General features: G+C 44.1%; 2 protein-coding genes, 1 long non-coding RNA gene and 1 pseudogene across 9 annotated transcripts; 2 read left to right on the forward strand and 2 right to left on the reverse strand.

Moving 5' to 3' along the window:
• The first annotated feature begins 9,818 nt into the window (after positions 1 to 9,818).
• DAPK1 (death associated protein kinase 1) lies at positions 9,819 to 221,597 on the forward strand. 5 transcript variants are annotated; one of them, XM_086416933.1, is made up of 26 exons: positions 9,819 to 10,136; positions 10,980 to 11,149; positions 121,878 to 122,099; positions 160,332 to 160,470; positions 162,631 to 162,760; positions 162,937 to 162,985; positions 163,072 to 163,098; positions 163,577 to 163,729; positions 164,092 to 164,137; positions 165,606 to 165,695; positions 167,033 to 167,125; positions 169,397 to 169,516; positions 169,980 to 170,078; positions 170,913 to 171,011; positions 172,429 to 172,527; positions 173,419 to 173,616; positions 175,204 to 175,401; positions 179,857 to 179,955; positions 186,601 to 186,678; positions 201,085 to 201,307; positions 207,602 to 207,790; positions 210,400 to 210,597; positions 211,687 to 211,825; positions 213,020 to 213,140; positions 216,074 to 216,262; positions 219,083 to 221,597. In XM_086416933.1, exons 2-26 carry the CDS (start codon positions 11,088 to 11,090, stop codon positions 220,313 to 220,315), a joined length of 4,293 nt encoding a protein of 1,430 aa, XP_086273059.1. In that variant the 5' UTR covers positions 9,819 to 10,136; positions 10,980 to 11,087; the 3' UTR covers positions 220,316 to 221,597. The 5 variants fall into 5 exon arrangements, with proteins under 5 accessions (XP_086273059.1, XP_086273062.1, XP_086273061.1 ...); XM_086416936.1 differs by having other exon boundaries at positions 9,843 to 9,862; XM_086416935.1 differs by lacking the exon at positions 9,819 to 10,136 and adding an exon at positions 10,400 to 10,515.
• LOC147367541 (uncharacterized) lies at positions 89,374 to 113,722 on the reverse strand. Of its 3 annotated transcripts, none has more exons than XR_015170173.1 (4): positions 112,724 to 113,343; positions 98,885 to 99,012; positions 98,620 to 98,685; positions 89,374 to 89,884 (listed from the first exon to the last, which is right to left on the reverse strand). It is a non-coding gene; the product is annotated as an uncharacterized LOC147367541 (long non-coding RNA). The 3 variants fall into 3 exon arrangements; XR_015170174.1 differs by lacking the exon at positions 89,374 to 89,884 and adding an exon at positions 98,124 to 98,294 and having other exon boundaries at positions 112,724 to 113,135; XR_015170175.1 differs by lacking the exon at positions 98,620 to 98,685 and having other exon boundaries at positions 112,724 to 113,722.
• A 52,720-nt stretch (positions 221,598 to 274,317) lies between the features above and the next one.
• CTSL (cathepsin L) lies at positions 274,318 to 280,177 on the forward strand. The gene is made up of 8 exons (XM_086416939.1): positions 274,318 to 274,458; positions 274,926 to 275,061; positions 275,566 to 275,688; positions 275,783 to 275,929; positions 276,403 to 276,627; positions 278,171 to 278,333; positions 279,218 to 279,335; positions 279,803 to 280,177. The coding sequence occupies exons 1-8, from the start codon at positions 274,367 to 274,369 to the stop codon at positions 279,900 to 279,902; spliced, it is 1,104 nt and encodes a 367-aa protein (XP_086273065.1). The 5' UTR covers positions 274,318 to 274,366; the 3' UTR covers positions 279,903 to 280,177.
• A 661-nt stretch (positions 280,178 to 280,838) lies between these two features.
• LOC147367543 (CTD nuclear envelope phosphatase 1 pseudogene) lies at positions 280,839 to 283,667 on the reverse strand (annotated as a pseudogene).
• Positions 283,668 to 288,358: the final 4,691 nt, after the last annotated feature.

Below are 288,358 nucleotides of genomic sequence, written 5' to 3' on the forward strand. Positions count from 1 at the left end.
ATCCTTTGAAGCAGCACTGATGAATTCCGAAGCTTCTCACTGCTTTAAGGAACTTTTCTAAGAGAGAAAGGGGAATCACCTTAAACCTTCTTGAACAGATATTAGAAACCTGGTCCATGCCAATTATCTCCCCAAAGTCCTTCCAAACTTAGAAAATAAGCATGATTATTATTGATGAACTGTTTAATTAATGCATATTTTATTCAGCATACTATTTTAACTAGCATTTATGATACTATGAAATGCATTTTATGCGACATACATATGTATATACACATGTATCTGTAACAGTGGAGTGCTGTGGTGATGTCTGCAGTGCAATTATGCCCATTTTATTAGGCTTGGAACATAATTTTGCTGTTTTGTATCTTCATAGAGTCATTGCTGCTGAGCCTCGATTTTTATGACATATTTTTGTTTACTGCCATGTTTTGTATCATGCCAAATCCTTGGGCAGTAGTACAACCTCCAGTTATTGCATTCTTCCCATGGAAAAGCACTATATGTTTACACCGTGGGTTGCACGATGTTCTAGTTTCCTCAAATGCATTTTGGTTAAAAGCAAAGACTGTCTGTATATCAGAACATCATTGTAGCTAACTGATTACCCCAAAGGCAATTAATCCAGGAAACAGTTTCACTGCCATTATGTGCATGAAGTGAAAGTCTTTCAGTCATGCCTGACTCTTTGTGACCCCATGGACTGTACAGTCCATGGAATTTTCCAGGCCAGAGTACTGGAGTGGGCAGCCTTTCCCTTCTCCAGGGAAGCTTCCCAACCTAGGGATTGAACCCAGGTCACCCACATTGCAGGCAGATTCTTTACCAGCTGAGCCACAAGGGAAGCCCATCATGTGTGTAGTACCACTCTTTTTTAGTACTAACTTTTTGAGATCTTTTTAGAGATACAAAACATGGACTTTTAACACTTAAGGAGTCTGTAAGTATTTGTAAAACTTAAATAAATCAAATATCTAATCAAATATTTGAAAAATATTTGACTTTGCAAATCAACTGGGCAAAACTCATTTTAAAAAGACATATTTAGTCATTGAAGACATATTTAAGTCAAGCGAAATGTAATTTTCTTTTTGGTCACACCTCACAGCAAACCAGATCTTTGTTACCTGGTCAGAGATTGAACCCATATTCCCCTTGGAGTCCTAACAACTGTATTGCCAGGGAATTCTCCCTAGATGTAATTATTATTTTTAATATATGAAAGAATCTATTTAGTTAATATTTGAAAATTTAACCACCTTTGCAAAAAGTTAGGATAGGATGGGAAGTAGGAATCTTGTTTTTTAAATATTATGAGAGTGCAGTAAACTGGAGATATGGCAGTGGTGTGAAAGTCTACAAAAGAGGTGGGAGGTACATTTTCAGCTATTATGTCTTTTTTATTGTATAAACTTAATTAGGAACTACTCTTATCGATTGTGTTTGGAGAGCTCCATTGGGGAGATTTCTTCTAGGAATCTTAATCAGGAAATTTCAGAAAAACCAAGTAGATCCTTTCTTTAAGAGTATTCTATTAAAACAGAAATATAAAATGTAGCTCCTTCTAAGTCATTACTCCCTGGGTCTGTCTTATTCACCATTATCCTTATGACTCAATAAATAATTAAATGAGTGAGTATGAAACTATTAGAAGTAATTCTCGATTCCTAAGAAGTTATAAATCCAGTATAGTGTTCTTAAGTAGTATTTCCAAAGAAATTTTCATCATCTCAATATTTCTTAAAATTAAGAGAAGATGGAGGAAATACTTAAGCAACAAGTTAAATTATGCCCATTGTAAGAATATAATTTTTTTAAAAGAATATATTTGGACTTATTAAGTTTATGTAAGCAAAAGCTATCAATTTTATAGGTGTGTAGATTTATGAGAATACAGCATTGAAAAGGCCAAAGATAATTGCTTTATTTTTAAATCTTCAGACTGACAAAACCTTCTTGAAAAATTTATGACGTTTGTCCTTTTTAAAAAGCAATGTTTCTATAAATCCTACCAAACTGCTATGAATAAGGCTGTAAATCACTTCATTGGCTTGAGTAATGGGACCTGTATTTCATGAAACCATGCCAGGAAATGTGGAGGCTTTCATTGATATTGAATCTCCTCCTGTAACATTTAATATCTCTGTGTCCAAAAAAAAAAAAGAATTTGGTAAAATATTTTTACCATAATTTTTTCTTAAAGGAAATAAATATAAAACAATGATATTAAATCTGATGATTTTAAAGAGGTTCATTAGTTACTGATAGAGAAAAAAAAAGATTAGAAACAGTAGAAAATAAATAGAATTACCTTCACTAAATCAGTGCGGCTGTAAGCTTAGATTTTACCTGTAATTATGATTTGTACATCCGGTTCTGATGGAAGAGTAATGTCAAGTGCTTCCTTAGGGGTAACTTTTCTTTCAGTCTTGCTTTAAGTTTGTTTGACAAAACAGAAACTCTTGAATGTTCCACTCTTCCCCTTCCCTCTATATCCAACTGGATATGGTCCTAACTTTATCCATTGTATCCAAATGAGGAAATGCTGTATAATCTGGTGGCTAACTGCACAAAAAATCCAACAGCAGGAACTCTGTGGAGAGATAAGGAGTTATATGAATGCTATATTTGCATTTAACAGTAAAATGAGTGACATGTACAGGGCTTAGAGACAGTGCTATGCACCTCTAGTTAAGAACATGACTGATATTCTGGGCCATGAGCTTTATGAGTGCTGTTCAGTGATTTAGTGTTACCAATCTTTTGCTCCAGCGAGTGTCTGAACCTAAAAGAAATCGGGCCACGCATAAAAGAAATCAGGCTAAGGACCAAAGTAAGCCTGCATCTGGAGACATTTATAATCTCCTGTGGCCTTTCATACACTGGTCAGTGATTTGTATGAGTTTGTTTACATCTCACTTGTTTTTGTTTTTTAACAAAGGATTTAATGAAGGTTAGCAAAGCATTCTGGAGAAGGCAATGGCAACCTGCTCCAGTGCTCTTGCTTGGAAAATCCCATGGACGGAGGAGCCTGGTAGGCTGCAGTCCATGGGGTCGCTAGTTGGACACGACTGAGCGACTTCACTTTCACTTTTCACTTTCATGCACTGGAGAAGGAAATGGCAACCCACTCCAGTGTTCTTGCCTGGAGAATCCCAGGGACGGGGGAGCCTGGTGGGCTGCCATCTGTGGGGTCACACAGAGTTGGACATGGCTGAAATGACTTAGCAGCAGCAGCAGCAGCAAAGCATTCAATACCATAAAATAAGTAAATGAAAACTGGAAAGAAACTGAGTCAAAGGAAAGTAGGCATAGCCAAGTAGGCAGAATGCATGCCATAGGGTCTCAAACTCGGGGTCTTAAACTCCAGTGCAGAGGGCCAGGCAGGTGATGGCAAGTCCTAATCTTTACAATTATGCACTAGAAAAAAGTAGAGAGGGGAAGGGTCTTTTGCACTGTGTCCAGCACTTGGATAAGAGCAGAAAGGTAAACCAAGGGAGAGCTTGACAGTCTTGTCCATTGTGCTCAGCACTTGAGTCTTCATTCTGAAGACTCTTTGATACCCGGGGTGATTTATGCTAAGTTGGCACATCCTAGGAGATGGTGGGGAGAGAGAAACAATGAGAAACTTTAAGGAGGTAGAACTCATAGGGCTTGGTACCAGAGGAAAAGGACAGAGTCGGGGCAATACCCAAATTTGGGGTTAAGTGATTAGGTAGATTTTGTTGCCATGTGAGCTGAAATACAGACGGATGAGCTATTTGGGGTCACTCTTTGATACATAAAGCTTGAGGAGCATGTGAAGCTGAGTCAGGAGCAATGGTGGGAGAAGGGGTCAGAGAAGTGTTTCATTTATCTCACAGCTCAGAAGGAGTTGTGCAATGTGCATTCGACATTTTGGCTGTGAATATTCAATTCTGTTATAGAAAACAAGAAAACAAATGGGATAGATTAAACTTGCAAGTTGTGTTAAGCACGGATAAGGAAGTTAGTAACCTATTAGACCAAGAAGACAGCAAATATTTATAATGCATTGTACATACAGGAGGCATTTGAGGCACTCAGTATTCATGAGGTCTCAATTCACCACTCTAACCCTTTCTGCTAGACGGCATATTAAAAAGCAGAGACATTACTTTGTGAACAAAAGTCCATCTAGTCAAGGTTATGGTTTTTCCAGTAGTCATGTATGGATGTGAGAATTGGACTATAAAGAAAGCTGTGCGCTGAAGAATTGATGCTTTTGAACTGTGGTGTTGGAAAAGACTCTTGAGAGTCCCTTGGACTGCAAGGAGATCCAACCAGTCCATCCTAAAGGAGATCAGTTCTGGGTGTTCACTGGAAGGACTGATGTTGAAGCTGAAACTCCAATACTTGGGCCACCTGATGCGAAGAGCTGACTCATTTGAAAAAACCCTGATGCTGGGAAAGATTGAGGGCAGGAGGTGAAGCGGACGACAGAAGATGAGATGGTTGGATGGCATCACCGACTCAATGGATATGAATTTGGGTGAACTCCGGGAGTTGGTGATGGACAGGGATGCCTGGTGTGCTGTGGTTCATGGGGTTGCAAAGAGTCAGACACGACTGAGCGACTGAACTGAACTGAACTGAACCCTTTCTGACCTCAAGAAATATAAGTAAAACCCATAGCTGCTCAGCTGACTCACTCATGCTCAAACCTCCCATGGCGTACACAAGAATTACCTCTGTTCTCGCATAGGAACCCTTCTCCACAGGGATATTATCTAAATGCCCCATGGGCACCTTAAACTTATGTCCTTTTCCTCTGGTACCAAGCCCTATGAGTTCTACCTCCTTAAAGTTTCTCATTGTTTCTCTCTCCCCACTGTCTCCTAGAATGTGCCAAGTTAGCACAAATCACCCCGGGTATCAAAGAGTCTTCAGAGTGAAGACCCAAGTGCTCAGCACAACGGACAAGACTGCCAAGCTCTCCCTTGGTTTACCTTTCTGCTCTTATCCAAGTGCTGGACACAGTGCAAAACACCCTTCCCCATGCTACTCTTACATTGGAATATTTCACTGCCCAAACTCTGGTTACTTACAGATTCCTGAACAAGCCATTATCTTCCTCACATCCGTGATTTCACCCTCACTGTTCTCCTCTCCCTAGATGTCCTTCTCTCCCAGCCATCCCACCCTACAACCCACCACTCATCACCCACCACTTTATTCTGCTAGCTCTTAATCTGCTTTCACAGGTTTTTAGAAGGATCATCAGCTCCTCCAGGAAACTTTCCTGAAACCTCAGTTTCGCCCATTGTCACCCTCCATCCCCATTTTTTATCTGAATTAAGTGACCTCCCTTTGTGTTTCCACAGCAGTCTGCGGGGGTTGCAAAGGAAAGAGATGGCACACTCAGTTTAGGATGATCAACAAGGTGTGCAAGAGGTGCAGAGGAGCCATGAAGGATGAGGCAGGAACTCCGGGTCTGTAATGTGGAGCTGCCATCAGTTCTAGGTCTGAAGAAACTAGGGGAGAGAGTGGTTACCAGCAACACCTGTATAGAGACAATCACAAAGAAAATTTACCTGGTGAGGAGCAGTGACTTTTGTTTGATAGTGACCAAGGCAAACTTGCAGTGAGAAAAGCAGGACAATAATTACCCTGGCCTCCTTCGCCTCCCTTCTCCTTGACCCCATGCCTGGTACCTCATTGGCCAAACCCACCAGAGGACAAGGTAATGAATTAAAATGATCTTACAACCAGCCTGGAGACCTGTAAAGGTAGAGAAGCGTAGAAAGTACATATAGAGAAATAAATGGATTATATCTAACACAACAACACTTTAATAGAACTGTCCCTTTGTTCTTTAGTCTCCCTCACTGGATTGAGTTACTTAAGGACAGAGAATGTTTTATTTATCTTTGCATCCTTAGTATTTAATATATATTGGACAATAAATGCGTATTGATTGATTCAGAGAATATAGCAAATTGGACATAACTTGGATCCTGCTATGTGCTTTCTGGAAGCCAGGGGAAAATGGAAAACAAAGTGAGCTCTGTAATTTTCATTGTCACAAAAAAAGAAACATCATTTGGTCAGAAGTGATGAGTTCTCTCAGTGCTCAATGCTGAGAAGAATTGGAGTCAGTCATGTGACTGTCTACATAAGAGGCACTCAACTACACAATGGGCAATATCTTCAGGGAAACCACAGGTGCAGAAACATTCTTCCTGCGGCCATTTAAAAATATTAGCCCTTGATAAAAGCCAAAGGCACGTCACAAAAAGTAACCCAAAGTTGAACTGAGCTAGTGTATTCCACTCTCTTTGATATTAGAACATCTTTTCCAAGAAACTGTTAAGCCTCAGACTTCAAACCTGACCCCCTAAAAAAACTTCAGTGCAGTCCTTTCTGAATTGTCTCTTCTCTAATCAGCCAAAAGATGAAAAGGATCAACTGAGAAACTCAGTGTGCCAAGGAACCGTGGATCTATTAGAGGACAGAAGCCTGGATCCTCGAATGACCATGTGGAGGGGAACCCTTTCTCTAATTCCTGCAAGTATCTGTTCTGAGTGCAAGAAATAAACCTTTAAATGCATCACACCTCTAAGATCTGTGGACTTTTTAGCAGCGGTTATTTTACCCTAATGCAGATGTAAAATAATGTCCTAAATTCTATCCTTGAGTCTGTTTTAAATGTTATCCTCATGATTATCATAAGTCACAGTCCATATCACAATCAAGTTCTCTTCATGGAAGTCCTTTCCAGATTGAATCTCATAATTTCAGGATTGTAGTATTGTCATCTTCCATGAAAGAGATGTCCCTAAGAGCTCTTCTTGCTTGGAATATGTTAGAAAATATAATACCAACATTCTGATGTATTTTATAATGTACAAAGCCTTGTTTAATGCATCATCTCTTTAGAATCTTCCAGCAACTCTGAGGAAAACACAAGGGTCTATTTATTTTTCCCATTTTGCAGGTGATGAAACTGAGACTAAGAAGGTTAAATATAAAGTGGAAAAAACAATTAATTTAGAGTTGTTTGAAGATTAAGTAAGAGAATAATTCAGTCTGATTATCATTTGGCACAAGTTAAGAGCTAAGTTTTCTTATATAAGTTATCTATTGCCTTATAATAAACCACCCCAAAATAATGACTTAGAATGGTGAGTGAAGTGAAGCTGCTCAGTCGTGTCTGACTCTTTGTGACCCCATGGACTGTAGCCTATCAGGTCCCTCCATCCATGGGATTTTCCAGGCAAGAGTACTGGAGTGGATTGCCATTTCCTTCTCCAGGGGATCTTCCCGACCCAGGAATCGAACCGGGGTCTCTCGCATTGCAAACAGATGCTTTACCATCTGAGCCACCAGGGAAGCTTAGAAAGATAATGGTCCTTTATTCTGCTCCCAAAATTGGGGCTGTGAAGGCACAAATAGCTGAGAGTGGGGGTGGGGCTGGAACAGCTGGCTTCTTTGGGCTTCTCTCTTTCTGTGGTCTCTCCACATGGTCTCTCCACATGGCAGCCCCAGTGTAACCATGGCAGCTGAAGGCTTCCGGAGTGTGTGGAAAGAACAAGAGTAAGAGAGACAAAGAGCCAGAGAGAGAATAAGAGAGTATTAGGCAGAAGCTCTAAAACCTTATGACCCAGCCTTAGAAGTATGTTACACCCTGTCAACTTCTACTACATTTTCTTAAACTCAAGCCACCACAGCTAACTCATATTCTTGGAGGAGAATTGGACTCAGCTTCTTCACTGAATTTTGGGCACATTTCCCTGTCTAAAATGCTTGCCTAAATTAGTGCAGACATGAAGCTAAGAGGTAAAGGACACAGCCAGGGTCATTCACAACTAGGATTAAATGGTTCCACTAATATTAGATCCAACTGTGTGACTCCCAAGTTTGCACTTTTTTTTTTAATACTCTAGAAAATCCACTGTGATCATCATGTCCAATAGGGTAGGGAAGACATGCTGGTCACCAAACAGAACCAGTTCTCTTCACTGCTTTGGAAAACTTATTTATTTATTTTGTGGGAAAATATTACCCCTAAAGCAGTCATCCTCAAGCACTCAAGTCTGTTTTTAATCCCTCCCGCCAACAGATGTATTCAATTGCATTTTCCCAAAATGAATCACTTTTTTTTGTTATTTTTGTCTGTATTTTTCACCTCTCAAGATCCTTTTATGTTAATTCTGAAACCCATCATTTAGATTGATAATGCCTCCCAATGTGGAATCTTCCCTTGATTCTTTCATAATGAATGTGTGCCCTTTCTGTGGGTCACTGTATGAAATATTCTTTAAGAGGAGGGTCTCACATAAGATCTGAGGAGTATTCTTTTTTACCCCAAGAATTTCTGTTGAACTAAAGAGAGTTTTGGACAAGGAAATGGCAACCCACTCTAGTATTTTTGCTTGGAGAATCCCCATGGACAGCTGGCAGGCTACAGTCCACAGTGTCGCACAGAGTCAGACCCGACTGAAGAGACTTAGCACAAAGAGAGTTTAAACCATCTCATTTTGGAAAATCTGGAAATTTGAACAATGACATGGAGCTGAATTCTCAGTGTGTTCACATACCAGTTTTAGTAACTCTCAGCAGTAAAGTAGATTTTTCCAATAGGAGCTTTTCTCTGTTTAAGGATTCCCAGCAGTCTCTATGGACTTCCCAGGTGGCTCAATGGTTAAGTAATCCGCCTGCCAATGCAGGAAACTCAGAAGACTCAATCCCTGCATCTGGAAGATCCCCTGGAGAAGGAAACTGCAACCCACTCCAGTATTCTTGCCTGGAAAATCCCATGGACAGAGGAGCCTGGCGGGCTACAGTCCTTGGGGTCACACGGAGTCAGACATGACTGAGCTTGCAGGTACAGCAGTCCTTATAGGGAAACATCCTTCCTGTTTCTCACACCTCAGGGCTTGGTGGGGGCCTGGGGTAAGAAGCAGAGAGAATGGATAAGGATCTCCAGTAGGTATGGGATCTCTAAGAAGACCAGCACAGTCCATAGAAATATCTGCAAGCCACATAGGTACTCATATTTTATAATATCTGCATTTTGAAAAGTAAAAAGTAACATTAATTTTAATAATATATTTTATTTAACCCAATATGTACAAAATACAATTATTTGAACATGCATTTAACATAAAAAATATTCAAGAAATGTTTTTCATCCTTATTTCTATACCAAGTCTTGGAATCCCATGTATATTTCACACTTCTTGCACACCTAATTCTGGACTAACCACATTGCAACTCATCAATAACCAATTCGTATTGGACTGCACACATAAACCTTTCGTTTCTGCTGTTACATTGGGCCTCTGATACCCCAAACCTTTATTCTTTGGTTTCATATCTTTTCACAGTCCAGATCTCAGCTCAAAACACCAGTCCCGTAGAGAAACTCCTAATGAGATCTACTCCTGTCTTGCCATTCTTTATCGTGTTATCCTTCAGTATTGTCTCCACAGAACCCATCCTTTCTAAAATGATCTCATTTATTCGTTTACATACTTATTGTCTAGTTTCTCTGCCAAAATGTAAGTTTCAGAAGACCAGAGATTTTTAAAAACTTATTATGGTCTGTTGTGATTTTCAGGTGCCATGCACCGTGCCTGGCCCACGCTGGGGGCTCAAAACACCTTTGCAGGAGGAAGGAATTGCATTCCTCTGGATCCTAGCGGAAGAGGGCAGCGTAGCCGCGTGTCACAGGTGGGGCACCCACGTTGCGCGCGACCGCTCTCTGCGCGAGTGTAGAGTGAGTGGGTTGGTGTGGGGGTGTGCGCGGTAGAGCGCGCCAGCGAGCCCCAAGAGCCGAACGGGGAGGAGCAGCCAGCGCAGCGCAGCAGCTGCAGCGCCGGCCCGGCCGGGCAGCTCGGAGGTGGGTGGGCCGTGTCGCCAGCCCGCCCGCGGGGTCCCTATTGGCCGCCTGTCGGCCGCCCTCAGCCCGGAAGGCGGCTACGAGCCGCGGGGCTGCTCCGGAGCCGGAGCGGGAGAGGCAGGCCGAGCCGACGCCGGGCGGACGCGCGGGATCCGCGCCCCCACTCTCAGCCTCCTTGCACTCCCGCCGCCGCCCAGCTCGTCTCGGGCGCTGGCGCCTACCGTCGGCCTCCGACAGCGCCCGGGAAGGACCCGGGCAGCTCCCGGGCGCCCGGGTGAGTGGCCGCGCGCGACTCTGATCCTTCCGAGCCCCGCCGCCTGCTTTGGCTTTCGCGGCCGAGGCACGACGAGGTTTGCCCGGGCAGCGCCCAAGACAACAGGGAAGGCCAAGGCAGGGTAAACTTGACTGAGGGGAGAAGTAGGATCGCCACCAGGAGGTTCCCCCAGCCCCGCGGGCCGGATGGGAACAGGTGGCGCGGGCCGGGCGCTTTGTGTTCCGGGCGCGAAGAAGGAGCCGGCGGCCGCGCCTCCCTCGGCCGCTCCCTTCCCTCCCTTGCTCCCCCGGGCGGCCGCACGCCGGGTCGGCTGGGTAACGGAGCGGGAGTCGCCAGGAATGTGCCTCTGGGGACAGCTTGGCTCGAGGGAGGAGAGAAGGTGGCCGTGGCGGCCGGGGAACTGCGGGCACCGAGAGGTGGCGCGGGGGCTGCACGGCTGCTCCTGGCAGGAGAGGGATGCTTCCAGCCAGGCGCTTTCCGCCCGGGCGAGGGCTTCATTCTTCCGCGGCGCCCCTGGAGCTGGGGAGCTGGGTGGGCGTGTGTGCATAGAAAGAGGAGGCCGGGAGGCCAGCGACTTCCGGAGCGGGTGCTGATCGGTGCTCCGCGCCTTGCTTTCGGAGACCCAGACCTTGGGGTGCGGCGGTGCCGGGCCACACGAGTGCGCCAGTGATGCTGGGCTGGGGGCATCCCTATGTTGGGGTTTAACAAAGAGTGCTCCTCTCCACCCGGCGGGGTGGGGCAGCTCCGGAGAGGTGGTCTTCAGCGAGCTAGACTTAGCCCAGGGGAAGGGTACTTCCTTTTGGGGTTGTCATTTTATTATTATATTGCCTTTTTCGTTTTAAGGACTGCTGACTGATGCATGAGGGGCCCACGGAGGCGCAGGAGCGGTGGTGATGGTTTGGGAAGCGGAGCTGAAGTGCGCTGGGCTTTGGTGACGCGTGACAGTTTATCATGACCGTGTTCAGGCAGGAAAACGTGGATGATTACTACGACACCGGCGAGGAACTTGGCAGGTACGGGGCAGGTGGGGTGGGGTGCCGAAAGCTCAAAGCTTTCGGGTGGTGGGAATGCATAATATTGCGGGTAGCGGGGCGGTAAACAAATGGAGTTTGAATTCAGATGTCTCCCTCTCCCTTCTAGGAGATGTGCAAATTATAGAGAAAAGAGTTACTAACCCAGCAAGGACTAGGGACCAGAAATAAACTACCTCATCCAAGGGGTTGGGGGTGGAGAGGCAATTTCAGTGTTAGATTATGATGAAGTGTATTGATCGAGACCCCTGGACAAGAACAGATTTAATTGTCTTCAATAACTCTTGTCAGCTTTTGCCCTTCTGAAACAATGAGGCAAAAGCTTATGTAGTTGGAACTGGAGTTAGCTGCTTATGTGTGATTCAGATAGAGAGGACACACCAATTAATAGACTTTTAAAAGCATAATACTTTCCCTCTTTATGAATTTTTGGAGTAACATGCATGAACAAGTATTGGTAGGTCACACATGAAGACTTGCTAGATGTTGATGTTGGGTTTAGATTTTGAAACTTCCTTGAACCAGCAGTTTAATTACCCAGTTGGTGTCAGCGGTTGCTTGCTTTGCTTTCTTTCACGATGTTAAATTTTTAACAAATCCCTGACGGCGAGTCTAATATGGCTATCTGGATTCAAAGCATACTTCCATTGCTGCAGGAGCTATGATTCTGAAAGTGGAGCTTTTCAGTTCCAGGTGAACAAAGAACCATTTCTTTGGGGACCTGGAAGGGCTGGATGGGTCTCCTCTTGACTGGGGATTTGACAAGGTGGGTTGTGCTCTGGTTTGGCTTCAGCAGAAAACCCAGGTTTCACGCCTCAATTTAAATTCAGCATAAGGAATTTGACTGTGGTTTATTTGTATTGTGAGTCAAGTAGAAGAATCTTTAAACAAACAAAAAGTATGTCTTTATTTAATATGTGTATCAAAATATGTATTTTTCCATATACATCTGTTGTCTGATTCAGTGCTTCCTTTTTCCCCATGAAAAGGAAATTAAAAAACACCCACACCCTAGATTACCTTATGAGAACTGAAATTGAGTTTAAAATATTTTTCAAGTTCAAGTAATAGTTCAGGCTAAAAGCAATGTTTTTAAAGTTATTATATAAAATATTTCTGTATACATTTAGTATGAACTAAGAACATCACTAGGAGCTTGTGCTTAGGGGAAGCTTATTATATACTGGAGATTTACTGAATGAATAAGAAGGAAACCTCTCAAAAATCACATTTCGTGGATATGTTTAAGGTTAAGGTTTAAAAGTATGTGGTTGAAATACTTGGTTTAACTAGAATTAAGTCACTTTATTCCTGTGGCTTTTAGCAAGATGAGTGGTACATGGAGTTTTCCTTTGGGAGCAGGAGAGAAAGGCGAAAAACTATATTTAAATTCTGTTTGTGTAGTGTGGCCTGATTATATAAATTCTCTCATAAAGAGAGATGATTAAAAGTAGGTGAGATGACTGCTTTATAGATTAAATATGCTGACCTTATTTTCATTAAGATCTTTTGATAGAATTATGTGTAATGAGAAGGAAAAACAAAAAATGCGGACTCCCTGTGGCTGATGGAGGAGTTTGTGATCCTTTATTTCGTGGGTGTGATGACAGGACCTCTGCCTCTGCTATGGGAAGTGGTTTGCTCATTTGTCACTAGCAGTTGGCTTTGATTCTGGCTCGTTCTACATTTCTGTGTATAATTTTCTCCCCACTGTGCAAGACTAACTGACAAATTGTTTATTGAAAATTTTAATTTGTGTGACCTATGAATTTCAAAGAAGTGCTCTGAAAAACTGGGAGTTGGGGATTTTGAAAAAAAAAAGTATACGTGCCCATCTGTCTAATAGGTCTTTTGTTTTTGTCTAAAAATGTGGTAAATAGTTGGGGTTTTTTTTTTTTTGAAGTTTTTTTCAAGCCCTGTGAATTTTATGTCTGCTGGGAAATTGCCACTTCCTGAAAATAAATGCAGGCATAAGATGGACATTTGGGAAAGATGCTGCTGTGAGTCACTGCGAGGAGATTAGGAGTGGAGGCAAGAGCTTAGTGTTGCAAAACGGAAATGGGCAGATATTTAACACATAAGCAAGGTTGTTCTAAGTGTGAGTTACAAATAGGCCAACATCTAGGATTTAAGACTTCACCCATGTATCTTTAGCAGTAATCTAAATAATAGCTACTCACCTTGTAAAGGGCTTCCCTGGTGGCTTAGAGGATAAAGTGTCTGCCCACAATGCCGGAGACCCAGGTTCAATCCCTGGGTAGGGAAGATCCCCTGGAGAAGGAAATGGCAACCCACTCCAGTACTCTTACCTGGAAAATCCCATGGACGGAGGAGCCTGATACGCTATAGTCCATGGGTTCGCAGAGTCGGACACGACTGAGTGGCTTTGCTTCTTCTTCACCTGATAAATGAGCTGAGAAAAGTCCATAGCTAGAGGAGGAAAGACGGGCTTTTTAACAAGTAGAATGTAGTATTGTGATTATTACTATTGTCACTTTACTTTTATGAAAACAGAGTTTGTATGTACAAGGGCGAGAGTGTGTGTGTCTCTGTGTATATTAGGGTGTGTACTGCCAGGACTACCATAAAAACCCTTTGTCAGCGCTAAAACCTTTATAAAGTATTATGATCATTTGCAGTAGTGACAGAGCAGACAGACCACTGCACAGATAGTCTGACCCAAAATTGGCTCTACAGTTCAGTAGCTTTATAACTTTGACTAGGCCACTTATCCTCCCTGACCCTCAGGATCTTCATCTATGAAATTAGAGGCCTAGTGCTTATTTCATGACTGTTGTGAGTATCAAGTAATCTAAGACATGTAAAAGTATTTTATCAGCAGTCGTGCGTTAAACAAACAAAGATATCATCGGCAGAACTTGGTTGAGACGTGAGTATTCCAGGCACGCCAATAACTCGGTTTGCAATCCGATATTCTTTTAAGTGTCTGTTTACCAATTTGGGGAAGGGCCTGTGGATAAAGGGCCGTGAGGAAGACCCACTGCTGACGGCCCTCAGCCTCTCTACGCTGATTCTGAATAATGCAGCTCTGGCCTTGAAGTCAAGTGGAGACAAGCGCCTGCAGTGAAAGAGACTTCATCATTAGAGTATTGTTTGATGACCTCTGTTGACTCCAGGAGGTCCTTTGGGTCTCAGCCTCTATCCCAGGAGGTGGAATGAAGAACTGCTTCCGTCATGTGTAGTGGTTTCTGGGAGGAGTTCTTACAAATGTGGATTTCTGCATGTGCTGTTACACTGGGTCATTTTAATGCCCCAGGTGCCTTAGCATCTCTTATCAGTGGGCGCATGGGGCAGCTGAAGTCTGGCTTGTCCCACCATCAGGCTCCAGTTTCACCCCTGGCTTTGGTTCAGCCTAATCCGTGAGCCTTCCGAGCACCTCTCTGAACACTGCCTTCCTAAGGACTGGCCTTGTTTCTCTTCCAGTCTGACCTTATGTGATCTTAAGACCTTGGTCCTATCTCCTGAATAAATCTCTCCACGATGATCTCTCCCTTTCAGAAGCCAAATGGCTTGTCTGAAGCACTCCATTGATTGTGACCACAGACTGCCCGGTCCATGCTCCATCTTTGCTTTGTGTTATTAATGTTCTTGTATTACTCCATGTAGCCAACTTGAAAGTTCCTTTAGAGTGTGTTCTGGTCTCTTTTCTCCCCAGGGTGTACAATGTGCTTTATAATTCCGGGCAAAAATTTGATCAGTGCCTGAATAAGTTAATGCAGGCCTGCAGGTACAATATTGAGACCAGAATGGGGATTTGAGATGCAAACGATGATGCGGATGCTGACACCGATGGAGAGGCAGTGTGTAGCATGGGATGGCCTGGTACACCAGAAAGTGGGAAGATCCCTACCTTTGCAGGATGTTGTGAGAATTGGGGGCAGTGGCTGTAAACATCGGATACGTAGTCACTGCCTCAGATATTATTTTTAATAACCTCTTTTCCTCATTAGAACATTTACCACAGTGCATACTCATTACTTGTTTGATTGTCTGCTTTCCCCACAACTTGTCACAAGGTTGTGGCCCTGGACTTTCTCATCACTTTTTATCTCTTCTGCCTAATTAGATGTGTGATACTAGGTGCTCAATAAATGCTTGCTGATTGAATGAATGAATGGATTAATATTCATAAAGTATCATGAACACCCCATATATATTTACATGTATATGACCCTCAATAAGTGATGACTGGTAGGGATAAACTTAGGATATTAAAGACTGTAGCTCATCAAAATAAGAGCTGCTTTTGCTTTTGCATTCTCTGGCTGAACAGTAATGTTCACAGCAGCCAAAATTTCTAAGCACAAGATGAGTTTTAAACAAAACACAGTGGAGCCTTACATATTCTACATTTGTTTGGATGGTCACTGGAAGATAATAATTCAAAGTTAAAACATTCTCATTTTGGCATAAAATCCATGAGCATTTTAATCAACATAAGGAGCTGTATTGATAATAAACCTGACAGTCTGAGTACATCTTTCAGTTGATTTACTGTGAACTGCAGAAATCAGTCTTAAGAATACTGGCAGTCTCATGGGGATAGGGGTGAGGGTGGAAGGAGAGACCTCCGAGCATGTTTTCTCCTTGGAAGTGGGGCTCAAGGCTCGTGCGGTTGACTAGTGAGATCATCCCGTAGGACCTCGCTGATTGTGAGTGTTCTCTATTCATTTCTGCTTTCTTGTCCCCTCAGATGTTTGCTCTGATGGGAAAGGCAGCCAAGCTTTAAGAGAGATAAAGTTCAAATATTCCTATTAGAGATAACAGTCAGGGATTTAAAAATTCTGTGCATTTCAGGGAGATCTAATAATAGTCTTCTAGAATGTGAAGGGAGGGCGTGGTGACAGTGCTGAGTGGCATTTGGGCTGAATGCTTGCTTGCCAGCCCTGGGAATGCAGAATGTGCCTCTGGACCTCCTGGGGACACAGAAATTCAGCTCACTGGACCCCAGCATACCCCAGGAATGTAGGGTATGGAGGCGCTTATTGATGGAGAAGCCAGGGAACATTGAAGCAGCCTTCTTGGCCTGTCTGTGCTCTTTACTCTTGGCTTGCGTCTCACCCAGCTGCTTACGAACCTAAAAGCCCCATAGCGTTGGCTCACCCCTGTAAAGCCGTGAAAAACACAATAAGCTTACAGAGATGGATGTGCAGATTAATTTCAGTAATTGCAAATACAGTGTTATGTCAGAAGAGGTGCCATCGTCAGACATATCCTCTGGTCTCCCAGCAAATCTGTAACCTCTGAAGTGCAGAGTGCATTTCCTTGAGGCACTAGTGTGTGAGTGTTTGTGTGTGTGTGTGTATGTGAGGCACTGGTGTGTGAGTGTGTGTGTGTGTGTGTGTGAGGCATTGGTGTGTGAATGTGTGTGTGTGTGTGTGTATGTGAGCATTGATGTGTGAGTGTGTGTGTGCGCATTGAGGAGGGGGTGGAGGGGGGAGGCTTGAGAGATGCTGTGGTAGGGGGATGAGAGGTGAACCTCAAGGTCAAGATTGTGTTGTCTGATCTCTGGGACACCCTGCCAGGGAATGTGTTATGAACTTTCACCTTTAATTCTAGTCAGTAGCTTTGTGTACCTAACCTAACCTAATCTTGCATTTCATATGCATGAAATAAAGCATGATTTTAGTGTAAAAGCTTCTTTCTGATCAGGAGACAAAGAAAGCTACCTACCAGTAGAGGGGAGGGGAGGAGCTTTTGTTGGTGAGTTCAGTTCAGTTCAGTTGCTCAGTCGTGTCCGACTCTGCGACCCCATGAACCGCAGCAGGCCAGGCCTCCCTGTCCATCACCAACTCCCGGAGTTCACCCAAACTCATGTCCATCAAGTCAGTGATGCCATCCAGCCATCTCATCCTCTGTTGTCCCCTTCTCCTCCTGCCCCCAATCCCTCCCAGCATCAGAGTCTTTTCCAATGAGTCAACTCTTCACATGAGGTAGCCAAAGTATTGGAGTTTCAGCCTTAGCATCAGTCCTTCCAAAGAACACCCAGGACTGATCTCCTTTAGAATGGACTGGTTGGACCTCCTTGCAGTCCAAGGGACTCTCAAGAGTCTTCTCCAACACCACAGTTCAAAAGCATCAGTTCTTCGGTGCTCAGTTTTCTTCACAGTCCAACTTTACATCCATACATGACCACAGGAAAAACCATAGCCTTGACTAGACGCACTTTTGTTGGCAAAGTAATGTCTCAGCTTTTGAATATGCTATCTAGGTTGGTCATAACTTTCCTTCCAAGGAGTAAGCGTCTTTTAATTTCATAGCTGCAATCACCATCTGCAGTGATTTTGGACCACAAAAAAACAAAGTCTGACACTGTTTCCAATGTTTCCCCATCTATTTCCCATGAAGTGATGGGACCAGATGCCATGATCTTTGTTTTCTGAATGTTGAGCTTTAAGCCAACTTTTTCACTCTCCTCTTTCACTTTCATCAAGAGGTTTTTTAGTTCCTCTTCACTTTCTGCCATAAGGGTGGTGTCATCTGCATATCTGAGGTTATTGAGATTTCTCCTCACGATCTTGATTCCAGCTTGTGCTTCTTCCAGCCCAGCGTTTCTCATGATGTACTCTGCATATAAGTTAAATAAGCAGGGTGACAATATACAGCCTTGACCTACTTCTTTTCCTATTTGGAACCAGTCTGTTGTTCCATGTCCAGTTCTAACTGTTGCTTCCTGACCTGCATATAGGTTTCTCAAGAGGCAGGTCAGGTGGTCTGGTATTCCCATCTCTTCCAGAATTTTCCACAGTTTATTGTGATCCACACAGTCAAAGGCTTTGGCATAGTCAATAAAGCAGAAATAGATGTTTTTCTGGAACTCTCTTGCTTTTTCCATGATCCAGAGGATGTTGGCAATTTGATCTCTGGTTCCTCTGCCTTTTCTAAAACCAGCTTGAACATCAGGAAGTTCATGGTTCACGTATTGCTGAAGCCTGGCTTGGAGAATTTTGAGCATTACTTTGCTAGCGTGTGAGATGAGTGCAATTGTGCGGTAGTTTGAGCATTTTTTGGCATTGCCTTTCTTTGGGATTGGAATGAAAACTGACCTTTTCCAGTCCTGGGGCCACTGCTGAGTTTTCCAAATTTACTGACATTTTGAGTGCAGCACTTTCACAGCATCGTCTTCCAGGATTTCAAATAGCTCAACTGGAATTCCATCACCTCCACTAGCTTTGTTCGTAGTGACGCTTTTTGTTGGTGAAGGGAAGCCCAAGACCCTTGGACAATTAGACCTTAGAAGAAGCTGAGCAGTCAGTGAGTCCTTTCTTCTTGTTTCTTCCCGTCAGACCTTAGGTCCAGTAGCTTTCTTGAGGTAGATGGTTGGTAGGTAGCAAGAGATGGACCTAGATTCCTGAGCAGGACTGTTTTCATTATATTCTTCATACTACTTAGGATTTGGCGATTATCTTTTTTTTGGAAGCCAGGAAACATTGATATTTAAGAGAAGTGGTTTAGGTAGCCATCTAATGCCCATCTATCTTAATACCTGCTTGGACAGGATGGTCAGGAGTAACCAGTAACCATTTCATGGTGGGTTTTCATTTCACCCCATGCAGAGGGTGTGAACCCCTTGGCGTTCAGAACACTCATGGGTACTTGACAACATATGTGACATCCTTGCCTTTTCCAAAGGGCTTGTGCCCCATGGTTATGAATGGCGCTTGAACCTGCTGTAGTTTTACCCAAGTCTCAAAGTTAATAATTTAGCTTTTTGGAAAGTTCACAGAACACTTTCATTATTATTTAACCTTTGAGTCTTGGAATATGTGAGAGTTGTGGCTCTACCTAATAGGCCACCCTGTAAGTGACAGCTTCTCAGTTCATTAAGCATCACTAGTCTGTCTGGTTTAAGGTTGGGGTATGATTGTTTAAATCTTTATGTGGAAAGTGACAGCTGATTGTTTTGCGTTGGTTTGTTGTGGTAAGTTATCACAACAGAATGCATCATCTCTCAGCCTTGAAGGAGATTATATGGTAGTATAATTTTTTATAATAAATGCAATTATTACTTTGTTAATATTTTAAATGAATTCCTTTAAATATCCAGTTAGGAGAGAGTAGAGGAAAAAGTGATTGATCTTTGGTTTTTCTACATCATCTAACAAAAATAGGTTTAAAAATAACTGTCTAACTAGTACATCTTTCTTAGGTAAAACAGAAAGTGCCATATCCCCGTTCCAGGTTCAATGTTCTGTTCAGTTCAGTTCAGTTGCTCGTCCTGTCTGACCCTTTGCAACCCCATGGACTGCAGCATGCCAGGCTTCCCTGTCTATCACCAACTCCCGGAGCTTGCCCAAACCCATAACCTAAAATCATTAGTCTCATTTTCAATCCTAGTTCAAAACAAAACAAAACCAGTCATGTGCTGGTAACTAATCTCTTGTGATAGCTGACAGGTGTGACCCTTAGTGACTCTTGTTTATCGTTCCTGTCTTTCGGAGGTGACGTTAAGCGCTCGTGTGGCTTACAGACCACAGTGTGATCATTTAAGTATAATGTTGCTTACCTCTGAGAAATGACCCTGAGTCTTTCCCTTGTGTCCTACCTGTCGACATTTCGATTGTGAGCTTGAGAAATTTTATTCAGTAATATAATGTTATGTTCAGAGACATCAAGAGGGGAAGGAGGAGGGGAGAAAGTTGTTTTTCCCCCCTTTAAAAACACTTTCAACTTTGGACGAAGAACATAATGTTTGAACAAATGAATGCTGTGAACTGCTGATCACTGGCGTTTGAAAAGTTTATGTTGATGGTGCTGATATTCATAAGCTTGATGGTTTTCAGCTGGAAAATTTGGCTCTGTGTGTGAACTTTTGCAGGGCACATTTTCAGTCAAAACTGTTTTGATTATTCCTACTCAGATATCATGTGATGAGTGGGACTGGTTTTTAAATATCTCAGGACAGTTGATATAGTAAATTTTCACTTATAAGTAATGAGCTAATTTCCATTTTTCCGTTACTCATTGTTTTCTACCTTCAGAACCACGCACCCCTTCCCTTTTTAACTCGTAAAAATTGTCAGGATTTTTGAGACCTTACTTCAGTCCACCATATTCTTGTCTACCTCCCAGTGTAGAATTTTCCATAGAAGAGGTAATCAGTACCTTTTTTGGCCCCACCATGAAGAGGGTCAGATTTCCCTCGGAACTGCCTGGCTCCGTGTCCGCCTAGCAACCCATACTGCTGTCTTAGACTAGGCTATATGTGTGGGAGGGTAGATAAGACTCAGCTCAGGTGATGGGACAGAATTGTGTCAGGATACGTAGGCACATGGAAGGAGTGGCTTGGGGGAGAAGAGATCAGTAGTTGTGCTGATTCTGCTCTGATGTTTCCACCCCACTTTGAGAAGTTTTTCTAAATTGTTTTGCCTCCTTTAAAGCTTTCTTTCTTTCTTTTTTTTTTTTTTTTGCCATCTGTGGTTTATGGGTGAGCAGCAGAAATATGTGTCTCTGAAAGAGTGTTGAAAAGCTGCAACCTTTTGAGTCTAATATTATATAATAGACTGCTTCCCTTTAAAAAAACAAAGCCATTGGCCCTGCAGGTGTATGGATACTGTAGAGAATAGACTTTTCACAGCTAACTGCTGAAGTTGTAAATGCTGAATTGCACCTGATACCCAGAGGAACTGTTCTTAGAAATTTGCTAAGTCAAAAAAACATTAGTAGGTTATTTGTTATCTTAAAAATACTATTTTACTGCCACATAAATCAGTTAACTGAAACCAGAGCCTGCCAGGGTTTCTGCTATATACCTTAGATGTGGATATAGAAAGTTGTCTTTCTCAGTGTTGTTTTTGCCACTCGATGTTGAGAATCAGCACGTGAACTGCTGTTCGTAGTGCCAGAAATTTCCACCAAAATGTCCTCAGGAGCTCCCCTTTCTTTGGATAACAGTAGGTTTATTTCCTTCCCCTTCCCTGGCCAGCTTACACCTCTTTTCAGACCATAATTGCAGTGGCACCATGTGCTCAGGACAAGGCCTGCCTGACCTAAGGCAACTCTGCTCTTGTTCTCCTCCTAATGTCTCTTTTTCCACATTGTACAATCAGAGTGGACTCCTCACGTGTCATCCCATTTGGTGAAAAATCTATAAAAAGAGTGCTTGAGACCCTGTTCTAGGCACTTCTTTGCCATGTAATTCACACTGCCTTTGGAATAGAGAGGAGATAGTCACAGTGACCCTTTTAGTACTGCGAAGTTTGGACACCTGTCAGATGTGCCTCCTCACCAGCTTCAGGCAGCTGATTCAATTGTTTGGCAGAGAAAGTGAATTTGAACAAGTGGAATATTTTCCAGGATGAAGCTTTATCATTTTGCTTTCCTCCCCACCCCTCTCCTGACACAGAGATAGGAGAACTTGGCAAATGCAGTTGGGGACAGGCAAGGTAAGCTTAGCTGTGGAATAGAAACATCAGATCCCTTGGTTTTGCTAAACATGGTTGGGGCACTGAATGAATATATCCAGTTTTATGAACAGTACCAGTTAAGATGGACCATCCTTTGCAGGCCTTATCTTCAGAAGCAACATTCTTTGAGGCATATAATTTTAAAAAAAAAAAAAGTTTTTTGTTTTTTTTTAAATTTTGTATCCACTGGACAAAGTCAGATGGAGAAACAGTGGAGCAGGATCCAGAGTCCTGCTGGGTCCATACTCCCAACATTCTTGAGTCTCCGGTGCTCCTTCCCCAAGGCCCAGTGTGCCCTTTAATTTCATTTAGAACCCAGGCGCCCATGGGGAGGGGCTCACAGTCATTGCGCAGCCTGCCTTTTGCCCGCAGCCCTGCGGGGGCTGGGTCCTGACTGGCTGGTGAGTGCACCTAGCCTGCCCAGAGGAGGATGCAGGCCCGTGAAGGCCAGTGCCCTTGCCTGCCGACCCTGAGCCACCTCCACTCTGGCCCATGCTGGGTGGGCAATAAAAACATGTTTTTTTTTAATTAAAAAAAAAATTACCTGCATCAGAGAGAAGTTTTAACCTGGAGAACTAAAAAGCAAATGCAAAGTGAGCTGGCCGATGGTGGCCTGCAGCCTTCTGTGGAGCCTGTCCAGGCTTGTCCTGCTGGTTCTCTTTCTTATCTTCTATATCCTTAATTTGTGGTAAATAACTGGGCACTTTGTCTTTTTTTGTACTTGGCTTGTCCCTGTGATTCTTGGCTCTCCCTATAAATTGGGCGTTTCACAAATTGACTTTTTGTGTGTTTTACATTGGGTGGGATTCAGCTATCTGCACAGGAGGCCTTGTTTATCTGCCTCGAAAGTGTTAGTCTCTCAGTCTGTCCAACCCTTTGCGACCCCATGGACTGTAGCCCACCAGGTTCCTCTGTCCGTGGAATTCTCCAGGCAAGAATACTGCAGTTGGGATCTTCCCAACCCAGGAATTGAACCTGGGTCTCCCGCACTGCAGCAGATTCTTTACTGTCTGAGCCACCAGGGAAGCTATGAAGGTGCATATTCGGAAATGATAATATAGATCAGAGCTTTTGACCCACATCCCTGACTCAACAAAGCACTAGCTTTGGGGAAGGCAATTGACTACTGTGAGACTCCATTTTCTTATCTGTGAAACTGGTATAATAATCATATCTGCCTCAGAAGGTAGTTGTGAAGATATATGTGATATGTGTAAGGTACTTGACTGAGTAGCAGGAACATAGAAAGTGCTGAAGAAAGGGTGGCTGTTTACTAAGAATAGGAGGGACTGAACGGGCTTCTGGGTCTCAGGGGCCTGCCTTTTTCTGTTAGTTCCTCATCATCACCCAGGTTCTGGCCTGGCCACCTGGGGCGGGGTGGGGGTTACTTCCCTCTTCTCCTCAATTCCATCCTCCTGCCTTCTCTGCTCCTCTGTCTTTGGCTCAGCCCACAGAGTGGGCTCATTCTACCAAGTTTGATGTCGTTTGTGCGCTCCGTCTTGGCTGTCTGTTTCAGCTGGCTCAGACCCAGGACTCAGTTTATGTGCTGGGCTCCCTCGCTGGTCTGCCCTGTGGTGTGGTCAGTGATTCTCAGAACTCCTGAGAAACAAGTTATCCAGGAATTTAGCCATGCATTTGAGGGTGGGCTGCTAGAGATGGGGCTTATGGGATGCCATTGCCAAAGTGCACCCAGAGTCTCTGGGAAGAGGGAGGGAGGAGCTCATATCAAGATGGGAAGACATGCTTTCGGGGAAGCCAGAACAGCTAAAAGCTGCACAACAACGGAGGGAGGGCTGCTCAGAAATGCTCAGGGGGACAGTCATCTTGGCATTATTAAGAACCTGAGGTATGCCTGCACACAGATTCATGTTTTAATGGGGTGTACTGTAGCTTCCTGAAAAGTCAATTTCATTTTTCTAGCTGCTTTTTAAATGAAAAAAACTGTCTTAAGCAGCTGAATAAGAGACTAGGAATTTGATCCGATGAACAAATCATTGATTTTTATTACAGATCTTTATGGGGGAAGGAGTCTGAATGAGTATGTGAGTTCCATTCCAAGATGAGCTTGCTGCAGAAGGCAAGACGTACAGCAGGTCTGAGCCTCTGCTCAGTTCTGACACGTACTGATTTAAGATGTGAAAATGAGTGTTTGGCCAAGCCAGAGTTTCCTGTGCCAAGAAAAGCCTATTAGATTGGTGGCTGAAAGGCTGAATTGTTAGGATTTACTTAATGGTGAGGCTCTGCCAGCTGCTGGGAGTGAATGCCCACTTAGGCGTTTGAGTGCATCCTTGTTCCCTGGACTCGGGGCCCATTTGTTCAAGGAATATGGCGGCCTCACAAGAGGCCACTCTAAAAGGATGCTTCCTTATTCTTTGGGCCCCTTGTGTTGAGCTATCTGTAGTTTGTAACAGTAACATTAGTTGCTCACAAATTTATAAAGACGAATGCCTGGAAATTGGGCTTATAAGGTGAGTTCAGGTGAAATATCAGGGAGTGACAATGTTAACTATAAACAGGCAACATAAATGGCCTGTTAAACAAAAGTCACGTGAGCTGTGATATCCGCCCATCACGTATTCATTCATCCAGGGTTGATTGATGTCTCAATGGTAGGGTACTGGCTGGGGGAGTGGGCAGAACATTTTATCTCAACGAGTTCCAAGTGGGGCAGACAGACTTTACATAACCAATGATAATAGAAAACCTAAATAAGAAGTGAGAGAAACCAAGTATGAAAAACTGTTTCTGGAGTTCCAGCAAAGAGAGGCCATTCTGACTTTGAGGGTTCATTTGTTTATTCACTCATTCATTCAGATTTTCTGGGGACTAAAAACATAAGCAGGTAGGTGCCCAAGTGGAAATGTGTGTGTGTGTCTACCTGTTTATTCCCTGAAACAATTTGGAACTCAGACATGAAGGAAGAGACTAGGAGACTAAGATTTACTGGGAACCCATTCTAGACCAGTGACTGGAGGTAAGTTTAGTAACCTACATTTTACAGATGAGAAAACTGAAGTACAGAAAGACATTGGCCTTGGATAATGTGTTTAAAATAGTGGAGGCAACCATTGGACACCCCAGATTGCTAAGTGATGACTGGAAATTGGGTGATGGGCTTACTTTGTGGCCTATTCCTCTGCAACTGTCATGGAAGGGAGAAGTTCAAAGAACTTTAAAACATTCAGAGCAATGCCTGGCGTATGACATGTTCAATACATGTTTCCTGCCTTTAAACTGGAAGTTTTCAACCTCAGTACTAGTGACATTTTGGTTGAGATGATTCTTTGTGGTTGTGGGAAGCCAGCATCCCTGTCTTCTGCTCTCTGGATGCTAGTAACATTTCACCCTACCCCCACCCCAGCCCACTGAGAACTGCTGGGCTACAGGATCAAGACAGGGAAGTGTTAACAAATGGACCTAGGGGTTGGAACAGGTGGTAGGCGAGGAGGATCCTGAACCCAGTGAGCAAAGAAACTGCCTCTGAAAGAAGGTATTGGCCTTAGGTGTCCAGAGCTGGGGAAGGAAGAGAGCAGGCTACCGATGGTGTGAGCCAGGATTCTGCAGCAGGTGTTGTTGTGATCTGGTCTTTATGTTGCCCTTGTGGTGGGCAGATCTGTTGTGTCCCAGTAGTATGGGGTGGCACACAGACAGTGAGTAAGACCTGGAGAGACTCCATGGTGTTGCTCACCCAGGGTGACAGCCACCCATGGCCCACATGGAAGTTTCTGCCTTGCGCTTCCCTGCTGAGCAGGCTGCTCTGAGTCATGGCTCAGCCGGGTCCCCATCATGGCCTGCTCTTTCTTGGTCCACTCTGCTCTCTCCCAAGGGTGGTTTCCATGACTGTTTTTAACCTGAATAGCTATGTGGTTTTCTTTTTAATGCTGATTTCTGATTTTTAGTCAGAGCTAGAGAAAAGTGTGTTAGTTGCTCAGTCATGTCCGACTCTTTGTGACCCATGGACTGTAGCCCACCATGGTCCTCTGTCCATGGAATTCTCCAGCCAAGAATACTGGATTGGGTATTCTCTAGGGGATCTTCTCAACTCCTTGCTTTTTAATTGCTTTACATTCTCTTAAGCCTGCAGGGCGGTTCCAGCCTCTCCAGCAGGCTGGGTGGCATAGCATGCTGTGGGATTGTGGGGAACCCACAGAGCTTAGTTATTGCCTCCCATATCCCCTCCTTCTGGCAGGGGGCTTTTGAAGGTGAAAGGTTGGGTCTTGGGATGTGGCAGAAGGCGTGAAGAATGTTTTCTGCCCTCTCCCAGCTCCCTGGGGGAGAGGGCACTTATGTGGAGTTTACTCGAGGAAGCTTGTCAGTGGTGGAGGGTGTGAAAGGACCCGGGCTGATTGGGAGGGCATAGTGGGGAAGGGAAATGGATCAGTCAAGGGGCAGGCAGGATGTGAATCCGCTCTTGATGGTCACAGTGAAGAATGGCCAAGTATGTACTGTCTGGGAAGATGATACTTCACCTAGGGCTGAGCTGGAGCCACCGAAGAGGGCCTTTAGCACATGCCATGCTGGGAAAGAACACCTGTTCTTCCTGTTAACCCCCTGCAGGGAGCCAGGGTGGCGCAGGATGTGGAGCAGCCTCTGGCTGGGCAGAGAAGAGTGAAGAACAGAGTTTGCGGGGGGTTGGATATATGGACGGATGGAGGAGAGGGATGTCCACTGATGACAGCTGTGAAATAGCACTGGGTTTGTCATGGAAACTGTTCCCCTCTGTTGGTGCAGGTGCTCAGAATCTGTACTGTCAGCATGCAGGACCCGCCTCTTGACTCAGAATATTGGGTCTCCATCCATTTGTCCCAGGAAGTCACTCTTGACCATGCCCTTGCAAAGTGTTCCTTCCTCTTGCAAACGCTTGGATATTTCCTCTTTGGCACAGTCGTCCAGCACTTAGACCCTCCATGTTGCATCGCTGGCTGTCCCTCTGTGTGTGTTCAGTTCAGTTCAGTCGCTCAGTCATGTCCGACTCTTTGTGACCCCATGGACTGTAGCATGCCAGGCCTCCCTGTCCATCACCAACTCCCGGAGCCTACTCAAACTCATGTTCATTGAGTCAGTGATGTCATCCAACCATCTCATTCTCTGTTGTCCCCTTCTCCTCCCGCCTTCAATCTTTCCCAGCATTAGGGTCTTTTCAAATGAGTCGGTTCTTCCCATCAGATGGCCAAGGTGTTAAAGTTTCAGCTTCAACATCAGTCCTTCCAATGAATATTCAGGACTGATTTCCTTTAGGATGGACAGGTTGGATCTCCTTGCAGTCCAAGGGACTCTCAAGAGTCTTCTCCAACACCACAGTTTAAAAGCATCAATTCTTCGGTGCTCAGCTTTCTTTATAGTCCAACTCTCACATCCATACATGACTACTGGAAAAACCATAGCTTTGACCAGACAGACCTTTGTTAACAAAGTAACGTCTCTGCTTTTTTAATATGCTGTCTACGTTGGTCATAACTTTTCTTCCAAGAAGCAAGCGTCTTTTAATTTCATGGCTGCAGTCACCATCTGCAGTGATTTCAGAGCCCCAAAAAATTACTTCTGTCACTGTTTCCACTGTTTCCTCATCTATTTGCCATGAAGTGATTGGGACTGGATGCCATGATCTTGGTTTTCTGAATGTTGAGCTTTAAGCCAACTTTTTCACTCTCCTCTTTCACTTTCATCAAGAGGCTTTCTGTGTGTTTATCTTCTCTGTATTGTAAGCCACTTAAGTTGTCATAGTTCTTTTGTTCCCAGCATCTTGTGCAGAGAAAGTACTCCAGAAGTACCTGTTGTTTGGTGATCAGTTCCCTTCACTGGCCATAATCAACAGAATTCTGAAATGCCCGAATGTACTGTACCTCCTATGAATTTTAAAGGCGGCTAAGTCATCACTAAAAACTTCCTTAAGAAGCATAGTATGTTTTCGTCCTTGGAATAGCCCTGCCCAAGGATAGCATCAGCCCCTTGGAATAACCCTTGGAATAGCATCAGCCCCTTAAATGTACAGAGTGGGTCCCAATGTCAGTAGCTCGCTGGAGAGTAGGGTATAGACAGAATGGCTATGTCCTTTCCATGATGGCATCCTGATAATTTCCTCCAAATCTGGTGGTACTTTTTTTTTTTTTTTTAACCATGTAACCTATTTTTATTGTCTTTTTTTTTTTTAATTTAAAGCATGGTAGAGCCTAGTGGGAGTAAGCTATGCTTGACCCCATATCAGTTACTGAAGGGAAAGCAGGTATCAGAGCTGATAGGCAACAGGCACTGATGTGCCTGTGTCACAGCTTGTGTGGCTCTTAGAGAAAGCAGCCCACGTGTGTGCTGAGTCTATGAATGGAGCCTCTACAGCACAACTGTTTGCCCTAGAATATTTGCAATTTAAAAGTGAAAACCCATGGGACTTGATGTTAAACCTCTCTGCAATTGGCGGTCTCCCTGCTGTCAGTCACTCCCGTCAAGTTTGCTATTTTTTTACAATGCTGGAAAACTGGGACTTCACAAAGGAAAAAGGAGGTCTGAATATAGAATTGACTTCTTCCCCACCAAATTTTAATTGATTCTAGTGCAAGTAGAAAGGTGTATCATGTGTTCTGAAAAGATAGGGTTTAATTATGGTTTATAATTAGTTCTCTAGGAAGCGCTTGGAGTTGTACCCAGGGAGGAAAAACAGAGGGCTCCGGTGGAATCGTGTAAAAGGATTGATGAGAAAATGGGTTTCTGTTGCGGAGGATTTGGGCATGTTGCCAGCCTTACGACAAGGTGTCAATTAGCCTCCTTGCTCAGGGAGCAAGAGAGGGGACTGCCAGCATGGGGGAGCCCTGCTCTGGAGGACAAGGACACCTGGAACCAGAGCAGTTTCCAGGGCAGAGAAGCTTTTGTTTCTCAGGTAGCATTTCTTCCTGTGATAAAAAAGAGGTTACAGGCAAGAAGACAGCTGCTCGAAAGCCAAAGACAAGGGGACAGTTGTGGGGAGTGTATATTTAAAAATCAGCCACCGTGAGATGGAAAAATTAGGATGTTGGAAACAATTAGGGTTCAATTTTATAACTTAGAGTTTCTTTCTTGACCCTTGAAGGTAGGTGGAAAGTGTTTTTTTTGTTTGTTTCTTTTTCAGATTGGGAAACTGGAGTTTAGAGAAGTTAGGTTCAAGGTAGCATAGGTCAGTTCACAGTGAATTGAAATATGTGTATGTGTGTATATAACTTACATACGTGTATATATACATATAAAATATACACATGGAGATATGTATATATATACACACCATACAAATATTTATTGTAAATCTTACTGATGTAAAGGATATGTAATAATTGACAAATAATACAAAATATCCATATTCATTATTATAAATCCATATAGCCGGTATATAGCCAGAATGCATTTGTTAATTTTTGACAAACCTATGTTTGATGATGTTTTGACAAATGCTAGCTCTTGTCCATCTGCTAATTCTTTTCCTGATAAATTGATTGCCCCTGAATCTGACATGTGATCTACTCTTGTACAAATTATATTTAGTAAATTGAACCCCTTTCACCTTCAGCACTGCTGATTATGGTAGTGCTGTGTTTCAGCTCTTGGTGTCATTGCTGGGATTGGTATACATTGTTGGATTCTGCATTCTTTAACAGTGGCCGTGTTTAACCAGCAGTTCACAAAATTCCTACAAAATGAGCAGTGCTCTTGTGAGTCGCACTGGTCAGCTAGAGCACTTCCCAGTTCCATTGTTAAGGTCTGAAAAGGCAAGTGCTTGCCTGTCTTACTCACTGTTGAGCCCAGAATCAAGGATGGTGCCAAATGTGTGCTTGGAGGACATGTTGTTCACAGGGATGAATGAGATTTCAAAGCTGGGACCTGGAGCCAGCTCATGGGACTCCATGAGGACAAGGTCCTTGGTGGGCAGTGAGGAAGCTCCGGAAAGAAGAGACAGCAGAGACTGTCTCCACCGTCAGAGCTGCCTGAGAGAGCCCCGCCTTCTGGTGGGACGTTAGCACTCGAGCAGTAACACAAGGAAGAGTAGAGGGGACAGCATTTCCTTCTGTGTCCCTTTCTTCCAGCTGTATCAGGCCTGACAATTCTGTGCCCCATCTTCGACGTGGCCTTCTTGTGTATCAATGTGGAGGCTGCCTTAGTCTTTGGTCCTCAATGTGGTTAAGCAGTGATGGGAACAAGAGAGAGATTACATGGTCTGAAATGGAACAGGTCATACCTGTCACATGACACAGATGTCAAAGAGGACGTGCAGGGAAAGTCGTGTCCCTCCTTCCACCTTCCAGCCACCAGCTCCTCAGCTACTTGTGGATCCTTCCAGGTGGAGCCTGTGCATATTTCAGTCAAAAAACTTTTTACATATTTTCATGTGTTTACTAAGATGGGATCATGTTATATGCATTGTTCTACACTTGGTTTTTTTCACCTGACAACATATTTTGATAATCAGCCCGTTACTGCACAAGGAGAAATGACTCTATTCTATGGGTTTACCGTAATTTATTTAATTCTCTCCCTATCTGTGAACATTTAGAGTTTGTTTCCAATTTTTTTATTACAAATAATTCTGTAATGAAAACTTTTGCATTAAAGGTTGAAATTATCTGTAGGATAAATTCCCAGAAGTGAAATAGCTGGGTCAGAGGGGAGCATTTGTTATTCTAATAGATATCCTCCAGGTTGCTCTTTATAGAAAATAAGCCAGTTTACCACCCAGTATGGGTCACACAGAGTCGGACACGACTGAAGTGACTTAGCATAGCATAGCATAGCATGGGCTTCCCTTGTGACTCAGCTGGTAAAGAATCAGCCTGCAATGCAGGAGACTTGGGTTCGATCCCTGGGTTGGGAAGAGCCCCTGTAGAAGAGAAGGGCTACCCACTCCAATATTCTTCCCTGGAGAATCCCATGGACAGAGGAGCCTGGTGGGCTACAGTCCATGGGGTCCCTGAGTCGGACATGACTGAGTGACTCAGCACAGCTTAGTGCAACCCAGTACAATTAGAGAGCCAATTTCTTCCCCCTTTTCTGGAACTTTTGGGTACTTGCTACTTTGATAGGTGTGGTCTCATTAACTTTTTTTTGCTCCACCACGTGGCTTGCAGTATCTTAGTTCCCCAACCAGGGACTGAACCCGGGCCACTGCAGTGAAAGTACCAAGTCCTAACCACTGGACCACCAGGGGATTCTGTCATTAATTTTTGAATATGAATGAGTATAAGCATCTCTTCATGTGGTTAAGAACTGTTTGTCTTTGTTGTCAACTTTCAGTTCATACTATTTGCTCATTTTTCAATAGCATTGTAGACCTCTATTAATTTGTAGGAACTCTTTATATATTGAAAATTGCTTTATGTCTGTTGCATGATTTACACATCTTTTCTCTAGGTTGTCCTTTGTCTTTTGACTTTGTTTCTGGTCTCTTCCTCATATATGTATGTTTTTCTGTATTATGTAAAATATACATAAAATAAAACATAGCATTTTTAAGTGTACAGTTTAGTGGTATTAAGTACAGCCACACTGGTTATACACCACAATCTAGCTCCAGAACATTTTCATCATTCTATTTTTCTAAAGTAGTTGAATTTATCAATAATTTTTCATCTTTTTTAGATATTATATCACCTTTAGAAAGTCTCTGCTTGCTTTGAGTTTATTAAAAATATTTTCTATCATTTCTTCTCGTACTTTGTATGGTTTATTACTTACTTTATTTATTTCTTATTTATGGCTGCGCTGACTGTTCGCTGCTTTACATGGGCTTTCTCTAGTTGTGGTGAGCAGGGGATACTGTCTAGTTGCAGTGCACGGACTTCTGATGGCAGTGTCTTCTCATTGTGGAGCACAGGCTCTAGGCGCATGGGGTTTAGTATCTGCAGCACGAGGACTCAGTAGTAGTGGCCTTTGGGCTCTAGGATGTGTGGGCTTCAGTAGTGCAGTACTTGGGCTCAGTAGTCATAGCTCCTGGGCTCTAGAGCTTGGACCCAGTAGTGTGGTGCAAAAGGTTAGTTGTGCTGTGACAAGTGGGATCTTCTCAGACCAGGGATCAAACCCATGTCCTCTGCATTGGCAGGTGGATTCTTAGCCACTGTGCCACCAGGGAAGTCTTATTACTTCTTTAAATTCTATGATCCATTTGGAATTCCTTTGGGTGTAAAGTGTGAACTGTGGCTCCAAGGGTACCTATTCCTGATAGTGAGCTCCTTGATTGCCATTCGGTCATCAAACATGGTTTGAGGACTAGTTGGATGCCTCTAGCTATAGGGGAGCAGCAGAAGAAGCCATTTTGAGCAGTCCATGTGAGTTGGGGTTGGAAGGGGGTGCTTCAGAAATGAAGCCTGACCCAGACTGATGAAGTCTCATTCTAGGAAATATGAGCTCCTAGGTATTTATGTTTGCTATCCTCAAAAAAAATCTCAGACATGCTGGTCAGTACTTTGAATTTGCTGAAAGAGTCTCCCTGATGACAGGTAGGTAGGTTACGTACAGCACACAGGACAGAACTGCCTCTGAGGTAAGGCTGTCCTGCAAGGCGAGCAGTGTGTGTCCTGCCAGAGGCTCTGCAGCAGGCTAGGGAGCAGTGAGGTCAGGGCTGAAGTCCAGCTGATGCTCAGCAGCATCTTCCTGGAAGAGGGGGCACCTATGTCTAATTCTCCTGTAGGCACCTAGTAGGCAAGAGGTGCCGTAATGGAAGAATTCAGTTTCCAGGTCTCCAGACCCACGGGCGAGTACCCTTCTGGATCTGTCCTCCCAGGCTCCTTGAGCGGAGGGTCAAGGAGCACCCTTCATGTTCCAGGTGGGCTGGGCCATGGGCCATTGGTCCCCTCACCCTCAGGGTAGCTGGGCATGGCCTGAGGGCACTGGAGTCCCGAGGCTGGTTATCTCAGGCGGCAGGCAGCACATATATCCTTTCTGCATGGTCCATGAGGTGGGGGAGAAAAGCTGGAAAGCACAGACATGGCCTCTTGAACTTGTATCTTTCTCAGAAGCCTGCAGGTGGAGCTGGGGTGGGTTCCCTGCCAGAACCACCTCCCCACAGTATTCCAGAGGACACCAGCCATGAACATTCACATCTGACCATTTGAATGGTATGCCCTGCAGTCTCCCCAGGGTCCCATCTTATCCCATGGGAGTCTGTGGGTGGCCCAGTGGAAGCAACTGGGCTGGAAGGATATGTCTTTTCAGTTCTAGGACTTTCTCCATCTCTGTTTTTCACTGCGTGCAGCTCAAAAATGAGTTGAATAAATGAGTGACACAATACGAACTTCTGAAAAAACCCCTGTGGTATTTCTTCTGTCAGAGCAGCCACATCCAGACTGGGGGCTTCTGGTCCATGTCCAGAAAACATGTGTTTTCCTTTCATCCCTTCCTCTGTGAGCTCCCCAAGGCCTGGTCTGGGACATCTCTCCTTTGCCCAGCTCCTCTCCCTATGCTTGGCATGTACTGAATGCTTGAATGTTTGAGGAGCTTAATTACCTGCCCCTGTTGCTCCTACCACGGGTGAGAAGTCAGTTGTTCTGAAGGGCACGGCCAGTCAATTGAGCCACCAATGTACAGAGAGAGGTAAGTTTGTTTTTAAATATTAAAATGGAATTTACCTAGAAACAGCAAATATTTAAGTTCTTTATTGGGTTGTGCACTTTTTCCTGGTTACTACTAGATTTTTTTGTTGGCCTTTTTTTTTTTTTCAGATATAGTTAGTGTGTAGTAATATTGTACTTTATATTGTACAGTGTTATGAGTTTTAACAAATCATATTGTCATGTAGCCACTGCTGCAATTGAGAGATACAGCAGTTTTGTAATCCCTCCCAAATTTCCTTGCTGCCCTTATAGTTAACACTCCCCTGTCCCCAGCATCTGACCACTATCAGTTTTCTGTTCCTCTAGTCTCTCCTTTTCGAGAATGGTATAGACATAGAATCATAGCATATATACCTTTTAAGTCTGGCTAGCATAATGCATTTGACGTGTATTCACGTTGTTGATATCTTACTTCATTCCTTTTTATTGCTGAGCAGTGTCTTGTCATATGAATACACCACAGTGTATCCATTTACCAACTGAGGGACACCTGAGTTTTTCTAATATTAGCACTTTGACTCCATTTGCTGTGGGTGGGAAGCTTTTAGAGAGTTGTTATGGTACTAACCTAGTATGTTTGGTATCTTTTTCAAAGGCAAAGCGTTTTGAGCAGCATCCTCCAAGGCACCCTTGTGAAACTGTGCAGTGGATGGTCCTTTAAGGTGATAGTGGTGTGGTCTCGTCACCGTGCCCAAATCTGGTTGACTTCTCACCCTTCAGCTATCCTTAATGGTTCTCTGCTGCTCGCTCTTGTGGGTGACATGCCTTCTTTGATGTTGAGGCCAATTTGAAATGTTATAAAAAGCATTTCTCTGAAAACTCAGAACCCAGACTAAACCATCTCCATATGCTGATTTCTGCTTCAAAGACAGTTGGAGGCTAGTTCGACAGGATTTCTTCCCATTAGAACAGGGAAGACTCTTGGCAGTGGGGCCAAGGAGGAGGAGATGGGAAGAACCCCCTGAACAGAACACACTGGTCTCAGGCAGTCTGTGAAAGTGGACGCCTGAAGGGTGGAGGGTCAAAGTTGACATTAGTCCTCTGCACTTACTTAGCTGATGGAAATAGAATTCCATAAACTTTCCATGAAAGCAAAGGCTGGTAGCTGGCTACATGCGCTACACACTCCAGTGAGGAGAGCTGGGGTCTGCATACTTCACGGATGGGGTGTTTCATTTGGGGGCAACTCTCTGCCTCTCTGGGCTTTCCAGGTGGTTCAGTGGTAAAGAATCCACCTTCTAATGCAGGAGATGGGGGTTGCATCCCTGGGTCGGGAAGATTCCCTGGAGGAAGAAATGGCAATCGACTGCAGTGTTCTTGCCTGTGAAATCCCATGGACAGAGGAGCCGGACGGGCTATAGTCCATGGGGTAGCAAAGAGCCAGACACAACTTAGCGACTGAGCATGAACTTGTGCCTCTCTAGATGTTGACCAAAAAAAATCCAAGAGACAAATTGAGGAAACTCATCTTTTGACTTTGACTTGTGTGTCCTTGGGTGGATCACTTACTCTCTATTTCCTCTTTGCCAGAATGAAGGGCTTGGAGGGGATGGGCCTCCTGGGTCTCTGACACTGATGTCACCTTCTCAGAGCAAAGCACATCCTTGGGCTTTACATCTGCAAGTCCAGAAGTATCTCGGTACCGTGGGGGGGGGGGGTCCCTGCTGCCATCACTGCTCACCAGGCGTGGTGGGTAGGGGGCATACTCTGTTGTGGGACAAGCCTGGGCTGGCCCTGCCCGCCTCACAGAGTGCAGGTACAGCTTGCTCCCCTTGGGAACTTCCCAGGAAACTTCTCTGATGCTTTCTGAATCCAAGCCTATGAGGAAGGCTGTCTGGCCAAAGATCTCCAGAACCTTTGAAAATCCCCTATTTAGATGTGCATGCAATACTGTCTTTCAAAACACAAACCTCGTGGGGTTTTTTGGACCATTTCCAAATACTGAGCTTTTTTTTTTTTTTTTTTTTTGAGCTGTCAGTGGCTGAATTACTGGGACTTACCTCAGATGGTTATTTCACATCCTCCTTTTCTTGTGAGTGACATTTAAAATAGCAACACTTCTCCTTTGATAGCACGCCATGGTAAGCCAGGAGAAAATCCTAGGACGGGTAGAGGTCTTTTGGCTGAGGTCTTATCTCCAAATGATCATTTGCCAACTGGAATACAGAAGCCACGAATCCTCCTTTGCTGCTGTGTTCTAGTGCCTTTGAGGTGGAAAGTGAAATTTCAGAAGCATTCCCAGTGCTCTGCTCAGCCCGCATTATTTCACATGCCCGTATGCATTGGTAGTTTGAATTCCATACATAGATATATTAAGCCACCTTTGTACAGAGAATGCTGGTGACATATAGGAATGCACCATGTAAGGCTAACATCCTGAGAGTGAATGCTCCTCTGCATTCATCATTCTTATGAGTACTTCAGCAACACGTGGACACTGTCCACTTAAGCTTATCGTACAGATGTGATGTCTATTCCCTCTTCCGGGGATGCTCTTCTCCCCAAGAGTCACATGTTAATCCTCACCTTCTTCAGTGTTTGGTCAAGTGTAACTGTCTCAGTGAAGTGGAACTTTACTACCCTATTAAATTCACTTCTTACCCCACAGCCCCTCATTTTTCTGCCCTATATCTCCCCCAGCACTTAGCACTTTCTAACATGCTACTAATACAACCTTAGCGTTTTAAAGTTGTTGTTCAGTCGTTCAGTTGTGTCCGACTCTTTGCGACCCCATGGTCTGCAGCACGCCAGGCTTCCCTGTCCCTCACTATCTCCTGGAGTTTGTTCAAACTCATGTCCATTGAGTCGGGGTTTTAAAGATAAGAATGTGTTTTCTTTTTTTTCCGGGCAGAGATCATTGTCTCTTTTATCCTAGGTATCTAGAACATTATCTGCCTGACACATAATAGGTGCTCAATAAAAAGTGGTGGCATGAACATATGCGTGAATGGCGTAGTTGTTTGCTTTCATTCTTGCCTGCAAAGCTGGTGGGAAGGCCCTGATTGCACTGAAGGAGACCAAGATTTAACACTAAGTGGGCTGCAGTCCACATCCCTTTTCCTGTTGGGATAACTGACTGCTTTGAGCTGCCTGGAGTGAGGAAGCTGTGACCCTCGGGAGGCTCAGGCTGGACCAAGAGAGCCTAGGAGGAGGAGGAGCCCTGGTCATCTCCCACTTAGTACAGGGCAGATCTCCTCCTTGCACTGGAATCTGGTCTCTTGCTGTAAATTTATTCCTTCTTGCCTCTGGCCCTTTAAATTTGAGGTTTTATGAGAATACGTGGGGTGGTAGAGTATCTGATGCCTCCTTTGCTTCTCAGAACCCCTTCTTCCTCATCTGCAAAATAAAATCCTAAGAACCGCCTTAGAGATCTGTGTGCATTAAATGAAAGAATGTCCATAACTTCTTATTACAGTGCTGTCATTAATTTTTAAGCTCCCTGCATCCTCCCTGCTACCATCCCTATTTAGCATTAAGAAAAACCTTGCTCTCTTGTTTTCCCCAACAAGAACCTATATGGTTTCTCTTGTGTTTTGTTGTTATTCTTCCATTCACCGTAACTTAGGCCATAGAAAAGTAGCATTTTCCGGAATGTTAGGAATAACTGAACATTGAGACTGTCATTTTTGTGCAGTTGTCAGAGGTCTGGAAGAAGCAGTTGAGAGCTCTTTTGACCTTTAGCATCAACCTCAGAGACCCTTGTGTTACCAACATAGGTCATATTTTCAGTTCATGCCTTTAGTTTTTTGGAAGGTAGCTTGATTTTAAGTTTGCAGGTTGATTTCAAGTTTGTTTCATAGGTACAGTTTATATTCAGCACATTGACTACCATCCATTGACTACCTTGGTCTTTCTGAGGGTCAGATGATAATTCTTTTCTGGACCCATTTTGAAGTTGGCAGAGACAGTTAATAGGCAGCTGTGTGCCCTCCCTTTTAGTTTTAATAATGGATGAAAAGTTCTTTCATCCACTGTTATTTCTTAGAAAACTCCAAAACAGTTTTCCTCTGAGGAATATTAATACGGCTCTTAAAAAGATAAGCATGTTATTAATTTTAATTTCTAGACACAACTTTCCAGTGGCATTCTGGCGTCTGGGGACACCCTGAATTCAGGGGTTGGGTGTTGCTACATGGAAAGGACACAAAGTGGGGAGCCTTCTCAGGCCAGTGGGAAAGGACATCAGGCAATCCCTAAGGGGCCCTTTTGAAGGTCAGGCTCCCTAGAACAAAGATAGTCATTGGGGCCAGACCCTTGGCCTCCTCATATTCATGCAGTTCTCCCCTTCAAAGGAGGTTTTTAAGTAATTTCCTTCCCCGGAGGATGGAGCAGCTGTGAGCCAAGAATTAGCATCAAGCCTTTTAAAAATAGAGACTGATGAATTTAAGAAATGCTTACCCTTTGGAAAGTCGAGTAGAGACATGGATATATTTTAAAGTAGCTATCTATCTAACCCTTTCTCTCAAAGAGATGGAGAGGGAGGGAAGAGAGTGGAAGAGTGAGAAAGAAAGCTAGAAAGAGGTGGATTTATGCAAAAGATGGGGCACGGAGGAAGGAGAGAAGAGTCAGACATTTTTAGGGGAAAAAAATGGTCTGATGTTCTGTGTTGGGCACAGTGGCCTTGCTGTGTGGGCACCCCATTGTGGATGGTGGCTTGTTCGCAAGCCCTCTTGTACACTGTTCCCTCCGAGTGGGGGGCTGCCCTGTGCGCATTGCCATCAGCCACTGAACTGCATTACTGGGCCACCAGCCTCTGGCCTGGTTGTTCAAAGAAGAAGCAATATTTGAAAACTAGCCTGATTTTTTTTTTCCCTTTGAAATTTCCTGCATTTTCTTTACTGAGCATGTTTTCCTTTGTACAGTAATTGGGGCAAACAGAATAAATAGCAAAATGAAGGGTCGTGAGATGAGATTATCTGAAGGCTTTGTGAACTGTGAGAGGGAAAGGCCGGGGTGAGAGCCTGGTCACCAGACAGCAGAGACTGGTGTGTTTCAGGCCAGTGCAAACCTCTGTGAGATTAGTGACCCAGGACGGGTAGACAGGTAGAAAAAAAGCCATCACTTTCAATGCTAAGGAAAAGCCACTCCCTCCCTGGCAGAAGGCATGGGATCCTTAAGGATTTCATTCAGGGATTAGATATTACATATAGTTTAAAAAGCTAGTTGTTGAAAGTTAAGCTATTATTGTTTGCTCTGGCTTGCTGGAGAGTTCTCAGTATATTGGAGACTATGGAAGAGAGAACAAGGAGGGTGCTTGAGAGATGGTATCAGTTCAGAGAAATCCCTGGGATCTCTTCTTTCTGCCGTTTTCCTTGTGTGTCCCCTGGGCATTTGCTCCATAATCTGTTACAGGTAGTGGCGAGAGCATTCCTGGCTCTCCATTTTACTTTTTTTTGAGGCATCATCATCTTAACAACATATTACTAAACTGGTGTTTGTGCTGTGATGAGCCTGCTCTCTTTCTGGCCATGTGGGAATTAATGACACCCTTTGATCGTCTCCTATTTATGAGCCCTTATGTGCCATTGATAACTGGGGCCAGACTTGACCAAGGTCCTATGGTTTACATCGGATCACAAAGGATGACTCTAAAGCCAAGTCTGGCCGAATGCCTTTTTGTCTAGCTCACAGGCTAAGAATGGCTTACATGTTTTTAAATTATTGGAAAAAATCAAGAGGCGATAATACTTTGTGACATGTAGGAATTATTTGAGATTCAGATTTCAGTATCCACACATAAAGTTTCATTGGGACACATCCTCACCCACTGTTTTACATTTGGTCTACACCTGCTCTTATGCTATAGAGTTGTGTTGTGGCAGAGATCGGAACCCTTGAATACTTACTGTCTAGCACCCCACTCCAGTGCTCTTGCCTGGAAAATCCCATGGACGGAGGAGCCTGGTGGGCTGCAGTCCATGGGGTCGCTAAGAGTCAGACACGACTGAGCGACTTCACTTTCCCTTTTCACTTTCATGCATTGGAGAAGGAAATGGCAACCCACTCCAGTGTTCTTGCCTGGAGAATCCCAGGGACAGAGGAGCCAGGTAAGAGGCCAACTATGGGGTCGCAAAGAGTCGCAGCAGCAGCACTTTATAGAAAAAAGTCTTTAATCTCTGGTTTATATCATTGGGCTTGGCATATTGTACTGTTATCCTATGCTGTTTAAACTTTGAGAATTGAAATGTATTAAGTTTATCCTGTTTATATTATTATAGTGGAGCAATTTTTGTTTTGACAGCACTTTTCATGCCCCCTATAAAAATCTGAAAATGCTAGACAATGAATAAATGTTGAAACTGTTGAATAGACAGAGCCAGGTGTCCATAACCAAGCGCTCTGATGCTTTAAGAGAAGAGAAATCTCATCCCTCCACTTTTTTTTTTTAATTTTATTTTATTTAACTTTACAATATTGTATTGGTTTTGCCATATATCAAAATGAATCTGCCCCTTTTTTCCCAACATGTTATTATGATAAATTTAAAATATGCAAAACAGTTGATGGAATATGCAGAGAAATTTGCTATGCAGTAAACACTAATATGCCTACCACTGAGATTCTGCATTTGCTAGCAACATTTTGCGTTATTGCCTCTATCCCATATCTATCCATCAGTCTACCTCATTTTCAATGCATTTTAAAATAAGTGGCATATGCTACTACATTTCAACTATGGGTTACTTTTATTTCCACTACTGATGAGGCATAGCCAGAAGGGTGTGGAATATTTTTATTCTCTGAATGGAGTAAAAGGGAGGTGCTAAAAGTAGATAGGAGCAAACAGGAAGAGATAATTAATTGAAGCCTGGGTTTAAAAAACTAAGCGTGTGTGTGTGTGTATGCACACACATTGTAAAATTGTGTGTACATATACCTGTGTGTGTGTATGTCTACACATAAAGTAAGAAACTTGTCCATAAAATAATGGAATTTGGGGAAGCTAGTTCACAGGCAGCTGCTGGGAGAGAACTATGCATTGCTGGGCCTGGACACCAGGATAGTGTTGTGAAGTTAAAGCTGCTAGAGACAAGGCCAGGTTGAGTGTCTAGACTGTGAGCAGATGTGTTTTAAGGAAGGGAACATGTGGCCACCTGGGCAGCCCCATTTCTAGCCAGATTGTGTGGCACCACCAGGGCAGCCAGGACTTGCCTGCCCATTTTTGTCGAATCCCCCAGAAGCCTGAGCGCTCCTGAAGTTGTGTTGCAATTTTGCCTGCACCTGTTGGGCTTTGCTCCAGAAGAGCCTTCAAGGAGTGGGAGGAGTCAGGAAAAGAGGCGGCTGTGTGTTCCAGGTGGCTTCAGACAGGTGGAGAGGTGCCCTTAGGATCAAAGTCCGGCCAACCCAGAGTGCACTGTGCCCAGGTGGGCAGGGAGAGTAGAGCAGGGTTCAGGGGAGCAGAGTCAGGCTCCTAAGGGAAAGTCTGAAGTGCATCAGGCAACCTGCTACCTGAAGGACTAGAGAGGAAACTTTGATTATCAGAGAGCCTTTTATGACAGGAACAATTAATCTTTAACCAGTTGTGTTCACAACCTTCTCAACTCCCTGTCCCCAAACCGTATTTAAATGTATGTTTGCATAGTGCTTTACAGTTTTTAAAGCACTTTTCATGGGTGGTATTGACCGCCACTATGATCAGGTGGGGGTTATTATCCCGATTTCTTAGGAGGAATTTTCTTTTCAAATTGCTCTGTGTTCTTAGGGAAAACTATAGCCTATTTAGCAGTAAATGTACACAAAACTATGTACCACACATGTGGCAAAATACAGATGACTTATTTTGACAACTGTTTTTGATTTTTGTTTTATTCCTGCGATGCTATTCCAATTAGTTTGGTTTAGAAGTTCTTTAATTGACAGTTTTTTGCCACTCCCAGTCTTTGTTCCTGAGGGCTGGAGTACTCTGTTGTACATTTACTCAAAGCTTCTAAGCCCCTTAACATAATGTTGATCCTCTTGCAGATACTCTGTAATGCTTACTTTAAACAGACTTTGAATTGTTGATAGGATGACTTAGTTTTGATACATCTCTGACCCAAGGAACAGCAAAAACAACTTTAGGCATACTCAGTGTTCTTGTAAGTGGATATGTCGTGAACACATGAAATAACCTTCTTTTTGGAGACCATTATTTTAAAATTGTGTTCTTGCTTGTGTTGTATTCATCCTTGATTTGTTTTCTATGGTTGATTTGATTCATGCAAATGTATTTATTAATATGAAGGACACTTTTTGACAAGACATATTATTCAGAAGATTAAGGGATAAACAGTTCCTGATTTTAAATAATATTGTAAAGCTATAGTAATCAAAACAGTGTGGTATCGACATAAAACAGATACATAAATCAATGGATTGGAATAGAGAGTCAAGAAATAAACCCACATATTTATAGTCAGTTTTCAAAAAAGGAGACAAGACATTACAAGGGAGAAAGGACAATCTCTTTAATAAATAGTGTTTGGAAAATAGGATATCCACATGCACAAGGATGAAATCAGACCCCTGTCTTATACCATACATAGAATCAATCCTACCAATAACTCAAAATAATCCTATCAATAACATCCTATCAATAACTCAAAATGGATTAAAGACTTGAATATAACTTCTAGAAGAAAGCATATATATAACTTCTAGAAAAAACTTATAGAAGAAAGCACCTCGATATCAGTCTTGGCAATGATTTTTTGAATTTGGCATTAAAGCAAAAATAAATAAGTGGAACTGCATCAAACTAAAAAGCTTCTGTATAGCAAAGGAAATCACCAACAAAATGAAAAGGCAACCTATGGAATGTAAGAAAATACTTGCATATCTGATGAAAGATTAATATCCAGAATATATAAAGGACTCATATAGCTCAATAGCAAAACCCCCAAACCATCTGATTAGAAAATGGGCAGAAGAACTGACTTGACATTTTTCCAGAGAAGACGTACAGATGGCCAACAGGTGCATGAAAAGATACTCAACATCACTAATCAAAAGCACAGTGAGCTATCACTTCACACCTGTTGGAATGGCTGTCATCAAAAAGATAAATGTTGGTAAGGATGTGGAGAAAAGGGAACCCTTGTACACTGTTGGTAGGAATGTTAAATTGGTATAGCCACTATGGAAAACAGTATTGGATGTTCCTCAAAAATTTAAAAATAGGACCACCATATGATCCAGAAATCCCACTTCTGGGTAATATCCAAAGCAGAGGAAAACAGGATATCAAAGAGATATGTGCACCCCCATGTCCACTGCAGCATTATTCACAGTAACCCAGATATGGCAACAACCAAATGTTTCGATCAATAGAGAAGTGGTACAGAATATTATTCAATGTGAGAAAAAAACATCTTGCTTTTGGTACAACATGGATGAACCTTGAGGGTATTATGGTATATGAGATAAATCAGACACAGAAGGACAGCACTGCATGGTATCACTTATGTGGGATCTGAACAACAGACAAAAACTCAAAACCCAGTCAAACTCATAGAAATAGAGATCGAAAAGTGGTTGCCAGGCACTGGAGGAAGCAGGAAAAGGTTGTTAAAAGGGTACAGATGTTCATCTATGAGATGAGTGAGGTCTGAGGATCTAGGGTATAACATGGTGATAATAGCTGATAACACTGTTTTGTGTGATTGAAATTTCCTAAGAGAGTTCACACACACACACAAACACACATATGCAAGAATAAATAAAACTTCATCAGCTCTTAGCTTCTAGAAATTATGTGATGTAAATGAACAGATGACACAGCCATTTTGTTTTTTCCGCATCCTCTGTGCTTCTGGCCCCAGGCTAATCCCTTTGAAATGGGCCCTGTTGTGCTGTCACCGTGGCTTACAAACGAGTCTTCCATTAGCCCCCCTTTTCTGGGTTTACCTGACCCTGGATTATTGTTCCCTTAGCAGCTTCAAGCAGAAAGCAGCAGAGAGTTGCTTGTGAACATGCTGAATCGCCAGTGTTCTTAGGTTTATCTTGGTGTTCACTTCTAGTATTGACATGAAGTTAATTTGTTTTTTATATTGACTTAAAATTATAAGTCCTAGCTTTTGAGTGTGGTTAAAAAAAGTCCTATAAATTTGAAACTGGTTCTTATGTGGCATCAGCATTTTATATTGTAAATTATAGATACTCAGAATAACTTACAGGGTTCAGTTGATCCTAACGTGAAGTTCTTATGTGTGAAGGTCTCCTTTGATGTCAAATATATAATCTTTTTTAATGTAGTACTATCTATAAATATGATTCTCTTTTCTAAGGAAGGTTATAGTCTTGCCTTAGTTAATTTAAATACATAGTCCTTTAGAGTTTTATTTCCCTTTGTATGATAGGGACATAATTGACATTATTCAGGATATCTTAGTGTATTTCCAGAGCCATAAATTTGCTTCACCAATTCCTTACAAAATTATTAGATAAAGTGTGTATTATTTTTTATGAAATAGATGATGGTATAGTAAATGTCTTTTGCCTGCTGCTGCTGCTGCTAAGTCACTTCGGTCATGTCTGACTCTGTGTGACCCCATAGACGGCAGCCCACCAGGCTCCCCCATCCCTGGGATTCTCCAGGCAAGAACACTGGAGTGGGTTGCCATTTCCTTCTCCAATGCATGAAAGTGAAAAGTGAAAGTGAAGTCACTCAGTCGTGTCCGACTCTTAGCGACCCCATGGACTGCAGCCTACCAGGCTCCTCCGTCCATGGGATTTTCCAGACAAGAGTACTGGAGTGGGGTGCCGTTGCCTTCTCCAGTCTGACATACTATTAAAACAGCTATATATATTTGTATGTATAGGGAAGAAATATATATATTTGTATGTATAGGGAAGAAAAGGGTTAGATATATAAATCAAAAGCCAGTGGTGGTTATCTTTCCCTAAAAAATTGAATCTTAGTCATTTTTGTTTTCCTTTTGCTCATCAGTTTTCTAAAATTTCTACAGTAGATGCTTTACCCTAATAAAAAACTAAAATGATAGATTTTGTTTAATAAAATCAGTTGCAGTACCTCTCACCTTTTCTTCCTTCCCAAATGAGGCAGAACTGATGTAAATGGATTTTTAAAGCTTTATTGAGATGTAATTGGCAAAATTTTAAAATATTTAAAGTGGATATCATGGTGATTTGATAAGCATTGTGAAAAGATTCCTCCCATTAGTGTGTGTGTGTGTGTGTGTGTGTGTGCATATATGTATACATGTGCCAGTGTGTGCACATACACTCAGTCACGTCCAACTCTTTGTTACTCCATGGACTGTAGCCCGCCAGGCTTCTCTGTCCGTGAATTTTCCCAGGCAAGAATACTGGAGTGGGTTACCATTTCCTGCTCCAGGAGATCTTCCCTACCCAGGGATCCAACCCATGTCTCTTGTGTCTCGTGCATTGGCAGGCAGCTTCTTTACCAGCTGAGCCACCGAGGACACAAACATAGATAATATTGTTGTTGTTCAGTCACTCAGTTGTGTCTGACTGTGACCCCATGGACTGCAGCATGTCAGGTTCCCTTGTCCTTCACCCTCTCCTGGAGTTTGCTCAAATTCATGTCCATTAAGTCGATGATGCTCTCTAACCATCTCATCCTCTGCTGCCTACCTCTTTTGCCTTCAATCTTTCCCAGCATCGGTGTCTTTTCCAGTGAGTCAGCTCTTCACATGCAGTGGCCAAATTGTTGGAGCTTCAGCATTAGTCCTTCCAATGAGTATTCAGTGTTGATTTCCTTTAGGATTGATTGGTTTAATATCCTTGCAGTCCAAGGGACTCTCAAGTGTCTTCTCCAACACCACAATTCAAAAGCATCAATTCTTTGGTGCTCAGCCCTCTTTGTGGTCCAACTCTCACATCCATACATGACTACTGGAAAAGCCATAGCTTTGACTAGACGGAACTTTGTTGGCAAAGTCAAGTCTCTGCTTTTTAATATGCTGTCTAGATTTGTCTTAGCTTTTTTTCCAAGGAGCAAGCGTCTTTTAATTTCTTGGCTGCAGTCACCATCCACTGTGATTTTGGAGCCCAAGAAAAGAAAATCTGTCACTGCTTCCACTTTTTCCTCTTTTATTTGCCATGAAGTGATGGGATCAGATGCCACAATCTTTGTTTTTTGAATGTTGAGTTTTAAGCCAGCTTTTTCATTCTCCTCTTTCACCTTCATCAAGAGGCTCTTTAGTTCCTCTTTGCTTTCTGCCATTAGGGTAGTGTCGTCTGCACGTCTGAAAAAGTGAAAGTGTTAGGTGTCCAACTCTCTGCGATCCCATAGACTGTAGCCTGCCAGGCTCCTCTGTCCATGAGGTTTCCCAAGCAAGAATACTGGAGTGGGTTGCCATTTCCTACTCCAGGGGATCTTCCCGACCCAGGGATCGAACCCATGTCTCTTCCATCTACTACACTAGCAGAAGGGTTCTTTACCACTATTGACACCTGGTAAGCAAATATGAAGTTACTGATATTTCTCCTGGGAATCTTGATTCTGGCTTGGGATTCATCCAGTCCAGTATTTCACATGATGTACTCTGCTGCTAAGTCACTTCAGTCATGTCCGACTCTGTGCGACCCCAGAGACGGCAGCCCACCAGGCTCCCCCATCCCTGGGACTCTCCAGGCAAGAACACTGGAGTGGGTTGCCATTTCCTTCTCCAGTGCATGAAAGTGGAAAGTGAAAAGTGAAAGTGAAGTCTCTCAGTCGTGTCCAACTCCTAGCAACCCCATGGACTGCAGCCCACCAGTCTCCTCCATCCATGGAATTTTCCAGGCCAGAGTACTGGAGTGGGGTGCCAACTCTGCACATAAGTTAAATAAGCATGATGACAGTATACAGTCTTGTACTCCTTTCCCAATTTTGAACCAGTCATTTGTTCCATATCCAGTTCTAATGGTTGCTTCTTGACCTGAATATGGGTTTCTCAGGAGACAAGTAAGGTGTTCTGGTATTTCCATGTCTTTAAGAGTTTTCCAAACTTTGTTGTGATCCACATAGTCAAAGGCTTTAGTGTAGTCAATGAAGCAAAAGTAGATGTTTTTCTGGAATTTCCTTTCTCTATGGTCCAAGAAAAGTTGTTTTTCTTAGTGACAACATTTTAAATGCTACTCTTATAGCATATGGTCCTTATATAGTACAATCAGTTCAGTTCAGTCGCTCAGTCGTGTCCGACTCTTTGCAACCCTGTGATTGCAGCACATCAGGCCTCCCTGTCCATCACCAACTCCCGGAGTTCACTCAAACTCTCGTACATCGAGTTCGTGATGCCATCCAGCCATCTCATCCTCTGTCGTCCCCTTCTCCTCCTGCCCCCAATCCCTCCCAGCATCAGAGCCTTTTCCAGTGAGTCAACTCTTCGCATGAGGTGGCCAAAATACTGGAGTTTCAGCTTTAGCATCACTCCTTCCAAAGAACACCCAGGGCTGATCTCCTTCGGAATGGACTGGTTGGATCTCCTTGCGGTCCAAGGGACTCTCAAGAGTCTTCTCCAACACCACAGTTCAAGAGCATCAATTCTTCAGTGCTCAGATTTCTTCACAGTCCAACTCTCACATCCATACATGACTACTGGAAAAACCATAGCCTTGACTAGACGGACCTTTGTTGGCAAAGTAATGTCTCTGCTTTTGAATATGCTATCTAGGTTGGTCATAACTTTCCTTCCAAGGAGTAAGTGTCTTTTAATTTCATGGCTGCAATCACCATCTGCAGTGATTTTGGAGCCCCCCAAAATAAAGTCTGCCACTGTTTCCACTGTTTCCACATCTATTTCCCATGAAGTGATGGGACCAGATGCCATTATCTTAGTTTTCTGAATGTTAAGCTTGAAGCCAACATTTTCACTCCCCTCTTTACTTTCATCAAGAGGCTTTTTAATTCCTCTTCACTTTCTGCCATAAGGGCGGTGTCATCTGCATATCTGAGGTTATTGATATTTCTCCCGGGAATCTTGATTCCAGCTTGTGCTTCTTCCAGGCCAGTGTTTCTCATGATATCAGATCAGATCAGATCAGTCGCTCAGTCGTGTCCGACTCTTTGCGACCCCATGAATCGCAGCACGCCAGGCCTCCCTGTCCATCACCAACTCCTGGAGTTCACTCAGACTCATGTCCATCGAGTCAGTGATGCCATCCAGCCATCTCATCCTCTGTCGTCCCTGTCTCCTCTTGATAGTACATAGTATATAGTACAATAGTACAGTGTTATCAGTGGCAGTCACCTTAGGGTTGTATCTGGCCTTCTTGATTGCCCTCTAGGTGAGATCACTGCTCAGGTCAGCACCAGGAGCTCTTGGAGGTCAGGAGTAAGGGTAGCTTGCTGTCACCAGAGTGGCCTAACTGGCTGAGACAGTTAGAAGTGTCTAACTGTGAAGTGAAGAAGGCTTCAGGTCTCAGTGGATTTTAAATCAATAAACTCGTTTGGTTTCTTTTGGGGAATCACATAGTGCGGAGAGCTTGGGCTTTGGCTTCCCTGGTAAAGATGATGTCAGGCCAAGTGAGGGGAAAGGATATAAGTCATAGTGTGTTTCTGCAAGCAAAGATGATTTTAAGACACCATGTGAATGAGAATGTGACCCAAAGGCTGAGTAATGATGGTTTCTTTTCTCCAGGGAACTGCTCAACAATTAAAGCCTTTATCTGTCTACCCTGGTTTTGAAAACCAACTGCCTAAGACTCTGACAGCTGAGTTTGTTTAAAAGAAAAATCTTGAGGTCATATGAGAGTTTTAAAAAATCAAAAATGCTTGATTTCCCAATCACTCGTCTTTTCAGTCACCCCCCCATTCATGCCAGCTTTAAATGAAACTAGTATTATGCTATATTTAATTCATTTCACAAATTACTGCCTTTATTGCTACTCTTTCCATGTCATTTGGTTTTAAGTCAGATGATATCCTCTCTGAGAATGTTTTATCCTTATTTAAATTCTGTGTTGTTTTGAATAGGCACAATAACAATAAATGTATTCAAAATTCAAGAATGGGAAAAATTTTTAATTATCTTGATCATTTTATATTGTTTATAATGGAATAGCAGTGTTGGTTTTATCATCTGGGCGATAATAGTTGTTTTAAATTAAATTGTACTTAGAAAAAATTGATACTGAAGAGAGATGAGGTTTTTATGTGTTTTGGAAGTCCTGTTGAGAACATCAGCATCTACTGTGATAAGGACTGTCTTAGCTGCCCCCTCACCAACCCCTGACAGGCTGGGGGTCCAGGGAGATGTTCCCAGGTGTGGTAGGGTCTGTGTTTGTGCTGCATATGGGATGCCTGTGTGTGTGTGTGTGTAGTATGTATTGTATAAGGTGTGTGTCTGTGTGTCCTTGGAAGGAATAGTGGATGCCATAAAGGATGCATTCTCACGCTCTGCTCTAAGTGGAGGGAAAAGGATTTCTGGAAGCAGCAGATGGAATGAAATGTGCTGCTGTAAAGTCAGAAGAAAATGTTGTTGAGGACCAGATTGGTTCTCAGGCCCAAGGAGCATCCTAATAAAATCTACCACTTAAAACTATAAACATCAGATAGCAGAGCCGGAGGCCACCCAGGGGGTTGAGAGGAGCTGAAATGTGTTCCCATTCACAAATGCAGGGTCTGCCAGCTTTGATCCACAACTCCCATGGGAATTACAAGTATTTTACTGGTCCAGAACATTTTGTAATTCAGCAGATGGCTTGAAGAATTCAGTTTCTTCCCATTTTTACTGTAAAGTCAAAGGATTCTAATGAACGTTCAAGCGACAATCTCAATGTTGTTGTTTAAATGAATTCGCTAAGACTGTAGTTCTAGAATCTTTTAAAAGACATTTGAAGATGTTAATTTCCTACAGAAGTGTAGTATACTAATAATTGAACCAAGTAATTACACTAAAGAATGATTTAGAGATCTGCCTTTTTGGAGTACATTTTTTTTTAAAGAAAGATTTTTTTTTTTCTTTCCTAATTTAAAAAAGTACCAATAAAAAAAAAAACAAAAACTGAAAAAAAAGAAAATCACTTATTCCCCCACTCAAAGGGAATCATTGTAAATATCCCTTCATTTCCCAATCATAAATGTAGATGTCTGAGGCTGTGTGAAAGTGTATGTGTTAATTTATTTTGCACATCTACAGTTCATGTTGTGTCTATAAAGGTTAGTATCTTTCTCTTTAACCTAAGGTTCTATTATTGTCTCCCTTTCAAATGCCTTTATCTTAAATCCCCAATATGTCACAGTTCACATGTCTTGGAGACCTCTTGTTAGAACAAATATTTGAACAAAATTCTTTTAAAATCCTGAAATATGCAAGATACAATATTTAAGCAAGACTGACTTTCTGCCCAGATGTTCTGTTGCTGACTCGTTCTATGGAAATCACCCATATGACTAAAAAGACATTGTGAGAGATTAGAAACAAAATGAAACAAAGATAAAAATACTTTAAAACCACAAAACCAACTGTCCATTTGATTAATTAAAATATTTAAGTATACCTAAGTTAAAAATAATAAATTTCAAAACAACAATGAATTGTCATAGCTTTATAAACTGTTGACTTTGTTTTTTAAATTAATTTTAACAATTTTTAAAATTAGGTGGCTTGGGGTCTTTAGCTGTGATGTCTTTTTAGTTGCTAGATAGTAAAGGCCTTTAGACTCTAAAAAGTGGGCTAAATACCCTAATTGGATTATATATATTACTTAGAGGCTTTTTATGTTAGCTTAAGTCTCCTAAAGGGACGTCCCAGGTGGATAAGTGGTAAAGAATCTGCCTGCCAATGCAGGAGATGGATGCAGGTTTGATCCCTGGGTCAGAAAGATCCCTTGGAGAAGGAAATAGCAACCCACTCTAGTATTCTTGCCTGGAAAATTCCATGAGCAGGGGAGACTGGTGGGCTACAGTCCCCGGGGTCACAAAAGTGTCCAACAGGACTTAATGATTGAACAACAAGTCTCCTAGAGGTGATGAGACTTGAAAGTGAAAGTGAAGTCACCCAGTCATGTCTGATTCTTTGCGATCCCATGGACTGTAGCCTAACAGGCTCCTCCATCCATGGGATTTTCCAGGCAAGAATACTGGAGTGGGTTGCCATTTCCTTCTCCAGAGATCTTCCCAACCCAGGAATTGAACCCGGGTCTCCCTCATGGTAGGCAGACACTTTACCATCTGAGCCACCAGGGAAGTCCTGATGAGACTTACATCAAGGCAGTTACTGAGGTTTAAGTTTTGTAGATTTTGTTTAGATTTAAGATGAATAGATGTATAGTTTAAGATGTATAGGTTATATGTGCTGGTAAAAGCTAGGTAAAACCTTTTCCTGGCTGCTGTTAAGTTAGTTTAATAGGACAAGTAATTATAGTTGATAATAGGAATATCAGTGTGACAGCCATAACTAATTCTGTTATTATACATATTATTCAACAATGTAGTCGCTCATCTGTCTATGTCCTAAACTGTAAGCTTCTTAGTGAAGCGTTTGTCTTAATCATTTTTTAATTCCTGGGACTGACATGTACTTGAGATAGAAATAATTGCTGAATTAATGAAAGACCCTGTCACAGAACTGGTTTCTCTTTACCTAAGTTCATTTGGACTGTGATGTGCATACCACAGAAATCTGTTTTAGTTTTCCATGTCAGTCTCATCCTCACACAGAAATGAAAATAATTTGACTTTCTAGGAGCATTCTCATACTTTACCATATTTTGATTAAAGTACCCCAGATTTTCAAAAAGACATAGTAATATTTATTACGTGTAAATTACCAGAAGTAGTTAAGTAAGAGCAAAGTCAAGACATTCAATTAGAACACCCTTTTACTAAACATTGAATATTGGTTACTGCTTTTATTCCTCCATCAGCCATTTTTGGTAAATGCTTATATATTCCTGTGTGGTTCCTGTCCAGTTAAAGTATAAGTGATTCTTCTTCCAGCACTTAAAGAATGATGATAAGAGACAGTGAAAGGCGCTAGAGCAAACTGCATCCCACTAGAGGAAACTTGTGACTTTCTGAAAAGTCTCTCAAAACACTGTGGTTAACCAATGAAGAACTGCAAAAGGGGAAATGTGAAGTTTATTTTCAGGCTGAAGATGTAGTAAGAAGAGTTAGGATCTCTCAAGGATATATTTTCATTAACTACAATCACATCTTACATTGCCACGGGTACTATTGTTATCTGTAGGGCCATTCCAGTTACTAATGTTATTGACTTATTTTTCTGTTATTTATCTACCACGTAGTCTATCTATATTTATGCTTTTCTTGTTTGTTACAATTAGATTTTGTTGTTTTCAGTAGTTCCTTGTGTCTCAGGTCAGAGAACGTCTTTGCTTATCTTTAAAGTGGTATTGATAGCTACACAGAATGAATTGAATTTTTGAAGAAATAGAATTTAGATTCTTTTAGACCCTGAACTTAAGGACTACAGTAGTATTTATAAGTCCTCTGCTCTAATAAAAAAGAGTTGGGGACTTCAAAAAAAAATGAAGTACAGAGTTTGTCAGCAAAGTTTTATACTAATCTGTCCCTTCATAATAATTTAGCTCACTTTAGTTTCACATTAGCAATGAAAATTAATAAGGTACAAAAATTAATTATTAATAATAATAGGCAACATTTCCTAAAAACTTAAATCATATAGTGATAATGTCTAATAATATTGCTTTCTATGGATTTCCCCATAATCATCACTATAATCATAAGAGGTTGCTGCTGTTATGCCTGTTTTGCAGATGAGAAAACTGAGGCTTGATGAGGTGAAGGAATTTGTCCATGTCACACAGAGAGTAAGGGATAAAGCCACAATGCACCCAGGTGTGTCTGACCTCCTGGTCCCTGACGTTGTGCTCCACCCATCATTGCTAACTTTGTCAGCAGCACAGTATGAATCTGTAAGCAGTGTGCATGCCATTGCCTCACCAGACCTAGCCTGTGCTGCAGAGCTTTCAGCTAGGTTTTCCTGTGCATGTTAATGAGGACTTACGAGGTACCTGCGGTGCTAAATCTGACTTACATTCAGTGACTTTTTTGAAGCCTCACCAAACCCCATGAGCTTAGAAGGATCATTTGCATTTTAAGGATGAAGAAACTGGCTTTGTGGCTAAGTTGCCAAAAGGCAGATGGCCAGTGAGAAGTGAAACTCAAGTCTGTCTGAAGCCAAGACTAACACCCTTGTCATTGCCTGGGGCTGACTTCAGAGTCATTGCAGCCTTGAAATGATTGGATGCCCTGCACAAGTTTCCTTGCCCTTTATCACCAAAGAGTTCATTGACAAATACATGAAATGTCAGCGTGGTCCTAAATAGATGTTCAAATAACCTGGCATATTGTTAGCATGTCATTTTATAATTAAATCCTAATGCAATTGTGGCAGAAAGCAAAGGAACTAAAGAGACGCTGATGAAGGTCAATGAGGGGAGTGAAAAAGCTGGCTTAAAGCTCAACATTCAAAAAACTAAGATCATGGCATTCAGTCCCATCAATTTTCATGACACATAGATGGGGAAACAATGGGAATAGTGACAGACTTTATTTTCTTGGGCTCCAAAATCAATGCAGATGGTGACTGCAGCCATGGAATTAAAAGACGCTTGCTCCTTGGAAGAAAAGCTATGACAAACCTAGACAGTGTATTAAAAAGCAGAGACCTTACTTTGCCAACAAAGGTCCATATAGTCAGAGCCATGGTTTTTCCAGTAGTCATGTATGGATGTGAGAGTTGTATCATAAAGAAGGCTGAGCGCTGAGGAATTGATGCTTTTAAACTGTGGTATTGGGTAAGACTCTTGAGAGTCCCTTGGACTGCAGGGAGATCCAACCAGTCCATCATAAAGTAAATCAATCCTGAATATTCACTGGAAGGACTGATGCTGAAGCTAAAGCTCCAGTACTTTGGCCACCTGATGAAAAGCGCCGACTCATTAGAAAAGATCCTGATGCTGGGAAAGATTGAAGGCAGGAGAAGAAGGGGATGACAGAGGACGAGATGGTTGGATGGCATCACTGACTCAATGGACATGAGTTTAAGTAAGCTCAACTTGCTTGCTAGTGAAGGAGAGGGGAGGCTGGCGTGGTGCAGTCCATGGGGTCTCAAAGAGTCGGACACAACTGAGTGACTGAACAACAACAAAAATGATTGTACAGGTGACAAATCAGAATAAATTTTTATTGCTTCTACCATAAAACATGTGGACATTTTGTAAGAATCATTTTAGTAAGTATTAAAGATATGGCATATATTATATATAATTCTTGGCTATGAGTTCTGCTTGTCTGAAGCAAATGATCTGAACATCCCTTAACCCTGAAGGTTGGGGCAGGGTGGGGGCAGGAAGTCTTTATAAAGAAAAACAAAATTATGGTGACCTTCTTAACAGGCATATGGATGAATCTTTCTCAGTGCTCATCTCTTAAAAATTGCTTTTTATGCAAAAAATTTTCTTGGCTCACCAGTTAAGGATATCTATTAATCATTTTGAACCCAATTTCTTTAAAATACATTGTTGTTAATAAATGTTTTCTGGAGGTAGATAAGTGGATTCTGATGTGGTTAATAAAAGCAGCACAATCAGCATAAATGCTTCTGAGGATTATCTTTTCATTTCATGGAGCTTTCTGCACATTTATCACTTGTCCTTATCTGAGTTTTTTCTGCAGTTGCTTTATTAAGCATTGCATTATTTAATAATGCAAACTGTTTGAGTTTGTATGAGCTGAATGGAGTGGTACAGACTTGGGGAAAATGTACAAGCCTCACTTTTTAAATATCCAAGTTAATTTCAGTATATTCTTGTGAGTTTGGATTTTGTTTATTGTAACATTGGGCTGTAGGTTTAAAGACTGAAGATTTAGAAGACTGTGGCCTTAATTAGTGATCTGTCATATTTTAAACAAACTTGTGTTGAGATAATAAATATAGAACCTGTAAATATTAATGTTTACAGCCTCAGAAGGCAGGGGTTGTATCCAAAAATTATTTTGGATAATATTTCAGAAGAGACTATACATAATTAAATGTATAAATCTATTATCTGTAGAAAATTATACATAGACCAAAATTCATTAACCAAATTTTGAAAAAAAAAACAGAAGAAAATTCACCCATAGCTCTACTATTTCTTTAAAACTTTGTCATGATTTTGAATTAATAAACACTTGTTGGCAATGAGGATAAACCAGTAGTTCACCAGGTTTTCATTTTCAAACATCATGCATGAGCAGGGAAAAATTTTGTAAATACCATACTTAAGAATGTATGATACTTGAGAATCTATGAGTATGTCAGGTAATGTGTGTATACATGTATACATATATGTACACACATTTCAGGAAGTTGTCTAACATTTCTTCCAAAACACAGTTTGCACCTTTATGAAAATAAGTATTTTTCCATTGTATTTAGTGACTGTATCATTTACACCAAGTCCCCTACATACAGATGAGTTCTATTCTAAGAGCATGTTCGTAAGTCAAATTTGTTTAACAGAGTTAGCTTAGGTACCCAGCTAGTCTAACAGAGTTTGTCTAGGTACTCAGCTAGCACAATCAGCTATACAGTTCAGTTCAGTTCAGTCGTTCAGTGGTGTCCGACTCTTTGCAACCCCATGAATCACAGCACACCAGGCCTCCTTGTCCATCACCAACTCCCGGCGTTCACTCAGACTCACGTCTATCGAGTCAGTGATGCCATCCAGCCATCTCATCCTCTGTCGTCCCCTTCTCCTCCTGTCCCCAATCCCTCCCAGCATCAGAGTCTTTTCCAATGAGTCAACTCTTCGCATGAGGTGGCCAAAGTACTGGAGTTTCAGCTTTAGCGTCATTCCTTCCAAAGAAATCCCAGGGCTGATCTCCTTCAGAATGGACTGGTTGGATCTCCTTGCAGTCCAAGGGACTCTCAAGAGTCTTCTCCAACACCACAGTTCAAAAGCATCAATTCTTTGGTGCTCAGCTTTCTTCACAGTCCAACTCTCACATCCATACATGACCACAGGAAAAACCATAGCCTTGACTAGATGGACCTTTGTTGGCAAAGTAATGTCTCAGCTTTTGAATATGCTATCTAGGTTGGTCATAACTTTTCTTCCAAGGAGTAAGTGTCTTTTAATTTCATAGCTATACAGTACTGTACTGTAATGAGTTTATAATACTTTTTGGATAAATAATCATAAAAACAAACATAAAAAATAAAACATTTTAAATCTTAGGGTACAATAACATGAAAAGTACGGTAGTACAGTCCAACAGCTGGCATACAAGTGAACAGGCAAGAAGAGTTACTGACTGAAGAAGGGAGAGGAGGTGCGAGACGGAAGAGCTGAAGAATCATCAACAGTAGGAGACAGGAGGGCAAGCTGTAATTTCACTCATGCCTGATGCTGATGGAACACACATTCACATCTTTGAAAGTTTGCAACTGAAAGGTTCATGTGTAAGGGACTTACTATATTTTTCATAGCAAGATTTGGGTGGTCCCTATAGATGGGGCTCTTCTATTCAAGGTGAATTCTGTATGTCCCACTTCAAACAGGGGAGGCAGGACAGCTGAATAATGGTAAATTTTAAATGAGAGCTTAAGATCCACACAAAGTTAACTTCCCTGCTGGTATCCAAAATACAGAAAGAAAGGCATTTTTTTTCTAGGAAGAAATTAAAAAGTGAAGATTTTAATTTGGTTCTCCCCATTCCTCAAGGTGGAACTGCAAAACAGCTCTGCTTTCTGGCAGGTAAATGATTTTATGCACATTTGAGGCCCCCACACTGTGGGCAGCATTCTCACACTCCCCTAGGTTGCTTTCAGCATCTCATTGCTTGCTTTCAAATCTGCTTCCCATCTGGAAGATATTGTCAGCTACCCTTGTAACTTCACAGATAAGGACAGAATTCCTGAAGAGCAGAGGTTGTCAGAACAGTTGTTGAAGTGCTTACCACAACTGTTTTATTATTCAGGGCCCCCCAGCAGTCTGGTCTCCCTGCTTCTCCCAGAGCAGGCTCCCTAGTGAGATGTTAGGAAGGACTTAGCTTGAGAATGGTTCCTGAACCCAAAGCTTGTTGCTGTTGTATAGTCACTAAGTCATGCCCACCTCTTCTGTGACCCTATGGACTGTAGCCCGCCAGGCTCCACAGGATTTCCCAGGCAAGAATACTAGAATGGGTTGCCATTTCCTTCTCCAGGGGATCTTCCTGACCCAGGGATTGAACCAGTGTCTCCTGAGTCTCCTGTATTGACAGGTGGATTCTTTACCATTAAGCCACCAGAAAAACCAAAACCAAAGGTAAATTGTTATTAATCATCTCAATTCCAGCAGTACTTCAGATGAATAGATCTTAACAGCTTTTTAAATGAAAAAATGCATATATTGAGAGAGGATTGGGCAAGCTTATTGAAGCTGAATCTCCAATACTTTGGCCACTTGATGCGAAGAACCAACTCTCTGGAAAAGACCCTAATGCTTGGAAAGATAGAAGGCAGGAGGAGAAGGGGATGACAGAGGATGAGATGGTTGGATGGCATCAGTGACTCAATGGACATGAGTTTGAGCAAACTCAGGGAGATAGTGAAGGACAGGGAAGCCTGCTTTGCTGCAGTCCATGGTGTCACAAAGAGTTGGACACGACTTAGTGACTGAACAAGAAGAAGAAGACAACCACAAGCAAGAGTCTTTGTCATTTATTAGTTTTAGGTGAATGTGCACCAGATTGAGAAAAACAGGCTGGACACAGACATCAGTAAGAATGTTTAGGATCAACATTAAATCAGTTTAACTCTTCAACAACCAAATGCCTTTTATTAATAAGGTTATCCATCTGTTTTGCAGGAGAGACACAGGAATAGGAAAAACGTAGTCAACAAGACGGTGAAAGAGACAAACACAAACCTAGTTTTACTCATGGTGGTGGCTTTTGGAGAGATGTTTCAGCTGTAAAGTAAGGGGTTTTGTATGATCATCTGATAATTAAGTTTGAGAGCAGTTCCACATGGTCCTGTAGGAAGAACCATTTTGCTGCATCCCCAAAAACTATAAAAGAAGAGGTGTCTTTTTGGCTGCATGTGGCTCTTGAGCATTTGAAATGTAGCCAATGAGACTGAGGCACCGAATTTTTAATTTTAGCTCATCTAGAGTTAAATTTAAATAGCCACCCCGGATGAACAGCACACAGTAAGGACAGTCCGCCTGTTAGCGTGCCAGGCACTTCATGTGGGGCTCCATTAAATAAATGCTGTTATACATTCTGTAGAAAACATTGCAGAAGCAGTGGTTAAATCATTTGCCCAAGGTCACTAGGTCGGGACATTAGGATTCACACTAGGCAGTTTGGCTACAGAGGGCCTGGGAGCCTCCCTTAGCTGTGAGGGGCAGAGTTGCTTTGTAAACACCAGTCTTTTTTTTTCATGGAGGCTAAAGTCAGAAAGCTTAGGTTAGAACCCTCGTTCTGCCCCTTAAATGGCTGTATGATGTGTAAGTCACTGAATGTGAGCAATATCGTCAATCTCTAATATAGGTAAGATTATTCCCTCCACTTGCATTTCTTTTTTTTTTTAATGAGGGGAAAGAGGATGAGAGGGTCCTAACATTTTGCTTGCGTTTGTCTCTTTCACCGTCTTCTGGACTACGTTTTTCCTATTCCTGTGTCTCTCCTACAAAACAAATGGATAACGTCATCAATAAAAGGCATTTGGTTGTTGAAGAGTTAAACTGATTTGCATTGTTTCTTTAATGCTAGAGTGCTGGAATGGCTTCTTTAATTCTACAGAAACGACTTACATATTCGAATTACCTTGCTTCCTCAAAGAGGAAAGCGTGGCATTTTTCTGATTTGTGTAAAGCTTTTCTTTTGAGTAACTGTCTCTGAGCCACTTCCTCATATGTGACCGCTGTCTTGAGGAGCATCGTGCTGATTTTGCTCCTGGTATGCCCATCAGGTTTCAATACCTGCTTCTGCTTTGGGGAACTTCTGTCTATGCCACACCTCCACACAAGGCTCTCAAGGACACACCTTTTGAGAACTCAGCACTGAATGTGAATTTTTTATGTAGTTTGTTGGTTTGAGTTATCCTCGGGGGTTATTAAGAATAGACTTCCCTCATTTAAAAAAGGAAAATTTTGCCGTTTGCGACAAGGATGGACTCAGAAGGTATTATTCCAAGAGAAATAAGTCAAACAGAGAAACACAAATACTGTATGATACCACTTGTATAAGGAATCTAAAAAATACAGCAGACTAGTGAAGAAAACAGAAAGGAAGCAGACTCACAGAGAACAAACTAGTGATTACCAATGAGGAGAGAGAAGGGCAGGGGCAATATAGAGGCAGGGGATTAAGAGGTGCAAACTATTAAGTATAAAATAAGCTAGAAGGAAATATTATATAACATGGGGAACATAGTCAACATTCTATAACAACTATTAATGGAGTACAACCTTTAAAAATTGTGAATCACTATATTGTACACCTGTAAGAGTCCCTTGGACTGCAAGGAGATCCAACCAGTCCATTCTAAAGGAGATCAGTCCTGGGTGTTCTTTGGAAGGAATGATGCTAAAGCTGAAACTCCAGTTCTTTGGCCACCTCATGCGAAGAGTTGACTCATTGGAAAAGACTCTGATTCTGGGAGGGATTGGGGACAGGAGGAGAAGGGGACGACAGAGGATGAGATGGCTGGATGGCGTCACCGACTTGATAGACGTGAGTTTGGGTGAACTCCGGGAGTTGGTGATGGACGGGGAGGCCTGGCGTGCTGCGATTCATGGAGTTGCAAAGAGTCGGACACAACTGAGCGACTGAACTGAACTTATATAATATTGTGTATCAGCGATGCTTCAATTAAAAAAAAATAGACATCCCTGAAATCAAGAAAAAGTTTTTGGTACTATCCACACTCTATTCTGTTTTTTTAAAGTAAGAATTCAGACAAATTAGTTTTACAAATAGATTGGAGTAGGAAAACCTTCCTCATTTTGAAGAATGTAAAGTAATGTTCCCTCTCATTAACCTGGTTTTCAGATCCTTAGCAGAACTGTCATGAGGTTGTACTGCCTGCAAGTGGTGCCCTGAATGAGATCAGACGGTGGGCCTGGTAACAGTTTTCCATATTTTATTTTGAAAATTTGCAACTTTGTAGTCTGAGTACCCCGATGCATTCCCTAAATTCAGCAGTGAACATTTTACTCTATTTGCTTTATCAAATCTCTGTTCATGGGTCTAGCCCTCTAACAAACCATTTTCATTTTTTGTGGATTTCAGAGTAAATTGTGAATACCAGTACATGCCAGTCCTTAACATTTCAGCCTGCCTATCACCCCCTAGAATTCAGCATTTTTTTGTAGTTCTTTTTATGTGAAGTAAATTTTACATGTAGAGAAACACTCATCATAAGTGCACCTTTTAGTGAGCTTTGGTAAATGCATACCCCCATGTAACCCAAACCCCCATCAAGATAATATAGAACTTTAATATCACCCCAGAAAGTTCCCTCTGCCCGCTTCTTAGTCAGTCCCTGTTTTCACTATGGTTTGGTTTAAGCTGTTCTAGAACTCAAGGTAGATAAAATCATACATTTTATACGCTTTCTTGTTAAGACCTCTGTTGCCATCAACATTTTGCTAGGGCTGGTGGAACAAAGTGTCCCAGACTGGGAGGCTTAAGCATCAGAAATGTGTTTTCTCCCAGCCCTAGAGGCTGTGGGAGGCAATGTGTGGGAGACAAAAGTCAACCCAGAACCCCAACGAATGACTGAAAGTTTCTGCTAGGTTGTTGCACGTGTCAGTACTTTGTTTTGAGGTGTTTCCCATCATGTAAGTAAACTATAGTTTGTTTAGTCGCTATCCTGTTAGTGGGTGCTAGTTCTGACTGTGGTGAATAAAGCCACTGGGAACCTTCTTGAGCAAGTCTTTCTGTGGACTTGTGCTTTTGTTTCTCTTGGATACAGAACTAGTGTGGAATGACTGGCTCATCTTCTTCCAGCTCTAATCTACTGAGATTCAGAAGCAAATCTCTGGGCCTCTATTTCCATATCTGTGGAATGATGATTAGACTAAATGATCTCAAAGAAAATAGTTTCCTTCTATGTTCCTCTATTTTTTGACACCCAGGGATCAAACCCGGGTGTCTTGCGTTGCAAGCAGATTCTTTACTGTCTGCACCACCAAGAAGCTTCTATCGGTGGTAGTGAAAGTTAATTTTCTGGGCAAGCACTGGGAATCATCAGGCAGGTGTGCTAAGGTGATTCCCTTTGTCCTTTCCATAAAAGGACTTGAATACATTCAAGTTTCTTTTGGATTGAAGCATTGCTTATTCTGGGCTTTCTGAGTGGCTCAGTGGTAGAGAATCCATCTGCAATGCAGGAGCCACAGGAGATGCAGGTTTGATCCCTGTGTCAGGAAGATCCCCTAGAGGAACGCATGGCAACCCACTCCAGTATTCTTGCTCGGAGAATCCCCGTGGACAGAGGAGCCTGGCAGGCTACAGTCCATGGGGTCAAAGAGAATTGGACACAACTGAAGCAACTTAGCACACACACAATGCTTACTTTCCAAGGGGTTGTATGTAGGGTGAGGGGATGACACATGGGTTAGATGAGATCCTAAGGAGGGGCTGGTGTCAAAAACGGGAGGCAGTGAGCTGTGAACTGAAGCTTTCTCTGCATCTGAAGTGGAATTCAGGGGAGGGAAGCATTCTTGGGGCCAAAGAAAGGCTAGAGAGGCAAAATGGGGCCCTGTGCGGTGATGGCCAGGAACCCTTTAGGCCAGGGATAAAGTCAGCATGGAGCCAAAAGCGGGACAAAGTGTCAGCAGAGCTTGGAGATGAACAGAGTGATGGGTTGGGGGGCGGGGAGGGGGCGCCCAGCAACCATATGGGATGCCAGGAGGGGTCAGATGAGGAGGCTGGGCTGCCAGCAGTCTGGACAAGCAGGGGAAAGTCTAACCCCTGTGTCATCTCAGGGACTTGGGACCAGGAGCAGGGATGAGATGTCCCAGTGTCCAGAAGCAGCAATATTTAGGAAGGCAGAGACAGAAAATAAGTATGTGTTATATATTTTTATATATAATAAAAATAAATAGCAACCTTTTCAGGGTTGTGCAGAACAGCCTGGTGCCCAGGAGAGCCTGGGATAAATTCCTCCACCCATGGGAAAGCCAGAGGGGCTGATCTCTTTTAGGGTGAATGTTAAAGGGCATTCCTCTCCAGGTCAGAGGACCCCAGCTGGTGGATCCCCCCCCTCTTATGGGCAGCAACCTGGAAGTGTTGCTAGGATAGAGTCCAGTTGGGAGACAGCAATATAAACCACAGCCTTCCTTCTTAAAAGCAGGTGACATCTTCATGTCCCTTCATTTAGACCCTAGGCCAAATCTATTGGTCTCTGTCTAAGGTTAATGATGAAATCCCTAAAGACCCAGTGACTGAGTGTGTTGAGTGAGACCACAAAGCAAAGGGAAGATTGTCCTAGTCCCCAGGCCTGTGCTGGCAGCGATGAAGAACAGGGAAGAAGGTGACATCCTCCAGAGCTGCAGAATAAAGGGGGCAGGCTTCCCTGTGCATCTGGAGGGCCAGCCCAGCATGATGGCCCTTGGATCTGTCATGGGGAAGGAAGCGATCAGCACCTTGAATGCTTCCGAGGCAGCGCAGGTCCTGATACATCAGCGCAGAGAAGCCATAAGAAAACCAGAGGGTGACGAACCCTGAAGGTGGATCATGAAGATAAGCATCACCTCTGTACAGTAGTGATAGACATGGGAGCTGGAAGCTGATGCAGAGTTTCAGATCCCTCTGTGGTGTGGCAAATCTAGAAGCATAGGACTCTAGATAATCTCAGCTGCCAGTGAGCCTAGGGCCTTTGTGATAACCAAGATCAAGTTCTGAGATGACCAGGAAGCCCATGTAACTCTCTCCACAAGCGGCTCATTTTTCAGGCTGCCTGAGACAGAAACGTGATGCTGTCCGGAACCCAGGGAGCAGGCAGGAGAGGCTGTAGCTGGTGGCCATTCCAAGTGTCAGAGGAGGTTGCCAGGCACCACAGTTCCGCTCAGGGATGCTCAGGACTCCTTTCAACCCTGAGGATGTCCTAGAGGAAAGAAAGGAAGGGAGTGTCAGCCTGAGCAGGGACACCACTTAGGGAAGAACCGGGTGTGCATCACAGTTTGTGAAACTCTGGGTCCAGCAAACTCATTTTCTTTAGCAACCCAGCTTAAGGGGGTGCCAGTAACATCTTTTTTGTCAACTATGTACAGAAAGGGCTTCCCAGCTGGCACTAGTGGTAAAGAACTCACCTGCCATAAGAGACATAAGAGACATGGGTTCAGTCCCTGGGTCAGGAAGATCCTCTGCAGGAGGAAAAGGCAACCCACTCCAGTAATCTTGCCAGGAGAATCCCATGGACAGAGGAATCTGACAATACAGTCCATGGGGTTGTAAAGAGTCGCACACAACTGAAGCGACTTAGCATAGCAAACAGCACACACTGGAAAATCAAGACTGCTTCTTATTAATTGTGGTAAGATATACATTCCCTATAGACAGTACCTGATGAGACATGGTGTTTAACTGTGAGAATCAGTGAGAACTGGTACATCTCTGCTTTGTGGGGTTTGGAGAAATTTTTTGACAGAATGAAAGGATTCCTGCAAGTAGCCAGTCCTTTACAAACTTCGCGTGTCTTTTTTAAAGTGAAATAATTAAGGATGTACTCAGGCAATGGCACCCCACTCCAGTCCTCTTGCCTGGAAAATTCCATGGACGAAGGAGCCTGGTGGGCTGCAGTCCATGGGATTGAGAAGAGTCGGACACGACTGAGAGACTTCACTTTCACTTTTCACTTTCATGCATTGGAGAAGGAAATGGCAACCCACTCCAGTGTTCTTGCCTGGAGAATCCCAGGGACGGGGGAGCCTGGTGGGCTGCCGTTTATGGGGTCACACAGAGTTGGACACGACTGAAGTGACTTAGCAGCATACATTCCCTAAAATTTACCATTTTAATGTGTTTGGTCCATTGCCATTCAATGCATTCGCATTGTTGGGCAGCCATCCCTGCTATTTGCCATCAGAACTTTTTCATCTTGCCACCAAAACTCTGTGCCTGTGAAACACCAGCTCCCCATTCCCACCCTTCCTCCTGGTCATCTGCTTTTTATCTCTGAATTTAAGACTGCTCTTGAGGACACACAGCTCATCCTTGACATTGTTATTGATACTGCTAATGAAAATATATGTCAGTAGTAAGAAATGGAAGATTTTGATCTAAGAAATGGAAAATTTTATTTGAGCCACCCTAAGGTGATAACCCAGAGGACAATATTTCAACAAGCTCTGAGAACTGTTCCTGACCATTAGAGGTCAAAGCACAGATAAATAAATTTTTGAGATAAAGGGTTATATATCAAATGATGTACTGTTGACAGTTAACACAATCCAGATCTACACTTCTAAAGCAAGTCATGGGTCATGGGTCACCTTGGCCCCTTACAGGATTAAGAAAGGTTATTTCCAAAGGAGCTGGAACTCTTGATGAGATTAAGAAAGAATGTTATCTCTTAAGAAAAGTGCAGCTTTCCTGATGGCTCAGTTGGTAAAGAATCCACCTGAACTACAGGAGACCCTGTATTCAATTCCTGGTTCGGGAAGATCCCCAGGAGAAAGGATGGGCTACCCATTCCAGTATTCTTGGGCTTGAGATCAAATTGCCAACATCTCTTGGATCATTGAAAAAGCAACAGAGTTCCAAAAAAAAAATCTACTTCTGCTTTACTGACTATGCCAAAGCCTTTGACTGTGTGGATCACAATAAACTGGAAAATTCTTAAAGAGATGGGAATACCAGATCTCCTGACCTGCCTCTTGAGAAATCTGTATGCAGGTCAGGAAGCATCAGTTAGAACTAGACATGGAACAACAGACTGGTTCCAAATCGGGAAAGGAGTATGTCAAGGCTGTATATTGTTACCCTGCTTATTTAACTTATATGCAGAGTACATCATGAGAAACACTGGGCTGGATGAAGCACAAGGTGGAAACAAGATTGCCAGGAGAAATATCAATAACCTCAGATATGCAGATGACACCACCCTTATGGCAGAAAGTGAAGAACTAAAGAGCCTCTTGAGGAAAGTGAAAGAGGAGAGTGAAAAAGTTGGCGTAAGACTCAACGTTCAGAAAGTTAAGATCATGGCATCTGGTCCGATCAGTTCAGTTCAGTTCAGTTCAGTCACTCAGTCGTGTCCGACTCTTTGCGACCCCATGAATTGCAGCATGCCAGGTCTCCCTGTCCATCACCAACTCCTGGAGTTCACTGAGACTCACGTCCATCGAGTCAGTGATGCCATCCAGCCATCTCATCCTGTTTTCCCCTTCTCCTCCTGCTCCCAATCCCTCCCAGCATGAGTCTTTTCCAATGAGTCAACTCTTCGCATGAGGTGGCCAAAGTACTGGAGTTTCAGCTTTAGCATCACTCCTTCCAAAGAACACCCAGGACTGATCTCCTTTAGGATGGACTGGTTGGATCTCCTTGCAGTCCAAAGGACTCTCAAGAATCTTCTCCAACACCACAGTTCAAAAGCATCAATTCTTTGGCGCTCAGCTTTCTTCACAGTCCAACTCTCATATCCATACATGACCACTGGAAAAACCATAGCCTTGACTAGACGGACCTTTGTTGGCAAAGTAATGTCTCTGCTTTTGAATATGCTATCTAGGTTGGTCATAACTTTCCTTCCAAGGAGTAAGCGTCTTTTAATTTCATGGCTGCAGTCACCATCTGCAGTGATTTTGGCTGCTACTGGTAAGTCACTTCAGTCGTGTCCGACTCTGTGTGACCCCACAGACAGCAGCCCACCAGGCTCCCCCATCTCTGGGATTCTCCAGGCAGGAACACTGGAGTGGGTTGCCATTTCCTTCTCCAATGCATGAAAGTGAAAGGTGAAAGTGAAGTCACTCAGTCATGTCCGACTTTTATCGACCCCATGGACTGCAGCCTATGAAGCTCCTCCCATGGGATTTTCCAGGCAAGAGTACTGGAGTGGGTTGCCATTGCATTCTCTGCAGTGATGTTGGAGCCCAAAAAAATAAAATCTGATACTGTTTCCCCATCTATTTCCCATGAAGTGATGGCACCAGATGCCATGATCTTCGTTTTCTGAATGTTGAGTTTTAAGCCAACTTTTTCACTCTCCTCTTTCACCTTCCCATCAAGAAGCTTTTTAGTTCCTCTTCACTTTCTGCCATAAGGGTGGTGTCATCTGCATATCTGAGGTTATTGAGATTTCTCCCGGCAATCTTGATTCCAGCTTGTGCTTCTTGCAGCCCAGCGTTTCTCATGATGTACTCTGCACATAAGTTAAATAAGCAGGGTGACAATATACAGCCTTGACGTACTCCTTTTCCTATTTGGAACCAGCCTGTTGTTCCATGTCCAGTTCTAACTGTTGCTTCCTGACCTGCATACACTTCATGGCAAATACATGGGGAAAAAATGGAAACAGTGAGAGACTATTTTTGTGGGCTCCAAAATCACTGCAGATGGTGACTGCAGCCATGAAATTAAAAGACCCTTGCTCCTTGGAAGAAAAGTTATGACCAACCTAGACAGCATGTTAAAAAGCAGAGACATTACTTTGCCAACAAAGGTCCATCTAGTCAAAGCTATGGTTTTTCCAGTAGTCATGTATGGATGTGAGAGTTGGACTGTGAAGAAAGCTGAGTGCCGAAGAATTGATGCTTTTGAACTGTGGTGTTGTAGAAGATTCTTGAGAGTCCCTTGGACAGCAAGGAGATCCAACCAGTTCATCCTAAAGGAAATCAATCCTGAATATTCACTGGAAGGACTGATGCTAAAGCTGAAACTCTGATAATTTGGCCACCTGATGTGAAGAACTGACTCATTTGAAAAGACTCTGAGCTGGCAAAGATTGAAGTGGGGGGTGAAAGGGACGACAGAGGATGAGATGATTGGATGGCATCACCGACTCAATGAACATGAGTTTGAGTAAACTCCAGGAGTTGGCAGTAGACAGGGAGGCCTGGTGTGCTGCAGTCCATGGGGTTGCAAAGAGTTGGACATGACTGAGTGCCTAAACTTAGCTGAACTGAAGAAAAGTGGAAGTCGCTTGGTCCTGTCCAGACTCTTTGTGACCCCACAGACTACACAGTCCATGGGATTCTTCAGGCAAGTGTACTGAAGTGGGTAGCCATTCCCTTCTCCAGAGTATCTTCCCAACCGAGGGATTGAACCCATGTCTCCCTCGTTGCAGGTGGATTCTTTACCAGCTGAGCCACCAAGGAAGCCGTCCTGAGAAAGCTGGTTAACACACATGCACAACACACACTAACAGGGAGGGAGGAGGCCCAAACAGGCAGAGAAGAATTTTATGTTCAAATTTTTCTCATCTTGCCATAAAATATGAATTTTATTTCATTAAATCTTTTTTTTCTTCTTTGGTTTTTGCTTATTATTTCATTAATTCTTAAGTTCCAGCCAGCCAACTCAGCTAGAAACCACTCGAGACCCCAGTCATCAGGTTCTTAGAGTATCTTTTCCCTTGATTTTTGTCTCTGATGTAGGCTAGGATTGGGGATTGGAAACTGACATCTCTCACAGCAACTTGCGAGGCTGTTCCAGCATTCTGCCTTAGGCACATCAGACTATTTGTGTCTTCTTTTCTTTCATCTGACACCAAGCTCCTTGGGAACATGGGCCCTGTCAGAATGACCTTGTATCCGCAACTCTGAACACCTTGTCCAGCACATGGTACTCAATATTGATTCATTTAGTTTTAAATATTCACCAGATGAGGGTGACAAGGAGAGGAGGAAGAAGAGAGAAGATGAGATGAGTAACTTGTGGGCAGAACAGGGACATAGGAAAACTCCCCGCAATGTGTCTTCCACCAAGTTTTAACATGTTCAAGGGAATAAAAGGAACTGGTTGGGTTAACTTTCCTGTAAATTAAGTAGACTCTAAACTTAATATTTTGGGAATCTTCTTTGGGAATGCTGCTGCTGCTGCTGCTGCTAAGTCGCTTCAGTCGTATCCTACTCTGTGCGACCCCATAGACGGTGGCCCACCAGGCTCCCCCGTCCCTGGGATTCTCCAGGCAAGAACACTGGAGTGGGTTGCCATTTCCTTCTCCAATGCATGAAAGGCAAAAGTGAAAGTGAAGTCGCTCAGTCGTGTCCGACTCTTCGCGACCCCATGGTCTGCAGCCTACCAGGCTCCTCTGTCCATGGGATTTTCCAGGCAAGAGTACTGGAGTAGGGTGCCATTGCCTTCTTCATCTTTGGGAATAGTTGAGAGTATATACTCCTTTCTCAGAAAAATGCCCTGAAATACTCAAACACATTAACCTACAGGTCAGAAATCTTGTCCCAAGGCTAAAAAATAGAATTTTAATTGTCTTCTAAATGAAGTTCATAAGGAGCTACAGATTTATTAAAATTTTACAGTTGGTTTTGCCCTCAGTAATCTCTTCAATGAATGCAAGGGAGTCAAAGGAGGGTATTCAGTGCAGTCATACTGTTGCTGTTAAGGGTTCTTGTTGCTGACTACCATTTTAAAAATTATTATTATTCCCATCTTGTGCAATGCCTCAAGGCATTTTTAAGCTCAATAGCCATCAATAATTTAACTAATGATTAAATAATTGTGAAACACAGGAAGCAAAGCAGTAAAATATAATACTGAAAAACATGTTAAAAAGTCATCTTTACTTCATCTAGGAAATTCAGCTGAAAGAAAAGAAATCCTTTCCTTCCAGACATAACAGTGACTAAGCCAGAACATTCCCTCTGACCCAGCAGGGCCATGGGGGTCCAACCTACCTACTCTGTACACAAAGCCCCCTTCCTCACCACCTTGACTTAGAGGTGCTCACGTAGCTCCCTCCACTGGTCCTGTAGTGGGGGCATCTAGAGAGACTGCTAATCTCTAAGGCAACCTGGACCAAGGGAGCAAAGCGCATTGACTATTCAGGGCCCGCTGACTACTTGGAGGGACAGTGGTGGCTGGTCCAGCCCTGGCTTCCTGCGCCACCTGACATGAACACCTGGGGCAGGGGTTTTCCGATCTCAGCTTTAGCTGGTTCTCCAGGTGGTCTTTAAACAGAAGCCTCAGTTCAGTTCAGTTCAGTCACTCAGTAAAGTCCGACTCTTTGCGACCCCATGGACTGCAGCACACCAGGCCTCCCTGTCTATCACCAACTCCCGGAGTTTATTCAAACTCATGTCCATTGAGTCAGTGATGCCATCCAACCATCTCATCCTCTGTCATCCCCTTCTCCTCCCACCTTCAATCTTTCCCAGCATCAGGATTTTTTCAAATGAGTCAGTTCTTCACATCAGGTGGCCAAAGTATTGGAGTTTCAGCTTCAGCATCAGTTCTTCCAATGAATATTCAGGATTGATTTCCTTTAGGATGGACTGGTTGGATCGCCTTGCAGTCCATTGGACTCTCAAGAGTCTTCTCCAACACCACAGTTCAAAAGCATCAATTCTTTGGTGCTCAGCCTTCTTTATGGTCCAAGTCTCACATCCATACATGACTACTGGAAAAACCATAGCTTTGACTAGATGGACCTTTGTTGGCAAAGTAATGTCTCTGCTTTTTAACATGCTGTCTAGGTTGGTCATAACTTTTCTTCCAAGGAGCAAGGGTCTTTTAATTTCATGGCTGCAGTCATCATCTGCAGAGGAGCCTAGCTGGTGACAAATTCCCTGACACAGCCCAGAGCGAGGTTGTAATGATGGCTCTTTAGGTGCTCAGGGAGCCAAGTGACTTGCTGGAACAGAGGAGGAACTATGGACCGGCCTCTCAGAGCCGGTAGCAAAGCAGACGCGGGAGAGCTGTGTGATCAGGGAAGCCTCACTGGTATGACTTTTAAGGACATGGGGGTTTACATAATATCCCTTTTTCTCAGCAAAGTAAGTTCCTTATTTCTGAATCTCATTGCTCTGAGAAGATCCAGTTCCTGAACTGGCTGTCCCATTAGAGCACTTCCCTAATATAGCACAGTCTTCAGCAGGTGTTAAACCAGGAAGCACTTATGTCAGAGCTAAGCCTGGTCTCAACCTTCTAAAGCAGTGTATCTGCACTTCCTTTTGGCCTCTCTCTCCTGTTGATGGGTCAAGGAGAAGCTGGGACTGATCCTTACAGAATAGAAAACACGCAACAAAATCAAAAGCAAAAATTTAAATCCCCAATTTTAAACACTAACCACTGAGAGCACCTTAAAATTTACTGTTAAGCACAAATATGCAATCACACAAGAGCACACTGTTAAAAAATTACCAACTTACTACAAGGCAGGTGAGTTCCATATCAATATGATTAAATAGTGCACAGGAAAATGATTCTTTAAAGGAGTGAAGTAGTCACACGCTGCCATTGTGGGGGATAACTGTTTTATTCTTTAAAAGACAATTGAGAAAATTAGGTATTATGAATGAAGAAGCAAATGCAAATGTAACCATCATAATTACTGCTGAGGAGCAGGGGAGAAACTGTCTATTTGTGTTCTAGTTTTGGTCACTGGGACTCATAGATGAAGCCGGACCCAGAAACAGGAGAAGGCAATTTGGGGTGGACCTTTCATTAACAGTAACTTGTATGGCTAAACGGCTGTGTGGGTCAGGCACTGTGCTAAATGCTTCTTCATGTATTATCTCAATTAATCCTCACAATAGTCCCTGAGGTAAATCCCTACCAGGGCTTCCCTGGTAGCTCAGATGGTAAAGAATCTGCCTGCAATGCAGGAGACCGGGATTCGATCCCTTGGTTGAGAAGATCCCCTGGAGAAGGGCATGGCAACCCACTCCAGTAGAGAATTCCATGGACAGAGGGGCCGGGTGGGCTACAGTCCATGGGGTCACAAAGAGTTGGACACGACTGAGTGACTCTCTCTCACACAAATTGAGCGACTAGCTCATACACATACACACACACACACACACACACACACACACACGTATTTCAAACATGCTGTGAGGATTCCAGCTCAGACCTATGTGTGTCCAGCATCTTAGAAGGAGGACTTCCTCCCCATGTTTTTATGTGAAGAGGGAGAAAAATTGCTTTTCCCTCTCTTTGCTCTCAGGAAAGCCTAAGAATGGAAATGACTCGCCCCTGCCAGGCTGAAATGGGGTGCGGTCACAAGGGTAGGGCCTGGGGGCTGGGGCTGGGCTTTCTCAGCTGCTGTTTGCAAGGGGGCAGCCTAGAGGTGGAGGCAGGGCGGGCAGAGCGCCTCGGACCTGGTGGTGGAGGTGGATGGAGGGCCTCTTCCCGTCTGGTCCACAGCTGCTCACATCCTTTAAGGAGTCAAGGAAAGAGGAAGGTGGAGGCCTGGCCTCTACCTTGTCCTCCCCGAGGCCACTTTGCAGGAAGGAAGGGCTGACATCTCCTTCGGCAGTGTGGCTTCTCCGAGGTCGGTGTTTAGCTTTGTGAGGCCATGGTTTTCTAATCCTCTTTGGTTTCTAGTCATTTGTTCAGGGCATGTTCCCTGGCAGCCCCATATGTACCAAGCAGCCCTTTGAGGAATGTGTGGGACTCCTGAGAAGAGTCTGGAAGCCTGGAATCTGCCTTTTCCTTCATGGCTAGGCCTCAGGGGAATCACTTTTGCTTTCGTCCTGACCTCTGTTCACTACATCGGGCCCCTTCCTTGTGCTTCTGAATGCATGGCATTCAAGAAGAAAATTACAGTTTTCTTTCTTTGATTCAAAAAGTCCTCCTTTGTGAGCTCTAAAGCCATACAGATTAAGAAATTATAAAGTTAAAATAACATCGAATGTTCATTGCTTTTTTTTTTTTTTTGGCCATGCTATGCAGCTTTCAGAATGTTAGTTCCCCACCCAAGGATCAATCCCAGGCCCTCAGTGGTGAAAGCACTGAGTCCTAACCACTGGACCACCAGGGAATTCCCCTGTTCATTGCTCTTATTGCCCAACAGTTTTAGTTGATAGAATTTTTTTTCCTGTCTCCTACAGGATCCTCCTCTTATTACTTAAACCATTACTCATTGAGAGGCTTTTAAAAATACCTAGTCCTTTAGCCAAGTGTGTCTCTTTGAAAAGTCAGTGCTTTCCTTCTTTCACTTACCAAACTGTGATCAGTCTTTAATTTTAACTTCAGTGATCAGGATCTTGAGTGAGAGCCCAGTGTGGTAGCTGGTAGTGAGTTCGTCACACGTCCAATCGTCTGACCAGCCCCTTGGAAGTCAAGTGCAAGGGGCAGGCAGTCTGTCTGGTTTCATATCATGGTCACAAAATCTCCCCAGCTGATGTCTTATCTACACACAGGTGTGTTGCCTGTCCATACTCTCCTTGAGGCGTCCCGGGAGGATGCTAAACAAAGTGGATTGAAGCCTTTCATGATAACAACCCAGTGGTGTGTATTACAAAACCTGAGGATAAACCCACACAGACAAATGGGAAAAAATAAATAAGGCAAGTTTAAAATTGAGATATATTTTATTTATGAAAAAAAATCTTAAATGAGTAAAGGATCCTGGAATCCCTTGATTATGTGCTCCATATACACAAATATCAGAGACGGCAATGGCACTCCACTCCAGTACTGTTGCCTGGAAAATCCCATGGACGAAGGAGCCTGGTAGGCTGCAGTCCATGGGGTCGCTAAGAGTCAGGCATGACTAAGCGACTTCACTTTCCCTTTTCATTTTCATGCATTGGAGAAGGAAATGGCAACCCACTCCAGTGTTCTTGCCTGGAGAATCCCAGGGATGGGGGAGCCTGGTGGGCTGCCATCTATGAGGTCGCAGAGAGTCGGACATGACTGAAGCAACTTAGCAGCAGCAGCAGCAGCATACACAAATATAGCATATGTATATGTCCATACATGTAAACATATACACAGTAGCAGTACATTAGATATGCAAGGTGCAAAGCAGTCAGTGAATATCAGTGCCCCTCTTGAGGGACATGAACAATTCCCAGTACTGGCTGGTCCCTGGGTGTCTGACATCTGTCACTGCAGAGTCATTGAAGAGAAGGGCTGTGATCAAAGGGGTTCCTATTGACATAAGCAGCAAGTTTTCATCTGTGGATCCCTCACTTGACTCGTTGACAACCTGCTCTAGGCTGCACCCACCCATGTGGGCTCCGCATGTGGTCCTTCTCCCTACAGTCTCTATGGGTGGACTCCTGATAAGTAGGTGGGAGAAGGGAGACCAGACCTCCTTGAGCCTGGCCCCCATGCCTGGTGCCTCGTGGGCCATCTGGGAAGGGCTGTCCATTTCAGTTGTTTAATCAGAATCTTATGCACTCTTTCGGGGTAAGAAGGGTGTACAGAGGATGGATTCATGCTCCCTCTCTGCAAGGAGTCCCCAACGTATATGTGTTTGTGGGCATTCATATTCCAGATGCACCCTCCCCACAAAATAATAGCTGGTCTTACCTGAGCCCTTACTGTGTGCCTGACAAGTATGATCCCATTTTCCCCACTGAACAACCCTATAAGTTATGTGCTAATAGTATAATTTATGTATCACATAAATTTATGTATCACATTTTTCCAGTTGTCATGTATGGATGTGAGAGTTGGACTGTAAAGAAAGCTGAGTGCCAAAGAATTGATGCTTTTGAACTGTGGTGTTGGAGAAGACTCTTGAGAGTCCGTTGGACTGCAAGGAGATCAAACCAGTCAATCCTAAAGGAAATCAGTCCTGGCTGTTCATTGGAAGGACTGATGTTGAAGCTGAAACTCTTAATACTTTGGCCACCGGATGTGAAGAACTGACTCATTAGAAAAGACCCTGATGCTGGGAAAGATTGAGGGCAGGAGGAGAAGGGGACAACAGAGAATGAGATGGTTGGATGGCATCACCGACTCAATGGACATGAGTTTGGGTAAACTCTGGGAGTTGGTGATAGACAGGAAGGCCTGGCGTGCTGCACAGTCACAAAGAGTTGGACATGACTGAGTAACTGAACTGAATGTATCACATGTAGATCCCAGTGCCCCAGGAAGCCTTCTTTCCATCGCTGTGTCATGTAGTATATAGTGTAGCATCTATACCAGTGCTGTGTGATAGGCCTTTCTGTGATTGTGGAAATGTTCTGTGCTGTCCATTGTGCTGGCCTAAAGGTTCTGTTTTTAAAGGTTAAATAGTATTCCATTGTAGGTATGTTTGCCTTTATCCATTCATCCACTGACGGATGTTTGGATGCCCTTCTATCTTATCTTTTCTTCCTTTTCCCCAGGTATATCAGTAATATATAATTAATATATCCAGACAGTTATTGTATTAGATGAGGAGTTCAGTTCAGTTGCTCAGTTGTGTCCGACTATTTGCAACCCCATGGGCTACAGCACGCCAGGCTTCCCTGTCCATCACCAGCTCCCGGAGCTTGCTCAAATTCATGTCCACCGTGTTGGTGACACTATCCAACCATCTCGTCCTCTGTCATCCCCTTCTCCTCCTGCCCTCAATCTTTCCCAGCATCAGGGTCTTTTCTAATGAGTCAGTTCTTCACATCCGGTGGCCAAAGTACTGGAGTTTCAGCTTCAACATCAGTCCTTCCAATGAATATTCAGGACTGATTTCCTTTAGGATTGACTGGTTTGATCTCCTTGCAGTCCAAGGGACTCTCAAGAGTCTTCTCCAACACCACAGTTCAACAGCATCAATTCTTCGGCACTCAGCTTTCTTTATAGTCCAACTCATACGTGACTACTAGAAAAACCGTAGCTTTGACTAGACGTACCTTTGTTGGCAAAGTAATGTCTCTGCTTTTTAATATGCTGGCTAGTTTGGTCATAGCTTTTCTTCCAAGGAACAAGTGTCTTTTAATTTCATGGCAGTGGTCACAGATGAGGAGTAGTTTGTGCTTATTTCATATTTTAAGAGCAACACATGTTAAGTCTTTATTCTGTTCCTCTCATCACTCCAAAATGTACCAAATGTGTCTGCCCAAAGTGGATTTTAGTCTAATGAAGCCTCCCAGTGATTTTAATTCCTCTAGGTTGTTGACTTTCCATGGAAAAAGAAGTTTTCCAGGCCTAGAGAATGACCCCGTTCAGATGGTAGGTTGGATAGGCGTTGCTTTGGGGGTAATGTTTGTGTACATCGAGCACAGTAATCCTGACATGTTAAAGGGTTAATTTTTCTCTCCCATGAAAGTGGGGAGGTAAGTGGCTGAGTGTGGCATGGTGGCCCCTCAGTGCCATCAAAGACACACACTCCACATGGGTTTCTCCCCTGCCATCCTTAGGGGTCACTGTCATTGTGAGGCTCCATGTTGGCCACCAAAGCTCCATCCACCATGCCTGTGGTTCAGGCAAGAGGAAGGGAAGCATAAGGTGTCCTGGAAGTGCCACCTGAGACTGTCCACTTATCAACTAGACTGTATCAAAAGGCACCCTGGCCCCTCCCCTAGAGCATGGGAGACAAGGCACATTTGCTGCCATGAATAAAATTTGATTCTGGTCGGAAGATGGAAGAGGGTGGACATAAGGTAGACAGCCAGCAGCTCAGCTGGGGGTCTTTGGCATTTACCCTCTTGGGGTTCGGGATATGGCATCAAGAACTGGGGCACAGACTCCTTTCAAATGGCCTGTGCTTCATACTAGAGGCATTCAACTGCCTTTTTTTTTTTTTTTTTTTTGCTGCTAAAGCATGCCAGCTTCCCTTTGTGGTTGAGGGCACTGAATTCTTCCAAAAATAGAGGAAAAGAGTGTGTTGTGTCACTGTCTGGTGTCCTCTTCTTTGTGTGTCTTGTCATGGAGAAGTGTGGGATAAAGCAGCTGCCTGTGAGGTCTCCTCTGCATGGGTCTTTTTAAAAATTCTTCTATTTAAATGGGTTTTAAAATGTGAAAGGGAAAAAGGATTGTCCCCTTAAAGAAGTCTTTTTCAGATGATAGTTCATCAAACTGAAGCTTAATAAAGACACTCATTCATAGTGATTAGGTCTTTGTTAGAAAGGATGGGGGAGAGTTACTGAGGCTGGTTTGCAGACTGCAATTTCCCAGATACCCTCATGGTTTGAGCAGACAGATAATTTAATCTTCCTCTGTGCTTCACGGGGGTCTGTGAAGGAAGAGGGCAGAGAGTGTGGGCACTGTCTTAAGTCCTGGCTCCTCAAAGTGGTGACGTAGGAGCAGGACTGTTAGGTGCTGGGCTGGAAAGTCCTGGTGGGCTTTCCTTGCTGAGGAGCTGTGATCAGCTAGAAGTGATCAGCTTTGGGCATCCAGGGGTGGCCTTTAAGGAGATGTAGCTGTCGGACCAGAGGAAAGAAACCTCTTGGGGAAGCAGAGGAATCTCAGACCTGGAAACCCTTAGACCAGAGGCAGAAAAGTCAAGTCAGATTCTAGGGGAAGGAGATGGCAGGCAGAAATTGGGTTAAAAAAAAAAAAAAAGAAATTGGTTTCCTTGTGGTGTGTGTACTAGTGTCAGGGAATAGTCTATAAGCCAGCCATGAGCCTTGGAAAACAGCTGGGCTTTAGACCTGAGTTTGCTACTTACCCTAGGCAAGTGACTCACTCTTTGCCCTCAGGGTCAGGATTGTGAATGCCCTGATAGTCAGGATTGTGAGCGCCCTGATAGGCAACACAAAGACCCTCTGACCCCATGATCCAGACTTGGGGGTGCTATCCAAGGGATCAAGGCCAAGATCCTGTGCCAGAGAGGAGCTTGATATGCCCCAATCTCTCTTCCTTAACCCAGTCACTTCTGTGCATTCCCTGCAAAGGATATAAAGAAATTTCCTAAGTTCAAGGCAAGCAAGAAGAGAGAAGTAGGAACATTCAGGCAGAGGGAAATGAGGGGCAGAGTAATTAGTGCACTTATACTGCCCTAAAATCGGGAGCCATCTTGCTTAGATGGGCTATTTACTTTCTTCCGTGTAGCAATTTAAGGTAATCATGTGTTCATCTAGTTATGTTAAGATGGGCAAAGGCATGCCACTGTACCAAACAATGCCAACGGCCAGTATGAGTGAGTTGAGGGCTCTGTCTCACATGTCCTGTTTCTGGTACTAAGCTCTACCATCTGAAAAATGGCAGTCACTTTGGGTGAGGGAAGAGGATGTGGCAAATCGAGGACTGGCTCTTGAAACTTTCATCCAAGGCAAGTACTTTGGCTCACGTTTCATCAGCCAGAGGAAGTCACATGGCCAAGCCTAACTTGAAGAGTATGGGGGTGCCTTCCTACCTTGTGCTGACCAGAAAGGTAGCTGAAATATGTGACGAATAGCACTGCCACAGTAGTTATTTTAATAGTTATATTTTTACAGAAAAGGGGTCAAGAACTGGGTCATTTGCTAATCCAAGTCCCTGCATTATTTATACCTAAAGGAATTTGAGACTCCCATATAACCTTACCATTCCATTTACTTAATCTCAGGCACAATGTCTAGAAGGAAATAAATCTTGCCAAGTCTAACTCATAAAATGATAGCTTGTCAGTTGCCCAAATTAGGAAGACAGATTGAAACAGCAGTCTGCTGCTACTGCCGAGCAAAGACAATTTGCTGTATATTAAGCTTAAAGAGTGATTTAAAGAGGATTCTGCCCAGACATGATGACTTGCTCTGCTTTTTTGTGGAACCTAAAGCAGGTCCTGACCTCTCCAACTTTTTTACCTCCATCATGACAAACGATGGGATTTGGAGTGAAGGCTGGAAAATGGAAGGAGAGCAGTAATCTGTCTGGAGATTTGTAACTGGTGAATTCCAGGGCACATACTCTTTGTGTAATAGTCATGTTCTTATTCTGTTGTCTTGACGTGTTTTGTAAGCAAAAAAGACTTTTTATTCTTTATTAACTGGACCCTTGGGCATTCTCTGCCCATAAACTCCAATTCCTAATTGTGTGCATTTGTGACAATTTAATTAATCCACATGAATTTATTAAGTACTCACCAGAAAGAACTATGCGAGTTACAGTTGGGGTTACAAAAGTAAGCAGGATTTTAAGCTTCTTGAATGCTTTTGAATTTAAGGGGCCCACAGAGAAGGTATACATGCATGGTCTAATGATATCTCTTTCCTCTCTGGGGTAGGTGGTAATATTCATGTTCCCTCAGGAACCTCCGCAAGGGGAGCCGCCCACCTTAGCAGTTTGGCATTTCTGTTCTTCCCCTCTCTTTGAATCAGGGCTGGCCTTGTGACTTGACCTGGCCCAGCAGAGTCCTATAGAAGGGATGTGGTGACCTCTGAGGCTAGGCCGTGCTCTCTCAGCCGCTTTGTCCTCATGTAACGATGCTCTGGGTAGGCTCCTGGAAGGTGAGAGGCACGTGGAGCGAGATGCCCAGGTGACAATCAGCATGTGCCACCAGATAATGTGAGTTAGGCCATCAACGCCAGCCAGTCCCAGTGGATCGCAAACATGTGACTGAGCCAGGACAAAACCGTGAGGAGCGGACAGCCTGCCCATATTGCAAACATCAGACTGTGAGCAAGTCAATGACTGTTATTTGAACTTCGAAGTTGGCGGTGGTTTCTGTGCCTCTTGGTTGGCCGTGGCCCACTCCCTTCACTTACCCTCTGTGACAGCTAGACCTGCCGTCTTGCTGTTCTCCAACATGATGTGATTTTTGTCTTCTTCTTGGGTATATTTTCCCCGTAGTCTGGAATGGCTGTCTGCCCCTTTCCTTCTCAGAACTTCATGTCCTATCTTCAAGACGCAGGTGCCTCTCTGCATTCTCCTGGAGCCCTTGATACTCATGTCTGTAAGTGGTGCTTTCTCTGTTGCCCTGTGGTTCTTTGCTTACAGATTGAAAGTGGAAGTAGTCGTCGTTCAGTCGTGTCCGACTCTTTGTGACCCTGAGGACTGGAGTCTGCCAGGCTCCTCTGTCCATGGAATTCTCCAGGCAAGGATACTGGAGTGGGTTGCCATTTCCTTCTCTAGGGGATCTTCCTGACCCAGGGATGGAACCCAGGTCTCCAGCATTGCAGGCAGATTATTTACCATTTGAGCTACCTGGGATTTACATGTTGCAGCTGCTACTGCTAAGTCGCTTCAGTCGTGTCTGACTCTGTGCGACCCCATAGACGACAGCCCACCAGGCTCCCCCGTCCCTGGGATTCTCCAGGCAAGAACACTGGAGTGGGTTGCCATTTCCTTCTCCAATGCATGAAAGTGAAAAGTGAAATTGAAGTCGCTTAGTTGTGTCCAACTTGTAGCGATCCCATGGACTGCAACCCACCAGGCTCCTCCACCCATGGGATTTTTCAGGCAAGAGTACTAGAGTGGGGTGCCATTGCCTTCTCCAATTTACATGTTAGCGTCTCCTATTAAATGCTGAGTTCCTAGGGAAAGAGGCTGTCCTCTCCTTCGCTGACTCTGGGGCCTCTCCTCAGATCCTGGCACACAATGGACGTGGCGGTCCCCCGGGAGACCAAGCGTGGAGAATAACTCTTTTGTGAGGGTGAACACCGCACTGACCATGAGACATGGCTGCCGAGTCCTGGATATAACTGCATGTCATACTGCAGTGCCTCACACGGGAATCAACTGCCATCCTGTTAAAATGCAGCTTCTGATTCATTGGGTCTGAAGAGGGGCCCAAGAGTCCGCATTTCTGACAAGCTCCCACAATCTACATTTTGAGTAGCAAGGCCATAAGATAAGCCAGATGCCCAAGAATGACAATTAGTAACAAAAGTCCTCAGTGGTTCATGAAGAAGAAAATTATGAAAGTCTTTTTTTTTAATTAAAGTGTATAGTTGATGTGCAGTATTATATAAGTTACAGGTGTACAGTATACTGACTCACAGTTTTTAAAGGTTGTACCCCATTTATAGTTGTTATAGAATGTTGGCTCTATTATTTGTGTTATATAATATATCCTTGTAGCTTGTTTTCTACATAATAGTTTGTATGTCTTAATCTCCTATCCCTATATTGCCCCTCCCCGCTTCCCTCGCTCCACTGGCAACCACTAGTTTGTTCTCTGTATCTGTGAGTCTGTTTCTTTTTTTGGTTAGATTCACTAGTCTGTTTTATTTTTTAGATTCCACATATAAGTGCTATCACACAATATTTGCTTTTCTCTGTCTGACTTACTTCACTTAGCATAATACCCTCCAAATCCATCCATGTTGTTGCAAATGGCAAAATTTCCTTTTTTATGTCTGAGTAGTATTTCGTTATATATATACACACACCACATCTTTATTCATTCATCTGTTGATGGACACTTAATAGGGATGAGTCTTGATTAGTAGTGCTGATAGCCATAGCATACAGAATATGACTAATAAAGTGAATGTGATCATTTTAAGGGTGTTCCAGTTGAAGGGAAATGGTAGAAGGAGATAAATATTGATTAGAAAAGGAGTGTTTTAAATAAGCTCAGATTTTGAAAGGATCTACCAAAAATAAGGTGAGGAGAATCAATTATATCAGAACTGTTGACTAGAGAACTAGCCTAGATTCTGATAGATACTAAATACAGAAGCAAAACAAAAAAAAATCTTGTAGACTGATGTTCTGAAGAAGAACGAGGATGGGATAGATGCGTTAATCGACCTCTTAGAAGGATGAAAGGAAAGCAGTGAACACTGGGGAGCCGGTGCTAACAGGCTGACCTTATTTCCTTGTTTGAAAAGATGACTGTGCTGCTGGAACAGAAGAGTGTGGTTACTGCACACAGAGGCTTTCTGCAGGTTGTTTGATTCCTACCTGGGACAGATCCTGTGGTCAATATGGAAAGAGATTTACTTTGGAAATGTACAATGTATACCTTTGGAAAGATATCTGTACATTTTGATGACTGGTTGGAAAGCAAAATAGCAAGAACTCTGGTTGATAATGTTTACCAGTGCAAAGATTTGTGCTCATAGTTCATCTGAAGATATAATTGGACTACTTATGAAATATAGAGTTCCTCCCAAACTAATTATTAGAAGATTAAAATATACTTTTTCTATTGGCAAAGCAAGTGAAGGCAAAGTCCAGGGGACATGGCAGACATGAGAAATACTTGGCGTCCCCTCCCTGGTGGCTGGTGCCAAGTCAATCTGTAGCTGTTTATTGTCTTGAATATGTACTCAAATTAGCTGTGCAGCAGGCCATCTGCCGTCTCCTCCAGACTCAGTTGACAGGCCCTGGGAAAAGGAAATCCTGCCAAAATGCAAATAACCTACTAAACTGATAATAAAGGGAAAGATAAGGTCTGTGGGGGGATGGGGTAGAAATAAGTGACTGTCTTCTCAGCTTCTCTTTGTCTTTCTTCCACCTGTATTTCTTCCTGTTAGAGAAAGACCAGGTGTGGACCACGAGACCCTGGTCCCAACTGGAAATGCCGGATCAGAACCCGAAGTAATAGGGGAATTAGGAGGTTCCCGTTTAAGAATGCATCTTGCAACTTCTTAAACTAGTCTCAGCCCCTGACTTGGTTTGCACTGATCACCTTGCTGCCATGGAAGCCTGATCAGATCTGTTCTCTTCCAGATGCAGGGTTGAGGTCTCTGTGCCTCTCAGCGGGCTATTGCCTGAATTCCCCAGGTTGCCTTGTCATTAACCCATGAGCCCAGCCCCCTTACTCCCCACCCCCACCCCAGACTGCCCTCCATGGTGTTCCCACCCAAGCATAACGCAACTGTTCCAAGTGGCCATCTTGAGCTGATTGGACAACTGTCATTTACAGGCGTCTATGGCTTTAGTTTCCAAATACTTTCACAGTCACATTCAGCTCCTTTTCATACTCATATAGGCTCCCCAAGAAGCTGTCACTACTTAATCGGAATAGTAATATTAAAGAAACTCTGGCTTCATCCAACGAGGAAGTTGTGACCATCTGAGACCCATGGCTCAGCAGTAGGAGACGAAAAATGTGAATGCAGATCTTATCACTGGTTCTGTTGATTTAGAGGGAAGAAGAGTTTGCAAACTCAGGTGTTGGCAGGGGCTGTGCAGCTAGCAGCAGTGAGTGAGGCTGGCCAGGCACAAGGCAGTGGGGAGCAGTGAGGCCTGTGTCCTGCCAGAGGGCGCGGAGTCCTCACAGGTGGCCAGCCGTCATTCGCTGTGTGGTGGTCGTAGGTGGGAATGTGGGCCAGCACTGCCACCCCTTCCAAGTCTAGGCAGTGCCAAGAGTTAGTTTAAAATATTGACAGTGGACTCATTTCTTCTCTAAACACTGTGTGGCTCAAACAAAAATCATCCCACAGCCCTCCAGTTTGATCATCAGATTACAGTAATATTCCCCAGTGAATGATGCTTAGCTGCTTTTGAGGGTACTTGCATTTTAAAAGAATTTGGTGAAACAATTTAGTTTCTAATTAATGCAGTCAGTGGGGGACATGTTTTTTCATCCATGGCACCACCTTCCTGAGCCTGCTTTCAATCCCTCAGCTTCAACAAATCTTGGCTAAAGAGAGTTTGAAAATGAGATGCGGTATGCATAGCGTTGCCTTGCAGTTTATAACCATATACCCTCCACCCTCCCCTCCCCACCCCCGTTCTGTCTACACGGGGGTCTAAACTCTGAAGGTGGCTGTGCACCATGATGCAGAAGAGGAGGCTCTCTAAACTCACCCTGGGGAGGGCACAGAAGTCATTAAAAAACTGTTTTCTAAAAATCCTTGTAAAGGAGGAAAAAGGACTATGTGAGCTGTAGTTCATAATTTGGGGTGGTTGCAAAGCAGATCTATTTTAAAACTGCAGTTGTTCATCATCTACCCCCTGTGTTTGAAGGAGGATCTTGCCACAGCAGAGGACTTGGTGTACTTCTGGGCTGAGGTAATGAGCAGGCTTCATACTGGGAAAGGAGTTTAGAGGAAAAGAGTCTGCTCCTGAAAGGAAGTGTCATCCTAGCAGGAGTGATTTTAAAAATACGGTGGTTGGGTGGGGGGCACTGTCTTGATGCAGTAATGCCTTAGGCCATCCTTATTTCGCAAAGTAACACCAGCCCGCATGAGTCTCAGTGGTTCCAGGGAATTTCCTGGGAATTTTAGAATCCGCTGCCATCAGGGCCCAGCCTCTGAGATTAGGATTTTGTTGGTCCACGTGTGGTCTAGGCACCTGCATTCTCAACAGCTCCCTGTAACTCTGGTTGAGAACGATTACAAGTCTGGGAGTTTCAGACTTCACAGCATCAAAGCACCCAGGGAGCCTGTTAACATGGGCAGTTATGCCTTGCCCTGTCCAATGACTAAGAACCTCACGGAGGCATTGGACTCTATTTTTAAAGACCCGCAGATGATCTTGGCTTAGATTTTTAATAAAGTTTTTCAGCCCTTTGTAAACCACTCCCTACCATATGGTCACTCAAGTACACACACAAACATGCCATTTACAAGTATTTTCTAATAAATAGAAACACTTTATGGTCCCACCTTTGGCACGCACTTGAGGTGAAAATAGATTTCCTGAAACATGTCAGTTAAGGCACAAAGGCTGTGACTGCCCAGCTCTTTACTGCTGGGGGAAGGGGGTGATGTTGGATGGGGCAGCAAGGACTGGATTGGGCCAGGCTTCTGGTTAAACTCAGACTTTCTCTGCTACAGCAGCGGTTCCCAGCCTTTTTGGCACCAGGGACTGATTTCGTGGAAGACAGTTTTTCCATGGAGTAGAAGTGGAGCTGGGGGGAAGGTTTTGGGATGGTTCAAGTGCATTGCATATATTGTGCCCTTTATTTCTAATCTAATGCCACCGCTGATCTGGCAGGAGGTGCCAGTCCATGCATGGAGGTTGGGGATCCCTGTTCTGGAGGTCTTCCAGCCCATTGATCTTGTGTTATTTGTAGAAATGGTGCCATATCGCTGTAAATGCAAGGCTGAGAGTTGTCTGTCCTCTTGCTTCTTTTTCAGATTCCAGAAAACACTTCTGCCCAATAATGTCAACATAGTTTTACTTATTCTCTTTTGATTCAAGAAATCACCATAAAACCCACCTTTGAGAACTCTGAACGTCATGATTTTATTTCTGGCACTATAATATTCGTGTTTCTGGGTCTTAGCGTGTTGGAAAAGCTTCTGAAACAAAAGCAGTTTGTTTTTCCTGCATGTGATTCTTAACACTCCTTATCTTGAAGTTTGCATTGCACATTTTAGTGTTGGTCTTTGCATAACTGAATAACTTGCTAATATTATTTTTGTTGTTCTTTTGTGTTAAGAGTAAGCTGCAGTCCAAGAGAAAGAAGGTACAAAGCCTGCAGATCAGATATCACCTGGGCCCATATGGACTCCTGGTCTTGCTTCCCTCCAGTGTCTACAGGAGTCACCCTTCATTCTGACTGTTCAGGCCTCTCTGTCTACTAGAAAGTTCCCTTCTGATCCCAACCTTGTCTAATTATTCACACTGAGAGATACTACTACTGAGTTGATCAGTAAGGGGGAGAAAACTTAGGTTTGGGACTAATTTTATTACATCTCAAAATGGCTTTGATGAAATCAAATCTATTTATATATCATCAAACACTTTGCTTTAACTTCAAGGATATTACTCTCCACTTGGGCCGTGCTCTTTTCCATTCTTCTTCTTATTTTGTTATGCAAACAAATAGTCAATTGCACATGGCGTAAATAATACAGGTTTTATGTGCAGAGCTAGAATTCATGGGGCACCTACAAGCAGAGAACTTTTTTCAGGGAATGAAAAGCCCACTGAGCACATCCGCTTCTCAGGATTTTCTCGAAGGAAGAGAGTCATCGTTCACAGCAGCCACCAGAGGAGATTTTATTCCAAAGACTGAATTTTCTGTTGAAATGTCTGAAATACCTGACTCCCCAGACTTGGGGGACAGGAGAGGCAGAGAAAGCATTCAGGAACACATAGCATGTTGGATATGAGTCTCAGCAATTTTTTTTTCATCCTAAGTGTCATTTGCTGTATTTGTTTTCCTCGCTTACATGTGGAACTGCCCCCTAAATGTGCTGATAAGAGAAGAATAAGTAAGTAAATGCTCCCAAGGTTCGAGGCTGATATAAAAGTCACTTGGTTTCAGTGAACCGGACTGGAACACGAGCCTTTTGTTTGCTGTTGAAAGTTTAGCACTTGAATTTCGGGTTGGGCTGTTCATTTCATTAAGGAAAATGTGGACACCTCATGCCAACCCCTGTTTTCTTTAGTCCCTGAGGATGAAAGGCATTGTGTATTCGGTCCACACACAAAAAAGTGAACAGTGACTTAATTGTACCCTGGGAACAAAAGCTATTACCTGGGGACTAGATGGGAGACCCCAGTCTTCTGCTCACCGACTTCACTCTTTATAAAGTCAGCCTTGCTAGGAACCCCAGAGCAAATGTTTGCATTGTGGCCGCTGTTTGCATTTAAAATTGTAATCCGCAGAGTAGTTTCTCCTGGTGCTTACAAATGAGAGGGATGTGGCAAAGTGCGGACCTGGCCTATTTGGAAGAGGCCAGGCATTGGGCCCCAAGTCCCCTGACAAAGGCCAGATATCCAGCAGAAGGAGGAGACTGAAAGGGGAAGGAGAGAGTTTGGTTCCTCCTCTCAACCTGCCTCTTCCTTGCAAAAGCCCCAGTGACACAAATTGATGGCTGCGTCAGTCATGTGGGTCCCATCTGCTTGCCAGCAGTTCAGCTGTGGTTAAATCCACTTAAAAAGCTTTGACCCACTGATCAGTTATCTGCAGGCAATGGCTGTGTGCAGTGTGAGAATTCGGGGGCAGCAGCTTTTCGGGAGGATAATGGCAGCCCCTTGATTCTCCCATCATACAAAGGTGAAGAAACTGTATCTCCTTGAATGGTGATGTTGGGTCGGAAGCCACTTTTCTCTCCTGAGAGTGGCTGAGGAATTGGCTTTGCTGTTGGTTGAAGCCATCACTTTGGTTGAGGACCTCAAGTCCCAGGACATTTTCTTTTGCCTTTGGAGTATCAGCTAGGACTAAAATTTTGAAGCTGTTTTGGTTCACTGGGGGAGAGTGTTGACTTGCCAGGGGTTGGGGATAAAGTGTCTCAAGTCAAAAGAGTTACTTCAGAATTTGAAATTCCTATACCCTCAGTGATCCCATTGAGTTGTGATAAATTGAGATCAGTGAATAGCACAGTTAATAATAATGGTGGTAGCAAAAACCAAGCTAGAATTTTTTGACCTTTCACACTACATGCGTGCTAAGTCACTTCAGTCGTGACTGACTCTGCAACCCTGTAGACCATAGCCTGCCAAGCACCTCTGTCCAGGGATTCTCCAGGCAAGAGAATTGCCATTTCCTCCTTCAGGGGATCTTCCCAACCCAGGGATTGAACCAGTGTCTCTTATGTCTCCTGCATTGGCAAACAGGCTCTTTACCACTAGTACCACCTGGGAAGCCCCAAATATTCTTCCTTCCCACACCAAAAGTCCAACCCAGCCCACCTGGGTGAAGAGCAGGAATTCTAACCACTAGACCTTGTGGGATTTCACACTATATCATAACCTTTAAAAGCACTATCACTTATAATCTCACAGTAAGTGGTTTTTATTTAAAAAATGAAACAAAATGAAAAGCAAGTATTGAGATTGGTTCCCAGGACAGTGGCTAAATATGTTACGTTCTCCATGAAGTCATGACATCATGGACCTAAGCCAGCATTTCCCAAACTTTAATGTGTACGTGAATCACCTGGGATCTTGTGAAAATGAAGATTCTGGTTCAGTAGGTGTGGGTGGAGACTGAGAGTCTGCATTTCTAATGAGTGTGATGCTGCAGGCCCACAGAACACCCTGTGTGGCGAGTTTCTAAGTCAGAAATTGCCAAATCTTGCTGATCGTTGGAATTGCCTGGAGACTCTGAAATATAGCTTCCCTTCCGCTGTGTGGATCACAACAGACTGTGGAAAATGCTTAAAGAGATGGGAATACCAGGCCACCTGACCTGCCTCCTGAAAAATATGTATGCAGGTCAAGAAGCAACAGTTAGAACTGGACATGGAACAACAGACTGGTTCCAAATCGGGAAAGGAGTACATCAAGGCTGTATATTGTCACCCTGCTTATTTAACTTTTATGCAGAGTACATCATGAGAAATGCTGGACTGGATGAAGCACAGGCTGGGATCAAGATTGCCGGGAGAAATATCAATAACCTCATATATGCAGATGACACCACCATTATGGCAGAAAGCAAAGAAGAACTAAAGAGCCTCTTTATGAAAGTGAAAGAGCAGAGTGAAAAAGTTGGCTTAAAGCTCAACATTCAGAAAACTTAAAGCTCAACATTCAGAAAATCACTGCAGATGGTGACTGCAGCCATGAAATTAAAAGATGCTTGCTCCTTGGAAGGGAAGTTACGACCAACCTAGACAGCATATTAAGAAGCAGAAACATTACTTTGCCAACAAAGGTCCATCTAGTCAAAGCTATGGTTTTTCCAGTAGCCATGTATGGATGTGAGAGTTGGACTATAAAGAAAGCTGAGTGCTGAAGAATTGATGCTTTTGAACTGTGGTATTGGAGAAGACTCTTGAGAGTCCCTTGGACTGCAAGGATATACAACCTGTCTATCCTAAAGGAAATCAGTCCTGAATATTCATTGGAAGGACTGATGCTGAAGCTGAAACTCCAATACTTTGGCCACCTGATGTGAAGAACTGACTCATTTGAAAAGACCTTGGTACTGGAAAAGATTGAAGGCGGGAGGAGAAGGGGACGACAGAGGATGAGATGACTGGATGGCCTCACTGACTCAATGGACGTGAGTTTGAGTAAACTCCAGGAGTTGGTGATGGACAGAGAAGCCTGGCGTGCTGCAGTCCATGGGGTCGCAAAGAGTCGGACATGACTGGGCGACTGAACTGGACTAACTGAACTTCCACCTTTGAGATGCTGCTGCTTAAGACGCCAGACTTGCTTTTATTTTTTAATTCTTTAAAAAGATTTACTTCTTTATTTATTTGGCTGTGTTGGGTCTCTGTTTCTGCAATAGGCTTTCTCTAGTTGCAGTGTGCAGGGGCCACTCTTCATTGCAGTACGTGGGCCTATCATTGCAGTGGCTTCTCTTGTTGGGGAGCACGGGCCCTAGGGCACGTGGGCTCAGCAGTTGTGGTGCACCAGCTTGGTCACTCTGCAACATGTGGGATCTTCCCATACCAGGGATCAAACCAATGTCGCTTGCATTGCAAGGTGGATGCTTAACCACTGGACCACCAAGGAAGCCCCCAGCCTTGCTTTTATACAGTAAGCCAACTGTGACCCCTCTGAGAGCAGCTGTGATCTATACCAGATCACACACAGGAATGCAGCCTCCTGGGGCCCAGAACACCTCCTTCCTTACACTACCTGTGACTTACTGTTGACTGGAATCAGATGCTGAAAGGTGAACCCAGGTTTATATCTTTCTTTCTTGCCAAATCTGCATAGCTGGCAAACCACCCTGTCTGCCAGGAGGAATGGGCCTCACTTCCTTCCACATGATCTGAGCTGGTCTTCCTCCCTGCATGTCTCACTGTGTGCTACACATTTCTCCCAGGTGGCACCACAGCTAAGGCTCTGTCTCTATAGGATGGAAACAGTACTCCCTAAAGAGCTGGTGACCTTTGAGTTGTGTCCTTGCACACAGCCATGTATTAACATAACATCTGGAGGTGATATGAGGAGGAAGTGGGGAGGGCTGGGGCTGGGGTGGTGAGGATAAGTGGTTCTGGAGGAGGCTTGGCATATATTTGCAGAGGTGGGCAGCGCAGCAAGGGCTTCCCTGGCATGGTGCCTTGTTGCTGTCCATCCCTGACCAGGAAGGCCTAGGCTCTGGAAGTGCTCCCAACTCCAGCCAGCACATTATGTCAATGTCCTATGGCCTCAGGACATTCTCTAGTCACTTATACTCAGCCCCAGTCTCCATAAGTATCCAGGAACTCAGCAAGCTTATGAAATGGTCCTACAGGATTCACTTCCTGCCCCTGATCTCTATGACTCTATCCCAAGCTGACCCTTGATCATTTGGAGGTTTGAAGATATTTTCATTACTGCATGTTTGTTAGGATTAGTTTTGGCCACTTGTGACAGAAAACCCAAGATAATAATGGCTGAAAGAAAATAGGAATTTATTTCTACCTTGTGTAGGCGCCCATGCTGCTGTGGCACCTCTATAGTATCAAGGACTTTGCCATCTTTTGTGATGTCACCCTGCCATCCTAAGTATGTGATTTTCACCTCATGGTCCAATGTGGCTGCACGTGCTTCAGCCATCACATCTTCATTCCATCTGCAAGAAGAAAGGGGGGCATGTGCTTTTTCATGAAAGACATCCCTTGAATGTTTCACCCAGTACTTCTGCTCAAATCACTTTCACCAAGATGAAGTTACATGGCTATAGCTAGGTAGTTATATTGCCACAGAAAGGCTGGGAAATGTAGTCTTTATAGCAAGTGACCTGACTCTCAGCTGAAAGTTGATAATTCTAGGACTCAAGGTGATAAAGAACTCACCTGTCAATGCATAAGATGTAAGACACTTGGGTTTGATACCTGGTTCAGGAAGGTCCCCTAGAGAAGGACTTGGCAACCCATTGTAGTATTCTTGCCGGGAGAATCCCATGGATGGAGGAGCGTGGAGGGCTATGGTCCATAGGGTCTCAAAGAGTTGGACATGACTGAAGCGACTTAGCACAGCACACAGCACAGGACTCAAGATAAAGGAAGATCAAAGATTGGGATAGACAACTGGCCCTGTCTCTTACGGTCATTTTCAGACCCAGGTAGTATTTGAATTAGAACCAAACGTTTCAGATCGATGATTCCGAGCCACATTATGTACCACAAGAGGTTTGAGGTTGTGCTGGATTGTTTAGGCATTCCTCCAAGAGAAGCCAGAGCTGGCATTATAGTTTTATCCAATTAATTATTATTTAGTAATATGATTAATTAGGATTGGTGTGGAATGCAGATTTGAGGAGAAAACTGCCAGCAGTAATCAAAGCTTAAAGGCAGAAGGCAAGACTGGTAGATATATAGCATTTTCTCTGATGCCATCATCAGCTTGCTGGAGATGTTTGCACATGTGTTTGGAGCCGGGCAAAGAGATTAACTGTAACCACAGCAAGAAGAGAAAAATGGACTGTCTTAGTACCAGATGAGATGGTTGTTTTGAATCAGCATTGGGTACATTCTATAGCACGATAGAGCCTGTGAATCTTAGCAGCATTTGGGTCCTGAGATCATTCTTTTGTAAAATGAAAGCCTGGATCTGGAGGTACCTGGGATGTCAGGTTTCATGGGGGTTTCAAAGAAGCAGTTTGAGGAGTGGCATCTATATTATTTGAACATTGATAGCTAAGTATATTTTCTCAGATAGTATAGGGCTGAGTGGGTCATTCTGTGTTTTTTCTAGAATATTCTGCTTTGTTTTTAGAAAATACCTCAGATAACTTCTGTGTAGCCCATAATGGGCTGCCTTCCAACCTTTTTTTAATTTGCATAACAGCAAACACAAAGTTTTCACTTTAGAAGAGAAAGTGCCCAAAGAGGTGGGAAAATAAGAGTTTTCTTCAGTCTAATCATTCCAAACAATTGGAACATAGCAGTCCTCACACTCATAGGAAATAAGGAGCTCCCCGGCAAGTGGAATCTAGGGCAGGACTGAAGATGTGGGTAAACCCAGCTATGCCTTGCAGGGGGAGGCTGTGAATACAGTTAAGTCCTGAAATCAAAGTAGACAAATCTCACATTTTTACAAATGCTTTCTGTAGTTTCCTGCTTTGCTTTTACTGACTACTCAGGATGTCTGCTTTAGTGTAATCCTCTTTAACATCAGTGTCCAGCGTCCTCCAAACTTCAGTGGATTTTGATGGGCTCATTCTTCACAGATGTACACATTGAAAGTATGTTTGAATTTGTGCTAAAGGCAGGCTGAGAAGATGTTTTCTTACACTGAATGCATTGCTTCTTCATTGTACTAATAACTGTAAAAAAAAAAAAACAAAAAACAGTGTGATAAACTCATACGTTTGCTCCTGCACTTTCCTCGTGTTATGTAGGTCATGTCTTTTCAGACAGCATGATATTTGTTTACAGGAGAGGTTTTATCTTAGTAAAATGTGTCTCTTCTCAGGGAGAGAGAAGCCAGGACTTGGGCATCTAACAACCCTGATTGCCTCTCGGCCCCACCCCTCACTAGCTGCCTGTCCCTGGCAAATGACCCTGTTCCCTGGGATCTCAGTTTTCATTTTCCTATGATAAAGATTCTTTACTGGCTGAGCTACCAGGGAAACTTCCACCAGCTTCCCCAGTGGCTCAGATGGTAAAGAATCAGCCCAAAGTATGGGAGACCCAGGTTTGGGCTTTCCTGATAGCTCAGTTGGTAAAGAATCTGCCTGCAATACAGGAGACCCCAGTTTGATTCCTGAGTCGGGAAGATGCGCTGCAGAAGGGGTAGGCTACCCACTCCAGCATTCTTGGGCTTCCCTTGTGGCTCAACTGGTAAAGAATCCACCTGCAATGCTGGAGACCTGGGTTTGATCCCTGGGTTGGGAAGATCCCCTGGAGAAGGGAAAGGCTACCCACTCTAGTATTCTTTCCTGGAGAATCCCATGGACAGAGGAGCCTGGTGGGCTACAGTCCGTGGGGTCACAAAGAGTTGGACGCGACTGAGTGACTAACAGTTTCACACTTTCCTGCTAGAGATGGCCATGCCTCCCTCCAGGAGGATGGAATGAGTTCTAGAGGATGTGAAGGGTCCAGTCCATGCCCAGTTCCCTGCAGCTGCTTGTCAGTGGGCATTTCCTTTCTTTGTCTTGATTTTCCAGAACTTTACCTTCTTTGCGGGGCGGGGGGGGGGGGGGAGGGTGGGGGTGGGGTAGTGGGGGGAACCCTGCCAGTTAGTGTTTTAGGCAAGAAATAATAATCTGGTTTGTCACTAAAATTTGAGAACCTGCTGTGGATGGGACTCAAGTTCCCTGGGGCAAATACAAGAAATTCTTGCTCTATTATCTGTGGTTCTGGAAGTGTGGTCCTCAACCTCATAGCATCATCCCCTGGGAACCTGTCAGAAATGAAGATTCTCAGCGCCCCCACCCCAGACTTGTCAGTTAGAAACTCTGGAGATGAAGCCTAGCAATCTGCATTTTAACCAGACTTCTGGGTGATTTGAATGTACACTAACATTTGAGAACACTCCTCTATATATATGGGTTCTCAGACCTTGCTAGACCTGAGAATTCTGAGGCATGTTTTGAAATACCTGCACCAGGGCCCTGATCCCAGAGGCTGTGATTTTTCTGGGAGTCTAGGGTAGAACCCAGACATGAGGATGTTTTAAAAGTGCCCAGGTAATTCCATTGTGTGCCAAGGTTGAAAAATTTTGCTCTGAAGAGTTTCCATCTTATCCTCTTTTCCTTCCCTCTTCCCCTCCCCACCTCCTCCTCTTCCCTCTTCCTCCTTCATGTTGGAATTAGGGAAAGAATCCACTTGTAACATGAATCCAGAGGGCCTCACAGGGAGTGGGGGAGATGCTACCCACAGACCACAGAAAACTTCTATTGCTTCTGCTTCATTCCTACAGTGCTCTGCTCTGTGATGCAAGTCTGACTTTAAATGTACCACACACATTCAGGCACAAAAAGTTTGAAAAAACTGAGAAACTTTGAAGAAGAAAATAGAAATACCGCATAATCATAATCCGATTCCTCCAAAGATCTCATTACATGTTACCATTTTATGAGTTGAGAGAGTAGCTTCGACATATACACACTACCACGTGGAAAATAGGTGGCTAGTGGGAAACTGCTGTATAGCTCAGCTTGGTGCTCTGTGATGGCCTGGAGAGGTGGGATGGGGGCAGGTGAGGGACAGGCTCAAAAGGGAGGGGATATTATGGTTGATTCATGTTGTTGTACAGCAGAAACTAACACAGCATTGTAAAGATATTATACTACAATAAAAAGAAGTATGGTAAAAAGTAATAATTATAAAAAATAAGTAAATATGTAACATTTTGCTGTATTAGCCTCCAATCTTGCACTTCTATGTTATTTTCAGTATGAAATTAGGATCATGTATATGTATACACACACACACACAGTTGTATATCTTGCTTTTTTATCTGACATTATGATAATTTTGCATAATATTCTCTGAATTGTTTCAAAGCCAGCATCAGATTTTACTGTGTGGATTTGTCGTAATTGTCTCAGCCATTTCACTCTGGTTAATTCCATTCTGTTTTTTCCAGGATAAGTTCAAATATCCTTGTAAATAAATCCTTGCTTTTCTGATTATTTCCTTAGATAGATTCCTAGAAGTAGAATCCCTGAGCCAAAACTTTTAAACCGTTTAAAGGTTCTTGTTACTTACTGCTAAATTCATTTTCCCAAAGGGCTGTGTATGCCATTATCACTCCCCCCACTCTGAAAGTGTGCCGTTTGCTTGTACTTTTGCTAACGTTGGTGGTTATCTTAACAAACAAACAAAACTTGTCACATTGCTGAGCCAAGTGGTCATGTTCTTGCTCTCTAGCAGCTCTCTGTGGACATGGTCACAGATTTCTAAACGTATGTGTCTTATCTTCCTTTCATTCATCTTTTGGGCCATGTTTATCTTTTACTGTCTGATAGCACTAGTTTCGGAATTTTCATCTTATCTTGGGATTTGAAGCCATCTGGAAGTCCCAGCTCTGCCCTCTTATAACTCTTTCTTCACTGTATCTGGGCTTCATCTTCACTGCCATTGAACCTTTGAACCCATTCATGTCATGCATGCCAGCTTACCAGAGACAGCCTTAACATCTCCCTTAAGAGGCCCTTAATAAATGCTCTGGGATGTGGTAGCAAAGGGCATACATAGGATTACAATCAAAATTAAATTATTGTAGGCCATCGACCAAGGTATAAGTCATCCAGTGCAGAAGTGACACTGCATCTGCACACAACACACACACGCACACACACACACACACACACCCCAACACACACCCTCAAGTGCACTTCTACAGTGCAGCATGCAGGGAAGTCTTTTAAGGACCTTCAACTGAAAAAATCAGAGAATCCATTTTCTTGGCCTTCCATGACATGATATTTGCTTGAAGCACAGAATGATTATAATTGTAGACTTCCCTTTTAAACTGAATGTGCCTTACTTTCATGGAGGAAGAGGTTGAGAACATTTCCACTAGCCATTTAACATCGTGCAGCCTTCCCAGCTTGTCACAATGGCTAAGGCCATGCAGGTCAAGCCAAAATAGCTTACCTTTAGGTTTGGGATCTCCTAGGAAGATCTCTGGGCTTCCCAGGTGGCTCAGTGGGTAAAGAATCTGCCTGCAATGCAGGAGACGTGGGTTTGATCCCTGGGTCAGGAAGGTCTCCTGGAGGAGGGCATGGCAACCCATTCCGGGATTCTTGCCTAGAGAATCCCCTGGACAGAGGAGCCTGGTGAGCTACAGTCCATAGGGTTGCAAAGAGTCAGATATGACTGAAGCGACTTAGCATACATGCAGGAAAGTCTCTGTGCTGGAAGGGTGATGATGAAGTTGTAAATCATCATTGCCCTAATTCATGAGGCTTCTTCTGATACCTTCCCATCCTAGGTGCTCTACTTTTGAAAGTGTAGACATCTACCTGCCAGCTTCAATTCCACCCTAGAGCATCTGTGGTCTGCGGTGAATAACAGAGGCCCATCTATTGGTGAATTTCAAGAATTTGGCATTATTTGAGAGGTGGGAAGTTTAGGCAGGACAAGAGCAGAAAGGATTGAACTCTTCTATTTAAAGGTCAGGGCCATATTACATTGTCTTCTATTTGTTTGCAGAGTGATTTTTTTTTTTTTTAAGGCAAATCAGATAACTGATGGGCAGAAAGAAACTGATGGCCTTGCTTTTATTCCAAAGGCTCCTGGATGTGTTCTGTCCTATCCATTCACCCATCCATCCATTCACATATCCATTCACCTACTTACCCGTTCAGCCAGCCAGTCAGCCACCCAACTAGCCAGCCAGTCATCCATCCATCCATCCACCCACCCACTCATCTACCCTTTCATCTATCCATCTACCACATATCCATCCATTCACCCATGCCTCCATCCATCCACTCACCCATGCATCCACCCACTCATCCATCCATCCACCCATCTATCCACCTACTCATCTACCCATTCATCTGTCCATCCACCGCATATCCATCTGTTCACCCACTCATCCATCCATCCATCCACCCATGCATCCACCCACTCATCCATCCATCCAGCCATCGACACACACATCCATCCATCTACCAATCTGTCTTTCCAACACACATTTGTTAAACATATACTAGCAGAAAGCAGTCACATTTGTCCCTGGTTTTCTGAAGCACTGTTATACTGTATAACACATGAGTATGTGCTGTGTATCCAGAGGCCTAGGTATGAACTCATTTGCATATGCAGAGGTTTTTTTTTTTTTCACTTGAACTGGACATTATGGCAGATAAATAGGAAATTAGCCAATAATAAGGTCCAATCTATTCAAAGACAGTAGTCATAGCATGTAAATAGTGATTGAGGGGGCAGTTGGAGAACAGCTTTAATTCTGGTGAGAGAACCTCCAGGCTATAGACAGAGCTGCCCAGTCAGTCTGCTTCTTCTTCCATATAATTCTTTTCAGTTCTTAATTTAAAAAATAAAGATCTGTAGTTATGTTTAGCTCATTTTGTGGGTGTTGCAGACTTGGGTAATGGCCTCCAATGATGTCCTTCTCCTAATCCCTGGACCTGTGACTATGTGGTAGAGGGACTTTGTAGAGGTGGCAGGAGGAACTAACATGAGGGGTAAGGTGCTGTTCAGTGCAGAAGAAATCTCAAATATTTTATCCTAAGGGGCTTTCCTGGTGACTCAATCAGTAAAGAATCTGCCTGTAATGTGGAAGACCCAGGTTCAATCCCTGGGTCAGGAAGATTCCCTGGAGGAGGAAACGGCAACCCACTCCAGTATTCTTGCCTGGAGAATCCTGTGGACAGAAGAGCCTGGTGGGCTATAGTTCATAGGTCGCAAAGAGTTGGACACAACTGAAGTGACTTGGCATGCATGTGCACAAGTATAATTTGACTTTTTCTACTACATGTGCTATTTTTTGGTTTAAAAGTTTCACTCTCATAGCAGATTACATAGAAATGAATTCTGTCCTCTATCCCTTTATCTTTGGAGGAAATTTTTGCTCTAAGTTTGGTTTATTGCATGTTGATACCTGCTCTTGCTTTGCACTACTTTACCGCCTGTTCTAAGATCCCTTTGGCCCTAGCCTCCATGGTGTCCCAGTAGTGATCAGAATGTCCCATAAGGGTAGAACAGGTATGGCTCTCTCAGGTAGGACTGTGAGGTTCAACTTACAAAGAGGATTTTGAAAGTTTTATGGAGAAGCAATCCTGAATACTGTTCAGACAGTGTATCAGAGCGGGTAATACAAAATAACATCGTAATCTCAGTATGTGGCCTTTATACAACTTGGTGTTGATTCTGCTGTAAAACGGAGATGACACCGACCTCCGTGGAATGCTATACTGACAAAGTCAGTGCAGAGGGGCTGCGTGCCCCAGTCAGATAAAAACATGATGACTCCTGAGGGATTCTCACCATTCGCTCAGCCTCCTCAACCAGTTTCAAACTCATTGTCTAAAACTATGATGCAGGCTGTTTCTCTCAGCAGTTCAGACCAGCCTCCAGAAGCATAGCTTCCTCGACACCAACTATAATCTTTAAATTGCATAGTTTCTGTGCCTTTGTTTTCATTTTTCCTTCCATGAGGAGGAGCAGGGAATAGCAGTGGCTGGTGGGAGTTACCTTAATCCGTCATGAAAGCTTTTCTGTCCGTAGGCAGATAGACTCAGCTTTGCCTAAGCACAAATGGTGATGATGGAACCAAGCTGTGACTCTTTTTAAAATGTAGTTAATTTTACTTATAATAATATTCTGTAATCAAAATGGATTTAAAATTGTATAGTTATCATTATCAGTAATAAAGCTGACTCTAGGGCCTGTGTTTTCAAAGGTGTTTAAGACCATTTCAATTTTGAGATCCACATGTTCTGTATTTGTGGCTAGGTTGGGATGTAAATTAGAATTTGATTCTTTTCCCTAACTACCCCAATTCCCTCTTGGCCATGTGGAAGGTAAACTGTTGTGTGTTGAGAACATTGTGCTCACATGATCAGCTGACAAACAGGGGCAGCCTTAAAACATGCCTGACTAAAACCAGTTTGGAAACTTGGAGAAACTTCCCCCAGTGGGGAGAGGGTCATGGTGAGGGAACAAACCAGCAATCATCTGTGCCCTTCACTTGGAGTAGATGATGTGCCTGGAGGTCATGCATATTTTTAAACATTTATTCCATCTCATTTTCTTTAATTTGAAATTCTTCAGCTTAATGTAATAAGAAAGTTTAACTGAAATTTTGAACAGAGCCTCACATACAGAGGTCAGTGCTCTACAAAAAAATAACTCAATTTCCAGAAGAAAGCAGATTTAGAAAGAATTCACAGCTATACTACTTAAAACAATCAACTTTATGTTTTAAAAGAAAATGAATTTTGTGTTCTGCTGGAATGTGGCCCCATACCAGTGTGTTCTTCTCCTCCAGTCCCTTCCTTGATGAGCTGGAGTATCCAGTGAGATCTGAATGAAGTGCACATAAGGTAACACTGGAAGAATTGCTACAATCTTGTCAGCTTTTCTGATTGTACCAAATAATTTAAAGCAAAGTTGGAGGTGTATATACATCAACCCAGGAAGCCAAAACAGAATTCCATTGACTGGGTGGCTTAAACAGCAGAAATGCATTTTCTCACAGTTCTGAAGGCTGAAAGTCCCAGGTTAAGGTACAACATGGTTGGATTCTGGTGAGAATTTTCATCATGGCTTGCAGATGGCTGCCTTGTCACTGTGTCTTTTCTTATAAGGGCACTAGCTTTTGAACTGTGGTGTTGGAGAAGACTCTTGAGAGTCCTTTGGACTGCAAGGAGATCCAGCCGGTCCATTCTGAAGAAGATCAGCCCTGGGATTTCTTTGGAAGGAATGATGCTAAAGCTGAAACTCCAGTACTTTGACCACCTCATGTGAAGAGTTGACTCATTGGAAAAGACTCTGATGTTGGGAGGGATTGGGGGCAGGAGGAGAAGGGGACGACAGAGGATGAGATGGCTGGATGGCATCACCGACTCGATGGACGTGAGTTTGAGTGAACTCCGTGAGATGGTGATGGACAGGGAGGCCTGGCGTGCTGCGATTCATGGGGTCGCAGAGTCGGACATGACTGAGCGACTGAACTGAACTGAAGTCCTATCATGAGGGCCCCACCCTCATGACCTTATCTAAACCTAATTCTCCCCCAGAGGTCTCAAATATCACCTCCAGTATCATCATGCTAAAAATTAGGGCTTCAACATACAAATTATGGGGAATACGAACATTCAGCCCTTAAAAAGGGCTGTATAGCACAGGGACCTCTACTGTGTACTCTGTAATGGCCTATACAGGAAAAGAACCTAAAAAAGTTATACATATACGTATATGCATGTGTATATGTATAACTGATTCACTTTGCTGTATACCTGAAACATGATATTTATAAATTAACTATACTCCAATACAAAGTAAAAAAAAAAAAAGAAAAGAAAACTTTTCAATCACGCACACACAAAGGGTAAAATGAGTTAAAAGAGTAGGTGTGTTGTGAAAACAATAGTAGAAAAACAGTAATCTCTAGAGTCTCTGGGACTGTAGCCTTTTGGGGCCCAGTAGCGGTTGACAGTCAGTGACCATCTTCACTGCTCTTCAGTATAATGGACTGGACGCATAAGTCCTTAAAAATGTGGTCAGGAGTGGCCAGCAAGTTTGTTGAGACTTGATGCTCTACTCCAGTTGCTTATGCCATGTGTGTCCATAATCATGAAGCTTCTCTTTGTACCATGATCACACTTTGCCAGCCATCCCTATTTCTGGTGGGGTCCCTGTGCTGTAAAGGACCCTGAATATTGGTGATCAGAACCACAGGAGCAATGTAGTGTGTTCACATCTGCCAAGAAGTAGCTCCTCCCTGGGTCTTGGGACCTGTCTTTAGGTCATTAGTGGAGTTGGCCACTTTTAAAATGGCATGACATTTATCTTCCTATTATTTAATAGAGAGAAGGGAGGAAGCAAAGGAATAGTAAACAGAGGCAAGATCCCTAGAGATCGTAATTCTCAGTCAGGCAAGGAAAAATTAACATTTAATTGTTACAGACTCCCCCTTTTTGTGATATTTTAGAGATCAGTCCTGGGTGTTCTTTGGAAGGAATGACGCTGAAGCTGAAACTCCAGTACTTAGGCCGCTTCATGTGAAGAGTTGACTCATTGGAAAAGACTCTGATGCTGGGAGGGATTGGGGGCAGGAGGAGAAGGAGACGACAGAGGATGAGATGGCTGGATGGCATCACCGACTTGATGGACATGGGTTTGAGTGAACTCTGGGAGTTGGTGATGGACAGGGAGGCCTGGCATGCTGCAGTTCATGGGGTCACAGAGTCGGACATGACTAAGTGACTGAACTGAACTGAGGGAGGAAAAAACCCCACCATACTGTGCCCGACACAGTGCTCAAGAATTGTTTGATGAGTGAATGAATGAATGAATGAATGAAAGTAACAATTACCTGGAATTCAGGCAGAGACCCCAGTTTTTCTCAACATAAACTTACCATCTGATGGGAGCACTAAGTATTTAGTGCCTCCACGTGATAGGCGTGTTAATTCTTGTGAGTTTCCTAAGCAAGGGAAATAATGGATATCAGTACCATGATCTCTCACAAGAGAAGAAATAAATCAGCCCTGTGTTTAAGAAACGTGCATGAAGAGGGCAGATGTCAGTGAGCAGTGAGAATCTGGGCTTGCAGACATCCCTTCCACCCTTCCCCACCATCCTGTCAGCAGCTTTAACCTCCCTGTGGATGACAGAAACCTTACCTGCTTCCTACTTCCTTGACCTTCTTGTTTCTGGTATCCTTTTCTCGGCTCCACAGTATCACCAGAGATTCTACCAGTATATCCATTTCCAGGCAGCTTCCCAGGTGTCACAGTATTAGAGAATTCTCCTGCCAATGGGAGAGATACAAGAGATGCGGGTTTGATCCCTGGGTTGAGAAGATCCCCTGGAGTAGTACAATGCAACCAACCTTAGTATTCTTGCCTGGATAATCCCATGACAGAGGAGCCTGGCAGGCTATAGTCCATGGGGTCGCAGAGTTGTACACCTGAGTGACTGAGCACACACACTTCTCACAGCACCTTCCCCACTGGCCTGCCCACCCCTTCCACCATAGACATGCTTTGGCCTCCTTGGAAACTTGTGGTTCATCTACCACTTTTCCGTGTCCATCACTGCTCTTCTTTCTCCACTTTAGTCTTTGGGTAGAAGGAGGGGATGACTGAAATAAACAAGATCGTATGCAAAATCAATTTACGAAATAGGGTCAAACTTTTGAAGTTAGCTGAGTCATAATCTTTGTGTTTCTCACTGGGGCTGGATGTGTTTTTGTAGCCTCATGTAGTATGCTACATAGACATCTTGATGTTTGCCGTTTTTGAACCATAAGATGGTCTATACCAACCAGTGGTTTGTGGTAGCAGGAATTTGCTAGAGAAAGCTATACAGAGACTTAGGAAATGCCTTTAAATGCAAAAAAGTTGGTTAAAGCATATAGATTGTCCAGTTGACTCCCATACTCCAAACAGCAGAGTATACTTACAAAGAAGACTATTTTAGGGCACATAAATGAAGAATTGAAATGTATTCATATAATTTTAAGAAGAATATCGAGAATACATAGTCTGGATTTCCAGGAGAATTTTCATCTCTATTATTGTTCTAATAATAGAACAGTGATAGTATTGTTAGTATTACTAACTATATACTAACAATGTTCGTATTGTCAGTGGTAGTATCTTTTATCTTCTAATGATTAATGTACTAAATTAGCAGTGATTCACCTCCCAGGGACTTCACAAGTATCCTTTCCACCTTCCTTCTATAAATAAAATAATCATGCTATAGCCCTATTTTATGATATGGCTATGAAATTAGCCTGAAGCTGTGCTGTATGACACAACAGCCATGAGCCACTTGTGCCCATAGAGTACTCAGACCATGGCAGTCCCAGTGGAGGTGTGCTGTGGGTATCAAACACGCACTGGGGCTCGAGAACCCAAAAAAGGGTAAAATAAATCATAATAGTTTTTAATTCTTGATCACATGTTGAAACTAATATTTGGGATATATGTTGGGATAAATAAAATATATTATTAAAGTTACTTTTACCTGTTTCTTTTTGTAGCTACTCACAAAATTGCACATGGGGTTTGCATTTGCGACTTGTGTTATATTTCTGTTGGAAGTTATTGTATTTTATATTGTATTATAGTTCTGTCTTAAATAAGTCATATTTTAATTTAATTGCCTAAAACTTAATTTTATTTTATGTCCTAACTAGGAAGATCACATATTTATTTATACCCATAAATATACCAGATTACATATTTGTAATTCACTTACTGTAAGAAAAAACTATTGGATACATCTCTGAACAAATTAATTGACACTTAAATAGATAGTACTTAATAGAGAGTAGTTAAATAGATAAATGTAAATTGAATCAAAGTTAATATAGTTAGGTTGTAAGTTTTTAAAGCTTTTCTTATGTGAAATTGTATTCTAAGTATGTTTGTTTAACACAGGTTAACCTCTGTGAGAGGTTAGAATTCTGGAATTAGTGCAAAGTTCAGTTCTGTTTGCTTTGCCCTGAACCACTAATATTAACTCTTCCAGTGACCTGACACCCAGTTACCCAGTGGGTTATACAGTGACATGACACCCAGCATTTTTAAAGTTAATTCAGCATGCTAAAAGTCATCTTTAGTTTGTTTACACATGTCTTTATCATATTCCATGGGTCTAGCAATGAAATTCATCTAACTAACATTTCTGTTAATTTGGTCAGTGAATCAAAAACTAACAAGAGAAGCTTGGAATTCCAAGGACCCAAGGCTAAACAAATTAATACATCCACCCATTCAACAAACATTTGCTGAGAGGAGGAAAATGAGGTGTCCTAACAGGGTTGGAACTCTCTCTTCTCCCTCACCGTGTAAGGTTCATGGACTTGCAGACAGACCCAAAAACATAGATTCAAAAGCACATGATATGTTCTAGTACAGAGGTCCCCAACCACCAGGCCACAAACTGGTACTGGTCTGTGGCCTGTTAGGAATCAGGCTGCACAGCAGGAGGTGAGCAAACAAAGTTTCATCTGTATTTACAGCTGCTCCATAACTCATGTTACCACCAGAGTCCTACCTTGTGTCAGATCCGTGGCTGCATTAGATTCTCGTAGGAGTGCAAACCCTACCATGAACTGTGCATGTGAGAGATCTATGGTGCACGTTCCTTATGAAAACCACCCCAAAACCATCCCTCTTTTCCCCCTAGCCCGTGGAAAAATTGCCTTCCATGAAACCAGTCCTTGGTGCCAAAAAGGTTCAGTTCAGTCACTCAGTCCTGTCTGACTCTGCGACCCCATGGACTGCAGCACGCCAGGCTTCTCTGTCCATCACCAACTCCCAGAGCCTACTCAAACACATGTCCATTGTGTTGGTGATGCCATCCAACCATCTCATCCTCTGTCGTCCCCTTCTCCTCCTGCCTTCAATCCTTCCCAGCATCAGGGTCTTTTCCAGTGAGTCAGTTCTTCACATCAGGTGGCCAGAGTATTAGAGTTTCAGCTTCAGCATCAGTCCTTCCAATGAATATTCAGGACTGATTTCCTTTAGGATGAACTGGTTGTATCTCCTTGCAGTCCAAGGGACTCTCAAGAGTCTTCTCCAACACCACAGTTCAAAAACATCAATTCTTCGGCACTCAACTTTCTTTATAGTCCAACTCTCACATTCACACACAACTACTAGAAAAACCATAGCCTTGACTAGACGGACCTTTGTTGGAAAAGTAATGTCTCTGCTTTTTAATATGCTGTCTAGATTGGTCATACCTTTTCTTCCAAGGAGCAAGCTGCAGTCTCCATCTGCAGTGATTTTGGAGCCCACAAAAATAAAGTCTCTCACTGTTTCCATTGTTTCCCCATCTATTTGCCATGAAGTGATGGGACCAGATGCCATGATCTTAGTTTTCTGAATGTTGAGTTTTAAGCCAACTTTTTCACTCTCCTCTTTCACTTTCATCAAGAGGCTCTTTAGTAGTTCTTCGCTTTCTGCCATAAGGGTGGTGTCATCTGCATATCTGAGGTTATTGCTATTTCTCCCGGCAATCTTGATTCCAGCCTGTGCTTCATCCAGCCCGGCATTTCTCATGATGTACTCTGCATATAAGTTAAATAAGCAGGGTGACAATATATAGCCTTGACATACTCCTTTCCCGATATGGAACCAGTCTGTTGTTCCATGTCCAGTTCTAACTGTTGCTTCTTGACTTGCATACAGATTTCTCAGGAGGCAGGTCAGGTGGTCTGGTATTCCCATCTCTTGAAGAATTTTCCACAGTTTGTTGTGATCGACATAGTCAAAGGTTGGCATATTTAAAAAGCAGAAGTAGATGTTTTTCTTGGAGAAAGCAATGGCAACCCACTCCAATACTCTTGCCTGGAAAATCCCGTGGACGGGGGAGCTGCGTGGGGTGCCGTCTATGCGGTCACACAGAGTCGGACGTGACTGAAGTGACTTAGCAGCAGCAGCAGCAGCAGATGTTTTTCTGGAACTCTCTTGCTTTTTCAATGATCCAGTGGATGTTGGCAATTTGATCTCTGGTTCCTTTGCCCTTTCTAAATCCAGCTTGAATATCTGGAAATTTATGGTTCACGTACTGGTGAAGCCTGGCTTGGAGAATTTTCAGCATTACTTTGCTAGCATGTGAGATGAGTGCAATTGTGCAGTAGTTTGAGCATTCTTTGGCATTGCCTTTCTTTGGGATTGGAATGAAACTGACCTTTTCCAGTCCTATGGCCACTGCTGAGTTTTCCAAATTTGCTGGCATATTAAGTGTGGCACTTTCACAGCATTATCTTTCGGGATTTGAAATAGCTCAACTGGAATTCCATCACCTCCACTAGCTTTGTTCGTAGGGATGCTTTCTAAGGCCCACTTGACTTCGCATTCCAGGATGTCTGGCTCCAAGTGGGTGTTCACACCATCGTGGTTATCTTGGTTATGAGGATCTTTTTTATATAGTTCTTCTGTATATTCTTGCCACCTCTTCTTAATATCTTCTGCTTCTGTTATGTCCATACCATTTCTGTCTTTTACTGTGCCCACCTTTACGTGGTAAAGATGGTATCTCTAATTTTCTTGAAGAGATTTCTAGTCTTTCCCATTCTGTTGTTTTCCTCAATTTCTTTGCATTGATCACAGATGAAGGCTTTCTTATCTCTCCTTGCTGTTCTTTAGAACTCCCCAGCCAAATAGGTTGGGGCCACTATTCTAGTAGCTACCGGTTGCTGAGTTCATCGCTATCAGATTGACAGGGATAATGTTATAGCTAGATCTCAGGCCTGAAGTTTTCCTGTGTTCCCTGTCTTCATGGCAGGTAGATGATTATATTTCACATTTATGTTATTAATAATGGAAGCAAAAACAAGACCAAATCTTTCTCTACTCCCTTCCTATACTTAATTTTGCTTTAATGCTTTGTCTGTGCTTTAGAAAATGTTATTTTTCTTGTGCATGATAAATATTGGTCTTAAATGATCAAAGTCACAATGTTAGCTTGAGACATTTGAGGCTTCTTTGAACTCAGGTAAACCTGAGTTAGAAACAGCCTCAAACAGCCTGAGAGTCTTTCCTCCATGGCTGTCCAAGAGATGGACCTATAATTGTTCCAGGATGAGGTTGTTTCACAGAATTTGACCATCTAGTCATTCCTGCAGCCATGAGACCAGAAAGACATCAGAATGATATTAGTTAGGGTTATGCTTTCCTTCTCTTCACCCTGAATATTTTAGTATTTCCTGAGTCCAATTGGTTAGTACCATCCTCATGTCCCAAAGTGTTCTGAAGTCAGCCGTCTTCATGGGGGATTCACTCAGCAGCCCATGTTCAAGATGGCTTTTCCAGAATAGGGTGGGAAAAAAACTTGCATAAATAATTCCTTCTGTTATTTCTCTAATAAGGTGATATATGAGCCTTGATACTGGTCTAAGAGATGTGATGGTTTTAAGCAACCATATACTATAATAGCACAGGTTTTTCATCTGTATGGAAGTACAGCATTCCTATGAAACCTCCTAAGCTGAAATAACATGAAGTGAAGCATATCCCCTGCTTTCCAAAAGTTCACTTTATGCCACTTAGCTTTTATGAAAGACCTACATTAGTACATGTTTTTGCTAACTGCAAGAAATGTGAAGGGTAACATAAATTTTTGTTTTCATAAAAGTATAAATCCTCTGTTTGACTTTATGCTCTTTTCACACAGTTAGGAAGTGGCAAAGCCAGGATTCAAAACTAGGCCCTCTCTTCCCAAAGTTCCAGATACACGATGTCATGCAGATTTATCTGTCTAGATATTTAAGTTTTCATTTTGGAAGACTTGAATGTGCTGTTTCTAAATCCTGCTTAAAAGAATTCTTTCCCTTTTTTTGTCATTCCCTCTTAGAGACTGACTTGAACTTATTAGGGATCTTTGGACATAGACACAGGGATTTTGTTCCCAGCTGTGATATCACTTAAATATTTCCAATTAGTAGCATTATATTTGTGTGATAGTATGGACTCTGTAAAACACAGTCACATCTTTTTACTTCTTTTGAGTCTTACAGCAGCCCTATAAGCTATGCATTGTTAATCTCAGTTGTGTATGTATGTGTGTGTGTGTGTGTGTGTGTGTTTAATTTCCAAAATGACCATGCTAAGGCTCAGGAAAGGTACTAAAGGATCAGCATTCCCACTGTTGCTGGATGGGAGAGTTGGGTCAGCTGCCTCTTGGCTGAGCTCTCTTTCCTTCCCACAATGCATTTCCACTCAGATTATTAATACTCTGTAATTTTGGAGAATTAATCTTAAGGTACAGATGCATAAGTTTCCAGATAGAGTTGAGAGAAGTTGATGGCAATATGGAATTTATTTTGAGTTTCAGTCTGGGAAGATCATTAGTATAACAGAGATTCAGAAAATTCATAAAGAAAAAATAGCGTCATAGCATTTCAACTGTACTCAGTAATATGTTTTCTTTCAGTTAAGTGAGGAGTGCAGTGCCCTGATCTCTGCAATTCTAGAAACAGAGCATCTTAAGGTTGGAAGGAATTTAAGAGACCATGGTCAAGCCTCCCACTCATTCCTGGCAGATGGCCTGATTCCTTTTGACAAGCTTTCAAACACTGACAGTTCTCATGCCCAGAAGCAAAACCTCCCTATTGTCATGGTCCTCCCCTGACTGCCACCTACTCTGCCAGCATCTTTCCTACCAAGGGCAAGTGCCCAACATGGGGCACAGATTCATGCTGAGAGCAGGAGCACTGCACCCCTTTGGCACATGGGGACCACGTACATGGTGTGGGCAGTGAGGTTACACTCTGCTTGTGCCATGTGTGGTCAGATACAACCATCATCTGTTTTCTATATGAACTGCTATCCTGTAAGCTTGATTTCCTTGAACCTAACTATGGGGATTTCTATTTATTTCTCTTATGAATTTTATTATTAAGCCGGTTGGGATAATGTAGATTCTAGATTCTGTCAGTAAATACTGCCATTACTTTCCGTGTTATTTTAAAATGTGGTAAATATGCCTTCATCTGATACACTGAAAAATATCTTGTCTAGGACAGTGCTAAACTCGAGAGTCTTATGGCCTGCCAAAATCCACCACATGGTGATTCACCATTTCATCTACAAAAATATCATGAAAAATTATGTCAGAGGCCCTGCTAAAATCAAAACATTTTTTTGTCTATATCATTTCCCATTTTTGCTGATTTTATAATGCAGTTGGGACAGTGGGAAAGTTCTAGCTGATTATGCTGTTTTTTATTTGCTATTTTTAATTCCTGAGATCAATAGTTGATTCTCAATGTTTGCTCTGTACTAATAACAAGGTAATTGATCTTAGAGAGGGATCCAATTTAGTCATCTTTTGAATATCAATCCAGTATCACTCCTTATAATTTGTCCAAGGTTACCAGCAGTGATTTGAGATTGCTTCTGCCACACTGAGGTTTAACTTTCCTGTAGATTTGAATTTTTCTTTCGTTCTTTGTTTTTTGTTTTTTTTTTATTGTCTAGCCAGGCAGTCTTTTATCGTGTCTTTTCTAAACTCAAGCTTTGGTTACACTTTAGTAGCATTTCCCCAGTCTTCTCTAAGGGAAGACAACTGGCCTCATATAAAAAAAGGAAAGCACAAGAGAGTTAATTTTGCTTCCTACATGTCTGTTATACCATCAATTCTAATCAGCCATCTTTAGTCCCTTTCTATCCATCTTCTGTTAGGTGTTGAAGGATTTTTTTCCAAATCTTAAGTTCTTTTAGGGTTCCTGTTGTATACAAATGAACTTATAAGCCTTGCCTTCTCATTTTCCCTTTTTTAGAAATCCCACTTCCTGGAGTTTGCAAATTGCATTGAACTTTCATGGGCCAATTACAAGTTGATTAATGACTATGAACAATTCATGTTTTAAAAATCTTTAGGTTGTGCTTTGATTAGGGAATTTTCCCAGTCACCTAAAGTTATAGCCTAAAAGCAACTGCCTGGGAAAAGCACTTGGCCTCAGGGAGACTGGGTGAATTCCAAGGAGTGTCAATAGCCCTATGAGAACTATAATATACCTCTGCTTTTCGAATGAATGTACATGATCAAATACACTGATTATCCCTTTGACAGTTTCTAAAGCAGGTGGGCCAGTTAGGACCTAGCACAAGGCTGAAGCCTAGTAAACAGTGGAGGAAAGTAAATGCACATGGACTGCCCAGGGCCACGAAATTCTTAAAGCAAATGATGAAACATAGTGTGTGATATTTTTAAGTACTGCACCAACAGTTTTCCCATGTCCAGAAGGTCAGTGGAAGCAATCTAAACACTTAAATGGTCAGCATATAGATTTAGGGTGACCCATCAGGTGATTGGATCAACATATTATTAATTCCAGAATTTTACTGAATGTACCATGTTGTGCTCTTGGCACTCAATAGTGTTAATTTTTAGGAAGAACCCTGTATACATGTGTGATATAAACAACATTTTACAAGCTAATATATTGGTAGATCACTATGAAGAGGATTAAAATTCAAACTCTATAAGCTGATTCTTCTAGTTTTAATTCTTTGTGGTTCTAAACATAGCTAGTGGTGTATCTTTCATAGACGCCTAACAGATCAGAGTAGCTGGAAAAACAGATTCTACTTCTGTGCCATTCACTTGCCTGTTAAATGGAAAGTCCATTCCAAACTGTGTACTGGGCTTCAGAGTACACAGCTACAGCTTTTTAGAGTTCACTGTCACCACGAGGCCACCCAGCCACACCTGAATCCAGCTACCCTCTCTTCTTGAGCTGCTCTCGAACCCCCAGAAGTCAGTCCCTCGACTGGAAGTGGCCTAAGCAGGTGGCCCGGAGTGTCGCATGTGACCTCTGGTGCACCTGCCTAGGGGTCATGGGTGTGTTTACTCCTGTTGGATTGCTCCCTGCTCCAAGCCTGTAGTCAATGTTTCCTCTGTGCCTCATTACCTGCCTGCAAGTTGTGTATCTTTCAACCAAGTAGCCTGGCCCAGGTGTCTCCTTGTTACTGCAAGTAAGTACTGGCTTTTGATCCAAGTGGCAAAACAGGGAAGACCCTCAGGGGAGGAGTTCTGACAGCCTCACTCAGCTCTGCAGAGTCCAAGGCGATCAGTGGGGCAGGGTGGGGGTTACACAGACCCTCAGTGCCCCCCACTGCAGATGAGGAAGTGGGGGAAGGTTTTCTCACCTGCTCCTCTTACAGGGGCTGTTCCAGGGGTCAGCCCACAATGCCCCCTCCCCACCCCCTTGCCTGCTAGAAAGTTAGGTTTCCAGCAGACAAAGCTTCTGAAGCCCCCTGCGCATGCTCACTCTGCTACTGCTGCTGCTGCTAAGTCGCTTCAGTCGTGTCCGACTCTGTGCAACCCTATAGATAGCAGCCCACAAGGCTCCGCCGTCCCTGGGATTCTCCAGGCAAGAACACTGGAGTGGGTTGCCATTTCCTCCTCCAATGCACGAAAATGAAAAGTGAAAGAGAAGTTGCTCAGTCGTGTCCGACTCTTAGCGACCCCATGGACTGCAGCCCACCAGGCTCCTCTGTCCATGGGATTTTCCAGGCAAGATCCCTCTGAATGCAGGTTCCAAGTTTTCTTGGGAAGAGACGTCACAAAACGGCTGTGGGGTTTGAAGCCCCTGCTTCAGGAAGCATCATGTTCGTGAATGTGAAGTGTAAATTAGTTTTCATTTTCTTTAATGTTTGACCTAAGACCTGATAAGTGACACCTGCTCCTCAGAAGTCTCCCTTCCTAGGCGAGGTAACGTCATCCGTGTGTCCAGGCTCCCTGCTGGGTGTTTACAGCCCTCCCAGCCTCCAGCGATAAGCTTTGTGTTTGCTCTGGTTCAGGGCTCCGGGGTGAGGTCGGCCCACATGGCAGGCTTCCAGAGAGTTCTGCTTCCACCGAGGGAATACTTAGCCTTCCCGGCAGCTCTGGTTTCTCTCTAACTTATCATCTTTCAGTTTTATCTGTGTGGCTCTCTTTCTGGGTAACTCCAGCAGTGAATTTCCCTGCCAGCCTCTCCTTGCCTGGCCTGAAGTGACCCCCTCGGTCCTCTACTTGTTTTCTCCTCTCCCCAGACTTCCTCTAGGAGGTGAGTCCCCTCCTGACTCAGAGCCAAGGTGACAGATCTGTAGACCCCGTGGGAGAGGGTGTGGCCAAGAGCACTGCGAAAGGACTCCTCCTGGCTAGGCCGACGGCCAGATAACCACTGGCTACCCCAGAGGAGGCAAACCCTCAAGAAGGGGGTGCCCCAGTTTGTACTCAGTCTCCAGAGCCGGACAGGCCCGTGAGCAGTGTCTCTACAGCACATCCATCTATGGCTGCACTAAGAGCCACATCACGACAGTGTATTTGAATTTCTTGCAGGTCACTCAAGTCCAAACTCTTCATCAGCACAGACCTGACTTCCTGGGATAAGACAGAGCTGATTCTCAAAGCAGGACAGAGGGTCCCAAACCTGCTCATGAAAACACATAGGCAAATAGTATTTCTAGCTAAACTGAGAGGGAAGACATGAAGCTAGTCAGAAATATTTGTTCAGCACCTGGAATACTCCAGAACTGAGCAGACTGCATGGTGGAGGGTGGTGGGGGTCATCCCACACTTTCTATAAATTACATTTAGTCTACGCAATTCAATGTAGTGTTTGCACAGTTACAACCTGTACCCATCAGATGGCCAAACTGGTCCTTTCTCGTTACCTTGAGCTCGTTCCTCATCTAGAAGCTCAGCATTTGGAAGGAATCTGCCTTTCTCTTCGGCTGAGGCATGAGGAACTTCAACTCAGCTCCTTGACTTCTGTCTCCCTGTGAAGATATATGAACCTTCTGCTCCCTTTTTCAGCCTTTTCCCCGAGAGCTGCTTGCTGAGTTGAGAATAGATTGTACCTTATGGCCCAGTTACCTTGAGCCCAGTAGTAGCTGGAGGGTTTTGTATGACACAGTCTGGAGGATCAAATAGTAGGATTGGCCTGGGGAGTAGCTTGCTGAGGTTGGAGCGACCAAACAAGGGACAAACCCCTCTGAGCCTCCATGGGATATCCTGAGGGTCTCCTGCAACTGTGGCTGTCTGGGGCAGGAGGCCCCAATCTCCAGTCCCCTGACAAGGTCACCATTCATAAAATGTGTGAGTTGCTCCTGACATGACACCCTCTCTTTGTAAAGGCATTTGATTCTCCATAAAACTGGACTGACAGGGCAATCCTGGTGGAACTTACTATTTGGGAAGAACATTTGGAGTGTTGTTTGTTTTGTCTGGTCCATTGGAGCATCATTTATATTGTAATTAAATGACACTTTTCCAATACTCATTTTCTTCTTTCCTTTTTCCTTTTCACTTTAAATGAAATGATACAAATGAACTTATTTACAAAACAGATACAGACTCACAGACTTAGAGAATAAATTTATGGTTGCCACGTAGGGAGGATGGGGGAAGGGATGGTTAGGGAGTTTGGGATTGACATGTTCACACTGCTATATTTAAAACAGATAACTAACAAGGACCTACTCTACTCAATGTTATGTGGCAGCTTGGATGGGACGGGAGTTTAGGGGAGAATGGTTGCATGTATATGTATGACTGAGTCCTTTTGCTGCCCACCTGAGACTGTCATAACATTGTTAATTGTCTGTGCCTGTGTGCGTGCATGCTCAGTCACTTCAGTCATGTCCAGCTCTTTGTGACCCCATGGACTGTACCCTGCCAGGCTCCTCTGTCCATGGGATTATCCAGGCAAGAAGAATGGAGTGGGTTGCCATTTCCTCCTCCAGGGGACCTTCCTGACCCAGGGATCAAACCCACGTCTCTTAGAGCTTCTGCATTGGCAGGTGGATTCTTTACCACTGAGCCACCTGGGAAACCCTGTTAATTGGAGGCCCTGCTATACTCCAATATAAAATAAAAAGTTAAAAGAAACAAGCAAACAGTCATCAGGCTCCAAGTTTGCTCTCTGCCCAGCCCTGAGTTCGGTACCAGGGGTGATGCTGAGCAGAGTGGATGAAGTCTTCCCCAGCCCTCAGCTCCAGCAGGACGTCACCTGCTTGGCATACGTCATCACGCAGTACTCACAGCTCTGTCATATAGAAATATTAACTTATAAAGTCTTGTAAATCCCGGTGGGTTGTAGGTTCCTTAAGTCACAGACTGGATCTGAATCAGGCCGAATGATTAGGTATGGCAATGAGTAATGCAAACCGAAGGGTGGCTCCCAGAACAAGATGGTTTTCTCTGCTGTTGCTGCTGCTGCTGCTAAGTCGCTTCAGTCGTGTCTGACTCTATGCGACCCCATAGACAGCAGGCCACCAGGCTCCCCCGTCCCTGAGATTCTCCAAGCAAGAACACTGGAGTGGGTTGCCATTTCCTTCTCCAACGCATGAAAATGAAAAGTGAAAGTGAAATCGCTCAGTCGTGTCTGACTCTTAGCGACCCCATGGACTGCAGCCCACCAGGCTCCTCTGTCCATGGGATTTTTCAGGCAAGAGTACTGGAGTGGGGTGCCATTGCCTTCTCCTATGGTTTTCTCTAGGCTCCTGCAAATCAAGTGCTGGGGGAGGCCATTCAGGACTCACTTTGAGGCCTCCTTCCTACCACCACACTCTTCTCAGGGGTGGTGCTCATGGTCCAGGGTGGCAGCAAGGACCCCAGAGCTCATTTGGAGTCATCATAAAGCAGATATACCTGTGTTCTGCCTCGGCTCCCACTCTCCACACCTCCTCAGCCTGTTCTCAGTTGCCACGGAAAATACCCAACCCAACTGACCATCCGAAAGAAAAGGGAAACACCAGATTCCCTGCTAGTCTCTGGTGGTGCCGGACGTCTGTCAGGATGAAGACCACTGTGCATCTGCCTGCCCCCTGGGAACAGCCCAGACCAGCAGCCAGGAGGAGGCGGGGAGCCCCAGGCCCAGGGTGGCGGGTGGCCTCCTCTTCCAGGCCTGACAAAGTGGATCCCTCACCCTTCTAATAGGCCAGAGCCCCGAAAGGATCTGAATCTCTGAACACCTCCATCAAGCTCTGCACTCAGCTCCCCCAGGCCCGTGAGCAGCATCATGCCTTAGGAAACACCTCTAAATGCAGCTCTGGGTTCAAAGGAAAGGGAACTGCTGTCTGCAGACTCAGTCCCAGCTCTTAAGAATATAACTATTAACTGGAAGAGAAGACCAAAGCAAACTCTCCCAAGAAAACTGGATTTCACAACCAAGAAAAAAAAAATAATTATGGTTAATAACACCCTCCAACCTGCTAAAACGCTGAATTCCATGCCCCCTTGGAGACAGAGGGCGGGGTCTGGTGAGTTCTCCGTATAGAGGCCTGTTTTGTCTCTGTTTACCCGATTTTCCCTAAATGTGCTTTGCCATGAAACTTTCTCCATGAAAAAAATTTTAAAAGAGTACCCTCTTTTAAAAAAATTTTTTTTTAATAATTGATTTACAATATTGTGTTAACTTCTGTTGTATAGCAGAGTGACTCAATTATACATATATGTATACATTCTCTTTCATAATTATTTTCCATTATGATTTATCACGGGATATTGAATATAGCTCCCCATGCTAGATGTAGGACCTTGTTATTTATCCTTCCTTTGTATCCTAGTTTGCATCTGCTAATCCCAAACATGAGCTTCAGAGAGCCCACTTTGGGAAATGATCTTCTAGGTGGAGCTGAGACCTTCCCCCTCCAAAGAGGTATCCCGGGGACACATCAGGTTAACAGAGATACCTGCTGTTCTCTTTCTCATCTTCCTTATTTCTGGGTCCTCACCAGCTCTGGTTTGCTAGTTCCTTAATTATAAGGAGGCTGCTCCAGCCACCTGATACTCTGTGTATTTGGTTTCTTTGACCCACTGGCAGCCCCACACTTGTGTGGGAAGCCAGACCCTTATCTGCCCTGCCTTAGGTCCTGGGTCTTGCCCCGTTCTCACGGGTGACTTCTCTGTGTCCTATCTTCTGGGAGGATGCTCCCCCCAAGGGGTCTGTCCCTGGTCTGAGCTCCCTCGCCCAGCATGTAGCTCCCAGCGTACCCTTAGGCAGCACTTACGTTTTGCAGCTCACTCCTGACTCACGTGTTGTCCTGGTTCCCGGGGTGACATGCTGCTGTTTATCCTCTTGGCAAACTGCTTCTCCCCCTCCGTGTCCTGGCAACCTGCTCTGTTTGCTCACTGCTGGGGGAAGTCTTGTTCTCTAGATCATGTGACTTTTTAACTGACCCATGGCAGCAGTTCAAAATAATTTTTGGAGGGTTGTTTGTTTTTAATAATAGTAATAAATAACCAACTTTGTTTCTTTGTAAAAAAAAAAAAGTGGTTTCTCTTCCTGTCACAAATAGCTTCTCAAAAGGCAGAAAGAGAGCAGTTCCAAGTGTGGGCTGCAGCACGGAAGCGTTCCAGGAACTCAGACTTGGTGCTGAAGTACCAGGTTCCCATACTGGGTCATCATCTGCTGAAGTCTGCACAGCCGGTGGGTTGTGATGGAAGGAGAAGTTTCCACTGAATAAGGATCAAGTGCTTCCTCATCACCAGAGACCGCTACAGGTGATGTCCCTAGGGGTAGGCCCTGGGCGTCTGCACCACTCAGGATGGAGATTCATAGCCGTATGTTTACTGGGTCTTGCTGGAGAGCTTGGCAATTCCCTGGTGGCTCAGCTGGTAAAGAATCTGCCTGCAATGTGGGAAACCCAGTTTTGATCCCTGGGTCAGGAAGATCCTGTGGAGAAGGGAATGGCTACCCACTTTAATATTCTTGCCTGGAGAATCCCATGGACAGAGGAGCCTGGTGACAGACGAGTCCATGGGATCGCAAATAGTTGGACACGACTGAGTGGCTGGAGACTTTGGGTCTTGTGCATTTCCCAGAGGGGAGGTCCTGCTTCCCCAGAGAGACTGGGAAAGGTACGTTGGGGATGAGTACAGCTCAGCCAGAAATCTGCAGAGGCATTTTAGTGTGATCTTTGGGTTTTGTTGTCATCGGTTTGGGGTTTTGGCACAGAGGTCCCTCGTAAATGATGTAACACTTCCCTTGAAAGAGGGCGACTTGCTGCCAAGATGAGAAGCGGAGAACCTGAAAAGTGAGCCCGCACCTGCTGATGTAACAAGGGGGCTGTTTGTGTGGGGCCCCACCCCCACCCTGGGGGGCCAACTGCATGCAAAATGGTCTGGACACTCTCGCTCCTGTTCCCGGCTCTCCTTTAGGCTTGTCAGAGACTCCGGTCACCTTCTGTCCCCTCACCCTGTGCATTGAATCTTTTCTTCACATAGCTTCTGGGATCATCTGTTTTTAAAAAAAAATTTTTTTTAGTAGCTGTTCCACCTATCCATTGTTGTGAAACAAACGCCCCAAAACTTGGTAGCCTGAAACAACATTTTTTTAATGAACATATGCTTCTGTGAGTGTTCTTGCTTGGGGGTCTCTCTCATGTGGTGGCACTGAGATGTTGGCTGGGGCTGGAGCCACCTGAAGACTCACCTGGCTGACTTTTTAGAGCTGCTCTCCACTCCGCGGGAGCTATTGATGGGAACATGTCCACATGGCTTCTCCCAGCATGGTGGCTGGGTTCCCAGAGGGAGCTAGCTCTCAAGAGTATGCATGCTGACAACCCAGGCAGAAGCCCCAGAGTCACGCTGCCATGTTCTAATGGTCAGACAAAGCTCAGATTCCAGGGGACAGGGATGGTGGGAAAGGCAGGACCACACCAAGCAAGAGCATGAGCGATGGGAGATACAGCTGAGGTCATCTTTGCAAAATGCAGTCTGCTTCCCATCACCTGCATGCATTGGTGCTCAGTCGCTTCAGTTGTGTTTGATTCTCTGCGACCCTACGGACTGGAGCCTGCCAGGCTCTTCTGTCCATGGGATTCTCCAGGCAAGAATACTGGAGTGGATTGCCATGTGTTCTTTCAGGGGATTTTCCCGACCCAGCAGTCGAACTCATTTCTCTTACCTCTCCTGCATTGGCAGGCGGATTCTTTACCGCTGATCTACCGGGGAAGCCCTCTCATCACCTACCTAAAAATTCAGCATACAAAGCCACACGGTCTTTTATGGACCAACTGTGGAAAATCACATAGGTCCCATCCAAAATGAAAATAGCTTTGTTGAGTCCTGATGAGGGGGAAAATGTAGAGATTTAACACTTAGATTTCAAAGATGTTGTAAAGAAAACTGCCAAGAAGAAATTAGGTGCTGCTTTTCAGCCTCTGAAATACCACCCTCTTGGCTGCTTTGAGTGAGTGAGTGAAAGTCACCCATTCGTGTCCGACCCTTTGCAATCCCAGGGACTATTAAGTTCATGGAATTCTCCAGGCCAGAATACTGGAGTGGGCAGCCTTTCCCTTCTCCAGGCGATCTTCCCAACCCAGGGATTAAACCCAGATCTCCTGTGTTGCAGGCAGATTCTTTACCAGCTGAGCCACCAGGAAAGCCCAAGAATACTGGAGTGGGTAGCCTATCCCTTCACCAGGGGATCGTCTCAACCCAGGAATCAAACCAGGGTCTCCTGCATTGCAGGCAGATTCTTTACCAACTGAGCTGTCAGGGAAGCCTCTTGGCTTCTTTAAGAAGTATGAAACTGAGCCAACGTGCTAACTTTCATCCTTTTCATGTGCTTAAATGCTGTACTCACGTGCATGACCTCATTTCATGTTGCCATTGCTCTTATACAGAGGAGGAAACCAAGGCTCAGCCAGCTCTCTGCTTTCCCACGTTGTTAGCAGGATTGGGGCTGGCATTGCTCCATTCTGGGCAGGACCCTGGCTGTGAGGATCCCTCATTTCCCCACCACCACTTCCTCTTCTCTCAAGAATACCAGGCAGGCTCTTTCATGCCTCCCTGCCCTGGGTCATGCTCTTCTTCCTCTTGGAAGCCATCCCTCCAACACACAGTTTCTTCCTCTTTTGGCTGGAGCCCAGACTTCAGGACACTGCTTGGGTCTTCCAACCCCATCCTCTCCCCTGAAGTGGTCCCAAGGGGCCGTGTCCTTTCTGTGGCCCTTCCCACCTTACAGTGTTAACAAGCTTCTCTCTCCATTACTCTATAAGCTCTTTGGGGTTTTTATCGCCTGCCATAAATGTGAATTATTATCAAATGTGAACTCATCCTTGAACAATCTTTTCTGTCACCTCACCTCTTATTTAAGACCTGTAATTCCTGTATTCTAGCAGGATCTGTGTCTATGCCACTCTCAGAATGCAACTCTTCAAGAAAAATGTGCTTAATCGCTCAGTCATGTCTGACTCTTTGCGACCCCATGGACTGTAGCCTGCCAGGCTCCTCACCAGCACTAAAATTTTGCCAGAAGCTTGATATATGAATTCAAAAGTAAAAATTATTTTGTGTTAATTAAAAACCGTATTGCAAATCTTGGAAGGAGGGGAGAGATGGAACTAATTATAGGCACAAATGCTTCATCAGTTGCATGCAATCCTTGTATGCTGACCTTGGGAATGAACTTTCTGTGGTTCTTTCTCAGTGTTAGCATCTTGCTTCCTTAGCTTACACATAAACAGGGTTTTCCTTTGGTCACAGAGCCCCCCTGAGCATGTAAAAGCCATGGTTTTAGTTAATTAAACACTGTTTGAATTTTCAGTGAAGAGGAAGCTCCATTGCCCCAACTTACTTAACCACAAGGCCCCTCTCTTTGTCTTCCCCTTAGAAAACTCTTTTGTGAATGATGTTCCAGTCCTGTCTGTGACTTCACAAGAGGTGGCTGTATCTCAGTCAGGATGGACACAAGCCCAGTATAGCAACTGTGCTCATTGAATAGAGCTCTGGAGGCAAATGCACTTGGGTTTGGCTCCAGTTCTCAATTATGCAACTTACTTGCTGAGTGATTTGGCGCGATTTTAAAAATCTCTCTGAGACTTGGTTTTCTTATTGATAGATGAGGTGGTGATAATGTGAATTTCATGTAAAATGCCTTGCATAGCATCCTGGATAAAGCTCATTGAATGACTGCCAGGGTACTGTGTGAATTAGATATATTAATAAATAAGACAAGGAAATCAGCTTGTAAATTAGATTGTTGTTGTTTAGTCAGTCATGTCCAAGTCTTTTGACCCCCCATGGACTTGTAGCCTGCCAGGCTCCTCTGTCCATGGGATTTCCTAGGCAAAACTACTGGAGTGGGTTGCCATTCCCTTCTCCAGGGAATCTTCCTGACCCAAGGATTGAACTACATTGGCAGGTGAATTCCTTACCACTGAGCCAACAAGAAAGCCTCCAAAATTAGATTACGTTATTTTATTGAAGTTTTGGTCCTTTTAGCCAAAGTTTTTTCTTTTCAATGAAATTTGTGATTATGTTTGAAACACTTTTTTTGTTGTTTTGTTTTTAGTAGATAACTCTTATAAAGCTGGGATGGCTCTTGTCTTTATATGCATCTGACCACTGGTGGTTAATAAACATTACCTTAAATGGAAAGTTTTCATTTGAAAATGAATGTGGCTGGCTGTACCTAATGTAATAAACTGTCAGTTATTAGATGACAGAGAATGTTATGAAAAAAAAACAAAAAACAAAAAATGACACACGGTCAGTGCTTGTCATGGTAATTAATGTTCTATAAATTCATCACAAACACTGACTCAGTGGATACTGGACCAGTTGTCCTGGAGGAAATACAGAGTTAGGGTCCTGTGAGCGGGTCACATTTTTACCAATAGGTCAACACATAACCTTGTCTGTTGTGTTTCTGTTTAAAGGCACCTTATTATATGTATATAGTTGATGCACTAATGTTGATCTCATGGCCAACAGCACTATATCTCATGCCAAGCGTGGCTTGTCTAACACGTGTTTTCTCTGTAAGGCACACCATAGCCTCCATGCTTAATGAACACTGGACAGCTCTTCAATACCATGTTTGGGGGCCATTTTAAATAGTGAAATCATGAACAAAAAGCACAAAATGCAAAATGAAACCGAAAACACGGCACTGAACAGACTATGAAAAGGACACTGTTTTCAGTGTGAGAGCTGAAACAAGGAAGCAGAGCGTGCCCTTAACCGAGCTCAGCTGGGAACATGCATGTCTGACCATGTCTGGTCATTTGTGGTCAGATCCACAAATGACCATGAAAGTACTATAAGTATTGAGTTTTTAGATTACAAACAAAGTTGTAAGGAGTAAGTGAATTTGCAAATAAAGATCCTGGAGAAAATAAGGATTGCCTGTACTCTGTCTTGTCAAGTTTAAATGTTTCTGTTTTCTAGTAAGGAAGCTATGTTCCCCATCCACTGCCTGTGTGGGTTTCAGTCACTGAGGTGTCTCGTGTGTTTGTCACAGGACAGGGGTGGGCTGGAGCTACAGCCAGTCCCCTAGGTGGCAGGTGGCCTGGCTTCTCTGTGCATTTGCTCTCCTCCTACCCCGGAAGCTGGATCAGGAAGGGAAAGGGGAGCAGCAGTTAACCAATAGTCCAATGGAAATTAGGTCTCACAAAGCAAATCACTGTGTTTGAGACAAGTTTCTTCTCTGAGGAGTCTGTCCTCAGCCTGCTAAGGTGCCACAGAGGGGTATGAGGTGCCCTGTGGACTCGGGGATGCAGCATTCACTGGAGCAAAGGGATGGGGAGGCAGATTGTTGAAGAACTGGTGATAAATAAGGAAAAGTGTCTTTAAAGAGGCAGCATTGAGATAGATCTAGAAAGTGTTTCCCCAAATTGTTCTACACTCTCCTCTGACATCCTGCAGCCAAAGTTAGCTCAGATGCTAGCATGCTGCCATGGGGGGCACTAGAATCACATCTTCTCCTGTGCGGGGGCCTCTCCCACCTTCAGACTGCTCATGAGGGGACCCTGAAGTGTGAGCGAGGGGTCAATGGTTTGGTGAAGGAATGGGTTCTAGATATTAGGCTGCAAACCTGGACGACACGGTTGTCTTAGATGTGTGCACACACTCTTGGCCTTGAAACACAGGGTGTTCAGAACCACACTTGAATTCAGCTTTAGGGTTGGGAACCTGATGCTCTCACTTCCCATAACTGAAAGCATCGAATGCCCACATGGAACATTTGGCTGTGAAAATCTTTGATTTTAGGCTTGCATTTAAAATACTTTGTGGCTCTCCTGATGATTTTTTTTTCCTTTGCTTTTGTTTTTTAAAGCAATGTGATTCAAGTCACCAAGTTTGCCTTAAGCCTGCCTGACAAGTGGCTGTGACTGCCAGACGCATGCATGGGCCCAGCTCCTACAAGCATGTGTTGCTGTGGGTCAGAGGTCCTTGGCTGGGCTGAGTCCTGGGGCCCCTGGAGAATGCTTAGTGGGGAAGTGGTACTGTATTTTTGAGGAGAGGGGTTACAAGCACCACTTCACTGGCTTCTGGAAAGCTAACATTGTTTTGTATTCAGGCTGTTTTTCCTCTTTTCTCCATAAGCCCCATCTCTGCAGCCCATCCCCACCCCCTACCAGAGGGAAAGCCCAGTGTTCCACTCCCCAAGGAAATCAGAAAGGGATTGTAATACAGTCATAACATTTCCTGTGACTCTTTAAGGTTGTGAGCTTACAGGCAGTAGGCGCTAGTGTTCTGATGTGATTTATTCTTCAGCATCTCTGCGATCCTGCTGACCGGGGAAAGAAAGTATTAATAACCTGTCATGCAAAAAAATCGGCACTGCTATAAAAATACTTCTTCACTATGTGTTTTTATCTTCATGGGCCTCCCACTGCCAAAGTAAATGAGTAACATTTTAATGTATCCATTCTTTAACATCAAAATATTAGCCTTAACTTGATTTTTCTGTCTTCCTTTTGTCTTCATGTGAGGAGAATAAATCTAGCAAAAAATAACAGTGATAATTCTTCACATAGCAGTTCCCCAGCAGGTGCCCAGAAATGTGCCCATCCTGTGATGGCTGGATTGGCCCTTGGCACTCGGGTGCTAGGGAGGAAGTGAGGGTCCCAGCAGTGACATAGGAAGCACCTTTCCATTGTGTTTCACTTACTTTAAGGGTATACTACTTGCTTCTCTCCTGCTTACATGGTCACTTTACTATTTTGTGTCAAGTTCTGTTATTGTATTCTTTTATTGCAAAGCGTAGGACACGACTTAGCAACAGCTTATGGGTAGGAGGCTCTGCTGTTGAATTTAGGATGCTTTCTCTGCAAGAAATAAAAACCCCAAACTGGCTTTAGCAGTAAAGGGAATTTTATTGGCTTGTGTTGTGGAAAAGTCTAAAGGCAGATGACTTCAGGCTAGGGTTGATCCAGCCACTCCACAGGGTTACCACAGACCTGTTTTCTTTCCTTTGACCGGTTGTGCCTCTGCTTTAGATCAGGAGTGGTCCCAAGATGATTGGCAGCAGCTTTGGGAGGGAGGAGGGTCAAAGAGTCTTAACAAAAATCTTTGTCTTCACATTCTCCAAAAAAAGAATATAGTGCACAAATTGGATGGCACCCCACTCCAGTACTCTTGCCTGGAAAATCCCATGGACGGAGGAGCCTGGTAGGCTCCAGTCCATGGGATCGCTAAGAGTTGGACACGACTGAGCGACTTCACTTTCACTTTTCACTTTCATGCATTGGAGAAGGAAATGGCAACCCACTCCAGTGTTCTTGCCTGGAGAATCCCAGGGACGGCGAAGCCTGGTGGGCTGCTGTCTATGGGGTCGCACAGAGTCGGACACGACTGAAGTGACTTAGCAGCAGGTCACATGAACCATATCTATGGTTGGGGGTGGACCTTGGCTTCCCAGAACCAAAAACCCCGGATGTAGGTATTTTGGGAAAAGAAGAGGAGAGAGATGATACTGAAGAAGCATCCAACAAACGTCTAAGTGCATATGACTTATCAGTCCCTGAAGTGTGAACAAAATCTATAGAGGCAGGACATTGCAGGTTCAGTTCCAGACCACGTCAATAAAGCAAAGATTGCAATAAAGTGAGTCAAAATAACTACATAAAAAAGTCACACACAGTACTGTAGTCTCTTAGGTGTGCAATAGTGTTAAACCTTAAAAAAAAAAAAGAAAACAATATAGATACCTTAATTAGAAAATATTTTATTGCAAAAAATTGCTCACCATCATCTGAGCCTTCAGCAAGTTGTAATCTGTTCTCAGGGGTAACATCAAAGATCACTGATCTCAAACTACTGTAACAAATATAATAATCATGAAAAAGTTTGTGAGCAAATGCTATTGGAAAAATGGAGGAAATAGGTTTGCTCAATACTAGATTGCTGCTGCTGCTGCTAAGTCGGTTCAGTCGTGTCCGACTCTGTGTGACCCCATAGACAGCAGCCCACCAGGCTCCCCCGTCCCTGGGATTCTCTAGATTGCTACAGACCTTCAAACTGTAAAAACTCTCTGTGAAGCACATAAAGTGAAGCCCAACAAAATGAGGTATTACTTGTGTTTTTGTTGTTGTTGATGTGTTTCAATTAATAAGTATTTGTGCTTCCCTAGCGGCTCAGACGGTAAAGCATCAGCCTGCAATGCAGGCTGGGTCAATCCCTGGGTCGGGAAGATCCCCTGGAGAAGGAAATGGCAACCCACTCCAGTATTCTCGCCTGGAGGATCCCACGGACAGAGGAGCCTGGCGGGCTACAGTCCATAGGGTCGCACAGAGTTGGACGTGACTGAAGTGACTTAGTACCTGCTAGAAATACATCACTGAAGGCAGGACCCTGTATATTTCTGCCATTTCCTTGATCCTGACCCCTTGCTTTCCTAGACTACAGGACAAGAACAAGGAAGTGAGGCCCAATGGGAGGGGGCTCCTTCCTGTGGCCCCTGAATCTGAAATGGGGGAGAAGGAGGAGAACAGAGAAATGGAGGTGTTATTACCCATTTAATAAAATGTGATTCAAGAAAGGAAATTATATTCTTTGCAGCACTGTTCATAATGAAAGAGGCTTAAATTAATGGAGCCAAATTATAAGAAGAAATTTCTCTATTGAATTTATTAATTTCCCACAATTTGGACTCCTTATTTACAATCCTATTGTTCCCCCCTCCCCCCCTCCGCCCGCCGTGGGACTACATTCTTGCCCAAACCTGGGTTTTAGTGAACAATAAAGAACATATATCCCCTGGAGGAGGGCATGGCGACCCACTCCAGTATTCTTGCCTGTAGAATCCCATGGACAGAGGAGACTGGCGGGCTACAGTCCGTGGGGTTGCAGACAGTGGGACACGACTGAGGGCCTAAGCGCAGCACACAAAGAACATGTGAATGACCCGGGACCTCTTCCTTCTCTCTGCAGTGGGCAGTTTGCCGTCGTGAAGAAATGCCGTGAGAAAAGCACCGGTCTACAGTATGCCGCCAAATTCATCAAGAAAAGGAGGACCAAATCCAGCCGGCGGGGCGTGAGCCGCGAGGACATCGAGCGGGAGGTCAGCATCCTAAAGGAGATCCAGCACCCCAACGTCATCACCCTGCACGAGGTTTACGAGAACAAGACGGACGTCATCCTGATCCTGGAACTGTGAGTGCTGTGCTGGGGCGGGGGAGGGGCACTGCCGGCTCCCAGCGGCCGGACAGCACAGCCACCAGCCTGGACCCTCCTCGGGGACCACTCGGCCTTGCTGAGTTGGAGAACTGGGGTGTGCGGCCTGCCCTGAGGCCCAGCTGCAGTTGTCTGGAGTAGGTCTGCAGAAGCTTCCACCCATGTGGTCGCACTTGGTTTGCCAGTGGGTCCCGGGTCTTGAGTTCTTCCTTGTCATGAGATCGTCTGTGTTTTAAGTTTCATGCTAAGCTTTAGGCTTAAGAGCATATGCTCTTCTCCTCTCACACTGTTCCTCTGCCTTCCCTCTGTTTTCCTACTTCTGTTTTTCTCTTCTCTCTCTTTTTTTTAAAAATATTTTTAATTTATTTTTTTGGCTGTGCCACACAGCATGCAGGATCTTAGTTCCCCGACCAGGAACCCATGCCCTCCTGCAGTGGAAGCATGGAGTCTTCACTACTGGACAGCCAGGGAAATCTGTCTCTTCTCTTTCTTTCTCTCTTCTCTTTCCCTCTGTCTTATACACACCTCATTTTTAACTGTTGAAACTGTCGACACTCATTATATGAAAGGGTGAGATTGAAGCAGAATCACTCAGCGGTGACTGCAGGACTTGTTAAAGCATTCTGCTGATTCTCTCAGGCACACCCTGTCCGTCCGATGTTACTATGGGAAACTGACTATAGTGCATTATTCTATGATGTGTCCGGTCCCTGGCCCCCTGCCTGAGGGCCCCGCTCCCTGTGATGAATTCAGCAACCAACATGGGCTGGTGGGAGAGGAGAGGAAGTCATCCAAGAACATGCAGCTGGGAGTGTCTCTGGACAGTTTGGGTGGAGGACACACATCATCACCCTGGGGGCTGAGGGAGGGAGGGATGGCGCAATCCTGGGTGGTTCTTAGTGATGACAGACCCCACCCATTTCCTGGAGCCTCTGAAATTCAGATGTACCCTTTTGCCAGCCCAGCAGCTCCCCCTTATTTGCAGATCTCTCAGGGCTAAGAGGTGATTTTTTGAGACCAGAGAAGGTGGAAGTGAGGGGAGGTATACAGAGGGCTTGGCACCTCACTGTGGGGACCTGTGCTTTGCAGTCAGAAGGGCCTGGGATGCCCACTGCTTATTGTCTCAACACTGGGCTCTGAGCACGTTCTTTTATGCATCTGAACAGGAACCTTCTTAACTATAAATTGGGATCAATTAATACCTCAGAAGGGTTTTGAGGAGATATGTGAGATGAGAATATAAACATAGCTAGCAAAGTGTGTGGCTCATTTGTTGTCGTTCAGTTGCTCAGTCATGTCCGACTCTTTGCAACCCCATGGACTGCAGCACGCCAGGCCTCCCCATCTTTCACCACTTCTTGGAGTTTGCTCAAACTCATGTCCATTGAGTCGTTGATGCCATCCAACCATTTCGTCCTGTATCGCACCCTTCTCCAGCCCTCAATCTTGCCCAGCATCAGGGTTTTTCCAGTGAGTCAGCTCTTAGCATCAGGTGGCCAAAGTATTGGAGCTTCAGCTTCAGTATCAGTCCTTCCAATGGATATTCAGGGTTGATTTCCTTTAGGACTGACTGGTTTGATCTCCTTGCTGTCTCAAGAGTCTTCTCCATGGATGTGTTTCTGGGAAGTTCTCAGCCTCTGCACTAGTGACATATTGGGCTGCATAATCATTCAGGGGACTGTCCTGTGCATTGTGGGATGTTTATCAACATCTCTGGCTTTTACCCACCAGACAGCATCCTCTCCTCTAGCTGTCACAATTAAAAAATGCCTCCAGATGTTACCACATGTCCCCTGGGTACAGACTCTTCCCCTCTCCCCCATTGAGAACTACAGCATTAAAGGAAGAGCAGGACTCTAAGAGCACAGAGGATTAGAGGGCTGCTCAGGGTTCAGCAGAAAAAAGAGAGGAATCAGAGTGTAATCTTTGCTGTGACTTTATATGGTGATGTGAAAACTAGACAGACCCGAGATCAAAATCCAGAGCAAATCCTTTCCCATCTATGTGCTATATTGTGCTTAGTCACTCAGTTGTGTCCAACTCTTTGCAACCCCATGGACTGTAGCTCCTCCTTCTATAGGGATTCTCCAGGCTAGAATACTGGAGTGGGTTGCCATGCCCTCCTCCAGGGAATCTTCCCAACCCAGGGATTGAACTCAGGTTTCCTGTGTTGCAGACAGATTCTTTACCATCTGAGCCACCAGGTAAGCTCAAGAAAACTGGAGTGGGTAGCCTATCCCTTCTTCAGGAGAACTTCCCAACCCAGGAATTGAACCAAGTTCTCCTGCATTGTATGGAGATACTTTACCAGCTGAGCAACCCAGGAAGCCCTTACCATATATCTCTAAACCTAAATTTTCTCCCTTAAGGCTGTTGTCAGAGACCATAAATGCAAAGTTCCTGGGAAAGAAATTATATAGATCACAACTGTTTTGCCATTTCAGAGAATTACTAGGTAATGCCTGGTAACTCAGCCTGCCCAGGTGGCTCAGTGGTAAAGACTCTGCTTGCCAATGCAGGAGCCACAGAAGACGTGGGTTTAATCCTTGGGTCAAGAAGATCCCTTGGAGAAGGAAATGGCAACCCACTCCAATATTCTTGCCTGGGAGATCCCATGGACAGAGGAGCCTAGCAGGCTATAGTCCATGGGGTGGCAAAAGAGTCAGACATGACTGAGCAACTGGGCATGCCTGCATGCCTAGTAACTCAAAAATGTCATTTGCTCCCTTTGTATATCAGAATGTACAAATGATGGTGAGGTGTTACTGTTACCTGTGTGTGTATATTCTGAGTTCAACTTCTGTTGACTGACTCCCAGTTCATAGAAATTTTCCATTAGATGCATTTATCCTCTGCATAAAGTGAATGACATGCAATTTCTTTAGCCACTTGTTTTAAAATTATTATACAATAAATTTGATGTTGGAGGAGAGTTGTATAATTCTATGAAAGGTAACATGTGTGTAGATTTGTATAACCACCTCCCAAACCAGGATTCAGAATAGTCCATTTGCCGCCAAAATGCCCTTGTACTCACCCCTTAGAGTCACACCCACCTTCCACTCCATATCCTCTGGTGGTCGCTGAGCCATTCTCTATCACTATAGTTTTGTGTTTTTAAAAATTATTTAAGTAGACCTATATTCAATCTTTTGAGACCAGTTTCTTTCACTCAACATAATGCTTTTGAGATTCAAGTATGAGTCAGTTTCTCATTTTTAATCCTGAATGGTATTCCATTGTATGCTGTTTTTTAATTTGTTCACCCATTAAAGGACATTTAGGTTGTTTCTAGTATGTGGTGATCATGAATAAAGCTACTGTAAATATTCACATACAGATATGTGTGTGGATGTAAGTTTTCACATATTTGGGGTAAATACAATGGAGTGGGATTTCTGGGTCACTTAATGAGTACATTTAACTCTATAAGAAATTGCCAAACTTTTTTCTAATGTGGCTGCACCAGTTTACAGCCTTTCCAGAAATGGGTTGGAGTTCTAGTTCCATCAGCCCTTTTTATTGTCAATATCTGTTTCTAATTGTAGCCATTCAGTCAGGTGCATAGTGCCACACAGCTCTACATAGTTCATTGTGCAGCGATCTTGAATATTGCATAGAAGCCTGGAATGTTAGGTCCATGAATCAAGGCAAATTGGAAGCAGTCAAACAGGAGATGGCAAGAGTGAACGTCAACATTTTAGGAATCAGCAAACTAAAATAGACTGGAATGGGTGAATATAACTCAGATTACCATTATAACTACAACTGTGGGCAAGAATCCCTAGAAGAAATGAAGTGGCCATCATAGTCAACAAAAGAGTAAGAAATGCAGTACTTGGATGCAATCTCAAAAATGACAGAATGATCTCTGTTCATTTCCAAAGCAAACCATTCAATATCAAGGTAATAAAAGACTATACCCCAACCAGTAATTCTGAAGAAGCTGAAGTTGAAGGGTTACTTTGCCAACAAAGGTCTGGCTAGTCAAGGCTATGGTTTTTCCTGTGGTCATGTATGGATGTGAGAGCTGGACTGTGGGAGGGATTGGGGGCAGGAGGAGAAGGGGATGACAGAGGATGAGATTGCTGGATGGCATCACTGACTCGATGGACGTGAGTCTGAGTGAACTCCTGGAGTTGGTGATGGATAGGAAGGCCTGGATTGCTGCGATTCATGGGGTCGCAAAGAGTCAGACACGACTGAGTGACTGATCTGATCTGATCTGATCTGATGAAGACCTACAAGGCTTTCTAAAATTAACACCCAAAAAAGATGTCCTTTTCATTATAGGGGACTGGAATGCAAAAGTAGAAAGTCAACAAACACCTGGAGTAACAGGCAAGTTTGGCCTTGGAGTACAGAATGAAGCAGGGCAAAGGCTAGTAGAGTTTTGCCAAGAGAACACACTGGTCAGAGCAAGCACTTTTCCAACAACACAAGAGAAGACTCTACACATGGACATCACCAGATGGTAAACACTGAATCAGATTGATATATTCTTTGCAGCCAAAGGTTGAGAAACTCTATACAGTCAGGAAAAACAAGACTGGGACCTGACTGTGGCTCAGATCACGAACTCCTTATTGCCAAATTGAGACTTAAATTGAAGAAAGTAGGGAAAACCACTAGACCATTCAGGTATGACCTAAATCAAATCCCTTACGATTATACAATGAAAGTGAGAAATAGATTTAAGGGACTAGCTCTGATAGACAGATTACCTGATGGACTATGGACAGGGATCAAGACCATCCCCAAGAAATAGAAATACAAAAAAGCAAAATGGCTGTCTGAGGAGGGCTTATAAATAGCTGTAAAAAGAAGAGAAGCAAAAAGCAAAGGAGATAAGGAAAGATATACCCATTTGAATGCAGAGTTCCAAAGAATAGCAAGGAAAGATAAGAAAGCCTTCCTCAGTGATCAGAGGAAGAAATCTATCAAAGAAATAGAGGAAAACAGTAGAATGGGAAAGACTAAGATATCTCTTCAGGAAAATTAGAGATACCAAGGGAACATTTCATGCAATGATGGGCATAATAAAGGACAGAAGTGGTATGGACCTATCCGAAGCAGAAGAGATTAAGAAGAGGTGTCAAGAATACTCAGAAGAACTATACAGAAGAGATCTTCACCACCCAGATAATCATGATGGTATGATCACTCACCTAGAGCCAGACATCTTGGAATGTGAAGTCAAGTGGACCTATAGAAAGCATCACTATGAACAAAGCTAGTGGAGGTGATGGAATTCTAGTTGAGCTATTTCAAATCCTAAAAGATGATGCTGTGAAAATGCTGCACTCAATATGCCAGCAAATTTGAAAAAAGCAGCAGTGGCCACAGGTCTGGAAAAGGTCAGTTTTCATTCCAATCCCAAAGAAAGGCAATGCCAAAGAATGCTCAAACTACTGCACAATTGCACTCATCTCACACACTAGTAAAGTAATGCTCAAAATTCTCCAAGCCCGGCTTCAACAATACGTGAACCATGAACTTCCAGATATTCAAGCTGGTTTTAGAAAAGGCAGAGGAATCAGAGATCGAATTGCCAACATCTGCTGGATCATGGAAAAAGCAAGGGAGTTCTAGAAAAACATCTATTTCTGCTTTATTGACTATGCCAAATCCTTTGACTGTATGGATCACAACAAACTGTGGAAAATTCTTCAAGAGATGGGAATACCAGACCATCAGACCTGCCTCCTGAGAAATCTGTATTCAGGTCAGGAAGTAACAGTTAGAACTGGACATGAAACAACAGACTGGTTCCAAATAGGAAAAAGAATATGTCAAGGCTGTATATTGTCACCCTGCTTGTTTAACTTATGTGCAGAGTACATCATGAGAAATCCTGGGTTGGATGAAACACAAGCTGGGATCAAGATTTCTGGGAGAAATATCAATAACCTCAGATGTGCCGATGACACCACACTTATGGCAGAAATCGAAGAAGAACTAAAGAGCCTCTTGATGAAAGTGAAAGAGGAGAGTGAAAAAGTTGGCTTAAATTCAACATTCAGAAAACTAAGATCATGGCATCTGGTCCCATCACTTCATGGGAAATAGATGGGGAAACAGTGGAAACAGTGGCAGACTTCATTTTGTGGGGGCTCCAAAATCACTGCAGACAGTGATTGCAGCCGTGAAATTAAAAGACACTTGCTCCTTGGAAGAAAAGTTGTGACTAACCTAGATAGCATATTAAAAACCGAAGACATTACTTTGCCAACAAAGGTCCGTCTAGTCAAAGCTATAGTTTTTCCAGTAGTTATGTATGGATGTGAGAGTTGGACGGTAAAGAAAGCTGAGCACCGAAGAATTGATGCTTTTGAACTGTGGTGTTGGAGAAGACTCTTGAGAGTCGCTTGAACAGCAAGGAGATCCAACCTGTCCATCCTAAAGGAAATCAGTCCTGAATATTCATTGGAAGGACTGATGCTGAAACTGAAACTCCAATTCTTTGGCCACTTGATGCAAAGACCTGAATCCTTTGAAAAGACCCTGATGCTGGGAAAGATTGATGGCAGGAGGAAAAGGGGATGACAGAGGATGAGATGATTGAATGGCATCACCAACTCAATGACATGAGTTTGAAAAAACTCCAGGAGTTGGTGATGTACAGGGAAGCCTGGCGTGCTGCAGTCCATGGGGTTGCAAAGAATTGAACATGACTGAGCGACTGAACTGAATTGAACTGATCTTGAATAAAAGTTGAGTGAGCTTACAAGGAGCAGCTATTAGGTGGAAGAGGCAGGAGGGGCCTCAGGAGATGGCCTCTTCACCACAGTGTCAGACAAATGTTTGTCTTCCCTGGGTATTTGCTCCTCACAGATTTGAAAATCCCTGTGAGGTGATTGTCTTTGCTTTTGCACCCATTGGGCATGTGGGGAGCCATGATGATTACATGTATGTGTCAACTGACTGGGCCACAGGGTATCCCAGGATTTGGTTAAACATTATTCTGGATTGTGTATTGAGGGTGTTTCTGGATGAGGTTAACATTTGAATTGTAGACTGAGTAAAGTGGATTGCCCTCCCCATTGAGGGTGGGCCTCATCTAATCAGTTGAGGATTTGCATGGAGCAAAAACGCTGACTTTACTCTGAATAATAGGGAGTTCCTCTTACCTTACAGCCCTTTAGCAGGTGCATTGCTTTTTCCTGCCGTTACACTGAAACTAACACATTGACTCTCCTGGGTCACCAGCTACGTCCAGCCAACTCACCTTGCAGGTCTCAGGACTTGTCAGCTCGTGATGGCATGAGCCAGTTCCTTACAATACATCTCTTCCTCCCTTTACATATGTACATCCTATTGGTTCTGTGTTTCTGGAGAACACTGACTAATACAGTGATACCAAGGACTAAGGAGAGAAAGTGCACTCTTGTTTTCACACTACAAGTCTGTCCCATTTTGTCCCAAAATAAATACCTAAATATAGGATTTATTTTGCCATAAAGAAATGTTGTAACTTTTAATACACTATTCAAAATATTAGGTCTTTCTGAGAGAGTCATCTTTGCCTTTGAGAAAATCATGCTTGTTGTAAATTCTAACAGTTTTAAAGAACATTTAGTCATCAGTGACATATTCCATCTTCTCTTTCCTTTCTTGAGGGTGTTGGGATGCAGTGGTAGTTAAGGAGAGAATAAAATGTAAGAATTTGTCAGAAAGTAGCCCTGCAACTCATAGTGTTGTCTTGTCTGTATCCTCTGGTTCAGTTATCTTTAAGTGTATAATTATTATTTTAATATACATATTTAAATATATATTTTAAATATATTTTAAATATTTATAAATATATAAAATAATATATTAAAATTTTAAGAAATATATTATATATATTAAATATATATTTTTAAAATATATATTTGGGATGAACTCCATGGCAAGTAGAGCTTCCTTCAGGCTTCCCAATGAAGTGTGTTCCGTTGTTGAAACTTCTGTTATTGAAGCCTGCCTCCACGTGGATGTGTGAGTTCCCACCACCACTCTCTGGACTTGTCCTTACCACTGAGACAGAGACCCCAAACCCCCACTCCCCTCAGTATTTCATGAGCTGCTCCCAGGGATCTGGGCAAAATGCAAAAATGGTACTTTCTGTGTCCTTTGTACAGAAACTACTTGGTGTTAAAGGCAAATTTGTTCAAATTCCACTCCAGGATTTGGCTTAAAATTTCTGTAAGTATTTTTGAAGAGTGACTTTTTCTCCACATGCTTCTCTGGAAACAAGGCTGATATGCTATTGCAACTCAGCAGAGCACATACCTGAATGAGGCAAATCTGATGTTTCAAAAATCGAAACTTCATGTCCTCCACATCCCTTTGTTCCTTAATGAAAATCTCGTGTTGCCGTATTATAGCTCATTCGTGCATCGTCATGTGGGCAAGTCACTACAAGACTTTGACCTTCGGTGTTTGTGTCATTTTATAACTTGCTCCATTACCTGGTGGAAAGTGAAGCCAAACAAAGTCAGTGCTAATCAGAGACACTGGCTTCTAGAATTCTGCTCTACACTTGCTGCTCAGAAACAGCTAAGTATTTCAGGCAGCGGATAATTTAGTTTCCCTCTGCCCAGACGTGTGTGCACGCGTGCTAAGTTGCTTCAGTTGTGTCCCATTCCTTGTGACCCTGTAGCCCACCAGGCTCCTCTGTCCATGAGATTCTCCAGGCAGGAATACTGGAGTGGATTGCCATGCCCTCCTCCAGGGGATCTTTCCAACCCAGGGACTGAACTGGCATGTCTATGTCGCCTGCATTGGCCGGCGGGTTCTTTACCACTAGAGCCACCTGGGAAGCCCCTGCCCAGACATTAATCAAATCCAAATGCCCTTAGGGGGCTGGACAGGTGACGTAAATGAGTGGGATTGTTCTGCCCGGAGTCTCAGTGTTGGGGATGTATGAGGGAATGGTAAGGACTGTGGCTCGTTGAAACTCTCAGCCACTCAATAGCGGATTGTTGCCATGTGGGTTATTGGATCCAGTGTTGCCAGATCCTGCAGTTTTTTCCAAGAAAAGTCTGGTATCTAGGCTTTTAATTTTGGCAGTTAATTCATAATACTTACAAGCAGATGGAATAAAACTTTCCTGGAAGGTCACATGTGGCCTTCATAGAACTTCAGATTCTTACCTCTTTTGTGTAAGGAATAAGTATTAGCAATAGGTGATGAATACAGTCAGAGATAGCCCCAGAAGGCTAGCAACTCTGTTGGAAGGGCAAGTTACACACTTAGCATTACAAAATGATTTTTTTTTAATGTACACTATGGTTTATCAGCTATTTGTAAGGCCTCCCCAGGCAGCCATTTTGCTTTTTTTGCATTTCTTTTCCATAGGAATGGTCTTGATCCCTGTCTCCTGTACAATGTCACGAACCTCATTCCATAGTTCATCAGGCACTCTATCTATCAGATCTAGGCCCTTAAATCTATTTCTCACTTCCACTGTATAATCATAAGGGATTTGATTTAGATCATACCTGAATGGTCTAGTGATTTTCCCTACTTTTTTCAATTTAAGTCTGAATTTGGCAATAAGGAGTTCATGGTCTGAGCCACAGTCAGCTCCTGGTCTTGTTTTTGCTGACTGTATAGAGCGTCTCCATCTTTGGCTGCAAAGAATATAATCAATCTGATTTCGGTGTTGACCATCTGGTGATGTCCATGTATAGAGTCTTCTCTTGTGTTGTTGGAAGAGGGTGTTTTTTATGACCAGTGCATTTTCTTGGCAAAACTCTATTAGTCTTTGCCCTGCTTCATTCCGTATTCCGAGGCCAAATTTGCCTGTTACTCCAGGTGTTTCTTGACTTCCTACTTTTGCGTTCCAGTCCCCTATAATGAAAAGGACATCTTTTGGGGGTGTTAGTTCTAAAAGGTCTTGTAGGAAAGACGAGGGATCTCTTCAAGAAAATCAGAGATACCAAAGGAACATTTCATGCAAAGATGAGCTCGATGAACGAAAGAAATGGTATGGACCTAACAGAAGCAGAAGATATTAAGAAGAGGTGGCAAGAATACACAGAAGAACTGTAAAAAAAGATCTTCACTACCCAGATAATCACGATGGTGTGATCACTGACCTAGAGCCAGACATCCTAGAATGTGAAGTCAAGTGGGCCTTAGAAAGCATCACTACGAACAAAGCTAGTGGAGGTGATAGAATTCCAGTTGAGCTATTCCAAATCCTGAAAGATGATGCTATGAAAATGCTGCACTCAATATGCCAGCAAATTTGGAAAACTCAGCAGAGGCCACAGGACTGGAAAAGGTCAGTTTTCATTCCAATCCCAAAGAAAGGCAATGCCAAAGAATGCTCAAACTACTGCACAGTTGCATTCATCTCACACACTAGTAAAGTAATGCTCAAAATTCTCCAAGCCAGGCTTCAGCAATATGTGAACCGTGAACTTCCTGATGTTCAAACTGGTTTTAGAAAAGGCAGAGGAACCAGAGATCAAATTGCCAACATCCGCTGGATCATAGAAAAAGCAAGAGAGTTCCAGAAAAACATCTATTTCTTCTTTATTGACTATGCCAAAGCCTTTGACTGTATGGATCACAATAAACTGTGGAAAATTCTGAAAGAGATGGGAATACCAGACCACCTGATCTGCCTCTTGAGAAATTTGTATGCAGGTCAGGAAGCAGCAGTTAGAACTGGACATGGAACAACAGACTGGTTCCAAATAGGAAAAGGAGTTCGTCAAGGCTGTATATTGTCACCCTGTTTATTTAACTTATATGCAGAGTACATCATGAGAAACACTGGACTGGAAGAAACACAAGCTGGAATCAAGATTGCTGGGAGAAATATCAATAACCTCAGATATGCAGATGACACCACCTTTATCGCAGAAAGTGAAGAGGAACTCAAAAGCCTCTTGATGAAAGTGAAAGTGGAGAGTGAAAAAGTTGGCTTAAAGCTCAACATTTAGAAAATGAAGATCATGGCATCTGGTCCCATCACTTCATGGGAAATAGATGGGGAAACAGTGGAAACAGTGTCAGACTTTATTTTTCTGGGCTCCAAAATCACTGCAGATGGTGACTGCAGCCATGAAACTAAAAGACGCTTCCTCCTTGGAAGGAAAGTTATGACCAACCTAGATAGCATATTCGAAAGCAGAGACATTACTTTGCCAACAAAGGTTCGTCTAGTCAAGGCTATGGTCTTTCCAGTGGTCATGTATGGATGTGAGAGTTGGACTGTGAAGAAGGCTGAGCGCCGAAGAATTGATGCTTTTGAGCTGTGGTGTTGGAGAAGACTCTTGAGAGTCCCTTGGACTGCAAAGAGATCCAACCAGTCCATTCTGAAGGAGATCAGCCCTGGGATTTCTTTGGAAGGAATGATGCTAAAGCTGAAACTCCAGTACTTTGGCCACCTCATATGAAGAGCTGCTCATTGGAAAAGACTCTGATGCTGGGAGGGATTGGGGGCAGGAGGAGAAGGGGACGACAGAGGATGAGATGGCTGGATGGCATCACTGACTCGATGGACGTGAGTCTCAGTGAACTCCGTGAGATGGTGATGGACAGGGAGGCCTGGCGTGCTGCGATTCATGAGGTCGCAAAGAGTCGGACACAGCTGAGCGACTGATCTGATCTGATCTGATCTGATGGTTTATTAGTGGGTCTCAAACTCTAGCATGCCTCAGAATTTCCTGAAGCCTTGTTAAAATATACATTATTGTAAAATATACGTTATTGTTAAAATATACATTATTGTAAAATATACCATCTTGGCTGCATTTCCAAGATTTGAGTCAGTATGTCTACGGTAATGTCCAGGAATTTACGTTGCAAACAAATTCCCAGGTGATGCCGATGCTGCTGGTCTTAGAGTTCATCTTTTGAAAAACTCGTATTTTTATATATTATTGTGTGTATGCTTGGTCACTCAGTCATGTCTGACCCTTTCGCACCAGACTTCTCTGTCCATGGAATTTCCCAGGCAAGGAGCAGGGTGCCATTTCCTCCCAACCCAGGGATTGAACCCACCTCTCTTGCATCTCCTGCATTGGCAGGTGGTTTCTTCACCACTGTGCTCCCTGGGAATCCCTAGGGTTCATCTTTGGAGAAACTGTTGTAGGTTGAATTGTGTCCCTTGCCCCCAGATGATATGTTGAAGTCCTAATCCCTTTTACCACAAAATGTCCCCTTATTTAGGACTAGGGTCCTTGTAGGTGTCATTAGTTAGGATGAGGTCATCCTGGAGTAGAGCAGGCTCCTTATCCCATGTGACTGGCATCCTTATAAGAGGAAGACCATGTGGGGATGGAGGGTTGGAGTGATGAAGCAGTAGCATCCACACACTGCTAGGGGAGAGGCCTGGAACAGATTCCCCTCCAAAATCCTCAGAAGGAACCAACACCACGAGCCACACCTTGCTTTCCGACATCTGGCCTCCAGAATTCTGAGACAATCAGTCTCTGTTTTTTAAGCCACCCACTGTATGGCACTTTGCTGCTGCTGCTGCTGCTGCTGCTAAGTCACTTTAGTCGTGTCCAACTCTGTGCGACCCCATAGACTGTAGCCCACCAGGCTCCCCCATCCCTGGGATTCTCCAGGCAAGAACACTGGAGTGGGTTGCCATCTCCTTCTCCAATGCATGAAAGTGAAAAGTCAAAGTGAAGTCACTCAGTCGTGTCTGACCCTCAGTGACCCCATGGACTGGAGCCTACCAGGCTCCTCCATCCATGGGATTTTCCAGGCAAGAATACTGGAGTGGGGTGCCATTGCCTTCTCCAACAGAAGCACTAGTTGAACAGAAAACTACTAGGCTCCTATTTGGACTCGGAGCCCGCTCACATGTTAATCTAAAACTCTGTAAGCCAGTTCATAACAAAATTAAATACCTAATTGTGGTAGTTCCATTGGGCAACCGAAAAACAATGGGATGTATGAATCTTCCTCCGAACCGGAGGCCTGAGCCGAGGAGGACTGGAGTGGGGTAGGTGATTCTAGGTCTACCTTCAGCAGGAGTGGACCTCACCCATCACAGCCTGCTTCAGGAGGGACACCTGAACTTTGGGTGACCTATCTGAGGTCACCCTGTTAAGATTTTTTAAAGTAAAAATCTTGGAATTGCCGTGTCATATTGTCACGGTGGACTATTCCAAAGAAATCAAGCCGATTTGGGCTCTCCAACCTTAAATTTTCTCCTTTTTGTTCTGATTGGAATTTAAAGCTGGTCTTTATATTGGAGGGGGGCTTCCCTGATATCTCAGTTGGTAAAGAATCTGCCTGCAATGCAGGAGACCCCAGTTCAAATCCTGGGTCAGGAAGATCCGCTGGAGAAGGGATAGGCTACTCCTCCAGCATTCTTGGGCTTCCCTTGTGGCTCAGCTGGTAAAAAATCCATCTGCAATGCCAGAGACCTGGATTCTATCCCTGGGTTGGGAAGATCTCCTGGAGAAGGGAAAGGCTACCCACTCCAGTATTCTGGTGTGGAGAATTCCATGGACTGTATAATCCATGGGGTCACAAAGAGTTGGACACGACTGAGCAACTTTCACTTCACTTTATATCCGAGTAACCTTTTTCTCTCTCTTTCTCTCTGATTTTCTCTTTTTCACAGGAAACTCCATTTAATTAGTGCAGTATGCAGTGGTTTTAGCCAAGTATGGGACATGAAATTAATGCACTCTTTTTTTGCATTTAATAAAGTAAATTTTATTAGTTTTTCAATCTGGTAGAAAACACATAACGTAAAATTGACCATCTTAACCACTTTTAAGTATACACTTCACTGGTGTTATGTATTCACCTGTGCAACAAATCTGCAGAACTTTTTCATCTCGCAAAATAGAAACTCTAAACCTATGAAACAACAACCCTCTTTTCTTAGCTCTTTTTTTTTTTCCGCTTTGTATAAGTTAATAATTTCTGGAATTCAGTTTGTTCATTGCAAACAACTGCTGAGTTGTATTCAAACGTTTGTGCAATATTAGATCACTTTATGCGGGATCACTGTTAAGCTGGCTCAGTCTCTTGTAGCCAGACTGAGATACACATCAATAAGAATATAAATATGGTTTTTCCATGTGTGTCAGCACAGTGAATGCATGTGGATTGGGTTCATGCTGCCTTGTCAGCAAATCCAGAATTGCAGGAGCCTTTCAGGAAGCAAATGCAGTGATTTAAGTGATGCTTTCAAGCTGCTGCCTAAGTGGCAAAGTTGTACTAAGTTGAAAGCATTTGTAGGGACATAAGTGATGCTGGTAAACGGGGTGTGTCTGATGCCAGGGGCCTTCCAGCCCCCCATCCCTACTCTCTGCTGCTCTCCTGGTTCTCCCAAGACTTAAAAGCACACTCAAATTTCTTAAATGCTTTCCTTTCTTTCTTTCTTTCTTTTTTTTTTTTCCTGCAGCTACATTTGTTCTCTCTTCTCTGAGCTCCAGCCAGCTCTTTTGACTTTTTGAACTCTTGTTTTTATTCACAAAGGTAATTTCAAGAACTGTTCTGGGTTACACTTTTGGCATCTGGCACCTGGATATCTACTATTAGGCAAGAACAGAGAACTGAAATGCATTTGGCAACAGTCGCAACCTTTCACAACAGAATTAAATGGTGTAGAATAGGTTATTTTCCACTCAGGCAGTCTCTTGAGAAATAAAACCCCCTATGTATGATTTCCCCTATGCTCTTTCTTCTTACCAGTTCAGTTGAAAGTGTTTCCGTAGTGTTTATTAAATGGGCATTTTTACTCACTTAAATGGATTAATTGATTTCCAGATGGCCTTAAAAGAAGTGGGACAATGAAAGTCATAAAAGTAGACCACATATAGTATCTGTGAACTCAGAGATGTGTCGTTTTTATCATATATTCATAATTTTAGTATCTGGTTCAATATACTCTGTGCTGTATACCTAAATTATAGGTAGTGAGTATTTGAAGTCTTTGCTTGTCTCCAAGAAAGGTGTATACTTTTAGTTAAAGTAAACTGGGATAACACTGCTGCCTGCCAGCCTCAGAGGCTTCCAGAGCTCCAGGGATGGGCTATTCTTAATCCCTCCTAATGGACCACAGATTCTACTTTATGATGATCTGCTGCTGCTGCTGCTGCTAAGTCACTTCAGTCGTGTCCAACTCTATGCGACCCCATAGACGGCAGCCCACCAGGATCCCCTGTCCCTGGGATTCTCCAGGCAAGAACACTGGAGTGGGTTGCCATTTCCTTCTCCAATGCATGGAAGTGAAAAGTGAAAGTGAAGTCGCTCAGTCATGTCTGACTCCTAGCGACCCCATGGACTGGAGCCTACCAGGCTCCTCCATCCATGGGATTTTCCAGGCAAGTGTACCAGAGTGGGATGCCATTGCCTTCTAGGGTACTGCAAATCCCTGGGAATCATTCACACTTCCTCTTGGAAGCTCACAAAGGTAATTTATGTCACAGATCTTATTATTCTTCCTGTGTTGGTTAACCCCTCTTCTAACCATCAACCTGAAGAGGATGTAATAGAAAGGTACTCTGTGGAACTGTGGCTTTAACTGACCCCCACCCACCCAGGCATTCTTGTTTCCCCTTGCTGTGTTCCCTCCCCTTGCTGCTCTGGTTTCTTCTGTCCATGGTGGGGCCATCCCGGACATAATCACAGCCTCCCTGCAATGTTCAGCTGCGTGCCTGCCCCTAGAATCCAGGTCCCTCCCCGGTTGAGGGCTGCCAGTTTGTGGTCCAAGCTCCGCCCAAACCTTCAGCCTGCTTTCCTCCACGCCAGTCATACAGCCCTCCATGTCCAGGCACGCTGAGCCCAGAATTCTGAGGCAATGGTTGGGGGTCTGCTTTGGGGACAGGATTGAACCCACGTCACCTGCATCGGCAGGTGGATTCTTTACCACTGAGCCAGCAGGGAAGCCCTGTTCACTTGTTTTGAGGCACATCCAATAGACGTGGATCTTGACAGACTTCCATGAGAGACAGGAGAGAGGACAAGAGAGGCTTCCTTGGAGAAGAAAGGGACTCGCACTTCACTGGAGTCTTCACTGGGTCAATTAGCCACGGCGGGGACCCTGCTTTATGTTTTCTCATTCAGTCCTTGGACACAAGCCCAGCAGGGTGGTGTTGTCACCAGCCTCCAGATCTGGAAAGCTATGCACGTCAGTCCACGTTGAGCGGTTGGGAATTCTAATTCTCAGATAGCTTCTTGGGGAGAGAAGTGTTTCATTTGAGTCCTGAGGTTCTGCTGAGCCCCTGTAGGACTTAGCCAACGGGCCTATCACCCATCTTTTCTAAGCAGTCATCTATGGGGGTTGGGGGAGGGTGACTGAAATGAAAGACCACTATGGAGCGGGGAGGACATTCCAGGCCTGCCCCCCACCCTCTTCTTTCCAGAGCTGCAGTCAACTTGGACGTGACCCTGAGAGCAGCATTGCTCACATTCTAGTGGCTCCTGAGCTGCACTTTGCTGCTTTCAATTTCAAAGCAGTGACGTAGCAGCTTTTGAAAGCCAATCTGGACTTGGAAGACCTTTCGGTTTCTCTCTTTGCTACTGTTTCTCCAGCAGTCATGTTATTCCTGCCCCTCGTCTCTTAGCATTTCCATGGTGCTGGGAGAGAGCAGAAAACGCTCTCGTGTTCCCATGGGAATGATGGAGTTCAGGACGCTGTGAGGGCTCTCATGCGCACATTTGCCCCTCTCAATGTTTCTTTGAGCACAGGACCATGTCCTGCTTTGGCTTCCACAGCCCCTAAGACTATTCTTGACCTGATAAATGTGTGCAGACAGGGCCAGAAGAATGCTGTGTGATGGAAGAGTCACGTGTGGCTCAAGAGCCAGCTGACCGTATTTTTCTTTGTGAGATGCTGATCGGCTTGCTTGGAAATGTACTCTTGACTAAGGCTCTTAGAGGGTAAGGAATAACACCTTTAACACTGGGATCTGAGTCAGTCTGGATCCTACCAGAAAGCAGATGGCACACACAAACAGGGAAATTTGAAGAGCATTTGATAGCGACTGTTAGTAAAAGTGTGTCCAAGGGTTAAAGAAAATAAGTGATAAGGAAGCACCCTAGGACTGGTGATAGCATGGCGCTCTCGCCACCCTTAGGTCGGGGAGTGAGGAGGGGTTAGGAGAGGGAGTGATTTGGGGAAACTGGAAAGGATAACTTCCTGGAGAGAAAGCCCACCTGACCTGAGCTGAGCACTCAGCAGAGGGACTCAGCCCTCCCTTGGCACTCTGGCAGGGGAAGCGGAGTTGCCTCACTCTCCCTCTCTCCTGGTGCTGCTTGTTGCCAAACCAAACTAGAAGCCAATTGACAAGGGAACCTTTTCATTCTGTCTCAGTGAGCAGCCTCCTTGTACCCAAATGTGGACGGACAAGAATATAACACAGGTCTGGAGAGGTAATCTTGGTCTGGGTTTAGAAGGATTTTTTTTCTTGGTTCTCTAATCTTTTGACACTAAATAGTTACAGTTCAAACTTCCTGGCACCACCACCCCTCCATGAAACTTGTTCAGGCCTGAAAAATATACCAATTTGTCCGTGGATGGTTGGGATCCACTTGATCTCATGCCCTTCTTTCTCAAAGGCTGTGTGCCCATCACAGATTCTTAAAAAGGAAGTGCTTTTTTTGAAGCATAACTCCCTTTTGTTTCCCCTGTTTTTTACTTTGTTGAAAACTCTATTGGAGTGAGGAGGTGGAGACATGGAAGGCAAGGCTCAAAGTCCTGGCTCTTTGACAGGCAGTAGTTCTCTGTTGCCAGGGCAACCTGCCCAGCAGGAGAGCGGTGTTCACCTCACCTCTTTTACCCCTTGAGTGCCGCATCTTTCTGTGAAGGGACAGGAGTTGTCTTGATGCGCCTCGACACACAGGTATCTAACAGATGCACTGGGAAGGATTTCCATGGGGATGGGAAGCACTTTTTATCTGTCCCCTTCTTTTTTCATGACTTGCATTCCCTTTTCAAATCTCTTTAGTCTACTTTCCATTTCTCTACTTGCCACTGAAAGGACTCCTGCAGAAGCTTCCTAATTCACAAAAGTCCTTAATATGTAAACAACGCATGCTACTCAACCATCAGCTACCAATATATTGATGTCCCTACAGCTTTATCTCTCAGTCTCTCTGCAGCTCCATGATTGCTTCTCCAGTTACCTATCCAGCATCTCCGTCCACATGCATCTTTCCAGGTACCTCAAACTTAACGTGTCCTCTCTGAACTCATAATCTCGCCTTCCGCAATCTACTTCTGCCCTCTCCTTCCCTAGCTCAGTTCATGGTATCACCATCTTCCTGGTTGCCCAGCCTGGAGAGCTTAGCACCACCCTTGCTACTTCCTTCTCCCCTCACTCCCCACTGTGCTACTCAGTCAATCTTTCATTAAGTCCTGTGGATTCTGGGTTTTTTTTTTTTTTTGGATTCTGGTTTTGAAAGAGCTCTGAGTCCCTCTCTTTATACCATGCTCATACTTTCCCCTGACCCAGGGCCTCATTAACTCTCCCCTGAGTTGTTAGAACAGCCTCTAGTTTCCCTCCCATCCAACTCACCCCCAAATTTATTATAAAACATCTACATTTCTTACTTAAAAATCTTTGATTAATAAGCATATGAAAAGATGCTCAACATCATGCATCATTAGGTATCTCTACAAATCAAAACCACAGTGAGACCATTTCATATCCAGTAGGATAACTGTGGAGCTTCCCTGGTGGCTCAGACAGTAAAGAATCTGCCTGCAGTGTGGGAGACCTGGCTTCGATCCCTAGATCAGAAAGATCCCCTGGAGAAGGAACTGGCAACTCACTTCAGTATTCTTGCTGGGAGAATCCTACAGACAGAGGAGCCTGAAGGGCTATAGTCCATGGGGTTGCAAAGAATCAGACAGGACTGAGTGACTAACACACATACACAGGATGACCATAATAAAACAAAGACAATATCAAATGTTGGTTGAGGTTTTGGAGAAATTGAAACATTTTCCAAAACCTTACATTGTAAACATAGTGTTATGTAGCATAGTTACATTGCCAGTAAGACTATAAATGGTTCCACTACTTTGGAAAACAGTTCAGCCATTCCTCAAATGGAGAAGCAAATGGCAATCCACTCCAGTATTCTTGCCTGGAAAATCCCATGGATGGAGGAGCCTGACAGGCTACAATCCATAGGGTAGCAAAAAGTCAGACACGACTGAACCACTTCACTTTTTTTCTTTCTCTTTCTTTCATTCCTCAAAATGTTCGACACAGAGTTACCATTGCCACTCCTCAGATTATATCCAAGAAAAATGGAAATATATGTCCACGTAACTTACTCATGAAATATATAGCAGCATTATTCACAGTAGCCAAAAAGATTGAAACAACCCAAATATCCATCATCTGATGAATGAACAAACAAGAAATATGGTATATCTATTACAATGAACTGATATTTGGCAATTAGAAAAATACAGAGGCACTAATACTTGCTACTGTGAATGAACCTTTGAAACATTATACTAAGTGACAGCAGCCAGTCTCAAAAGACCACATATCATATGATCTGATGAATATGAAATGTCCAGAAGAGGCAAATCTGTAGAGACAGAAAGCAGATTAGCAGTTGCCTCCCAGTGTCAGAGAACGAGGCGTGGCTTCCAGTGGGCACAAGGTGCCTTTTGGAACCATGAGAATGTTCTGAAATTAGATTATGGTAGTAGTTTCACACTCTGTGAATATACTAAAAACCACTGGATTGTAGACTTTGAAAGAGTCAATTGTGTGGTATATGAGTCATATCTCAAGAAAGCTTTAGAAGATATCTCTGATGGCTGCCTCCTGGCCACAGAATAAAGCCCATGATCTATAGAATGGTGTAGGATTTTGAACCCATGTCCAGCCCCCTCCTTATAGCCAGCCACTTCCTCTGCACTCCTTTGCCTCTGCTCCTCTTGCCTGGCACCCCTCACCTGAGTTTATGCCGTTACCCTCTATCTGACACACCGTACCTTGTCCACCTGGAGAATTCCAACCCATCTCTCAAAGCTGCCTCACACATCACTCTCTCCGTTTGACTTTCCTACTTGGCCTGGCTAGATTTAATTGCTTTCTGTTGTGTGTCTTTATCACCTTTGAGAAGTGTGTTGATTATAGCACATGTAGTACTATATCTTCAATGTTTGTATGGTCTCCCTGTAATGGATTGTGAGCTTTCTAGGAGCTGTGCCAGTGTATTACTTACTTATTTTTTTCATCCCAAGCCCCTAGAAGAGGATATGAAAACTAGCGCACAGTCAGTGCCTAGTAAAAGTTGCTAAGTTGAATTCAGTCAAGGAGACTAGTGGGGAAATCCTCATGAACAGCAACGAGGGGCTTTTCTAGTTAGGACAGTGGGAATGAGAAGAATTAACAAAACCTAAAGCTCTGCATCATTTGTGACCTGTGAAGGCTGCCCTCTCTCCTGAGAACAGACCAATCTGTCACCTTAGCTAGTTTCTATCCTGGGCCTGAATAGGACCATGTGTTTAAGTTGAGGGATAAGGAAAGAGTAGGTAAAGAGGGATGGTTGGTGGGATTCTGAGGGACAGAACTGAGAACCTCTGATGTGCCTGACATTGTGAGGCTCGATGCCAATGACAATCAGAGGTAGTTGGCTAAAATTAAAGCTGCTGATTGTCATTGGCATCTGGTATAATAATGCCCTTCACAAGGCAGGTTCTCAATAAATATTTATGTGAATGAAAAAAGAAAGCTTTTCAGACAGTCAAGTCACCTTTGCCCATTATAGCATTCTTCATAGAGCCTGCCCCAGGCTGACCATACTGTTAGAAAGGAGGTCTACATCCCTTCTCCATCTTTCTTTGATGCCTCCAGTGAGAGTGACTGTCCACTCTCGGCACCCTCTTCCGGGGAGAGCCGGTTTCAGGCTTCCCTTCTCCTGCCTTCTCTCCTTGTACTGACCGAGGTGGCCAGTAGGAGGCGCTCAGCTTCCCGCCCCTCCCCTGCCTGTGACTCCTGGTCTTCTGCCAGTGGTGGCCAGGTTCTTTGGAGCTCTAAGCAGGGAAGCCAAGGTAGAATGTGACCTGAGAGCCTCCAGCTTGCTGAGTGACTATCAACTCCCTTACCTTTTCCACCTCTTCCTCTTCCAGCTCTTCTTCCTCTTCCTGAAATCCATGCTCACATTCAAGGGAAGGACCACTCTACTCTGCGCCCATTTAAAATCACAGCTTTCCACACTGGGGGCAGCCTGGCCCACTCTGTGCTTCAGATTGGCCTGTGCCCCCTGTGTGACAGGCCAGTGGCTTTCCATCCTGGGATTTCCAGGGCATTAACAACTACAAGCAGCTTTCATCTGAGCCCTTTGGGCTAGATTGTCAGAGACGATAAACCTGGTCAAGGGGTGGGAGGGGTGGATCCCTGGGCTTCCCCAGATGATAGCCCTGCCTTGTTTGCAGCTAGACGAGACAGAATGGTTTTGGAATGAGCCTCCATCTCTGGCTGTCCCAGCGTGGTTTTCTTCCCGCTGGCCTTTTGTTCTCACACCAGTTACAATGGCCCAGGCTGGGGAGGTATCCAGCTGCCCAGCTTCTCCATTTGCCCCACTTTTGATTGACCTGATTATTTCTGTGCGTCTCCAAAGCTTAGGCTGGATCCATTAAAATAGAAAGAGGCTTGTCGGACGCTGTGCTTAGTCTTGCTGAAGAGTTTCTCCTGTCCCTTTACATGAATACATTTTTTAGTTGAAAGAATCTGCATGGACATACTGGAAAGAGGGACCAGTCTGTCCTTCAGCACCTTGTCTACCAGCCCCCAGCCCCCAGCAGTGCCACTCTTCCTTGCCACCTTACACTGGTGTGGGAAGCCCTGGTGTAAACAGATGAGGCTGTTCGTTGCTGGAAGTGACCACCCTGTACGTCCAGGCAGGCACCTCTGGGCCCCATCCACAGACACCTGAAGTCTGGGGCCCGGGCACCTCTGCACACCCATCTCTTACCTGTGGTAACCCAGTTGGCAGGCTCTGCCACTGAGCCCTGAACACTATGCCCAGGAGGCCACATGTGGCCTTTCTAGTGAGTTTCTTGCCTGAACCACCTCAGCCAGGATTCTTGCATTCCTGTGTCTTGTCTTCCCCCAGCTCCTGGCCTCCCTAAGCTCCTCAGGCATGTGCAGTCTTTATGTGTATCTTATAGCCTTACATGCATCACACCCATTGTTGGCCTGGCATTTCCTGAGTATCCTCCAGACTCCGCCTCTTGCTTGAAATGTAGGACCGGGACAGTGTGCTGTCCTCGGATTGTTGACTGATGAAGGGATGAAAAGAATTAACCAATTTATTAATTTAAAAAATTTTTTTAATCTTTAGGCTGTGCCGCATGGTATGTGGGACTTTAGTTCCCTGACCAGGCCCCGAACCTGTGCCCTCTGCATTGGCAGCATGGAGCCTTAAACTGGACCTCCAGGGAAGTCCCCTGTGCTCAGGCTCTGAATCCACCTGCATTCCCAACACAAGCGGCTGAGGGTCTCTTCTGACCCTGGTTCCCTTCCTTGCATGTGAGCGTCTGCTTTTTCTCATTTGAGTTTGTTTATAATCTCACCTGGAGTGGGCACTTTTGACACTCCCTCTCTACCCTCCCTTTCTTCTTCCCCTCTACCCCTGTTAGAACAGAGGCCTGGGCGCCTCCAGATCTGGGGCTCCTCATCACTCTAACTCAGAAACCCAAGGTTCTCCCAAAGTCATGCTGGGCTCCCAACACAGCCCTTTCTTGCACACTATTCCTTCTGACCAAGGGCATTCTTCAGTCTAGTGGAATTCTTTGGAAAGCCCATTGAGTCTTTGTTCTACAGAGGTTTTTGTTCTGTATTATATACCTTTTTCCTATTTTCTTCCCTAAACTGATATACTCCCTCATTTTTCGTTTCTGGTAGGTTTCAGGTTTAAACTGATTTTTTTTTTGGGGGGGGGGCATATTTTTATGTTCCCTCCTCCATCCATTTCTCTTTCCCATGTCCCCTTGCTCTCTATCCAGTATGGGGGGTGGGGAATGCAAGTGGGGGATCAGAAAATGAGCAAGTGCTCAGAATTGGCTTACATTAATCTACTGTAGCTGTGATGACCACCTACGTGAGACATCCTGCAGTGTGTCATGTCACCCACTGCCTGAGCAGCAGGCCTTGACACCCCAAAAAACAGCCATCAAGGTTTTCTTCTCCAGAGACCTGGTTTAACAAACCGCATCTCTGAGCCAATAGCATATTTTCAAGAGTTGTTAATGATTTTGATCTGGTCAATGACAGAGAACAAGTAGATTTTGATTCCTGAGAGAGGAAGAAACAAAATTGGTTTTGGTTTGTTGGCTTGTTTTATAAATGCCTCATTATATTCCACATAGAGCTTCTTCAATTAAGAAAATTAGGGATTTTTTTTTTAGTACCATATCTAGCTGAAAACTGCAGCCTCCTGTTTGAAAGCCTGCCTCAGCAAACTGTGGCTCTCTGCTTTGACCTTGAACATGTAGTCATGTAAGTGAGGGGTTGGATAATCGCATCTGGGACCACTCAGACTTCAGCATAATCACTCATTATGTATTGTCCGCAGCTACTGCTACCTTATCAGCTGAGCGATGCAGCCTGCTCCCGTGCGTCGTGCCTGCTGTATTGATAAATCATGACGTATTTTCTGTTTACCAATCCAGCATCCTGTTTCCATCTTGGATACTGAAAGAGAAGTCATGATTCTGCTTGTTCATTCATGAAGGAAAGTGATTGCTTTAAAATCATTTTTTTTTTTTTTTCACAGAAGCCATACTTTAATCCAGCATCACAAATTAGTCCTTCCTAACAATAGAAGGCTCGGAGAAGGCAATGGCACCCCACTCCAGTACACTTGCCTGGAAAATCCCATGGATGGAGGAGCCTGGTAGGCTGCAGTCCATGGGGTCGCTAAGAGTCAGACACGACTGAGCGACTTCACTTTCACTTTTCACTTTCATGCATTGGAGAAGGAAATGGCAACCCACTCCAGTGTTCTTGCCTGGAGAATCCCAGGGATGGGGCAGCCTGGTGGGCAGCCGTCTACGGGATCGCACAGAGTCGGACACGACTGAAGCAACTTAGCAGCAGCAACAATAGAAGGCTAGATTTTTGAACAGGGGACCTTTGTGGGACCCCCAGCTTATTTCCAAATGTGTCTTTTGTACAAGACTGCAATCTTCCTCTTCTTGCCATAGCTGGCAGAGCTAACAAGTGTGGTACCTCTTGCACAAAGCGTAGGTCCCTAAAAGCAATAGACCAGCTCACCATTTATTCAGTACCATTTCAGGTTTTCTTGCCAGTTACATCAGTCAGTCATTCTCAAATCACTGGAGGTGCCATGTCCACCAGGAGGCAGAGAAACTGAAATGAAATTATTAATTCTTGAGGAGTTTGAGGATCAGGTAGAGCTACTCAGGTGGAGTGGTTACATGGTAGACTGGAGATGTGAGATGAGCTAGAGCTTGTGTGAACGTTTCTGAGCATCCAAGCAGGATTTTTTGGTATTTTCTGAGCAACTACTTTATGCCATACTCTGCCAAATGCTTTTTGTTTAATCTCATTTAATGAGGAAGTCACAAGAAACATCAGCCTCTTTAGAAAGCTGAGTGTTAGAAGCAGACCTCCTAAGATAAGGAAGTGAAACATTTCCCCTATTCCTGGAAGGGAACTCAAGTAGCTATATTTTTTCCTAAAAAGTAATTGCAGATTACTGAGGATTTTTTATGTGCCAGGCATTGAGCTAAGCACATTATATACATCATGTCATTTAATCCTCACAAAAGCCCAAGGAGGTAGTGTTCTGGACCCCACTGTGGGTATCTTTTGCTGCATAACAAACAACCCCAAAGCTTAATGATCTAAAATGGAAACAGCCATTTGTTCTGATCACATATCTATGACGTGAGCAGGAATCAGCCATGTGTGCTTTCTCTATTCCTTGTGGCGACTGCTTGGGGCTGGAGGACCCCCTTCTAGACAGCTTCCTCACATGATGGGCAGCTGTCAGCCACGAGTTCAGCGGGGGTGTTGGCTTCACTCCACGTGTGCCTGCCTCTCCACAAAGCCACCCAGGCTCCCCCACCACATGGAACTGGGTTCCCAGAGCAAGAATTCCAAGCAGGATGGAGAAGCTGCCAGTGTCTTAAGATGGACACAGCATCACTTCTTTCGTCTTCTGTTGGTCAAGCAGACACAGAGCCTGCTCAGGTTCAAGGCGAGGAGACCAAGGTCATAGCTCTCAGTGGGTAGTACCAAAGCATTGGCAGTCGTCTTTATCCTACCAGGATCCCAGAAAGGTTAGGTGCTTTGCCCTGGACCACACAGCCAACATGTAGACGGCTCCCCTGTGCTCTGCTTCTTCTAAATCCTGTGACACTCCCAAGTTGGCCAGAGCACCTGACTAACCTCAGTCCAGAATTCTGTTCCTTTTCCTACCTTTAACCCAACCTATGGTATTGATGCCCAGTGAAGCAGATTCTAGAAACATTCCTAAATCACTGCTCCGGTATTTGGGGTTGACTTCAAAAACATCCCTGAAGGAATCCTAGGCTTGAGAAGAAAAGACCCAGAGCTATGTAAGAAGCATCTTTGGATCCGGGAACGATGGTTGTGTCTGTCATAGTGTAGCTTGTGTTCTTCATCTTGTGTTGTTCATGAGTAGAAGTTGTCAGACTCCAACCAGTGAACCAAAGCCTGCCACCTGTTTATGTGTAGCCCTTGAAGAAAACAAAATGGTTCAACATTTTTAAATGGTTGAAGAAAAAAGCAAGAAGAAAATGTAACTGTCGAATAGTTGCAGCAGAGACTGTGTAGCACACAAAGCCTCTTACAGAAATAGTTGACCTCTGTTCTAGAAGACAGAATCAGGACTGGGTGAGCGGAGCTAGATTTCATGTCTAGCATAAGGAGAATTTTCTGTCTAGAGTTGTCCATATGCACGAACAGTAGCCCTCAGCTGAAGGCCGTGCAGGCAGAGGGCTGTGTGCCTAGGATGCTGCTGTCAGTGGTGTGCTGGTAAATGCATAAAAACTGGCTCTCCAGGCAAGATAAACCCTGACATGTAATGTTTGTCTATTTCTTTGGTACAGATCTCGCTATGGTCAATTTCTAGTTCTGACATGATAGCCCTAAGGATGGAGTTGGGAAGAGATGCACATAATTGGCTCTTGGAGTTCTAGTTCAGGGAACTGGGAACTGATACTATGTAATGCTGTCCTCCGGTAGCTTCCAGCCCAGAGAGCTTCAGGGGTGCAAGGAAGAACAGCAGTGCAGGAAAAGCTTCTGCCATTCCCTCTGCCTCTCTGGGCTCACAGGCAGCCGCTGTTAGTATCTGCAAGCACAGGAAGATGAAGTTCCATGCCCTGAATTACATAGCTGCTACAAACACTTGCCATTTCACTGCCACACATTGGGTTTAGAAAATCTTGATTTCTACAAAGAGTGAAAAGTTGGACTGCATCCAAATTGAGAACTTCTGTTTAAGAAAACGTCACTTTAAACAAAGTTAGAAGGTAGATGACAGATTGGAAGAAGATATTTGAAAATCTTAAGAGATCCATATCTCGTGTCGAAAAGATGTAAGGAATGCCTATCAATCATTTAAAATTAAAGCCAAAGACAGTCCAAGAGAAAAATGGGCAAAGGGTGTGGACAGTGTATTTCCACTCAAATATGAAAGGCTGATAGCATATGAAAGATGACTAATCTTTCAGTACGTAAGAGTACTAATCTCACTACTAAGCAGGGAGATGTGGGATAATAATGGGATTTCATTTCATCCATCAAACTGGCCCGAAGTCATGACACCAGCAAGTGAGGCTGTGATCCACAGCACATTCATCCACTGCAGCTGGAAGAACGTAAAACATCCGTGTTCAAACTGAGGTTCCTTCTACTTCCTCTTGTCCCGAACCCCGGCCTCCTCCCTCCCTCCCTCCCCAAAAGTAAAGATGGTCCCAATTCAACTTCATGATTTTTCAGTTTTATGATGGTGTGGGAACAACAAGCATTCAGTAGAAACCATCCTTCGAAGTCTGAATTTTAATCTTTTCCCGGGTCTAGTGATCTCCCCTGATGCTGGGCAGCTCCCAGTCAGCCACACGAGGGGAATCAACAGACACTCTTATTGCATATTGTGTTTTATGTTTCAAATCGCATCATGGCTACAAAATAACCTCTGACCCAGAAATTCCAAATCAGGCTATGTGTCCTATGGCCTAGAAAAGCCCTCACATTTTCAGAAGAGGCCAGGGACACAAAAATATTGTTGCCTTGTAGTTTGTGATAGTAAACAATTGGAAACAACATAAAGCCTCTCAGTTGGGGGAGTGGCTGAGTGCATGCTGTTGTAAACATTCCAGTGAGTGCCAGGCAGCAGCGGAAAGGAGGACCCCGGAGCCCTGTGCCGACCGACGGGCATAGCTGAGCTGAGATTAACAGTGTCGAACAGCTCGTGCTGTCTGATAACACTTATGTTCTTAGAGTGTTGATGAGAGAATGCTGTGTAGTCCATAGGACATATATAGAAAGTTTCAGGGGGCTAAGAGTCGGACGCGACTGAGCGACTTCGCTTTCACTTTTCACTTTCATGCATTGGAGAAGGAAATGGCAACCCACTCCAGTGTTCTTGCCTGGAGAATCCCAGGGACGGGGGAGCCTGGTGGGCTGCCGTCTATGGGGTCACGCAGGGTCGAACACGACTGAGGCAACTTAGCAGTAAGCCCACTATAAGTTGAAAATGCATTTAATACACCTAACCTTCGGAGCACTGTAGCTTAGCCTGGTCTCCCCTAAACATGCACAGAACACTTGCATCAGCCTGCAGTTGAGCAGTTATCTTGAGCTAAAACTAATTATTTTACCTTCCTCTTCTCACCAGAAGCGGGAGAAACAGTTGAGCATTTTGTAGATATGATGGAATTTGGAACATAAAACACAATATGCAATAAACACTGGTAACATGTTACGTTATTGAGTACTGGCTGTTTCCGCTGGGCACAGCTGCCCTGCCCAGCATCATGCGTGAAGATTGTACCTTTTATCAGTAGCCCCGGGAAAAGACTAGATTTCAAAATTCGATGTAGAGTTTCTATTGAATGCTTATGGCTTTTGCACCATCATGAAGCTGGAAAATCATAAATTGAATCGGTGTGATCTGTACTTTTGGGGAAGGGGAGGGACAGAGAAGACCAGGACTGAGGAGAAGGGGAGAGAGATAGAAGGAACTTTAGTGTTATACATGGATGTTTTAATTTTCCTTAAGGCAAGTATATTCATGTATTTCTTGTATAATATTTTCAAGAGACCAAGTTAAAGTTCAGTCCTCCCTGCATGGAAGGGTTTCTGTGCCATCTACCTGGCTAAGCCCACATCTACCAGGTTGGCCAACAGGGGCATACCTGGGAAGGGGCATGTGAGAATGGTGATCACTTTGGCCCATGAGCCTGAACTTCCCTTGAGGACTCTTTTACCTCCACCAAGGTCTCAGTGTTCCTTAACACTTTTGCCTAACCAAGAAAAGGCTGTTGTCCTTAACTTCCTGTTGCTCAACTGAGACTGGCCAGGAACGAGGGAACTGGAGTCACACTGGATGGATGGTGTTGGACTGGGATTGGCTTCTGCCACCCTGCCCACCTTCCCCCTCAAGGCTCTCATCCCAGTGCCCCGGGCAGCTCTCAGGCTGGACTAGATCCCTCTGTGTCCAGACCCAAGGAAAGTGAGCCAAGGCTCCCTTCCACCTTACCTATTTCATGTCTGGGAATCCACCTCTTCCCCAGATTACGGGCCCTAGGAATGTCCCCCCATTTCAGGAAAACTCTTATGTTTAACTGCAGGCGAGTGTGTGGCATCATTCTACTGTTAGCATGAGAGCTGCACGAGAAGTCCACGCCTTATGATGCCATTTTGACAAGAGATACACAGAGAGTAGCTTCGAGGGTTTCCTCACCCAGCTGCCTGTGGCCTAGAGTATCGAAGGCCCAGGACAGCTACGTGGAACACCGACACACTGACCACGTGGCCAACAAGCTTACCCTACGTCTTATCCCCATGCATCCCCAGAGGTGATAATAGGTGTTGTTCCTATTCTGTAAACAGATGAACTGCGCCTCAGAAAGTAACTTGCCCCATCTGAGGTCACAGAGTCCAGACTGAAACCCTGCCTCCAATGCTTTTTTTAACTTGAGCCATGTTCTTTCTTCCTTCAGGGATTTCATTCTAGAAACATTCAGAAGTCTTCCTGTTTTGGGCACAACCGCCCTGGGTGAAATGAAAGAGCACTTCCTCCATGAGTTTTGAGTGCCAGGCATTCTTTTCCATGAGAATCCCCAGAACTCTTTTTAAGTTCTACTTGAGTTGAAGTAAAAACAGAGAACTTATTTGCAGATATGGCTTGCATTTTTGGATGTAGGAGGCAGGACTAATTCAAGAGGAGGTGTGGAGGTTGGGAACTCCTTTGATATTATTTATGTGATTTGAGGCAACAGTCTATAATCAAAGAATGGTGTTGTCAAACCCCTAATCTCCCTTGACCTTAAATTCACAGCTGTTTCACAGATGCAAAAGGAAGATATTGTACCACATCTTTGCTTTGAGTTCTCCAGCTTCAGTTTTGCATTCCCCAAAGACCTCAGTTACCCAGGGAATTTAAATTAGTGAGAGGTGAGAATGTGAAAACCCTTCAGGACTTCCCCTAGATTAACAAGAAAGAGCATTCAACACTTGGTAATGACCATGGAGCATTGCTTTTTAATTTGAGGTTTATTTCAAGGCAGAGCTGAGAAACGGTTGGGTACTTCCCCTCACACCTTCACACAGAGTCCACCAGGAGAGCTGGTTTTCCAAAAAAGAAGCATCTCAAAGTCTTGGGGAAATTACTTCAGGATGGGATCAGATATGCATTTTTCTCCAACATTTTCTGACTTGAATTTAAAAGTTTTTTATAATAATGCATGAATGAACCCCTCCTTCATAAGAGAATCTGAAAGCAAGACTAACAAAAAATATCAGCGGATTCTATTTATCCTCCCTTTCCGTTGCATCCTCTCCTTTCCCCAAGTTGCTTTAGCCATCCCATAGTATTTTGTTGCAGCCCTGTGAGCAGTTACTACCTGTTATGGTTTGAATTATGCCCCCTGCAAAGAAAAAAAAAGAAGAAGATATGGTGAAGCTCTAATCCCTAGTACCTCAGAATGTGACCTTATTTGAAAATAGGGCCTTAGCAGATGTAACCAGGTTAAAATGAGGCTACTGTGGTGGGCTCTAATCCATCTGACCTGTGTCCTTATATAAAGGGGAAATTTTAGGCATAAACACAGACTTGCAGAGAGGGAAGATGATGTGAAGACACAGAGAGAAAGAAGGCCATGTGCAAGCATAGGGTTTGAGTGATGTATCCTCAGCCAAAGAAAGCCCAGGGTTTCCTTTGAGGCAAACCTCTGAAAACTAGGAAGAAGCATGAAGATTCCCTTACGGGCTTCAGTGGGAGCAAGGCACTGCTGACACCTTGATTTCCAGCTTCCAGAACTGTGAGACCATAAATTTCTGTTGTTTGAAGCTATCCAGTTTGTTTATGCAGCCCTAGTAAACTAATCCAGCTGCCTATACCTAGCCCTTATCAAATATCCATGTAGGATAATTAAGAGTGAGGATTTCTATTCGTCTCTCTCATAGTTAATGTGACATTATATTTTCCAAAGATGGCTGCAACTTCCTCCCCTGTCCTCCATGTCCATCTGGACACTTGAAGTTCCCCCATCAAGAGATGAATCCTAAATCTCCTCCCCTTGAATCTGGTCGGGCTGTGACTCCCTTTTGATGCTCTGTGACTTCTCAGGCAGCTTCCACCCTGTTTCTAGAGCACTTGCCCTGGAGACCTAAACTGCCATGCAAATAGTTCACTTGTCTTGAGTCCGCCATCCCATGAGGAAGTCCAAACTACCCCAAATGGAGAGACCACACAGAGACACAAGACTATGCAAGACTATGTGGAGAGAGATGCCCAGACAATCCCAGATGTTCTGGCACCCCTGTAATTTCAGTTTCAGCCACTGATTGCACCCCCATGTCAGACCCTGAGCCAGAGCTACTGCCCAGCCCAGCCCTTCCTAGATTTCTGATCCATAGAAACCTTAAGAGATAATAATAGCTGTGTTTAAAGCCACTAAGTTCAGGGAGATTTGTAACACAGCAGTAGGTGACCAGAACAGTTAATGTACTCTGTGCTTTGCTTTGGTTGCTTTCCTTTAATTAAAAAAAAATTTTTTTTAATTGGAGGATAATTGCTTTATAATTACCCTGGTTTCTGCCATACATCAACATGAACCAGCCACAGGTATACATACGTCCCTTCCCTCTTGAACCCCCTTCCCATCTGCTGTCCCATCCTACTCCTCTAGGTTGTCACAGAGCACTGGGTTGAGCTCCCTGTGTCACACAGCAGAGTCCCCCTGGCTATCTGCGTTACATGTGGTAACATGTATGTTTCTATACTGTATCAATTTGCCCCACCCTCTCCTTCCCACGCTGTGTCCGCAAATCTGTCTCTATGTCTGCATCTCCATTGCTGCCCTGCAAATAGGTTCATCAGTACCATCTTTCGAGTTTAATTTAAAAAATGGATTGCATTTTTACTCCTGACTGAAGTGATTTGTATTTAGAGCAAACAGACTACAACCACAGCATTTCAATGACTTAACCTAATAGTACTTATTTCTCACTCAAAGTCCAGTGTGGATGCTACAGGTTGAGTGGCTCTCCTACAAGCATTAACTCAGGGATCCATATACTTTCTAACCAATGTCTCTGTTGTTTCTAGTCCTCCTTGGGGTCCTCTGCTGGGTTGTCTGTGTTCAGGTAGCCAAAGAGAAGGGGGAAAGAAAGTGGAGGATTGCGTGAGATATTTCAGGGGCCAGGCCGGAATGTGGTGCACTTCATTCTGGTTCATGTTGCACTGGCTAGTCTTCAGCTCAAGGGAGCTGGAAAGTGCAGATTAGCTGTGCAGCCAGGAGGAGAAGGTGAGCGTGATGGAAGCAAAGCTCGGCTCCATTCACACATAGATTCATAGAATCTTATATTATCAGAGCTGCAAGGGACAGGAGATAGGCTTCTCCAGGTGTGGTCCACCAGCATCAGGACCCCCAAGGGACTTGTTAAAATGCAGGTTCTGGGCCCCCACCTGCTGAGCCAGAACCTCAGGGAGTGGTTCTAGGAAACTGCATTTTTCCAAACCTCCCAATTCTTGTTGTGTATGGTAGGCTAGAGAGTCACTTACCAGTTCAACTTTCTCATTGTACAGACACCCAAGTTGAGGTGCAGAGAAGTGACGTGACCTCCATTCTCTTTCTGTCCACCCACAGCCTGAGGCCAGAGCAGGAGTGGGGGCCTGTGTGCTGAGGCCCATCCAGTCCGCTTGCCAGGCCACCTCCCAGGGCTCTGTGTGATAGCCAGCCAGGCCCCCGATGGTGTGCCCTGGCAGAGCATACTCAGTTCCTGAATGGCCCCCAGTTCAACAACCACTCAGACTTGCTCTAAGCCACCAGCATAGAAATCCAATCCAACACTGTAGAATCACGGCATGTGCCTTGAAAAGCCTTATCAACTTATAGTCAAGAGTCCCTTAAAGTTTAGATTATGACCAAATCTGGTCCAAAATCAAGTCTTGCTATATCTTGGACAATTCCTAATAAGAGTCAGGGACCCTGAAGAGTGTTTTACTTTAGAAACTGGAATCCTATAGTAATTTCTCTTAGGTCACTCTGAAGGCCCACCTCATCATTAAAGCTGGAACATGTCCTGATGACATTCAGATACAGTAGCTTCAGGGAAGGCGTTGGTGTTTGATGAAAGTCATGAGGAGGAAAGTGAACCTTCATATTTTCCAGAGCTCTTGATGAAAACAGCCTATGCTTATTAACATGCATTCCACACAATTTCTATTATGATGCTATAATTTAAAACACTGACTCAAAGCCCTAATAAAGAAGGTGAAACTCACTTTCTATATTTACTGTACAGATTGCTCTTCCCCTCTCTCCATCAATCTTCCTCCTCTTAAGCAAAATGTACAATTTGGAACAAAGAGTGAAAATACTAGGGTTTTGACTGATCTTGTTAACAGTATTCTGCTGTGCAGCAATGGCATTGTAAGCATTTGAGTTCTGGCTCAAAGCATGCATGTGAAAGTTTATGTGAAAATATCAGGTCACTTTCTATCTTCTGAGTTTAGGGGAACAAGCAGGGGGTAAATTAACAAGGGATGATTATCATTCTTCCCACCCTTTGCTGGAATCACTTAGTTTCAATTATTTTGATTATTGATTAAAGATTTTGTAAGTGGAGGCCCTTGGCTAAAACATCAGCCTTCCCATACTGGCATGAAGGAGAATGAGGATATAGGGGAGACCTTCAGGGCATCAGGAAGTCAGTGATGGGTCCAGGTGCAGTGAGATGGGGTCCAGGTCCTAACCCTCCTGATGTCTAGCTGAAAGATTTGGCTCCCAGCACAAGTGATGGTGTGGACCTCATTGTGAACAACACAGAATTTGAAAAGGGCCTGAGAGTAGATGGAGAGGTTGAGGGTAGATGGAGAAAATCAAAGATGACCCCTGCTTCCTTTCTCACAGCATTGTCACTTTGCTGTCTGCTCCCTCACTCCAGGGTTGTTCCCGGTTCTCACTTCTGTGGTCAGGAAGCACTGTTAGAGTTAAGTTACTTAGGACATGACGACTGAATAGGGCATGAGGTGGCCAGCCTTTCGAGGTAAACCTGATATCCATTGGCTGCTCAGAGGAAACAGACCCAGTCAAGATGGGGAGTGTTCCAGACAGCTACTGCTGTGTAACAGACTACCTCCACATTTAGCAGGGTGCAAGGCGTGTTCCCTGGGAAGCAGACTCTGGGCTGGAGTAGAATGTACAGGATGTTCCTGAAGAACTGCTCTTAGAATTAATTCTTCCAAGGGAGAGGAAGGAACTGTCTTGCAGCTCAGCCCTGGCTGGCCCAACGGAGTTCTGGAGCCAGAATGACCCTTGAGAGTTGCCCCAAATTGGGCTGGGACGACCTGGCTTCTATATCAGGGGTGCACAAACGAGCATGTTTTCCACATACAGGTGGCCACCTGTTTTGTTGTTGTTCAGTCGCTAAGTCATTTCTTGACTCTTTGCGACCCCATGGACTGCAGCACACCAGGCTCCTCTGTCCTTCACTATCTCCTGGAGTTTGCTTAAACTCATGTCCGTTGAGTCAATGATGCCATCCGACCATCTCATCCTCTGGCACCCCCTTCTCCTACCTTCAATCTTTCCCAGCATCAGGGTCTTTTCCAATGAGTCTGCTCTTCATATCAGGTGGCCAAAGTACTGGAACCTCAGCTTCAGTATCAGTCCTTACAGTGAATATTCATGATTAATTTCCTTTAATTTTTTGATCTCCTTGCTGTCCAAGGGATTCTCAGGAGTCTTCTCCAGCACTACAATTCAAAAGCATCAATTCTTCAGCGCTCAGCTTTCTTGATAGTCCAACTCTCAAGTCCATACACGACTACTAGAAAAACCATGGTTTTGACTATATGGACCTTTGTTGGAAAAGTGATATTTTTGCTTTTTAATATGCTTTCTAGGTTTGTCATAGCTTTTCATCCAAGGAGCAAGCACCTTTTGATTTTGTGCCTGCAGGTATGGTCCTCACTGATTTTGGAGCCCAAGACAAGCCCACTGTTTCCACTTTCTCCCCATCTATTTGCTGTGAAGTGATGGGACTGGATGCCATGATCTTAATTTTTTGAATGTTGAGTTTTAAGCCAGCTTTTTTCTCTTTTTCTTCAACTCTCCCTTTCACCTTCATCAAGAGGCTCTTTAGTGCCTCTTGGCTTTCTACCATTAGAATGGTATCATCTGCATATCTGAGGTTGTTGATATTTCTTCCAGAAATCTTAATTCCAGCTTGTGAGTCATCCAGCCCAACATTTCACATTATGTACTCTGCATAGAAGTTAAATAATAGGGTGACAACATACAACTTTGACATACTCCTTCCCCAATTTTGAACCAATCTGTTGTTCCATGTTCAGTTCTAACTGTTGTTTCTTCACCTGCATACAGGTTTCTCAAGAGACAAGTAAGGGTTTATGTAAATAAAATTTTATTGGAACGCAGTTCCACTCTTCATTTCCATATGATGAAATGAAGAGTGGATAGAGTTGAGCAGTTGTGACAGAATCTGTATTACCCATAAAGCCTAAAACATTTAGTATCTCACTATTTCTAGAAGTGAGTCGACCTCAGGTTTATGTTGCCACAGTAGCCATTGGCTGTGGGCTTCCAGGGAAAGAACAAGACCCTGGACAGCGGTTCTGCAGCAGAGATGAGCCCTGCTGGATGAGGGCTTGGGGCTATGCTGCTTCGATCCACAGCATTGGGGAGAGTAGGTCTTTGCTCAAGGAAAATGTGGGCTGAGTTCATATGATGGTGTCCATCATAGAGAATTAAAATGACCATTGCATTTAATGGATCAGGAATTCTGGAAGGACTCAGATGGACAGTCTAACTTCCAAGATTCCTTCCTTGCTCAATGCTTCTTTGCCTCTTTCCCTCTTTATGAGTCATCTCATCTTCCAAGGGTTTCTCCATGCTACAGGGTGATTTTAGGATCATCACACTTACAGGAGGGATTCAGGAGGTGGGATATGGAAGCCCTGGGCCTGTGATAAAGCACACCAGAGCTGACACAGCATCACTCTGCTATGTCTAATTGGTCAAAGCTGTGATGGATCTGCCCAGATTCAAGGGGGTGGAACCAGACGCAAGATCACAGCTCAGAGAAGGAGGTGGGAGATGCTGTTACACCATCTCCGGAATGCCTCACTGGACCAGATCTCAGAGCTGTTTGAACACGTCCCTTCCCTTTGAGCACATCAGATTTCCTCTCCCAGGAGAAATGGCAACCCATTCCAGTATTCTTGACTGGAAAATCCTATGGACAGAGGAGCCTGATGGCCTACAGTCCATGGGATCACAGAGAGTCAGACACAACTGAGTGTGTAGGGAGTGGATTTGAAGGGGGAGAGGGGAACAGGCAGGAAGGGGATTTCATGTTGGAGCGTAGGTGCATGGATCCTTCCTTTATAATAGTACCAGGCTACTTCCTACACCTCAGCCTCATGCCAGACCTGCCTGCCATGGGCTTTATGTATATTTATTATCATAAACCTTCAAAACCCTCAAAGTAGTAAGTCCTGTTATTCCCATTTGATGAAAAGAATGAGGCTCAGCACAAAGGAATAACCTTTTGGCCACAGAATTAAGATTTGAGTGTGACAGGCTGACTCTGGCCCATCTCTCCATCCTGGAACCTGCAGTGTCTACCTAAGGGGTGGCCATGCAGGCCGGAGAGCAAAGAAGCAAAAGGACCGTAGAGTGACTTTCTCAGCATTAGGTGGTTCACAGTTTCCCATTTTTTCCTCCTTTTTGTTCCCTATAGTTGAAGGAGTCCCCCTCTCTGTTTTGTTGGTTTTAAGAGGAATAAAACAAAAAAGTGAGAAGCAAAGGGCTCCATAAAGTTGAGCAGGGAGCCAGTGTGAGGCCCCATGGCCCAGGGGAGCAAGACTGGGAGGGTGCAGACAGTGGTGTTATCAAGGGCCACACCAGGCCCCTGCCCCCCAGGCAGGGCTCAGGCTCTGTGGTTTGCGGCAGAAATGCCCTCGGGCCCCAGGGGTGGAGGAGTCACTTTGCCCTCCCCTCCAGATAAACATCCTCAGGTATAAGCCTTGAAACAGGAGGACGTCATTAACACTTGGAAAAATAGTCCTCTGTTTTTAGTGTGCTAAGAATCACACTTGAGCCTTCCCGGGTGGTGCTAGTGGTGAAGAACCTGCCTGCCAATGCAGAAGATGCAAGAGACGCAGGTTCAACCCCTGGATCCGGAAGATCCCCTGGAAGAGGGCATGGCAATACTCCAGTGTTCTTGCCTGGAGAATCCCATGGACAGAGGAGCCTGGAACACTAGGGTTGCACAGTCAGACACAACTGAAGCGACTTAGCACGTGCGCAAGAATCACCTGAGGTGCTTGTTTAAAATGCTGCACTCCTGGTCCCCCACTCTTGGAAACTCATGCAGCAGGTTGGAAGTGATGCCCCAAATCTGCATATTTAAAACACCCCAAGCCATTCTGCTGCCAGTGGCTCCTGAGCCAGGCTACAAAAAACATGGATTTGGAGGGTGAAGGGGCAAAATCTCAAACTTCTTTTGTGAAAGCAGCTTGTTTGTCATTATAGTTTAATCTCACGAGCACCAGTTTTCTTATTCTGGATGTAGATGTGGTAGGTATGTTTATGGAGCTGTCTTGCTGAAAGAAAGATAATGCACACACAGTTATGTGCATAATTGCAGTTAATTATTGTGTTGTGAATGTATGGTTAAACTCTATAAAGATCAACTTATAAAAACTCTTATTACAAGTTCTCTGTTATTTGCCATTAATCACTACTGTGGATTTTTTTAGGGGAGTTTCTTCATTCATCTACTTAATTAAAAAGTTTTGTGTTCTTGCTGTGTGCTTGGCCCTGTGGGAGGAGTGGGGAGCACACATACAGTGGGCCCACAGCCGGAGGCTGACCACTGCTCTCCAGGGATTTACAGTCTGGCCAAGGAGACAGATTCGATAAATCCCCAGCAACCACAGGCATTTCAATTCTGTGTATGTTTGTGATTTTTATAAATATGAAAGTATTTTCATAGATACAAATACAGAATATACAAACAAACACTGATTGTCAGGCCATAGGTTGTAATGTGAGTGTTTTGTTGTTTTTTTTTTTTAATTGACTAACATACAGATTTTGAAGTTTCCAGGTAGTCTCTGACTGGGCTAGGAAGATATATCCTATAAATTCTACACGAAGTTGGATTGTAGGGTTTTTTTTCCAATCAGTGAGTTAAGACTTCACATATGAATATGTTGAATAAGATGTCTGAAAGACGCATTGATTTTTTTTTTCCATCACATTTCTGCTCCTCCCCCATTTGTGAACCTAGCAGATTAGGAGAGCAATACCCAGCTGCTTTCAAGCACAAGCATACCTGAATGCAGAGTTGTCATCCAACAATGAGAAGCACAGAGAATTCTGATTCCTTGCTTAGCAGTTTCAGCATGTCCTCGACGCTATTTTCTTGCCAGAAGTTTGAGTGTGCAAATCGTCTTTGAGAAAACAAATCAATAGGAGACAGAAGCTGTCATCAGTAACCTCTGCTTCCTGGTTTTCAGCGTTGCAGGTGGTGAGCTGTTTGACTTCTTAGCTGAAAAGGAATCTTTGACTGAAGAGGAAGCAACTGAATTTCTCAAACAAATTCTTAATGGTGTTTACTATCTGCACTCCCTTCAGATTGCCCACTTTGATCTTAAGGTACGTTGTGTGGTGTAAACCAGATGAAAGCATATGCATATCACAGCACTTGTTTGTTTGCTGGGAAAAATGGAGGCACCCAAAAGAGATACATGTATTTTTTTTCCCTAGAGGGGTTTAACACATAACAGTTATCAGTATAAATCAGCAAGTGTATAATGCATGCTTACTACAGCAGTTCCTAACGATTGTGTGGAATAGAGGCTTAGGATTAATCATCACATTCTAGAATTTTCTTAGGGAAGAATTGAGGGCTCTTGCCAGCCAAGTCTTTAAGCAAGGGGGCTGCTGTTAGTTATGGGATATTTTCAGCCTGGAGTAGCCACTGGCTGCTCCATTTCTCTCTACCTGTGGTTATTATCATATAAGATGGAAGGTATTTTAATCTCTACTCTCTTTCTTGATGCAAAGGCTTCTGGGCTGACTCTGTCTGGCAATCAATTAAGCCAGACTCTGAGACTGTCTACTTGGGGTCTTTGTTGACTAGGGGCAAGGCATTATCAGCAATAAAAAAAAGGGGGGAGGGGGCAGGTCATACTCCCACCCATCACAGAGGTTATGGTCTCTTTGGGAGGGGAAGACATCCATATGAGCAACAGAAGTGACAATGTAAGATTCAGGGTACAGTCCAAAACAGTGAGAAGATTATCACCAAGCAGTGTGTGGTGGATTGCCAAGTGAATGACTCCTGTCATTGGAGCTAGGATAAGATGTAAGAGAAGGGAAGATTTTCTCCATATTTACTGTAGCAGAGCTGTCAAGACCACATCTGGATCCCCCAGTACTCACTGGCACACACCCCAAAGACTGCTGCTGGGAGCTGGAAATGCCAAAGCATAAATACCCACTGAAGCAGCTCTTAGCAGTGGACCTGGGGAGATAGTGGATAAATACCCCAGCTTCCTTGTGCTTCAGTTGGAAAATTCTGAGTGCTACCATTTCTCCCCGAGTCTTCCAAAGAGACTGCTCCAGTCACCCCCACCTTGATAAGACACTTTATGTCAGCTTCCTTCCTTCTGTCTTCCCATTCGCTGCCCTGGGGTCCCCTCCCACTTAAGCCAAATCCCTTTCTGGATCTGTTTCTGGGAGAACCTAAACCAAGGCATTTATTTTTCCAGGTGTTCTCTTGCAACCTCTTTTATCCCTACTTTTTGTTGTTTTTTCAGGAGAGAGGAAGAACTACACTGCCATCTTGTCCTCAGCATAACATATGATAGTATTTTTTTTTTTGGATTGTGGAAAGATAAACACAATATAATATTTGCCATTTTAACCACTTTAAAGTATGCACTTAAGTGGCATTAAGTCTATTCACATAGTTGTGTAGCCATCAGTTCAGTTCAGTTCAGTCGCTCAGTCGTGTCCGACTCTTTGCGACCCCATGAATCGCAGCACGCCAGGCCTCCCTGTCCATCACCAACTCCCGGAGTTCACTCAGATTCACATCCATCGAGTCAGTGATGCCATCCAGCTATCTCATCCTCTGTCGTCCCCTTCTCCTCCTGCCCCTAATCCCTCCCAGCATCAGAGTCTTTTCCAATGAGTCAACTCTTCGCATGAGGTGGCCAAAGTACTGGAGTTTCAGCTTTAGCATCATTCCTTCCAAAGAAATCCCAGGGCTGATCTCCTTCAGAATGGACTGGTTGGATCTCCTTGCAGTCCAAGGGACTCTCAAGAGTCTTCTCCAACACCACAGTTCAAAAGTATCAATTCTTCGAGCTTAGCCTTCTTCACAGTCCAACTCTCACATCCATACATGACCACAGGAAAAACCATAGCCTTCACCACCATCTATTTCTGGAATTTACTGTTCTTTCAAACTGAAACTATGTATCCGTTAAACACTAAGTCCTCAGCCCTCCTACCCCCAGCTGCTGACAGTCATCATTCTACTTTCTGGTCTATGATTGTGCCTATTCTAGGTACTTCATATAAGTATCTAGAATTATACAACATTCTCCTTTTGTGATTGACATTTCAATGTCTTTAGGGTTCATCCATTTTGACACACATGTCAGAAGTTTACTTTCTTTCTCAGGCTAAATAGTATTCCATTGTATGGATAGACCCTGTTTTGTGGACATCATGTTATTTCCACCTTTTGGTTACTGTGAATAACACTTCTATGAACATTGCGGTACTATTTTTCTCTTTTTAAAGCCCGAAAACATAATGCTTTTGGATAGAAATGTTCCCAAGCCTCGGATCAAGATCATTGACTTTGGGTTGGCCCATAAAATTGACTTTGGAAATGAATTCAAAAATATATTTGGGACACCAGAATTTGTTGGTAAGTTTTCTTCATTCCTATGGCCATTCTATTTGTTTTTCATGAACATTATGCTGGCAGAATTCCCCCTGCTTGCAGCATCGTTTCCCTGGTACATGTTTCTGATTTATACATGAAGATTAGACTCTGTTGGTTCACTTCCTTCCAAAACTAAATGTGCATTCATTTCCCCATAGCTCCTGAGATAGTCAACTACGAACCTCTTGGTCTTGAGGCAGATATGTGGTAAGGAACATGTCATTAATGTTGTCATTTTTCTGATTTATTTTACTATTTGTCTGATATTGTTTTTCTTCTTGTTTCACGTCTAGGAGTATTGGGGTAATAACCTATATTCTGTAAGTACCCAAATTCACTATTTGTGTTCTTCCCCTTTTTCTTTGAAACTATGTGCCGTGTTGATCACTTCAGGTTACGCATGCTTTTTATGTACACATAATCATTTTACACCTCCAGAACACATTTAGTTTATACTAATTACACATTTTCTCTTAATTTGAAATGAGTCATCAGAAATTACAACATAATCACCCAAAGAAAGTTTGACAGCCCATCACTGCTGAGAAAATAGCAAAGGTTTTTCTTTTATAAACTACTAAACGCTATTCTAAATTAACTTTTTAAATGTGTCCTTTGCATAAGCTGAAGCTTTTGTGCATGACAATTAAACGCCCCGTAAAATGTAATTGAATTTTGAAGTGACTGCTCAAGCACCAGATTAGACTGTTATTCCTCATTCTCCTAATCAGATACTAGAGGAGCAGCATGATAACAGTAGGAAGACTTACTCATGTTCTATGCCCGCTTTATTAACAGCCTCAGTGGGGCCTCCCCGTTTCTCGGAGACAGTAAGCAAGAAACGTTAGCGAACGTATCTGCCGTCAACTATGAATTTGAGGAAGAGTACTTCAGTAATACGAGCGCCCTAGCCAAAGATTTCATAAGAAGACTCCTCGTCAAGGATCCAAAGTGAGTGTCCCTTACTCCTGAAAGTTCCCTAGCCGTGGCCTCAGCTAGACGAGGGTTAGCATCTGTCCTGTGCACATAGCCGTGTTTATTCCTCGCTGGTTGTTTCCACCTGGCAAAGAGAAGCATGCCACGTGAAACGCTTCAGCAAATGCAGGCAGGGCCCCTTGTACCTTTCAGTCCTGGTGAGCACAGTGAAATAATCACACAAAGACTGACCTCGTTTTCGGCTTGCTTCCGTGAAGCAGGCCCCGAACTGCGTTTTCCAGAGCATCTGCTTGGTAGGTCCAGCCGGCATGGAACCAACCTTAATGTTTGCTTCTATGGTCACTGCATTTTTTTTCTTTCCCCTCCCCCCCACAAAGGAAGAGAATGACAATTCAAGATAGTTTGCAGCATCCCTGGATCAAGGTGAGTTGCATATTGCAATTGGTCTGGGGATAGGGTGTCCTGGAATTCATTTGCCCTGGGCTTTCTGGGTAGTTCAACTGGTAAAGAATCCACCTGCAATGCAGGAGACCCTGGTTTGATTCCTGGGTTGGAAAGTTTCCCCTGGAGAAGGGATAAGCTACCCACTCCAGTATTCTTGGGTTTCCCTGGTGGCTCAAATGATAAAGAGTGATGTGGGAGACCTGGGTTCAATCCCTAGGTTAGGAAGATCTCCTGGAGGAGGGCATGGCACCCCACTACAGTATTCTTACCTGGAGAATCCCCGTGGACAGAGGAGCCTGGTAGACCACAGTCCATGGGGTCACAAAGAGTCCATGGGGTCGGACACAACTGAGTGACTAAGCACAACACAGGATATCACGTGGCACTGTGGCTTCTAACCATGGCCACGTCTGGAGTATTGTGTTTGCTGTTGGTGCCGTATTTTAAGGCAGCTGAGAGAATACTCATGATAACAGAGGTAGACAGGAGTGAACTACCACAGGGCAGGATGGTGATGAGAAGCTGAAGGGCAGAGCCACTCAACCACTTTGCATTTGATTATGGGATATTAGCCCAAACACTATTTTTGTTAAGTTTTTGAATTAAATTAAGCATTTAAATATGATATCAAATCTAGATTGCCAGCTTCTCTTGAAAAATCTGAAATTCTGCCAACACTGAGACCTCATTCCACAAGTCTGCCAGAAACTCTTACCCTGCTGCTTTTGTGCCAGGCCAGGGTCACCTCCACCATACATATACCTACCTGCCTGGCGCCTGTTGGCATTTGGGTTAAAGAATCAAAGCTGCTTCAGATAGAGCAGAAAGGACTAAGGGTGGGGGAGCATGGCAGTTGCAGACTAAAATCATGGAACCAGTAAACGGATTGCAATGCAGAAGCAGGTTTGGGGCAGCTGGCAAACTCCACCTGTGCCAGCTCCCAGCAGTTACCTTGGCTTCCCTGGAAGGCAATGATATCTGCTTCTCTTGGAGGTAGAGCTTCACGGCCTTCTGAAAAAGATGCAGTGGAGGAGGGATTTCAATGCTGTGGGATAGAGTGAGTTTGCTAACCTCTGAGGTCTCAAACAGCTCTAAATTACTTGACGATGTTAAGTTTATAACATAACAGCGTCTCATAACATGGCCTCACCATGAATCATCCCATTCCCAGACTCTTTTATGGAGAGTTATTTATTCAGCTTGGTCCAAGCTAACTTTTCAACTTTCCCCCAAGACCCAGTCTTTATGGATTTTTCTCAAATCTTTAGGCACAAAAGTTAGCCTTCAGAGACTAGGTTCCTAGATCTGCTGTATTATCCCAATGGTTTTGTTACTTTAGCAAGGTGAATAAGTAAGCATCCCAAATAGTAAGAGGTATCCAGAAGTTGTCATGTAACACATTTCTGTCAATTTGAGAGCTCTAAATTGTCTTGAATTTTCATTTTAGCCTAAAGATACCCAACAAGCACTTAGTAGAAAAGCATCGGCAGTAAACATGGAGAAATTCAAGAAGTTCGCAGCCCGGAAAAAATGGAAAGTAAGATAGTTTGATTTGAAGGAATTAACTAATTCAATTTCCTATATGGTTCTCTCTGCTGAGGGTACATGTCTGATATCAGCAATGCAAAAGTGCATCCTTTTTTCAAGTTCACATCTGTACCATTACTCTATTTTCAAACATAAGCAAAAATATTATTTCAGTCCTATTTAACTCTTCTTTTTACATGTAATCTTACATTTATTTTTTAAATCAAAGCCATTCCCAAGGCACGTTTTTAAATCAGTACAATAAAATTATAGTGCAGTTTTTTCTAAATGCAACAAACCACATTTTAAATAGATTTGTTCCTTGTGGTAAGCAGCATGGCATTATGATTATCCCAGAGTTTGGGTAAATGGTTCTCTAAATCCAGCTTTGGTCTGTGAGTGGTTGAGATGAGGGTAGGGTGGGCCAGGAGCATTTGCTACAATCTCTTCTCAGTGTTAATGGTTTCTTCAGGGGCTGAGAAAGATGTGGCTCTAAAGAACATTCCATCCAACTTGAACAAATACAAATTCAGGGTTCAGAGGGGGACAGGATGGCTTCTTGTGCACAGGGTCATGTCAAGCCCAGAGGAAGCAGGTACTTGCCATGTCTCCTCATCACTGGCCCAGAGGTATACCTCATTGTCATGCCCATCAGGTTGGGATGCCTTGATAGAGATGAGGACCACAGCAATAGATTACTCAAGACCTGACTCTTAGTTCTCAAAGAACCCCTGAAAATATGACTTAAAATGTAGTGTGAACCACCATAACTTTCTTTCTCTCATTCTCTTTCTCACATATACACACACACAGTCTTTACATGTTGCTTCTGCCTTTGAGAGTAAATGCAGAGGTGTTTGTCCCATTGGCAAAAAAGTACCCCATCTGCTCATTTCCAACATCTGTAAGAGTTTTGAGTGTCACACTGCCTGCCATTACCAGCTTGCCTGGGCACCACAGGCACAGGGCCCTTGCCTACCATGCTTCTCCAAGGGGGGATGTCCATAGGCTTTGTTAAGGTAAAATCACATTCCTCAAAGAGTAGAGAGTGAAATATGGAGAGAGAACAGACATGTCCACTTCTATGGTTTGATAATGAAATGTAGAAGGAGAATCTCTCTTTTGTTGTCTTGATTTATAAGACCTTTAGAAGTTTCTTTAAGCAAATATAATTTAACCTGCTTCTGGGATTGCCCACCCCTAAAGAGTATGTGCAGTCAGCAGTGAATGCTATCTCAAAAGACTTTGTCATCTGCACTAATTTGAGTATTGTTACATAAGCTGTCTCTCCTCCTTTCTCCCTGCCTTTTATTCACTCTCTCTCTCTCTCTCTTTTTTTTAATAAAGCAATCTGTTCGCTTGATATCACTGTGCCAAAGATTATCCAGGTCATTCTTGTCCAGAAGTAACATGAGTGTTGCCAGAAGCGATGATACTCTGGTAAGCAATCCTTTTCCCTGGATAGATTCATTCTTAGTGCTGTGTATTTACAATGTTTAAGTTATTTGACTTGTTCAGCAACCCAGAAAACCTGAAATCTTGGAAATGTCAGGCCTGTTCTTCCTCCTCTCGAAGAGGGAGTTGGGATGGCTGATTTGATGTACTCTATACTTTTTGGTCCTTTTTCCTCTTTGTTTTGATTGGCTATACCCACTACCTCCAACCTCCACCTTCCCACCCTCCTCTGCCCCTCCAACACAGTTTGATAAAAGAGAGGCTGGCCAGTAAAGGGGAGAGAGCATCTAATTTTCATGAACTAAAACGAGAGCCCTCTGTTTCCACTGACCTTGGAGAATCTTGAACTGTAATAGTACAAAAGGGACAGACAGCCCTGCTTCCGAACATACACACACACACACGAACACACACAGCAGAAAATCAGGGCAAGTGCAGTGGGGCTTGATGATACAGTTCATGGTAGATCAGAAGGCTAAACCCACTCTCTTTGTTGACATTGTATTGACTTCCAAAGGTCCTTGAGAACAATTGCACAATTTTTTTCCCTAATCCAAACTGAAACCTAATCATAGATTAACTGTTGAGATATAGTGGACACATCAAAATTCAACAAGACTTTACCTGACAGTCAGACAACGGGACTTTGTGAACCCCGGAGGAAAAGGAGACTCCAGAAAAGGCAGGAAGGGTGGTTCTGTGGGAACCTGCAGGCTCATGTAACTGAGTAGTCAGGGCTTCCTGAGTGGAATCTGGGGACTCCAAGGGCAAGGTCACATATCAGCAGACACCAGCTCTTTTTTTTAATCCCCTGAAGCTAACAGTTTTACTCAAGTTCCAGGTCTAGCCTTATAGAATGAAAAGAGTTAGGAAATACTAAAAAGAAAAAAAAAAAAAAGAAGTTGGAGAGATGCAAGAGAGGGGAAGAAGAGGAAGAAGTCTGGATTGGGAAATTGTCTGAGGGTGACAATGGAACCAAGACAAGATATAAACTATTAATCTAAGTCAGGTGATGAGAATGATTAAATCTTATAAATTAAAATCACAGAACAGTCAGTTGGGGGAAAATACATTACGATGAAAAGTTCAGGGGAGGAGAGGGCCTGGGCTTGTGAAGGAGCTCCAGGTGGGAAGACCCCCCTGCCCCCACAGCCCTCAGGTTCTCTCTCATGTCATCTCAGTGTCCTGTTGACCATGAGGTGTTACAGCAACCTGCCTGCTCCTCCATTCTCCCCTTTCTCGTCACTCTCGCTTTCAGGCAAATGTCTCTTAGTCTTCAACTTGAAAAGGAAAACCAATGGTAATCTTCAACATGTATTCTCTACAAATAGTATTACAGCCCTTGTGAAGCTTGTTTGAATTCAGATTTATAAAGAGAAAGCAGAGTTCAGAGAAATGCTTTCTCCATCCCACCCCCACAGGCAGAGGTTCAGCCTCTGTACCTATGCTTTTCCAGATCTGAAATTGTAGTAGCTGTACCTCTGTAAGTCCAAAACTTTTGTGTGGAATTTTTCTAGCTTATGTTTTTGGTTTTAATTTACCATATTTTACAAATATCTTATTATATATATTTAAGAAAGTATTTTGACAAAGTAGCAAAAATTTAGTAAATTTATTGTTCTATAGTATCTAGTTATTTTCTCTTTATAAATAGAAATGCATCCATTTTACTTTGTTTTATCTGGCCTTTATTTTTACATTTCTCCCCTTTTAGGACCTTTTAAAAAAAAAAAGTGTGACCAACTTTCAGAGAATTTTATTATGTTATAGAATACAGGAATTTCTAGTAATCAAAAAATGACAATCTGTAATAGCAAAAATCGCAAAGTAAGTCTTTCTTATTCAAAGACGTCATTTCCTTGGTTCAATTGTTTTAGAGTCTGAGTTACACCTGAAATTTTCTACAGTGGTTTCTGGAACAATATGTTTTGAAAGATTCCTAAGATAAACACAAAGAGTAGTTTGTCGTCAATCATTGTCCTAAATCTGAATCTTCAGAGCTGTTTGCTGTCTGGGTTATACTGCAGGTGACATAAAGTCACAGGTAAATAGTAGGTGGTATTAGTTCCCAACGTGGGAGGGGCAAAAGGTGACCTCCTGCTTCCCTTCATGACCAGGTAGATTTGGGGATTAAATGGCTTACTTGCCCCCTGAAGGCTCCTTTTAACAAATGAGCCTTAGTCTCTCTGATGTTGGTAAAAGGAGCACCACAGCCAGCTGTGTAAACCTTTTTCCCTCTTCCGTGTCTCTCTCAAGGATGAGGAAGACTCCTTTGTGATGAAAGCTATCATCCATGCCATCAACGATGACAATGTCCCAGGCCTGCAGCACCTCCTGGGCTCCTTGTCCAACTACGACGTTAACCAGCCCAACAAGGTCTGATGCTGTCCTGCCAGGGGGAGTAGGGGTCAGGGGTCATAGTGACTGTGCTCCTCCAAGTCCAAGGTGGAGAGAATCCATCTGCTTCTCCATTCGTCTTTCCTGTGTAAACTCCATACTGTGGGGAAAATCACTTCTGCTTAGAAAGTGAATTGAATTAGAGATAAGGTCGTTGTGCATTGAGGGCCTTTCTTCACACAAGGCCTTTCTATATGCAGCTAGCATGCCCCTCTAACCATGAAATTTTATATGTACTCATCTTGCAAATGAAAATGTCACCGTTGGTTGTGAATCCAAAAGAGGGCAGGCTACCATTTCCTCCTGTGTCTACTCTTGTCAGGCAGGGCAGGTCTGTGTCTGTGGAAACACAGGAAGGCGTCTGGGGCAGCGGTGCTGGTTTAGGCTTTTCCTTTCCTATCAAACCTGAAAAATTGTATTTTTTTTTTCTTGCCTTTTCCAGCATGGGACTCCTCCATTACTTATTGCTGCTGGCTGTGGGAATATTCAAATACTACAGTTGCTCATTAAGAGAGGCTCAAGAATTGACATCCAGGATAAGGTCATAATTCTGTTTTATTGCAAAAGGAATTATTTTTTAAGTATTTCCAAATGTCTCTAATCATAGAGGTAACAGAGAAAAATACCACATATGCCCTACTTCATTTCTCAGTTTCCTGTAAAGGGAGATGAACTGATTAAGTAGTCTGGTCCTGTCTAACAGGTTATAAGGGAAAAGGCAAACATTGATCTTCCTCATGGCTCTGTTACTCAGCGTCTGCCTTTCTTTGTGCCCTGCCCAGACTGACTCCTTACTGATCACATTGACTCAGCGGTGTTAATTGATGTTATATTTGGAGAAGTTTTCATTATCCAATTAATCTCATCAGAAATGTATTTTCCCACATGTTTATTAGGGTAACAGAATAAGGAGGATATGCTTTGAGGTGTATACCTCACTGGGAGTGTAGACACAAGTGATGACCAGCTAATTGTCGTTACAATGGATCTGTCATCAGCTTCCATAGACTTTCAGCAGCACTGTTAATAGCCTAGAACTGGCCCTTGACAATATGGGGAATTCTAACTGGAAGTTGAAATGAAGGTTTTAGGGAAAAAATTAAAAAAAATTATTTTGAGATAATTCTAGATTAAAAAAAAATCTAGAGAGATAATATAGAAAGCTCACGTATCCCTTTCACCCAGCTTTCTGGAATGTTCATGTCTTACATAACCTTGGTCCCTTTGTCAAACCAGAAACTGAAGTGGGGTTTTATTCCTCTTGGGAGTTGCTCCTTTGGTGTTTGCCATCACACAGGAAAAGAAATATAGCAACTGAGTGATGTGTGTGTTCAGATCCATCTGGGAGCATGACTCTGCCTTGGTTTTTGTACAGGGTGGATCCAATGCCATCTACTGGGCCTCTCGGCATGGCCACGTAGATACCTTGAAATTTCTCAATGAGAACAAATGCCCTCTGGACGTTAAAGACAAGGTAAGGCCACTTCTTTTCTTATGGAAAGTGATAAAAGACTGCATTTGAGTGTCGGCATGCCATCTGCATCATGACCCCAAAAATAAGGATTCGGGACCAAAATCTTCCTACAGAAAATTTAATTTAGAAGTTTCTTTTTGCTGGTGACTTGGTCTAACATTAAAACCTGATTTTAGCTGAAATATGCCAAGTGGTCTTCATATTATGTGAGCCGTGAACTGTCTTCCCTGTAACATGAAAACTCAAAAGTTCTGCTAGAAGGATAACCAGAAAGTGACCTGAGTCCTGGTCCTCCTCTCACCTCCTCTTCCTCTTTGACATGACTGACTCTGCTGACCTTGACCACTGGTACTAGAAGGGGTAATGAGACAATGCAAGTAAAGTTAAGGCTTTGGGGATTAAAATGTTATACAAATTATTAATTTGGGAAGATACCCTACTTTCACACACCATGTTTCATCCACTCCACACAATACTCCTGTGAGTTAATTGCAGGGCTGGGGCTTGCACCTAGGGTTCCTACTTTCTCATCTGTATGTATTCCACTATGTATGTAACCCTTCTCTGCTTCTAATACTAGTAGACTGATTTGTTATGTTCAGTCAGGGCTGTCACATACAGTTGTATGGATTGTGCACTGTACCATACCTAAGGGAGAAGGGATGACATTCACATTCCATGTTCAGTTGCTCAGTCATGTTCAACTCTTTGCAACCTCACTGATTGTAGCCCATCAGGCTCCTCTGTCCATGGAATTTTCCAGGCAAGTATACTGGAATGGGTTGTCATTTAAAGACATACTTTTATTATAGCAGTTTTATGTCAGGTGGCAACAAATATCTCATTGTTTTAGATCAGTTTATTCTGACAGTTTTATGGCAGATATAAGTAAAATATCTTAAGAAGTTGCATCTATTACAAATTCACAGAATATGTTATTGTAGGGGCTAGTGGTAATACTTATAAAAATCTCTGAGGATGTAAGAAATTATATTCTAAACATAGTGAAATCAGAAACTTGCTAGTAAATAAAACCTTGTGTTCAAGTAACTTAATATTAAACAAGGAATTTTGTGTTTTGAAAAAAAATCACATAGCTGGAAGCACCAGTTTATGAAGATTAGGAACATCCATCACAGAAAAGGGAATGGACTCTCACCTGTGGGGTGGGTAGGGTGGGTGGCATTACACACAAGAGAGGCCAGGTATGTGAGTTTAACACTAGCGACATGGTGGACACCCCACCACGGGGTCCCTGGCCCAGTCACCAAAGGGGCATCTGGCCTGAGAGGGACAGGCACCGCCTCAGGGGGGACGTGGAGCCAGGCATGTGTGGGAGTGGGCCTCCACTCCTGTGTGTTCTAGTCCCTGGAGACGTTTTCAGGGGGTTCTGAATCTTTGGCTGTGTCTTTTGCAGTCTGGAGAGACAGCCCTTCATGTGGCAGCTCGCTACGGCCACGCTGATGTGGTTCAGTTACTGTGCAGCTTCGGCTCGAATCCTAACTTCCAGGACAAGGTGGGTCACGGTAGCTGATGTCCTCACTTCTTCCTACTCTTTGCATGGATGCACACACAGCCAAATGATAGGCTTGAGTATTTTGGAGGTGCATCCAAGTTAGGTTTTCTGCTTAAATTACAGAGGGCAGGGACTCAAACAAAAGCACTACCATTCATTCATTCATGAATCCTCTGAACAACCCTTCAATTCTCATTTTACAGATGAAGAAACTGAGGCAGAGAGAGGTTCGGGAACTTGCCTAAGATAGCACAGCTTGGTAGTGGTGGAGCTGGTGCTCAAACCCACACAGACTGGTTCCAGAGTCTGTGTTCATAACCGCTACAGTGTAACAGCCTCTTGTAGACAAATATCTATGTGTCTGATGGTGTTGGTCATGAATATGTAGACCTGATGACCAGTCCTTTTTGTTGAAGCATGGTTACCTTGGCCCTTTCTCTGCCAGAGCAATAATCCATTTATGTGACTCATCTTTATGCTATGTTTGTGACAGGAATCTTGAGACAGGTTTGTTAGAGGAGTTCTTGCTCAAAGAAATGCTCTCCCTCTGTTAGTAATCACAAATGAAGTAAACTATTGCACTTTCACAGGGAAGATGCTATACATCCACTCACGCGGGGGCTCCATTGTTCAGAGGAGCTGAGCCCGTGGTGCCAGTGGGCTCTGCAAAGTCAATTGTCAGTAAAATGCTGGAGAAAGCTGGATTTGAATTAAGGAAAGGCATCAGACCCAGCCCATTATTTCATGTTAACATTTTGCTCCAATAGCTGCAAGCCCTTTCTCTCCACTGCCTTGAGTTTGCTGCCAAATTTGGTTAGGACTCTCACCATGCCTGTAGTTTCTCTCATCTTATTGCATTCTCCTCTTCTCTGTGCTTCTCTCCTTGGCCAGGAAGAAGAAACCCCCCTGCACTGTGCTGCCTGGCACGGCTATTACTCTGTGGCCAAAGCCCTTTGTGAAGCCGGCTGCAATGTGAACATTAAGAACAGAGAAGGCGAGACCCCCCTCCTGACGGCCTCCGCCAGGGGCTACCAAGACATCGTGGAGTGTCTGGCCGAGCACGGAGCCGACCTTAATGCATCCGACAAGGTGCTTTGTGGATGAAAGTATCCCACTTGCTGAAAAGTCATCTAGTGGGGGCTACAGGGACCACAAGACTTCTCAGTTCGTTTACCTAAAATAACTTAGATGCCACAAGTTATAATTATCCTTTCTCTTCTCCAATCTAAACATTCTAGGATTCTTAATTCTGTTTCATAATTAATGTTCATTTGTGGGATGCAGCAAAATTTATGAGATGGTCAAATAATTCAAGTCTCTATTTTATTTTTAGCTTTTTTAGCTTTGGAGTAGGTACAGTGATCATCATGGAACCCAAGACAAATCCTCATTTAGTACTGAAATTGGCAATGCACTATTGATTTGTAGATAGACAAAGAAATAGGTGGTTTATTTACTTCCATCACCTGCTATTTTGTAGAAAGACGATAAACTATTCTTATTTGTTTGCTAACAATTCTAGACAAGGTTTCCCTTCTTTAATTAAGCAAATTCAGCATAATCTTTTCTTACTGTGAACTGCAGTGAAACTGATGCTACATCCATGGTGGTTTTGGAACACTGTGGTTCATTTAGTCACTGCCCTCTGTGGAGTATTCTCTTGGTACAGAGCAGCTGTTCTCAAGTGGGCAATGACCTTGCCCCCAGGTGACATTAGGTAGTGGCTGGAGACGTATTTTTGGGTCATCACAGCGAGGATAGGGTGTCTAGAAGATAAAGACCAGCGGCTCTGTTGAACAGCCTGCAATTCCTAGGACAGGCCCCAAATGTTAACAGGGCTGAGGTTGAACAACCCTAGAGTAGATGAGTTACAGAAATGCTTCTAAGCTCCCTCTACCCAGCTCCTAAAACTCAGCACTTATCTTCACCAGGGGCTCTACAGGGAGAATGAACTCCCAGGCTGGTGCTGTGTGGGTGCAGAGGTTAAATATGTTATATTTGCTTCTTAGGGCTTCCCTGGTGGCTCAGTGGTAAAGAACCTTCCTTCCAGTGCAGGTGACGTGGGTTCAATCCCTGGGTTGGGAAGATCCCCTGGAGAAGGAAATGGCAACCCACTCTAGTACTCTTGCCTGGGAAATCCCATGGACAGAGGAGCCTGGTGGGCTACAGTCCATGGGGTCACAAAAGAGTCAGACACAACTTAGTGACTAAGCAACAACAGTTTGCTTCTCATCTGTGTGATAGACATCACCTCGCTTTCTCAGTTTCTCAGAGTACAAAATAAAACAATAAACTCTCTACTTAGGAATTTAGTAAAGATCACTGAGCAAATGTTTTCCAAATACTTGATAAAACAGGCCACTGGAGAACCAACAATGACGTAAGTCCTATGAATTCAGACACAAGAAGGAGTGTGGTGTCTTCCTACCTGAATGTACTGGCCAAGCCTAGATTAATTAAACTGATGGTCAGCTTAGCCCGTGATTATTCAGAGTGAGACATGTGGGGCTTCACCTCAACCCCGCCAGGAGTAAAGTTTGTGGTTTTTAATCCTCCTTCAGGCTTTGCAGTAACGGTCCCATTACCAGTTAAACCTGACCCAGTGAGGCTAGAAAGGCAACCAGCCAGTCCCACATGCCCGGTCAAAACTGCTCACGGCCCTGGCGTTTGTTACAGGATGGGCACATTGCTCTACATCTTGCCGTGAGACGATGTCAGATGGAGGTCATCCAGACTCTCATCAGCCAGGGCAGTTCCGTCGATTTCCAAGACAGGCATGGCAACACCCCCCTCCATGTGGCCTGCAAAGATGGCAACGTGCCGATTGTGCTGGCCCTCTGTGAAGCCAACTGCAATTTGGATCTCTCCAACAAGGTAAAGCTGGAGGGAAGATCTCTGCACAGTCTCTGTGTCTAGCTGCTTCTGGGTCTGGGCAATTTTCTCTCTTCACTGGTCATAGTCAGTATTGCTTTTATGGACCTGTTCTTTTTCATAGGGCTCTCCACTTTAAGTGTATTTTGCATATGACTTTTTAATAATTTCCTATAGCTTATTAATTTAATAAATTGTTCAATAATTATTTAATTATTAAATAAATATTATATAGGAAATTATTTAATTTCCTATAGACTATTAATTTAATAATAGTCACAGAAAAGTATTACATTAATACTTCCTGCTGAGACTGGCTTACCATTTATGAGCATCTAGAAAGAGAGCAGAAAAGGCAATGGCACCCCACTCCAGTACTCTTGCCTGGAAAATCCCATGGACAGAGGAGCCTGGTGGGCTGCAGTCCATGGGGTCGCTAAGAGTCAGACATGACTGAGCGACTTCACTTTCACTTTTCACTTTCATGCATTGGAGAAGGAAATGGCAACCCACTCCAGTGTTCTTGCCTGGAGAATCCCAGGGACAGAGGAGCCTGGTGGGCTGCCGTCTATGGGGTCGCATAGAGTCGGACACAACTGAAGCAACTTAGCAGCAGCAGCAGCAGCAGGAGCAGAAAGAGAGAGAAGGAGGGAGGGCAGGGGAGAGAGTGTGTGTGTATGTTCTCTTCCTGGAGAAGAATCAAAGAACATGGTACAAATCAGGGCACTGAGTGTTCAGGAAAACACCTAATGAGTTATATGATTGAAATTCCTAGAACCAGATTTCTCCAGTTTCCCTCATTTGAGAGTTTTATGGTCAAAAATTCATAACATCTTTCTCGTGCTAAATACATTTGGTAAGACTAAGGGGATACTATCATTTGGTGAATGATAAAGAAATAAAAATCCCCATATGTTGACTGCTAGAAATTCTAGAAATTAGCTAACACCTTCTCTTTTCCCTGAATGCCATCTAGATTTTCATTACCAAGTATGGTAGAACAGGTGGATAGTCATGTGGTTTCAGCTCTGTAACTGTATGAAAGGCAAGCACTATTCTGTTACCATTATGTTAAAAACAAAGTCCAAATAGAATTAATTTTGTAATTGCAGGAAATATTTGTTTATAAGTGGCAGACATGATACCAGCAGAATTTAATATGGTTTGTTTAAGGTAAAAGAATCACTGAAATACCTGGAAAATTATGCTTCTACCAAAAAAAAAATCCTTCTTGCATATTATGTGATTAATTCTAATAGAAATTGAAATAGGTAATCTTCATATTCTGGAAATATGAAAAGGCAATATCCTAAGTCCTAGCCATCAGCTGCTGGTTGCTTTCTTAGTTTATCCTTTTCTAATCTTGCCAAGTCAGTTATATAAGTGGCTTAAGGAAGAAACTAAATGTAATATAATATTAAGCAGCATCAAGAGGTTGGCTTTCCTTCCAGGAGTCTTAAATGAATAAAAAGCAGATTTAGGGACCTCGTGGCACTCATTTGAATGGCTGTGACTTGGCCATTGTACGTGGTGACTTTGTGAGTCTTACACCTTCAGAAGAGCTGGTGTCAGCTTGTTTTTCTCTTCCATTTTTTTGTTGCTTGTTTTAGGAAAGATGATGAAGTCTATAGAGGAACTTAAAGTCAGAGAAAGGCCTTGTTTCCCCAGAAAGCATATCTGATTTTACATGGACTGACCCTGGTAACCAATTGCATGGCCATGGCACAGTGACAGCCACGTCGCCCAGGCAGACTGTCACTCCTTTCCCATGCCCTGCCGTTTCCTTACCTGGATTCCATTCCCCCAGAGATACACACGGCCATTCAGATCCTACTCCTGTCGTCAGTATGTGACAGGAGCTTATCATGATTTCTGACAGTCATTGCAGTGAAACAGGCATTTCTCTATCTGCCTTCCTCTCATGTGTAAATCAGGACACTGGCTATTTAACTCAGCTGCATCAGGGAATGTGGAAGAAGAGAGGAACTGGACGATACAGACAGTACACACTTAACCCTTTGTTCTCTTCTGGATTGGCTCTTCTGATCAGCAAAGGGAGAAAAAGCATGTTGACACATGCGTAGGTGTACACGCACATACACACACACACACACAGATGTGCACACACACCCAGGATCTGCCCAAGAATTCCGTGCCTGCCAGGTATTGATGAACGAATGCCTTTTTCTGACAACACTGTGCAAGGTGTGATGTGAAGGGGCTGGGAGGTGGGCAGCAGGGAGTGATTCTTGTCCTCAGGCTGCTTGCAGACAGACACAGGGACATTTCACTATAAGAGCATCTCGTGTTATAACCACTACTGTGATAGAGACACTGGCACTCCAGAAGCATGGGCATCTGGACACTAAAGAAACTGGGAAAAGCTGTTCACAGGTGATTATTTTAAATGATTGGGATTTGGACAGATGGAGAAGAGGGGAAAAGCATATTTCAAGAAGAGGGAGGCAGCCAGGAAGGGGAATTGAGTCCAGATGGTGAAAGACCTTGAATATAATGTTAAGGAGTTTGAGTTTTGTTCGGTCAAACGTTGGAGGCCATCAAAGTGTAAATTCTCCTGGTCTTTTATTCATCATATGTCTCTTCCTTGACCCTTTCCCCTTCTGTAAAACTTGCATCTTGTTACCCAGGACTGTCTTCCTTACACAGAAATCCAAACACTTCCTCCAAATCTTCCAAACCAACTCCTTACTTTTCACTTTAGCTCTGGGGTATTTGAGAGCTTCATATCTGTTTTCTAAGTGACTCTAGGAGTTAACAGTAAACAAAACATAAATATGCACACACACTGCAGCATTACTTATAGTAGCAAAAAATGGAACCACCTTAAGTGTCCATCCTCAGCAGGCTAACTAAATAAGTTATGCTATATCTAAATATTGGATATTATTCAGGTATCTGAAAGAATGTAATAGGTTTTCTTATAGACATGGAGAAGTATTCAATCTGTTGTCAGATGAATAAAGCAAGTTGACAGAATGGAAGGTGGAATATGATTATGTCTTCGCTTTTCAAATTATTTCTCTCCACTTATGAATTCGTAGAGAAAAGCCTGGAAGGTTTGTGTGGGGCTAGCTCTGAGTGCGGGAACCTGGGGGAGTGGAAGGAAAAGTCTTCATTTTTCTACTGTGTATCCTTCTATGTCGTTTGGATATTAAATGAGCATGTGTTACCTTCTTAACAAAAACCTACATTTATTTGTACATAAACAGCACAAAACAGAGACAGCCAAACTTGCTCAGTTCATAATTTCCATTGTGTAAAATAATTTATTTTTTTCTGGTTTCCCCAGAGCAAAAGAAAAACCTTAATAAGTTCCAGGAGTTCCCTAGTAACCTAATGGTGAGAATTCTGGGCTTTCACTGCCATGGCCCAGGTTCGGTCCTGGTCAGGAGCTGAGATGCCATAAGCTGTGTCGTGCAGCCAAAAAAGAAAAAAAAAATTGTTTAAATGCCTTTGTTGTTGTTCAGTCGCTCAGTTGTGTCCGACTGTTTGCTACCCCGTAGACTGCAGCACTCCAGGCTGCTTAAGTTCTGTTTATTAAGTTATTCCACCCAAACAACCTAATATTTCAGGAGCTGATGGAACAAACGATTCACATAAATTGAAAGAAAGCTGTTTTTATTTAATTCTCAATTGACCACAGTTGTGTACTAATGGAAGGTGTGTGCTTGCTGGGCACCTCACGACTCTTGAAACCTTGGACTCAGAGTGGACACCACCACCCCTATATCCTGTTCTATGTGGATCTTCACAAGATACCTGCTTTGTATCACAGCCGCCGCCAACCCCATGCTGTGCATACACAATGTCACTGAAAGGAAGGCAGTCCCAGCTAATTTGAGACACTGGACTGCCTGAAGCTAGTAGTTTCCCTGATGTCTGAACCTGCTGGTTCCATCAAAAATTTAAAATATTCCGCAGCATCCCCTTGAATACACTGCAGTGCCCCCAGATACCTTGGCACACGTTTTGGGAGCCGTAGGCAATCAAAACTGCTGGGTATGGCCGTGGCGTTTCACCTCATTAGAGCGTCTTCACTTTCTGTCCTTCCATGCCTTCTTCCCTTGCTGTATCTAAATCTGAGCCACAGTGCAAATCTTTCCGGAACTTTGGGGCCTTCAGCCCTGACTCATGCCTCCTTTCTGCCAGCACAGCAGGAGACTTAATTTAGTTATTTTATGATAAGCCTCCCACTCTTTCAGCCTTTGAAGTTTTATTTTAAAGTCACTCTGTTAGCTGAGAAATACTTGAAAACATTTTGTTTGGCTTGCCTCCCCAAGGAAATGGCAAGTTTCTGGAGAAAGGAGACCTCGCCTCCTATCTCTTCCTTGTGGCTCCCAGATCCTTACACAGTGCTGGCCCCGTGAGATTCCCTCCACACATGTCATCCTTTGCAGCAAGAGTGAGGACTCTCCCGGGTCTTTTTGTCTCCTGCAGTATGGACGGACGCCTCTGCACCTTGCCGCCAACAACGGGATTCTGGACGTGGTCCGCTACCTGTGTTTGACGGGCGCCAATGTGGAGGCGCTGACCTCGGTGAGTAGCCCTCTGGCAGAAGAAAATGACTACAAATGTCTCAGGCCTCGAGGGCACGAGAGGGAAGGTATTGCTTGGCAACTGCACTGCGAAGCAGACAGGCTGCTATTAAGCTCCAGCTCCTCCGCAGGCAGTTATGTAAACATCTGCCCACACAAACCCAGGGTAAGATCTTGTTAATGCCTCATCCTCTCCTTTCCCCAGACCCGCACTGCGGGGAACACCTGCTGTTTCCCACTGGCCTTTTCGTTTCCTGTGTTACACAACAGGCCTTCATGTTTTGTATTAGCTTGTGTTTATCTTTTCTAAGTGTGCCCCCTCCACTGTGGGGGACTGGAGGGGCCATGGGCTTTCAGAGAGGGAGGAGGAAGGCCCCTCGGTGTGGGGGGGAACAGGTGACAAGAGCTGTCCTCTCGTCTTTGAAAGGTCTGGCTTTGCTCTTAGGCCTGCATGCATGCGGTAGTGTCCGACTCTTTTGCGACCCTATGGACTGTAGCCTGCCAGGCTCCTCTGTCCATGGGATTCTCCAGAATACTGCAGTGGGTTGCTGTGCCCTTCTCCAGGGGATCTTCCCAACCCCAGGGACCTAACCCACATCTCTTATGTCTCCTGCATTGGCAGGTGGTTTTTTTTTTTTTTTTTTTTTTTTTACCACTAGCATCACCTGGGAAGCCACAGCATATTTTAAAATGAGGTTTCTTTAGTTTCCTTCACTCCTGACACTCCCCATTCCAGACCTGGTACCTCCCTGCAGAAGAAACCCTTTGATCCTCATTTCGAGGATACCAAAGAAGAACAACGTGTCTGCGGATGAGATAAGGTTGCTGTTTTACAGCTGCAGTGAAACATTATCTTTTGAGCTGTTTCTGGCCTGGCAGTGGGTTGAGTCTCCACTGGCTCATGTGGGAGATTCCTAAAACTCACAAGAGCTTTACTAACACAAATTGTTTCTTTAGAGGAGACCCACTGGAGTTTTAAAACATGGCAGCTAACCTTGGGAAAATCAGGGATCTGAAGCTGGAGACTCATACAGGGGATGGCAAACTGTGGACCACAGACCAAATTCAGCCTGCTGCCCACTTCTGTTAATAAAGTTTTATTGGGATACTGCCATGCCTGTTGTTTACATATTGTCTGCAGCCATTTTCACTCTTCAAGGGGAGACTTGAGCAATTGCAGCAGAGACCCTAAGGCCCTCAGACCCCCAAATATCTGCTCTCAGGCCCTTTACAGAAAATGGTTGCTAACTCCTGGCCTAGGGTGTTGCCTCCCTGGCTGCACAAATGTGACAAGAATGTCATTCCCTGTCCACAAGCAGGGGGTCTGTTTTCTGCAGTGTTGAGCCCTGAGCTGGGCTCCTCTGCAGGCCCAGTGATGACCAGTGCTCTACATGGGACTGGACCTTCTTAGGGCACCTGCTCACCCATCACAAGCCCACCCACAGCCACCTATGAACCTGATGTGCCATTATCAAACTTTCCCCAACCATGTGTAGGCACTCAATCCAGTTACTCCACAGTAGAGCACTTATATACATTTTTACAAGAAGAAATATTTTTTTTTTACAGATATTGCCTCATAAAAAGTAAACTGTCGACAATGGCTGTGAAGATGCCAGCAGCTGCTCCTGCTGCCAGCCTGGCAGTGTGGGTCAGGGTCTTGGGCCTCTACTGGGTCCTCAGGCTTCCCCATGACCTCTGTGAAAGTGAAGTGAAAGTTGCTCAGACGTGTCTGACTCTTTGCGACCCCATGGACTGTAGCGTGCCACACTCCTCTGTCCATGGAATTCTCCAGGCAAGAATGCTGGAGTGGGTTGCTGTTCCCTTCTCCAGGGAATCTTCCTGACCCAGGAAGGAATCGAACCCAGGTCTCCTGCATTGCAGATGGACTCTTTGCCAGCTGAGCTTCCAGGGAAGCCCTGACCTCTGTGAGGCCACAGCTGTCTCCCCATGCCTTCCCCACAGCAGCTGCCTCCAGCCTTGGGCTCGCCCTCTGGAGGCTCTCAGGTGTACCTGCCCTCCCTGCCAGCTCACTGCAGATGCTCCTTCTTGGTCCTGCGAGTCCACTTCCTGGGGGCTCCATTGTTTATTCATTCAGCAGATACTGAGCACACACTGCACACCGGACAGACACGAGGGACACAGTGGGGCCGCGATAGGCGAGCTGGCCTTACCTTGAGAAACGTCCAGTCTAGTGGGAGAGTCAGAACCAAGGGTCACAGCAAGAATCACAGTGAATATGCAGCTACAGAGTGGGACCTGAGCCAGTTGGGAGCCAGGGTCCCCAGGGGTTTCCAGAGGTCCGGAGCACTCCTCAGAGAAAGAGGAGGACAGTCTGAGCCCAGAAGAAAGACTGTGGGCTGGAGCATAGGGGGATGACGGGGCTGGATGTGCATGGCCTCCCCAGCAGGCGCAGTGGAAACCACGCTGGCTCCACGCAGGAAGGGCGTTATCATGGAGGTGCCCTGATGCAGGCCTAGGCTGGCTCCATAGAAGGACAGCGTGCTGCCTGTGTCATTCTAAACTTTCTAATAGCCACATCTGATGAGGAAAAAGACAAGAAGTCAGTATCAGTCATATACTAAAAGTAATATATAAAGTAAAATATTTTGTACATAATATGCCAAATATTATCATTTTGACTTGCAATCATTATATTTAAATTACTGAGATATATCCGGTTCTCTGATTTAAGTCTTCAAAATCTGTCTGATTTAAGTTCTCTGATTTAAGTTTTCATCCACAGCACGTCTTAGCTCCACATTTCCAGCCCCAGAAGCTGCATGGGGAATGGAAAATGAAAATGAAAGTAAGTCGCTCAGTCGTATCTGACTGTTTGTGACCCCATGGACAGTAGCCCACCAGGCTCCTCTGTCCATGGAATTTGGCTGCCACATTATGGACAACACCCTCCAGCCCGTTTTGTCAGTGGGCTTTTCTCCTCTGCCTGACAGCACGGCTCTTCCCGGTCAGCACCACAGCCCTCGACCCCACAGCGCTCCCCAGCTGCTCCCTTTCCTCTCCCAACCTGTTCCTCAGCCAGGATGGCCAAGAAATCTTCTGACTATCTGGTTCTCTTTTTCCTTGCTTCCCACTTCTCCTCTACCCGCCACAGTCTGTCGTCGAATCCCTGTGACTCAGCAGAGGGAGTCACCTCGCTTTTTTGTTGTTGTTATTTAGTCACTAAGTCATGTCTGACTCTCTGTGACCCCAAGGACTGTAGAGCCCACCAGGCCCCTTTGTCTTTGGGATTGCCCAGGCAAGAATACTAGAGTGGGTTGCCATTTCCTCCTCCGGGAGATCTTCCTGACACAGGGATCAAACCTATGTCTCCTGCTTGGTGAGCGGATTCTTTACCACCGAGCCACCTGGGAAGCCCTCAAAACTTCTTTGTTGTAAAATAAAGCAGATTTTCTTTTTAAGAAAGGACAGGAACAAAAGAACTTGGTGAATTTGACAAACGCCTTTGTAGCCCTATTGAAATCAAAAAATAGAACTTCAGAGGCCACCCCAGAAGCTCCCCGTGGCCTGTCCCAGCCACAGTGCACCCCAACCCCCCACCCCGAGTGTAAGCCCCACTCTGACTTTGTAGTTCTCTAAGCATTTCCTTCCTTGCCTTTCTTTGAGGTCTTTCTCACCCATGAGCCAGCAGTCACATCTAGTTATCTCTTCAGGACATGGTACTTCCTTGACACCCACCCCTGTCTTAGATAAGAAAATCCTACTTGCCCTTCTTCCCCTCCCACCTCTGCTGCCCTCCTCCAGCTCTAGGTCTTCTTGCTGCTGCTCCACCCCACCTGGCAAGCTGCCCTCCCACTCTCTGCCCTCTGCTCCTCTCAGAAGCCCATGGACAGTAGCTGCACCTGGGAACTCAGACCCGCATCCGAATCTCCAGCCCTGTTTGACTCCTGAGCACTGGCACCAAGCCTTGCTATTTCTGCTGTCTCAGGGCCTTTGCACTTGCTGTTTTGTTGTTGTTGTATTTGTTTTTTTCCTTTTGCAAAACTTCCTTGGGTATCCAAATGGCTTGCTCTCTCACCTCCTTCAGGTTTTGACTCAAAGGTCACCTTCTCAATGATGCCAGCCTCCTAGACCACCGTGTATGACAAAGAAGGCAGAGAGTGCTGGACTCACTTGTGGGCCAGCTTCAGAGCTGGCACCTTGCTTAGCATGGGACTGGGATGAGGAGATCTAGCTCCTACACCTTTCCTTCTTGGACGGAAAGCTGGGGAGGGGGACGCTGGGGACACTCTCAGCTCTTTTTTCGTTAATTACTACTGCTTGCTTTTTCAGCTCATGGTGCTTCATTTATTTGTTTTTGTCTAATCTGCCCAAGAACCTATGCAATAGAGTGTCATTTCTCATCTCATGGGTGAAGAAACCCAGGTTCTAGGAGGCCAAGTGACTGACCACACAGTCTGGGAGGGATGGAATCTGAATTAAACCCGGGTCCTTCTCACTCTAGAGTTCAGCCTCTTTCCAAACTCTGGCAAAGAGTTCTTTTGGAATCTGAACAGTGTCCTTTAGAGCAATACTTTTTGCAAACTGTAGAGTACCATGCAAACATAAGGAAGTGTTGGTGGCAGTTTTCCTGTCATTTGAGAGACTCGACAGTGGAGAATAACTTTGCCAGTGAACAAACATCCTGTGTCTGAGTGCTAAGCAGGTCTAAGGCCTTTGAGAGAAATCTATGGTCAGTCACACCAGAAGACAGAAGATTTTAAGTTGAGGCTCAGATTTCTTCCAACTAAGGCAATGGTTCCAAAACCTATTAGAACCATTGCCTTAGTTGGAAGCCATTCTATTGGCTGCACAATAGAATCACGTGGGAGGGCTTAGAACCCTGATGTCCAGGTCACACCTCAGAAAGGTAGAAGGTGAGTATGCAGGTGGGAACCTGGCAGCAGAAGTTCTTTAAAGACCCCAGTGACTCCAGGGCACCATGAGGTTTGAGAAGTAAGGCCTGTCCTTATCATGTCAGTAAAGATCCAGACAGTCTGGTATGACCCCCTTGTTTGGATGCGGTGTCCAACAACTTACCTCATTCACCCCAAAGCAAACTAAAAGCTTTTGTCTGCCCACTGGGGCCACTGCAGGACTTGACAGCGGGGAGTGGGCAGAGAGAGGTGGGCAACATGAGTGCAGAGCACACCTCCCAGGAGCACCCACCGAGCTCCAACCACAGCCTACGACCATGCTTCTCAAGTTGGGCAGTTTCACTGCTCAGGAAACATTTGGCAATGTCCAGAGACACTGGACTTCCCTTGTGGCTCAGATGGTAAAGGGCTTTCCTTGTAACTCAGATGGTAAAGAATCCACCTGCAATGTGAGAGACTTGGGTTCAATCCCTGGGTTGGGAAGATCCACTGGAGGAGAGCATGGCAACCCACTCCATTATTTTTGCCTGGAGAATCTCCGTGGACAGAGGAGCCTGGTGGGCCAACAGTCCACGGGGTCGAAAAGAGTCAGACATGACTGAGCGACTAAGCACAGCACAGAGACACTGGGTTGGCACAGCTGGTGCAAGGGAAATCTGCTGGTGTCTAGTGGTAGAGGCCAGGGTGCTGCTTGACATCTCACAGTGTACGGGACAGCCTCCCATGGCAGGGAATCATCCTGGCCAGAATGTCAGCAGTGCCGAGACTGAGGTGATGTGATGGTTGGGATTGTGACCTGGGCTGCGAGATTGGCAGGTATGCTGTCAGTCAGATCCGGGCATCCCCCCGCTTCCTCAGGAATGGTACTTGAACTGTCCCTAGAAAACACTGACAGATGGGCCAAAGGCTGCTTAGTCTTCTCATTTAAGAAATATTGCTTTTATTTCTTTGGAAATTGCTTCTCATCTTTTCTACTTTTAAATTTGTAATGATTCCTAAGCTGCAGCAGAGCAGTCCCTCAGTCTCCGATCCCTCCTCTGTGATGGGTGAACAACTAGTGTTCCCACCGCCCGGGAGCACCTCTGAGGTTTCTACGCTCAACGCACTGAGACTGCGAGGAGGCGCTCGAAAAACGTTAGCCATCATCGTGCATGTTCACAGCCTGGAAACAAATTTGTTCAGTATGAGACTGCAGCCCTGTGAAAATTCTCTAATTAAAAAGCAAACACTGAAGTGCCGTGGACCCTTATTTCCACCTTTTATGTTTCACTGAAGATCTTCAGATCCAAATTGTCTGTAAAACTCAGCCTTTTCTTTGAAATGCACAGTAATTACCAGTAACTAGCTTGATATGAGTGCTGAGGTTTGTCCCTGGAAGGATTCTAAGACATTAGCTTCCACTAACTAGAATTTGGCAGCTAATGACAGTCTTTATCGTTGGCCTAATTGGAGGGAGGTTCAGGATGCAGAGTAATCTGCCTGCTAATGAGGTGCCCGGTTTGATTAAAGCCTGTGGGCCTGAGACATCTTGCCTTTGGACCTCAAAGCACCAATGCATGGTTTTTTCCTACTTTCCTTATCTTCCTTTCCTGGACCATCAGTGAAATCAGGATTCCACAGAAAAGGGAATAATTCAGGACAGGGTCTTTTGTCCACCTTATTTGCTTCTGATGCCTGTTACACTGTTTCTGTCTCAGAAGGTGATGTTGGTGTGTGGAACACACAGTTCTCTGCAGCGAAGGAAAAAACTAATCATTTCTCTCCAACAGGATGGAAAGACAGCAGAAGATCTTGCGAAATCGGAACAGCATGAACACGTAGCAGGCCTCCTCACAAGACTCCGAAAGGTGAGAAATTGTTTGTGCTCTGAAATGCTCTGTGCTTTTTATGTGAAAAATTCTGTCTTGTCCCTTATAAATGCTGAGAATGAACAATCTGTTGGACACACAGATGGTACCAAAAGGCACCTGTCCTGGGCTGTGGTTTGCTTATCGATTTGCATAAACATGTCGGCCACCTCTCTGGCTTCTTCTTCTGTGTTAGGACTTGGAAATCACTGGCCTCTTTTTGCGGTCACTGTGCCTGATTTTCCTCCTCTCACCCTGTCTATAATACCTGCCCCCGTGAAGTAGAGGGGAAATGAAAAAGCTGACCCTGCTTCTTTCTTTCTTAATGTTTCGAGCTCCAAAATATCACATATGCTCTAGCTTATCAAACATCATGGCTGTAAGGTTTAAGAAGATATGACAAAAATAAATAAATGCAGGTATGCCGTTTCAGCCCACATCACAGCAGTGTGTACGGAGAGACTTCAAAACAGTCACACCCTTTAAGTTAGGGATTCTCTGTGACTCTATCCTAAAGAAATCAAAGAAACGCATTAAAAAAAAAAAAAAGTTGTATGCATGAAGATGTCCATTGCAGTGTTATTTATAAAAACTGGCAATTAAAATCAGAAATGTTGGATGACCAACAATAACGTCTGATAAACTGTCATACAGCTATAAAATGGAATGGGTTTTGGCCTTTAAAATGTTCCTAAAGAGGTTTTAGTAACAGGAATATAATGTTTCAGATGTTCCTAGGCTGCAAAGCAGAAGATGAATTATGTGCACATTATAATTCCAGCTATGTTTTTTCAAATACATATAAAGAAAATGTTAACAGTGATGTCTTTGGGTTTAGCTTTCTTAATTGACAGTCTCTTCTTTAAACATAACTCTGTTGTTTCCAAACTTCCTAAAATAATCGTGTAATAATTTTTTTAAAAAAAGGACAAATGTTATAGAAATTTTAAAAATTACTCAGTTAATTTAAGTGTTCATGAAAAAGTATTATTTCAAATAAGCTCAGGGTATCCTACAAAGACCCTGCCATATAAATTGAAAAGTGCCTGGGGGAGGGATAACAATGTTTTAACTTTCACAGCTACTAAAAGTTTGAATTGATAGTGGTCCCCTGGTCCTGGTTACAGGGAAAGGGCAAGGGGACACATGCAGAGATTGGAATGATTTCAGTGCCTGGAGTTGGCCCGGGGAAGATAATGGACTTTCACACCTTTGTGCTTTGGAGTCTGTGAACTGATAAACACTGAGATCCCCCCAGGCCACTGCTGGGATTCAGTCTCCCCTTTGATCTAGAATTTCTGGAAAGAGATCCCGGCTTATTCACACGTTCTTAGAGGAAAAACTTACATTAACTCTGGACTTCATGTTCTCCCACTCTGTGCCCCCACAGACTGTGGGGGAGAATCTGGACTAGCAAAGCAAGGGAAAACTTTTTGTTTACAGGCAAAACAAGAGGGGGCTGTGCAGGAACCTATGAGACTGTCAGCCAGTCAGCAATGAACTTTCACATAAAATCTCCTCATCTTAAAACTCACTTTATTTGAAGTGATATTCAGCCAAATGAAACACAACTTCAAGCCAGATTGACTCAGAGGCCACCAGTTTGTAACCTCTGACTTTTGCTGGATTTTATTGTAGGGAGCCCCGCATTTGAGTATAGAATTCTATGTTTATATAGATTATCACACTTTAAGGGCTGTTTTTGGTTTTTTTTTTTTTTTAATGGAAACAGTATCTTTTGCTTGCTTGCTTGTTTTTTAATATTTCTCTCTTTGGCTGCACCGGGTTTTAGTTGCAGCATGTGGGATCCAGTTCCCTGACCCGGTATCAAACCTGGGCTCCCTGCACTGGGAGCACGGAGTCTTAGCCATGGACCACCAGGGAAGTCCCATAATAAGGGCTGTTTTAAACTGAGTCCCCCATTATAATATCCATTGATAGTGGAAAGAAACCGAAGCAAATCTGGCCTTTCCACAGTTTGGGTGAGTACACATTTTTACAGTTAATACCTCTAGTATGGTCCACTATTAGGAAGAAACATTTTATTAGGCTCAACACCTTAGCAGGTATATAAACATGCTGAATCAGGTATTCTTAGGTTTCCCAAATTCCACAAAGCGGGATTTTAACCTGCCTGCCTCCGCTGGCACCATCGTCCTGCTCTGAGCCCAGCGTCGTCCTTGCCGGTGTTTTGTGGGCTCAGTTGGTGCACGGGCAGCCCCTCTCACAAGTGTAGCACTCTGGACAGTACTGTTGCCTCATACTTTCTTGGCTTGAAGTGCGGTTCATCATCTCAGAAACGCTTGTTCCACAGCAGTGCTCCAGGGAAAGGTATAGCCTGCTCATCTTAAAGCAACAATCAGCTGCAAGCCATGATCTTCCATGGCCTAATAGTCACCCCAGGAAACACCCTCTTCTGGCCAAGGGACAAGGCTTTTCCTTGGACTGTGCTGTTTTAGTGCCCATCTACCCCTTAGGAAGATACTTTTATTTAAAAACATTGCTATGCTAGATACAAGCCCAAGCCCAGATGTCCATTCCAGCAGGTCAGAAACAGCAGACAAATGCCATTAAAAAAGACAGGAAGGAGAGCACTCTACAAGATAGCCAAGGTTGGGTGGATTGGATGAGTGGGGCTCAAAGCACTTTCTCACGTTATCTGATTCCTGTATTTCTTGCTGTGCTTCAACCACTTTTATAATTAGGAATATAAATAGTAAGTGAAGCCACATGCAGCTCAAGGAAGGGTGGCTGTCCCCAGACTGGAATTTTGAACTCTGTGTGGTGTGGGTTCTTGTACAGTCCCAGTTTGGGGCTTTCCCTTTTTTTTTTTTCTTTCCTTCCATTAATTCGTACTTTTGCTTTTTGATGTCTAGATTTTTTCAAGAGGGGTGGGAGAAGGAATATTACAGCGTTTAGTCTTTTACCATTATCCTATGATTTTTGTAAGGAGATGAAAAAAGTCATTACGATGCCTGTGAATATAGTACATCATCCCTCTTGGAGCCCAGAATCTACTGGGAGATTCCCCTCTCGTCTTTGCTTTGAGAGGCAAAATATAGGGTAAAGGCTGAGAGCACAGACTCAGGAGTCCCTGCTCTGCCACACCTTCATGCTGGGTGAACTACCAATCTGCTTAACAGGCTGGGCCTTAGTTTCCCTGTTTGTTAAATGGGATGAGTACAGTGCTACTCACAGGATGGTGGTAAGGGTCAGGCGGGTGGTGTAAACGATGTCCTTAGAGCAGTGCCTTGCACACCCTGAGCACCGTGAGTTTGCCACAGTTGGCATCCTAGTTCGCATCCTGCAGACCACCCTCCAGGTCCAGGGGAACTATTGAGGTTTCCTTGGGGCCACCTCTTGTGACCCAGCCCGCAGGAGCAGATGTTGGGGTGGCAGCAGTGGCAGCAGTGGCAGCTCTGGCAGGGTACGTTTGAGAGTCATTTTTAGTAACAGCCACCATTGACGCTCAGTGTGTGTGGCAGCCCTGTAATTTTACATCCCTGAGTTGCGGATGTTCCCGCAGGAAACCCGGTCTCCACTAGGTTAAGCAACATGCTAATTACAGAGCAGAGACCCAGACCAAAACAGAAATGCCTGCTTTTGGGGCTCGATCAGGGGCTCAGGACTCCTTCAGACTCAATTCTCCAACAGCCCAGGATGGTCCTTCCCTCCAGCGGGGTCACCCGCTTGGTGGCAGACATGGGTCACTTCCCTCGAGATAATGCAGAGCCCTGTGCCCTTCAGCGGAGTCTCCCCAACTTCATGTTCGACAAGATCCACGTAATCATTTGCTTTAGTCATGCCTTCAAATGACTCTAGACCTCAGCTTTCCCCTTAGCCAGAAAGGGAGGAGTTGACTGCCAAACATTTCTAACCATTCTCTATCTTTAAAAAAAAAAAAAAATGTAAACCCCAAAATAAATAACTGCTTGGGATTTCGGGACACCCAGTACTGGAACCTGGTTATTGAAAATGATCATGATGTCCCAGTGTGTCTGGAAAATGCATCGCAGAGGACTCATGGGCGGTTGCCTTAAGGAGCAGGCTCTACCTGCAGAGAAAGCCAAGAAAGGTGATTTGTTTGCAGTGGTAACCTGCAATGGGTCATCTGCAGGAAGAGACTGCCCACCGCCCTGTACAGTGGGTGAGGGGAATGGAAGAAGGTAGTTTACACTGAGGGGCATTTTATCACCTTTCCTTTCAGTGTCATTTTCTGTTCCAGGCTGCAGTGTTTCTTACCAGGGTGCTGTCAGAATTTGGGGGTGGGTGGAACTTCCTGTCCTTGCAGGATGCAAGGACCCCCAAGGATCTAATGTCAAGCACCCTCTTCCACATTCATTGTGGAAACCAAAAGACTGCCTCTGTTCCTTTCCTGACACCCCCAGGCGTGGTGCCAGCCTCTGCTCACCCACTCCACGTGCATCCTAAGCGCAGTCACTGGGTGGGGTCTGTGTCTGGAGCAGCAGGGGTTGGCCATAAGGTGCCTTGCTCAGCCGTTTGGTTTTTCAGGGCCAAATTAGCGACAGAAATGCTCCCTGTGTTTTCACCTCTCATCAGTTGTCAAGCCTAGGAACGTGTTCTTAAACATCTGTTAGGGGTAAGCCATGGTGCTTTCTCTTCTGAAAAAAGAACCAAAGTCATCTTGTTGAGCTGCATAGGGCAGAGGAGGGTGGGCTGGAGGAGAGTGAGAGGAGATGACATCCCTAAAGCAGGGGGCTGACCGTGGGAGGTGAGACCTGCAGCCAGCACATCTGCATCTGGGCAGGTAGGGGAGAGGGCAGCCGAGCTGGGGCTTGTGAGGGAAGGAAGAACACAGCGCATCTTCCTCTCTGACCCAGTTCAACAGGAGATGATGGTGTGGTGGCATGTGGGAGCCCATGGTAATGTCTGGGAGAGCCCACCATACACATCTCTCCCCAACTGCGTGTTCCGTGCCGTCACATTCGGGGCTGAAATCAGCTGTGGTAGTGGTATTTACACCACAGGAATCAGCAAACACTGATCAGGCTTTACCTTTTGCCCGAAACCCCAGCCTGCTCCCCCCGCCATCCCCTGCAGTGAGCTGGTTTCCCAGCACACCATTGTTTTAGGGGCCTCTGGGGGCCCCCTTAGCTCCACCATGCATGGTAGGTATCACTTTCTTATAAGGAGCTGCACCCTCTTCTGTCCCCTGTGTTCACCCCCACTGCTAAACAAAGCCCCCTTCAGCCCTCCAAACCTGCTCAAGAACTCTGTGCTCACTTAACCAAACCAGTTCTGCTCCTAGAAAAAGGGGAGCTTGTTATAACAGGCGGGGAAGGGGGTAGCGCTTAGATTTTGTACTGGCATCCATTTTTACTATCATATCAAGGTCTATTCTTTCCTGATTTTAAAACACTAGTTTTAAGGGGGTTGAGGAGTCAGCTTATTTTTATTTTGTTTGATTGTCCTTCTAATCAGCTTTTCTGTAAAGTGATATTAAAAGTAGTTGTTTTTCCTAAGTCTGAGACTAGATGGTGAAGAAAGATGCCCAGGAATAGTTTGAAAAAATAGGACAAAGTTGGGAGCTTGCCCAAAATTTAGAATTCACCACAAGTAAACTGCATTTGCATAATTAAGAGTTGCTGCTCCCATCCTGTGGGTCTAATTGCATCCTGCCACGTGCAGAGAGCCACGTCACCTCTCCATTCTCTTATCTCTCTTTCCCAGGCGGGAGATGGCTCTCGATCTCCCATCAACCTTGCTGTTTAGTCACTTTTGCCGATGAGAAAGTGAAAGCTGAATTGCCAGGGGGTAGAAGGTGCTGGAAGAAAGGAAATTAGAAACCCCTGTCGACTAAAAAATATAGTCAGAATGTGAAAGTAGAGTTATTTTATTTGGTGGGAATATTTAGGACTCTGCGGCAGGGAGACAGCATCTCAGTAGCTCTGAGCAAACTGCTCCAAAGAGGCAGGAGGGGAAGTCAGGCTATATACAATTTTGTAACAAAGGGAGCAGGCATTTTGAACATCAAAGATGGGATATCAAATGAAGGAATTTAGCATTCTATGTATGGGGAGATGCAAGCCTCTGGGCTCACTGAGTTCCTTCCTTTCAAATGCATCTCAGCTTTCTGGGGCCAACCCTGTTCCTTAGTTCACATCGCCTCTTGCATTCCCAGCTCCTCAGCAGTCACCCTTGGAGGTGGCAGCGTCTGCACTCATTCACATTTGGAGGCCAGAAATCGCTGATGGCTGTGACATTTCTTGTTTATTAATATGGCAGGAGATGTTTTCATTTCACCCCAGAGTTCACCAGGGCTTCAAAAAGCAATGCAGTTACCAAATAATGCTCATTTAAAAGATAATCAAAGGGTCTACCATAGGAAAGAACTATGAGAGACCAAGTAAAGGAAAGAGGCAAGACCAGTCAATAAACAAACAAGAAAATGTGAGATAGGTCAGAGGGTGGCAAACTAGGACCATAGAGCCAAAACCGGCCCCTCACCTGCTTTTATAAATAAAGTTTTATTGGAACAGCTATACCCCTCTGTTTACTCCTGTCTATGGCAGGTTTCTAGATCCATATATGGCAGTCACAACAGAGACCACCAGGTTCTTTACAGGAACCAGCCAGAAGAAGGGCTGGGAGAAGACAGAGGGAGCAGTGAGTGGAATGGGCCTGAGAAGGTAAAGAGTTAGAAATAGATCAAAAAGGAGGGAGCTATGGGGGTAGCAGCAGAGTTTGAGTGTGATTGTTGGGGCAGAGGACGGTGCCTACGGTGAGCAGAAAGATAGGCCTGGCTTGAAAAGGCGATCGGGTACGGGGCCAAGTGTGTTAAGTAAGTTGTTGTTCAGTCACTCAGTCGTGTCTGACTGTTTGCCAGCCCATGGACTGCAGCACGCCAGGCTTCCCTGTCCTTCACCATCTCCCAGAGTTTGCTCAAACTCATGTCCTTTGAGTCGGTGATGCCATCCAACCATCTCGTCCTCTGTCAACCCCTTCTCCTCCTGCCTTGGGATTTCCCTCTGACTGCTCACACCCAGAAACCAGACAGAAGGTGGTCTTGGCAGCCAGGCGAGATGGGACGGCTGCTTGGACTGGTGCTGTTCAGGCTCAGTTACTTTGTGAGCTTGAGGCCGGAATACAAATGAGAGCTCGCTTTCCTGTGTAAATATTTGAAGTATGTGGTTAAAGCTAACAGGGAAACTCTGGCCTCCCATTACACAAATGCACCTTTGTGACCACCTGGAAGCCTGAGTTCCGGTTTAGAGGTCTGGTTCCTCAGGGTCCCTGCTGCTTCCCCTCCCATCTTCCCAGCCTGCACGCGAGGCCTTGCCGTGTCCCAGCCACATCCACCAGCCTGTGGGGTCGAGCGGGATGGGATGCACAAGAATATTTTGAGGCATGAGTCAAGACTTAGGGAACCCAGAAGTCCTGACCCTCCTCTCCTCTGGGCAGTGTCCCTGCTCACACTATCCTGGTACAGCCATTGAGGGCCTGAGCAGACTGGGCGCTGGGGCATCTTGGAGCTTCTGTTAAGAAATCAACATTCTTCCACATTCTCGAGCTAACCAGGAGCACACTCTGTACCTCTCTTTTCCCCCTCTCTGCATCAAAACCAGAGAGGGCACACACACTAAGGCTGCTGCTGGAAGCTGCCTTCTTGGGGACAGACGCTAATCTGAGCATGCCACTCGTCCCTGCTGCGACATCTAATGGTGAAAAGTGGAAGTGCACCACCCACCAGGAGGAGAGGGATGTCAGAAACTTCTTGTTTCAGAGTTGTTCAGTCACTCAGTGTCTTCACGACTCTTTGTGACCCCTTGGACTGCAGCACACCAGGCTTCCCTATCCTTCACTGTCTCCTGGAGTTTCCTCACACTCATGTCCATTGAGTCGATGGTGCCATCCAACCATCTCATCCTCTGTCACCCCCTTCTCCTCCTGCCTTCAATCTTTCCCAATATCAGGGTCTTTTCTAATGAGTTGGCTCTTCACATCAGGTGGCCAAAATACTGAAGCTTCAGTATTGGTCCTTCCAGTGAATATTCAGTATTGATTTCCTTTAAGGCTGACTGGTTTGATATCCTTGCTGTCCAAGGGACTCTCAAGAATCTTCTCCAGTACCACACCTCTGTCTCAGAGGGCTGTCTCAAATTCTGTGTTCAGATTCTTCACGGTTCTTAGTGAGTGCCAGTGGGGAGGGGCCCTCCTTGAGGACAAGGTTAGATTTCCTTGGACTGAAGACTGGAGTATATTCTGCTTGTCCTTGCCTTTAGCAGTTTCTCAGCCCATCTTCCCCAGGGCAAAGTAAAGGGTGAGAGTTCCTCCCAGTCCAGGCCTGCAGGTCCTGACTGCAGGGGAAGGGAGGGCAGGGAGATGTGTGAAGGCCCTGGGCAGAGAGTAGGAATGTGGGATGGCTTGTAACCCCTACACCCCTTTCTTTGGCCATTGAAATATTTTTCTCACCTGCCTGCCATTCATCTCCACTTGAAAGGTGAGAAAGTGTGTGTGTTTGTATGATCGTCCCAGAATCGAGGACACTGTAAAAGCTGAGCTGTCAGTCCCATGAAGCAGTATTTTCTTGGACAAAACAAGATTTCTTGAGGATTGTTATATTTGGGAAACACCATGAGAACTAGTGATGGATTCTGACATGAACGCAGTCCCTGCAGAAGAAGGTTCAATCTGTATTTCTGATTAAAAAGCTTGGGGCTGGTGCACTGGGATGACCTGGAGGGATGGTATGGGGAGGGAAATGGGAGCGGGGTTCAGGATGGGGAACACTTGTACACCTGTGCCGGATGCATGTTGTTGTATGGCAAAACCAATACAATATTGTAAAGTAAAAAATAATAAAAAGTTAAAAAAAAAAGGTACTCCCCTGGAGCTCCCCAAGGACATGGAGCCTGTTAACACAGGCCAGCAGTCCAACTCATTTGCTTAGGAAAAATGAGGTGCCCGAGTGTACTCTTTGTCTGTGCAAATCCAGAGTGGGGAGGCGGGGTGCACTCTCATCCTACAGAGCCTTTTCATAGCAATGACTTATAAGCCTTACTTTAAATCAGGACTCTGCACTAACTGGGAAGTGTTTTCTTAGTGAAACGAACTGGAAATGGCCCTTGTTGGACATTCATAGTCCTAGGATTAATAGCTGAAGCACAACCCAGCTTTCAGTTTCCGTTCTTAACTTTGTAAATCCTTGTTTACTCCTCCCTGCTCCCCACTCCCCTTCTAGAAACCCATCACCTCCCTTTCAGTGACAGCAGTGGTAGGAAGGAAACCTAGTTCTGTCTTCGCCTTGGTCAAGAAAGGGCCTTGACCTCTCTGAGCCTTGGTTTCCCCACTTGAAAGGGAGAACGACCACAGTAACCACAAAGGTTTCTTTGAGGTTTAATGAGGAATGTGAGTGAAAGCACAACATAAGCTGGAAGATACAAACCTGAAAGTTACTGTTGCAGACAGGAAATGCATCTGTCACAACTCCTAGGCGTGTTCATGAAAGAATAGTTCGGGACCCTTTTTGAAGACAGTAGGATTGACTATTTGGGGGTACTGCAGTGGGTGCAGAGCAGAGGAAAGAGATCAGCTCAATCCCAACTTCAACAAGGACAAGCGGGGATTTATAACCAAGGAATTAGGTGGGGTTCATGGATGGAAAATCACTAAGACAAAACCCAAAGGCTAAGGGGTTTCTTGCTAGAAACCCATGCCTTGGATTCTTTCATGAGATGGTCAGCCAGCTGAGACCACAAGAGGAGACGGAAGGGAGGCTCAGGGGAAATGCAGTGTGTATATCATTGGTCCCAGAGAGAGAGGGATTAGGGTTGGGTCGTGGAACTCAGACTCAGTTCAGCAGGGAGAAGCAGAGAGCCCCTGGGGCAAGTGCTTTACTGGGGTCAGGGTGGGTACACATGGAAAGGTGCAGGGCGTGTCACTGGGGCATTTGAGTGTCAGGGGTCACAGTGGGAAAGTAGGAAGGGGAACCTGTGGCTGAGCCCACTCACACACTGGTATACCTGGGCTGGCACTCACATCCTCTATTTGTGGGGACGTTGAGGCAACAGAAACATAGGAAGTTTTAAAGATTATAATACTCATCAGGATTATTGCTAAAGGCAGGGCAGGTGCTCAGATATCAAGGTTGGGCATGAAGAGTTTGCTCAGATGTCAAGGGTGGGGGATTTCCTCTAAACTTGACCTTGCAGGATTCTTGTTCATCCTGGACTACCCAGCCCGACACAGCCCACCATCACCAGCCCCTCTTCCTGCTTTCCTCCATTTCTGGGGCTGACTTGGGGAGCAGGCAGACAGACCACCAGCCACTGCTAGCCCACCATTGTCCTGAGTGGAACTGGAAGGAGCAGAGGGCTCTCAGCCCAGGCAGCACTGAGCAAGGCCAAGACACACCCTCTATCAGTGGCATGGGACAAGCCCACGTTGGTTCAGAGCAGCCGCTGGAAGCAATGGGATAACACCTGTGTCCGAGTGTTACTGCAGTCTGTTCAGACTTGGGCTCAGACCTGCGGGACTCATGCGAGGGAACAGAGGTGCCCTCACTCCTTCTTCACACAGGACAGATGTGTTGGCCCAGCCTCAGAGTGTCAGGATCAGAGGACACGGAACAGACAGAATAGAGCAATGCTATGGGTAATGCCCCCAGGTTCAGTGATGGGACTAAAGCCAGAAGCAGGTTTTCTGCCTTTGCCGCATCTCAGGAGAAGCACATCCCGGCTTCATGCAAAGAATCTGTCCATGTTAGTTAGCCATGTGTCATGGACTAGGTGGAGAACTTTTTTATTTATTCAGGAGATACTCCTAAAGGAGGGAGCTGCTCCCAATTCAGACACTCACTGTGCAGTGGGTGGCACTAGTGGTAAAGCACCCCCTGCCAATGCAGGAGACATAAGACACGTGGGTTCGAATCTGGGTTGGGAAGATCCCCTGGAGGAGGGCATGGCAGCCCACTTCAGTATTCTTGCCTGGACAGAGGAGCCTGGGGGCTACAGTTCGTGGGGTTGCAAAGAGTCAACACAACTGAAGCAACTTAGCATGCGGCACCCACGACTTGAAGATAGAAGGGCTAGTTTGAAGATTCAATTGTAATGAAAGGTGGTAGATTGGCTTCAGGGGTCATGGGCTCATCTGCCACAGTAAATGGCATCAGGGAGAAGCCAGTGCCCCATTTCTTCTTGCCTGATCAGCAGCACCCCAGTGAGTAACTGCCTCAGAATAGAACTTTTCAACTCCTGTGCTGACCTGGGTCATAATTCAGGGGAAGTGCTGGCAAGATACTCCAGCCCTTTCCGCCCAGTGCAGCGTTTTGTCTCAGTACCTGCTGAGATTTGAGGTTAAAAGAAGAAACCCAACAAGGATAACACCATGTTCTACAGATCACTGTCCAAAGTGTGGTTTCCAACCCTAGGAGAACCAATACTTTCTAACAATGGTGCCCAACCTTTTGGATAGGGGAGTGGTTTGGGCAGTAATTCCAACCCTGGGGAGCAGTGGATGGAGCTTTGCTGCTCACCTCCTGCTGTGCTTCCTGTGTCCTAACAGACCAAGGGCTGGTGGGGGGTTGGGGACCCCTGCTTTATAATGTACATTTTGTGATGCCACAGTAACTCTCCTGAAATAAAACTCAAAGGTAACAGTGTACCTACTGAGGTAATTTTAAAAGATCAACAGAATGCCCTAACTGTAATATAACAAAGACATCAAAGTAATATATATGTGATATAATAGAATGTGTTTCAGTATGTAATTGCAGAGCAGAGGTGATGAGGAGACATTGTTAACTTGACAGACGCTTGGGCCCATCCACAGAATCCCCGAATGGAACACCTACAGATGCCATGGATGTTGGAGGGACAGCAACTCAAAACAGCAGCAACAGGCTGACATTTTACAAGAGGGGATCAGAGCTATAATTCCACCAACATATACAATTGGTGCACTCTTGGGAAAGTCAGTATGTATTAAGCCATACCCTCTCAAAACCCTCTGGGTCATATTAAAATGCAGTTAAGTCCTAAGTTCAGATGATCACAAACAAGGTCTTTCTCTTAGATAAATGCTTAGCAGACACTCAGAAGTCAAGCAGACTCAGGAGAATTCGTCCCATTCAGAACACTGTGTGCACATGTCAGGAGCCCAGCACCCACCTACCCACCACCCGCCAGCAGCATGCCCCCAGCGCTGGGAACTAAAACTGCCACCTTCCATTTTCAAAATGCCAGCTCCTGGGTGGTGCTCCCCTTGTCGAGAAAGATGAGTCGGAGTTTACCAGGAGGAAACAGAGGAAGGAACGCAGGAGAGTTGTGAGTTTGCTACTAGGGCATGAGCGTGCCCTAGGGCTCCCATCCTGGGTTGTTGGTGGAAAATGTAACAATGGCTCAGGAGGAGGAGATGAGCATTAAATCAGCACCTCCTAGGATTTAGGTCTGGAAGCAGGGGCCCAGCCAGGCCTGAGATCGCACTGAAAGAAAAAGGCAGACCCTTAGCTCTGAGGCAGTCCTGCATGGGTCACCCTGAGTACCTCATTTATGTAGCATCCCTTTACTGGCCATCCTAGGTGAGCCAGGTGCTGGGGATACCATCCTGCCCTCAAGTTGGCCTCTGTTTTAGAGGGGAAAAGTATCACATGATTACCCTCCAGTCCAGTGGGGTCACGATGGAGAACCACGTGTGGGCTGGAGCCTGCCCATGAGGAAACTTCTGGGAGAGGTCACAGCAAGATAGCTCTCCTAGGGTGCAAGGAGTTAACAGGCTAAAGCATAGGGAGTCATCGTGGGTAGGGGAGAAGGACTCGTCCTCAGGCTGCAAGCCAGAGGCTGTTATTACACAGCTGGGAGCTGAGAGCCAAGAGGGTGCATGAGGCCAGGATGGAGCTAGCATGACATGACCAGCGTTCCACCATGTAGCCCTTGAGGTGGGTTCTCCGGGGGCACGGAGCTCCTCGCCAGCACCATCTCTTCAAAAGCACCCATGTTATATTTAATAGCACATTGTTCTTGTGTCTGTTTCTCCTCAAAGCTGCGGATCTGGGGCTGGCACACAGGAGGTCCTCCACGAATGTTTGTTGATGAATCTGTGCATCATCCAGGGCTGGGGAGACTTCTGCTTCTCCCTGTAGGGCTGAGAAAGAAGGCGGCAGAAATGTTATCATGTCCTGCAGGCCCTTCCCCAGCATTTAACTTTGTACCTTGAGACACCCTTCTTCTCATCATCTTGTACCTTCAGAATGTCGTCAAGGAGCAGGACTCTTCCACACAGAAGGGGCAGGCGCCCAGGCCAGTCTAGACTGCTTCCCAGAAATTGTTCTACCTAGTTCATCGTGCATCCAAGTGCAATGGGAGTGGGCAAATCCACTGAGACAGAGCACATCGGTGGTTGCTAGTGGCAGGGCAGAGGGAGGGCTGGGAAGTAACCACCAATAGGTACAGAGTTTCCTTGTGGGGCAGGTGGAAGTGCTTTGGGACCAAATAGCAGTGATAGTTAGTTGTATATGTAGTAAAAACCGCTGAAAGGTCTGTTTTTAAATGGTTAAAATGGTGAATTGTATGTTATGTCTGCATGCATGCTAAGTCACTTCAGTCGTGTCTGGCTCTTTGTGACCCAATGGACTGTAGCCCACCAGGCTTCTCTGCCCCTGGGATTCCCCAGGCAAGAGTACTGGAGTGAGTTTCCATGTCCTTCTCCAGTGCATCTTCCCCACCCAGGGTTCAGACCTGCATCTCTTATGTCTCCCGCATTGGCAGCAGGTTCTTTACCACTAGGGCCACCTGGGGAGCCTACGTTATGTCTGTTTTATATTTAAAAAATTTTAATGCCATGGGGACAGAACAAGAGGTATCTACCACATGACTAGAAATTGCAGACCTCCTGAAGTACAGACTTCCAGTTAGAAATTAAATAAACCTTGGGGCTATAATGCACAGCTGTTGACTAGAGTTAATAATACTCTATAGCACATTCAAAAGTTGATGAGAATAGATCTTTAATATTCGCATCACAAAAAAATATTTTTACTCTGGGTAGTGATGGATGTTAACTAGACTTACCATGATGATCATTTCACAATAGATACAAACATCAAATCATTTACATTGATTTGAAACTAATGTTATAATAAGGTTATTTTTACCTCTTTTTTTTTTAAAGGCAAAGAAAACTCACAGACCAGAAGGATGCATTGGGGGTCTTTTGTTTGTTTGTTTTGGGGGCTGTTTTATGTTTTTGTTTATCTTCTGCCGTCGCTGCACAGCTTGCAGGATCTTAGTTCCTCCGACCAGGGATCAAACTTGGGCACAGAGTCCTAACCAATGGACCCCCAGGGAAGTCCCAAGCAGCCGGGTTCTTGAACCGTGGGAATCAGCATGTGCATTTTGCTCGGGGCCTGCTCTTCTCCCTGACTAAGGGCCCCGTTTCATCTCTATGCAGGACACACACCGAGGACTCTTCATCCAGCAACTGCGACCCACACAGAACCTGCAGCCAAGAATCAAGCTGAAGCTGTTCGGCCACTCGGGGTCTGGGAAGACCACTCTGGTGGAATCTCTCAAGTGTGGGCTGCTAAGGAGCTTCTTCCGAAGACGCCGGCCCCGGCTCTCCTCCACCAACTCTACCCGGTTCCCACCCTCGCCCCTGGCCTCCAAGCCGGCAGGTATGCGTGCACCCCACCAGCCCTTGTCTCTCCACTGGGTGCTTCCAAAGTCAAAGCCTGGGAGGAAGGGTGGCTTTGTTTTGAGCACTTGGCCTGAGGCTGACCAATTCCTGCCGCCTTGGTGGCTTCAAGGTGTGGGCCCCCTGGCTCTTGGCCCTGTGTCCACCTCACTCTTGGGCAGCAAGTACACCCTGCCCCCATGCTAGTAAGGAAAGGGCCTCACTGAACTCACAGTCCATAGTCACAGACGTGCAAAATAGCACAACCATGTCGTATTCTGCTCAGGGACTCTGCCCTTGAAGACGCAAAGAACTGGGACTGACACAGATTCAAGGTTCCACAGATGGAATATCAGCTCCCAGGATGGGTCCTCTCCCCTGACACTCCTTGGAATGCTGTGTGCACGTCCAGGAATGCAAGAACGCAGAGCAACAAGTCTGGGTGCATGGGGAGGCCCATCCACGCGTATCTGGAAGTGGGGTGGTGGTTTTGAAAGTCTCCTTAATGGTTTTTCAATTGGTCCATCCGCTCACCTGGACCCTGGTTGGAAAGCAGATGTTGCCATCTACCCCCATCTCCCACAGACACAATTATCAGCGGGCCCACACCCAGAACTGCAGGGTGACGTGTCCCTCCCAGGGAGAAACACCGGAGATGACCAAGAGGAAGCTGAACAGTCTGGGGTGTTGTTTTTCCTGACCCCGCCCCCCTTTTAGAGTAAGGGAATTAAGTTTTTCAAAGATAGGAATATAGACCTTCAGAGACTTTTCTAAACAATGTCATTTTTGAAGCTCTGTGCCTCGGATTCACTTTCTGTACATAATACAAAGGTGTCATATCTGTTACCTAGAATGAAAACGGATTTCAAAGTTTTGTTTCTATGTATTTCTCTCTCCACGAGGAAGGAGGTCTGGGCAGCATTAGTAGGGTGAGGGACAATTGACTGAGATCTTCATGCCCTTTCAACTTTTTTGCTCTGAGCACAGCAATAGGATTTGAACTAGGGGAAGAAGTACGGCCAAAATGGACATATAATTAGAATGATTATAATATTGCTAACGCATACTGCTAGTGCAAACTGAGCACTAACCGTGTGCCAGGAACGGGCAAAATGTGGTACGTTTGACACCTCATTTAATCCACGTGACAGCTTTGTTGGCATTTTTTCCACCCTTTTACTGAAGCCTTGAGGGGTCAGATACACTGCCTAGAGTCACACAGCTGGCAGTTCATGAAGTGTCTGGCTCCTGAGCCAGGGCTTGTTAATAACGCTTATAACTCCATCTGACTTGGGGCATATTTGTGCTCACATTTTCCATTTTCCACTGTAATTTTGCTCAATTTCAGAATGTAAGATAGGTTTATACCTTCTCAGAAGCCAGTAGTTTTCCAGATTTGACCATTAAGTTCAGCCTGTGTGTGTGGATATGCCAACGTTTGCATAAGGTTCAAAGTGAGCTTCTCTAGCAGTTCCTGGGGTTGCCCCTAGAAGGAGCCAATTCTCACCTGCTGTGGGTAAGGTCACTCCAGTCTCAATGACTTGAGGCTGGGAGGTGCAGCGGGAGGGAGGCAGAGAGAAACAGACAAAGAGCAGAGACAAAGATGGGATCTCTACAGATCCATGATCTGGAATTTTCATTAGCCATATTAGATATGAATTTATGCTGCAGGGGGCATCCCTTGTGGCTCAGCTGGTAAAGAATCTACCTGCAATGCAAGAGAAGACCTGGGTTCGATTCTTGGGTTGGGAAGATCCCCTGGAGAAGGGAACGGCTACCTACTCCAGTATTCTGGCCTGGTGAATTCCATGGACTTTACAGTCCGTGGAGTCGAAAAGAGTTGGACACGACTGAGCAACTTTCTCACTTCACTTATGCTGCAGGAGCTCATGGGCATACTTCAGGTGACATACAGGCTCTCCAGGAGGGAAAACAGCTCTACCCTCTACCCTCACTTCTCAGAAGTCGGATCTCCATTCTTCTTCCTCTGATCAGTTCCCATGTCTGGAAGAATCCAGAAGTAGATTCTTGATAAAACACAACTCAGGATGGCTAAAGTGAAAGAAGGAGTTATCACTCAGTCATATCCAACTCTTTGTGACCCCGTGGACTGTAGCTTTCCAGGCTCCTCTGCCCATGGGATTCTCCCAGCAAGAATACTGGAGTGGGTTGCCATTTCCTTCTCCAGGGAATCTTCCCAACCCAGGGATCGAATCAGGTCTCCTGCATTGCAGGCAGATTCTTTACCATCTGAGTCACCAGGGACGCCCCTCAGGATGACTAGATTATCGGCAAATCTCACTGCATCTTCCAGCCAGAGCTTAGAGAGATGTGAGTCATGGGGCTGAGTTACACAGATTCTCTCAAGGACGACAGGTGCTCTGGACCAGATGAGTGTCCCTGACTGCGATCAGCACAGAGAAAAGTAACTCGGGGTGCAGGGATGTGAAGTCAGAGGTCAGCAGCCGGGTAAGCTGCAGCATTTTGTGTAGTATGAGGAAAGGGAAGGAGAAAAGTTGAATTAACTTCCAGCATTTGCAAATCAAGACACTTCACCTAAAAAGTTGGATATTTATTTGGTTTCTTGTAAAAAACAAACTTGGGAGCTCTGGCCACACTGGATTCACATTTCTACCTGGAACCAGTTAGTGGCTGAGATGAGGGGCGTAGCACCATATCGAGGGGCCCAGGCTCTGCATTTTGCCCTGCCCCCACCCAGCCCCCTAACTCCAGGAGGGAGAGCTCAGGAGTAGACTCCCCACATCTGTGTCTGAAATTTCTCCCTGTGACAGAAATGACTTTTCAGCAGTGCATTGGTGTGTGTGACCCTTGGGCTAAGGTCACTCCTAGTTCATCCCAAATCTGTCTGACCAAGGCCAGGCAGCCTCCCAGAGGGCCTGGGCAAGGACGGAAGAGGCTCACCCGGCTTCGTGTCCCAGTGGCTGGTCTGCTCTGAGGGTGGCTGAAGTGTCCATATGGACAGTTCCTGGAGGTGACAAGATTCACTTGCAGCTAACTCTAGTCCTGCTGAGGCCGATTCACTCACAGCTAATTCTAGTCCTGCTGAGGCTGATAAGAGCTGGGAGGCTGTGTTTTCTGCAGGAGGCTCTGTGTCAGGCCCTTCTCCTGCCCTGCCCAGTGAGGGGCCAGCAGGCCCCCTGCTGCAGAATGCAGGCAGGAGGCAGCAGCACATGAAGCCTGGACCCCCGCAGCCCCAGACCAGGCAGCCTAGCAGTCACTTTCTGACCCTCACAAAACAGAAGGGGGTCCTCAGGAAAACAGCATGGCACAGATATGAAGCACCAGGAGGGCCACCTTGGGAGGACCCGGCTTGGAGAGGGCGGCAGGCTCTGGGGGCCTTGTGTACCGTAGGAGAAGGGACGGGGCAGTGTTTCTTTGTAAGGCATGAGGAAAGGCTGCTCTGGAGCATGGTCTTCAGGGAAGGAGGTCTGTTGCAGGCAGGCTCAGCTGCACCCCAGCTCTGGACACCCCTGATTTCTGCTAGAATGGTCAGGCCTTCCTCCTTTCCCTGGGACAGATGCCTGAATGAGCACATTTACGTCACTCAGGCGCCAGGAAGATTGTGGGCTTTTGGAAACTTGCCTTTTGCATTGTGCTGGAGCTAGAGCCTGAGCCATCAGCCAGGAGACAGGATAGCATGGCGTAGGGGACCTGGTGCAGCCGCTCACGGCACATGGCTGCCGCACACACTCCCTTTGTGCCACAGCTGTTGAACAGTGATTTTGCGGTAGGAAGGAAGCCCCTGGTGCCAGCGGAGGAGTGAATGTCCAGAAAGAGCCTGCAGAAGGCTGTTGCCTGCTTACCAGAGAGCAGTGTTTGCAGGAAGTCTGTTCTGACCTGGGTGCTAAAGTGGCTTCTCCATCGGGGCCTTCCACTTTTTACCACTAGAGGTCAGTGGTTAGCAAAAATGCTTTCCTTGTGATTTACACTTGATCTTAGCCAAAAGGCTGAGAAGTGATTTTCCCTCGTGGTTTTATTGTTTCCCTGTAAAGTAGTTCTTTAATAATACCGTGTACAACAATGTCCTGATTTTCATCCTCCCAACAAAAACTGTCAGTGAGATGCAGGAGTTCCTGTCATTTACCGAATCTGGTCTGTTCTTCCTCAGCAAGCCCCCAGTGCTGCTGGTGCTGCTGCTGCTGCTAAGTCGTGTCCGACTCTGTGCAACCCCATAGACGGCAGCCCACCAGGCTCCGCAGTCCCTGGGATTCTCCAGGCAAGAACACTGGAGTGGGTTGCCATTTCCTTCTCCAATGCATGAAAGTGAAAAGTCGCTGAGTCGTGTCCGACTCTTAGCGACCCCAGGGACCGTAGCCCACCAGGCTCCTCCATCCATGGGATTTTCCAGGCAAGAGTACTGGAGTGGGGTGCCATTGCCTTCTCCACGGTGCTCCTAAGACAAAACTTATTCCTGACAGTGGCCGTCCCAGACACAGGTTTTGGAGCACAGGAAAATGGACACGCCCATTCTTATGGAATTCACGTGGCTTTTCTCAGACTTGGACTAACAATCTCTAAAGAAATACACTAAAATGCCTATCTTGTTGGCCTAGAGTATTGGTCTTTACCTTTCTGTTTGCCAAGTTTCCCCCTTTTATACCAGGGCTGGGGGAAGATCGTAGGGCAGAGAACAAATATATGAATAATTCTTCCCATCTTATTGCCCCTTCTTCCTCCCTTGTACCTGACCCAGCCTTTGAGCTCCAATTTTATCCTCCTCCCCGTCAAACCTCTTGAAAACTCCTATTGTCTATGTCCTCTGTCTAGAATGTTTGGTCTTTCAACAAGGCTTATCTTTGTGTTCGGATCACCAGTTTTAAAAGTCAGGTGGCCCAGATGTGATGACCTTGCAGAGTCTGTCGCTATCAACTCTGAAGCAAAGCCACTAACTGTGTAGTAGGATTTAGTTCACTGAGCCCCTCCCAGATGCACTCTCAGAGCCCCCACATGTGCCCACCCAAGTCCTAGCCTTCACCATACTGTTGGAGGTCTGTTGGAGAGACAAGCAAGCCAGCGAGCAGTCAGGCTGAGGACACACAGGGCTCTGCCTGTGGCCCAGGGGACCCAACTGTGTTACTCAACTGATCTCTCACAAAGTTCTACCATTATTATTCATGATAACATCTTTAAAACTGGTTCTTTTTATTTACTAAAATATATAGATTTGAAAATGAAATCTTCATGTCCTTTCCATGAATAGAAAACCAATACCACTGCTACCAGTAAATAAAAATAGATACCGTGAACAGTGATGTGAGGAAAACCTAGCTATATACTGTTGAAAGTGAAAGTCTCCCAGTGGTGTCCAACTCTTTGCAACCCCATGGACTGTAGTCTGTCAAGCTACTCTGTCCATGGAATTCTCCAGGCCAGAATGGGTAGCCATTCCCTTCTCCAGAGGATCTTCCCACCCCAGAGATCAAACCCAGGTCTCCTGCATTGCAGGCAGTTTCTTTACCATCTGAGCCACCAGGGAAGCTCATATACTGTTACCCACTCCCTCCTTATAAAAAGGGGAGATTAGCAAGGATTGAAGACATGTAAAGACTTAATGCCACAAACTGAGACTTGCTGCTAAAGCAATTTAAAAACTTTCAAGGGGATCTTTTAAAGCAATAGCTTTCTCACTGTGTGATTCAGCATTAATTAATGCTCTGGCCTGCCACCATCTAAGATCATTTTTCATTCGATCTAACTTCTCATGTGCCAGAGTGATACTCATCTCACCTGTATCAGTCAGGCTCCTGGTGGGGGTTTAATGAAAGGTTCAAGTCACAGACACAATTCACAGGAACATAAAAGAGAGGGTGAAGCACCCAGAGGCCAGGTTAGTTACCACCCCTGGGGCGGAAAGGGCAAGAGGAAGAAGTCACAATCCTGGGAAAGCTGGAGCTCCAGGGGAGAAGCTGCTCAGGGAAGTCTAGAGTCAGAGACACAACTGGCATCAGAAAAGCAGCAGGCAGTGCAAGGGGACATGGGCATCAACCTTCTTCTCCAGTGCCTCCCATCAGCGGACCCTAACTGGAGGCAAATGGCAAGCAAGCCTGGGAGAGGCAGTCCATCAGGTCGGCCTCTCAGTGCACAGAGCAGCACAGGAAAGGATACAAGAGGTGGAGCAAACAGAATCAGCACAATGTCCCTGGGAAACGTTGCTGCCCAGCATATGCAAGGGACACACACACACACCTTGGCCTGAAGGGAGGGGGAGACAGAGGGCGGAGGCTGGGAGGGACAGGGCAGGCAAGATCTAACGTGCCTGTTCTCTGGCCCGCAGTGTCCGTGAGCATCAGCAACCTGTACCCGGGCTGTGAGAACGTGAGCGTCAGGAGCCGCAGCATGATGTTCGAGCCGGGCCTCACCAAGGGGGTGCTGGAGGTGTTTGGGGCCCCGTCCCACCATCCGCACTGCACCACCGATGACCAGTCCACGAAAGCAATCGACATCCAGAATGCCTATTTGAACGGTATGGCTCACCCTCCCCAAACGAAAGAGTTTCCAGCAGGGAACCTGTCCCGGCGAGCATGAAGGGTAGAGAAAGGGCCAGCGTAGGAGTGACCCAGGGCTGAGGCACAGCTGGTTAATATCCCAAAAGTAAAACTAAACACAGTAGGTGCTTAACAAATGACTGTTAAGTTGTTGTTCGGTCGCTCAGTCATGTCCGACTGTTTGCCAGCCCATGGACTGCAGCATGCCAGGCTTCCCTGTCCTTCACCTTCTCCCAGAGCTTGGCTGAAACTCATGTCCATTGAGTCTGTGATGCCATCCAACTGTCTAATCCTCTGAGCCCCATTCTCCTGCCCTCAGTACTTCCCAGCATGGGGGTCTTTTCCAATGAGTCGGCTATTGCATCAAGTGGCCGAAGTATTGGAGCTTCAGCCTCAGCATCCAGTGAGTATTCAGGATTGGTTTTCTTTAGGACTGACTGGTTTGATCTCCTTGCAGTCCAAGAGACTCTCAAGAGTCTTTTGGGTAAAAGTGAAGAGTCTTTTGGGTAAAAGTAAAGAGTCTTTTGAGTAAAAGTAAAGAGTCTTTTGGGTAAAAATAAAGAGTCTTTTGAGTAAAGAGTATGTTTACTCTTTGGAATAAATTTAAAGACTCAAATTCAAAGACTTAGAGTAAATTTTTTAAATAGACTTTACTCAACAGTCTTTTGAGTCTGTTGAGTAAATTAGTGCATTTTTTAACCTCATAAAATACAGTCCCATTAGCAGTTGGTATACCCAATTTGAAACCCAAGTGCTCTCCCCAGAGCTCCCAGGGCCCCCAGCAGGAACACAAACCTTGCTGAGACGCAGTCCATTCAGAACAGGGATAGAGCAGTTTCTCTGAGGCTGAGTTCCCTTAACTGTGAGGATTTTATGAGCTGGTGTCTATTAAAGGTCCAAGAGAGAGGAACTCAGAAGAAATTGGGGGCATCTTCATGAAAGCCCTTTTATATACTAAACCCAGTGAAAAATAGAATACTCAGGGTGTTTACCTAAAGCAGCGGTTCCTAAACTCCAGCATACACACACATCCCCTGGAGCCACTGGAAACAGACTGCCAGGCCCTGCCCCTAAGCCTCTGATTCAGCCCATCTGGGGCCTTTCCTGGCGATGCTGCTACTGGGCCAGGGACCCTAAGGAAATAAAGTTCATATGCATTTTGCTCCCTTAAAAGCTGAGTGTTGTCTGAGTTCCAGGGGGCACAGCTGGCCCCGCCACGTAGGGAGAGAAGTGTGTGCTCAGCACCCACCACCCACACCCTCACCCCGCCTCCTCCCCTGGTCTCACCCCCTTCCCGTGTCTGGCTCCCAGCACTCTGCAGGCTCAAAGGGCCAATTTCTGTGTTCCCAAAACTATTCCCACTGAGGTCTTAGCTGCCAGACTTAGAGGGTCATGCTCCCCAGGAGTGCTGGGCTCTAGAAAAACCCTGAGGATCTTCCAGAATGTCTCGACTGCAGACTTTCTGGCACAGAGTAAACACCAAGGGGAAAAATTAGGGAAAAGGAGCCTGAAATCCTATAACTTAAGTGGTCCTGCCTGACTTCCCAGAGGCCATTTGGTGGATGTCACTGACCTTGTGGTGTCCAAGTGTCTGGACGATCATGAGGAGGTTCTATGATATTTATAGGAAAACCAGCCGCACCACAGCCCCTGTGTGGGAAAACAACCGCACCGCCCGCCCCCACCCCCCCACACACACACTTCCTCCCTAGCCTGACCCTTCCACTGCCTCCCCCAGTGTGGCTGGCCTCTCGGACCCAATCTCCTCGCAGTTCCTCTTACATCCTTCATGTGCCAAGCCGCTCATCAGTTATTGCATCTTACACCTGTGTACAGTGGCCATCCAAAACAGGGTGCTCCCTTAGCCGTAGAGGCGAATTTAGTCACTGTTTAACCAAAATTAAGGTCACATTTCATAGTGAAGATTCCAGTGTTGGGGGGTAGAAAACAAAGTATTTGTACACATACACCTTTCCATGTATGCTTACAGGCATGCACATACACACACGTGTAGGGGGTGTGTGTGTGTGTTTGTACCACTCTGGGGTGTTACAAGTAGATGTGATAGAGATACACATATAATAATGATACAGATATGACAATGGAAGTGTTAAGGAAAATGGAAAAGCAGATGACAGGTACAAGCAGGTTTATTGTAGTAGTAGCGTTAGTCACTCAGGCATCTCCACTTCTTTGTGACCCAATGGACTGTAGCCCACCAGGCTCCTGTGTCCATGGGATTCTCCAGGCAAGAATACTAGAGTAGGCTGCCATTTCCTTCTCCAGGAGATCTTCCTGACCCAGGGATTGAACCAAGTTCTGCATGGCAAGCAGATTCTTTACCGCCTAAGCCACCTATAGATGTATAGATACAAGGCGTGGGTATAGAAACAGACATAGACAGAAAATATAGGGATGTGTAAATATTCCATATGTAGATCTGTACTTAAGTAGATGCATAAATAAACAGATGAATGCGGTGGATGTCACTGTCCCTCTTCATAAACCCTAAAATGCTGAGAAAGATTGTGATTGAAATTTGGTGGCGTTTCACGATTGTAATCTTTCTTTTCCTTTTTCTCTGTAGGCATTGGTGACTTCAGCGTGTGGGAGTTCTCTGGAAATCCTGTCTACTTCTGCTGTTATGACTATTTTGCTGCAAACGATCCCACGTCCATCCATGTCATCGTTTTCAGTCTAGAAGAACCCTATGAGATTCAGCTGAATCAAGTGATTTTCTGGCTTAGTTTCCTGAAGTCTCTTGTCCCAGTGGAAGAACCGATAGGTGAGCCGCGACGCCAGGGGGTGGATGGCCCTTCCTCCTGACCTTGCTTCCCGCTCACACCCAGATCCGACAGCTTGTGGCCAGCAAGCCACCCTTATTCCTCCCTCCTATCAGGAGATTTCCACTCGGGAAGCTTCCTAAGGCTCAGCTGTTGGTTTTGTTCTGCAAGGAGTTGTTTCATGACTGCATTATTTCTGCCACAAAGACTCAGTTCTGAACAATTCCTTGAGAGTCATTTCTCACTTTCTTTCTGTATTTCTGAGCTGTGGTCATTTCTGTTAGGTGCAAAGTGGGACACTTCATCTGACAGCTGCTGTGCCTTTACCTAATGGGCACGTAATTAATAAACAGAACAAGCTCCCCTTCATCCATCAAAAATGAAAGAAAGGGAACCATGTTAACTGAATGTAGTATCTTAGCCTTACTCCTAGAGGAGAAGACAGCGTGGACAGACTTATTTTGTTCTTTTCAGACAAAAAAAAGAGGCAGCCTTCCCTGGTGAAATGTAAAACTCAGCAGTCAATTCTTTTCCTGAAAAGCATATAACAGCAAAATAAATTGGGCTAATTCCCTTCAGGGTACCTCCACTTTTGTCCCCTCCTTTCTCATGTTTTCATTTTAAACACTGCCATAAGTGAGAGGCTCTCTGCTGATGTGAACTACAGGAGTTTCCCTTCTGAGCCATTTCTGTGCTGTGCTGCATTCAGGAGCTGGCTCTGGTCTTGGAAAAAGCATCCCCCAGCCAGAGGTTAGATCTCCCCTCACCATGCAAACAAGGCCTACTTGGAGGAAGATCTGAGAAGCTGCAACATGTTCTGTGGTCGCTTCTGGTCCACTTCTGAGCAGCCTTCCTCGAGGCCCAGAAAATAGGCTCATTCCATCTTTGGCCAGGCCTAGACCTTCTAGTGACCTTGTAGGTCACTCCGATCAGCAGGCATAGGTTTGCAAGTCTGCAGACAAAATGTACCACTCTCGTCCACCTAGCAAGGCAGCCCAGACCTGAGGCCGAGCACCCCACCTCACCTCGGCAGGGTGGAGGTTTGCTCTCCACACCTGGCAGGTGTGAAATGGCTCACTTTCTGCCCTCAGCCTTTGGCGGCAAGCTGAAGAACCCACTCCGAGTTGTCCTGGTGGCCACCCATGCCGACATCGTGAACCTTCCTCGTTCAGCTGGAGGCGAGTTTGGATATGACAAAGACACCTCGTTGCTGAAAGAGATCAGGAACAGGTAAGGTGGCTGCTGTATCTTCAGGCAATGCAGCCAAAATCAGGTGACCCAGAGGGAGGAATGAAAGCCGTGAAAGGTCTCTTTGGCTGGGCCGAAATTTTTATTGTATGTTTCGTTGTTACCAAAGCCACCAGTACACATAATAACAAATGAAACAGAAGTAAAAGGCACAGGATAAAAATCAGCAGCCTTGGAGTACCACTGCCCAGAGGTAACTCTTTTTAGCTGTTTTGTGCATTTTTTTTTTCAGCTTTACTGAGATATAATTGACAAGTGAAATTGTAAGCTATTTAAACTATACAAAGTGGTGATTCAATATATATATATATACACAATGTGAAAGGATTCTCTCCATCTCATTAACATATCAGTCACTTCGCATATTTCTCTTTTTTGTGTATGAGGACATCAATCAGTATTTCTTAGAATGTAAGTTGCAACCTGCTAGTGGATCATAAACTTCATTTCAGAGGCCTGCAGTAGAATATAGGTAAGAGGAACATGATAGAAAATATCAGAGTGCATTTTATGTCCAGTATTCTTGGAAAATTTTTTTGTTTCACTGAGGAATATGGATGTGCTTAGAATCACAGCGTAGAAGTATCTATTTTTACTTAGTGTCTATCCCCCCCCAAAATTTTGAACCTAAAGCTCTACTTAATATGCTAGTAATTTGAATTCTTGGTTTATCAACTCACACTTACCTATTATCTTCCTGATATGAAAAATAAGGCTTCTACTCATACTTTTTTTTTGAACCTTTTATTTTGTATTGGAGTGTAGCCGATTAACAATGTTGTTACGGTTTCTGGTGACCTACTAGTTAATACTTTAGGTCTAAGGTGTTGTTTCATGCTCATCCCTCTTTCTCACTCCATCAGCTTCCACAGCATCTCTTCTCCTGCCTGGTCAAGTGAGTTCATTAGGCCTCCCCTTCCTGTGTCGGGGGAAGCTGTGTTCCCCAGTTTTGTGGAACCTGGCACCTGTCTGCACCCGGAGCAGGCGGTGTCCCCAGGCCTCCACACCAGGGCAACATTACAGAGGCCAGCCAACAGCAGGTGGGAGTGTGTCTCTGCAAGGCCACCAGCCCTTCCTTGCCCCCCACCAGCTCTTTGGACCAGCAGCAGCCTGGCCTTCTGTGGAAACAGCTGGGGAGACTGCGTCCCTCTCAGGAGGCCACTGCTCTTCCCTTAGGTTTGGGAACGATCTTCACATTTCAAATAAGCTCTTTGTTCTGGATGCCGGGGCTTCTGGGTCTAAGGACATGAAGGTGCTTCGAAATCACCTGCAAGAAATACGGAGCCAGATTGTTTCGGTGAGTATACCTGGGGATGGCTGGACCCAACCTTCAGCCGGACCAGCCAGTGGCCAGGGATTTGGACCTCTTTGTGCCTCTTTGTATGGTTCTCGTATTTGGTCTGGTTTTCAGGGAACCCAGTACAAGGTGTCTACATGGCCACATTTTTATCCTGTTGTTCTAGGGTGAGCAAGAGTAGAGAAATGAGGAGATGGCCTCGAGATGAAGAGTTGTTATGGGCAAGACAGACTACCTTAGAGTGTATGAAATTCTGAGTTTTAGTGGTTTGTTTAAGAGTAAAATTGCTTCCTAAAAATTACAAAAGCAATTCAAAAGTGAGTAAACATATTGTGAAATATTTGGGAAATGCAGAAAAGTGGAAAAAGAGTCACCAACAAAATTCACTGAAGAAATAATAGATGACCAAATGGAATGAGATGGTGTTCTTAGATGGCAAGATCTTAGGAAGTGTTTCATTTTCCCAAGTTATGTAAACTTTGTACAGTTCTCATTAGGATCTGAATGGGATTGAGGACATGGGGTTTTTGTCTTAACATTTCAATAGAAGAATAAGTGAACACAAAGGCTCTGCAATCAGTAAATAAATGGAATAGATTAGTGAGGGCAGAAATAGTTCAGAACATCTGCAGAAATTTAATAGAAAACAGAGATGTTATTTAACTTTAATGGGGAAATTTAATAAGTGACCTGGCACAACTGGCTATTTGCCTGGAAGGAAATAAGGTTGAACTCCTACTCACTACGCAGCCCCAAAATAAACTGTAGGTAGATTAAAGCGTTTAAATGTAAAAAGCAGTATCTTGAATAGAAATGCAAGAGAATTTATTTTTAAAATACCTTGAGAGTGTTCGAGAAACCTTTTAAACCAAGACAGAGAACCTCAGAAGTTTTCAAAGAAAATACACCAATAGTTTGTTCAAATACATTGGACAACATAAAAGTTTAAAAAGTTTTTTCTGGCAAATAAATTCCATAAATGAAGTTAAAAGGTGACATGGATTGGGGAAAGAAATATTCTCAATGCTTCTGGCATATGAAAGATTACTATCCATAATATTCAAAAAGCTATCTGAAATGAGCAAATGTTCTAATGGAAAACGCTAAAAAAAGAAAAAAAAAGTGCTCCAGGGACTGTTTTTTTGTCTAAGCTCCAGTGTAACAAGGATACGGCTCTTACCCCCCTGCCTGGTAGAGGCCCTCTTCAGTTATAATTTACTGTTTACCTGATGGAAGTGACCTGTTTACAACACCAGGCTCCAGCTCCAGACGTGCTTTAGGAATTTTCAGGAACTCTCTCCTCTCTCATGAAGCCTGACCCCGACTTTCTGAAAGGGGCTGCACTACAGCACTCAGTGGGCAGGGAGTAAGCCTGGAGGGCCTCAGAGAACCTGGTCACAGAACCCCGTGGGTGGCGATCAGAAACAATGGTCTGTAAAGGGCTCAGTGCCTGCCCACCAGGTGGGACAAGGGCCTGTGTTCCCTGCAGCGTTTTGAGCTGAGGTGTGGCATATATCTGCTCCACGTCCCTGTACCCCATAGCTCCTGAAATCAGGCAGATGGAACTCACCAAACCCACTGCTTTTAGCCCTGGGAATGTTGTTGAATTTAGGGGGCATAAAAATGTGATTGAAAAAGGGACTGCCCAACAAATGATGCAGTGCAGTGTATGGCTTGTTCAGTTCAGTTCAGTTCAGTTCAGTCGCTCAGTCGTGTCCGACTCTTTGCAACCCCATGAATTGCAGCACGCCAGGCCTCCCTGTCCATCACCAACTCCCGGAGTTCACTCAGACTCACGTCCATAGAGTCAGTGATGCCATCCAGCCATCTCATCCTCTGTCGTCCCCTTCTTCTCCTGCCCCCAGTCTCTCCCAGCATCAGAGTCTTTTCCAATGAGTCAACTCTTCGCATGAGGTGGCCAAAGGACTGGAGTTTCAGCTTTAGCATCATTCCTTCCAAAGAAATCCCAGGGCTGATCTCCTTCAGAATGGACTGGTTGGATCTCCTTGCAGTCCAAGGGACTCTCAAGAGTCTTCTCCAACACCACAGTTCAAAAGCATAGGTTTAATTAGGAAGATGTGTTGATTATATGAGTCTGTAACACAGACTGATTTATTTAACCAAGTTAAGAGATGAAAAGCTCATTACAAGCCAATTACCCAGAATTAATCAAATTGGCTCTACTGGTAAAGACCCACCTGCCAATGTAGGAGACATAACAGACACAGGTTCGATCCCTGGGTTGGGAAGATCCCCTGGAGGTGGGCACACAACCCACTCCAGTATTCTTGCCTGGAGAATCCCATGGACAGAGGAGCCTGACAGGCTTCAGTTCATAGGGTCACAGAGAGTCAGACACGACTGAAGTGACTTAGCACACATGTACATCTCAACAGTAATCCTCAACGATACCTAATTTACTGGTAAAAACCCATCTAATGTTGATATAATGATACTTAACTCTCTTTTCCTGTCTCTTTGTTCATAAAGTGGTCACCCCCTGGCTGAAACCCTCACTACAAGGGGGTGGGGGGACATCAGAAGTTGGTGCACCTTAGGTCATGGAGTCCACAGTTCCAGAACCATTATTGCAAAGCCTCACCATCTGTCTAACATGAACAGAAGTGAAAGCCTCTGTAAACTTGTAGATTTGTGAAATAGATTCTGCTTAAAGGCAGTCTGAAAAAAGAACTGCCCCAGGCACCTAACACAGTGCTTTTTGCATATAGTAGTTATTCAATGTTTGTTAAATAAAGCTATTAGTGTTGTTCAAATTTTAAAAAAAAGACCTGCCCCAGTACTTAGCCAAAAAAGCATGAGTGCACCCAAATAATTCCATGCAGCAGTGCAGATGTGAGCAGCGTCATTTTTAGTCCCAGCTGCCCCTGAGTCCCCACAGCAGAACATTGACCTGCCCATCCTGCATGTTCTAGGTCTGCCCTCCAATGACTCACCTATGTGAAAAGATCATCTCCACTTTGCCCTCCTGGAGGAAGCTCAATGGCCCCAACCAGCTGATGTCACTGCAGCAGTTCGTGTACGACGTACAGGACCAGTTGAACCCCCTGGCCAGCGAGGCAGACCTCCGGCACATCGCCCAGCAGCTCCACAGTGCTGGCGAGGTGAGCGCTCCAGCCTGGCAGGGATCTGGGAGGAGCCCCCCGGGATGCATTTCCAGCATCTGAAGGTGGGATGAGCTGGAGGGGCAGAGTGGCAACTGCGCACTGCCCCTGATGCCTCACAGGAGGGCTGGAGTGATTTCCTGAACTGTGATCCTCTGCTCTCCTGTCCACCTTAAAAGGGCTGTATATTTGTTGTTGTCTTTTTTTTTTTCGCTTTGCTTTAGTTGGTTGATTTTCTGGCTTCTCTAAGCTTGAGGGCAGAATTCCCACTACCCTGGGTGACTGGGCCTCTCCTCCCTCTCCCCATAGCACCTGGTGCTTAGCTGTGATTCCTGCAGCTCGGATGACTGCTCTCCATGAGGCGTGTCAGCTACACACAGACCTAGTGGGTTCACAGACAGTCAAGAAATGGCAGTGATGTATCCTCAGGGAGATGACATCTGGAGACACTAAGATGTGCCAAGCGGTGGTCCCCAGAGATGATCAAGAAATAGAAATCTCTGTTTCTGGTTGTGTTACATTCAGCACTGGGATGTAGTTTGGGAAGTCTGTTCTAATTGCTTCATATGCTGCCTGTCCCTCTAAAGGGGGCATAGCCTTCACATGCTTCCATCTTGTGAAATCAGGAAACAGTATAAGCTAGTCTGGAACAAGAAGAACAGTTCTGAACATGAAAACCCAGAAGCAGTTCAGAGAATCTTACAAACAAGAAGTTTGCCTCCCCATTCTCAGGGGCCACTTTGGGCCCTTGGCCATGGATCATATAGGCTTGAAATTCTGATTAAATCAAGAAGCCAGTGATCCTAAAAACCTAGAGCCTCAGGCAATGATTGTGTCAGTCTTTGAATCCCCATGAAACCACAGGCTAAATCCACTAGCCCCTCCAGCAGTACTTTAAATGATTGCCTCCAAGGATGGGAAAAACAAAGGACCAAAGCTCACCTTATAGTGCTAGATATAAACGTATGTATTTTAACCACAATAATAAGCTCACTCTTTTTAATAACGTATTCTCTTGCCTTCTGGCATTTGACCAGCAACTTTCTAGCTGGTCAATTCAGCAATTCTTCTCTCCTTGCTCTTGAGACTTTAATAAGTAAATGAAGGTAAAAAGAAAAGAAGGGAAATCTGAATCAGGATGCCCTACTCTGGCTGCCAGCCCCTCTCCAGTACTGTGCTGCTCTCTAGAAAATAATCTAAGGTTCTTACTCAGATTTCATCAGTTGTTCTGTCTTTTTCTGGCTCAGGATCGCACATTGCACTCAGTCATCTGTCTCCTTAGTCGCTATCAATAAGGCACAGTGTATCTGTCTGTCTTCGGTGACCCTGAGGAGATAGTTATGTCTAGGACTAAACTGCAGACAGTATTCTACCAAAGTGAAAGTGAAAGTCGCTCAGTTGTGTCCAACTTTTTGCAACCCCATGGATAGTCCACAGAATTCTCTAGGTCAGAATACTGAAGTGGGTAGCCTATCCCTTCTCCAGGGGATCTTCCCAACCCAGGACTTGAACCAGGGTCTCCTGTATTGCGGGCAGATTCTTTACCAACTGAGGAATCAGGGAAGCCCATTCTACCAAATGCCTTATTAAAAACTAAAAGACACTGTTCTGCATTCCAGAAATGTCTCAAGTTTGAACAGAGGGCATCTCAAAGACTTAAGACTACAGGGAGAAAAGTGGGGGCTTCCCTGGTGGCTCAGATGGTAAAGAATCTGCCTGCATCCCAGGAGACCTGGGTTTGATCCCTGGGTCAGGAAGATCCCCTGGAGAAGGGAATGGCTACCCACTCCAGTATTTTTGCCTGGAGAATTACAAGGACAGAGGATATAGTCTATGACGTTGCAAAGAGTTGGACATCACTGAGTAACTAACACTCTCTTTCACTTTTCATGGGGAGAAAAGTATTCCCAGTGCAAACAGGTCTCAGCCTCCATGCGAGATCACTGATCTTTGTAGAACTAACCAAGGACAGAAGAAAGTTGCTTCTGTTTGTGTGTGTGTGTGTCATTTTGTTTTCTAACTTCTGCTTTTTAAAGAAATGAGTATGACAGGAAAAGTTGAAGTCCCCTTTGGCCATCACCTCTCGTCTCATTCCTCCCTTTCCCCTCCAGGCCCAACCACTATGGTAGCATATCTTTCCAGAACAGTCTAATATAACATTCTTTATCTTTTTTGAAAAATTTCAAGCCTTCAGAGAAGTTGCAAGAACAGTAGGATGTATCCTCATATCCTCCAAACCTAATTTAACTAGCTGTTTACGCTTTGCTAAATTTGCTTTGTCTCTCTTCTGTTTATTTATTTGCTTTGCAAACATCATGACCTTTCACCTCTAAATAATTTAGCTCGCATCTGCTAAGGAGGACATTCTCCCACATAACCATAAAATAATTGATTATCATATCCTGGAAGCACAACGTTGATATAATACTATGGTTGAATTTATAGTCCTCTTTCAAGTATTTGCCACTTGTCCCAGTATTTTCTTTTACAGCTAATTTTATTCATTTGTGTATTTATTTTGGGATTCAGAATCCAGCCAAAAATCACCCATTGCATTTGGCTTCTGTCTCTCCCTCTCTTATTGCATTGGCCTTTAAGAGTCAAAGGTAGTCTTTTCAGAATCTCCCTTATGACATTGCCAAGCTGGTATTTCTTGGCTGAGAATTGATTTTGAGACCCCTCCATATGAATGTCCTGGGTCCTTCCTTATAGCATCTGCACAGATTTCATCCCTGCTCAGGCCCCTTAGTGGTTTGAGCAGCTGGGTTATCTGGCCCTCTATGTTCCTAATGCATGACTTCCCCTTGTCCCCTTGGACAGATCAACATCATGCAGAGCGAGACCGTCCAGGACGTGCTGCTCCTGGATCCCCGCTGGCTGTGCACCAACGTTCTGGGGAAGCTGCTCTCTGTGGAGACCCCACGGGCCCTGCACCATTACCGCGGCCGCTACACCATGGAGGACGTCCAGCGCCTGGTGCCCGACAGTGACGTGGAGGAGCTGCTGCAGATCCTGGATGCCATGGACATCTGTGCACGGGACCTGAGCAGCGGGACCATGGTGGACATCCCCGCCCTGATCAAGACTGACAGCCTGCACCGCTCCTGGACGGACGAGGAGGACGAGGCGCGGGTCTACGGCGGCGTGCGAGTCGTCCCGGTGGAGCACCTCACCCCCTTCCCATGTGGCATCTTCCACAAGGTGCAGGTGAACCTGTGCCGGTGGATCCACCAGCAGAGCACCGAGGGGGACGCGGACATTCGCCTGTGGGTGAACGGCTGCAAGATCGCCAATCGCGGGGCCGAGCTGCTGGTGCTCCTGGTCAACCACGGCCAGGGTATTGAGGTCCAGGTGCGTGGACTGGAGACGGAGAAGATCAAGTGCTGCTTCCTGCTGGACTCCGTGTGCAGCACCATCGAGAACGTCATGGCCACCACGCTGCCCGGGCTGCTGACGGTGAAGCACTACCTGAGCCCCCAGCAGCTACGAGAGCACCACGAGCCCGTCATGATCTACCAGCCACGGGACTTCTTCCGGGCGCAGACTCTCAAGGAGACCTCACTGACCAACACCATGGGCGGGTACAAGGAGAGCTTTAGCAGTATCATGTGCTTCGGCTGTCACGACGTCTACTCGCAGGCCAGCCTCGGCATGGACATCCACGCGTCAGATCTGAACCTCCTGACCCGGAGGAAACTCAGTCGCCTGCTGGACCCGCCCGACCCCATGGGGAAGGACTGGTGCCTCCTTGCCATGAACTTGGGCCTCCCCGACCTTGTGGCCAAGTACAACACCAATAACGGGTCTCCCAAGGAGTTCCTCCCGAGCCCAGTCCACGCCCTGCTCCGGGAATGGACTTCCTACCCCGAGAGCACTGTCGGCATTCTCATGTCCAAACTGCGGGAGCTGGGGCGTCGGGACGCAGCGGACTTCCTGCTGAAGGCGTCCTCTGTGTTCAAAATCAACCTCGACGGCAACGGCCAGGAGGCCTACGCCTCAAGCTGCAACAGTGGCACATCTTACAATTCCATTAGCTCGGTCGTGTCCCGGTGAGGGCAGCCTTTGGCTTGGGCAGGGTCTCTTCCAACTGCAGGGGCAAGGGGGACACAGCCCATCTTTCCCACCAGAGATTCTGGCGCGTTCCTTCCTACGCCCACATCCTGAAGGACGCCCCCTCCCTCCCCGCCTCGCCTATTTCTCTGCCACTACCTCCCTCCTCTCACACATTCCCTGATGTGTGAATGAATGGTCTTTCTAGTTCAAGAGCAGACCCTATCCTTTAAACCTTTGGCCATTTGAAAAGCTAGCCACCCTCCACCTCTCATCCTCTAGTACCTTGCTTCTTAATGATAATTTTATTGGAATTCCTAACTTTTCAATGAAATTTTTTTAAACTGTTATATTAAATGTCCTTTAAAAAAAAAAAAGCGCACATTTATCCAAGATGTGTATTTCTTATACTCTTTTCTTTGTTATATCATGTCCTCAGCTTATCTCTTTTATATTTGTAGGAAAAACTCCCATGTAAGGAATCCCACTGTATGATTTATAAACAGACAATATGTGAGTGCCTTTTGCAGAAGAGGGTGTGTTTGAAATCATCCAAGTCAGCCCGAAGCTGTTGAGAAAGAAACACTCCCTCTCTGTCTCTTGCTGTATGCTGATCATCGCCAGAGGTGCTTCACCCGAGGGTTTTTGGTTGGTTTTTTTTTTTTTTTTTTTGGAAACTTGTGTTTCCTTTGGCAAGGAAAGGGGAGAAAGAAACCTCCTCTAGAGCAATTTCATGGCCAGTGTTGTTACTGCAAGACATGTTCGTGTTTGCTTCTGTTTCATCGTCAGTGTGAACGTTCACGTGGAACCTGCAGGCTGTCATGCTTCTTCATCCCCTGTCGTCTCAGGTAGAAGGTTGACACGGTCATAGGGAGCCAAGACCTGTGTGAGAATTCAGAAGACCCCAACTCATGATTTGTGGCAGTTTGTTGTCATTGTGCATAGCAGATGGTTCTCCACATTTAGATCCTGGTTTGAAAACTTCCTGTACTTGAAGTCGCAAAAAGAAAATAAAGGAAGCAAGTTTTCTTGCAGTGATTTTGAATTGTAATGGAGTTTTAAATTGAAATAAGGGAACATGTCCTAATTCTTCTGTCCTGAGAAGCATGTAATTTTAATATTATATCATATGTATATATATATATGCAGTATGTATATACATATATATTAATACAGGTATTTTTACTTAATCTTTAAGATGTAGTAAAAAAAGTTTTCTTTTTTGTTCTTTTTTTCTTTTCCTTTTTTTTTTTTTTTAATAAATAAACTGTTGCTTGTTGCATTAGCTTGTTGGTCTTTAATTCAAAAATGATTCTTTTTGTCATGTCTTCATTTGTCAGTACCCCACCTCGTGGGACCAGCCAGTCTAGAAAGTGATTAAACCTAAACTCTTAGGGCTGGAAATCAACAACAGTTTATTAGGTGCTTAATTATTACTGAAGTTGGGAAAGGTGTGGAAAAGCAGAAAGAGCTTGGATGATGTAGAAAAGAAGCTCTTTCCATTTCCTTAGGTGAGCCCCAAAACCAAATTGTATCATTTAGTTCTCTGCTATGGGGAAATAGGAAGCTTTCTATTTCTGTACAAAGGTGGAGAGACTAGTGCCCTATGGGAGCAAGAGAAAACTTGCTACAAAAGATACATACCTGCCTGCCTTTACTTAGAGACCATACTGCCCCAGGCCATCAGGTTCAGTCCTGTATGATAGCTGTAAGTGTCAAAAACTCTAAGTGACAAAACCCATCTTTAGTAAAATCTCAAGACTTCTTTAAAAAAAAAAAAATTAGCAAAGAAAAAAAACTGTAAGGAAAAATACTGCAATGGTGTGGTTGATGTTTTTCTGTGGTGGTGGAAGTAGAATTCATTTCTGTTTTGCCTAAATTGTCCTTAATAAACATGGTTTACTTTTATAGGGAGAAAATAAATTTTAATGAAATAAAATTTAAAGCTGTATACAGATAATGTGTCAAAAGGATGGCACTGAAATTGAAATCACAGTTGCCTTAGAGGAATAGAACCTCCTTTTATTTTTTTTGGCCACACTCAGCTTACAGGAATTCAGTTTCCTGACTGGGGATCGAATTCAGGCAATGAAATTTCGAAATCCTAACTACTAGGCCACCAGAGAACTCCCAGAACCTCCTTCTCTTGTGTCAACTCCCTCCTGAATGTCAGCTTTGTTTCCTCCTGCTTCAGAAGTGCTTCACATCACAGGGTCTAGCACCAGGACATAGGGCCCATGAGGCGAGGGCTGTGTCTGGCTGCATCAGTAAGTAAAATCCCAGAGAAAGATTCTGACTGCTCCAGCCTGGGTCATGCTCTGTCCCAGTGGTTCAAATGATTGGCCTGGCCCCGGGAACCCTGGGACAGTTTTGGGAAAGGAGCATTTCCCCCAAGAAGGGAGTCCTGTCAGCAGGAGAAAGGGACAGAAGGAGGATGCTGGGTAAATAAAGCAGAGGCGGCAAACATCCCGCACGAGTCTTCAGACTTTTGTTTTATGCAGGTGCCTGTTCATACGATTATGGGGCCACCTAAGCTCCTGAAATATTGAAGCCATACTTCAGAATCATTACTACCCAGAGTTTAAGGACCACTGAGCTCACTGCCCTTCCCTGGCAAGTGCTGTGGGGACATTCCAGGCGACATTCGGGGGTCTTCAGTGCCATGAACTCTAGCTAGGTTAGAACTGTTGCAAAACCCCAACATTAGTAGATGACTCTGCCTCCTACAGGAGGGAAGAAACCAAGCCATTCGTAGCCTCCTGCCCCACAGTGAGAATCAAAGGTTTAGGTTCTTAGGAGCCAGAAAAAGCCTTTTGTGGACCCTTTATTGGAGTTGCTGTAAAATGCACTTAGGCACATGTTCCTCATCCCCTGTGGTTGCTCTGGGGTGCCCAGGGTTCCCCTATAGAAAGGAGCATCCTAATGACCCAAAGTCTCTAAGGCATGGGTTAGAGGGGACTTCTGGGGATTCTGATTGGTTCAAAAATCTGGATCCCACACCTTTGAAAAGGAATCAGAATTCTGGGTGGTCTTTTTTGCAGAAAGCGGTGTACCATTACACTTACAGGATTCCCTGAAAACCATAAAACTACCCTTGGCCCTTTCTGGGATTCCCTGATGGCTCACTGGATAAAGAATCCACCTGCCAGTGCAAGAGATACAGGTTCAGTGCCTGAGTTGGAAAGATCCGCTGGAGAAGGAAATGGCAACCCACTCCAGTCTTCTTGCCTGGGAAATCCCATGGACAGAAGAGCCTGGCGGTAAAGTCCAAAGGGTCGCAAAGAGTCAGACTCGACTTAGCAACTAAACACTCTCTGGCCCTTTCTGTGTCCAGAGTCTCCACCAGTCTTTCTAAATCCTGCTGGTGTGACTGCAGAGAAGCCATACCAAAGTGAAGAGCTGGGCCTGGCTACTCCTGTATCAACAGCACTAGATGCTAGCCAGGCTGTAAAACTGAAGGGTAGCCAAGAGATCTGAGTTAATAGAGGAAGACCTTCACTAAGAATAAAAGGTGAGCTGCAGTTTTGCAAGATGAAAAAAGTTCTGGAGGTGCCAGTGGCACAATAATATCAGTGTATTTACTGCCACTGCACCATGCAGTTACAAGTTATTAAAATGAAAAAAAAATGTTATATTTATTTTACCCCAGTTTTTTAAGAACAGAGAAAAAAGAAAGCTGGAACCTAAAAATACCCAGGTAACTGTAAAGCTTGCTGAGTAATATACAAAACTACTCATGTGTTTAGTAATATATAAGACTACTCATGTGTTTGGTAATACACAAGACTATTCATGTGTTTAGTGCAGCCCAGCAAAGCATGTGCCCCCCACTTTAGGGGGAAGGTGAAATAAAAAAATGAAAGATTGCCTTTTGAAGGATTTGATATTTGTTATTAAAAAAAAAACCTGTAAAATGGTTATCATGGAAGGAAGAAGTGAGAATTTTGTTTGACTTCTTTTCTTTTTTCATTTACTTGTTCAGGTTTTAGTTCTTTTTGTTGTTGAAAAGTTTGAATTCATACTTGTGAAGGCAACAATAGTCTTTTCAGGACTTTGGATTCTTGAAGATTTAATCAGGCCACGCTGTTCATGAGGATAAGGTGCTCTGATTTGTCATTCCCCAGATGTCTGTTGGGCACCTATTGCTATGAGGGGGTGCCAGCCCCAGGCACACAGAGCCTGGTGAGTTGGCACTTGATCCCCAGGCTGGCCTTCAGGCTCAACTAAACTCTTTCAGTTCAGTTCAGTCGCTCAGTCGTGTCCGACTCCTTGCAACCCCATGAATCGTAGCACGCCAGGCCTCCCTGTCCATCACCAACTCCCAGAGTTCACCCAAACTCATGTCCATTGAGTTGGTGATGCCATCCAACCATCTCATCCTCTGTCGTCCCCTTCTCCCCCTGTCCTCAATCTTTCCCAGCATCAAGGTCTTTTCAAATGAGTTAGCTCTTCGCATCAGGTGGCCAAAGTACTGGAGTTCCAGCTTCAACTTCAGTCCTTCCAATGAACACCCAGGACTGATCTCCTTTAGGATGGACTGGTTGGATCTCCTTGCAGTCCAAGGGACTCTCAAGAGTCTTCTCTAGCACCACAGTTCAAAAATATCAATTCTTCAGTGCTCAGCTTTCTTTATAGTCCAGCTCTCACATCCATATGTGACTACTGGAAAAACCATAGCCTTGACTAGATGGACCTTTGTTGACAAAGTAATGTCTCTGCTTTTTAATATGCTGTCTATATTGGTCATAATTTTCCTTCCAAGGAGTAAGCATCTTTTAATTTCATGGCTGTAATCACCATCTGCAATGATTTTGGAGCCCAAAAATTTGCTCTCAGGGGGATATTTTCAGGGACTGTGACTGTGTTTGCAAGGCCACCTGAGGTTGAGGTCCATTTTATCATTGCAACCAAAGGTCATGTACGGGTGGGAGGACTCAGCAGCTGCCAGGCAGGGGCCAGGTCAGGGCCAGCAACTTCTGCCCCTGCTGAACACCTGGTCAGGGAGGTGCCCCTGAAAAGGGATTTCAGGGAGTAGTCAGCCACTTCGATATGCATTTCTGGAAATGCGTGTGGTGGAGCGGGAAATGACCCAAGAAGGAAACAGCTGCTAATCCTGGTGGAAACGCCTCAAACAGGTGCTTGTGTCTATTGTTCACAAGGCAATTCTCTGATGAAAAGAAATGTGTGCGGTTGGAGCGGAAGGCAGGAAAGAAGCTTCACAGATACTACAGCAAAGGTTTCCGTGGCATCGGACTCTGATGCCCGTCACTCTAGGGGCTATTGCTTGGTGATGGTGGCCTGGCCAGGTGCCCAAGGCGGACACTAGCCTGTGGGGATCCTGTCAGCAGTACCATGAAGGGACCGAGACAAGCTCCTGTTGAATAATGTGTCTTGTCCCACTGAAATCACAGAATTTTATTGATGAAAAGAGATCCTACAGATGGTGATTTAACCACACTTTGGAGGGAAAGTGTTTTAAGAGATTTAGACCAAATAGTGTGGTTCAGTTAGTCACAATTTAGACTAAGTGTCAGGTCCTCTGACCACAACTGGGGTCCTTTATACTCCTCTGCTAAGTGTTTATGTTGTAATGTAGTATGTGTGTCATGAGTGCATGTGTATATGTATATATTGTGTGTGTATGCATAAGTGTGCACAAGTGTATGTGTGTAAGTATGTGTATACGTGTGCAGCATGTTCATGTGTCCATGCCTACATGTACCTGTGTGTACATGTGTCTAAGTGTACATGTGCTGTGCTGTGCTAGTTATCTGACTCTTTGTGGACTATTGCCCACCAGGCTCCTCTGTCCATGGGATTCTCCAGACAAGAATACTGGAGTGGGTTGCATGCCCTCCTCCAGGGGATCTTCCCAACCCAGGGATGGAACCCAGATTTCCCGAACCCAGGTCTCCCACATTGCAGGCAAATTCTTTACTGTCTGAGCCAACAGGGAAGCCCAAGAATACTGGAGTGAGTAGCCTATCCCTTCTCCAGCCAATCTTCATGACCCAGGAATTGAACCAGAGTCTCCTGCATTGCAGGCAGATTCTTCAGCGGCTGAGCTACCAGGGAAACCCAAGTGTATGTGTATATACATGTATAAGTTTGTGTATGAGTATATGTATGTGTGTATATGTGTGTAAATGTGTATGTGTTGTGTATTGTGTATAAGTGTGTGTTTATGTTTCATGAGCAGCTATTCTGGGCAAGAGCCTCTATTCCTGCTAATTCAGCCTTGACAGCCTATTTCCCACAGCCGGGGTGACTAACAACATCACGAGAAATTTCTTGCCCCATCCTGTGTCAACCTCCCGCACCAGTGTGACCCTCTGGGGTTCTGCACAGCCCTCATTACATCACAGCCAGTGTTGATGACAAAGTTCCTGTCTTCCCAGAAGGGAGAGGCACTCACCCTAGAGGGAGGCCAGGGCTGTTTCCTCTAAATCACAGGAATCTGTGACCAGTTCTCGCCTGGGAAGGAGAAGCCCCTGTGCTGAAGGCAGCAAACTGTGCTATACTGGCCCTCCCTGGGGCTCAACTGTGTCCTTCGGCTTTCGAGGCAATTCCATGCAATGGAAGTTGTTTGTTCCTTTCACTCTTTTTCTAGACATATTTTAATGGACATTAAGATGTACAATTTTATATGCTGCTCTTTTAAAAAATTGAAGTATAGTTGACATATTCTATCATTTAGTTTCTGGTGTGCTTGCTTTTTCTTTGGTGTAATATGACAGCTGTTTCAATGTTACTAGAAGCTCTTCGAAAACATTAGTTTTAATGGCTGCATAATACTAAAATAGCATTGTCATATCCCAATTTGGCCTCGCTGTTCCTTACCATGAAATACTCAGATCTTTTTCCCCCATTATAAGTAAAACTGGGACAAACATCTTTATGCATTTTTCCCTCCTGCATTTTGGATTAGACATGAAACATTTGGGGTAGGGGTGGAGCTTTGTCATATGACAATTAAAAATCCAAGGTCAGAAACATTTATTGCTGAGCAAAAAAAACTGCATTCGTGTTGAACTCTGTCTGGACTTCTATTTTTCCAGAAAAGTGTTATTTTACCTATTAACTGTTAACACACTTTATGATGGTCTCTTACTACATTTTTTGCTGCTTATAACCACTTTTATAATATTATTCTTTTAGCAAGAATGGAAAGAAAATTCAGTCTTTCCACTGAGAGATGAAATATTTCCTGCCATATCAGTAAACAAGGCTGTCACCGCCATCAGTGATTACAGCCCTCCAGAGTGAGCTGGTGAGCCTAAGGGTACTGGGGAAGGAGAAGAATACCTGCCATCAGCCTCCAGCAGACTACAGCCACTCCCTACCTACGGTGAGCCCAAAGGAGCTCAGGATGTGAAAACACAGGATAGCTGAGATAGCTGAGATGGCCTCAGATAGCTGAGATGCATTTATGAAAGGAATGACTTCCATGAGCCCAGACTCTTGCAACTTCTATACAGAGAAAAGTGTTAAATTCCTGAACTTGGGATGCTTGCTGCTGCTGCTGCTGCTAAGTCGCTTCAGTCGTGTCCGACTCTGTGCGACCCCATAGACGGCAGCCCACCAGGCTCCCCCGTCCCTGGGATTCTCCAGGCAAGAACACTGGAGTGGGTTGCCATTTCCTTCTCCAGTGCAGGAAAGTGAAAAGTGAAAGTGAAGTCGCTCAGTCGTGTCCGACTCTTAGCGACCCCATGGACTGCAGCCCACCAGGCTCCTCCATCCATGGGATTTTCCAGGCAAGGGTACTGGAGTCGGGTGCCATTGCTTGGTTTTCTTTAATTCACAAAAGTACTTTTGACCTTCAGACTACCTGCCCTTTGTTCCAAAACTTCTATATAACCTGACTCCTCACCTCACCTCCTAGGAGCAGTTCTCCCAGGGTTCTTGAGATGCTACCTCCAGACTTAAACACTAAAAGTGAAGTGAAGTGAAGTGAAAGTCACTCAGTTGTGTCCAACTCTTTGCAACCCCATGGATTATATGGTCCATGGAATTCTCCAGGCCAGAATACTGGAGTGGGTAGCCTTTCCCTTCTCCAGGGGATCTTCCCAACACAGGATTTGAACCAGGGTCTCCTGCATTGCAGGCAGATTCTTTACCAACTGAAAAATTCCCTCTAAATAAAAGATAACTCTCAGCTTTTAGGCTTTGTGTATTTTTTCAGTCAATATCACCATCATGAGACATGAAAATGGTTAGTTAATAATTACAGTTACTGATTGTTTAGAAAACTTTCAGCTTCAAAATTCATTATTAGTAATGCTATATAAATTTTGAGAATTGTTTTCAAATCCAAGCAAATTCTATCAAGCATATATATGAGCTGTAGGATTTTCTGACATGCTGAGTTTTCTTATTTAGTAACTTATTTTATATGTTCATTTAACTGTACACGCTCACTAGCCAGTTGTCAGAGTGGATGTCCTTCTCCATCTGATGGAGTGTGCTGAGTTTCTGTGCAGACTTCCCTCACTGGGAAGGCAGGCTTCCTGGTACTCTGGTCTCTTCTATCTATGTGGCTCCCCAGCCATCCTGCTCAAGAGTCCCAGTTCTCCAGTAGACACACATTGCTGACCCTGAGAGCCAGCTGTACCACTGGGCCCCTATCCAGCATATTGGGAAACTACAGGATGAACACCTCAGTCAAAACAAGCTGTCGGTAGTGAAGATCCCCACTAAAGACTTATTTACGCAGAGAGCACTCCACCCCAGTGCAAAAATGTGAAGCTGGTTATTTTGTAGAAGGTTCTAATCTGTGGATTTAGCTGACTGCTTCCTCCTCATGATGTTTGACTTATCTCTCCATGAACTGAACAAAGGAAGACTAAAGCTTAGATTTGACTCTCATCCATCATTTAGCAAGACTGCGCATCCTGAAAATGAAAAATAAAAGTGAATTCTACTTCTCTCTGGTCCCAAAAGCTATAGCCTGAAGCTTTTTGCCAATAAGTAGCTTTTCGTTTTACTGACTCTTGAACTCGGAGACATACTACTGTGTCAGTGGTTCCGTGCTTTGGGAAATGCATGGACTAGTAAAATGTCATAAAGGGCATGGGCGCCTGACACTTTGTTTTGCAAAGTAAGACCACTTAGATACAGTGACTACCAAATATTGTCACCAGTCCTTGACAAAAAAAAAAAAATTAACGTTATAATGCCCCCCTTCCAAAAACTAGGTAAGTTAGAGTCTTAGAATAAGGGACATTTCTTTCCATTGAATTTCCATTGAATCTAAGCATAGAGGAAAAAAAACAACCCTGTGGTCCTTATTTTCTCCATGTCACGAGACTAGTGACTAGTTGGTCATGGGCAGTGTGGCTTTAAAATTCATTGTTTTGTTGGCCCAGAAGGCTTTGCTCTTTGCTATATAGAGAAGTACATACAGAGCCCCACAGACTCCTTCCCATGAAGTATTTTATAGCCATTTGATTTTATCCCCTGAAAACTGTAAAACTCACCTACTGTTCTCTAGGCAAGGCCAGGTTTTAGGAAGCACAGAAATTCTGGCTGCTCTGGAAAGAAGGTCACAGGATCTCAGCATTAGGGGAAACCTGGAAGTCAGGAGGTTTGGCTAGGGCATGAGGCCGCCAGGAATGGCAAAGGTCAGTCGGTTTCTGCTCCAACAAGCCCCCGGGCTGAGGAACTGCAAAAGTGGGTGTTAATTCCTAAGTGTGCTAACGCTTGTCATTTTTGTTCTCTTTTGCCAATGTATACAAATCTTGATTCATCAACCAAAATAGCCACTTACACATATATTTTTTTAAAGTTATCACACTGCTTGCTGACCTTCTATGTATCACGGGAGACAAGAGGACTTGAGTCAGGCCACCGTAGGTGCCGACCTCGCTTCTCCAAATCTTTGGGATTTGGAAGGACATTTTGTCTCTCTCTATAATAAAAACCTCTACATTTCTACTGAACGTCATGAGCTTAAAATCCTATTTTGGAAGTTAAAGCCTGAACATTTGACTCTTCCCTTTCATTTCTCCTTTAAAAAAAAAAATATATATATATATATTTTTTTTTTTTAATTGAAGGATAGTTACTTTACAGAATTTTGTTGTTTTCTGTCAAAACATAATACATGATACATCACCATGATTCAGCCATAGGTATACATATACACCCTCGCTTTTGAACCTCCCTCCCATTTCCTTCCCCATCCCACCCCTCTAGGTTGATACAAAGCCCCTGTTTGAGTTTCCTGAGTCATACAGCAAATTCCCATTGGCTATCTATTTTACATATGGTAATGTAAGTTTCCATGATAGTCTTCCCATACATCGCACCCTCTCCTCCCCTCTCCCCATGTCCATAAGTCTGTTCTCGATGTCTGTTTCTCCATTGCTGCCCTGTAAATAAATTATTCAGTACCATTTTTCTAGATTCTGTGTATGTATGTTAGAATACGGTATTTATCTTTCTCTTTCTGACACACTTCACTCTGTATAATAGGTTCTAGGTTCATCCACCTCATCAGAACTGACTCAAATGCGTTCCTTTTTATGGCTGAGTCATATTCCATTGTGTGTATGTATCACAAGCTCTTTATCCACTCATCTGTCAATGGATATTTGGTTGCTTCCATGTTCTAGCTATTGTAAATAGTGCTGCAATGAACAATTGGATACACATGCCTTTTTCAATTTTGGTTTCCTCAGGGCATATGCGTAGGAGTGGGATTTCTGGGTCATATGGTGGTTTTATTCCTAGTTTTTTAAGGAATCTCTATACCATCTTCCATAATGGCTGTATCAATTTACATTCCCACCAACAATGTAAGAATGTTTGCTTTTCTCCACACCCTCTCCAGCATTTATTGCTTGTGGAATTTTTGATGATGGCCATTCTGACTGGTGTGAGGTGATAAATCATTGTGATTTTGATTTGCATTTCTCTAATAATGAGCAATGTTGATCATCTTTTCATGCATTTGTTAGCCATCTGTGTATCTTCTTTGGAGAAATGTCTGTTTAGGTCTTTTTCCCACTTTTTGATTGGGTTGTTTGTTTTCCTGGCATTGAGTTGACTGAGCTGCTTGTATATTTTGGAAATTAACCTTTTATCAGTTGTTTCATTTGCTATTATATTTTCCCATTCTGAGGGTTGTCTTTTCGCCTTGCTTATAGTTTCCTTTGCTGTGTAAAAGCTTTTAAGTTTAATCAGATCCCACTTGTTTACTTTTGTTTTTATTTCTGTTATTCTAGGGGGTGAGTCATAGAGGATCTTGCTTTGATTTATGTCATCCAGTGTTCTGCCTATTTTCCTCTAAGAATTTTAAAGTTTCTGGTCTTACGTTTAGGTCTTTAATCCATTTTGAATTTATCTTTGTGTATGGTGTTAGGAAGTGTTCTAATTTCATTCTGTAATGTAGCTTTCCAGTTTTTCCAGCACCATTTATTGAAGAGGCTGTCTTTGCCCCATTGTATATTCTTGCCTCCTTTTTTAAAAATAAGGTACCCATAGGCACATGGGCTTATTTCTGGGCTTTCTATCTTGTTCCATTGGTCTATATATCTGTTTTTGTGTCTTGATGACTGTAGCTTTGTAGTATAATCTGAAGTCAGGAAGATGGATTCCTCCAGCTCCTTTCTTCTTTCTCAAGACTGCTTTGGGAGGAACAGGACGGCGGAGGAGTAGGTGGACATGGAATACATCTCTCTCCACAGATACATCAGGAATACACCTTCAGACACAGAAGTGCGTGCAAAACACCAGATGAGAGCAGGCAGGAGTACCTGACCAGCAGAAAAGAATATATAGACCCATGCAAAACTCGCTAGGGTGAAGGAACTAGTTATTCCTAGATATTTAATTCTTTTTGTTCCAATGGTGAATAAGATTGATTCCTTAATTTCTCTTTCTAATTTTTTATTGTTAGTATATAGAAATGCAAGTGATTTCTGTGTATTGATTTTGTGTCCTGCAACTTTGCTAAATTCACTGATTAGTTCTAGTAATTTTCTGATACTATCTTTAGGGTTTTCTATGTCCAGTATCATGTCATCTGCAAACAGTGAGAGATTTACTTCTTATTTTCCAATCTGGATTCCTTTTATTTCTTTTTCTTCTCTGATTGCTGTAGCTAGGACTTCCAGAACTATGTTGAATAATAGTGGTGAAAGTGGACACCCTGTCTTGTTCCTGATCTTAGAGGGAATGCTTTCAGTTTCTCATCATTGAGAATAATGTTTGCTGTAGGCTTATCATATATGGCCTTTACTATGTTAAGGTAGATTCCTTCTATGCCCATTTTTTGGAGTTGTAATCATAAATGGGTGCTGAAGTTTATCAAAGGCTTTTTCTGCATCTATTGAGATTATTATATGGTTTTTATCTTTCAATTTGTTAATGTGGTATATCATTGATTGATTTGCATACATTGAAGAATTCTTGCATTCCTGGAATAAACCCAACTTGATCATGGTGTATGAGCTTTTTTATGTGTTGCTGAATTCTGTTTGCTAAAATTTTGTCAAGGATTTTTGCATCTATGTTCATCAGTGATATTGGCCCATAGTTTTCTTTTTTGTGTTGTCTTTGTCTGATTTTGGTGTCAGGCTGATGGTGGCCTCGTAGAATGAGTTTGGAAGTGTTCCTTCCTCTGCAATTTTTTGAAAGAGTTTAGAAGGACAGGCATTAGCTCTTCTCTAAATGTTTGATGGAATTCTCCTGTGAAGCCATCAGGTCCTGGGCTTTTGTTTTTTGAGAGATTTTTGATCATAGCTTCAATTCCAGTGCTTGTAATTGGGTTGTTCATAATTTCTATTTCTTCCTGGTTTAGTCTTGAAAGATTGAACTTTTCTAAGAATCTGTCCATTTCTCCCAGATTACCGATTTTATTGCCTTATAGTTGTTCATAATAGTCTCTTATGATCCTTTGTATTTCTGCATTGTCTGTTGTAACCTCTCCTTTTTCATTTCTAATTTTGTTGATTTGATTCTTCTCTCTTTTTTTCTTGATGAGTCTGGCTAAAGTCTTGTCAATTTTGTTTATCTTCTCAAAGAATCAGCTTTTAGTTTTATTAATCTTTACTATTGTTTCTTTCATTTCTTTTTCATTTATTTCTGCTTGGATCTTTATGATTTCTTTCCTTCTACTAATTTTGGGATTTTTTTAGTTCTTCTTTTTCCAGTTATTTTAGGTGTCTATTTAATGTTTTTCTTGTTTCTTGATATAGGATTGTATTGCTACAAGCTTCCCTCTTAAGACTGCTTTTGCTGCGTCCCATAGGTTTTGAGTTGTGTTTTCATTGTCTGTTTTTTTATTTCCCTTTTGATTTCTTCAGTAACCTGTTGGTTATTTAGAAGAGTATTGTTTAGTCTCCATGTGTTTGTTGTTTTTACATTTTTTTCTTGTAACTGATATCTAGTTTCATAGTGTTGTGGTCAGAGAAGATGCTTGACATGATTTCAATTTTCTTAAATTTACTGAGGTTTGATTTGTGACCCAAGATGTGGTCTATCCTAGAGAATGTTCCATGTGCACTTGAGAATAAAGTGTATTTTTATGCATTTGGATGGAATACTCTGAAGATATCAATGAGATCTATCTCATCTAATGTATCATTTAAGATGTGTTTCCTTACTAATTTTCTGTTTTGATGATCTTTGCTTTGGTGTGAGTGGGGTGTTAAAGTCTCCTACTATTATTGTGTTACTGTCAATTTCTCCTTTTATGTCTGTTAGTGTTTGTCTTATGTATTGAGGTGCTTCTATGTTGGGTGCATAGATATTTACAGTTGTTATATCTTCCTCTTAGATTCATCCCTTGATCATTATGTAGTGTCCATCCTTATCTCTCGTAACCCTCTTTATTTTAAGGACTATTTTGTCTGATAATGGGGATTGATACTCCAGCTTTCTTTTGCTTCCCATTTGCATGGAATATATTTTTCCATACTTTCACTTTCAGTCTATATGTGTCTTTAGGTCTGAAGTGGGTTTCTTGTAGACAGTCTACATATAGGTCTTGTCTTTGTATCCATTCACCCAGTCTATGTCTTTTGGCTGGAGCATTTAATTCATTTACATTTAAAGTAATTAATGATGTATTTGTTCCTATTGCCATTTTCTTAATTGTTTGGGTTTGATTTTGTAGATCTATTTCTTCTCTTGTATTTCTTGACTATATAAGTCCCTTTAACATTTGTTGTAAAGCTGGTTTCGTGGTACTGAATTCTCTAACTTTTGCTTATCTGAAAAGCTTTTTATTTCTCCATCAATTTTGAATGAGATCCTTGCCAGGTACAGTAATCTTGGTTGTAGATTTTTCCCTTTCAGTATTTATATATATCCTGCAATTCCCTTCTGGCCTGCAGAGTTTCTGCTGAAAGATCAGCTGTTACACATATGGGATTTCCCTTGTATGTTACTTGTTGCTTCTCCCTTACTGCTTTTAATATTCTTTCTTTGTGTTTAGTCTTAGTTTGATTACTATGTGTCTTGGTGTGTTTCTCCTTGGGTTTATCCTGTATGGGACTCTTTGTGCCTCTTAAACTTGACTGACTATTTCCTTTTCCATGTTGGGGAAATTTTCAACTATAATCTCTTCAAAAATTTTCTCATACCCTTTCTGTTTCTCTTCTTCTTCTGGGACCCCTATAATTCTAATGTTGGTGCACTTGATATTGTCCCAGAGGTCTCTGAGACTATCCTCAGTTCTTTTCATTCTTTTTACTTTATTCTGCTCTTCAGAAGTTATTTCCACTATTTTATCTTCCAGCTCACTGATTCGTTCTTCTGCTTCAGATATTCTGCTGTTGATTTCTTCTAGAGTATTTTTAATTTCAGTAAATGTGTTGTTTGTCTCTGCATGTTTATTATTTAATTCTTCTAGGTCTTTGTTAATTGATTCTTGCATTTTCTCCATTTTGCTTTCAAGGTTTTTGATCATCTTTACTATCATTATTCTGAATTCTTTTTCAGGTCGTTTGCCTATTTCCTCCTCTTTTATTTGGACTTCTGTGTTTCTAGTTTGTCACTTCATTTGTGTAGTATTTCTCTACCTTTTCATTATTATTTTTTTAACTTATTGTGTTTGAGGTCTCCTTTTCCCGCCTTCAAGGTTGAATTCTTTTTTCCTTTTGGTTTCTGCTCTCCTAATGTTGGTCCAGTGATTTGTGTAAGCTTATAGGGTGAGATTTGTGCTGAGTTTTTGTCTGTTTCTTTGTTTTTCCTCTGATGGGCAAGGCTGAGTGAGGTGGTAATCCTGTCTGCTGATGATTTGGTTTGTGTTTTTGTTTTGTTTGTGATTTAGATGAGGCGTCCTGCACAGGGTGCTGCTGGTGGTTGGGTGATGCCAGGTCTTGTATTCCAGTGGCTTCCTTTGTGTGAGTGCTCACTGTTTGATACCCGCTAGGGTTACTTCTCTGGTAGTCTAGGGTCTTGGAGTCACTGCTCCCACTCCAAAGGGTCAGGGCTTGATCTCTGGTCAGGAAGGAAGATTCCACAAATGGTTTGTCATGGCATTAAATGAAATTAAAACAAATATCCAAAAACAGAAACCAAAGATGAACCCCAGACAAATGACAGTTATATAATCAGGCAAATAATAATTAAAATGATGGAATATACACATATATATATACACCCATGGGCAAAGTCAAAACAGTTTAAAAAATAAAGTACAATAGATTGACCTGATGAACAAAGGAAATCAAAAATTATATTTACCAGTTAGGAACAAAACTAACTAAAGCACAAACTGGAGAACAAAACTAAAGCAAGGTGCCAAGTGGGGAATAAAGCAATGAAAACAAAACCTACAAATATGTTGAGAGGAAAAGAAAGAAAGAATAGGTATGCAAGGTTAAATAGGGGCAGATGAAAATTTATATACATTAAAGATTAACTGCAAGGGGAAAAGAGAAGTAGGAAAGGCAAACAAAGGAATAAATGTGGGGAAATGTAATAGGTTGAAAAAAATTAAAAGTTAAAATTATATAAAAGAGAAAAAAGAAACAGAAGAAGAAGAAAAAAAAGAGGAGAAAGAGGAAAACTCCACAGAACTGCAAAAGCCCAACATAGAGGCAGAGGTTTATAACAACAATAAAAAGTGTGACTGAATATACAGATATACATATACACCCAAAAGCAAAATCAAAACAGTCCAACAAAAATAAAGTACAATAGACTGACCCAGCAAAGGTAACCAAAAATTATGTCTACCAGAACAAAACTAACTAAAGTACAAACTGGAAAACAAAATTAAAACAAGGTGCCAGTTGGGGGATAAAGCAAGGAAAATAAAACTAACAAATATGTTGAGAGGAAAGAAAAAAAAAAGAATAGATATGCAAAGTTAAATAGAGATAAATAAATAGAGTTAAAGAAGATTTATACATATTAAAGATTAACTGCAAGGGGAAAAGAACAGTAGGAAAAGCAAACTAAGAAATAAATGTAGAAAAAATAATAATAGGTTTAAAAAAAATTTTTTAAGATAAAAAAAAACAAAAATAAAGTAGTAAAACTCCCCAGAACTGCAAAAGCCCAATGTAGAGGCAGAGGTTTATAACAATAGTAAAAAATGTGACTGAGAATAAAAATAAAAAAAAGTTTAATTAGATTTTGTAGGGCCAATAAAATTGACAACTACAACAGAGAGGGGGAAAAAGAAAAAAAAATCAAAAGAATTTACAGAACAAGTCAAAACATAAGAATAATAAATGTTTTTCTTGAGTCTCTGCTGTCAGGGTCCTTTCCCTATCTGGGAGTCACAGTCCACCTCACCTCCCTAAGTGAAAGTGAAGTCCCTCAGTCGTGTCTGACTCTTTGCAACACTTTAGACTATAGCCTACCAGGCTCCTCCATCCATGGGATTCTCCAGGCAAGAATAGTGAAGTGGGTTTCCATTTCCTTCTCCAGGGGATCTTCCTGACCCAGGGATCAAACCGGGTCTTGGACACTGCAGGCAGAAGCTTTACCCTCTGAGCCTCAGGGAAGCCTTCACCTCCCTAGGATGCCCTCTAATACTGTACTGATCTCTGGACCTGCTGCAGGGGCAGCTCAGATTCTAATCTAGTCCTACCCCTCTGTTTTCTTGCCTCCAATGTCCACAGCTATCAGGACTAGTGTGCTGTCTTTTGTGGGATCTGTCAATGTCCTTTTATGTATTCCATAGACACAGAGTCTGCCTAGTGGATCGTGTGGATTTAATCTGCAGCTTATATCGCTGGTCGGAAGGTTTTGGGTCTTCTTTCTTAGCCACACTGCCCCTGGGTTTCAATTGTGGTTTTATTGCCACCTCTGCATGTGGGTGGTTCACCAGGGTTTGTTCCTGAGGCTTCCCTGGAGGACTTGGGTTTGCCCCAGTGAAGGCCAGGTGTGGAGGTGGCACAGCTACTTGGGTCACAGGGATTCTGGCAGCACCAGGTACTCAGGGGAGTTGGCGGCTAGGGCAGCAGGAAATACAATGCTCTAGAAGGGTATAGCAACCAGTATTGGACAATACACTCCAGTATTCTTGCCTGGAGAACCCCTCTCTCTGACAGAGAAGCCTGGCAGGCCACAGTCTCAGTTCAGTTCAGTTGGACACCACCGAAGCGACCCTGCATGCATAGGTGCAAGACTTTTTTTGACTGTGGCAGCTCTGCTCCAGTGAGAGTTGAGCATGAAGGTGGTTCAACTGCTTGGCTTTCGGGGACCCTGGTGGTGCCAAGTGTGCAGGAACACAGACAGCCTCCCCAGCAGGAGTTGTGGCCCTATCAAAGTCTTTTCAAGCCTCTTTTGCTAGCAATCAGAAGGCCTCTTTGGCCAGACTTTCTTCATAGCTCCGCCCGTTCAGGCACTTAGAGGGCTTGCTTACCTTGGGTTCTTTTCTATTGTTCAGTGCATCAAGCACATAGAGGGCCCCCCACCTCCCCCAGTCTGAGGTCCTACTCTGTAGATTGGCGCATCAGGCATTTGATGGGCCAGCCTCTTTATCGTTCAGCTGTCAATGCTGGCTGGAGAGAGAAGGGAGAGAGGCTATAGTGGTGGCTCCACCCCTATGCATGACTCGGCAGTATTGCCTTGCTTCCTTGGCTGCCCGGTTTTCCCCTACAGGCATTTCCCACCACAATCTCCTCCCTCACATCCCCTCGAGCCATCTCTTCGCAGCCAACATCAGCCCTCGCCCTGGGATTGCTCCACCGTCCCTGACTCCAGCTCCCAGCCGCTGCGCCATCTGGGTTATGGATGGCTGCGGCAAGGACTGTCTGATTCTCATTCCATTTAGGCTGCCTCAGATCAGCTGTTTCACTCCCAGCCTTACATGTTTCTCCTCTGACTCAGACAATTGCCCTGACGTGGGGATTGAATCCCTGCTTCAGTTCCCCCACCCGCCAAGGGCAGGTCCAATCCTACTAACACTCCTGTTTTTCCCCTTAGTTCCTTCATCCTACCGAGTTTTGCATGGTTCTATATATTCTTTTCCTCTGGTCAGGTACTCCTGTCTGCCCTCAGCTGGTGTTCTGCATGCACTTCTGTGTCTGAAGGTGTATTCCTGATGTGTCCATGGAGAGAGAAGTACTCCATGTCCACCTACTCCTCTGCCATCTTGTTCTCTCCTCATTTCTCCTTTAATAATCCTAACACTTTCCAATGAATGGCAACCTCTGGCTGAATCAAGGGAGGGTTGCATATAAGAAAGTCAGTAAGAAATGAGCCTTATCATTTCAAAATACTGTTCTCATCACAGCTGAAATTAAGGGACCAAGAAGAAAGAGGAATGAGATCTTAGTGTTTAATGAGCACAGAGATTCAGTTTAAGATGATGAAAAAGTTCCGGTAATGAATGTTAGTGATGGTTACACAATGAGGTGAATGTACTAAATCAAAACTGGTTCAAATGGTAAATTTTGTTACGTACGTTTTACCACAGTGAAAAAGAGAAGAAGGTTGCTTCCCAGTGAGCAGGTGAGTAAAGGAAGCTCTCTTGCTCCATCTCTCCAGTAGAACAAGAAAGAAGTTGGAAACAATGGTGGTGGGTGCTCTTAGGAGGGCATTGGAGACCCCCTGGGAGACAGTTGGAAGCAACAAGACTCATCTTCTGGTGCTATAGTTAATGTGACAGACCAGCCTTGACTTTCTGCCTGCCCAAATTACCCTCGATTGTGAGTTCTTAGCAAGCAGGGGTGGAGCATTCTGTGTATTTTACACACAGCAGTCTACTACCCATCCAACTTGTGCAAACAGTAATGCACTTTGGGAACTGCTCAAAGGTGCCTGTAAGAGGGGGCTGTGGGGGGCCACATTTCACCACATTCAACTCAAGCCACGTGCTCACAGCCCGTGGTTCTCATGTGTATAGGTAATCGTTGGCACCAAGCCCTGACCACTTTAAAGACAATATTTGGCACAGCCTGGACTGGATTTGTGCCTAGATTGTTTAGATCCCTCTGAGTTCAGTGAATATTCCACAATACAAATTGTGGGGCACCCACCAAGAACAGCTCCATTTTGCAACAGAAATGTATAGGACTTGGGGTGGAGGAGAGTGGGGCTTGGGAAGGGAGTTCACCAGCCAGGAAGCACGAACCCCAGGCAGAACACATGTGCCTAATATACATCAAGTGTCCTAACGCACTAGAGAGACTGGCATGCTCTTCTTCATGTTTGTCAATCTTCACCCTTGTTAGTGTCTGAGTAGGACTATAAGTGAACTTGTATTTGCTGGAATCATAAGACTAGCTTTAGAAGAAATTGCAAACTTGAGCTCTCCAAATTTCATGCACCCTCTGCACTTCCTTCCTTTTTCTAGGAACCACTTACCCCGTTTCAGATTCATCCATGACTGTAACCCTGCCGTTGGAGGTAGTTATTCTCCCACACTGTTGAGAACTATCATATTCCTTTATTGTTAAAATATATCTGATTTGGACCCCCACTCATGCAAAACCTAGCCTCTTTCATTCTTCATGGAACCACTCTTCTCTGAGGTTGTGCAAAGGGCCTGAGGTCTCATGGGAAGTTTGTTTTGCCACCCTTGGTCATCCCAAGATGCAGGACCTGCCCCCTCCAAGCCAAGTCAGTGCATGGGAATCTTCTAGAGTCCACCATCTCTAAGATCAGCCTCAGTAGGATTTCCCTTTAAGTCAGAGGAGAATCACAGTACGGAAGCCCCTTCAGGAAGTGTTTCAGTGGAGGCAGTGACAGAGGGTTAGGGTCTCTAAGTTACCTAGAATGACCTTGTATAGGGCACTGGGAAGGGTGTGGGCTCTTGGTTGTTGTTCCCCTGCACTGTGAGAAAGGTCCTATTAGCATAATTGTCTTGAATGATTTTTAACAACCATCAACCTTCAATCCAGGGCTGAGACAGCCCTGTGGCGCTGCATGCTGGCTTGTCTGGAGTTACACTGACTGTCAGCTGAGGAAGTCCCCAGACTTCTCTAAGCCTCAGTTTATTTTTCTGTAAAATGGAGACAAGAGTTATTATGGTGAGCAAATGCCATAACTCAAAGCAGCGTGTGCATGACTGAGCTATACATTCTGAGTTGTCTACTGATGTCAAGAGGTCAGTGGGATTTTGTGTACTTTTTTTCCCCACTTTGCTTATCTGTATTTTCTAAGTTTTTCATAATGATTACTTGTGTTTTAACCCCCCAAAAAAGAAGGAAAAGAAGAAAAGGAAGAAACTTCTGGGAGGACAATGGCCAATGTCTCTCCAAAAATCCTTGTAAATAGTCACTACCAGGTTCCTCAGTGAAAGCACTATTGGGAGGAAAGCAAGCTGTGCCAAGCTTACTGTCCCTCCCCGAGGACATGCTCTAGGGAAATCATGACATTACTGCTCCTAAGCCGGATAATTGGTTTGGTTCATTGATCCACTTGGTAATGAAACATTCACATACTTTATATTTTTACAACAAACCAACGCTTTTTTATTAGATTATGAGTAGGTCAGGGCCTAGAGGCTAAAACTTAAATGCAGTGATGTGCTCATGTCACCTCATAGGTCCAGTTTACCAGGATAATTTGGATCAGCTCACTAGAAGTTAAAAAAGTCGTTTTGGACTTATTATCTTTCTGAGATTGTGCAAAAGAGGGGGAAGAATAGCAGCTTCCCCCATGGAGCACAAGTCAGCCAGGTTCACCGAGGCAAGGGCTAGATTCAATACTGCATTTTGCCAGAGATATGCCCACAATTAGGCTCTGTCAGTACTTCCTGCGTATATGGGGCTCAACAACCAAAGAAAAGCTGGGGAGAAGGCAGTGATGATGGAAGCTGCTTTGATTGAGAAACTCCAGGGTCACAGTAGTTCTTTAGTTCTAAATTGAACCACGAGAACCAAGCACACCTGATTCAACGTGAGGAGATGGCGCCAGGAGAGTATATGTGGCTCCAGGTGAATGTTTGTGTATCCCTAATCTGCTCATCTCTGCTCTGTCCTAAGGCCTTAGGTATGTGACGGGCCTCAAGGGCTTGTCACATGTCCGATTATTTTTCTGTATTATCTGGGAACTCTAAAATCTTCAGTGATATATCTTGAGGTATGACCCCAACAAGGGCATTTTGATGGTATAAGGGCACTCTTAAATTCCAAAACATCATGAAGAATAGCAGTAGCTATATGCTAAAACTGTGGAAAATTGTGAAAGAGGTGGGAATACCAGACCACCTGACCTGCCTCTTGAGAGACCTATATGCAGGTCAGGAAGCAACAGTTAGAACTGGACATGGAAAAACAGACTGGTTCCAAATAGGAAAAGGAGTACATCAAGGCTGTATATTGTCACTCTGTTTATTTAACTTCTATGCAGAGTACATCATGAGAAACGCTGGGCTGGAAGAAGCACAAGCTGGAATCAAGATTGCCGAGGGAAATAACCTCAGATATGCAGATGACACCACTCTTATGGCAGAAAATGAAGAGGAACTAAAAAGCCTCTTGATGAGAGTGAAAGAGGAAAGTTAAAAAGTTGGTTCAAAGCTCAACATTCAGAAAACGAAGATCATGGCATCTGGTCCCGTCACTTCATGGGAAATAGATGGGGAAACAGTGGAAACAGTGTCAGACTTTATTTTTGGGGGCTCCAAAATCACTGCAGATGGTGATTGCAGCCATGAAATTAAAAGATGCTTACTCCTTGGAAGAAAAGTTATGACCAACCTAGATAGCATATTCAAAAGCAGAGACATTCCTTTGTCAACAAAGGTCCATCTAGTCAAGGCTATGGTGTTTCCAGTGGTCATGTATGGATGTGAAAGTTGGACTGTGAAGAAAGCTGAGCACTGAAGAATTGATGCTTTTGAACTGTGGTGTTGGAGAAGACTCTTGAGAGTCCCTTGGACTGCAAGGAGATCCAACCAGTCCATCCTAAAGGATATCAATCCTGGGTGTTCATTGGAAGGAATGATGCTAAAGCTGAAACTCCAGTACTTTGGCCACCTCATGCTAAGAGTTGACTCATTGGAAAAGACTCTGATGCTGGGAGGGATTGGGGGCAGGAGGAGAAGGGGACGACAGAGGATGAGATGGCTGGATGGCATCACCGACTCGATGGATGTGAGTTTGAGTGAACTCCAGGAGATGGTGATGGACAGGGAGGCCTGGCATGCTGTGATGCATGGGGTCGCAAAGAGTCGGACACGACTGAGTGACTGAACTGAACTGATGGGACTGGATGCCATGATCTTAGTTTTCTGAATGTTGAGTTTTAAGCCAACGTTTTCACTCTGCTCTTTCACTTTCATCAATAGGCTCTTTAGTTCTTCTTTGCTTTCTGCCATGAGTGTGGTGTCATCTGCATATCTGAGGTTATTTCCCCTGGCAATCTTGATTCCAGCTTGTGCTTCTTCCAGCCCAGCGTTTCTCATGATGTACTCTGTATATAAGTTAAATAAGCAAGGTGACAATATACAGCCTTGACATACTCCTTTTCCTATTTGGAACCAGTCTGTTGTTCCATGTCCAGTTCTAACTATTGCTTCTTGACCTGCATACAGATTTCTCAGGAGGCAGGTAAGGTGGTCTGATATTCCCATCTCTTGAAGAATTTTCCACAGTTTGTTGTGATCCACACAGTCAAAGGCTTTGGCATAGTCAATAAAGCAGAAGTAGATGTTTCTCTGAAACTCTCTTGCTTTTTTGACAATCCAATGGATGTTGGCAATTTGATCTCTAATTCCTCTGCCTTTTCTAAATCCAGCTTGACCATCTGGAATTTCACAGTTCAAGGACTGTTGAAGCCTTGCTTGAAGAATTTTGAGCATTACTTTGCTAGTGTGTGAAATGAGTGCAATTTTGTGGTAGCTTGAACACTCTTTGGCATTACCTTTCTTTGGGATTGAAATGAAAACTGACCTTTTCCAGTCCTATGACCACTGCTGAGTTTTCCAAATTTGTTGGCATGTTGAGTGCAGCACTTTCACAGCATCATCTTTTAGGATTTGAAATAGCTCAAATAGTAGGAAGTAGTAGGAAGGCAAGAGATACCTGGAGTAGCAGGCAAATTTGGTCTTGGAGTACAAAATGAAGCAGGTCAAAGGCTAACAGAGTTTAGCCAAGAGAACGCACTGGTCAGAGCAAACACCCTCTTCCAACAACACAAGAGAAGACTCTACAGATGGACATCACCAGATGGTCAATACCAAAATCAGATTGACTATATTCTTTGCAGCCAAAGATGGAGAAGCTCTATACAGTCAGCAAAAACAAGACTGGGAGCTGACTATGCCTCAAATCATGAACTCCTTATTGCAAAATTCAGACTTAAATTGAAGAAAGTAGGGAAAACCACTAGACCATTAAGTTATAACCTAAATCAAATCCCTTTTGAGTTTACAGTGCAAGTGACAAATAGATTCAAGGGATTAGACCTGATAGACAGAGTGCCTCAAGAACTTGGGACCGTTTCGTGACATTGTACAGGAGGCAGTGATTAAGACCATCCCCAAGGAAAAGAAATGCAAAAAGGCAAAATGGTTTTCTGATGAGGCCTTACATATAGCTGAGGAAAGAAGAGAAGCTAAAGGCAAAAGAGAAAAGGAAAGATATACCCATTTGAATGCAAAGTTCCAAAGAATAGCACAGAGAGATAAGAAAGCCTTCCTCAGTGATCAATGCAAGGAAATAGAGGGAAACAGTAGAATGGGAGACTAGAGATCTCTTCAAGAAAATTAGAGATACCAAGGGAACATTTCGTGCAAAGATGGGCACAACAAAGAACAGAAATGGTATGGACCTAAGAGAAGCAAAAGATATTAAAAAGAGGTGGCAAGAATACAAGGAAGAACTATACAAAAAAGATCTTCAAGACCCAGATAATCATGATGGTGTGGTCACTCACCTAGAGCCAGATATCCTGGAATGTGAAGTCAAGTGGGTCTTAGGAAGCATCACTACAAACAAAGCTAGTGGAGGTGATGGAATTCCAGCTGAGGTATTTCAAATCCTAAAAGATGTAGCTATGTTAGTAAAGTATGTATTTACCTTAGACTCTGTCGGAGAAGGCAATGGCACCCCACTCCAATACTCTTGCTTGGAAAATCCCGTGGACGGAGGAGCCTGTTAGGCTGCAATCCATGGGGTCGCTAAGAGTCGGACACGACTGAGCGACTTCACTTCACTTTCACTGTCTTTCTTCTAGTCGTTTCCGCCTAAGACTCAGAAGGGATAATGGCTCAACAAACCAGTATGATTTTTACATACATACATACTTACAATTGTTCTCCTAATTTATGTTAATGAGACTATGCATTTGCTTGGAAACCTGCCTTTCTCAAGATTCATGTCAATCATTTTATATCCCAGGATGACTCACTTTGTGCCAATGTTATCTCAAAATGCATGTTGTGGGTGAGGGGCCTGGTGTCACTCTTGGAGTTTTGAGACATTTCCTTTCTGTAATTAGCAGCCTGCTAGTAGGTACATAACTTCCTGTTAAAGACTAGTAGGAGGGCACTCTTACTGTCCCCTTCTGATGTCTATGTCAGAAGCTTTCTCTGTCTCTTTTATACTTTAATAAAACTTTATCACACAAAAGCTCTGAGTGATCAAGCCTAGTCACTGGCCCTGGATTGAATTCCTCTCCTCCAGAGGCCAAGAATCCTGGTGTCTTTCACAGCCCAGCAACAACCTTTCAAGTCCACACTGCTAATTTTAAGTGAAGCTCAGAAGAAAGTGCTCTCCCACCTGGGTCATATCTAGTGGTGCTTGATGTGGCAGCAGCAAGTCAGGATGCTGTTTGAAGGCTTTGTCACCTCCTAGAGGTGAATCACAGCACAGACCCTAAGGATTTAGGAGTAAAGCCCTACTCTCCTTTTAAGAAACAGATCCTGCCTGCTGCTGAGCCTTCGTAGAGACTGAAGGTCTAACCATGGGTCATCAATGAGACCTGGGCTGCCCATTGTGTACAGATGTTATCTGACACACTAAACCATAAAATTGGAAATGCATAGCAATCCTCCACCATCAAATGTAAGTGGTATGTACATGATCTGCCCTTAAGGCACAAGTCAGTTATATCAGGAAGTGGCCCCAAAACTCCTACCTTCTCTCCCCTGGTCTGTGCCTGTGGCCTCATGGGGAGTTCCCTACAACCAATCAACAGAGAAAGAGAAAACTTGGTCCTGGTTTACTGATGACTCTATACACTATGTAAGCACTGTTTGAAAGAGGCCAGTTGCAGCACTAATGCCCCTTTCTGGAACATGCCTGAAGTAGAGTGGTAAAGGGGAATTCTGGGGGGACAGACCTTAGTCTCTAGTTTGTTCACTTTTCTTGGAAGGAGAAATGGCTAGACAGGTAATTACAGTTTGATTCATGAGCTGTGGCCCAAGGCCAACCTGCCTGCATGCCCAATATGCCAGCAGCAGACACCAGCACTAAGTCCCTGATATGACACCATTCTCCAGGGTGATCAGCCAGCTACCTGGTAGTACTCAGATGGTGCTTCCATCCCAAAGGGGCAGAATTTTCTTCCCACTGGAATAGACACTTACTATGGATTAGATTTGCCTTCCCTACATGCAATGTTTCTGCCAAAACTACCATCCATGGAGCTACAGAATTCCTGTCCACCATTGTAGTATTCCACACAACATTGCCTCTTTTCAAGGACCTCAACCATCAGCCAATGAAGTGCATCATTGGGCCCATCCTCATAGAACTCACTGGTCTTACCATGTTCCCTACCATGAACAGTGGAATGGACTTTTGAAGACTCAGTTTCAGCACCAGCTAGGTAACAATCCATATATAGTCAGAATCAGCATCCAGTATATAATGCTGTTTCTCCAACAGCCAAGATTCAAGGGTCCAAGAATCAAGGGATGGAAATGGGAGCAGAACCACTCAATATTATCCCTCATGATCCACTAGTAAAACTTGCTTCCTTTTACCACAACACTGTGTTTTGCCAGCCTAATAGTCTTTGTTCCAGAGGAGGAATTCTTCCAGCAGGAAATACCATGATTCCAGTGAACTGGAAGTTAAGAATGCTGCCAGTCTCTTTGGGTTACTCACACCTGAGCTAACAGACAAAGAAGGGAATTACGGTGCTGGCTAGGGTGACTGATCCTCACTTCCAAGGAGAAATTGGACTGCTACTCCACAGTGGAGGTAAGGAAGAGCGTGTCTGCAGTACCAATGATATCTTAGGGTGTCCTGTGGTTAAGGTCAATAGAGAATTAGCAACCCAATCCAGGCAGGACTAGTAAGAGCCTAGATCTTTCAGGAATGAAGATTTGGGTCACCACACAAGAAAAAAAAAAAACCCTGCTGATGTCTTGCTGAAGACAAAAGGAATGTGAATGGATGATAGAAGAAAGGAGTTACAAATACCAGCCATGGGTGACCATGTGAGCAGTTATAGAAATGAAAATTGTAATTATTGTGAACATTTTGTCCCTATTGTTATGTATACATGTGTGTACTTAAACATCCTTAGTTTTTTCCATCTCTTTTCTCTTGTGTAACATAAGACAATTGACTTTGTGTCTTAGTTTTTAAGTTACAGGATATCAAGAAGAATAGCACTCAAGAACTTTATCTCCTCTTTTGGGGAAGGGATTTAGTGCATTTTTGGTTGTATCAGGATAGTTGCATCATATTAGACAGAATTATGATCTTGTTATTGTCTATATGCATGTGGATGCCCAAGTTAAAAAGGGGGACTTGTGATGGCTAGTTATATGTGTCAACTTGACCAGGCCACAGAGTACCAAGACATTTAGTCAAACTCAGGTATATCTGTGGTGAAGGTGCTTTGGGATGAAATGAACATGTGAATTGGTACATGGAGTAAAGTTTATTAGCCTCCCTAATATGGGCAGCATGTATCCAATCAGTTGAAGGCCTGAAGAGAATATAAAGGCGAACCTAACTGCTCAAGAATAGGAACTTTACCTGCCTGAACACCTTCCATTAGGTACATTGGCCTTTTCCTGTCTTTGGTTTCCAACAGAAACATTGGATCCTCTTGAGCCTGGAAACTGCAGGCTTTTGCACCCAGTCCTATTTTTCTGGCCTTCTGAGTTGGACTGAACTTTCCTGGGTTACTGACTGCAGATCTTGGGACTTCTGTGCTATGCTCTGCTTAATTTCTCAGTCATTACAACTCTTTAGGACCCCATGGACTGTAGCCTGCTAGGCTCCTCTGTCCATGGGGATTCTCCAGGCAAGAATACTGGAGTGGGTTTCCATGCCCTCCTCCAGAGAATCTTCCCAACCCAGGGATCGAACCCAGGTCTCCCACATTGTGGGCAGATTCTTTGCCATCCGAGCCACAAGGGAAGTCCAAGAATAATGGAGCAGGTAGCCTATCCCTTCTCCAGGGGATCTTTCTGATCCAGGAATCAAACCAGGAATCAAACCAGGGTCTCCTGCACTGCAGGCAGATTCTTTACCAGTTGAGCTACCAGGAAGCCCTTTGGGACATCTAAGCCTCCATAATCACATGAGGCAATTCCTTATAAATCTTTTTCTATATATTAAAATCCTGTTGCTTCTATTTCTCTGGAAAACTCTAATAAAGGCTTCCTGAAATTTATCCATGAACCCAAGAGGTCTGTGGAATTCACATATAGAAGCCCTACCCTAGAGGGGTTTTTGTGCTCCACACACAAGGCACAGAATAAGTCAGGACCCAATACCATTTGCTGTCATCTTATTCAACTACATAGCACTAATAAACTTTTCTCTCTGGCCTCATATTCTAGGGAGCACTCCTGCCCCAGTACACATTTTTGGGGTCAGGATTCATGATCACATTTTCTTCATGTTCACCTATGGTTCGGTTCAGTTCAGTCCAGTCACTCAGTCGTGTCTGACTCTTTGCGACCCGATGAATTGCAGCATGCCAGGCCTCCCTGTCCATCACCAACTACCGGAGTTCACTCAGACTCACGTCCATCGACTCAGTGATGCCATCCAGCCATCTCATCCTCTGTCGTCCTCTTCTTCTCCTGCCCCCAATCCCTCCCAGCATCAGAGTCTTTTCCAATGAGTCAACTTTTCGCATGTGGTGGCCAAAGGACTGGAGTTTCAGCTTTAGCATCATTCCTTCCAAAGAAATCCCAGGACTGATCTCCTTCAGAATGGACTGGTTGGATCTCCTTGCAGTCCAAGGGACTCTCAAGAGTCTTCTCCAACACCACAGTTCAAAAGCATCAATTTTTTGGCACTCAGTTTTCTTCACAGTTCAACTCTCACATCCACACATGACCACTGGAAAAAACCATAGCCTTGATTAGACAGACTTTTGTTGGCAAAGTAATGTCTCTGCTTTTGAATATACTATCTAGGTTGGTCATAACTTTTCTTCCAAGGAGTAAGCGCCTTTTAATTTCATGGCTGCAGTCACCATCTGCAGTGAATTTGGAGCCCAAAAAAATAAAGTCTGACACTGTTTCCACTGTTTCCCCATCTATTTCCCATGAAGTGATGGGACCAGATGCCATGATCTTCGTTTTCTGAATGTTGAGCTTTAGGCCAACTTTGTCAGTCTCCACTTTCACTTTCATCAAGAGGCTTTTTAGTTCCTCTTCACTTTCTGCCATAAGGGTGGTGTCATCTGCATATCTGAGGTGATTGGTATTTCTCCCAGCAATCTTGATTCCAGCTTGTGCTTCTTCCAGCCCAGAGTTTCTCATGATGTACTCTGCATAGAAGTTAAATAACAGGGTGACAATATACAGCCTTGACATACTCCTTTTCCTATTTGGAACCAGTTTGTTGTTCCATGTCCAGTTCTAACTGTTGCCTCCTGACCTGCATATAGGTTTCTCAAGAGGCAGGTCAGGTGGTCTGGTATTCCCATATCTTTCAGAATTTTCCACAGTTTATTGTGATCCACATAGTCAAAGGCTTTGGCATAGTCAATAAAGCAGAAATAGATGTTTTTCTGGAACTCTCTTGCTTTTTCAGATGCTTATCTGCAAATCTACAAGAGAGACTGGTCTTAGGGACTATTAGTCCCTGTGCTGCTGCCACTGAAGCCCTCTGGTTGACCTTCTGAGTGCCCTCCAGGTCCCTCAGTTCACTGCAGCCTCTGGGAGAAGGAATGGTGTCTTGTGTAACAGGCATATGGCTCTAATGCATTTTCCTCATAACTCTACTTGCTGCCCATAATCTGATCCCTGGATTGCAACACTAGGATCTTTAAAAACATCATGTGATTGGGATGTGAAGGAAGATGATGCCTGCTAATATTTTCTTGAGACTTCAAAGAATTGTTCTTCATTGAATCTGTATACATAGTAAAACAGATAAAGCAAGAGAGGGAAAGAAAATTTGCTTTCTATTTACTTAACTGCCTTGTACTTTATCACCCATGGAAAAAAGAGAACTGCCATCATTCTATCTGTATGAATTCAGTACCCACTACAGATCATTACAGATGGTACTAAACTATTTTTTAATATTAAAGACAAAAGCAACGACTCTCATTACAAATTCACTTCTACCATAGAGACCTCCCCATAACAATGGATCTATAAATTCTCAACCAATAGATTCATTGTTGGCTAAGATGAGTAAGGAGGGGAGGACCCACACAGTCTGTGAGAATATCAACTGGCTCCATTTTCAGAGGGCAATTTGTAAATATCCACAAAATTTTTAATGATCTACTGATAGAGAGAGGTAATAAATTTCCCAAGAATCTCAAGAAATAACCACACAAATGTACAAGAATATTTGTACAACATTGTCGCAATGTACAACAGGAAAAAGAAACAGCCAAAAGACAGTTCAAATGTCCACCAAGAGAGATGTCCATATGTAGAATTCTATGTTACCTTTAAAAAGAATGACATAGATCTATATATTTGACATTAAAAGATGAAATATTCTTTCATGAAATATTATTGAGTGAAAATAAGTAGCATATAGGTTTTTATTTGAGATGCATTAAAAAAGAAAATCACAGTTTAATTTATCCTTTCCTTAGGCAATTAAATTTCATAGAAAATAAGTTGAGCAACTCCACGCTTCCAGTGCAGGGGGTTCAGGTTCCGTTCTGGGTTAAGTAACTATTAAAAAGATTCCACATGCCATGCAGTGTGGCTGAATTTTAAAAATAAAAAAAGGAGAAGGAAGGTCGATAAGCACTGTATAGAGTATTCATTTTTTATTTCTAACAGGTCCTCTGCTACTCCAAAATCTGGTGTCCAAAATCACTTAAACTTCAAATTGTGTCCTGGTAGGTAGAGGAGAAGAGTCATCCTCACTCCTCAAACAAAATAATCCCTCTTTTGGGGTCTTACTTTAAAAAGAAAATCCAAAACAGAAGTGCTGTTTGCCCACCCAGACTTACAGACATTTGCAACCAGGTGGAGAAATTGGGACCCAGCTGATAGCCATATGTCAACACTATCCATTCTGACTGCGATAGACAGAAATTTCTTTCTCACAGTTCTGGAGGCTGGAAGTCCAAGATCAAGGTGCCAGTCAATTCAGAGTCTGATGAGGGCCCACTTCCTGGTTCACAGATGACCATCTTTTCGATGTGTCCTCAAATAGCAGAAGAAGCAAGGGAACTGTTTGTGATCTCTTTTATAAGGGCACTAATCCATTCATTAGGGGCCCACTCTCATGACCTAATTGCCTCCCAAAGACCCACTTCTGAATACCATCACCTGGGGGTTAAGGTTTCAACGCCTGGTTTGGTGGAGGCACATTCAATCTACAGCAAACACCCAGTGTTGTTCTGCTCCTTTTCCTTCCCAACGTAGCATTAGTCACCACCATCTTTATACTGGTGTGTATTTTTTGAGAACTTGCCAAGTGCCAGTGCTAATACTTTATATGCACAAGAATATCTTACCACTCAGAACAAATTTCTTCTCATTTTTATTTTGTAGAATAAAAACACTGGAGCTCAGAGAGGCTAAGTGGCATGCCCAAGGTTCATAGACTGGAAAGGAAGCGTGTGCCCTTAGACCTGCACACTCATGTCCATTTGGCCTCTCCCACCTATCTGAGAAAACACCCAGAGGTATAAGTTGATCTTGTGATGATCTCTGAGAGGCCCTGCGTTATACATGTTAGTCAGCTAGTCAGAAGCTCCCAGAAAGAAATGTAGTAACTTAAAACCAGTACAGACCCCAGTGTCCAGGGGGAAACCTACAATCTGGAAGACTGGTGCTCATTTCTTTTTTGAGGAAATAATTTATTCAGGATACCAAATGGTACCCCATCCACCGCCCAGGATCCTGAGAGTGTGTTTCAGCTCCCAACACCCTGACTACTGAGAAGCTTGTGCCTTGGAAATACTATTGTATTGCTCCCATGCAGATTGCATTTTCCAGAGATCCATATCAATATCTCCAACTCTATGTGGTCTTTTTACAAAATGATCTTGGCAGTCCTTCCATTTAACTATGAGATCTGTGTCCCCATGTCTTGAACCTTGTAGAATCTGGTGACTCCCCCACATGGCATGGGAAATGCCATGAGATGTGACTTCTGAAGCTGGAGCATAAAAATGCCACACGTTTCCTTCTGGCTGTGTGCGGACATGTGCTCTTGGAACCCAGCTGCTAGATGGATTTTACTCAGAAACATTCATTCTCTCCACCTTCCTTGCATGTGTATTCTTTTCTGCTCAGTTGGTGTTGAGCTTGGCTGTGTCACTTGCTTTGACCAATGGAATCATGTGGAAGGGACAGTGTGTCAGTTCTGAGCCTGGGCATTAGGAGGCCGTGTGTGTTTTTGCTCACCCTCTTCTATCTCTGTCTTGCCACATGAGGAATAGGACTAGCCCGGGGAGGACGAGAGATGCATGGAGCTGGGCCTGCTGAACCAGCCTAGACCAGAAAACCTCAGCTGAATCACAGACCTGAGAGAAACAGTGAATAACTGTCATTTTGAGGCAGAGTTTTGTACCTTGTATTATACCATCATAATTAACAAAAACGGGGACTTCAGATGTTCTAGTCCTGCTGACATGATAAGCCCAAGAAAAATGCACTGGTCTCATAGCTAGAACTTGTCTGAACTCTGAATGTGGTCTTCCTTTAAAACTGAGGAAGAAACCTGAAAGATCTCACTTAGCACCTCACTGTATTAAGTTATAATCGTATATTTAAATAGTGAAAAAGGCTCAAGGATTTTTATAGGATGTGAACTTACATGTGCAGAGATAACCCAGGGAGTCTGTGAGGTTAGTGACTTTGTATGAGAAGCCAAAAATAAATTAATAAAGTGTAATTTAAACACTTGACAACAAAACCTGAAAATGGGACTTTATTGGAACAGTAGTCCACGGGCTCCAATAGCCTCACTGCTTCTATTAGAAAATTTTGTTAAAAGTTGGTACAAAGCCCTTCAAATAAAGCAAAGTGACTTGCTAGTGTCAACTAAAAGAAAAACTCACAACATAAGAGCTGTGAGTTAAGTTTTATTCAAGAAACATTACTGAGGACTATAGCCCTAGAAATAATCTCACAGTAGCTCTAAAAGGACAGCTCCATGAGATAAGAGAGAAGCCAGTGATACATTTTTTGGCTAAGAAATACATGTAGTCACCGGACATCTCAGCAGAAGATTACTACTAATCACAAAGAACAGATACCTTAAGTTAATGATTTTAGTGCTTTTCTATGTATGAGAAGTAAGAATAGGGGGTCATTGCAATTTTTTCTGAGATATGCATCTTAACCATCTAGGGACCCATCTGTCCAAAGCACAGAATGCCTCATCCTGTAGTTTTCCTCCTGAATTCCCTTCAGGATGCACAGTGGGTGGGAGATGGAGGAACTGGATCATGCCATCCATTGCTGGTGGGAATGGAAAATGGTACAGCTGCCTAGGAACATAGATTAGCAGCTTCTTTTTTTCAGTCATGAGTGACACTCTTTATGCTTTTTATTATTCACAGTGGTAAAGCTGCTGGCTGTACATTTTAAAATAACTCCTAATGCATTGCCATGCAACTCTAGCCCTGTCACTAAACACAAAGAGCCTAAAACTGCAGAGTGACAGAGACAGCTTCCTGAGAAGCAGGAGATATAGCAGATATAGCAGAAACAGCTATATCCTGAGAAGTTCTTCTAAGTAGCCACAACTTTGATGCTAAGAGAGAAAGAAGAAGATGCTCTGCTACATTTCTCTGTTGGACGGCATTGCTGAACATCAAGCATCCATTGGCATATACTACAGATGAGCCATTTTCCACATGAGTTCCTATGGATAAGCCCTCCACGGAACATGTGCAACCACAGCAGACATCTTGTTTGACACTGAGTTAGCTCCTGATGTCTGTGCACTATGTTTGAAGGAGGAGCACTTCTTATCTTCACCAAGGAAGATATGCAGACGGCAAATTAGCACATGAAAAGATGCTCAACACCATTAGCCATTAGGGACATGCAAACTAAAGCCACAATAATACACCAGTACACACTTATTAGATTGGTTAAAATTAAAAGTAGTGGCAATGCCAAACGCCAGTAAGAACATGGAGGAAGCGAATCGTTAGTCCATTGCTGGCAGGAGTGTAAAATGGTACAGTTGTTCTGGAAGATAGTTTAGCAGCTTCTTTTTCCCCAGTTTTACTGAGATATAATTGACATATGACATTGTATTGTTTACGGTGTACAACATATTGACTTGATATGTGTGTTTATTGCAAAATGATTGCCACAGTAAGTTCAGTTAACATCCATCACCTCTTACAGATACAGTTTTCTTTCCTTATGATGAGAACTTAAGGTTTACTCTCTTAGCAAATTTTAAATATAGAGTACAGTAAAAAAAAAACTTATGTTCACACATGTGCACAGATGTTCATAGCATCTTTATTCAAACAGTCAAAAACTGAAAGCAATCCAACTGTTTTTTAATAGGTGAATGGTTAAGCAAACTATGGTGTATCCATACCGATGAATACTGCTGCTGCTACTGCTGCTAAGTCACTTCAGTCGAGTCCGACTCTGTGTGACCCCATAGATGGCAGCCCACCAGGCTCCGCCGTCCCTAGGATTCTCCAGGCAAGAACACTGGAGTGGGTTGCCATTTCCTTCTCCAATGCATGAAAGTGAAAAGTGAAAGTGAAGTCACTCAGTCATGTCCGACCCTCAGCGACCCCATGGACTGCAGCCTTCCAGGCTCCTCCATCCATGGGATTCTCCAGGCAAGAGTACTGGAGTGGGGTGCCATCGCCTTCTCCGGAAGAATACTACTCTGTAATAAATAAAAGCTGTTAATACACTTATCAATTTGGATAGAATGCAAGAGAATTTTGATGAATGGGAAAAATGCAAATCCCAAAAGGATACATACTGTATGGTTTCACTTCTATAACATTCTTGAAGAGATAAAGCTATAGAAATGCAGGACAAAATTAGTGGTGTCTGGAGGCTAAAAGGGGAAATGGGGGAGGGCAAGAGACAGGGGAGGGACGTGGTGTGGTTACTAAAAGGAAGTGTGAGGGCTCTTTGTGGTGACAAAATTGTTCTGTATCTTGACTGTGGGCATTATTAGATGAACATACCCATGTGATAAAACTGAAGAACTAAATACACACACACGTACAAATGAATTCATGTAGCAAATATGAATAAGGTCAGTGGTTTGTCAATGTCCTGGTAGTGATATTGTACTATGGTTATACAAGATGTCACCACCAAGGAAACTTGAGTAAATGGTATGTGGAATTTCTCTGTACTATTTCTTATAACCTCATGTGAACCTATAATCATCTCAAAATGAAAATTTTCAATTAAGATAAAAGCTCATCTGAGGACTTCTCTGGTGGTTCACTGGCTAAAACTCTGTGCTCTCAATGCAGGGGGCCCAGGTTCGATTCCTGATCAAGGAACTAGATCCCACATGCTACAACTAAGATTTGGCACAGCCAAATAAATAAATTAATTTGAAAAAAATAAAAAAGCTCACCTGTGTGTTGGGAAGCTAAAGAGCAGCTGCCATGGTTTACAGTCGTTTATTTCTTATCCACCAGCATCCATTTCTTATCTTGGTAGGAGCAATCTGATTTCTCCTTCCCCACTGTGTGCAGTCATGGTGGGGCTATAATCATGGTCCCTTGTCCTCCTCTAGACAAGGGATGAGATATTGTCTTCCAGAATTTTGAATCTTCAACAGAGGGATTCAAGAAACAATGTGAATCTGTTCATTCCAGCAGCTGAGCCCTGACAATACTGCTGAGTAGTTCCTGCTACTTTGATGCCAGAACTGCCCTGAATTCTGGATGTTTCAATCCTGATATTTGTTTCTCCAGCCTTGCCATCGACTCTGTGAACATCCCAATTTCTTGCCCCAAATTCACTTTTAAAAAGCTAATTCAATAGATTTTGTTGCCAAAATCTTGGCTCCCTATCCACTGATGCCAAATATAAATATGGAGACAGAGTTTAGAGGAAATAGAAAAGAGTAGCTTTATTATTTTTGCCAGGCAAAAGGGAAACAGCTGGCTAGTGCCTCAAGCACTGTGTCCCCCTCTCTTGGGAACAGAGAGAGCTTTTATATCCTCATGATGATCTTGCTTTTCTTTTTTTTTCTTGTGCAAAGTTTCAAAATGACCACAGCTGGCACAGGCAACTCAGCAACCAGGTCTGGTGTCCCTGAAGTTACTGGCCTGTGACCTTTCTGAAATGCAGAATGCTACATGAGAGAGTCGGGGGAGAAGAAAGCCAGGTGCAGAGTATAATCTATATGGAATCAAAGAGTAATTAGCCTTGTGAAGCTTTGTGAAGGACAAGTCCAGCTACAAGTTTTTGTCAGCCATAACAGCTAAAGAATAACCAAGATTGTTTAACTCTTGCAGGCCTGTTGGGCTGGTTTACGCCAAAGGCCATTCACTCATTTCTGTTTTTACTGCAACAATTTGGGTAATCCGTCATTTGCTACTCAGATCTTACAACCACATGAGCTACCATTACTCAGGTTTCTAGTCTGTTTCTTATTCTTTATATAGACTAAATTAGAATCCCTCAACTCTGATTTTAGCTCACTGGGAAGGGCAGCAAGTATTCAGAGACTCTCTCAAGTAGTGGTTACTATGAAAAGTTAAGTGTAGTGAATCTTGTAATAACCTATAATGGAAAAGAATCAGACAAAATATGTATACAGACATATGTATAACTGAATCACTTTGCTGTACACTTGAAACTAAGAGAACATTATAAATGAACTATATTATTTTTAAAAAATTAAGAGAGGAAAAAAGTAAATGCAATGGTATATTTAAATTATTACCAATATCTAACAAGTACATAAGTTGTTGGTACCAAGGTAATGATGGTGATGATGGTTTTCTGAATTGTATACTATCTGAACTGACAGTTTTGTAAACAAAAAGAACAAAGACTCTTACTCATCACTCAGCTATACGCAGCTTTTTGTTTTGTTTTGTTTATTTATTTATTTGTTTTCGGCTGTGCTGGGTTTTTGCTGCTGTGAGGGCTTTTCTCTAGTTGCAGCAAGCAAGGGCTACTCTAGTTGTGGTGCAAGGGCTCCTCATTGCAGTGGCTTCTCTTGCACAGAGCACGTTTCAGAAGGTGAGCAGGTTTCAGAAGTTGCGGCTCCCAGGCTGTAAGGGGCTTAGTTGCTCCAGAGCATGTGGGATCTTCCCAGGTCAGGGATCAAACCTGTGTCTCCTGCATTAGCAGGGGGACTTTTTATCACTGAGACACAAGAGAAGTCCCCAAGGGTTAAGTCTTAAATCGCTGCAGTTATCCAGTGAGAGTGCACTCGGACGGAAAATCAGGATGGAAAGACAGGATGAAGCAGTCTGCGTATTGCATATCTGGCCCCTAAATAGTTAAGACGCATATCTAGGGAAGAATTTCATAGATCTCAGATTCTTTCCATACACGGAACAAGCACGAAAATCATTAACTTGAGGTATCTATTTTGGTAAAAACAGTAACATTTTATCAAGATGGATGCTTGTCAGCCTGACTTTCCCAGCCAAAAAAATTATCTAATAGACTGTCTTCTGGGCTATAGTTTTCAGTGGATTTGTGTATGCGTGCTCAGTCGTATCTGACTCTCTGTAACCCCATGGACTGTAGTTTGCCAGGCTCCTCTATCCATGGAATTTTCCAGGCAAGATTCTGGAGCGGGTTGCCATGCCCTCCTCCAGGGGATCTTCCCAACCCAGGGATTGGGAATCTTGGCATCTCCTGCATTGGCAAAAGGATTCTTTACCACTAATTTTCAGAAAGGTCCCTGAATAAAACTGAAACTCACTGCTCTTACACTGCATTTTTTTCCATTGACAGTTTTAAGTAACTTGTTCTTGCTGTTCTCATTGCTGATAAAGAGAAATCAAATAGGGGGATTAATTACTAGATGATATACTTATAATTTTCTAGTCATTTGAATGCAGATAATAATAATGCTAACATAAGTGTTATTTCTTCTCAAGAATTCAAAGATATTTCTTGCAACTGTTTGACTATTAATTTATTTGTGAAGTTCTTTTGTCATATATAGTATAGAAAAAAATTCACCTGCCCTGGTTGAATTATCACAGATTATTAGTTGAAGGGGAAAAGAAAAAAACAAAAACAGAAAAAAGTGAATATTTCAACTTCATTTTCTCATTTTTAAAATGACCAGAATGACAGCAATTTATGAATGGATGTACTTTTCAAATCAGCAAAACATTAAAATCTAAGGCAATTGGAAGTCACAGTTTAGTTCTTTTCCCCTTCATGGATCACAGCTTTGTAGTGGCAAAGGGGCGCAATGAAGCTATGAGCCATGACGTGTAAGACCACCCAAGGTAGATGGGTCATGATGGAGAGTTCTGACAAAACATGGTCCATTGGAGAAGAAAATGGCAAACCACTGATAGCTTAGTTGGTAAAGAACCCGCCTGCAATGCAGGAAACCCTAGTTTGATTCCTGGGTTGGGAAGATCTGCTGGAGAAGGGATAGACTACTCACTCCAATATTCTATGTCTTCCCTTGTGGCTCAGCTAGTGAAGACTGCCTGCAATGCAGGACACCTGGATTTGATCCCTAGGTTGGGAAGATCCCCTGGAGAAGGGAACGGCTACCCACTCCAGTATTCTGGCCTGGAAAATTCCAAGGACTGTATAGTCCATGGGATCACAAAGAGTCAGACACAACTGAGCGACTTTCACTTTCACCAGTATTCTTGCCTTGAGAACCCCATGAACAGTATGGAAAGGCAAAAAGATAAGGCACTGGAGAATGAGCCCCTCAGGTTGGAAGGTGTCTAATATGCTACTGAGAAAGAGCAGAGAATTAGCTCCAGAAAGAACGAAGAGGCTGTGGTCACTCACCTAGAGCCAGACATCCTGGAGTGTGAAGTCAAGTGAGCCTTAGGAAGCATTACTATAAACAAAGCTAGTGGAGGTGATGGATTTCCAGCTTAGCTATTTAAAATCCTAAAAGATGATGCTGTCAAAGTGCTTCAGTCAATATGTCAGCAAATTTGGAAAACTCAGCAGTGGTCTCAAGACTGGAAAATGTCAGTTTTCATTCCAATCCCAAAGAAGAGCAATGTGAAACAATGTTCAAACTACCAAACAATTACACTCATGGATGAATCACAAGCCAGAATCAAAATTGCTGGGAGAAATATAAACAACCTCAGATACACAGAGGATAACACTCTAATGGCAGAAAGTGAAGAGGAACTAAACAGCCTTTTGATGATGGTAAAAGAGGGGAGTGAAAAAGCTGAGGTAAAATTCAGCATTCAAAAAACTAAGATCACGGCAACTGGTCCCATCATTTCATGGCAAATAGATGGGGGAAAATGGAAACAGTGACAGATCTTATTTTCTTGGGTTCCAAAATTGCTGCTGATGGTGAGTGCAGCTATGGAATTAAAAGACACTTGCTCCCTGGAAGAAAAGCCATGACAAACTTGGACAGCATATTAAAAAGCAGAGACAACAGTTTGCCAATAAAAGTCGTATAGTCAAAGCTATGGTTTTTCCAGTAGTCGTGTACTAATGTGAGAGTTCAACCATAAAGAAGGCTTAGTGCCAGAGAAATGATGCTTTTGTACTGTGGTGCTGCAGAAGACTCTTGAGTGTCCCTTGGACAGCAAGGAGATCAAACCAGTCAATCCTAAAGGAAATCAGTCCTGAATATTCATTGGAAGAACTGATGCTGAAGCTGGAGCTTCAGTTCTTTGGCCACGTGAAACAAAGAACTGACTCATTGGAAAAGACGCTGATGCTGGGAAGATTGAAGGCAGGAGGAGAAGGGGAAGACAGAGGATGAGATGGTTGGATGGCATCACCGACTCAATGGACATTTTGAGCAAGCTTCGGGAGTTGGTGATGGACAGAGAAGCCTGGCGTGCTGCAGTCCATGGAGTCGTAAAGAGTCAACACAACTGAGCAACTGAACTGGACTGATGTTTATATAGATACATTCTAAGTAATAGAGTTCACTTTTTAAAAATATAATTTGAATATTATTTTGCAAATTGTTTTTACCTATATTAGATTATTCATACAGTTACAAAAATTAATCCATTGACTTTATAACTTCATAACATAATTAAGTAATAGACACAAAGAAAATATCAATAATATGTGTAATAAGTGCTTATAGTGGAAGTTTGTATTATGACCTATAGGAAAGAAAAAAGATAAACTGCCCTTTAAGAGTGGTAACATATCAACTGGGCATTAAAAAATAAATACAAGTGTATTAGCTAGAGAAAAGGGGGAAAGAGGGACGTCAAATAGAATGAAAAAACATTTTAAAAGTCTTAGAGTTTTAAATCAAGACTTCTTAAATCTTTTATTAAGTTGAACCACTTGAAATTGCTATTTTGAAGGTCAAAAATCATCAAACATCAGCAATCTCATATAGATAAATTAAAAGCCTTTCTGTATATTTGTCTATACTACAGCCAATTTGTTTTAAAAGGCCCAGATCTTTCGACAGGGGATTAGGAACAATACCACTGAAGTGTTAATACTCACATGAATTAGTTTATTTGTTTTTATTAGTTGAATCAAACTTCTTGCTTCATGTTTTTGTTTATTCAATTGTCAACTCATGAGGGAGCCAGGTTTTGATAGTAGCCTGAACCAAAGGAAACAGCTATATCTCTTATATTAGGAGTCTCCCTCCAGAGTCAATGTGTTTGAAAAGTTTTACTCTACAAAGAAGCCCTTTTGGCTTTGACTGGAAATAGTGAGCAGGCACTGACAGCAAAATGCTCTGCGTTGCTCTGAGGTATGAAACATCACTTGTTAGGTGAAGCAATGTTACATAATTGCTGTACCTGGCTTCTTCCACCAGATGATTCATCAATTTCATGGAGTCATTGGTCAATATCATTATCCTGACCATCACTAATTAATGTTTGCAGAGCACCCACACAGAGATGGCTCTGTACCTGGTGCTTGACAGAATACAAGGTAGACAAAGAGTACAACTTATAAACTGTTGGAACTGCGCACTTGAATATGAAATACAGCACAAACGTACCTGGAAGTCCAAGCCTACACGGTAAGATAAACTTATTGAAGCTAACCATTGAGCTTCATGGTGGTCATTTGTATTGCAGCAGAGGATGGAGCAGATGGTCTTACCACAGAAAGATGCTGAGAAGGGCTTCCAGTCTCTTTGTGGCCTGCAGAGTTAGACAAAATGTTTGGGAGGGCCTTTGTTGACTACTGAGTCAAAATCTTCAGAATCCTAGGAATTCCCTGGTGGTCCAGTGGTTAGGACTCCAGGTCAGAGAACTAAGATCCCACAAGCTTCACAGCCAAAACCAAAAGAAAAATTAAAAAAAAAAAAAAAGAAATCTCCATAAACCTTTTACAAGGCCCTTCAAATCTAAAGATGGGGAATTTGAAGATACTAGGGAAGATTCAGTTGGTTAAGGGCTGGGAATTTCAGAGAGCAACATAAAGAAATTCTGGAACAAAAATCATCATAGGAGGACAGTTATGCACATATTTTCCAGTTAATAGTTTTTAATAAAAGATCTTTCACGTGTGCATTGAACCAAGATTATATTTTCACCATCATCACCATTCTCATTTTGAATTACTCCATGCTGCCATGTGTCCTCTTCAATGCCATCTTGAACTAGGCAGAGACAGAATAAAAAGGAAAACTGAGCAAAATCCACCTGTACCTGACTCAAAGCACTCCTAAGCTTTCTTTGAATTTTAAACAGGGTAACCCCAGTTTATAAGCAGCGTGTGTGCCCTTAATGTGTGCCTGGTGGGCTGATTGGAAAACAAGATGTATTTTCTCGCAAGTGCCAAGTGCTTGGTGGTTAGGCACTGAGGCTGGTACAGGATAGCCCACTAACTCGGGGTGCACCAGAGGTGGGACCCTGCTGATGGCACCCAATAGACTCTCACCTCTGTGGACAGTAAGCTCTCTCGGGAAGCCAGGCACACACCTGTCCCAGCACAGGAGATCCAGGCCTGCAGGGCCCAAGAGATGGCGGGCTCTTCCAGCATCATGACACAACAGTGCAGCCTGGGAGAAAGGAGGCATGGGGGTGGCACCCAGGCGGCCTTGGCTGTAGGGGGCTGATGGGACCCTATCTGTCCCAGGAGGTTTCTCACCATCCTTTGTTCCCCAGTCCCATACACCTGCCCAGATTTCCCTTTTTGCTAAGGATTTGGAAGTGGCCGCTGCAGAGACTACCCGTCCCTGTGGAGGTTTTCTGAGTCTTTCCGGGGAGAAACAAGGCAGAACATGAGGAAGCAGACAGTCCCTCCTCCACCCCTTGGTTCATCCCATCACACAGGACTAAAAGGAGGCTTGCTGCAGGTCAGAGCAAATCCAGGCTTTGACCAAGCAGCATCTCTGGTCCCAGGACCAGGTGCACAGGTTCATGAACAGTGAGCTGGGTCTGGAGACAGAAGTGTGCAGCAGGGACATCACCCTAGATGGGCGCCAAGGAGCAGGGGTGGAAGCAGGGGCTCTGTCCTCTTCTGTCCCCTTCCAGGGCCCCTCAGCCCCACCTGGGCAGTGTGAGCAGCAGGCCAGCATGTGCTCCTCTGCGGTAAGCTGGGGAGTGGAAGGCAAAAAGCACCTCCAGAGGTGGCAGAAGAGAGAATGAAGGTGACATCTATGGCTATCGCTGCTCCAAGGAGGCCCTTGGGTGGAAAAAGGCACTCAGGAAGCTTTAGAAAAATAAAATCAACTTCCATGTTATTCATTGACTTTTAAAAAATGTGCTTCAATAAATTTACAATGAAAGAAGCAATAACACAATAGAAAATGGGAAAACTACGTCAACAGTCTACTTTAGAACAAATACAAAGAACCAGTATGAAATGAGGAGAAGGCAATGGCACCCCACTCCAGTACTCTTGCCTGGAAAATCCCATGGGCGGAGGAGCCTAGTAGGCTGCAGTCCATGGGGTCGCTACGAGTCGGACACGACTGAGCGACTTCACTTTCACTTTCCTGCATTGGAGAAGGCAATGGCACCCCACTCCAGTGCTCTTGCCTGGAGAATCCCAGGGACGGAGGAGCCTGGTAGGCTGCCGTCTATGGGATGACACAGAGTCGGACACGACTGACGCGACTTAGCAGTATGAAATGATAATAAAATGCACTAATAATCAAAGATATGAATCTCAAAAACATAGTGCTACGTGAAAGAAGAGAGACACAAGAGAAAGCATATTGTATGAGTCCATTTATGTGCACTTTTTAAAAATACAATTTTATTTATTTATGGCTGTGCTGGGTCTTTTCTGCTATTTGGACTTTTCTCTAGTTGTGGCAAGTAGGGCCTACTTTCTAGTTGCAGTTCGAGGGCTTCTCACTGCAGTGACTTCTCTTGTTGCAGAGCAGGGACTCTAGGGCATGAGGGCCTCAGTAGGTGCAACTCCCCAGCTCTAGAGCACAGGCTCAATAGTTGTGGCACAGGGGCTCAATTCCAGACCAGGGGTTGAACCCATGTTTCCTGCATTGACAAGTAGATTCTTTTCCACTGAGCCACCAGGGAAGCCCTATATAAGCTTCTAATAAAAGCATCCAGGTGGCGCTAGTGGTAAAGAACCTGCCTGCCAATGCAGGAGACATAAGAGACATGGGTTCAAGCTCTGCATCGGGACGATCCCCTGGAGGAGGAAATGGCAACCCACTCCAGCCTTCTTGCCTGGGCAATCTTAAGGACAGAGGACCCTGGTGGGCTACAGTCCATAACATCGCAGAGTCAGACGCAACTGAAGTGACTTAGCACGCACACAAAGGCAAAGTTACAGTGACAAAGCAGATGAGTGATTGCCAGGGGCTGGGCTTGGGGAAGAGCCCAGCACAGGCAAGTATCAGTGTTTGTTCATCACTGATTCCTCAGCACAGGGCTTAATATACAAGGGACTTACCTTCTGCAGGCCCCTCTGTGTTAACAGAGGAATTAAGGGCCAATATTCCAATCAGAGAGGACAGGTAGTGGCAAGATGGTGCAATTTTGAGGTTTTAAACAAAACACTAGAATGAATTGCAAAGCATCACTTCCTGAATCCATTCACTGTGCAGAAGGTGATGGTGACTTACACTTACTTATAAGTAAATAGTCACTTATCCCAAGGCTCCACCCTTCCATCCCAACCTCTTCATACAGTATCCCCAGGAGGTAAAGAGTGAAGAGATGGCTGTAACACCCAGGCCTACAGATCTGCCTAAAGGGCTGGCAGTAAAGGCAGTGACAGTCATTCATGTCTCTCTGGATGCAGGCCTGGCACCTGAGGCCAAAATGCCTCAAGATCCCTTGTCTCACGCCTACCACTCAAATTCCTTAAATGAAATTGGAACCATATTTTAGAATTCTATCACCTTCTTAGAGGATTTCAAATTCTCTCACAGGTTCACGTGAGTTCCTGGAGGGGAGACCTTCCTAGGACAATAATGTGAAAAAAGGGAAGAAATTTGGCAGACGATCATCCTGAATGGGAAGGATGCCAGCTCCCATGGTTTTGTGGATATTGAGGGTTGTTTCCCTGAATTAAGTTCCAACCTTCTCTACTGCCTTACAGTAGGATTCTAGATGAATGGTAAAAGCAGTAACATGATCAACAGATCATATCTCAGTAGTAACAGAGGTCACGGCAATGTTAGTGTGCCTTTGAAATGAAGTCATCCAAGGATATGTCCATTTTAGAGAGAGGAATTTTTAATGTGGTTGCTTGTATCAGTATTCATGTTATCTCATTTAATTTTTTATACAGTCTTATGAGGTCATTAGTATTGTCCACATCTTAGAGTGGATGAAACCAAAGCTTGAAGAGGATAAGTTATTTGTACAAAGTTTATGATTACCAAAGATGAGACAGGAATTATCTATGTTTCAAAGCCAATGCAATTAGGTGGTAAAACCATGAAGTCAAGGAATATAAAAATTGTCTTTTCTGTTGGTTTGTCTTTTTTCCATGACTGTTTTAATGCAGACATGGCAGAAATGAAAAGTTTTTCAACAGAAACCTTGGGAGGTTCTGTAATTTATCAGTGCTTTCTTTCACCTCAATCAAAATGATACAACAAGAAGAGAAAGTATAAGTGATTTTCACTGCTTCTTCAATCCAAAAGGGAAACCAAAAAATAGAACAGAATTAACAGTTCAAGCAAGTCCCAATCATTGGCCTTTTCATCTACTGGGCAAATGATCAAACTGTCCATTCCGAGGTGACAACTCCCCATTGTGTTTACAGCAAGTTTCACTGACTGGGGGATTCAGTGCCTAGATCTGCAGAGTGCTCAGTAAGGGCCAATGCCCGATGATTTTACTGTGCTGGTACACTTGTAAGTCACTAGACGAGCCATTTGGTTAAAATGAGTCTTACCTCCATGCTCATTTTTACCATTTTTCCATGAACTGTTTCCCTCTCCTCGGTACCGTCTCCTATTGGGAGATGGGCAGACAATTGAAGTCAATCCCAGCAGATGACAGCAACATTAAGAGACACCATAAAATGTCCAATGATTTCAATCAATTCCTCTCTTGCTTTTTTAAAAATTGAGATATAATTCACATATCAGAAAACTTATGATATGAAAGTGGACAATTCGGTAGCTTCTAATATTTTCACAGAAAGTACAATGATGGCTGCTGGTGGTTGGGGGAAGGGAGGAATGGGGAGTTATTATTTATTGGGACAAAGATCCAATTTTATAAGTGGAAAAGAATTCCAGAGATAGATGGTGGTCATGTGTATACAAAATGTGAATGTACTTATTATCACTGAACTGTATACTTCAAATGGTTAAAGTGGTAAATTTTATGGTATGTGTATTTTAACCACCATTTTTAAAAACAACACTATCAAGAGAGTGAAAATCCAAATGACAGAATGGGAAAAATATTTGCAAATCACATAGCTCATAAATGTATAATATCCAAAGTATATAAAGAACTCTTACAACTCAATAATAAAAGGATAAATAATCCAATTAAAAATGGGCAAATGATTTGAATAGACCTTTCTCAAAAAAATATATATATAAACACAGCTAACAAGTGCATGAAAAGATATTCAACACCATCATTCATTAGGGAAATGCAAATCAAACCACAAGCTAGCATGTCTACCTACCAGCCTGGATATCATCTCAAAATGGACAAATGGATGTCTTAGAATGTGGAGAAATCAGAACCTTCATATGATGCAGGTGCGAAAATAAGATGATGTAGACACTGTAAAAAATAGACTGGAATTTCCTCAGAAAGTAATACATACCAATTCCTATGTATACACCCAAGAGAAATAGAAATACATCTTCATGCAAAAACTTGTACACAAATGTTTTTAGCGGTGTTACTCATAATAGCTAAAAAAGTGGAAAAAACACAAATGCCATCAATTGATGAATAAATTTTTAAAATATGGTATGTTCATACATTGAACTATTACTCAGACACAAAGAGGAGTGAAATACTGATATGTGCTATACTATGCAAAAAACCTTGAAGATCTTATGCTAAATGAAAGAAGCCAGGTACAAAAGGTCGCATATTTCATGATTCCATTTCTGTGACGTGTCTGGAACAGAAAAATCCATAGAGTCCGTGTGCAGATGATGGGAACTGGGGTTGGAGGGAATTGGAACTAACTGAGAAGGACTGATGCTGAAGCTGAAGCTCCAATACTTTGGCCACCTGATGTGAAGAACTGACTCATTGGAAAAGACCCTGATGGTGGGAAAGATTGAACGCAGGAGGAGAAGGGGATGACAGAGGGTGAGATGGTTGGCTGGTATCACCAACTAGATGGACATGAGTTTGAGCAAGCTTCAGAAGTTGGTGATGGACAGGGAAGCCAAGGCATGCCATACTTGAACTGGGACTAACAAGTACATGGCTTCTTTATGGAGAACTATGAATGTTCTGCGCTTCCCAGGTGGTGCTGGTGATAAAGAACCCACCTGCCAATGCAGGCTAGATGTAAGAGACACAGGTTCAAGCCCTGGGTTGGGAAGATCCCTTGGAGGAGGGCATGGCAACCCACTCCAGTATTCTTGCCTGGAGAATCCCAGGGACAGGGGAGCCTGGTGGGCTGCCGTCTTGGGGTCGCACAGAGTCGGACAAGACTGAAGCAACTTAGCAGCAGCAGCAGCAGCAGCAATCACCATCTGCAGTGATTTTGGAGCCCAAAAAATTAAAGTCTGACACTGTTTCCACTGTTTCCCCATCTATTTCCCATGAAGTGATGGGACCAGATGCCATGATCTTCCTTTTCTGAATGTTGAGCTTTAAGCCAACTTTTTCACTCTCTTCTTTCACTTTCATCAAGAGGCTTTTGATTTCCTCTTCACTTTCTGCCATAAGGGTGGTGTCATCTGCATATCTGAGGTTATTGATATTTCTCCTCGCGATCTTGATTCCAGCTTGTGCTTCTTCCAACCCAGCGTTTCTCATGATGTACTCTGCATATAAGTTAAATAAGCAGGGTGACAATATACAGCCTTGACGTACTCCTTTTCCTATTTGGAACCAGTCTGTTGTTCCATGTCCAGTTCTAACTGTTGCTTCCTGACCTGCATACAGGTTTCTCAAGAGGCCAGTCAGGTGGTCTGGTATTCCGATCTCTTTCAGAATTTTCCACAGTTTATTGTGACCCACACAGTCAAAGGCTTTGGCATAATCAATAAAGCAGAAATAGATGCTTTTCTGGAACTCTCTTGCTTTTTTGATGATCCAGTGGATGTTGACAATTTGATCTCTGGTTCCTCTGCCTTTTCTAAAACCAGCTTGAACATCAGGAAGTTCGCAGTTGGTATACAAAATCAAGGGTGGTGCCAGATTCCTCTCTAAAGTGAAGAAATAAATGTGCTTCAGGACGGCAGAGCTTAGAAAAGGCAGCTAAGCTTTGGAGACTTTGCCCCCATCAGTCACTCAGCAAACTGGACTCTGGTTGCCAGAGGGCATGAGGAAAATGAAGCATGAGCACTGAGGAAACGTGAGATAAGGAACCACAGCTCCCCAGGGCCAGGCTCTGGAATTTACCTGGTGTCATGTGAAAGGAGGAAAAGACAGGTGAGCCACACAGAAGGCATGCTGCCTGAAATGGGTTGGATCTCTTCCCACCCCCATCAGCTTCCAGGAGGGTGTTTTGCCTTGAACAGGCTAAACCTGAGAAAACTGTTATAGTTTTATGCTCAAGCTACACCAAGCAAAGGACAGTGAGCACAAGGTCAGAGCTTAACTAATTCTTGTTGATTGATTTAATGAATTGGCTCACTGTTTAATCCTACAGGAAAAGCAATATTAGAGTAGCTCAGAAAAGTAACTTGTTTCATAAATGGCTTCATATGAATATCTACAGTCTGTGATTATAAACAGGTTCTCGTCCATAAAATTATAAGTGATAATAATTGTTGTTTAGTCGCTAAGTCACGTCCGACTCTTTTGCAACCCCATGGACTGTAGCTCGCCAGGCTCTTCTGTCCATGGGATTTCCCAGGCAACAATACTGGAGTGGGTTGCCATTTCCTTCTCCAGGGGATCTTTCCAGCTCAGGCACTGAAACTGCGTCTCCTGTATCGGCAGGTGAATTCTTTACCACTGAGCCACCAGGGAAGCCCAAGTGATAATAAACCACTTTACAAATGGACAGTTGCCTAAATAATGTTTCTTAAGAGTAATTCTCAGCTCATTAAATTTAATCAACTTGGAGTTGGTTGTTATATTGGGGATAGCTGTGAAGTGGCCTCAGGGTTTTGAATACTACCATACAAGATTTGTTCATCCCCCTAGGATTTAAAACTTTCAGAGATAGGGTAAAGAATCATATCCTGTTTCCCCAGTAAGCAAAAGAAATCTAGACAGATGCACTCAAAAATATGTTCTCAGAGATACTGCATTTTAAGTAAGAATCTACCAATTGCATTTTATCAAAGGCAAAGCAAAGGATTGATCACTTAGCTAAAATATGACTATTTTAATAATTGCTGCTAAGTCACTTCAGTCGTGTCCGATTCTGTGCTACCCCATAGATGGTGGCCCACCAGGCTTCTCTGTCCTTGGGATTCTCCAGGCAAGAATACTGGAGTGGACTGCCAGTTCCTTCTCCAATTTTAATAATTAGCACTTATCTAAGTCCATCTAGTCAAAGGGTCATGTAGTTATGTATGGATGTGAGAGTTGGACTATAAAGAGGGCTGAGTGCAGAAGAATTGGTGCTTTTGAACTGTGGTGTTGGAGAAGACTCTTGAGAGTCCCTTGGACTGCAAGGAGATCCAACCAGTCCATCCTAAAGGAGATCAGTCCTGAGTGTTCATTGGAAGGTCTGATGTTGAGCTGAAACTCCAGTACTTTGGCCACCTGATGCGAAGAGCTGACTCATTTGAAAAGACCCTGATGCTGGGAAAGATTGAAGGTGGGAGAAGGGGAGACAGAGGATGAGATGGTTGGATGGCATCACCGACTCGATGGACATGAGTTTGGGTAGGCTCCAGGAGTTGGTGATGGACAGGGAGGCCTGGCGTGCTGCAGCTCATGGAGTCACAAAGAATTGGACACGACTGAATGACTGAACTGAACTGAAGTTATTTGGCAAAGAAATGGCATAGAAGAGTAGGAATAAGAACAAAATGGTTAATGCCTTTTGGTAATACATTACTTAACAGATTTTGTATAAATAGATGTTACAGTTTCTTGCTTAAATGGCCTTCTCCCATATTTCTCTGGCATTTGGATATTTCTTAGCCTAATTTTAGAGTTGGGGCACATTTGGAATTTTTAAAAGTCCAGCTTTCTCCAGGGCATTTATATCACATTCCAAGAAACAAAGGAGCGGCCACTCCTTGGAAGGCAGCCCCAGGTATAGACGGTTATGCAGTGGTAGGGTTTTTCCACTCTGTGCCCCAAGGGCAAATGTAAAACCCATATATTAGACGATGTATTCAGATTTCTTAAACGAATGACTGTTGAACTCCATGGTATATTTTTTTAAAAATTTAACCTCCAGTCATTTCCAATACTTGATAACCACCTAAGACCTTTGGCCTCTAGCTGTGTCTGAGAGAAGAAAGCTTCTATTTCCTCAAAGATCTTAAAACTTTAAAAGAATTGATTTTTCTAAATTGTATGGGGTTGCCAGGACCATTCAATAGGGAAAGGATAGTCTTCAACAAATAATGCTAAGAAAGTCAGATATCCACATGCAAAAGAATGATATTGGACACTTAACTATACCATATGCAAAAGTTAACACAAATGGTTAAAGACCCAAACATAAGAACTAAAACTACAAAACTTTAGATGAAAACACAAGCAAAGAGCCTCATGATACTGGGCTTAGTAGTAATTTTTTTGATATGATACCAAAAGAATAAGCAACCAAAGAAAAAATAGGTAAACTGGATTTCATCAAAATTTAAAACTGGTGCACCAAAGGACAGTACTGATTTTATGAAAAGGCAACTCACAGAATTTAAGAAAATATTTGCAAATCACAATCAGATTGGAACCTGTGCGATGCTGGTAAAATGATGCAGACACAGTGAAAACAGAGAAAAAAATTGAACATAGAATACCATATCCAGCAAGTCCACTTCTGGGTAGATCTCCTAAAAAACTGAAAACAGAAACATGAACATTTGTACAACAACACTGACAGTAGTGTCATTCAACATAATCAAATCTGGAAATAACCCATATAGTCATCTGGAGATGTCTGGAGAAACAAAACATTTGTCCAGGGGTATTTTAGTCACCTTCAGAAAAAAGATAAACTCTGACACACCCTGCAACATGAATTTAGTACCTCATGAGAAATGCTGGGCTGGAGGAAGCACAAGCTGGAATCAAGATTGCGGGGAGAAATATCAAGAACCTCAGATAAGCAGATGACACCACCCTTATGGCAGAAAATGAAGAGGAACTCAAAAGCTTCTTGATAAAAGTGAAAGAGGAGAGCGAAAAAATTGGCTTAAAGCTCAACATTCAGAAAAGGAAGATCATGGCATCTGGTCCCATCACTTCATGGGAAATAGATGGGGAAACAGTGGAAACAGTGTCAGACTTTATTTTTTGGGTTCCAAAATCACTGCAGATGGTGACTGCAGCCATGAAATTAAAAGACGCTTATTCCTTGGAAGGAAAGTTATGACCAACCTAGATTGCATATTAAAAAGCAGAGACATTACTTTGCCAACAAAGGTCCATCTAGTCAAGGCTATGGTTTTTCCAGTGGTCATGTATGGATGTGAAAGTTGGACTGTGAAGAAAGCTGAGCACCGAAGAATTGATGCTTTTGAACTGTGGTATTGGAAAAGACACTTGAGAGTCCCTTGGACTGAAAGGAGCTCCAACCAGTCCATCCTAAAGGAGATCAGTCCTGGGTGTTCATTGGAAGGACTGATGCTGAAGCTGAAACTCCAGTACTTTGGCCACCTCATGTGAAGAGCTGACTCATTAGGAAAGACCTTGATACTGGGAGGGATTGGGGGCAGGAGGAGAAGGGGACGACGGAGGATGAGATGGCTGGACGGCATCACCGACCCAATGGACATGAGTTTGGGTAGGTTCCGGGAGTTGGTGATGGTCAGGGAGGCCTGGCATGCTGCGATTCATGCCTGGCATGCTGGTTGCAAAGAGTCGGACACGACTGAGCGACTGAACTGAACTGAACAACATGAATAAACCTTTAAGACATTATGTTAAGTAAAATAAGCCTAAGATGACAAATATTACATGATTCCATGGTGGTTGCCAAAGGCTTCTGTGGTGGGGGGCGGGCAGTGGGCAGGGAGAAATGCAGTGTTATTGTTTCATGGTACAGAGTTTCTGTTTCAGAACATGAAAATATTCCAAAGATGGGTGATGGTTATGGTTGCACAGCAATGTGAATGTACTTAATGCCACAGAACTGTACACTTAAATAAACATTTTTATGTTATGTAGATATTAACATAGTAAAATTACATGTCTGATTGTGCTTCTAAAATGCTTATAAACTTAATCTTAAGTACAAATTAGTTCAGAAGTCCAGTGAATCATGATTACATTTTAATTTAAATGATTCAAAATATGCGCAGAAAAAAAGTAATGTGGGACCAGACATGAGGTAATGATCATTTTTTTCTAAAAGGGATTTTCTATAATGAATATGTTTTTATGTAGTAAAGGACAAACATGTACAAAGTTTGACTTGTGTTCCCTAAGTTCTTAGTTATGTAAATTAATATTTAACCTATAAACCTATTTTCCTCCATTTAAAACGTTTCGCTGTCCTTTAAATCCTGACATTCAATATAAATTAAAGTAGAAATCACTGAAGTAAAAGTCACAATTCTTAATCTCCAGAAAAGGACCTTTTCTTAAATCTTAAATTTCTTTCCTTAAATCTTTTGTTGTTGTTGTTGTTCTCAAGATCTGTTTATTTATTTTTTAATATAAATTTATTTATTTTAATTGGAGGCTAATTACTTTATAATATTGTATTGGTTTTGCCATATATCAACATGAATCTGCCACGGGTGTAAACCTGTTCCCCATCCTGAACCCCCTGCCACCTCCCTCCCCATACCATCCCTCTGGGTCATCCCAGTGCACCAGCCCCAAGCACCCTGTATCATGCATCGAACCTGGACTGGCGATTGGTTTCACATATGATACTATGTATGTTTCAATGCCATTCTCCCGTATCATCCCGCCCTCGCCCTCTCCCACAGAGTCCAAAAGGCTGTTCTATACATCTGTGTCTCTTTTGCTGTCTCACATACAGGGTTATCTTTACCATCTTTCTAGATTCCATATATATGTGTTAGTATACTGTATTGGTGTTTTTCTTTCTGGCTTACTTCACTCTGTATAATAGGCTCCAGTTTCATCCACCTCATTAGAACTGATTCAAATGTATCTTTTTAAATGGCTGAGTAATACTCCATTGTGTATATGTACCACAGCTTTCTTATCCATTCATCTGCTGATGGACATCTAGGTTGCTTTCATGTCCTGGCTATTATAAACAGTGCTGCGATGAACATTGGGGTACACATGTCTCTTTCAATTCTGGTTTCCTCGGTGTGTATGCCTAGCAGTGGGGTTGCTGGGTCATATGGCAGTTCTATTTCCAGTTTTTCATCTTTCCTTAAATCTCGAGAAAAGGACCTAGATACTAAGGAAGAAGAGCGGGAAAGTAAAAGCAGTTACTGCTGCTGCTGCTAAGTCACTTCAGTCGTGTCCGACTCTGTGCGACCCCATAGACGGCACCCATCAGGCTCCACCGTCCCTGGGATTCTCCAGGCAAGAACACTGGAGTGGGTTGCCATTTCCTTCTCCAATGCAGGAAAGTGAAAAGTGAAAGTGAAGTCGCTCAGTCGTGTCCGACTCTTAGCGACCCCATGGACTACAGCCTACCAGGCTCCTCCGTCCATGGGATATTCCAGGCAAGAGTACTGGAGTGGGGTGCCATTGCCTACCCTCCATTTTTCCTTTTTTCTTAATTAAACTAAAATTTTTTGTAAACAACTCGTTTCTGTTGGTTTTGAGGAAAACTTGAGAGACAAGAAGAACCCCTAACTGGGGAAGACAGGAGAAGGGTATTACAAAATACCACCTCTTCTCTGGAGACCCTCCCAGCCCTTTGCCTTCCTGGGATTTGGGCAGTGACCAGGGCGCCACATCCTCTGAGGAACTGCGATTCTGCTCCTCAAACCCAGCTTGTACCACCGTTAACCCTGGAGGTCGGCTTGCGAGCTTTGCATTCCTCCAGCCTGCCCCACCTTCGCTGCGGAATAAGCGGGAGCCCCTGTACGAGACAGTTCTCAGTCCTCCCGAAGACTTTCACCAAGAACTCTAGGATTAGGACTTAAAATTTAAACAAAACAAAACAAAACCCTAAGGAAGGAGGCACAGGGTTACGCTAAAAATCCACTTGGGACCCCCTGCAAGCCTCTTTTAGTGAACCACCGACCAAGAGCACGAGTTCGATGTAATTAGTTGATCTGGGTCCCCAGGGAGGCGCCGGCCGCCCTCCTTAGTTCTGCCCAATGGCCCCCCCAGCTCGCTGCCGTGGGGTCCACTGAGGCTGGCACCTGGACAATTTGGGACCAGCCCTGTCACGCGCCGGGAGTCCCAGCACACGGGCCCCGCCTATATGAGGTTCAGCCAATCGCGGGGCGTGCTAACGGGGGGCGGGGCTTGCCGAGCGCAGTCCCGGAGCCTTAAATGGGAGGTCTTGGTGCCCACAACCCAACTTTAGACGCCGCGGGATCCGGAGCCGCCGGTTGTGCCTGTGCGGCAGGCAGCCCTCGCCACAGGTGAGCGCCACGGGATGAGACATGGTGCGGCGGGGTCACTCCGGCTAGCAGCGCGACTGCAGCCTTGGGGGTTGAGGGCTTGGGGAGGGGTTCCAGGAGGCGCCGGTGTGACAAGGCAGTATGACCCCCGCTAGCTGGACTGCAGAGCGTTTTTCGGCACCGCGTCTACATACTCTGTCAGCGGAGGGAGTTCGCTGGGCCCGCCCCTGGGCTGGGCCCGCCTGCAGCGCGGGAGGGTGGCTCGTCCGGGCCGCTGTTTGAGTCCCAGAAGAGCCTCACCCTGTCCCGCGCGGAAACTGGGGTCTCAGAGCTCTTTTTCTCCACCCACATCCATAGACTTCCCCTACTGTCCTTTTATAAATACTTGGGAATATAAATGTTTTTACTCCACCATAGTGGCTCAAAAAAAAAGATGGCCTTTTAGAAAGATTGGTTTAATCAGATACTCATTTCTTCTCCCTTCCTAGGTTTTTGAACATGAATCCTTCACTCCTCCTGACAGCCCTTTGCTTGGGAATAGCCTCAGCTGCTCCAAAATTTGACCACAGTTTAGATACACAATGGAAATTGTGGAAGGCAGCACACAGGAAACCATACGACTTGGTTGGTAACATCTGAAACTGTCCATCTGAAACCCTGCAGAGAATGGTCCATGCTGTTGGGAGTTTATGGCAGATAGTAGTCTCTTGAGGCTGGCTCTTGTCAGGGCAGTAACTTCATGGCACCTGTCACTGAGTACACTGTGGGCATTTGTCCTGTCATGTGGGCGCTGGAGAACAGCTCCCAAGAGTATAGAGCCATCTCTGGCCATGGTCTCTCTTCCTCTTTATATACAAATCCACTTGGTGACGGTATGTGCTGTCGCTTCAGTCGTGTCCAACTCTGTGACCAGGCTCCTCTGTCCATGGGATTTTCCAGGCAAGAATATTAGAGTGGGTTGCCATACCCTCCTTCAGGGGATCATCCCAACGCAGGGATTGAATCTGTGTTTCTTGCATCTCCTGCCTTTGCACGGGAGTTCTTTACCACTTAGCACCACCTGGTGAAGCCCTTGGTGAGTTGGTTTTAAATAGAATAAAAGAATATAGGCTACCTGTTTGCTTCTAGAATGAAGAAGGATGGAGAAAAGCGGTGTGGAAGAAGAATATGAAAATGATTGAGCTGCATAATCAGGAATACAGCCAAGGGAAACATAGCTTCAGCATGGCAATGAATGCCTTTGGTGACATGGTGAGTGTGGCATGAATTTTTTGTGCCTTCTCTGCTTAACACTTTAGCAAAATAACCTCTTGCTTTTCAACATTCTATTTCCTTTTCCTTGAAGACCAATGAAGAATTCAGGCACACGATGAATGGCTTTCAAAGGCAGAAGAACAAGAAGGGGAAAGAGTTCCATGAAACTATCTTTGCTTCGATTCCTCCATCCATGGATTGGAGAGAGAAAGGCTATGTAACTCCTGTGAAGAATCAGGTATGATGGTACTCAGCAAATCTCTCTCCAAGAGTAAAGCCAAATAGGAGTTGCCATCCTTGCTATGATACACTGTGCTGCTGCTGCTGCTGCTAAGTCGCTTCAGTCGTGTCCAACTCTGTGCGACCCCATAGACAGCAGCCCACCAGGCTCCTCTGTCCCTGGGATTCTCTAGGCAAGAACACTGGAATGGGTTGCCATTTCCTTCTCCAATGCATGAAAGTGAAAAGTGAAAGTGAAGTTGCTCAGTCGTGTCCAACTCTTAGCGACCCCATGGACTGGAGCCTACCAGTCTCCTCCATCCATGTGATTTTCCAGGCAAGAGTACTGGAGTGGGGTGCCATTGCCTTCTCCGGACACACTGTGCAACAACATGCCATTCACTAGGTTTTAAAAGCATTTCCATATATATGGGCTACTGTCCAAGTCTTGCTATTTGTTTTGTAACTTATGCTTTTAAATTTTGTTTTCAGGGTAAATGTGGTTCTTGTTGGGCTTTTAGTGCCACAGGTGCTCTTGAAGGACAGATGTTCCAAAAAACTGGCAAACTTGTTTCACTGAGTGAGCAGAACCTGGTGGACTGCTCTCAGCCTGAAGGCAATCGGGGTTGTCACGGTGGCTTCATAGATAATGCCTTCCAGTATGTTTTGGACGTTGGAGGCCTGGACTCAGAGGAATCTTATCCATACACTGGATTGGTAAGAGGAGCTCCTTGTAATCAAAGTTGAACACTTTAGGGGAAAATAGATATCACGTTTAGAATCCACATTTTAGATTGTAGAATCTTTATCTGCAGACTGTCAGAACTGTCATTAAAATAGTTAGCCTTGCACAGTTCTCTGTTTAGCTACTTACCATGTGTTCATGCTGTCGCTTCAATCATATCCAACTCTGTGTGACCTTTTAGACTATAGCCCACCAGGCTCCTCTCTCCATGGAATTCTCCAGGCAAGATTACTGAAGCGGGTTGCCATGTCCTCCAGAGGATCTTCCTGACCCAGGGATCGAACCTGCATCTTTCATGTCACCTGTATTGGCAGTCAGGTTCTTTACCACTAGTGCTACTTGGGAGCCCAGATAGTTACCATAAAGCTGTTAATGTTTCTACTGAATGTGGAAATATACATTTGTTGTTGTTGTTTAGTCACTCAGTCGTATCTGACTCTTTTGCAACCTTTTTGGGCTCCAAAATCACTGCAGATGGTGATTGCACCATGAAATTAAAAGACACTTACTCCTTGGAAGAAAAGTTATGACCAACCTAGACTGCATATTCAAAAGCAGAGACATTACTTTGTCAACAAAGGTCCGTCTAGTCAAGGCTATGGTGTTTCCAGTGGTCATGTATGGATGTGAGAGTTGGACTGTGAAGAAAGCTGAGCGCCAAAGAATTGATGCTTTTGAACTGTGGTGTTGGAGAAGACTCTTGAGAGTCCCTTGGGCAGCAAGGAGATCCAACCAGTCCATTCTAAAGGAGATCAGTCCTGGGTATTCTTTGGAAGGACTGATGCTGAAGCTGAAACTCCTTTGGCCAAATACTTTGGCCACCTCATGCGAAAAGTTGACTCATTGGAAAAGACTCTGATGCTGGGAGGGATTGGGGGCAGGAGGAGAAGGGGACAACAGAGGATGAGATGGCTGGATGGCGTCACCGACTCGATGGACATGAGTTTGGGTGAACTCCGTGAGATGGTGATGGACAGGGAGGCCTGGTGTGCTGCAATTCATGGGGTTGCAAAGAGTCGGACACAACTGAGCGACTGAACTGAACTGAACTGAACTGAGACTATAGCCTGCCAGGCTCCTCTGTCTGTGGGATTTACTGGGCAAGATTACCGGAGTAGGTTGCCATTTCCCCCTCCAGGGGATCTTCCCAACCCAGGGATCAAACCCCTGCCTCCATGTCTCGTGCCTTGTAGGGATCAAACCCCTGTCTCCTACCTTGTAGGAGTAAAGGTGGATTATTTACTGCTGAGGCACCAGGGAAATATACATATCATTCTTTATAAGTACAAATTTCTCCTGAGTAAAGGTTTCTTATGGGCAGGTAGATTGAGAGTGTTTGATTGCATAGACACAAGCTAATTTTTTCCATTTCAAAACAGCCAATGGCATTCCATCTCCTGGGATGCTTTGTAACAAACTTGACTTGGAAATCATTAAGCTGCAGAATGTCTTGAACTCATATACCCCAGGAGGAGGATGGTATTAATCAAGCCTCTTCCCCATTACCTTTAAAAGGTTGGCACCTGCCTTTACAATCCCAACAATTCTGCTGCTAATGAAACTGGTTTCGTGGACCTCCCTAAGCAGGAGAAGGCTCTTATGAAGGCAGTGGCAACTTTGGGTCCCATCTCTGTTGCTGTAGATGCACACAATCCATCTTTCCAGTTCTACAAGTCAGGTAAGTATTTGTCTATCTTGAAATTTAGGCAGAAAAATTGGAAAATCACCATGACATACAGCAAAACTGACTCTTTGGTATGTAGAATTCAATGTAAAATTTGAAGGTCTATAGATTTAATATAGTTGTTAATGTTAGTATTTGTACCTGATGTGTCCATTTGACATTACTTGAACCATGTCCCCATGATTTTAAGCACTTCATAAATATATTTGAATGGCTACTTAATTTGATTCATATAGCTTAATTTACTTTTTTCCAGTTGTGTGTGCTCAGTTGTGTCCATAACTCTTTGCAGGCCCATGGACTGTAGTCCACCAGGCTCCTCTGCCTGTAGAATTTTCCAGGCAAGAATGCTGAAGTGGGTTGCCATTTCCTACTCAAGGGGATCTTCCCAAACCAGAGATCAAACCCACGTCTCGTGAATCTCCTGCATTGGCAGGCAGATTCTTTACCACTAGCACCACCTTGAAAGTCCTATTTACGACTGTAGCCACCCAGAGTTTCAACTGTTAGACCTTTGAAATTTTCCAAAGAATTTTGCTACTGTAATTAAAACCAGAAAGAACTTCTTGGCTGAAGTAATTTTGTGTTGTGTGCTATTTCCCTAGACTGAATGTCTTGAAAGTAAAATGATAAGATTTTAAGGAGTGTTCTTTTATGTCTCTTGACATGTTGTTTACAAAAGAGAGTATGCCGTTTGTATATCTGCTAGTGTTAGATGAGGGCCTGGATCCCTAGCCTAGAATGAAAAAAAAAATCTTGTTTTTAAATCTTATCTAGATTTGTATCATTTAGCTTAATTTTGAGATGTCTCCTTACCCTGATTAATAGACTAGGTCACTTGGAGGTCTTCACCCCAACATTGTATTTTATTTTCCCAGGCATTTATTATGAGCCAAATTGTAGCAGTGAATCCGTGGATCATGCTGTTCTGGTAGTTGGCTATGGCTTTGAAGGAGCAGACTCAGATGACAATAAATATTGGCTTGTCAAAAACAGGTATAAAATGCCCCAAATACTTATATTTGAGGTTGAAAAGGGGAGTCCTTTTTGGAATCAGCATTTGAATTCAGGTCCTCAAATCCTTAAGTACACTTCTGAAGTCTTATGCCACTTAGGATGATCACAGGCATATTAATGTTTGATTATAACATTAAGATACTGTCTGAAGTTGCCTAAGGTATTGATGTAGTTTGGGTATCATCTCATTTCTAAATCCAAACATTTTTTAAATTCTAAAACACATCTGGCCCCAAGAGTTTCTTTTTTATGTCTCTAATTTTATAGTTTTGTGAAAGGTTTGGGATAGAAGTTATGTATACATTTAGAACTCAACCATGAATAAGAACAACTGCATTTCTTGCTTCTTTCTGAATCTGTCTTGACCTCTGGTGCACTGTTTAAATATTAATAAATATAAATGTGTTTGATTCTTCATATAAAATGAAAACCTTCTCTTCTTTCAGCTGGGGTGAACATTGGGGCATGGATGGCTACATAAAGATGGCCAAAGACCGGAACAACCACTGTGGAATCGCCACCATGGCCAGTTATCCTACTGTCTAAATGTCAAAGGCTGGATTAAGAACAATATCCAGAGGAAGGATTTTCTCTTAAAACTGACCAGACTTTATTGTGTGGGAATGAAAGGCTTGAATCACTGAAGATCCAAGTTGTGGTCTGAATTCTGTGACCTTTTACACTGGTGAAACGTTACCACTTCTTTCACTACTGTTGTAAATATGTTTGTATGATCAACTTGCCTAATGAATTTTGAACTTTCATGTTTTAAAAGGATGTATACAGTTTTGCCTTTTAAAATAAAACTTTATTTCAGAATAGAGGTGGCTTCTTTCTGTTTTTAATACATTACATTTTTAGAGTAAAAAACATAATTGGGCTCTTAAGACGCAACTGATTATTTTTTGTTGTTGTTTAGTTGCTAAGTCACGTCTGACTCTTTTGTGACCCCATGGACTATAGTCCACAAGGCTCCTCTGTCCATGGAATTCCCCAGGCAAGAATACCAGAGTGGGTTGCCATTTCCTTTTCCAAGGGGATCTTCCCAACCCAGGGATCAAACCCACGTCTTCTGCATTGCAGGTAGGTTCTTTACCTCTGAGCCACCAGGGAAGCCCCTAACTGAATGTGCCAGTGGTCTATTAGGAGAATGGCTGTATGGCCTTCTGGTTCTTATAGTTATCAATATGCAGATCTTATGTTAGCTGCCCATTGACTGTGTCTGACATCCCTTGAATAGAGCAAAATTTGACAACCTAAAGGACAAGGGTAAGTCGTTTTGTACAAGAGTTATTAAAAAATCAAATCAAAACAAAGCTAGCTTGGATTCTCTTTTGAGCCTCCTAGATTACTGAATGTGTCTCATACTCTGGCCAGTCGTGTTTCTCGACCGGCCAGAGCACTGTTGTGGCTCTCCTAGACTGTTAGGTCCCAGTCTGGAGTTTTCAGGGAGTGCAAACATGAAGTTAAAGGGTGGCTGCTTCAAAATCTGGCCCTTGTGTCCATCCAGACTCCATACAGAGTGCAGGGCTCTGAGGGCAGAGAGGGTGGGAGGGCAGACCCTGCGCAGGCCGTCATCATCATTGGACAGGGCATCAAACAAACAGCCTTCCAAGGGCTCAACCTCCCTTCCCCACCCCAACTCAGGGGGAGGGGAAGCAGCTGCCACCAGAGCCTATGTTGGTGAAGTTTTCCGCTCAGCACAGAACAAACATCAGTGGTGAACCCGAGGGCATCTGGCATCAGAATCAGGTTGAGAAGAGTGAGATTGCTGGGGTCACTGAGCTAGGATTTGATGGGGATGACCTTGGCTGGCTTCTGTACGCCCTGGGGAGTCATGCAGGATCACAGTGCTGGAGAAGTCACTGTGGATCACAGAGAGTGTCCTGGAGGTAGTGGCCAGATTCCCAAGTGCAGTGCCGTCTGCAGTATTTCCAGAGTGCTTCTGCTATTATCCAGTGCATCAGCCACAGTAGAGCCCCGAGTCTCCACGCTTGCTGTGACCACCACCAGCTGGGACCACTGGCTCACCTCTTCCAGGAAGGAAGCCACATGGGGCCTCTTTACTACAAAATCCCAAGGGGATGTTTGTCTATTGCCACCTCCAGAATGAAGTCAGGAGGTGTTCCAGGTGGACTGTGGGCCTCAGGACCCCATGAAAAGGGGACTGAGTAACACCAGGATCTTCCCCTTCACCTGGCTTGGCCGATTCCGGGACACATGACCGCCGGATCCCTGGCGGGGGGAACGCGGTAATGGGACGGGGTTGGGGGTGGGTGCCAAGGGGGCGGAGTCCCAAGTGGCCGAAGAAGATGCAGAGAGGGGCGTGGAAGGGGCGGCTCAGAAAGCCACCCACGACAAGTCATCTTTCTGATGACTTAGAAAGTCCAGTAGAACAGGGAGCTGGGGGACAGATGTGGGCAGCCCACTGGGGCCCACGTGGGCTGGGAGTGGTACTGACAGCTTCGCGGAGGTTGCCGGCAGGGCCGAGACAAGTGGTGCTACAGTGGGGTCCTCTGAGACCAGGCGGGAAGGGGATGAAGAATTGAGGAGCTAGGGAGAAGGGACGGAAGGTTAAGGAAGGGGGAGGGGCAGGGGGAAGCAGGGGGTGGCCTGCTGCGCAGGTGTGCTAGGGCACTGCCCTCAGGAAAGACGGTAAATTGTTCTCATAAGGAAATAATTCACATTTTGGAAAAGTGAACACACATGCATATGATTTCCAATCAAGAAAAGGGCCTTAGAGGTCACGATCATTTGGCCCACAATGTTATAGGCTATAACTGTGAAAAGCAATGTCCCAGGGCCTGTTTCTGGTGCAACTTGCCGGACTTCTAGTGAAGACAACGTGGCTACTTTGCAAAAGACCCAAAGCATTGCCAAGAATGTTTGTCTTCACATCCATAAGCAATGAGGGACAAGCACCCACTTTGGAGACTGGGCTTCAAAAGTAGTATGGTGGCCTCAGAGGTGGACAATAGGTGAATATCAAAAGTGATTGTCTGAAGCCTAATTTACACCTAGGTCCCTAATTCCTGAATTTGATTTTAAAAAGAAAAACCCTACATTCTGCAGGCTAAGGAAACACATAGTATTTACTGTCTTTGGGTTTAAAATTATCATATTCCTACTCAGGGAAATAAAAAGCAAATGGAAGCATTCAGTTAATAGAATGCTATGAGGACGTGAAGTGGAGCACAGCTAGGGTCTCAGCCCACGAAACTTCCAGCAGTCTCTGGTCAAGTCCATCTGCACTGGACTGTGTGTCATGCTGGAGCTTCAGTGTGGCCACAGGTGCTTACATTTCCAACTTCCTGACCCAAAATGACAGATGTGTTTGGAGTAAAAGTCTGTGGGTTTTGAGATAGCATGACCCAGTGTAGCCACAGGAAAATTTGGGAGGCTCCCAATCTGAGCCCCTTCGACTGGTTGGGGCCAGATTGAGACACCAGAATTGTAGCATCCTCTGTGTCCTGGTGATGCTGTGGACGAGACATTTCCAATCCTGAGGAGGAGATGGTGCTATTCGAGGGAGGTGGTTGAAACACCAGAAGGGAGAGAAACCTAACTCTCTAACCTAACCTAACCCAGAGGGTCCAGTCAGTGTTATGGTTGTGTTGTTTAGAGACTAAGTCATGTCCACCTCTTTTGCGACCCCCTGCACTGTAGCCCACCAGGCTCTTCTGTTCATGGAATTCTCCAGACAAGAATACTGGAGTGGGTTGCCATTTCCTTCTCCAGGGGATCTTCCCAACCTAGGGATCAAACCTGGGTCTCCTGCAATGCAGGCAGATTCTTTACCACTGAGCCACCAGGGATGCCTGAGTCGATCAATAATATAGGATAAAAGGGTGGGTGTCTGAGCATAGAATTCCCAGGTCAGAACCCTTAGAAAAGAGAAATGACATTTAGAGAAAGTGGGAAGTGATTAGATTAAGGTGCAGGAGATGGGGATTTTTAGGTTTTTAGGACACAGGGGAACCAGTGGGGCATGCAGTGAAAAGACTATTCTGGTTATTTATTACTGTAAAAATAAACTATAAGGAAACATAGCAGTTTGGGAAAAAAAAAAACAACTATCTTTCCAACTTCCTGACTGAGCTTAACTACACTGTTTTCCATTGGAAGTCTTTCGTGCTTTCAGGAATCGCTAGCAGTTCTGACAGGCTGACATCCAAGCAGGCTCACTCATGTGGCTATCCTAGATGCTGTTGCAGTCTGGGCATTCAGCCCTGGCTGCCAACCAGAGTACCTACATGGACCTCCCCGTGACCTGAACTCCCACGGCATGAAGGCTGGCTCGGAGAGGAACATCCCGAGAGAACAGGCCAGGATGCCTAACGAGAAACTGTGAGGCTTCTTTTGACCTGATCTTAGTTCCAAGTGCAACCTCTGCTGCTTCACTGTATTCACAGCATGTTGCTCGGGTTCCAGGGGAAGGGGTTGACAGTCCACCTCCTGGTGGGGCAAGGCAAGGTCACTTAGTAGAAGAGCATGTGGGATGGAAGATGTGGTTGCAGCCATCCTTGGAAAATGCTATCTGCCACCTTCAATCTCTGAAAGTCCACTAGAAAGGACTGCCTTAGTGTCTGTCACCTTGCTTCACTATGACAGGCTAGTTCATACTGCTTTCATGTAACCTTGGAAGCACAGCCCAAGACTCTAAGAAAATGCCTAGGTGCTGATATGAATGCAAATGTGAAGACTTCTCAGACATCAGATAATTAAACAGATATTAGAATCTTCTGCAACATTCAAAAACATTTATACTTGTTTAAACTCTGAAAAGTTTGAAACAGTATCTGTCGTAAAAGCTTTTTAAAATAAGCCAATTGACATAAATCAAATAAAGCTGAAAACAAATTTTTATTTTAGACAAATGTTGCCATATTAGTAAGCCAAGGATATTGCAGCCATCAACCCCTCAGCCACTAAAAGCTGCCACCAACTGTGAACCTGAGGGGATTCGGGATGGAGAAAAACAGGATACCAGACCTAGATAATTAAGGTGCAAATCAAAGAACTAATTGCAGGGAATATAGATTCTGGCATCTCCCCAAACATAGAAAAGCACTAAAGTAATTAACTGACTTCCCTCATGGCTCAGAGGATAAAGAATCTGCCTACAATGCAGGAGACCTCAGTTCGATCCTCAGGTTGGGAAGATCCCTAGGAGGAGGGGTATGGCAACACACTCCAATATTCTTGCCTGGAGAATTCCCATGGTCAGAGGAGCCTGGTGGGCTACAGTCCAAGGGGTCTCAAAGAATGAGATGCAACTGAGCGATTAAGTACACAAAGTAATTAACACTTATCTTTTGATGTTCTGACTGTGTGTTAGTCACTCAGTCGTATCCAACTCTTTGCGACCCCATGGATTATAGCCCGCTAAGCTCCTCTGTCCATAGAATTTTCCAGGCAAGGATACTGGAGTGGGTTGCCATTTCCTTCTCCAGGGGATCTTCCTGATCCAGGGATTGAACCTGGGTCTCCTAACTTGCAGGCAGTTGCTTTACTGTTTGAGCTTCTAGGGAAGCTACCTGGGGTATTTTTTTATTTGTTTATTTTGTTTTTTGCAAAAACTCCTATATATCCTGGCTCCTCCCTTACCTCTTCAGAACAGTCATTCAGAGTTATCTGAGAGGCTGTCTCTCCTGCTTAAGTCTGTAAGTAAAGCATAATTCCCAACTTTTAGGTTGTGCTTTTTTTTCCTTCTTCAGTTGACACAATAATCTGGTCTGAAACATAAACTTACTGTCAGAAGCTGAAAAGTCAACAGAGGATTCCTCCCTAGAGCCCTCAGGAGGAATATAGCCCTGCAGACACTTTGGTTTGGAATTCTGGCCTCCGGGAGTGAGAGAGTAAATTCCTATGACTTTAAGCCATAGTGTGTGGTGTATGTCAGCCCCAGTGCAGCCCTGGCCTGCGCAGCTCGCCTGTACTCTCCTTCGCAGCCCAGACAGCCCAAGAGGACTCATTGGCTCCGGACCGCCCGAGACGAGTCAGACCTGCTGAACACAGAGGGATAACATCAGGAATCCCTCAGCTCATATCCCTCTCAGCCTTTCTTTGCAATTCTTCAAATGGTACCGACCACAAGGCAATAGTCAGCTAAGACAGGAGAAGCTGAAGAAACCCTACATGACTTAGCAGTGGATTTAATGATCAGCAAGTGGAAAAAAAGGCACAAGAAGTTTGGGTATCTTTTCCCTTCCTTACAAGTCCTCTCTCATCTAAATCAAGCATTGGTCAGTGTTTCAAACCAGAGATAGTCAATACCTCATAGAAAGACATTCTCACACATTAAAATGCACTGAAAACAAGCTTTGCTTCCTTCTCTTTGTATTTAACGTGAGAATTAAAGTTATTAACTTGAAAATTAATGTCTTCTTTACTCACCGGCACCACTTTTACTTGATAACATCAAATGTTTCCTGTTTTTCTCTGTGAGGGAGGAAAGATCATAAGAAGGATATGAAGGAAACATGGGAGTTGATGCAATAAGACTTAATATTAACAATATAAATGCTGCTAAAAAAAAGTGGTCGTGACACAAAATGGCCTAACTCGTGCTGGGGAGTACTTTTATGGTCTTTTTTGACACTGAATTCCTGATCTCTAGTAATAGGAGTCTTTCTCTGACTCCTGGGTTGACTTCTGTTTTCCTTTGGTAGGAGGTAGTCCTGGCCTGCACTTACTGGCCCACCTCCCTCATTCTCCCTGGATGTCTCAGGAGCCTTTTGTCACGTGACTTTTGTCACAGACTGTCATACTGGCCTGAGTATCATTCTAACTTCTGAGAAGAAGATAGCTTCCTGGAGATAAGCTGCATTCCCAAACAAAAAACCCTTGTGTTTCTGAGAAACTCTTTTGTTAAGGAACAGGCCAGAAAACATGGTCTCAGGTGGAGTTAACTATTCACCTGGTGAGAACCAGAACTTACCTTTTATCTACTCACTTTTCCATCTATCAAATGTGCACCAGTAAATCAAAACTACAGCGAGGTCACACCGGTCAGAATGGTCATCATTAAAAGTCTACAAATAACAATTGCTAGAGAGGGTGTGGAAAAAAAAGAACCCTTCTACACTGTTGGTGGGAATGAAATTTGGTACAGCTACTATGAGAACAGTATGGAGGTTCCTCAAAAAACTAAAAATAGAGTTATCATATGATCCAAAAATCCCATTCCTAGGCATATATACAGACAAAAGTATAATTATGTCCTTACCCAGAACTAAAATTAAAATAACCCCTGATAGTACTGTTCTCCCCTCCCCTGATTTATTTTTCCCATAGCGTTTACCGCCATCAGGCTATTACATTTTATTTGTTAGTTTTGTTTACTGTGTCTCTTCCACACATCAGCATTTAGTCTATACAGAGGTCCACACAGAGACAAGGGGTTCTGTTTTGTTCACCTCTCTATCCTCAGCCGGAGAAGGCAATGGCACCCCACTCCAGTACTCTTGCCTGGAAAATCCCATGGGCGGAGGAGCCTGGTAGGCTGCAGTCCATGGGGTCACGAAGAGTCAGACATGACTGAGCGACTTCACTTTCACTTTTCACTTTTCACTTTCCTGCATTGGAGAAGGAAATGGCAACCCCTCCAGTGTTCTTGCCTGGAGAATCCCAGGAACAGGGGAGCCTGGTGGGCTGCCATCTATGAGGTCGCACAGAGTCAGACACAACTGAAGTGACTTAGCAGCAGCAGCAGCAGCTATCCTCAGCGCTGAAGACAAGAACTGGCACAGAGTAGGCACAAAATATTATCTGCTATCCGGACAAATGAATAACCAACGTACCCACATTATATGAATACATTCTCAGAGCTTTGAAAGTCTAGCAGTGAAGATAATGCAAAGGCCCCTTTTGAAACTGCTAAGTTGCTTCACTCGTGTCCGACTCTGTGCGACCCCATAGATGGAAGCCCACCAGGCTCCCCCGTCCCTGGGATTCTCCAGGCAAGAACACTGGAGTGGCTTGCCATTTCCTTCGCCAATGCATGAGAGTGAAAGTGAAAGTGAAGTCGCTCAGTCGTGTCCAACTCTTAGCGACCCCATGGACTGCAGCCTACCAGGCTCCTCCGTCCATGTGATTTTCCAGGCAAGAGTACTGGAGTGGGGTGCCATTGCCTTCTCCGTTTTGAAACTATATCCCCTTAAATATTCCCCTTCCTCAGGGGAACAACCACAATTATTAATTCAGGGATATGAGTAGTCCTTTTTCTTTGTCTATACCCAAACACACGTGGGGTTTTGTTTTTCACTGTTTTTGTTTCTTCTTTTTTTTTTTAAAGATGTAAATGTGTCTCGTCCATCATAAAATAAGCAAGCAAACCTCCTTTTAGCCCCAGGTTACTACTGCAGTCACTACATTATATTCTTCTTCCTGTTTCCAGGTAAAATCTCTTGAACAGCTTGTTTAAACTTGCTATACCCCACTTCCTCACCTTCTATTAACTTAGGTCCATCCCTAAAGTCCAGACCCTCCCAAATGACCTCATTTACTCTAGTTACTGCAGGTACCACCTGAAATTTCTGATGACTTTCAGTCCCTCTCCTGAGCTCGAAACCCGCCATGTACCCAACTGCCTATAAGATGTCCTAACCCAGCTGACCCACAGAAACTTCAAACTCCAGTGTACAGAGCTGAATTTTACACTGAACAGGTCATCTGCAAGTGCTCCCTGGCTTTGTATATGGCACAAACATACATTTCATTAATTCCCTCCCTCTCCTTTCCTCTGACATACATAATCAACCCCTGATACCTCAACCCTCGTGAATATTCCTCAAACACCTATGCTTTCTCCATACTTATGGCTTTTTTGCTTATCACCATCAATTTTCGTGGAGATGACGACATTAACCTTCTTATGGTGGTGAACTAACAAAACTAGTTTGACTACTCCAAATCCATTTTCTATAGTATAAGTTGTTGTTCATTTGCGCAGTCATGTCTGATTCTTTGCTACCAAATGGGCTGTAGCATTCCAGTCCTCC

The sequence above is a fragment of the Bos grunniens genome, chromosome 8, assembly GCF_055505025.1.
Source record: "Bos grunniens cultivar Pamir isolate PY7600 chromosome 8, Bosgru_T2T1.0, whole genome shotgun sequence".
Classification (NCBI taxonomy): Eukaryota; Metazoa; Chordata; class Mammalia; order Artiodactyla; family Bovidae; genus Bos; species Bos grunniens.

What these genes read in the sequence shown, in the direction of transcription:
- DAPK1 (XM_086416933.1), top strand. Translation starts at nt 11,088, where the DNA reads ATGACCGTGTTCAGGCAGGAAAACGTGGATGATTACTACGACACCGGC. An exon ending in CCAGAAGCGATGATACTCTG is followed by an intron (nt 167,126 to 169,396) that starts GTAAGCAATCCT and finishes GTCTCTCTCAAG; the next exon opens with GATGAGGAAGACTCCTTTGT. An exon ending in TACGGAGCCAGATTGTTTCG is followed by an intron (nt 213,141 to 216,073) that starts GTGAGTATACCT and finishes TGCATGTTCTAG; the next exon opens with GTCTGCCCTCCAATGACTCA.
- CTSL (XM_086416939.1), top strand. Translation starts at nt 274,367, where the DNA reads ATGGGAGGTCTTGGTGCCCACAACCCAACTTTAGACGCCGCGGGATCC. An exon ending in GCAGGCAGCCCTCGCCACAG is followed by an intron (nt 274,459 to 274,925) that starts GTGAGCGCCACG and finishes CTCCCTTCCTAG; the next exon opens with GTTTTTGAACATGAATCCTT. An exon ending in ACAGGAAACCATACGACTTG is followed by an intron (nt 275,062 to 275,565) that starts GTTGGTAACATC and finishes GTTTGCTTCTAG; the next exon opens with AATGAAGAAGGATGGAGAAA.